General features: G+C 42.7%; 1 protein-coding gene and 1 long non-coding RNA gene across 4 annotated transcripts; one reads left to right on the top strand and one right to left on the bottom strand.

The window, feature by feature from the left end:
- The first annotated feature begins 17,842 nt into the window (after positions 1 to 17,842).
- LOC125630665 (uncharacterized) lies at positions 17,843 to 20,291 on the top strand. Its single transcript, XR_007354738.2, has 2 exons — positions 17,843 to 18,591; positions 19,294 to 20,291. It is a non-coding gene; the product is annotated as an uncharacterized LOC125630665 (long non-coding RNA).
- Positions 20,292 to 108,979: 88,688 nt separating this feature from the next.
- Positions 108,980 to 239,208, bottom strand: ANO6 (anoctamin 6). 3 transcript variants are annotated; one of them, XM_075124392.1, is made up of 21 exons: positions 238,981 to 239,208; positions 183,425 to 183,504; positions 164,092 to 164,220; positions 151,025 to 151,090; positions 149,131 to 149,409; positions 147,941 to 148,054; positions 146,682 to 146,797; positions 146,151 to 146,285; positions 144,254 to 144,359; positions 143,511 to 143,571; positions 140,119 to 140,264; positions 138,100 to 138,177; positions 134,657 to 134,882; positions 133,662 to 133,831; positions 132,706 to 132,803; positions 129,637 to 129,767; positions 128,577 to 128,782; positions 120,281 to 120,483; positions 119,750 to 119,855; positions 118,526 to 118,669; positions 108,980 to 111,506 (listed from the first exon to the last, which is right to left on the bottom strand). In XM_075124392.1, the coding sequence occupies exons 1-21, from the start codon at positions 239,051 to 239,053 to the stop codon at positions 111,300 to 111,302; spliced, it is 2,874 nt and encodes a 957-aa protein (XP_074980493.1). In that variant the 5' UTR covers positions 239,054 to 239,208; the 3' UTR covers positions 108,980 to 111,299. The 3 variants fall into 3 exon arrangements, with proteins under 3 accessions (XP_074980493.1, XP_048691946.1, XP_074980492.1); XM_048835989.2 differs by lacking the exon at positions 118,526 to 118,669 and having other exon boundaries at positions 238,981 to 239,206; XM_075124391.1 differs by lacking the exons at positions 108,980 to 111,506; positions 118,526 to 118,669; positions 119,750 to 119,855; positions 120,281 to 120,483 and adding an exon at positions 124,957 to 126,026.
- Positions 239,209 to 243,793: the final 4,585 nt, after the last annotated feature.

Consider the following 243,793-nt stretch of genomic DNA (forward strand, 5'->3'; position numbering starts at 1 on the left):
TTTAAGGTGCCCCTGGACTTCTTGTTTTTGTGGATACAGACTAACATGGCTACCTCCTGATACTATCCTCTTGCAAATACCTCCTTAAGCATATATCTGTTTTAATGCCTAAAAAGCACTCAAAATAGCTAGTGTGTATAATTCCTTAATTTATACCACGTCCTGCCCTCGCACTTATCTATTTTATTCACCTGTTATTCTTCTCACATGTTTAGGCCTTGAATTTGCAAACATTAAAAAATGCTCTTTCACTGTACACACAAGTAGCCTCACTGATGTCATGGGCTATTCATGCATAAAGTTAAGCATGTTTGTGTTTGAAGGATGAGGGCCTAAGAAGGTAAGCACTTTGAGTCAGGGACTATCTTCCTTATGTGTGTGTATAGTGCCCAGCAAAATAGGACTCTGGGGTGTCTAATTGTTATCCCAATAAAAGTAACTAATGTTTCAGGACACCGAGTTAAGTTATTTGACAAAATAAAGTGTAAGAGGAACAACAGCTGGGTTGTAGCATGCAAATTTGCAAAATACAACATTTTACAGAAGCAGTATTGTTTCCAACACACAGACCACTGATTCAGTGATTTAAAACACAGCCACTATTCACATACCTGTCACTAACTGGCCGACCCGATGGCAAGCACACATGAGCCACAAGACCCACAAAATGGTGAGTAACCACAGGGGCAGGAGATATCAGTGTTCCAGGATTGTACTGTACACTGGGTACATTGCTGTTGGGGAGAGCCAGCACTGTAGGGGGGGCCTTAAAATCATTACTGTTCCCACATTTTCCATAGGTTGAGTTAATTATGGAAGATATCTTGCTGCTGAGGGTGAGCAGGGAATCAAGGGAGAGTCTTCTCCAAGACTGCAGCTTTCGCCCTGGCCCTTATGCAGCTCGCCTATATGCAGCAATGATTCCCCCTCACCCCCAGTGACAGCAGAGTGCCGAGGGAAAGTTACTCATAATGGGGCAAGAAACAAAGCAGCTCTGCCAAAGAACCAGCAGCAGCAGCAGATTGCCCAGTATCTCCATGAGAGTTTTGTGGAGATATCTGAAGCAGATTCCCATGAAGTGAGGGGGTTAATCAACACCCTGTTCCGCCGCTCAGATCAGGGATGTGGTGGTTTGCGCATCATACAGACACAAGCCTGCTTTCTGCAACCCTCCTGCCCCCAACAACTTGCTTCAGCGATTCCCAAAATCAAAGCCACTTACCAAGGGCCTCCTCTCCTGTTTGCGCTTCACCGAGCTCCAACTGGCTGGCTAGTCTCCTCTGGGGTAGAGAAGAGCTCCTGGCTGCATGCATCTCTGACCTCCAAGTTGTCCTCTGCCTCTGAGTCCCCCTCCCCCTTCACATGCTCGTCCAAGATTTCCTCCTCCTGGCTTGGTCCACTCTCAACTGGCACACCAGTCATCAAAGTATCCACAGTGGCCTTCGCAGTGAAGGTGGGGTCACCACCGAGTATCACGTCCAGCTCTTTGTAGAACCAGCAGCTCATGGGCACAGCACCATAGTGGCGGTTTGCCTCCCGCGCCTTGTGGTAGGCGTTCCGCAGCTCCTTCCCTTTGACCCTGCACTGCAGTGTGTCCCGGTCATGGCCCCTTTCTGTCATGCATTGTGAAATCTGTCTGCAGGTATCATAATTCCTATGGCTGGAGCGCAGCTGGGACTGGACAGCTTCCTCTCCGCAAATGCTGATGAGGTCCAGCAGCTCGGCATTGCTCCAAACGGGGGATCGCCTGGTTTGTGGAGCAGGCATGGTCACCTGGAAAGATGCGCTGAGACCACTGCACGCGTCACCGAGCAAACAGGAAGGGGACTTTCAAAATTCCTAAAGCATTTAAGGGGTGGGGATGACAGTTGGTCACCTGAGGGCAGGACAGTAGAGTTCAAACCAATGACCAGAGAGGCAAGAACAGGCATTGTGGGACACCTCCCAGAGGCCAATCACAGCGCTGTAATCGACCAGGGTGTCTACACTGCCACCGTGGCGCTGTAGCCCCCGTGCAGAAAGGGGTACGCCTCTTGTCGGGGTGGCTTTTTTACAGCGCTGCAACTGCACAGTTTCTGTGCACTAAGTGGCTTGGCAGTGTGTACACCTTGAGAGTTATACTGCAGAAAGTTGCTTTACTGCGCAGAAACTTGCCGGTGTAGACAAGGCCTAGAAGTAAGGGGAAAGTGGCAGATGGGTTGGGATGGTCAAATCATGTGAGAATAAGACCTTTATGGGTGCTGGTTAATAAAATCATTTGTGGAATTTAGTGAAGGGTATTGTTGATCTGCTGGAGACTTGCTTAGCAGTTATGGTATACTTTTAATGCTGTATTCTGCTTTCACTAATATCCTGCTTAACTTCAGTCTTTGTGTTTATGAAATAACTTAATGAGAATGCTGTTGTTGGAATCACTCTTTTGAGTAATTTAACATCCATAAAAGATTGTATTTGCAATTAAGCGTTTCAAGGAAAATTTCTTAAAATGAAAAGGCTGGCTTAAAATAGTATCTTCTCTTGCAAGAAGGTGTGTAAATTCTAAGTGTAAAGTCTGGGACAGATTTCCATTATCCCCATCTGACTATGATCAAGCTCTGTATACATAAAAAGGTAGTAACTGTAAAGAGTAAATATTTTTGTAAGAATAGAGTGTATATCTGCTGTATGTCCTGCTATGAGGCTAATACACATGGTACATTTTTATGTTTATTTTAAAGGAATACAGGGCCTGATTTTCCACTGCCCTTCAGAATGTGTTCTCATTTACTACTGTGCAAAAAAAGCTACCTTTCTGATTTGGTAGCACCTTGCACAGGTGTAAGTGATTATACAAGGCGTACAGCAGTGAAGAACTCAGGGCCATTATCTTGAAGGAAATTATTAAGCATATCTTAAATTCTGTAAATGGAAAGTGTCATTTGGATTTTTTTTTTAAGTCTAGCATTTCATCTTTAGTTTAAGATATAATAGCTTCCATTTATGTGGCAAAGTAGTTAAAGCAAGAGCCCTCTGCTCCTTCCCTAATTACTGTAATAGCAATTAACTGACAAACACATGTTGGCTCATACGCCATCAGAAACACGAGGTAGACAAGGTTTTCCAAGTGGGAAACAAATAAGTCATGGGAAGGATGACATTGCTGTTTAGTTTTCTTCTAAAAGAGCTTCCATTGATCCAAAATGCATAAATTTGTAGTGCGCTTAATAATACAATAAGTACCACTCAAATATTTTTAGAACATATAGTCAGGAAATCAGCCCTAACTAATTAGTCTTCTTTTTCACCCTTTGTTCAAGAAAACATTCTCTGTTTATAAGAACTTTGAAAATGATAGTCACCAAGATACTTCTTAACAAGTAGTTTAAAGTTTGTGATATAACTTAAAAACAAACCAACAAGGAACCTTTGCAATGTTTCAGTCCCTGAAAATATCCTTGCAGTACCTTGGCTATATAAAAATGCTACTTATGGCCATGGAGAATGCTATGAGAGGTGCTGACTATTATTTATATGCAAAGTATAGAACATTTACATAAATAATACAGATAAATTGCAGGTTAGTGTAAAACTGAATGTTAATGGAATACTGTAGTTAATTCAGTCAAGAATCAGGCATAATGTAAGAGTGCAACAAGATAGTCTAAATGGATGCTATGCATTTAAATTTGTATTTATGGACTTAAAGGTTATTTTGTAGTGAAGATATTTTGCTCCCTCCATGCACCTTGTATCAAGCTCACTGAATCTGTGGTCTCAGGGAGGAGGTAGAAGCAGTTGACAGGATTGGAGCCTGTAGAAATAGCTTGCCTTTACTGAATTGGGACAGCTCCATCCTTTAGAAATTGCTGCTCATCAACATGAAATTGGGCTGGATTACTCAGCAAATACTGTCTTGCACCATCAATTCCTGTGAGTGAGATACTTCTTCATGGAACATTATTTTCATGAGCTGCAAAACAAAATCTTTTTGGCTCTGAGGTGCTGAATGGAAGTTTGCACAGGGGTAGGAATCAGGTGATTTTATTCTCAGATCTGCCATAGACTTTTGTGTAACTTGTGCCTCAATTTCCCCATCTGCAAAATGGTGATATTTTCCCATACCTCAGCAATATTTTAGAGATATTTCAGTTATATCTATAAAGTACTTTGAGATCAGATGGAAGGAACTAAGCCAGAGGAAAAAATATCATATTATTTCTCTGTGTGAAACAACCTGAAGGCCCTGACATCTTTGAGAAGCCTCTCCATCCTTTGGCCTTCTCTTTACTAGAGAGGAACTGACTGTTCGAAGAGCTATTCTACCAGAATGCTTTTTAAGCAGCTCATGTGCACATGCAAAAGCATTTTAATCCAACTAATTAATGTATTCCAAGAACATTTGATTTAGACTTCTTTTCAGCAGGTCTAAGGACCATTTTATTCTCAACTGTTTTACTACCAGTATAGATACAAATTAGCCGAACAATTCATCTAATCATTTTACTATTGTCCCACAGAGTGCTGGTGGCTGCTTGAAACTCCCAAAATGCACTAATACTCTGACACAGACTATAACTGGATTGGTTTATGTTATACATATCACATTCTGTTTGGAGCTAGGTGACTAACATGAAGAGAGAGGAGAGCCTCCTCCTGCAGCTCTGGTTCCTGTGATCCTCCCCCACACACACTTCCCTTTCCTTCCCTTCTGGAGAGAGGTCTAAAGAGCTGTGTCAGATCTGCCAATAGACTTTTAGATAGGGAGGGGCAACAAAGGAGTAGCTCTGCTGGACTGCTCATAATTTCATAGGATGGGTAATGAAGGATGGAGCAGAGCTGGGCTGTCTCTGCCAATCCGTTTACTCCCTACTTGTTCTGTGAAAAGTTTGTCAGAGCCACTTCCTCATCACCAGTCCCCTTGTAAAATGGATGGTTTGTTTCCTTTATAGCTTCCTACCTTACCTCAAAGGCTGTTTGGAGGGGAGGGGGGAAGAGAAGAGCAAAGGGCCCAGAGCTGCAGCTGGGAATTCCTGGGCTTTCACTCCTCAGTACTAGGTAGGCAGGTCCTGGAAGGCATTAACTGTGTGGATCAGGGGGAACAGGTGTCATGTGTGTTTTTGGGGAGCATGGAAAGATAATGCATTAATTGAAGGCAGCTGGCATGAATTGGGCAGGGGGAAAACCTGCCAATAGCATAAACTTTATGGAAGGCAGTTTTAATTTTAAACTACCTTTTGGAGCTTCCTTTTCTTTTCTTTACTCCATTTATCTTTTATTTTAATTTAAAAAACTCCTTTAATTTGGACTTTGTTCTTTTCTTCAACCCCCTGTCTGGGGACCCCACTGGACAGGATATGCCCGACTCCCAGGGCTTCAAGAAATGTCTCAGTTGCAAGTAATCTATCCCAGTGACCGACGAACACGTTCAGTGCGTCTGCTGCCTGGGAGAGAAACACATCCCACAGAAGTGTGGTTTGTGCCGGCAGCTGAAGCCCAGATCCAGAAAGGATAGAGAACTGAGACTCAAATTCCTATTAATGGAGGCAGCCCTTCAACTATCCGAGCTGCACCAAGACACTAGACAGTGAGAAACCTCACTGCAACCCTCTACTTTTAAGGGAAGTGATCCCAAGAAGACATCTAAGAGCCACTCACATAAGGCCTCTAAGAAAAGAGCTGTGAGTTCCCAAAGTGAGTCCCAATCAAGCCGAAAATGATCTCCAGCTCAATCAGTATCATCAGTATCGACGGCACCGAAGCCGTCTACATCTGGTACTCGGGCTGACATGGTACCACCCCAATAAAGCATGTTGGGCTGCCTACGGACCCAATAGGCATAGGTAAGGAATCATTGGTACTGACTGGGCATGAGAGACATAGAGAATCCACCCCAGGAAAGGCTCCTGTGGCACAGACATTGACATCGTTACTGCCTGCAGCACGCCAGGCACTGACAGACCATATCCTCAGGTGTGTATCACTGACTCCTGCAGAACAGACATCCCGTGACTGACAATCACCTCCAGTACCAATACTTTCGGCACCGCCGGACCTCTGGTACGCAACAGAGCTTTGGTGTCTGATGCACCAGATTCACCTCTTCTCAGTACCAGGGCCCCAGTACTGAGTTCACCCAGAGCTCCTGACTCACTGGCAACCTCATGCTGTGCACTACCTTTTTCATCCCCTGAGTCAGATAGTGAGCAAGAGGATGTGGTTTCCAGCTGTTTTTCTCACCATCCGTGTGGTGCCCAATTCCATTATGGACCACACCCATACCATCCATCTGATCCCCAGCCTCCCTGTAGGGGCAGCCATGGTATCAACCACCAGGCCCCTGCCCACCCTCTCAATGGCATGCTCATAGACAATGTGCCTCCCATAACTCCAGCTTCGCCTACCAACAACCGAGGAGACCTTCTCCTTGAGCTGCTGCACCGGGGGCATCTGAACCCCCTCCCCCGCAACAGACAAGAGGAACAAGAGACTGAAGTTGAGGAGAAAGGGAAATATTTCTCATCATCACCGGACTAGATGGGTAAGCCCCCTCCTCCATCATTGGCAGATGATTTTAAACTATTTCAGGCGCTGGCCCAGAGGGTGGCAGAGGCACTGCAGATATCACTACAGGAGGTGACCAAGTCACACCACAAACTAGTGGACATTTTAACATTCTTCTCCCTCATCCAGAGTAGCCCTCTGTATTAACAAGGCACTCTTGGACCCTGCCAAATGCATATGGCAGATCCCTGCATCAGTCCCACCAACATGTAAGCAGGCCAACAAAAAGTTTTACGTGCCAGCAAAAGACGTGGAATTTCTCCTCTCCCACCTGCCTCCCAATTCAATCATAGTGGACATGGTGAACTGAAGAGGCCACCAGCACCATTTCAAATCCCGCCCCCCACGACCAGGACTGGAAGCAATTAGATCTTTCTGGGGGGAAAACATACTCCTCAGCCACTCTTCAGTTCCACATTGCAAACTATCAAGCCTTAATGGCGACATATGATTACCAGAACTCTTCAAAACTCAATTCCTGTATTGAGCAGCTCCCGGGTTCACACAAGGAACAATTTAAGGCTACAGTTAATGAAGGCCAACTGGTAGCAAAGACATCACTCCAGTCTGTGCTCAACGCAGCTCATGTGGTTGCATGCTCCATCTCTACTGCCATCGTGATAAGACGAGCCTCTTAGCTGCACCTATCCCACTTCTCCAAAGAGGTTCAAATAACTGTGGAGGACCTCCCCTTTGAAGAGACAAAACTGTGCGCCAAAAAGACCAATGCTTCCCTTCACACTTTAAAAAATTCCAGGGCTACTCTTCAGTCCCTCAGGATTTACACACCTGGGTACAAGGAAAGTGTAAACCTTTTTAAAAGATCAAGTCATTCAGTGTTAGTAAACTCAGGAGAAAGTTGAAGAATTCTAAAAAGCAAAAAGTCTGTGGGTATTTTAAAAAATACCATATTGATCATATTGATCATTCATATTTCTCTAGTGGAGATCAGGCACTTGCTTAAAGTGGTTTGAGAAAAATAATGCAAAACTAATCTCTTTTTAAAAATTGGTTTAGTCTACTCTGGGACTCAAAACACTCATACTTTAATCACAACTGTATGTTTATTACATGGTTTCACATCAGGGAAATCTTAAATTAAAGCAGAATACAAATATGCCTCTTAAACAAATATCTTTTTTTAAAAAAAATTAAAAATACATTTTAAAAACACTATGAATGAGTATATAAATGTTCCTGCAACATGTGTGAAAAGCAGGAGGAATGACATAATGAAATCGAAAGCAGTATTTGAATCTCTCAACCATACCAACAATTTCTATAATAAATGTATTTTAAAATGCTGATTTTAATTTCATTATTTTTGTAGGGCTTCCTCTGTTAACTTATCCCATTTAAACTTTAATTTTATTGCAAGTCACAGTTGTACTGTCAATAGATGAAATTTAGAACATCCAGGAAGTCAAACTTTCTACAACTTTTAATGATCATATTTTTGCCCTCCTACCTCCTCTGCTTTTGCTTAGAATTCTGTATGTCCCCTCCCCTCCCTGATTTTTACAGCAGGAGAATATTCAACTGAACTGTGCATTTCCAAGTAGTCTGGGTCTTAATCTAGTAGAGAAGGTCCTTCAACTTCTAGATGAAGTACTTTTTATATTGTCGTCCTTCCTCTGCTCAGTAATTCCTATTAAACTTTTATTCCCAGAGTTATACTAATATCTGCATGCTTATAAAGAAAGAGATTATGAAATCTTAATGGAGGGGATGACTCATGTTGGTCTCTGACTGACGTGAAAGGTGTCAATTGTAAGCTAGGAAACGTCCTATTATCTAGCAGTAGTGGAAAACCAAAACATCAGTATGGATAGTTGAAGAACATTTACTTACTGTCTGTTGGACAAAGCACTAGCCTACGTGTGTATAAGAAGGAAGAAAGAATGATGCAAATTTCCATATTCTCATAAATATGCCTGTAACACCACTGTCCACACTGTATTATTAAAGGGCATCTGTACTGGCCCCTAAACTCAGTTTACCCCTCACTGGCTCTATGAAGTTACTATTGTGCCAGAATTTATTCAATGGAGAAAATAAATGATGTTCTTATTCTTACAATGAACCAAAAGGCAAGTCAGGCAGCATTTCAAGCCTTCTCCACAGCCATTGCAGTGAGAGGAAGAGGAGGAACTGTTGTGCTTTTCTGTCTCAAGGGGATTTTGGTCTGTTTTCCCCTGCCCCTTTCTTTCTGTGTTTTTTTTTTTTTTTTTTTATTTTCCCTCTTGTGTCATGGGGTGTACTCACCCTGCACTGAACAAGGAAGGGGCTGAGGAAGCCACGCTCCCTCGCCCCTGTTGGGCATGCTCCAACTGGAGCAGCAGCATAAAAGGGAGCAGCTCAGCTCAATCAGGCCTGACCGCAGAAGAGGGAGGATACACGTTACCAGCTCCAGCCCAGGAGCTGCTGAAGCCCCAGATTGTGGAAGCCAAACCCGTGAGATCCAGGCTGGTACCCAGCCACCTGAAGACGCCCAAGGGAGGGCAGAACCACTGAGAGCAGCACAGGCCAAGGAACTCGGAGACCCAGGAGCAGCCCAAACTGCTGCTTAAGGAGACAGAGTAGGAAGTAGCCAAGGGGGACTATACATTGATATGGTTGCAGAACCAAAAGCTAACTCAACGTGTTGCAGTAGGATCTCTGCTGACCCAGTGATGAGGGTACTCATGACTGACAAGACCCTGGACTAGGACCCAGTGGAGTAGGGAGGGCCCGGGTCCCTCAGCCCCAGCCACTACCACCCCAGGTGGTGGCCCACCCCCCTACTGCCATTAAACCACACCTATCTGATTCTGGCCATTAGGCCACACAGCCCTAAGGAGGGCAGCTATCCTGACTCTGGCCATCAGGTCACACCACCCTGAAGGAGAGGACAGCCATATTGACTCTGGTCATTAGGCCACACAGCTCTGAGGGTGTGATAAATGAAGTGGGGAAGTAGCTCCCTTTTATGGACATCCAGCCAGACAGTTAGCTATAAAACCCCTGTTAGGAGCTGTTCTCTATTTGCTTTACCTGTAAAGGGTTAACAAGCCCACAGGTAAAAGGAAAGGAGTGGGCACCTGACCAAAAGAGCCAATGGAAGGGCAAGAACTTTTTAAAATTGGGTAAAAGCTTTCCTTTGTCTGCATGTTGTTGTTCTCTGGGAAAGGGGTGAACAGTCATGCTGTGAGAAGCTTTAAGCCAGGTATGAAAAACCATCAATTCATACCTCAAACCTGAAACCCCAGATATGTAAATAAATTAGGAAATGTCTAGTAAGACGTGATTAGGTTTATTTCTTTTATTTCTTATTGGCTTGTGGACTCCTTTGTGCTAATCCCAGGTGCTTTTGTTTTGCTTGTGTAAGCAGTGTCAGGATGAGCTCCACCCTGACATCTGGTGGTGAGGTATGGCAAGTTGTGGAAAAGAACTTCAGGGGCTGATCTCATTTGCATAGGCACACCCACCCCGCCTAGAACGAGGCCATAGCTGCCCAAATGGTCACTTTGGCTGCTGTGGGATCCCCAGTGTCTCTGTTATTGGGGCAGGAAGAATAAATTGTTATTACCCTGATTATGGGAACTGTGCTTGGAACTGTACTTGGCCTTTTGTTATGCTGGAGGGACTCACCATCAACTAAGGAGCACTTGCTAGGCAAGGGTCATGGGTTTTAAAACTCTGTGAATGGAGAGAGAGGCTGGGGACAAGTATTAATACTTGGTGGTATGGGCCTCTTGGTGAGGGCCTTACATGCTAATTGCACCTTCTCCACTCTGGAATATCAGAGCTAATTTTGATTCCATTAGGAGTCTAGTTACAGGCTTCTGAGCTCACTTTGGGCTAATGGTGCACCAGCACTGAGGCTCCCCTACTACAGGCTGAATTCACCAAAGAGCTGAACTGACTAAGAGCTGAAATCACTGAGTGTTGTGTTAAGTAGTGGGGGAGCCTGAAGATATATTGTGGAGCAGTTTGCGGGACGGCGGGAGTGCCTTGTGGACAGGCTGGTGGAGCAGTTCGTAGGACGGCAGGAGCTGCTAGTGGGACGCGGAGCAGTTTGTGGACCGGCTAGTGGAGGAGTTTGTGGGGCGGATGGCGGAGCGGAGCGAAGGCCTGTGGAGCTATGGGGCGGTCAGCTTCAGATCATGTAAGGTGCCTCTTATCCCTGTCCCATTTCTACCCAGGTTGGGAGGTAAAGCTCCGCAGATAAACTTTCAAATTCTGGGGCTGCCCTGACCAGGGACAGAGACTTTTGGGTCATTGGACTTTTGGGACTTCGGGTGATTTGGGGTTGCTGGACTCAAGAACCAAAGGGAAAAGGGCATGCCCCAATTTGCTTGGGGTGGGTTTTTTTTTTGCTCATGGGTTGTGTTATGAATCCTGTTGGTGGTGTTTCCCAACATAATGTGCTTGTGAGAGGGGAAGTATTGCCTCTTGGAGGCGCCCAGCGGGGGTGGTATATATTTGTCCCAGGTCACTGGGTGGGGGCTCGAGCCGGTTTGCATTGTGTTATTGGAATGGATCCCCTAGATACTACACTTGTAACCTTTAAGCTGAACCTCAAGAGAGCTATCTTGATGCTTAATTTTTGTAATTGTTTCTTTTAAGATCTAGCAAAAAGCCTAAGTTCCAGATGTATTTTCTTTTTGTTTTTTATAAAACTTTTAGCTTTTTCAAGAACAGAACAGGATTGGTTTTTCTGTGTCCTAAGAGGTTTGTGCATGTTGTTTAATTAGCTGGGGGCAACAGCTGATTTCCTTTGTTTTTCTTTCTCAGCTCTTCCCCGGGGGGTGGTGGGGTGGTGAAAGTGCTTGGGAATGCTTTCCTGTGGGGTACCCCCAAGTGTGCCTTTCTGGGTTCTCAAAAAAGGGGTTGCACTTTGGGTGGTGGCAGCATCTACCCAGCCAAGGTCAGAGAAAAACTGTAACCTTGGAAGCTTAATACCAGCCTGGAGTGGACAGTATTAATTTTTAGAATACTTGTGGGCCCCCACCTTCTGCACTTGACGTGCCAGAGTGGGGAATCAGCTTTGATAGGGGGAGAGGGCACCTATACTGACTCTGGCCACTAGGCCAGGGTGCCCTGAGGTTAAGGGCAGTCAGGTGGGCTTTGCCAGGGGGCTGCAATGCCCTTGCCCCACTCAAGAGGGAGATGGGGTGTACTCACCCCGCAACATCTTGCTCTGTGTCCATTCAGCTCCCTGATGCTGTTCTTTTCAGACTCTGAATTCAGCTTCCTAATAACTCCCTCTTCTCACAGGGATCCTGCTGCTGCCACTCCTCTCTGCTCACCTCTCCTCTTCTAACTGCTCAAAGCTAATTGTCATGAAACCTTGTGATTATAACATTCCACCCAGAACTATTAAAAAAAAAAAAGTTCACTGCCCAGAAGAGTCAGCTTGCTGTTCAGATACCCCTCCATGTGTATCCTGTTGCTTATTGACTGACCTGGCCAAAGCATTCAAGAAGAGGATGTAAAGGAAATTGGCCTTCCACTTTCATTTCTTTGTAGATACTTTGTCTGCCTCGCCTGCTACGTTCCTGAATTCCTGCCACGGCTTGGCTCATGCAGTTGTATACTGAGCTACATTTTAAGGAAATTGCTAATGAAACATGTCCTTTTCGTGAAGTAAAATATGGGTTAAAAACGCCATTCTGTGGTCAGGAAACTGAGCTGGGATTTCTTTTCAACCACACCAATATTGGACACACCAATAAGTACACACCCAGAATTTTAATGCAGATCAGATTGGTAGCTTGTCTTTTGAAAAAGAAATTAAAACATACCAACTTATTGTACAATACAATTTATTAAAAGTGACAACCATATTTTATTGTCTTGATAACTAAATGTAAGATTCAAGTTATCCTTGGAAAAGTCATCTTAAAAAAATTTCTACTGTGGAAAGTTGTTGGCTTGGTTAAATCTAACTTGCCACTTATATGCATACAATAACATTTAAAGTCTTTGGCTCCCAAAAGCAGCCTTACCATGAAGGAGCTGACTTAAATACCTTCTCTATTAATAGATGCAACTTCCATGAGGCAAACCTGCATGCTCGCGTGCTCTCTCCCACTCTCTCTCTCTCTGAAGCATCCTGTTATAAAGAAAGAAACTTTATTTAAAGAATAAACTTCCAGTTAGGTTAAAAAATTTTTGATAATCTTAATGAAAAAATAGGTGTTTAATACATCAGACTAAAATAGCAGACTAAATCAGACTAAAATAGCAGAACCATATTATATAACCTTGTTGCACTGACATTCTAATAATTAATTATTTCAGGGTCCAATTGAAGTCATTAGGGTTGCTTGAGGAATAAGATATTACTTGGCATATGATTGATCTGCTGAACAGTAATAGGTCAGTGTGGCAACTGTGCTTTTGATGGGATATACAAACCCCACACAGGCAACAAGAGGTTAAGGAGCTGCTCTGGGCTCAGCCTTCCCCACCCTGCCACACCTGCAAGAGATGCACAGACTGGGGGAGGAGTTAAGAGAAGCAGAACAGCTCACTGGTGAGCAGACCAGGGAAGAGAGTAGACTATTAACTTGCAAGTCCTGAGAAAACAGCTGAGGGAAAGTAGGGACCTTCCCAACAGCAACTGCCTGAAGGTCTTTCTCTGATAGAACAGAGGACCTGATTCTGATAGCCTCTGAGACAGAAGCATTTCCACCTCTCTCATACTAACTCAGTTTGTTTGTGTTAAATCCCCTTGATTTTGTTTATGGACTACCCTGCAAGGGGAGAGATTTGGAAGTGACCTGGCTGGAGGACCAAGTCACAGGAGGAGGTATGGCACTGCACTGAGGAGGCAGAGCAGCTGGTGGCTGCTGCCCCCAGGTGAGAGAGTTGCCATGCCACACCTGGCCGTGGGGAGGTACCAGGTGGTGAGCTGCCCACCTTCACAGCTGCTCTTCTCCAGTGGGTGGAAGTGGGTCATCAGAAAGAGAATATTCTTCAGCAGGTGGTGGGGAGGCTGGGTGTCTGGCCCTATTAGGAACATGGCGCTGAGGGCAGTTGGCAAGCTGCCTATTGGTACCAGCAGTTGAGGCCCGTAGAGCATTAGTAGCTTAAGCACTTACAGTTCTTGCTTCAGCCATGGTACAAATGGTATGTTACTGGGGACTGGTTCAAAACAAAGATTGGTACCGCAGCCCTCCAGAGACCCCACAAAGAGGTGATAATTTCATGAGTAGAGAGATGGCACAGTCTGTCTCTTCCGCTCTGTTAGTGATCCAAACCCCTTGAAGTCAGTGGAATAAACTCCCATTGACATTAGTTGGCTTTGAATGAGACACTAACATTTATAACTTTAGTTTCAGTTATCAAGTAAGTGTATTTGGTGGTTGGTCCATTCCAAGTTGCATGTTTCTGTATAAGGTAGGTGTGAATTGGTGAAAGGCATGAATTTGTAGAAAAGGATTCATGATCTGTTAATTACATGGTCTAGATAATACTTAGTTCTGCCATGAGTGCAGGGGACTGGACTATATGGCCTCTCTAGGAATAGCAAAACCACAAACCAAATAGACAAAATATTATATTTAATATCTATATAATTCATAGTGGGAGGGAAAATTAGACCAAAACAAAGAGTAACAAGACTGAAAGGATCTACATTCTGCCACTAGAAACAGCCAGCATTTCCCGATGTTAATATGCTAATTAGCTTTTTAAAAAGAAAAGGAGTACTTATGGCACCTTAGAGATAAATAAATTGGTTAGTCTCTAAGGTGCCACAAGTACTCCTTTTCTTTTTGCAAATACAGACTAACACGGCTGCTACTCTGAAAGCTTTTTAAAGAAAATGTTGTTGATAGAAATAAAGGAACAAAAAATGGAAAAAACTGAAATGTGTGTTTTGCCTAGCTCAGGCCTTTCTCAGCATTTAGAGTGCCAGAATCAACCCCCTTTAATACAGTTAATGGTATCAAATAGTTGTCAGCTGACAGGAAATAGGAAAGTTCTTATGGCAACTAAAAATATGCACAAGAGGAAAAACGCATCAAACAATATAGCAAACAAAATAAAAAGGAGTATATTGATGATAAATACAAAAAGAATACACATAAGTCCTACCTTAATAAATGCATACCTTAATAGCTTATTTTTAGTTTTATTTCTTCCAGCTGAGAAGCAATTCTAATGGATACTTTAACTATGTAAAATTGTTTTCCTAAGATACAATTCACTCTTACAGGTTGAGCAACACAGGAAACAGAATGCCACATATTTATTGCACGCTGTTTCTTGATAGATATATGCAAAACTACCCCCTTTGCCACAGCATGGGCGGGAAAGGAGGACTTACTCAACAAAAGTACAGGTAGCCTTGGCATTTAAACCACAGTGCCTGTATTCCTACCTATTAAAAGATGTGTTTTGAAAGAACTAGATGTCTATCACTATATACAAGCGGCTTAAAGTAGAAATGAAAAAGAGCAATTCTGTTTATGTACCTTACTAGCTTACATACCTGGGTAATCATCCTCTTGAGCATTATAGCATGTGGCGGTATCCACTCTTATAGCAAGATGTTGCAACAACTGTAAGATTTTTAAGGGAAAGGGGACTTGGAAGAGCTTCTTCAAGATAGGTGAACACAGGAGGATAACAAGTACCTCAATGGAAGAGTCAGGTAGAATTAAGATGGTATGTGTTAATAGTGCTATCGTACAAGACAGATTCTACTAGCAGCTGCAGAGACAACAACTACTCTACAAAATATCACTGCAGGAAGCTTGTTTCTTGAAGGACATCAGTATGGTGGATGGTCAGTACTCACCAATTTACTCTTTAAGAAGGTATGCTTAGCAACAACAGTAAATGTATAATACAAATACAGTAGGATGGGACCCTTTTGAAGGGACGATAGCAACTAAGCATGAGCCTGTTCTCACCTCTTACACTGGTCAGAGAAACTACATCCCTTCAGTAATCAAATTCTTATGGATGTCTACCACTTTCTCTCAGGATTACTTTCCAATATCCCAGGGGTAGGAAACCCATGACACGTGTGCCAAAGGCAGCACGCAAGCTGATTTTCAGTGGCACACACATTGCCCGGGTCCTGGCCACTGGTCCAGGAGGCTCTGCATTTTAATTTAATTTTAAATGAACTTCTTAAACATTTTAAAAACCTTATTTACTTTACATACAACAATAGTTTAGTTATATATTATAGACTTATAGAAAGAGACCTTCTAAAAACATGAAAATGTATTACTGGCATGCGAAACCTTAAATTAGAGTGAATAAATGAAGACTCGGCACACCACTTCTGAAAAGTTGCCGACCCCTGCAATATCCAATAGGATGCCTGGGTTCTATCCTCAGCTCTGAGAGAGGAGTGGGGTCTAGTGGCTTAGAGCAGGGGGGCTGGGCGCCAGGGCTCCTGGGTTCTCCGCAGGCCCATTCCATCCCCCACACCTCACCCACTCTAGGGCAGCCATTTATTCCAGTCCCTTGTAGGGTCACCCATTTCTACCATGTGTCTCTGTTTTATATGATGTACATAAACCGAGGAGCTGGAGGGTCTCTCTGCTGCCTCCCAGACACTGACACCCCCTAACAACAGGCTGATTAAACTGACTCAACTGTCCTGTGGGGCTGAGCTGCTTCCCTTGGGATGGGGTGACCCTGGCTCCCCCCCTACCCCCACTGCTTCCATTGTAATGTACATTAAACACTAAGTGTTTAGCAAAAAAAAAAGTCAAAGTATTTTTGAAGTGGTGAAAGGTCAAAGGGAGCAAGGAATGATACCAATATATTAGATTAGCTTCAATATGTTGTTGAGTGTTTAATCCTCATGCAAGGCTAGGTAGAGCATATTGACCATTCACAGAATGGACGACTGAATACTATCCTTTTACTCCAAGTGAGCACTACCATGAAGAAAGTTTCTGTATAATGGAATAACAACCTTTATTTTGATTTTTCAGTCATTGAGATACAGGAATATTTATGTCATTCTGTAACTCACACAGGGAAAACATTAGGCTGAGATGAGATGGCTTTTCTTGGCCATTTTCAGTACATGAAAACCTGAAATGCAAACCCTGGGAATGGATGGAGGCTGAATGGACTGGGATGTAGGTGGCTTGGCCTAGTAGCAGAGCATGACTCAGGTTTATTGGGCAGAGCAGATGTCCGGGTTGGAGAATGAAGCCAAGGGTCAGCAGAGTCAACTGCCAATTACCACTGCCAGGGAGCAAGCCAGAGTCAGAACAAGGAATAGAAGCTAAGGGTCAGAGCTGAGGTCCGATACCAAATGCCTGAGCCGAGGGTCAAGTCAGGGTCAGAAGTTGGAGGCCAGGGGCAGAACCAGACTGGTAACTGATGATTGGAGGTGAGGTGTAAGGGCAGGAACTGGAGGAGAGGCAAGGATCAAGCACAGAGCAGGAGTACAGTGGGAACAGTAGTGAAGGCAGGGATGAGCCCAGACCAGAACAGGTTTGGGTGCAGGAGGCAGACACAAGCAGGATCCAATGCAGCTACCATAGGAAATCGCCTTGTTGCTCAGACAAACTTCCTGTGTCTCCTGCCTTAAATTGCATAGTTGTACCAATAGGTTGGAGCCAGGTGATCCTCCAATCAGGTATCCCGTGGGTGGTGTGTTGGTTGAGACTATAGTCCTACTAGCTTCTTGGCCCATCAGGTTTCAGTAGACAATGGGTGGAGGCCAGGATGCTGCAGCTTCCTGGGACTCCCAGGCCATGGTTCAAGACCCAGAACATCACAGAAGCAAGAAACAGAACAAAGCCATAAAGTAGAATCAGCGGTTGTCCTAATAAAATCAGATTAATCATTTGTGTATCAACTAAACTACTTTAAATCCCTTAAATTACAAATAAAACAAGGACCGTGTGTCTGAATATACTAGGCTTTTGTTTTCATCTTGTTTCGTCTTTGTTTGGTGGTAGGAAATGTAAGCATTTATTTGATGTAAGCATCATTACTAAATATTATTTAATTCCTATGAAAGGTTACAAATTGACCTTGATGGTACTAGGTTTACTGTACTAAACTTGCATAGAATATATTTTAGTCTCTCTCTTCTTTTTTCAGAGTAACAGCCGTGTTAGTCTGTATTCACAAAAAGAAAAGGAGTACTTGTGGCACCTTAGAGACTAACCAATTTATTTGAGCATGAGCTTTCGTGAGCTACAGCTCCCTTCATCGGATGAAGTGAGCTGTAGCTCACGAAAGCTCATGCTCAAATAAATTGGTTAGCCTCTAAGGTGCCACAAGTACTCCTTTTCTCTTCTTTTTGTTTCCTGCTTTCGCTTTTATAGATCTTTCCCTCCTGACCCACACCCATTGAGAGATCTCATGAACTGAGATCGCTGCTAAGTGGACTCTCAGGGAACTTTAGAGAAAGATTCAATGATTTCAGATGTACCATACTCTAAAATGTCCTGAATCTTAGCATCTGTGGCAGTTATACCCCAGTGGCTGAAACAGATTGAAAAATGCTTCCACTTGGCTAAATAAGCAGATCTAGTGGTATGCTGTCTGCTGTTCAGTAAAATATTTTGAACTGCCAAAGAACAATGTTTCTCTATTTCATCAAGTCACTCAATAGCCAGGGTGTAAGGTGCAGGCTGTTCAGGTCTGGGTGTAATAATTGACCATGGTGTTGAGACAGTAGATCTGGAAGTGTAGGCAGAGTCCAAGGAGGCCAAATGGAGAGGCTGTGAAGATCCAAGAACCAGCACTGTCTGAACCATGCTGGGGGTTATGAGAATTATTCTGGCATGGGCTTGTTTTGATATGAGGATCACCTGTGGGATGAGGTGAGTGGAAAGGAATGCATACATGAAGTATGGTCCCCACCAAAGAAGAAAAGCATCGGTCAACAAGCTTGGGCTGTGACCTGCTTGAAAGCAAAATTGACAGCATTTTCTCTTGTCATTCATTGCAAATATGTCAACCACCAGGATTCCCCAGCCACAGAAGATGGTTCTGAGCACACTGCACTTCAGAGACCACTTGTGATCATGAAAAAATCTGCTGAGATATTGGCCAACAGGGATCCCAGAAACTGTAAGTATAAGGGTAGAGAGTAATGCCTTCCTTGATGCAAACATTCCAGAGTTTCATCTCTTCATGATAAAGCCGATTGGACGTTGCTCCTCTTTGTCTGTTTAGGTAGTATACTATGGTTGCATTGTTGTCAGAACCTGAACTGACAAACCCCTGATGTGAGGGAGAAAGGCATGATGGACCTTATGAATTGCATAAAACTAGTGTATATAGATGTAAGGTTCGCTTCTTGTTCTGACCATAATATTTAGGTTTGTAAATCCCCCAGATGAGCACCTCATCCCATGAGTCACGTCAATTATAATCCTCTTGGATGGAAGAGGGAACAGGACACCTCTGCACACAGTGCTCTGATCCATCCACCACTCCAAAAATGCCAGGACTGCAGCAAGTACGCAGACCAGTTTGTCCAGCGAATGCCTGATTGGTCGATAGATAGAGCTTAGCCACCCCTGGAGGCTGTGCAGGCAAAGCATGGCAAGTTGAGTCACAAAGGTACCTGATTCCATGTGGCCTAATAATCTTAGGATCAAAATGTGGTGTTGGGGTCTGACTTGAGTGAAGTTCACAGCTGAGGAATACCCTAGAATCTTTCCAGGAGCAGATAGGCAGTCAAATTTGTAGAGTTGAATAGGGCCCCAGTGAATTTTGAGTTTCTGTGTTGTGGCTAACATATTTCCCTTTGCTTTCTATGTGCCCCAGATGCTCGGACAAACTAATGTATTGGATGTTGTGGAGAACCAGTTGTTTGGATCTGCATCAAATTAGCCAACCATCCAGATATGGAAAGACATGGATCCTGTTTCTCCTCAGATAGGCTGCCATTTCTGTCATGCATTTTGTGAATACTTACACAGCCAACAACGGCCAAAGGGAAGTACTGTGTACTGATTATGCAGCTTGCTATCACAAATCTTGGAAACATCTTGTGACTTGGCAAAACTGCCACATGGAAGTTGACATCCTGCAAATCGAGGGCACCAAACCAGCCGGTACAATCTTGGGAAGGACTAATCAGTACTAGAGACAATGTGAGAACTTATGTATTTGATGGACTTGTTGAGACTGTGAAGCTCTAGAAGGGATCTCATGTCTCCCTTAAAATGTGGAATCAGAAAGTATTGTGAATAACACCTCCTTCCCCAATGTTGAATCGGAACTTCCTCTACAGCCCCTAGATAGAGCAGAGTCTGAACTTCTTGAAAAAGCACTGACTCATGAGAGTGGTCCCTGAAGAAGGATGGGGACGATGGGTGAGGATGTGGGGTAGGAAGAAACTGGATTGAATACTCAATCCCACAGTATTTATGATCAATTTGTCCATAGTTATGGACTTCCAAGCACTGAGGAAATGAGATAATATACCCCCAAATGGTGGGGAGAAAGAGGATAGATTGCTGATGACTGTTTTGCTGTCCTTGAGTGGGAAGTCAAATGGACTACTTCCCCATAGCTGATTAAGGATGGGATGCCAGTATAGTGGTAGAATTAGACTATTTCCTACACTGAGATTTATAACTCTTCTTTGAAAAGCCTGTCTGTGTTGATGGATAAAATAGCTGCCAATAATACCGCTGTTGCTGAGGCCTATATTGACATTTCCTGGGTGTTGGAGTGAACAGTCACTTGAGAGTCTTACTTAAACAAATGTAAAGTCTCGTCCATTTTGTTAGAAAATAAAAACTGAGTATCAACGGGAAGGTCTTCAATAGTTTGTTGAATGTCTGTAACTATGCCTGAGTTTTGCAATCAAGATGCTTTCCTTATTGTTATTGCAGATGCCATTACGCTATAAGAAGCATCAGCTACATCAACATAGACTGTAGTGAGATCTTGGCCACTATGTGGCCTTCTGCAAGAAAAACCTTATATTCTGCCCATGACTCTTCAGGTAACTTCTCAGTAATTTTGGACACCGCAAGCCAGCGCACAAAGCCATATTTAGCTAAAAGCACCTGGTGAATCACTATGCACATTTGGAGAGAGGAGGTTGAAAACATTTTTCTACCAAATAAATCAAGTCTTTTGGCTCTTTCTCTTTAGGAGTTGATTTAAGTATTCCCTGTCATGATCCCTCATTGGCAATCATATCTACTAGAGAGTTGGGTGCAGGATGAGAATAAAAACACTCCTGGGAATGGGAACATGATAGTGCTTATCCATGTGCTTAGCTCTAGGGGCCAAAGTCTTTGCCAGTTTTAGAGAAACTTCAATAATAGGGAGGGCTTTCCTCCCTAGTGTGGAAGCCTGGAGAATATCTAAGAGCTTATGTGTGTGTTTTCTTGTACACGCTCACTTTGAATCCCCAAAGATATATTTGTTCTTCTCAGTAGTTCCTGATTTAAAATAATCAGAAACTGGAGAAGGCGCATCCAGAATTATAAAATCATCCGCGAAAAGGCGGAAACTGCTCCAGCCTCTCTCATCATGCCTCACCCATTTCATATATGACCAAAAGAATTTGAATTTACTATTGAGAGAGACATTCCTTTGCATGAGTAAATAAAGGGGAAACTGAGACAGATGCACCTCTCTTTCCACAGGAGAGTACCCTAGGAGGGGCTGTCCTATGACAAGACTGACATTTCTTCTCTCTTTAAATGTGAGAGAATAGAAATGACTTATCTTTTTAAAATAGATTGTAAACTCTTCAAGGCAGGGACTTTTGCTCCATGTTTGTACAAATGCCTAATACAGGTGACATAATCCTGATTGGGGTCAATGAGTGAAACTGTAATGCAAATAATAAATAGGGCTGTCAATTAATCGCAGTTAACTCACATGATTAACTCAAAAAAATTAATCACTATTAAAAAAATTGTGATTAATCACAGTTTTAATCACACTGTTAAACAATAGAATACCAATTGAAATGTATTAAATATTTTGGATGTTTTTCTACATTTTCAAATATATTGATTTCAGTTACAATACAGAATACAAAGTATACACTGCTCACTTTATATTTTTTAACAAATATTTTCACTGTAAAAATGATAAAAGAAATAGTATTTTTCAATTCACCTCATACAAGTACTGTAGTGCAATCTCTTTATCATGAAAGTGCAACTTACAAATGTAGAACTTTTTTTTTTTTGTTACAAAACTATAAAACAATGTAAAACTTTGGAGCATACAAGTCCACTCAGTCCTACTTCTTGGTCAGCCAAGTGCTGGGACAAACAAGTTTGTTTACATTTACGGGAGATAATGCTGCCCACTTCTTATTTACAAGTCACCAGAAAGTGAGAACAGGCATTCGCATGGCACTTTTGTAGCAAGGCGTTTATGTGCCAGATATGCTAAACATTCGTATGCCCCTTCATGCTTTGGCCACCATTCCAGAGGACATGCTTCCATGATGATGACGGGTTCTGCTTGATAACTGTCCAAAGCAGTGCAGACTGATGCATGTTCATTTTCATCATCTGAGACAGATGCCACCAGCAGAAGGTCGATTTTCTTTTTTGGTGGTGGTCTATTCTTGTTTAACAGTGTAATTAATCATGATTAATCACAATTAATTTTTTTAATCGCTTGACTGCCCTAATAATAATTTGTGCCTAATTTCTCATGTTGTTAACTCATTTACAAGACACATCAGTCAAAAAGATGTAGAGACTGCAGCCAACCAAATGGGTCTTTCACCACTATGCAGCCCTGAACAACATGGTGATCATGGACCAACATAATCTGCCGCTGAGAGCCTTGCTTACATTAGCATTTCCACTGTTTTTCCCCCCACCTTTGTTAGCAATGGTGGGAAACTCCTGTGATCAGGTGGCTGGGATGGACCACACTGAGAAGGCCACAGTCAGGGCAGACTACAAGAAATATGGCAGACCATCCCCAAAGGTGGTGGCTTATTCTGTAATTTGATTCACCAAGCCAGTAAGAAAAGAGTTTCTGAAGTACCACACTGGTTAACCAGAAGCCAAACACAGTTCCCTTTAGGCATTCCAGTCCTTGGCTATGACCCAGACAACCAAGTCAGTGAGGGGTTATTGAAAACCCATTTCACCAAAGGATCAGTCACCTTATCCCTAGGTCTATATGAATCTCAGATCTTATCCGAATATCACGCTGTCAGCCAATCCTTAGTAAACTAACTCAAGATTTATAAAGAAGAGAGTTATAAATGGTTAATAGATCATGTACATACAAATGACTGCAAGTCCTTATCAGGTTTGTAGTAATGATGGAATAGACTGCTGGCTTGCAAAAGTCTCTCTGGTAACTTCCAAAAGATTGGAAGATCCATAGGCACTGACTTCCCCTCTGCCCCGTGGGTGCTCGACTGCCCCTCCCACGGCCCCACCCCTGCACCACCCTCACTCCGCCCCAATTCCACCACCTTCCCCCAAGTCGCTGCCCCTGCTCTGCTTCTTCTCCACCTCTTCCCCTGAGCGCGCTGCATCCCCACTCCTCGCCCTCCCTCCTGGAAAGTCCTAAGCACTGCCAAACAGCTGTGGGTGGGAAGCGCTGGGATGGAGGGGGAGTACCAGGGATGCGGCACGCTCGGGGGAGGGGAGGAGGAGGTGAGGCGGGGGCATGGGGAGCTTGGCTGCCGGTGGGTACGGAGCACCTGCTAATTTCCCCCCACCCCCCCGTGGGTGCTCCAGTCCCGCACCTATGGGAAGGTCCTCAATCCTTAGTTCAAAATACTCCTTTTAGTTGTAAATCCACATTCCAAAGAATTGGAGCAGGAAAGAGGCAAAATGGAGATGTTTCAAGTGTCGTTTATACCTTCTGCCATGTGCAAAGAAAGTTATTGTTCCAAACAAAGCCCACAGCCTCTTTGTATGGAAAGTTACTGGCCCAAGATGGGGTCCAGGGTCACTCGAGCATATTACATGTCCTTACATGTTTTGCTGAATCACAAGGAGTGGCCACTGGCTCCTTGCTGTCTGAGGCATCCACAGAAAAGGCCTGCAGGGTGGGATGAGATTCTTCAATGGCCCATTGTGAGAGTGGAGTGTCCTTAATGGGCCATCAGCACATAGCTGTCTAGCCCTAATGTAAATCTATTTGGGTGTCAACCAGGAATATAACACATGTATAAGATACAAGCACATAGCTAATATTCATAATTTCAGACACAAAGATGATACATGCATATAAATAGGATAATCATACTTAGCAAATCATAACTTTTCCATTGATACCTTATAGGATATGCTTTGTATAAGATTTATGGAAATTGTGTAAATGGTAACAACAGTGATACAAATGGTCACCTTTCTTATACACAGTATCACAACCCCCAGAAAAAAGGCTATTGTAGATGCAGCCCTAGATACTATTTAAAATTGAAACAGTGTCAATCTAAACTTAAATCATAGAATTGGACTGGAAGGAACCTCAAGAGGTCTTCTAGTCCAGTCCCCTGCAGTCAAGAGAGCATTAAGTATTAGCTAGACCATCCCTGACAGTTGTTTGTCTGACCCGCTCTTAAAAATATCCAGTGATGCAGATTCCACAGCCTCCCTAGACAATTCATTCCAGTGCTTAACCACCCTGATAGGAAGTTTTTCCTAATGTCCAACCTAAACTACCCTTGCTGCAATGTAACCCTATTGCTTCTTGTCCTATTCTTAGAGGATAAGGACAACGATTTTTCTCCCTCCTCCTCCAATCTTTTATGTACTTGAAAATGGTTGTCATGTCCCCTTGCATCCAGTCTTCTCTCCTCCAGACTAAACAAACCCAGTTTTTTTCTATCTTCCCTTCTAGGTCATGTTTTCTAGACCTTTAATCATCTTTGTTGCTCTTCTCTGGACTTTCTCCAATTTATCCACATCTTTCCTGAAATGTGGTTCCCAGAACTGGACACAATGTTCTGGTTGAGATAGACTTAGCATGGAGTAGAGCAGAAGAATGACTTCTCATGTCTTGCTTACAACACTCCTGCTAATACATCCCAGAATGATGTTTGCTTTTTTTTTTTTGCAACAGTGTTACACTGTTGACTCATATTTAGCTTGTGATCCACTATAACCCTGAGATCCCTTTTTGCAGTACTCCTTCCTAGGCAGTCATTTTCCATTTTGTGTGTGTGCAACTGATTGTTCCTTCCTAAGTGGAGTACTTTGTAATTTGTCCTTACTGAATTTCATCCAATTTACTTCAAACCATTTCTCCAGTTTGTCTAGATGATTTAGAATTTTAATCCTATCCTCCAAAGCATTTCCCACCCCTCCCAGCTTGGTATCATCCACAAACGTCATAAGTGTACTCTCTATGCCATTATCTAAATCATTAATGAAAATATTAAACAGAACCAGAGTCTGTATCCAAATATGCTCTTCCCATTCCTTGTTAGGGTGAACCCCATCTCTGCTTAGCAGTTCTTCTTCTTAAAACAGTGTCCCATGGTCAAGGAATCCTCGCAGCCAGGTATTCACCTCCAGGATGCATCTGTCTCTGCCTGGGCCCCTAATTTTGACCAGAAGGGTCGAAGAGAACACCAGTGCCCCTAGGTCCTTCACCCTTACTCCCAGAGCCCTGTAGTCACTTCTGATCTGCTCAGGGTCATACCTCACAGTATCATTAGTGCCGATATAGATTTATAGCATGGGGTAGTAGTCAGAGGGCCAGATGATCCTCAACAATCCCTCTGTAACATCTCAGATACGGGCCCCTGGCAGGCAGCATACCTCCTGGGATGCCATGTCAGGCTAACAGATGGGTGCCTCCGTCCCCCTCAAAAGAGAGTCACCAACCACTACTGTCCTACGTTTCCTCCTGGGAGTGGTGGCTGTGATCCACCAAGTTGGCAGCCGGTATCAAGTGGAGTGCCCCAAGGGTCGGTCCTGGGGCCGGTTTTGTTCAATATCTTCATAAATGATCTGGAGGATGGTGTGGATTGCACTCTCAGCAAATTTGCGGATGATACTAAACTGGGAGGAGTGGTAGATACGCTGGAGGGGAGGGATAGGATACAGAAGGACCTAGACAAATTGGAGGATTGGGCCAAAAGAAATCTGATGAGGTTCAATAAGAATAAGTGCAGGGTCCTGCACTTAGGACGGAAGAACCCAATGCACAGCTACAGACTAGGGACCGAATGGCTAGGCAGCAGTTCTGCGGAAAAGGACCTAGGGGTGACAGTGGACGAGAAGCTGGATATGAGTCAGCAGTGTGCCCTTGTTGCCAAGAAGGCCAATGGCATTTTGGGATGTATAAGTAGGGGCATAGCGAGCAGATCGAGGGACGTGATCGTTCCCCTCTCTTCGACATTGGTGAGGCCTCATCTGGAGTACTGTGTCCAGTTTTGGGCCCCACACTAAAAGAAGGATGTGGAGAAATTGGAGAGAGTCCAGCGAAGGGCAACAAAAATGATTAGGGGTCTGGAACACATGAGTTATGAGGAGAGGCTGAGGGAGCTGGGATTGTTTAGCCTGCAGAAGAGAAGAATGAGGGGGGATTTGATAGCTGCTTTCAACTACCTGAAAGGGGGTTCCAAAGAGGATGGCTCTAGACTGTTCTCAATGGTAGCAGATGACAGAACGAGGAGTAATGGTCTCAAGTTGCAGTGGGGGAGGTTTAGATTGGATATTAGGAAAAACTTTTTCACTAAGAGGGTGGTGAAACACTGGAATGCGTTACCTAGGGAGGTGGTAGAATCTCCTTCCTTAGAGGTTTTTAAGGTCAGGCTTGACAAAGCCCTGGCTGGGATGATTTAACTGGGAATTGGTCCTGCTTCGAGCAGGGGGTTGGACTAGATGACCTTCTGGGGTCCCTTCCAACCCTGATATTCTATGATTCTATGATTCTATGATCCTCCCAGCCTTGCAGGTACCTGGCTTCTGCTCCTCCACCTTTGGGGGTGATTCCTCCTTGCCAGGACAGCATAACGGTTCTTCATCACTACGGTGGGTGGGTTGGGAGTAGGGGTGGAGCACTGCCTGCTGCAAGAAGTAAGCAGCAGCCAGTGTCCTTTCTGTGACAGAGCCGTAGCCATCTTTCCTGGGGGCATGACAGCAGTCCTCTCTAGTTGGATATCTTCCTCAGCCTTGGACATCTCCATATGAATACGCTCAATTAATTCCTCATGTTCACAGATGCTCCTCAGCCTAGCCATCTCCTCTGTATCTCTCCCACCTGCTCCCTGAGAGATTCCACCAGCAAGCACCTTTCACACTGGATGATCCCCCCAGCCTGGCTTTCTGAGTGGAAATGCAGGCCACAGTCTCTGCAAATACACACCAGGATCTGGGTAGAGGCATCCATGGTTAGGTTCTCTGTCTGGATATCAGTGGAGGAGACAGGAGCAGTGTTGGCACTGGCAATGCGACCTTTCCTAACGATAGTGATGATATTATGACTCTGTCTTACAAACTCCTTCTCAAGCTCCCCTGTTTGCAGTCTCTTGGTCGCTTAGCCTCTGTCCTTCTCTCTTAGGTCAGCCCGCACCCACCCATTAACCACACAGTGAGAGGGTGATAACTGATGATCAAGGATGATCCAGGAAACAAAGGTTCAAACAGTCCCCAGACATACAATCCCAACTGACCCTGTAACTTTAAGATAACCTGAAAGAGAAAGAAAAACACAAAGAGCCCAAACACAAAGAGCCCAAAACCAAACAGCCAAACAAGCTCACTCATCCCAAGATTAGTACTTGCACCTTGTTTGCTCAGCAGGGGGGATCTCCTTCTCTCCCTCTCAAACTTCCCTGTTTGCAGTCCCCTGTTTGCTAGCAAAATTGAAAGTGTAGCTAAAAATCCTAGTGTAGACGAGGCTTAAGTCTAAGCCAGACAGCTTGGCACAACAACCATGCCAGTTGAATCACTTTCTTCATCTCAGTTGGGGGACTTAAGTCTGAAGAAAATTAAATGTCAGAACTCTTTGCTTATCTGTGTCTCCATTTTAACTGTATATGGTTGCAGTTAGAGTGGGGCTTTCCCTGCCGTCATCACTCAAAACATACACTGCTGCAATATAGTGCAATGGAGGCCTGAAGTTTTTTTCTTTTCTCTGTCTTTCTGACTGTCAGGGACTTGGTTTTCCCCATAACTGAGTGTATGTGCAGTGTCACTACAGACAGGGGGGAAACTACCCTATTAAACTATAAAAAGGAGCTTGTTAGCCTGAACTATTAAAGTAATCACATGTTCATTTTCATTCCAGAAATATGTATATGTTCGTAGCATTAGAATCATAGAATCATAGAATATAAGGGTTGGAAGGGACCCCAGAAGGTCATCTAGTCCAACCCCCTGCTCGAAGCAGGACCAATTCCCAGTTAAATCATCCCAGCCAGGGCTTTGTCAAGCCTGACCTTAAAAACCTCTAAGGAAGGAGATTCTACCACCTCCCTAGGTAACGCATTCCAGTGTTTCACCACCCTCTTAGTGAAAAAGTTTTTCCTAATATCCAATCTAAACCTCCCCCACTGCAGCTTGAGACCATTACTCCTCGTTCTGTCATCTGATACCATTGAGAACAGTCTAGAGCCATCCTCTTTGGAACCCCCTTTCAGGTAGTTGAAAGCAGCTATCAAATCCCCCCTCATTCTTCTCTTCTGCAGGCTAAACAATCCCAGCTCCCTCAGCCTCTCCTCATAACTCATGTGTTCCAGACCCCTAATCATTTTTGTTGCCCTTCGCTGGACTCTCTCCAATTTCTCCACATCCTTCTTTTAGTGTGGGGCCCAAAACTGGACACAGTACTCCAGATGAGGCCTCACCAATGTCGAAGAGAGGGGAACGATCACGTCCCTCGATCTGCTCGCTATGCCCCTACTTATACATCCCAAAATGCCATTGGCCTTCTTGGCAACAAGGGCACACTGCTGACTCATATCCAGCTTCTCGTCCACTGTCACCCCTAGGTCCTTTTCCGCAGAACTGCTGCCTAGCCATTCGGTCCCTAGTCTGTAGCTGTGCATTGGGTTCTTCCGTCCTAAGTGCAGGACCCTGCACTTATCCTTATTGAACCTCATCAGATTTCTTTTGGCCCAATCCTCCAATTTGTCTAGGTCCTTCTGTATCCTATCCCTCCCCTCCAGCGTATCTACCACTCCTCCCAGTTTAGTATCATCCGCAAATTTGCTGAGAGTGCAATCCACACCATCCTCCAGATCATTTATGAAGATATTGAACAAAACCGGCCCCAGGACCGACCCTTGGGGCACTCCACTTGATACCGGCTGCCAACTAGACATGGAGCCATTGATAACTACCCGTTGAGCCCGACAATCTAGCCAGCTTTCTACCCACCTTATAGTGCATTCATCCAGCCCATACTTCCTTAACTTGCTGACAAGAATACTGTGGGAGACTGTGTCAAAAGCTTTGCTAAAGTCAAGAAACAATACATCCACTGCTTTCCCTTCATCCACAGAACCAGTAATCTCATCATAGAAGGCGATTAGATTAGTCAGACATGACCTTCCCTTGGTGAATCCATGCTGACTGTTCCTGATCACTTTCCTCTCATGCAAGTGCTTCAGGATTGATTCTTTGAGGACCTGCTCCATGATTTTTCCAGGGACTGAAGTGAGGCTGACTGGCCTGTAGTTCCCAGGATCCTCCTTCTTCCCTTTTTTAAAGATTGGCACTACATTAGCCATTGAGTGGAAGAACCCCACCCCATTTCAGGTCCAAAAGCAATATGCCTCAAGAAGAGATATACAAATTCCACTCACATTAGTGGCAGTGGCGGATTAATGATTTTACCACCCCTAGGCCCAGAAATAATTGCCACCCCCTCCCAGCAGCTCCCTGCCCGCACTCCTGCCCCCGCCCCAGCTCACCTCCGCTCCGCCTCCTCCCCTGAGCGCGCCACTGGGTCCTGCTTCTCCAGGCTCCCTGCCAGTGCTTGCGCGTGAAACAGCTTCACAAAGGAGGGGGGAAGGGAGGGAATGAGGCGCACTCAGGAGAGGAGGCGGGGCCAGGGCTGGGATTTGGGGAAGGGGACTGTCATAAATATAAAGGGAAGGGTAAACCCCTTTGAAATCCCTCCTGGCCAGGGGAAAGCTCCTCTCACCTGTAAAGGGTTAAGAAGCTAAAGGTAACCTCGCTGGCACCTGACCAAAATGACCAATGAGGAGAACAAGATACTTTCAAAAGCTGGGAGGAGGGAGAGAAACAAAGGGTCTGTGTGTCTGTCTATAGTCTGTCTTTGCCGGGGATAGACCAGGAATGGAGTCTTAGAACTTTTAGTAAGTAATCTAGCTAGGTACGTGTTAGATTATGATTTCTTTAAATGGCTGAGAAAAGAACTGTGCTGAATAGAATAACTATTTCTGTCTGTGTATCTTTTTTGTAACTTAAGGTTTTGCCTAGAGGGGTTCTCTATGTTTTGGAATCTAATTACCCTGTAAGATCTCTACCGTCCTGATTTTACAGGGGGGATTTCTTTATTTCTATTTACTTCTATTTTTATTAAAAGTCTTCTTGTAAGAAAACTGAATGTTTTTTCATTGTTCTCAGATCCAAGGGTTTGGGTCTGTGGTCACCTATGCAAATTGGTGAGGCTTTTTATCCAACATTTCCCAGGAAATGGGGGGTGCAAGTGTTGGAGGATTGTTCATTGTTCTTAAGATCCAAGGGTCTGGGTTTGTAGTCACCTAGGCAAATTGGTGAGGCTTTTTACCAAACCTTGTCCAGGAAGTGGGGTGCAAGGTGTTGGGAAGTATTTTGGGGGGAAAGACGCGTCCAAACAGCTCTTCCCCAGTAACCAGTATTAGTTTGGTGGTGATAGCGGCCAATCCAAGAACAAAGGGTGGAATATTTTGTACCTTGGGGAAGTTTTGACCTAAGCTGGTAAAGATAAGCTTAGGAGGTTTTTTCATGCAGGTCCCCACATCTGTACCCTAAAGTTCAGAGTGGGGGAGGAACCTTGACAGGGACCAATAGGGGCAGGGAGGGGGTGGGGAATGGGGGCGGGGAAGGGGTGGAGTTGGGGCAGGTCCGGGGGCGGAGGGCATGAACTGGCACCGGGGGAAGCTGCCTCTGGCTGCTATTATAAATTTGCCACCCCTGCAAATTTGCTGCCTTAGGCCTAGGCCTTGTTGGCCTAGACGTTAATATGTCACTGATTAGTGGTGAGTTTTATCCTTATTCATAACTTTTAATGTTTCTGAATTATTGTTCTGTCTCTGTTTTGTCCATTTTGTTTTCATTACTCCAGTTGGGAAAAGCATCTAACCCCACTTTTTGTGCTAGCATGTGTATCTTACAGTGCAGCAACCTCATTCAGAAGATCTGAATCTTGCCAAGATTCATTTTATCCCCTATATTTCGTAACGAGATTATGCAGTTACTAGGCCAAGTCTATTGTTCCAGTGAGATTTTTCATTTTCACAGTTGTGCTATGCTTGTGATATTACACTGCAGGTGTAGACTGTTATTACAAGACACATGCTGCAAGTCGCTGCATGTAACCACAGGCATGGGGAACAGTAAGTAGACATTAAATCCTGATGCTATTATAGCTTACTCTGCACTTTGGCTATCCAGGCTGCTATAGGTAACACTCAGCCCCCATACAGGAGACACTGTCATTGGCTTCAAGAAAAACACACAAATACTTTGGCAGAACTTTAGGAACTGATCATTAAGTAATTCATAACAAACAACCAGAAACTGGGTAGTATAGCTGGACAATGGGAACCATTTTCTTAAAGTGGCCTGCGGCAGCAAATACACACGTGTTTTATCTTGTGTTAACAGAGACCACAACTGACACTGCCAAGAAATTATCACCCTTCTTACTGAGTAAAGGTGTGTACCTCAACAGATGACAAAAGGGCTCTGAAATCACTAAGCCAGGATGTATTTGTAAAGTGCAGTTGCACATTGTACACCAGAGCAATTCCAGGAACAGCAGTGGGCTGTGTACAATTACATTTTGATTCACAAAAGAGCTGGCTCTTACATGCTGCCTTTGCCTTCACCTTCGCTAACAGTTCACATTTGTAATACTTGTAGATTCTGCCTCATGGAATGTTTGATTTCCGTAACTTGAGTTCATGTTTGCAAAGTCACACAGATGTAATCAGAAGCACAAATCAAAAGGTTCGCCAATACCGATTCCAGCATTTGCCTCTCCCCTTATCAGCACTTACTGCTCTTACTTACCTCCTAGCCAAGATTTCACCTGTAACTTGAGCTGCAAGGAAGAATGCAGAGGGTTACTTGTCAAATGAGCAAATAGTTGGAAGCATTGAGATGGAGGAGCCTAGAGTAGCTGACCAGGCAGATGGAGTAAACATCTTCATGTGAAAGCTGAAGTAACTTATTCTTTTCCCCTTTGTCCCTTCCTCTGAGAGCAAGGCAACAGGAGAGGAACTGTGCAAAATACACGACTTGTCTTGGTCTGCTCGTGGGATGGTGCACCTACATGCCACCCCTTACTCAGGGCAGATGTCCAAATTACAGACTAGCTCAGAGTGAACAACAAAAGCAAACTTTTTTTTTTCCTGGCTAGGATAGTCATTATCATCTTCACCTTGCATGAGAAAGCAGGACCATGGAAACACACAGCTTATTTTATATGAAAAGCAAAATTTTGTTTAACGTAGTCTTGCAGAATTTTATTTGCCTTTACATGGAATAATTTTTTTCACAGGTGAGTGAAAATATGGGTGCACCAGTAAATATTGTGCCAAGGCTGGTAGATATTCATGACTATTTTGGAAGGTTGGGTCAGCTGAAGAGTCATAAAACAAGACAAGATTTGGGAAAGAAACTGTAAGACAAGAAGTAAACACAGTTTGTATGTTTGAATTGGAAAGAAACAAACTTGAAAAAAAATGCAAAACAAAGTTAATAGATTCTCCCCCCCAGGTTTAAAACACTTCCATTAAAAAGGACAATTTTTGTGTTGTATCTCTCAGGAAAGTTGGCTGTAAGACCGAATGGACTAAGAAAGAAGTGCAAAATACAAATAAGACCTGCACAAAAACTTGCTTTTGGTATCTCAAAATATTATTGCTGAAATGCTGACAATGCAATTCAAAATGCCAAAATTCACCAAAGTTCAGATTTTAAAACTCTCTTGAAGAGCTTGAGTACTGTGAATACACTCTGAATTCCAAGAGCATTAGCTGCAGATAGAACATATAAAGGCTCATTCTTGTCTCCTGTGAAATTTGTAACTTCCTCCCTCCATAAAACACCACCACTGAATCTGGTCAACTGCACCTGAGCCTGCAATAGCAAATTATTTGGTTTATTCATTCTGGTTCCATAATGCCTTCTTCATGAATACCTAGCAACTACTAAATAGTAATCTGTCTTTCCTTAACTCTTGTGTATCTTGTCTATACTAGGAAATGGCACTGTTTCAACAGCTGGGACTCAGCAATCAGATTAGCTGATTGCTGGCCATGGTTTAGATTTGGTCAGTACCAGTTGAGCTAACTCAGTTGTTAAAATAGTGTTATTTCCTACCGCAGAAAAGAGAGTAGTCTCAGAGTGAAGGAATGGGTGGATAAATCTGAAGTATTTGCAGACTGCACAGTTCAAAAGCATGATCAGATTGCTAGGAGAACAACAACACTCAGACTAAGAAAACATAACACTGCCATGTTGATCGTTATTGTGAATTTTTACACCCATCATTGGGGGCTACTATGGAGTTAAACTATAAGCCTCATTCTAAACTATTCTGTATTTTTTTAATAAATCACTCTAGGTTTATTAAAATTATTTATTAATTTAAATTATATTTGAAACTTCACTTTCGCTCCCATCTCTCCCCAATATGTCAACGAAGCACAAACAATTATAATTTGCTTTATCAGTTACTCAGTCATTAATCATTGGAATTAAATACCTTTCAGTGATTTTGATATCACATAAAATAATGCTGATGAAATTAAAGATACCAAAAAAAAAAAAAAAACCCAATAAGGACATTGTACCAGAAGTAAAGCCAGCTCTGTGCAAGAGGGCCTTGTTCTGAGAAGGAACACTGGGAATTGAACTCTACCAACAACACTGCAAGAAGGAATTTTATCATCACACTCCAAAGAAAAAGCAAACACTTTCATTTACCAAATCATATTTATAGCAGAGGTGTTAGTCACACTGTTCTTATGCATATAGGAATATCTATTTGTACATCTGCAGACCAGACAGTTTGACTGTGCATTGTGTTTTTTCTCATCCTCATAAATTGAAAGGAGTCTCTGAAAGCCATAGACCAGTGGCTCTCAACCTTTCCAGACTACTGTACCCCTCTCAGGAGTCTCATTTATCTTGTGTACTCCCAAGTTTCACCTCACTTAAAAACTACTTGTCTAAAAAATCAGACGTAAAAATACAAAAGAATCACAGCAGACTATTACTGAAAAATTGCTTATGTTCTCATTTTTACCATATAATTATAAAATAAATAAATTGGAATATAAATATTGTACTTCCATTTCAGTGTATACAGAAGTATAAACAAGTCATGGTCTGTATGAAATTTTAGTTTGCACTGACTTTGCTAGTGCTTTTTATTAGGCTGTCAAGTGATTAAAAAATTAATTGCGATTAATCGCTTGCTTAAAAAAATTAATTGCAATTAATCATGGGATTAATCACACTGTTAAACAATAATAGAATACCATTTATTTAAATATTTTTGGATGTTTTCTACAATTTCAAATATATTGATTTCAAATACAACACAGAATAAAAAGTGTACAGTGCTCACTTTATATTTCTTTTTGATTACAAGTATTTGCACTGTAAAAAAACAAAAGAAATAGTATTTTTCGATTCATCTAATATAAGTACTGTAGTGCAATCTCTTTGTCACAAAAGTTGAACTTACAAATGTAGAATTATGTACAAACAAACTGCATTCAAAAGTAAAACAATGTAAAATTTTAGAGCTTACAAGTCCACTTAGTCCTGCTTCTTATTCAGCCAATCACTAAGACAAACAAGTTTGTTTACATTTGCAGGAGATAATATTGTTCACTTCTTGTTTACGTTACCTGAAAGTGAGAACAGGTGTTCGCATGGCACTGCTGTAGCTGGCATCGCAAGATATTTACATGCCAGACGCGCTAAAGATTTATATGTCCCTTCTTACTTCAACCACCATTCCAGGTCATAGAATCATAGAATATCAGGGTTGGAAGGGACCTCAGGAGGTCATCTAGTCCAACCCCCTGCTCAAAGCAGGACCGATCCCCAATTAAATCATCCCAGCCAGGGCTTTGTCAAGCCTGACCTTAAAAACTTCTAAGGAAGGAGATTCTACCACCTCCCTAGGTAACGCATTCCAGTGTTTCAACACCCTCCTAGTGAAAAAGTTTTTCCTAATATCCAACCTAAATCTCCCCCACTGCAACTTGAGACCATTACTCCTTGTTTGGTCATCTGCTACCACTGAGAACAGTCTAGAGCCATCCTCTTTGGAACCCCCTTTCAGGTAGTTGAAAGCAGCTATCAAATCCCCCCTTATTCTTCCTTTCCGTAGACTAAACATCCCCAGTTCCCTCAGCCTCTCCTCATAAGTCGTGTTCCAGTCCCCTAATCATTTTTGTTGCCCTCCGCTGGACTCTTTCCAATTTTTCCACATCCTTCTTGTAGTGTGGGGCCCAAAACTGGACACAGTACTCCAGATAAGGCCTTACCAGTGTTGAATAGAGGGGAACGATCACGTCCCTCGATCTGCTGGCAATGCCCCTACGTATACATCCCAAAATGCCATTGGCCTTCTTGGCAACAAGGGCACACTGCTGACTCATATCCAGCTTCTCGTCCACTGTAACCCCTAGGTCCTTTTCTGCAGAACTGCTGCCGAGCCATTTGGTCCCTAGTCTGTAGCAGTGCATTGGATTCTTCTGTCCTAAGTGCAGGACTTTGCACTTGTTCTTGTTGAACTTCATCAGATTTCTTTTGGCCCAATCCTCCAATTTGTCTAGGTCCCTCTGTATCCTATCTCTACCCTCCAGCGTATTTACCTCTCCTCCCAGTTTAGTGTCATCTGCAAACTTGCTGAGGGTGCAATCCACACCATCCTCCAGATCATTTATGAAGATATTGAACAAAACCAGCCCCAGGACCGACCCTTGGGGCACTCCACTTGATACCAGCTGCCAACTAGACATGGAGCCATTGATCACTACCCGTTGAGCCCGACAATCTAGCCAGCTTTCTATCCGCCTTATAGTCCATTCATCCAGCCCATACTTCTTTAACTTGCTGACAAGAATACTGTGGGAGACCGTGTCAAAAGCTTTGCTAAAGTCAAGGAACAACACGTCCACTGCTTTTCCTTCATCCACAGAGCCAGTTATCTCGTCATAGAAGGCAATTAGATTAGTCAGGCATGACTTGCTCTTGGTGAATCCATGCTGACTGTTCCTGATCACTTTCCTCTCCTCTAAGTACTTCAGAATTGATTCCTTGAGGACCTGCTCCATGATTTTTCCAGGGACTGAGGTGAGGCTGACTGGCCTGTAGTTCCCAGGATCCTCCTTCTTCCCTTTTTTAAAGATGAGCACTACATTAGCCTTTTTCCAGTCGTCCGGGACCTCTCCCGATCGCCATGAGTTTTCAAAGATAATGGCCAATGGCTCTGCAATCACATCCGCCAACTCCTTTAGCAGTCTCGGATGCAATGCATCCAGCCCCATGGACTTGTGTACGTCCAGCTTTTCTAAATAGACCCAAACCACTTCTTTCTCCACAGAGGGCTGGTCACCTCTTCCCCATGTTGTGTTGCCCAGTGCAGCAGTCTGGGAGCTGACCTTGTTTGTGAAGACAGAGGCAAAAAAAGCATTGAGTACATTAGCTTTTTCCACATCCTCTGTCACTAGGTTGCCTCCCTCATTCAGTAAGGGGCCCATACTTTCCTTGACTTTCTTCTTGTTGCTAACATACCTGAAGAAACCCTTCTTGTTACTCTTAAGATCTCTTGCTAGCTGCAACTCCAGGTGTGATTTGACCTTTCTGATTTCACTCCTGCATGCCCAAGCAATATTTTTATACTCTTCCCTGATCATTTGTCCAATCTTCCACTTCTTGTAAACTTCTTTTTTGTATTTAAGATCAGCAAGGATTTCACTGTGAAGCCAAGCCGGTCGCCTGCCATATTTACTATTTTTTCTACACATCGGGATGGTTTGTCCCTGTAACCTCAATAAGAATTCTTTAAAATACAGCCAGCTCTCCTGGACTCCTTTCCCCCTCATGTCATGCAGCAGAAGGTTGATTTTTTTTTTTGGATGGTTCGGGTTCTGTAATTTCTGCATTGGAGCGTTGCTCATTTAAGACTTCTGAAAGCATTTCCACACCCTGTCCCTCTCAGATTTTGGAAGACACTTCAGATTTTTAAACCTTGGGTTGGTTAGAAATCTCACATTGATTCCTTCTTTGCATTTTGTGAAATCTACAGCAAAACTGTTCTTAAAATGAACATGTTCTGGGTCATCATCTGAGATTGCTATAGCATGAAATATATGGCAGAATGCAGGTAGAACAGAGCAGGAGACAAATAATTCTCCCCCAAGGAGTTCAGTCACAAATGTAATTAATGCATTATTTTTTTAACGAGCATCATCAGCATGGAAGCATGTCCTCTGGAATGATGGCCGAAACATGAAGGGCCATACGATTGTTTAGCACAGGGGTCGGCAACCTTTCAGAAGTGGTGTGCCGAGTCTTCATTTATTCACTCTAATTTAAGGTTTTGCGTGCCAGTAATACATTTTAACATTTTTAGAAGGTCTCTTTCTATAAGTCTATAATATATAACTAAACTATTGTTGTATGCAAAGTAAATAAGGTTTTTAAAATGTTTAAGAAGCTTCATTTAAAATTAAATTTAAAATGCAGAGCCCCCCGGACCTATGGCCAGGACCCAGGCAGTGTGAGTGCCACTGAAAATCAGCTTGCGTGCTGCCTTGGCACGTGTGCCATAGGTTGCCTACCCCTGGTTTAGCATATCTGGCACGTAAATACCTTGCAATGCCAGCTACAAAAGTGCCAAGCAAATACCTGTTCTCACTTTCTGGTGACCTTGTAAATAAGAGGATCGCAGCATTATCTCCTGTAAATGTAAAAAAACTTATTTGTCTTAGTGATTGGCTGAACAAGAAGTAGGACTGAATGGACTTGTAGGCTCTGAAGTTTTACATCGTTTTGTTTTTGAGTGCAGTTATGTAACAAAAAAAATCTACATTTGTAAGTTGTACTTTCACGGCAAAGAGATTGCACTATGGTACTTGTATGAGGTGAACTGAAAAATACTATTTTATTGTTTATCATATTTACAGTGCAAATATTTGTAATAAAAATAATATACACTTTGATTTCAATTACAACACAGAATACAATATATATGAAAATGTAGAAAAACATCCAAAATATTTAATACATTTCAATTGGTATTCTGTTGTTTAACAGTGCAATTAAAACTGTGATTAATTTTTTTATTTATTTAATCATGTGAGTTAACTGCGATTAATTGACAGCCCTACTTTTTATGTAGTCTGTTGTAAAACTAGGCAAATATCTAGATGAGTTGATGTATCTCATGGAAGACCTCTGCATACCCCCAGGGATACATGTACCAATGATTGAGAACTCCTGCCATAGACCAAATCCTGTGCTGATATTATTCAATTGAAGTCAATGGAATTATGCCAGCAAAGAATTTGGCTCATAAAAACACTCAAGTGCATGCAGAGTTTCACACAATGAACTGAATTCCTGACTAAGTTATGACTTGACCCTTCAAGGAACATGTGGTGGGATCCACAAAGGGACTTAGATGTTGCAATGTTTAGCATCACAGCACCTAATGTTTAGGTGCCTAGAAAATCTCACGGACAACACTGTAGTCCACAAAGCCAAGTGAGGCACCTTTTAGAGTCATTCTCTCTTCCTCTCTCTGGATCAATGACTGTTCCACTGTGGATAAATACTTAAACTGTCGGGGTATGTCTCCACTGGAATAAAAGACCCACGGTTGTCCTGGGTCAGCTGACTTGGGTTCACGGGCTCAGGCTGTGGGGCTAAAAATTGCCATGTAGACATTTGGGCTAAAGATGGATCCAAGGCTTTAGAGCCCTCCCCCTCACAGAGTCCAACAGCCCACAATCCAGCATACTCAGAAGCCACCTACTAGAACGGGTTCCCCCCTGGGACCTAGGCAGCTGAGTGCCTATCTTTCCCCCAGTTTATGGATCACTCTGGGACTTAGTTGGCAGATTGCCACCTCCCTTGGGGCGTCCAGATGTCTATGCACATGCCCAAGGATCTAAAACTTAGGTGCCTAGTGAGTGGAAAGTTAGGTGCCAAGTGAGTTTAGGTGCCTAAAGGGATAAGTGGCAGTGAAGCTGGAGTTTCCTGGATCGTAGTGGTGCTGAGCACAGGGATTTAGGTGCTTAACTCTGGAGTTTAGGCACTTAAGTTGCTTTGTGGATCTCACCATTGGCTCCTCCTAAGAGTTGCTATTTTAAGGTCAGGAATGCACTGTCGCTTAATTTCCATCAGAATTATAAGTAGGGTGACCATATTTCCCTATGCTGAATACAGGACACCTGGTAAAATTACTCATATTCAAGTGAGTTCAATGACAACTATGCAGTACAAACATTCAAATTAACGTCAAGTTGACTGAGCACCTGTTAAAAAAGAAATCCTGTGTAGTTCAATTCTTTTTTATTTACCTTCTTATCTTTAAGGCTTTAGGGTTCACACAGGGAGAGGTGACACACACACACTCCTGTTCACCTCTCTTGCTCGGAGGTGGTGGTGGTGGTAACTGACTAACCCGACCCTCCCTGCCCAGCGCTCTCCACCCTCTATGCCTGGCTGAGCCTCCAGGACAGACCCGCCTCTCCTAGTACCTAACCGTTGCGTCTTCCAGAGTCAGCACATGAGGGGGGAGCACGCACAGTCACACTTGCCCCCACAGGTTTCTGCCAGGGTTCATAACAGAATTGTGACCAGCGGCAGCCTTTCAGCACTGTGCAGGAGGGAAAGGACGACAGCTGCTTCCAGCCATGAGGGGGAGGGAGGGATAACTTGGCCTATGTCTTTGCAGAGCTTGTCCCTTCCTGCCTGCACAGTGTCGAAAGGCAGATAACACCTCCAGGCTGCTGCTGGTCACCAACATAACCCAGCCACCTCCTGTTCCCTTGCTGCAGTGAGGCAGGAAGGGGTTAAGGATGCATTGTGCACCTGGTCCTGTCAGGGGCTTCAGCGAACCCTGCCAGAGAGGTGGCTCAGTAAGGGAGGATGCTGAGGGGATGGAGCAGCCCTGTGCAGGACCCAAGGCGGTGGGGTGGGGGGAGTGCGAAGAGGGTGCTAAGCTAAGTCCCTGCCAGGGGGTTGCTGTGGAGCCTGCAGGGTTGGGGGACAAACAGGCTGGAAATTGCTTTCCCATCCCCACCCGCCACTCCAGAGCTTAGCTGAGGGGCGGAGAGGCTTCCCCGTACCAGTGCTGAGTGGGGCTTTGGCACATGCAGGGCTTGGCTCCTCCTGGCCAGCGCCCCAGGCCAGAGGGTCTTGGGCTTTCCTGGGGTGCCGGCCCAGTCAGAAGCAGTAGGGGAAGGAAGGAGCCTGCCAGCCAGGCTGTTGATGAGCTGAGTGCTCCGAACAGGGGCTGGTTCTCTGCACAGCACTGGGAGCAGGATGCGCCCCGCTGCAGGGCAGGGGGGATGTGGAAGAGCAGTGGGGCTGGGGGGGGGAGGGTCAAGGGGCAAAGCAGGAAGGGGACAGCGAGAGAGGGGGAGCATGTAAAGAGCAAATAGGTGGGCAGCAGAGGTGACACATAGCCAGCTGCCATCTAGTGCCTGCCTGCAGTCACCAGCCACCGCAGCTCACAGCACGCAGCTCATGCCGGCTTGAAATGAGATGGGGCCCATTAGCCGAGAGTCAGCATGCAGCAGGGGCTGTGCTGAGGGACTAGCAGAGGGAGTGTCCGGCCCCGTGCACTGCAGCTTTGCCCTGCCACCAGCCTTGCACACCCACACCCATCATCAGCCACTGGACCCCCCACTGACCACTGGTGGGCATGCGACTGTCGATCAGGGATCCATCCAGTAGCAGGACCTGCAAGTACTCATGGCGGGGAGACAGAAAATATGGGACAATTTGCCTGTTTTTAAGAAAAAGTCAGGACGCCTGCAGGAGGGCTTAAATACAGGACTGTCCCCTTAGAAACGGGATGTCTGGTCACCCTAATTATAAGTGGCTCTTAACCTTACTAGCAAAGCTGAAGAACACCACTGTCTTTGAGATGACCTAGTTACGTCACACGTGCAGTGATAAACACATGCAGTGTAAGGGTTTAGGTGGCGCAGTGTGCTTGTACATGGCCCACTGCACTTGGGTGTATTTCATCAACATTACACAGACGGTATTTTTAATTTTGTGGTAGTGTATGATTTATAATTATGATAGAATGTGTTATTAAAGAATAGTAACAAAAATGTGTTAATGGAGCTTACCAACAGAGATGGCTGCACTCTTATTCCCACATGTCACAGGATGAATTTGCTACACCTTGGTCACGCCTATCCCTGCTCCAAGTTCTGGCCCTTTAAGGATAGGTAGGGAGAATCATGTGACAGCAAGGTAAGGCAGTTTGCTGGAGAAGGACTACAGGAGGATCCCTTTTCTTCTGGAAAGTGGACCAGAGGGTGATAAGCTGATTGATGCTCTGTAGAGTCAGGTTCAAAATACGTGAAGAATGTTTCCCAGATGAGAAGGAGTCAGGAACAGAGGCTGCATGGGTCTCAGCACAGGACTGCTGGGAACACAGCCTAAACAGAGGAAGAGGTGCTTGGACTTGTGAAGTAAGGCAGTTTGGTGCTTGACTGTGCATAGGCACTTCATAATACAGAGTCCCTAGACCAGCACTTGGGTGGCTTGTGTTTCCCTCCTGGTGGAGCTAGTGGCAGTGGAAAACCTCTAAACTAAGGGGAATGACGTAAAGGTTGGACAAAGCCCAAAGAGGGTGAAGAACTTGTTTTGGGCATTTGTTTGTTGTGTCTTATTTGGGACTTTGTTTATCTTGGAAGGCCCAAATCACCTAAATCTTCTCTGAGGGAAACTGAGTCAATGAAGAAAGAAAACTGAGGCAGGACTGCAACCTGATTCTGGGACTAAGTAAGCTGTGCTGTCACACCATGTTTTGCTCACATTTCTTTAAAATAAAACACTAACTTCTGTATGAGCTGTTAAATTGATCTTGTGCTTTGTTTTGGCCTCCTGCAATCTTCAAGAGTAGTAGTCTACAACTAAATCAGTTTTCAGTGTTGCTTACCTTCATATGTCACACAATAAAAGATCTGACAGTTGTTTTATATTCAGGGAACTATCTCAGCATGTAAGATTGTCAGTTTATAAGTTTCAGTTTATCCTTTGTGTGTTTTGTTATCATTCATATGTGGTATTTTGTAAGAAGAGTCTGAATGAGCTCTCCCCTGACATCTAGTGGCGAGTTGTGGAAAAGGACTTCAGGAGCTGATCTCATTTGCATGGACACACCCACCCTGCCTAGGTGCTCAGCATAATGGGGTTGCATGCCCAAATGATCACTTGTGGCTGGTGTTGGATCCCCAGTCTCCTTGTTATTGGGGCAGGAGTAATAAAGCATTGTTATCCTTGTGTGAACTGAGGGCAGTAGACCTATACCTGGCATACCTCAATGGAGGGACTCACCCTCAACTAAACAGGGGACTAGGCAGGGGACATGGGTTCCAAAGCCCAATGAGTTGAGAAAAGGTGAGTTCTGTTTGAGGGTGTTAGATGCTATTTGACTCTTCTTCTTACTACAATAAAAAAAACCCAAAACAATACACAATTAATTTAGACTCAGTTGAGAGTCTTCTTATGTGCTACAGAGCTGAAATCACTGATATCTGGGTATTAGACCTACTTTGGGACACTGTCTCTATTGCAAGAGACTACCTAGTGTGCACTAGCAGTGAGACTCCCCTACTAACAGCTGAAATCACTGAGAGCTGTGTTAGGTGGTTGGCCCTGAAGATATCTTGGTGAGTAGCCAGCTGGGTGGCTGGCGGAGAGATATGGTGGGTGGTCAGCAGGGAGGCTGGCGGAGAAGTGCAGCAAGCAGCCAGCATGGTGGCTGGCAGAGAGGTGCAGCAATCAGCCGGTGGGGTGACGAGCAAGTGCCTGAGCAGCGAAGCGTGTAAGGTGCCACCTTACTTCCCCTTCCACACAGGGAGGGAGGTGAACTCTGCAGATGAACCTCTGAACTCTGGGGCTGCACTAGCCACGGACAGCAACTGTGAGTGGGGTGCAGAGAAGGGATGAGCACGTTAAAGGGACTTTTGGGTTGCTGGACTTAAGAACCTGAGATGAAAAGGACACTGCCCAACTTACTTGGCAGTGGGTCTTTTGCTCATGGTTTGTGCGTATGAACCCTAGTTGCATTGTTTTCCCAAATTAATGCTGAGTTACTTCCCTCTTATTAAAAGTTTTTGCTAACTCAGACTCTGTGCTTGGAGAGGGAAAGTATTGCCTCTTAGCGGCACCCAGGGGGGTTGTGTGTAATTGTCCCAGGTCACTGGTTGGGGGCTTGAGCCAGTTTTGTGTTGTATTGTTGAAAAGGAACCCCTAGACACTGAACCCGGCCCTTGTTGCTGCTGGCTTCACCTCGCAGAAGGGTTACCATTATATAAAATAAAAAACACAATAAATGATGTTAAAAGAATGTTAACCTTAAGTCAAGCAACTAAAAAATTAGGAAATGCCAGAATTAAGGTTACCTGTACAATCTTACTTGGCCCCCTTGTGCATCTGCATTATGACACAATCTTTAACTACATGATCACATCCTAATTTTTCGATGGGACCCTTGCCTTAATCGCTGCACAAGATGGATGGTGCTCAATTAACGAGCATATTCAATATTCTCTTTTATCCTCATTGCTTAATGTGTGGCCCCCACAGCTTATTTCCTGCATACCATCCAAACCCTGCTGCAGAGACAACTCGTGCTTGCTGATATTGGGGAGGGAATGACAATGTAAAAGGGGAGCCACATGATCACACCACATGTTGCCTCTGGGAAGAACCTTAGCCCCACCTTCCTGGGCCAGGGCAGTGAATCCTGCTGGCTCCTGGGAGCTAGGGCCATAGGAGTGGGAGCACAGGCCTCTGGGTGAGGCTGGGGCCGTCCCTGGCCTGGGGAGACTCACAGCATCACAGTGTCTCTCCCGAGCTCCAGTGCCCTGACGGACACCTCAGCAGAGGAGTCCTGAGGTGCAGAAAATGCCCCTAGCTTAGGTTGAGCAGGGAACCTGCTCCCAGTGCCTTTACTAGAGACCCCCGTCACCTGTGCCTGGCTCAGAGCCACTGTGCTCTCCCCACCAGAATTACCTGCAGGGAGGACTCGGTCCTTCTCCTGCTGCACTTCCTTCCCCCTGGCACATTTCTGGCTCACTCGGCCCCTGTCCCCAGCAGCCAGGCCTAGGGAGGGAGTGGAAGGGGCGGGATGGAGCTGCTTCTCACACCCACGGTTGTTACCTCTGTGCAGTGTGGTGGCTGCCTAAGAGAGACCAGCTGGGGAGGCGGTGGTGGCCCACCCACTCTGCTCCCTACCTAGGCCCAGCTGCTGGGAACAGGGGCAGAGTGAGTGGAGCGCCCCCCCATCAGCACATTTCCGGCTCACTTGGTTGCTGTCCCTGGCAGCTGGGTCTGGGTGGAGATCAGAGAGGGTGGGCTGCTGCCACCTCCCCAGCTGGGTGGAGTTAACCGGTGTGAGAAGCAGCTCCATACGGCTACCGGCCCAGGCCAGGCTTGGCTGCTGGAAGGAGGGACCATGCGAGCTGGAAATGTGCCGGGAGGGAACAGTGTCCCTCCCCTGCCCCCGCAAGGGCAGTTCAATGCTGTGAGTACAGAATTATAAATTTCTTCATGGGCTTTTCTATAGCAATCATCCTATTGTATCTGAGTGCCTCATAAACACTAATTTATTTACTTTCACAACACATGTGTGAGGTGAGGGGGTGGTATTATCCCCATTTTTCAGATGAGAAACTGAAGTACAGCGAGATTAAAGTCTAAAGTTTCAACTATTTTTAGTGCCCAATATGAGACACTTAGGGTCTGATTTTTTTCAGAGCAGTTAGCATTATATAGCACTTTACATATTCAACGCACAGCTCCCATTCACTTCAGTTGCAGCTCTGAGTGCTAAAAATTTCTGCAAGTCAGACTCCCAGGTCTCAAGTCAGGAAACACACCGTTGGTGGCTACCTGTGAAATAGTGTTTTAAATGAATTGTCTAGCAGTGGACAAAGGAACTCTATGGCAGAGGTGGGGGTAAAATCCAATTCTCCAGGGCAGCATTCAACTTCCTTAACCTTGAGACCATTTTTTCTTTTCCAGCCATTCCCTGCATCATTCACTACACACCTTTTAGCTGTTCATACAAAAGAAGCATGGTTCCTACAAACAACAATCTCCTTCACTAATCAACCTTGATTCATCCCCGGAAAAGGTCCATCTTGTGCCCTACACGAGGCTAGGGTCCTGTGGAAAAATAGTAGCTGATCATGTAATTAAAGGCATGGAAAATTTCAGCCCAAACAATTAGTTTGAAAAAGCAACTGAAAAGATCTTATAATGGGAAACATTGGGTTGTAAGGTGGGTCTGAACGAGCTCTACCCTAACATCCAGGGGGGAAAGACCTCAGGAACAGATTTTATTTGCATAGACACACCTATTCTGTTTTGGTGATCAGCCATCAGATGTGTGGTGCCACAGTGATCAGTTTTGAGTGTTTTGGATTAAAATTCACTTTTATTGAATGCAGGGTTAATGAAATGTTGATATTCTTATGGTATGAGCAAATGACAACAGGACTGTATTTAGCATGCCCTAATTCAGGGGGTCACCCTACTTGTAAGTTCACTTGCTAAGCGGGGGTAGTGATGCCAAACCCCAATAAGTGTTGGGGAGGGGAATGAAACAGGTGTTTCTACTGGTGGTCTGGACCTGTTTGAAGGGGCTTAGAAGCTATTTGACCCTCCCCCTTTGGTATTTAAAGCAAACTAGACTCATTTGAGAGTTCTGGTTCTTTCTCAGCAATTGGTACAGCTGAGCTCCCTGATAGGTTGATCTAAGGGGGCTGAATCTTAGACCTGGTGTGAATACAGCGTTTTGGTGAAAAGACAACAGCAGAGAGGTTCCCCATTACTCAGTGAAATCACTGCCGAGCTGAAATTACTCAGAAATAGGCTAAGTGGTGGAACTCAGAACACAGCATTGCAGTGAGAGGTGATGGTGATGGTGGCAGCTGTGAGCAGTGGCAGTGATGAGAGCAGTGGTAGCGACAAGCAGTGGCAAAGACTGCCTCTGTCTCCATTCAGCATCAGCCAACCATCCTGTTCCCTCAGGGGTGGGAGGTGAACCCACCCAAATGCATCCTGGTCTCTGGGGATGTTGCTCACCTCAGAAAACAAATTGTGAGAGGGGTTCAGTGAAGGGAAAAGGGGAGTGGTGTGTTAGAGACATTGATCCCTTGGACTTTCCCACCACAAGGTGAGAAAAAGGGCACTGCCTAAGACACTGCGGGGCCTGTGTTTTTCTTATTGGTTGTGTACTTTCAAATGGTTGTTGCAGTCTTTTCCCCAAATGAATACTGTTTTTTCTCCTTTTATTAAAAGGTTTCTTTTGTTATACACAAACTTAGTGCTTGCGCGTGGGGAAGTATTGCCTCTTCGAGGTGCCCGGGGTGGTGTTTAGTTTTCCCACATTACTGGGTGGGGTCTCAAGCCGGCTCTGTTTTGTATTGTCAAGAGGAACTGTTAGATATTGAACTCAGCCCTTGTTGCTGCGTATACGACCTAGAAGAAGGATTACAAGTATAAACAGCACTACCAGCTCAGTCTATAATATGGATGGTAAAAACATACTGCTAAAAACTTAACACATATACCAGTATATTAGGATAAAATTACCAGTAGTAATAGATGCTTTTCCTTCAGTACACATAATAATGAAGTCTCTCAGCTAATTTATTTCTCTGTTGAATCAGAGAAAATCAATCCAAGTAAGACATTATTTGCTTATGTATAAGTGATATAGTGATAACCTCCACTTTGATCATTTTATTTTGCAATCAGTATCAGACATGGCAGATTTAAGATACTTACTGTAGATTGCTGCTCAGCTTTTATTAAATAGGTCTGATGTGAGCAAGATACATACCACAATATTATATTATCAATCTTGTTCTTTAGCTAAAGTTCAGTATGTACTAGTTATAGTAAATCATTTATAGGTAGGTATCAGATGAGATAATGCAGAGTATAAGTGTAATTTTTTTGGCTTAGCTCAATGAAACTCCAGGAGTGCAGTATCAGAACTTACATTATATGCTTCTAATTTTAGAACATGCAGAAAAGAGGTCCCAGTCCTTTAGGGTGTACCCTGCAGCTAAGAGTGAGCCACCCAGCCCTGGTAGACAGACTCGTGATAGTAAGGCTCAAGCTAGCCCACTAAAAATAGCAGCGTGAACATGGTGGCTGTGCTGGAGTCTTGGGCTAGCCACTTGACTCAGGCTCAGGGGATCTGGTGGGCTTGAGAGCCTAAGCTGCAATATCCACACTGATATTATTAAGCACGCTAGCTGAAGCCCCATTGGTTTGAGTCTGTCTACTGGGCTGAGAGGCTTGCTCCCAGTTGCAGTGTAGACATATCCTTTAACTCCAGTTGAAGCCAGAGGCTTGCAGAATCAGATCAAGAATTATTTAACAACAGGTGGTACAAAATTATATTTTTTACATCTTTGGAAGTTTTCAGTCATTTTATTCATTTATTTCTCAGTCAGACTCCACTTACAGGCTGCTATTATGAAGCATGTTAATAGGATTTCAAAAATACTGGACTGAAGATATTATATAGTGGGGTATTATCAGAATAGTTTGTGTAGATAACAAGTAGGTCCCTTTCATTTGACCTGCTACTGCTGACCTAGTGATCTTGCTTGTGTTCATGAGGTTAACCCCACTACGCTGATTCAAATAGAATTGTCACTGTGATCACATTCTTCTTTTCTCTTGTGTGTGTCATACTATAACAGAATAAAGGCAATCAATTTTTCATGGTGGCACAGAATCTACTGGACACCGTGAGCTACAAAAACCAACATCCTGAAACCACATTTTATCAGCTTGTAACCAAACGAAAAAGTAGATGGCAACAAGACCCTCTTAGTAAGGTACCAGAAAAGGAACTAGAATATTATACGGAACTTTTGGGTTTTTTTTAATTAGGCGTTTCCCTTGTTTCAATATCCTTTATCTTTAAAAATTCTAACAGCTTTTCTAGCCCAAAGGAACAACTTTTTGAATAGCTGTTTTTCATAGTGTTCCATTGCAAAACCACATCTACTCTCAACAGAAGCAGATTACCTAGAATTTATAATGTAATATTGTTTCTCTGAGTCATTGTAATGAATCCAGATTAGTTTATCATCACTTTCACTCAGCACCAGCACATTATCCAAATGCTATTAGGTAGCTTACATATCTGAATGTTGAAGTCTTATAAATGTTAGCTGCTGCTCTGATTTAGAACTTGAAGGGACAAAATGGTCTTTATAATGAGCATTTCTTTATTAAAAGAGTGATAAAATCTTAGGCAAAGCTTTAAAACAAGATCAGGACAACTGAAGCTCAGTGAAAAGTTGTAAATAAAATCTATCTTAAGTTTTGCTTGAGTGCCTATTACTGTACTGTCTCAGCTGTGGTCAGATTCTAATAGCCAATACTAATATCACATCTGTTCCACTGGAACAGGAATACAAGGGCTTGATGTTTGAATTAGTGTCTGGAACCACAGCTCAGGTGCCCACCAGTAACCCACCATTCAGTCTGTCTCACTCCCTTAATTTAAATCTTTATGGCCTAACGTCACATCTCTGTAGACTATTCTCTACCTTTTTAGTTTATATTGTAAACATCAATGCCTAGCTCTTGGCTTTTGTTACCCTAGGCAAAATGAAAAAGCACATGCTTTACAGTCTACAGACGTTAACACAATTTCTGTCACTAAAGATTTTTCTTCCCTTGATAATCATCTGATTTCTCTATTTGATAGAGCCAACCCTGCCTCCATGGTTGTCATGCCCTTTTGCTGCTGAATGTATTTGCAAGCTGCATTTAAGGACTCTTGCCATTGTGGCGATTCATACATCAAAACCTACATTTGTGGCTTTACATAAAATATTATGCAGCCACAAACACTATATATTGCACTATATTAAAGAATTTTGGATATCTCAGCATACGACTGGAAAATTCTTCCCAGCTTGCACTCAAGACATGGTGGATAAAAATCAATATGATTTTTTTAAATCAAGAAAATGGATTTTTTTCTTTAAAGACACTTTTCTTTTTTTAAATGATTTCAGTTATTTATTATTTGAATTTTAAATCTAAGGTCTAAACTTACTATTATTTATTTAAATGATTTTAATAGATAAAAATGTTCTGCATCAATGGGCCATCTTAAAATTTTAATGAGTTAAAAGGTGCTGCTTTTTTAATTTTACACAGAATAAGGGAGAAAATATCTAACGGTTGAGGTCACCTCATGCTTTATAAACATGCCACAATGTCAAGCATTGCATTAAGTATCTATATATTTTGGTCTTTACAATGGCACAAATGCCGTTATGTATAGTTTTTCTAAATGTAAGTACTTTCAATTTGTTTTATGCAGAAAAGCTTGTGCCATAATTACTTTTGTTTCAGTTTAGCTAGTAGGTGCATAGAAAATATTTTCTTCATTTGGACTAGTTCATTCAAAGGTGAGAAATTGATTGGGAGTTTAAAAAGCAGGAAAGCTTTATTTTCCTTTTTCAGTCAATGATTAAAAACCAGACAGTAAAGGAAGTGATCTACTAATTCTAAAAACTTGAAGGATATGGAGCAAGATTTTCAAAGGTATTTAGGTGCCTAAAGATGCAACTATGTGCTTTATAGACTTATCAGGGGTGTCTAAACAGGTTAGGCCCCCAACTCCCATTGAGTGCTTTTGAAAAATCTTACTGGGCATCTCTTTACCCACTTAAATTCCTTTTAAAATTGGTATGGCCCATTGTTTCTGGTTACCATCTGTCAATTGACTACAGTTAAGAACAGCCATACTGAGTCAGACTAGTGGTCCATCTAGCCCAATGTCCAGGCTCCGACTGTGGCCAGTACCAGGGTTTCAGGGGGAATCTACAGAATAGGGCAATTTGAAGAGATCTACCCTGTCTTCCAGCAGCGAGAGGTTTAGGGTCACCCTGAGCATGAGGTTACATCCAGGACCATCTTGGCTAATAGTTCATTGATGGACTTCTCCGCCATGGACTTATCCAATTCTTTTTGAACCCAGTTATACATTTGACCATCATAACATCCCATGGCAATGAATTCCACAGACTAATTGTGCGCTGGGTGAAAAAGTACTTCCTCTTGTTGGTATTAAACCTGCTGCCTAATAATTTCATTGGATGACCCCCATTTTTTGTACTGTGGGAAAGAGTAAAAAACACTTCTCTATGCACTCTTTCCACACCATTCATGATTTTATAAACCTCTCTCATATTCCCTCTTAATAGTCTTTTCTAAGATGCACAGCCCTCATAGTTTCTCCTCATATGAAAGCAGTTCCATAGGTTGATCATCTTTGTTGCCCGTCTCTGAACCTTTTCCAGTTCCACTATATCCTTTCTGAGATGGGATGACCAGACCTGAACACAGGTTTCAAGGTGTGGGTGCACCATGGATTTATATAGTGGCATTATAATATTTTCTGTCTTATTTTCTATCCCTTTCCTAATAGTTCCTAATGTTCTGTTAGCGTCTTGGACTGTCACTGCACATTGAGCTGAAGTTATCAAAGAACTATCTGCGATGATCTCTTTCTAAATTAGCTGTTACCATTTAAGAACCCTTCATTATATATGTGTAATGGGATTATTTTTTCCAATATGCATTATTTGGCAGTTATCAACGTTGAATTTCATCTGTCATTTTGTTACCCAGTTTTGTGAGATCCCCGTAACAGCAAATATTTCCTCTATTTAATAAATCAATTTTAAATACAAAATATTTTTATAAAATTATTTTTTTCTTATGTATCCAGCACACTTAAGATTATTTTTATTAGTTAAATAAAACTATTTTAAAATGCTTAAAAAATTTTAAATTTTCCATCCAAATACAGCTTGATACACATCCCAAATAAAAAAAGAGCATTTAGTAAATAAGAGAGTCTTATTCCCCATTTCTTAACATAATGAGTAATAAAAAAAAGTAATAAAGAATCTGAATAAATGTATGTTAAGCTATATAATTACCTAAATAAATGTGTATAGTAGATATAGTGTATCCTCCTAGTTAGCAAAACAAAGTGCCAGATTTAGTATGATGGCTATATTTGGTTTCAAATTAACATGTTTTAATGGTTGTACCAACCAATGAGAATGAGCCTTTGAAGGAGGATCCTGGGAACTACAGGCCGGTCAGCCTCACCTCAGTCCCTGGAAAAATCATGGAGCATGTTCTCAAGGAATCAATTCTGAAGCACTTAGACGAGAGGAAAGTGATCAGGAACAGTCAGCATGGATTCACCAAGGGAAACTCATGGCTGACTAATCTAATTGCCTTCTATGATGAGATAACTGGTTCTGTGGATGAAGGGAAAGCAGTGGACGTGTTATTCCTCGACTTTAGCAAAGCTTTTGACACGGTCTCCCACAGTATTCTTGTCAGCAAGTTAAAGAAGTATGGGCTGGATGGATGCATTACAAGGTGGGTAGAAAGTTGGCTAGATTGTTGGGCTCAACGGGTAGTGATCAATGGCTCCATGTCTAGTTGGCAGCCGGTATCTAGCGGAGTGCCCCAAGGGTCGGTCCTGGGGCCGGTTTTGTTCAATATCTTCATAAATGATCTGGAGGATGGTGTGGATTGCACCCTCAGCAAGTTTGCGGATGACACTAAACTGGGAGGAGTGGTAGATATGCTGGAGGGTAGGGATAGGATACAGAGGGACCTAGACAAATTGGAGGATTAGGCCAAAAGAAATCTGATGAGGTTCAACAAGGACAAGTGCAGAGTCCTGCACTTAGGACAGAAGAATCCAATGCACTGCTACAGACTAGGGACCGAATGGCTAGGCAGCAGTTCTGCAGAGAAGGACCTAGGGGTGACAGTGGACGAGAAGCTGGATATGAGTCAGCAGTGTGCCCTTGTTGCCAAGAAGGCCAATGGCATTTTGGGATGTATAAGTAGGGGCATTGCCAGCAGATCGAGGGACATGATCGTTCCCATCTATTCGACACTGGTGAGGCCTCATCTGGAGTACTGTGTCCAGTTTTGGGCCCCACACTAAAAGAAGGATGTGGAGAAATTGGAGAGAGTCCAGCGAAGGGCAACAAAAATGATTAGGGGTCTGGAACACATGACTTATGAGGAGAGGCTGAGGGAACTGGGATTGTTTAGTCTACAGAAGAGAAGAATGAGGGGGAATTTGATAGCTGCTTTTAACTACCTGAAAGGTGTATCCAAAGAGGATGGATCTAGACTATTCTCAGTGATAGCAGATGACAGGACAAGGAGTAATGGTCTCAAGTTGCAGTGGGGGAGATTTAGGTCGGATATTAGGAAAAACTTTTTCACTAGGAGGGTGGTGAAACCCTGGAATGCGTTACCTAGGGAGGCGGTGGAATCCCCTTCCTTAGAAGTTTTTAAAGTCAGGCTTGACAAAGCCCTGGCTGGGATGATTTAATTGGGATTGGTCCTGCTCTGGGCAGGGGGTTGGACTAGATGGCCTCCAGAGGTCCCTTCCAACTCTGTTATTCTATGATTAGGAAAATAACTAAAAAGTACAAATGCAACATAAGATTCAAATCATTGACTTAAATCAAGGTTTGCTATTTGCAGCTTTAAATCATGATTAAAATCAGTGGCTTAAATAAATTGACCCTGACCCAAGAGGCACAATTTTAACAAATGTTTTAGGCAATTGTATTATAAATCTGCATGACTTCTTGAGTTTAGAAAAAAACTGGGCTTTGGAAATGTTTTCAGTCATGCTAGGAAATATCTGACAGCAACTTTCAGAAGAGGTCAGCAGTTTTGGGTGCCCAACTTGGGATTCTCTGTACCTGTTTATTTCAGAAGTGCTGAAGGCCCACAGCTCCCATTTGAGTCAGGGGGCTGGAGGTGCTCAGCACTTCTGGAAATCAGGGTTTGTCTATGTGGTGAGTTAGTGCCTGGCAAGCCAGGATGGGAATCTACAGAGTGCAGCAGGATGATGCACCAATTGGCCATGTTGACTCTACTGCTGTGCACTAAAAGTTCCAGAGGTTGCTTTGATCTACTGGCATAGTAATAACTGTTTAAAATATTATACAAAATAAAATAACTTTGAATGTGGATGTTATGTTACTATTTTTGTTGTATTTTTAGTCTTTTATGTAACTACTTGTGAAATAGCACCGGAATGCTGAAGATGAAGATTTTTGGGTTCTCTACCTGTCGCTAAGAACAAAATAGAGTCTCGTAGTTAGTCATAGCGTAGCCAAGAGTTGTGATACTCCCGTTTGGGTCATCTGCAGGAGCTAAATGTAGGACCCCAGGATCAAAACGTACAAGCCTTCATCATTTGAGCTAAAGGACCAAGTTCTATAGCATGGAGAGGAGGCAGGAGCAGAAGAGGACAAAGACGTATATGGTGTTAATGTGGGTACACAAGCATATAATTTGGTATCTTAAGGGCTGTGCGGCAAAGTGAATGAGAGTTGGGTCTGTTTAGCTGGGTGTTCTGTTTGTAGCTCTGCCAATCTGTAATCTTGCAGACACACTTACATTTCTTATTTGTAAACAGGTGAAGGATGGCTGCCTTTCATAAGTGGGGATGTAGGCCTTGGTTAATAATAATAGATCGTAAAATATGCAGAAACCCCAATTACAATCAGTAGTTGAACTGGCATGAGTGCTGATGGATTCTGACTTTCCATGTTAGCCAGTAGTCCAGAAGAATATGTTATCTTGTAGATGAGCCTGACACTTTCCAGCCTGTAGAAATGCATAACAGACCTATCCAATGTGAGATATGAGACACTAGGCAGGTCTGCAATGCCACTGGCCTACTTAAGGATCTACAGGGTTTGGAATTCTCTGGAGCTAGTTCATTTCCTTCTGCACTGAGGGAGGAAGGGCTGAGGGAACAGCAAAGAAACTCTTGCGTTATTAGGATAAGTTGTTTTGCAATCTCTGTGGAAGGGAAAGATCTGAGCCCACCAAAGGACGACCCAGACTCCCATGATTTAGTAGTTATTACAACCATGATGACCACACTGTGTTATTAAAGTGCCACATTACCAGTAGTATTGGCTGCTGATGATCCTCCTCACTAAACGTGACTTGTTACTGTCAGAGGCAAGAACTGACTCAAAGAGAAAAAGAAATGATCTGCTAATTCTTAGACTGAACCAAACTCTGCGTGGTTAGTGTAATGAGATATTGAAGAGCTGCTTCACTTGTGTGTCTTCAATGGGATTTCAGCCGCTCCTTGCATTTGTGATTTCCTCTCTTGCTTTTTTCCCCACCTCCCTGACAGTGTTCTTTTCTCCCACTGAACCTGGCTTCCTATCAACTTTCTCTCACTGCCTGCTTCCCCGTTCTCTTCTCCTCACAGGGATACAGCTGCTGCTGTCTGGTTATTCTCTACAGAACTCTCCTCTCTAATCTGAAGATCACTCAAGTCAACAGAGAGTCTCCCATTGACATTGGTGGACTTTAGATTGGGTCCTAAATGTCCAAATCCAACCTCCATGGAACCTTCTGACCTAACACTTTATCCCAGAACTTTTTACAAAGGAATAGTGCAGAAAGAGTCTACCAGCTGTTTACATACCAGAAGAGAGGAAAAGAATTATTCCGTGTGTTTTGTTGTACACTGATTTGTTAGTGTATTTTTCTGAGACCAAAATGAAAACTGACGTTCTTCCTGTTTTTTCCCCCTAGTTAATATTGGTATATGTCAATTTGCCTGCCTGGCTTAGCTCAGTCTGTTTTGCACCATAATCTACTTTGGGAAGAGTGTGCCTGACTAATTTTTATGTGCTCTCCATAGCCGTTCTATGGCATATACAAGGATATTGAAACATTAGGCCATTTTTCACTTAGCTTCAAGAGTGTGATGCTAGTTAGCAAATATACCTGGGATCTTCTTTTCAATTGTTTACTCTTAATTGACATCTTTCTTTAGGACACAGAAAGGAAAAATGAATACAAGTAAAATTCAGATACTGTACAAATACTCTTTCCTCATTGCTAGTAAGGAACCATTTCAAAATCATTATCCTGTGTAAGAACCTTGGGCAGACAACCTGCTGGACTTCTTCCAAGAAACACTGAGACATCCATCATAACACCAGAGTATAATTACTTTAATTATGTATTCCAATTAATCTGAAAACAGTCCAGACATTAAAAAAGTTCTCATCTGGCTATTTTTTATCGACACAATGCTCAGTACTGCCTATAGAATTGGATGTCCTCAATTTACCTGATTAAACAATAGGCTAATCAAGTCTTGCCTTTCTAGAAATACTTTCTGAGTATTGTAATTTGGAGGTGATGAACTCCATCTCTTGAGGTTTTCTTATCCATGTTGTCCCCAGTTATTTCTTTACCTGGCCACAGTACTGGTACACAGTGTCTAATGTCAATATTTTACACATATCTTTCTTTAGAAACTGATTTCTGCCGGAAAGTGTCCTAAAATGGAAGAGACCTTTTTTATTCAAGTGTACAGTACCTTGTTATGAACCTGGATCCAATCCAAATCCATCTTTGGACACTTGCAAGACATGTGTAAGACCATACCCTTCTCACTAAATACGAACAATTCTCTTTAAGATGATGGGGTCACTGAAAATCAAGTTATCCTTCTCTGAAATTCCCTCCATGAGAGAGAGAATGTATTGTAGTCACATGCATGTTGAGCATTATTTCTGACCGTCTCGCTTCCAGGGTTCTCATTAATTTTGATTTTCTTCTTTATCTTAGATAAATCATTAAATATTATATGCATTATTTGTTTCAATACTTGTCTCCATCTCTCCCAAAGGAATTTTTCATCCAAATCAAGTTATACATATCTAGGTTCCTTTGGAAAAGGAAAAGAAGAGGAGGGAATCTTAAAATGCTGCAGGACATGGAAAACCAAGAGAGGACTTCCTTTACCATGCTTAATCAAATACTACTATGTAGCATGTTTAAACAAATATTCATTGGATTTCACAAGCAAGAATTTGAAAATTAATTGAATAGAATGTGTTCTATCATCTATTCCTAAAGGCTCATCCATTTTGCGACTAGAACTATGGACAGGCTATTACTAAATCTGAACCAGGGAGCTTAAAATACCTTTATGTATTGTGTAGATAATGAAAGAAAGCAGTGCGGCAGCTACTGCTTGTCCAAACCCAAGGGTCTTCCGAGAAGCCACGAAGTGGCCTTACCTTTCTCTGACTTCTCTTTCTGCATGCAGTGGGCAGCAGGATATATATTACAGATAAAAAAGAAATATAGACTATATGATTGTACCACATATTCAGAGATTCCAGTTGCCTGCTCCAGACTCCTGCTACTTACTTGGTCTGGGTTAGGGTTAGGTGAATTTTCCCACCCTGAGTTTTCAGAGGGCATCACCCAATTGCTCCCTTTTGAGTGCAGGGCAGGTAAGACCATTCCCCTACCTTGATCCCAAGGGTATTCTGGGAGCCAGGAATTCCATTCTGTTTACGATCTTATATCGTGTCCATTACTGTGGTGTCTGAGCAACTACTAGAGTTAAAAAGTTTATAATGTCAGTCAAATGAAGTTTCTTCTTCACCTTCCCCCTATGTGTGAATCAGGGTCAAATCAGTGAATTTTGCATTTGGACCAGAAAGTGGCGTGGCTTGCAATCATTCTGGGCCAGATTATCTGCTTTGTCAAATTTATGTTCAATGCAGTAAAGAGGATCGATTAGAGAGAGAGAGTCATGGTGAACTGATCATCTGTCTGCTCCTTGTGCATGTTACAGCAGCAGTCTGAACTATCCTCTCACTCCAAGAGTATGTCCTTCTACATCAGGAACACTAGCTGTGTAGTATGCTACAGTGTTCACATTATGGTCCTGATCTTGCAGTTTTGGTCTATGTGGGCAGACCCATGTCCCTCTGCAGAGATCCACTGAAGACTATGAAGTTCCGCCTGTGTGGATCAGTTTGCAGGGCCCTATAACTCTTCTGTGGATAGAGAGAGGACATAGTTCTCTGCTTCTATTAATTTTGCACCTTCACAAACACTAAAGTAATTTTGACTTTAATCCCTTCTTTCTACTGCATTCTCACTCATATCTTTGCTTGACCCCTCTCCCCTGATACCATGGTCTATTCCAGTGCTTAATTACTTTAACTGTTACACTTTTCCTTCCTTAGTTTTAGGCCATTACTCTTTGTTTTATCATTTTTTGGTAATGTGAATTATCCTCTTCCTTTGAAAGTATTTATACAACATGATCTTTTCTCCCCTGATTCTTCTCGTTGGAAGTCTGTAGAATTTGAGCTCCTTCAGTCTAACTTCCTATTTTATACATCATTCACTAAATAATTATTTTTTGCTGTGTGTATATTCTTTAGCTTTTCAATGCCCTTCTTAAACTATGGGTCCATACTGGGTGGGGCAGAGTAACTTTCCCAGCTACAGTATTCTATAACCCAGTGTCACTTTTATGATGTTAGCTTAAATTCAGTCATCCCTCTTAAACTCTCTCTACATATCTCCACATGAGGAGAAGGAGGAAGGAAAAGGGAGCATCCATTAACCCATCTGCCATTAGCTAACGTAAAGTTTATATCAAATACACAATTGATTATGGCCATCATGCACCACTCAGATCCTCAATAATGTATTAAGATTGAGAAATGTAAATGTATTATATCTAAGTCTTTTTGACTGACCCTTATCTCACCTACATTGGCTAACTCTGTTGATTTAGGGGGATTTATGCCAAATATGCAGTAGTGTGACACAGAATTAAGCCCTTTGTTTCATACATAAAACTATTCTTCCAAAGTCTCATTAGATAAAAAGCTGACCTTGTGTGGTAAGGGTACAGTGAAATTCTGAAAAAATCAGAAGCACTGATATCCCCCCATGTACTGGATTTTTCCCAACAGGGAAATTTGTAATAACTTTCAAAATGTCTTAATTGATAATAACAATATGGATACTCAGTTATTCTGTCTCTTTGATAAGTTTGGATGGATGAACTCTGGCCAGAAGATGAACAATAATTTCTGATGTACAAGTGTATTGACAGCAAGTGCTAAACTAATGCCTCTGCTGGGTATCCTGGGACATTGTGTCTTATCTATATTTATTTTTAGGTCTTGATCCTGAAATCGGCTCCATGTGGACACTGCAGGATCAGAACTTCAGACTGTAAGCTCCACAGGGCAGGGACTGTGGTCATGTGTGCTGTGTGCACTGTTGAGCATATCACCTGCCCTTAACAAAATAAACTTTCAATATTAGGTATCTTTAGTTACCTTGCATCAGTCAGGACTTTTAAAATCCCTGTTGGTCCAAGTGCAATTTACCTAGGTAATCAAGAAGCAGCCAATTACATTGCCAAAAGGCATGGATAAAGCTTGTTTAAAATTTTTTTTATATATACATATACACACACTCAATGAGCAATATTAGGTATCTCTGGAAGAAAAGAAAACTGGAAGCAATTATTTTTCTAGTATCCTTGTTTATCTCGGGACATTTGTGCTGCATTACCTTCTTTTTAATATAGTAAGTGATAATTACACCCCTTGGGTACATCTTGGTGGCTGCCTAAAACAGATCTAGAGTTGTTTTCTTATTACTATGAAAAAATATTTGAAATGAGAGGCTATATATTCTTAATATCAGGAGCACAAAAAGACATATGAAGAAACCTCCATCTTTTAAAAATGCTAAATGCCTCTGAGATATACTAAACATGATTGGCTCACCACACCAACTAATTGTACCTCCCTGTTTTGTTACTTTTAGTTTTAGTTTTTTCATCTCTGCTTTTTAATCAACTTTATGCACTAGGAAATCTAGTACAGATGAGAAATACCCTGTTGAACACCCAAAAGGTCTATTCTCTGGCATAGAGGTACAAGCATTGCAAAATTTCTCACCATCGTGTTCAGTGACTTCAGTGGAGCCAGGATTTCACCCTAAGAGAATAACTTGTCTTCAGAAATTACTCTGATAAAAGCCCCTGCCAAATAAAATAATATAATTAAAATTGTTTCCTAGCAAAATCTGGTTACATATATGCTTATGGGGTGAAATGTACCTCTGTGTGGTTGGCCAGCAGTAGGCTGAGATGGCTGCTTACACCCTATTTTCAATGGTACTTAAGTGGTGCATAGGCCTTTTGCTGGCATCTGCACAGGGGTGAATTTCATCCAGTGTGAATGTGCCATTTTAAGTCTATCTTAAATTACAGGAGAGCAATAGCCAGCTTAAGTCTCTCTCTCTCTCTAGAAAAGCGAGAGAGTTTTGTTACTGAACAGCAACTGAAGCTTTCTTTACTTATTTGTCAGTCTATTTAAATCCAGACTTGGAGAAATAGACAGTGGTTTTTAACTAAAGATCAAGGCCCCATGGACTCTGTGGCACAATGTGACCAAACTCTGCAGCAGCCATTTCTTAATTCTATGGTGACATTAATTTATTCTATCACCTTGAAGCAGCCTTCACGCACTCCTCTCCAGCCCTTACCCTCCCCCCCCCACTATGATTCATAGTTAAAAATACTTACTGACATAACATTGGTTGATTTTTCCACCACGATTAATTTTGAAGATGGGTTTTTCGTTATAGTGTCCCGGCAGTCCAGCTGCACTTCTCTGGCTTTGGTTCCCATGATATTGTTCAGGAGACCACCAGCCCCTCAGAGCCTCTTTCTCTCCCTATGCAGCTGGGAAGAGGGAAGCTTGTAGCCACCTTCAACAGCCCAGCTCTCAGGCATTGGCTGCTGCATTGTTCTTTAGGCTATCTAGCTTGCCAGCCTACACGTGTGTCTCCCCAACTCCCTGGCCGCAAGCTGGATTCCAGCTCTTACTCCTCATTAAAATGGAGCAGCGCAGGGAGCATAGCTAAATGGAACAGGGCCAGGAGCATTCACAGTAATCCAGTTAACTCCCCCTGGTGGGGATAGCTGTAGAGTAAGAGGCAGCTGCAGATTTGTCCTAGCAGAAAATGAGCCCAAACATAACATGGCAGATGCAGGGTGACAGCAAAAATGGGAAATCCATGGCAGAAATGCTGAATTCTATGGCATCTTGGGAAAATATAGAATTGTTTAGTCCACGGGACCCTAACTGAGATGAACAAAAGTAAAGAGTTGTCACTTTGGATGGGCTAGCACCAGCAGGAGAGTGAATTTGTGTGGGGGGGTGGAGGGTGAGAAAACCTGGCTTTGTGCTGGAAATGGCCCACCTGTTGATCATTTTAGATAAGCTATTACCAGCAGGACAGTGGGGTGGGAGGAGGTATTGTTTCATATTCTCTGTGTGTATATAAAGTCTGCTGCAGTTTCCACGGTAAACATCTGATGAAGTGAGCTGTAGCTCACGAAAGCTCATGCTCAAATAAATTGGTTAGTCTCTAAGGTGCCACAAGTACTCCTTTTCTTTTTGAGATGAACAGGTTGGTCACACCCCTCAGAACTATTTTTCAGTCCCTCTGCAGACATGGTCATATAACATCACATTGGTTTACACTCTATTCATGTTGGAGGTTTCCTCTGCTACAATAAGGGCTAAAAACATAACCTTTTAAAAATTAAAAGTCTGATTCTGGTGCACAGTTCTGCAGCAAGGGGGAAGGTGGGGGACGATTCTTTGGCAAATTGCATGGCCCTGGACGTGTAGAAGTCTTGTGGCCCTGCACGTGATTCATTAGATTATGGAGTCAAGATTTCCGTGAGGTTGCTCTCACTCTTTAACAGGTTGCATACATCTCCAGCCTATCAGGGAAAAATCACCTTATGTGCGCAAACCTTGAGAATTCAAAGAATAATGCTAACTATATGCACACATAATATGACAATCCATTATCTGCTTGCCACATAATTCTATGTTTTAGAAACTTACCCCATGCACACAGCTTTCAGAGTCTGAAAGCAAAGAAAAAGCAGATGCAGTGCAAAACGCAACCTACTGTTAAGTGAAGAAAAAAATCAAATGTGAAAATAAACATGTATGCTCAGTGAGCTGATGAACACAATTTTTAAAAGTTGGCTGAAGAAAGTATGTGCTGTTGACTTCAGTACATGGACATATTGAAATGGGAGAGCTGAAATAAGTGCAAATGAGCAACTGTCTAAAAGTTAATTGCTCCTGTTTCTATCAGGACCGCCTCTAGGCACCAACAAAGCAAGCACATGCTTGGGTGGCACAATTCCAGGGATGGCATTCCGGCCACTCTTTTTTTTTTTTTTTTTTTTGCTTGGGCAGTTGTGCTCTCGGATCTTGGGGCGGCAAAAAACCTAGAGCCGGTCCTGGTTTCCGTATAATTCAAAGTGATAACATCCACAATGGTTACCTCATCTTAGTAATAGTCCAGAAAAGAGGAAGAGTTCTGTGAAAAAATGATTTTGCCCTAAGTCTCTCAAAAATCTTGGGGCCTCCATGCTCCCCTATTAGGGAAAAACAATAGGGGATTGGAAATGCCACTTGTTTGCATTCACCATTTCCATAAAGGATGGAATTTGCCCCATGAAACAGCAGGGCACTTGGCCCCCTAACTCTGTGGATCTTAGAGGAGCTACCAGAAGGAAAGGTCTATTCACAAAGAGGTTCCTTGCCTCTACATAGGCACTTGCCTACCCCAGTACCTGTAATTGGTACACAGCTACCTGGCTCCCTGCCTCCTCTTGACAGTACGGTTCCTGCAAGCCATGCTGCGAGGGGCTCCTATACTGCCTGCTGTCCCCAGAGTCCTCTTGGAGTGTGTGGGTGGCAGTCTTAGTGAGTTGGAAGGTGAAGGGAAGGGAAGAAAAAGCTGGCACCTGATGACACCCACAGCCACAGGCCTGGATCAACATGAAGCTCCAACACAGGGACTACACAGGAACAGGAGAACATGGTGTTGAGTAGGCACTGTCCCATCTCTGTCCCTTGAGCTTGGATTCTGGGTTTGAGGTTGCCTCCTCTCACATATGTGGAGGAGCATCTGGGTCTTTTGGGCTTAACAGTGGAATTAGATCACAAAGAACACTGTGGAAATCAAATACCTGATAAAAATGCAAGTGAGATTAGCAGATTGTCTGAAAAGACAGCAAAATGACTTTCTAAGATTAATAGACTCTAAAAATGACAGTGAAAATAATCATATTTAGTCAAAAGCATATATCAAAATATGTTTTCTTTAGAAATCAATAGCAATTAATCTATAACCACAGTGACAGGATAAACTTAATAAAATCCAGAGCACCAAAAACATGGTAAGAGTAAAGTGTTAAAATTAGTCAAGCAAATACAGCACAAACATTAAGAACAAGATTAAAAAAAGATAAAATCATGAAGACAGTATGCAGGCAAGGGTTCAAACAAAGCATTTTCCCTAGTTCAAACCACATTTTGTGGGATATAATTTTGACCACAATCCAATTTTATGCATTTGGAAGAAAAACTTTGAGTGTTTTTTCTTTAAAGAAGAAGCACAGTGCCAGAAAGGAACCAGTTCTGACCAGGGCTCACTGGAGGGGCCTTAAGAAATATTAAGGTCATAAGGGCCTGTGTGTCTGGTTCACGTGTTGTATCCCATCTCACACCTACACTATAAGATGTGTAGGACAGGTACCATCTTCTTGGAGTCAGTGTGACCTAGGGCACTGGACTGTCACTCAGGAGACTTGGGTTCTGTTCCCAGCTCTGCCATAGGATTATGTTGGATAAGTTACTTTCTCTCTGTGTGCCTCAGTTTCCTGATTTGTAAAATGGGAATAATGATGTTGACCTCCTTGGTAAAGTGCTTTGAGATCTATGGATGAAAAACACTGTGTAAGAATTAAGTTTTATTACTATTGTTTGTTACTTGTTTGCCCAGTGCTCCCCTAATTCTAAGTACTACCATAATAGAAATAAGAAACAACAATGGAAGGAACCTTGATAATCATCTTGTCAGACCTCCTGAATACCACAGGCCATAAGATTTCGCCATTGAGTTTGGTCAGCAGAGCATTAGACCTATTCTTCATTTTTGTCTTTGTTTTAATGGTCTTAAGAACAAAGGTCCTGTAAGTGGGTGTTGGGAAATTATTTCTTAGCTCTGAAGATAGAACCCAATATGTAGCAGGCGACGTGAGTGAGAGTAGCATGTCACATTTCAAGCTGACCACCCTTCTCACTGTATTTGCCAGTGGGGATGTAGGTTTTGATTCACAGCAAGGAAGCTCCATGTAAACGTATCTCCCTTTCATTTCTTCTTTCTCCAGCTAGTCAGCCACAGTCTACCTGTTCCTTCTTTTTATTTCTCAGCACAACCAGGACCACTACAAAGCTTTGACCCTTCGGGCAGTAACTCCTCCAGTCATTTGAATCATAAGTGTAATGAGATCTGAGGCCTTCTCTACCCCCTTCTGGACCTCCTTGCTTAAAAAAAAATCCGCTCAGCCTGGGCAACCAATGAGACTTAGTTTTTGAGGCCTAGAAGGGACTGGAGGAGATCCAGACTAGTAGGGAGCCAGCAGTCCGGTTAAGAAGGCTTGCCTGCTTTCCTCTAGTGCTGGGATGAGAGAAGAGCTGCTCAGTGCTACCCCAGAGCCCTAGGGCCTTTGCTTAAGCACTGTGACTAAGCAGTCCCCTTTTGTGTTTGTTTATAGTTTAAAGGTGCAGACAGACAAATCTTGTATCTGTTTATTGTTAACTGTTTAAGCCTGACACTGAACTCATGGCACAGGCTGATCTGCTCCAGCCTGGGTGCCACAAGGGGCAGGGAAGCTATCCTTTTTCTTTAACAAAACCAAAAAAAAAAAATATAAAATAAAATAAAAGCCCAACCAAAAACCTTAGCCTCCTCATTTCATAAAAACACAATTTTAAGTATAACTAACAGGAAAGAACAGGGCTCAGGGCAGGCAGCACGCAGAGACCACCTGACCGACCCTGTGTCTAGGAGCTGGAGGGATCTGCCGGTCACTTCCAGGAGCCACGCAGAGCCAGGGCAGGTAGGGAGCCTGCCTTAGCCCCGCTGTGCCACCGATGGGACTTTTAGCGGTCTATTAAAATCTCCCAGATTGCTTTCAGTAGCCACCAGGAGACCGAGGCTGATTCCAGGAAACTCCCGGCCAATCTGGGAGGGTTGGCAACTCTACAGCTGACTGAAGTTATAACTGGAACAAAAGGAAGTGTCTGTCTGTGCAAAGGCAAAACCCTGGCTGGAGAAAAGCAGACAGATGCAGTCTGTAGCTATTCAGCAATTGGAATCCTGCTTGGTACTTTATAAAGCAAACACTTGCGCTTATCAGAATGATTGATCATTGGTTAAGGTGTGAGTATGGGTGTTTCTTTTTTCTGGAGGGACAATGGGAGGGAAGAAGATTGTTAATAAATGGCTTTGGGCCTATTTGAAAAGCCATCTCTCTGCTTTGGTGCCACAAATGTGGTGAGCAAATGCACGTGAGCTGAAATCCCTTTGATTTAAGAGGGAAGGAACTGTTGCCAGGAAATTTTTCCACAACAGTCCCAAGATTTTAGAATACACTCTCCCACCCTAGTCTGCAACAGCCAAATCTCTTGACCTCCAGGGCAAACCACTAAGTCTCATAACTTCTCCCAGGCTTTTGGAAGATGAGTTGAGGTTTGGGATGAGAGTATTGTGGCCTCCTGTAACCAATCTCCCCAATATTTTTGGGTTGCATGTGGAGAGGAGACAGTTTTTTGGCAAAGGTGTGTTTTGTTCCTGATTTTGGAAGATCCTAAAAAACCTCGTTGCATCCAGAGAACATTTTCCTCAACCTTGAGTTTGAGCAGGATTCACATCTTGGCTCCTGGGTATCTCATCTTGGGTTATGGCTTGGGAGGATAAATTTTATACTTCCTTAGGTTTAGCCTATGAATTTACAGTCCAAAAAAGCTTTACCGTCTTTAGGTTTAACTTATTTTTTTGGAGCACATTAGTAAGGTAAATCAATTTCTGCTTGTTCTCAGATATTGCTCTATCCTATTATCCTATAAAAACCCATTTTGTTTTAGATTAGTTTATCACCCTTTTCTTTAATTATTTTCAGATCTGGGTAAAAGGAGTAAGCCTTTGAGTAACAAGACAGACTATTTCTTATACTTGATACTTGCATTTCCTCCAGCAGTGATGTCATAATTTGGGAGGTTATTTAACTTTTCTCTGATTTAAATCTTTGACACCTTTGTTTTCTTTATGACAGGGAGATCCAGTACATTATGCTTTCTTAGCTACCCAAGTTTCTCCAATAATAGCTGTAGGTCTTCAGGATTGTCACCCATAAAGTTCAAAAGGAGAAAATTATGTAGACGCCTAAGGTTCCTTTCTGTCAATGCAGCTAGCATATGAAAAATAATCACATTCCCCGAAATCCCCTTGAACAAATTTTCCCAGCATCTTTTACACAGCATACTTTAAACATACAGCCACATTATCGGTGCCAGAACGGTAAGAGTTCATTTGTGGGTGTTTGGGGCCAGATTCTCAGCTAATATAAGTTGACTTATTTTTCACTGACTTAAATTGTTCTTATGCATTCATACCATTTTTATTTAATGGAATTACAGAAGTGGCCTGGCTCCTAATCTGTTAATTCAGAGGACATTTCTATCTGTGCAAAAAATTTTACTTTGTATTAGGGATGGAAATATTTCTGGAATGCATCACCTTTGAATATTTAATCATTTTAATAATGAATACCAAATGCACCAATTTCCTTTCTCTTCCTTTTTTTGGAGAGTAATTATTTTTGCAGTTAGTTAAGCTTGGGAAGCACTCACCTTTCTTTATATTTTGAAAGATTGATGATACAAAGACTCAAAAGAGGAGGAAAAGATTACAAGGAATGGTTCTGTTTAGAGTAAGGTTAATGAGGTCAATTGTGCCTGCTATAGACATGTTTTAAAAGCCCTAGCTCAGGTCTAATCAAAGTTTAAAGACTACCAAGGAAGATAAGCACTTCTAACCAAGTGTCCATTGATTTTTACCTGAGTAATACAACTGTCAAAGAGGGTTAAAACCACCATGCACTTAGAAGTACAATGCTGGAAACAGTTGGCAAGAGCTAAAAGTGTAAGTGTAGAAAGGGTCACAGGATATGTTCAGTAGAGCAGTTTTTTTGACATGCTGTGAACTTCTCTATTTACATATTCCTAAGCAGGAGCTGGGCACATTCCAGTTCTTACGCTTCGGGGGCACAGAATTATAGAACCTTAATACCAGCAGTGGCACCAGAAATCCTATAGGTCACGGAGAGTCGAGTGGTGTGAACAAGGTTCCATGTACCTCCTCCTAGAGCGGGACTGCCATGGAGAGCACACGCTGCGCCATGTAGACGCATGAATGAGAAAGCACGACTGAGTGCACATCCCTAGTGCTATGGAAGCTGCCCTATCTCCAGTTCAATGTGAGCTGTGGCTAAAACACACAATCTAGCCAGAAATGAGTGCGGGTCTGTTGGCACTGTGGCCAGCTCCTTACCTTTCCTATGGCAGAGTGAAGTAAGGTGTTCGGCCTTTGCAAATGGTTAACAATAGTGTTTTAATTCTGGTGACTCTTTGATTTGCTTCTCTGTGCTAAACTATAGTATCTACTTTTTGGGGACGGGGAAGAGACCTGTATAGTCTATACCTCTCCTTTTACCAGCAGGAGAGTGGGTTTGTGTGTGTGGGGGGTGTGTGTGTGTGTGAGAAAACCTGGATTTGTGCTGGAAATGGCCCACCTTGATTATCATGCACATTGTAAGGAGAGTGATCACTTTAGATAAGCTATTACCAGCAGGAGAGTGGAGTGGGGGGAGGTATTTTTTCATGCTTTGTGTGTATAAAAAGATCTACACTTTCCACAGTATGCATCCGATGAAGTGAGCTGTAGCTCACGAAAGCTTATGCTCAAATAAATTGGTTAGTCTCTAAGGTCCACAGGTACTCCTTTTCTTTTTACCTCTCCTTTGTAATTGTTCATAATCTTATCAGATAAATGGGAAACTCCAACCCAGAAACTGCTCTTTTACCATTTTCTGTTTGGTGTTACATCTACAACTTGGCACACTCAGAGAAAATTCTCAAGAATTGATCCATGATCAGCATGTTAGAGAATTCTTCCAAGCTTTTATTTTCAGACTATTAAATAAATAAATTAATTAAATGGAAATTCAATCTTGCATATTCAATCTTTTCCTTAAGGGCATCCACTTGAGAAAACGTGAATTCATGGAAACCCTGCTGTTAGATCTCTTAATTTACATTAAAGTAAATGTACATCCCATACTCTCAAAACTTTTTATTTCACTCTTTATTATTATGAACCTTTTGAATTTTGCCAGTCCACCAGAGAGATTACTCATTAGCCCTGAGGCCAGAAAAATACTCTTGATAATCTGTCTAAAGTACATGCCTCTATGTGATCCACAACTGACACTAAAGTTAACATGTGGTCTTTCTAGGTGGAAGACTCCTCTATTAGAGGAATGAGAGAGGTCTAACAGACCAAACATTTGTTGGAACATCTACTGTTATTCACAGGATCTCACTTCCCCCTTTGCCTGTCGAATCCTCAGTCACATGACTCATCTGTTCATGTCTTAAGCCTTGTCTACGCTACAGAGTTTTGTCAACACAAGTTACACTGACAATAAAAAAACGGTATAATTATATCACTTGTGCATGTTCACACAATGCTCCTTCTGTTGGCAGAGTGCATCCACAGCTGGTGTTCTAGCGTTGACAGAGAGAGCAGTGCACTGTGGGTAACTATCCCACTGTGCTACTTGCCACCTTCTGCCACTGGAAGTTGTGGGAAGGCGGAATGGATCGCAGTGCATCATGAGTGCGGGCTCAATGTCCCATGATGCAGTTTTCTCCCGTCCCATCATTCCATGGGCTTCTGACTGCACTTCATGACACGGTTCAACGGCCCCTATTTACTGTGTGCCTGCCATCTCTGTCTAAAAGGATAGCTCCTGAACTGCTCTCCACTCTTGTGGTCACTGTTATGACCATCTTGCAGCTGGGCATGCAGTTTATCATGAACTCCCAAACTGGACAGGAATCAGAGGTGCCTGAGCTGCTGTGTGCCATGGAAAGAAACAACACCATATTACTTTCGGCATTAATGGAGCAGCTGCTCATGGTGGATCATTGCTTTTGGGCTCAGAAAACAAGCCCGGAGTGGATGGATAGCACTGTTATGCAGATCTGGGATGACGAGCAGTGGCTGCAGAAAACCACCTCCCTGGACCTGAGTGTAGAGCTTGCCCTAGCGCTGCAGCCCAAGGACACCAAAATGAAAGCTGCCCTCTCTGTGGAGAAGTGTGTGGTGATTGCTGTGTGGAAGCTGGCGACTCCAGTCTGCTACTGGTCAGTTGTGAATCAGTTTGGAGTTGAGAAGTCCACCATTGCGGCTGCCTTAACGCAAATGTGCAGGTCGGGGAGTGGAGTCGGCGCCTATGGTGCAGGGCAGCAGAGTTCAAACTGCTGACCACAGTGGTCAGGATGGGCATTGTGGGACACCTCCTGGAGGCCATTTACAGTGACATAACCAAGCACAGTGTCTACACTGAAACTTTGTCAATATAACTTTACCGAAAAAGCTCTATGCTTTTTGTTGAGGTGGTTTTATTTTGTCAGCAAAGCAGGAGAGTTCTGGTGGCAGAATGAATATTGTAACGTGTACACCTTCACTATTTTGTCAACGAAAGCTGACTTTTGTCGACAATACTCTATAGTGTAGACAAGGCCTTATGGAAACATCATAGACTTAATTTTTGCCCATTGCACATTCTCTCTCGTACTGTAACTCCTAAAAATTGTCCCCTTTTAAATAAAGCCAGTGCACCATCAGAATTCCAATAGTCTTTCTTCCTTCAATCCAGGCTGAAGTTGCTATGGGTGGTTGACAGAACATGCCAGTACTACTGCTTGGGTCTTCTCCAGTGGCATAGCCAGGTGGAAAAACCAGGGGGAGCAGAGATAAAAAAATGTGACACCCCCTGGTACTCACCCGGCGGTGCTCCGGGTCTTCAGCAGCACTTCGGCGTTGGCTCCTTCACTCGCTCCGGTCTTTGGCACTGAAGGACACCCCCCCACACACACTCTCCGCCACCACAATGCTGCTGGGTGAGTAAAAGTTTGAAATGCGCCAAGTAATTAAAAAGGCACCACTTCTGCTCAGTGTGGGAGTGGCTGCTGCCCCCCTCCCCCCTCCCCAGCTACGCTACTGGTCTTCTCTTGCTTCCTCAGAAGTCAGCCGGAGCAGCTTCTTTATGCACTGAATTCTTCTGAGCTTTTTCACAAGAACTGTGGAGCATCACAAATGTTAGACTGTCAATGCATCCCATTACAGCAACCATACATTGGGAGATCTAGCCTGCTAGTGACTGGTCCATGTATTGTTTGATTAATTATTCTTATATTTGTGTAACAGCAGAAAACATTCTTTTTATAAAACAGACCAAATCAGTGGGTCAGGCTACCTCCATAAAGTGTATGGAATGTTCTGGTACATGTAGATAGCAGCAACCTCAGCCATTTCTGGAAATAATATCACTTGGTCTCAAGCCAAAGGAATACACCACAAACATTTGGGCCTTAATATAGTTTTTTATTATATCATTTTGAAAAATTCAGCTAATACCGTCCTCAAAAGAGACCTGCTTCCTCAAAGGAAGGTCAATACCAGAATTAGCAAACAATAGTTAAGAAAATGGTACTGCAAAACTCCAATAGAAGAAATGCATGTGAGGCCAAATTCTGCCCCCACTATCATTAGTGGGGTTGTACCGTGTGATAGGATGCCCAGAGGGCCAGGTCTGATTGTTAGTGCACCTGATCTCCACTCTCTGCCTCTGTTGCAAAGGGGGGTAGTGGTGCCTGGTTCCTGACTCCAGGCCACAGCATTTGTGCTGCCCCCTGTATCTGGGCCTTAAGTGGGGAATGTTAGGGGGACCCAGGCCATCCCTCTCTCCACCAGGTTGCAGCTCAGCTACTTCCTACCAATGTGCTCCTTCAGTTTGGGGTGTGGCCCACTGGCCCCTGTAGTCCAAACAGGCAATAGCTTCACAAAAAATTCAAATGAACAGGGCCCTGCAGGTGGTGGTTGGAGAAGGCACTGCCTGGAGGGGCCTTATCCGCTCTGTGGTTCTCTCTCAGTCTCCCCCTTCTGTCTCGTTTCCTGGAGAAGGATTCTTCTCTCCTGCAGCCTGTCCCACAGCCTGTGCCTGGATTTCTCAGCTGCTGTCAGCAGGCTCCTCCAGCTGGTAGGATTGCCAACCCTTCAGGATTGTCCTGAAATCTCCAGGAATTAGAGATTAATCTTTAATTAAAGATTATGTCCTGTGAGGAAACCTCCAAGAAAACATCCAACCAAAATTGGCAACTCTACCAGCTGGGGTGTGCTTGGCAGGCTCGGAGGGGTGGGGCTACTTGGGCCCAGTGTGCGGTTTGTATACCCCATCACAGATGGCTGTAAATGATGTGCAATTTTTTCTGACATCTAAACGCCAGATTCTGCCACTCTCGCAGAGTAAGGTACTCCTAAATAAGGGTGGCAGAATATGACCTTTAGATGGGATTACACCGGAGTCATTTAGGACAGATTGGCTAATAAGTCTTTAGTATTTAGTCTGAGTATTTGAAGTTTGAATTTGACAGCAAGCTTTGATTTGACACAACCCTTTTGTGTCCTTATTCTGTAAACATTTGAATGCTTGAGATTTCCTAGTACAAACGCTTAGCAAAAAGTATTTTTTATGCTCTCATATTTTCCAGTTTTTGCATTATATGTTCATCATATTAGAAATCTGCAGTTCACACTCTGCTCTTACTTATATACATGATCCCATCAAGTACTGTAAGGGAGATCACTCTCTGAAGACACCACTCAGTGGTCAGGCAGGGCTTGCAAAGTTCTCTTCTTCCCTGGCGCCCCCTGTTGGCAGCCACTCTGGTCCTGCAGCGCTCTGCCCCTTCCATGACTCATCCTGCCAGCTGGATCACATGTTTTATGTCCATCCTTTTCAGGGTGTATAAAGGGTCCAGCACTGGGGCAGCACTCTGTTCTTCCTCTGGGTTGAGGTCTCAGGATCTTGACCCTTCTGTTCTCAGGACCGTCCCTCCTCTAGACTCCCCATATAAGCAGTACACTTCTGCCTCCAGCACCCACTAGAGATCGGTAGGGAAACCCAGGCCCACCCTCTCCACCAGATTCTGATCCAGGGCCCAGTGTAAACAACTAAGACCTGCACCCTAAAGCTCTACACTGTTCCCTCCTTCATGGACCTCTGAACATGGGCGTGTATCTGACACGGTTCAGCCCCATCCCCGCCGCCTGTCCATTTTGAGGCATGAGGGAGAACCTGGCACATGCCTAGCTGGAATGCACCACGTTACAGCCCCTATTCTGGCTCCTCCAGAGCATCCTGTTGAGGTTCTGGCTGCACTTTCCCCCACACCTTTTTGTATATGCACACCTAATCGGTGGCCCCACGAAATCGCGAGACCTCCTCTTCAAGCTCTTCCTGGCACTGGCCAACGTAGCCATCTACAACACCAGGAGGAGGATGCTGGATGGGGAGGTGCTCTGCAACTGTGGGGCTTATTTCTGTTTCTCCCTTGTCTCATGTATCCGGGCAGAGTTCCTTTTGGGTGGTGTCTGCTGGCTCCCTATACAGCTTTGACGAGCAGTGGGTGCTGGCTGGGGTTCTCTGCTCAGTGTCCCTCTTTTTGATCCCTAGTTTTGAACCTATGACCTCACTCCTGACCCTATTCCTTAGTTGTCCCCAGTCATCGGTTGAATCCCAGGCCCAGTGGTTCTTTCCACAAGGCTCGGGGGAGGGACCTTTAGATGTGGGTGGGTTTGTGCCCACCCGCCTCCTGGAATTTCAATAAGTCCTCTCTGGATCATTTCCTACCACTCTCCACATTCCCAGTGGGTCAAGTACTTACATTAAATAACTGGAATCAAAGATAAAATCTCAGACCTGAGAATCACAAATTTCTTCCCTCTGGGCTTAGCAACAGCCAAACCTCAGAGAGCAGGCACACAGGGTATAGATCAGTTCCCCTCCACTGTCTGCTGGCCTATTCTCATTTGACACTCCTCCTCCAAGTCATGCATGCTTTGCAGGGGTGGCAGGGTGGAGGTGCCTGGGCTCAGAGCAGCTGCTTAACTCCTTTGTTATTGATGGGGATTAAGAGTGGAGGTCACAGAAACCAAAAGCAATGCCATGTGATATACATAACTCACCAACACAGCACAAATTTGCAAATTGCTAATCTTAATGAACTCTTTGTGCACAATCTCCAGAGCAAGAATTAGTCACAGTAGAAATTGTTGAATAAGAGATATATCTGAGAATTTTGCAGTTTGTTTGAGGACAGTTCACAAAAGAAAAAAGTGAATAGTTATCTAATAAATTATTGATTGTGAATTATTGGCCCAATTCTAGTAAATAACACAGGGACAGAAGAATTGCAGTCTTGTGACAGACCAGTGGTCCTGTCTAGTCTGTATCCTGTCCATGACGGTGGCTAGCACCTGATGCTTTAAAGGGCGGGTGCAACAATTCCTATTATTAATATTATGTAGTAATCTGCCCACAGTAGTATTTCTTAACCTCAGGCAGGTTATGATTGGCTTATGCCCTGCATCATGATACCAAAAATCTGAAAAGGTTTTTATTTGCCTCCTCCCCTACTATGACCCTATTCAACAAAAAGGCAGAATAAAAACTAACTTCTAGAATTCACTTATATATTGGTCTTTTTTTCCTTTTTTTTTTCTTTTTTAAGTGAATCAAGGTATTGACTTGGCAGGCGCGGAGAATGAAGGCCTGTATTTAACTATATGACTGATAGAGCATAGGCAGTGGCAAAATAAACCTTCCCCTACTGTAGGGTGACCAGACAGCAAGTGTGAAAAATTGGGACAGGAGGTGGGGGGTTATAGGCACCTACATAAGACAAAGCCCCAAATACCGGGACTGTCCCTGTAAAATCTTGACATCTGGTCACCCTACCCTACTGCCATGCTGTATATTTTGAAGTAGTTCTTAAAGGACCAGCTCTGGGAGGGGCGGTTGGTTTGGCTTCCATGATCACTTTTTCTTTGGTAGCTCAACCTGTTATATCCTCTGAGATTCATCACCAAATGTCATGGTAGATTTTTGTGATATAGCTCCTGTTTACTACTAGCTGTATTGAGACCAACAATTAATTTCACATACAGGTTCTCTGCCAAACACATACAGGTTGCCAAGCATTAACAACTTTCAGTCACTACTGTGAAGATTCATTTTTTCCTTGCTATTTGAAAAACTTTAACAACTTTTTATTATGTATGCATGTGACCTTTTCTCCTGATATAATTCAATTCTCACATTAGTATTTCATGATAATAAGTCTATAAACTCCATGAATTCTCTGAAACAGGACTTGTCACCAGATGTTTTGAACATTCCTGAACATATTTTTCTTAATGATCAGGGATTATCATGTGACTAGAGTACTTTATTTTGTGGGTTTATGGTTGTTTCTATTAAAAAAAATGTTTGAGAACTGGTTAGCTATTCAACTGCTAACATGAGTTGACACTGTAGACTGATGGACCATTACAAATAACTGTTTACAGAGAAGATTAATCTGACAAATGTGCTCACTAACCTAATCCTGATACTTTCCCATTTTATTGAGCGCCTGACCGTTTTCATTTTCACTGCAAAGTTAAGGAATTAGTTGTCTTGCTGTAAAATATATATATATATAAAACTTAAAGATATTCTTTACTGTTGAGAACCTATTTTAATGACTGCAAAAAAAAAAAAAAAAAACCCAAAAAAACAACACACACACGCAAACCCCATATAAATGAACAGAACATAGCTTGTACATTTCAGTGATTTCTTTTATTATGAATGACCTTGATGACTTTTCTTATTTTCTCTAGTCCTTCTTTCTGTTTTCTGTCTCCTTTGGATTTTTGTGCCTTGTTCTCCTATTCTTCTGTTCTTTGAGTACTTTCACTCTTCTTGGGCTGTTTCCTTACTTCTTAAAGATGCCTGATTTTGAACTCTTTCCGTTGGTGTTCTTTCTTGTGTCTCTTGTAGCCTCTTTCCTGTCTCAATGCAACAACCTTAATTAATGAGTAGGTTTTCTTTAATAGATGAAGCACTCATGTCTTTGGAATGTACATAATCTCGCTTTAGAACATTCTGCTCATCCTGAGCTTTGTTTCCCAACTCACTAGGTAAAGGTGTATTTACTTACAGCTATTTTGTACAGCTAATGTATTCTGCCAGTATTTCATACTGAGTAATACATGAATGGCGGGCCAAGCCATTTCTTTTGTTTTCCTAAAATTAGATAGGAATTCACATAACTTGTGATTCATTAATAAGAATGGTCTAGATTGATACATGTACACGCCTCCATTTACGTGGGTGGAGCAAGCAAGATTGGAGCATCTGGGGTGAGAGCATGGAAGAAGGGCAGAGGTGAGTCTGGTGCATGCTGTCCACTTTGGAATCTATGGAAATCCCCCTGTAACTACTGGAGAGGGCATGTTGGGGGAGAGGTAGAGGCACCGATATCTGCAGCATGTTCCCTGGACACCTGGTGGATATCGACTGAGGGTGAAATCCTGGTGCTTTTGAGGTCACTGGGAGTTTTGCCATTGACTTTAATGGGACCAGGATTTCACCCCAAGAATTCCTTTCAGAAGTTAATGTTGTTAATGTAGAAGTAATATTAATCCCCCTTCTCCCCCAACCCTTCAATATCTTCATAAATGATCTGGAGGATGGTGTGGATTGCACTCTCAGCAAATTTGCGGATGATACTAAACTGGGAGGAGTGGTAGATACACTGGAGGGCAGGGATAGGATACAGAGGGACCTAGACAAATTGGAGGATTGGTCCAAAAGAAATCTGATGAGGTTCAATAAGGATAAGTGCAGGGTCCTGCACTTAGGACGGAAGAACCCAATGCACCGCTACAGACTAGGGACCAAATGGCTAGGCAGCAGTTCTGCAGAAAAGGACCTAGGGGTGACAGTGGACGAGAAGCTGGATATGAGTCAGCAGTGTGCCCTTGTTGCCAAGAAGGCCAATGGCATTTTGGGATGTATAAGTAGGGGCATAGCCAGCAGATCGAGGGACGTGATCGTTCCCCTCTCTTTGACATTGGTGAGGCCTCATCTGGAGTACTGTGTCCAGTTTTGGGCCCCACACTAAAAGAAGGATGTGGATAAATTGGAGAGAGTCCAGCGAAGGGCAACAAAAATGATTAGGGGTCTGGAACACATGACTTATGAGGAGAGGCTGAGGGAACTGTGATTGTTTAGTCTGCAGAAGAGAAGAATGAGAGGGGATTTGATAGCTGCTTTCAACTACCTGAGAGGTGGTTCCAGAGAGGATGGTTCTAGACTATCCTCAGTGGTAGAAGGGGACAGGACAAGGAGTAATGGTCTCAAGTTGCAGTGAGGGAGGTTTAGGTTGGATATTAGGAAAAACTTTTTCACTAGGAGGGTGGTGAAACACTGGAATGCGTTACCTAGGGAGGTGGTAGAATCTCCTTCCTTAGAAGTTTTTAAGGTCAGGCTTGACAAAGCCCTGGCTGGGATGATTTAATTGGGGATTGGTCCTGCTTTGAGCAGGGGGTTGGACTAGATGACCTCCTGAGGTCCCTTCCAACCCTGATATTCTATGATTCTAACCCCCCGCCACCCCCAACAGCTTCTGCAGCCATGATGGATTAAAACTATTCCTGCTAGGCCTTACTGCAAGGGGAGAGGGACAGGATTTGTCTACACCTCCCCCCACCCCCCTTTTAAAGAGCAATCTGTAATTCCTCAGTTCTGTTCCTGCTAAAAGCTCTCCCTATCCAATATATTACAATAGAGTTAAAAACTGTGTCCAAATATTCTCACTAAAATGTTCCCATTTATAAGTTTCAAAAATTGGCAGGTATGGAAGTACTGTAAAAAGTCTCAAAGGGATGAAATTTCTGAAAGAGAGTTGGATTTAAGGTGAGAATTCATAAAAATGCCTTTAGTTAGGCATACCTGAAAAACTTACAGCTATCCATGACATACATTTATATTGATTTGATTTTTTTTATTAGGATTTTTTTTTTCATTGTGAAAACCTCTTTGAGCAAAGCATTAATCAGTTGTTTTTGCTTCTAGACAACTACTTGACTGTATTGAATCTATAGAATTCTTCATAATACAATGCACCTTATCACAGAAAACATTTAGATGTTAAACTGGTAATCAGTATTAAATGCCAAATACATATCTGAGATAAGACCCTCCAGACTGGGGTCTGTCACTACGGATATGCCTATCTCAGTGCTCAAAGGTACTTATTTGAGAGACATGGACGGCAACTGCTGATGGACAGTTCTGTTCCCTGCTCTGTCACTGGCCTGCTGTGTAACTTTGGTCAAGTCATTTCATTTTACTGTGCCTCAGTTTCCCCCTCGATAAAATGGGAATAATGATATTTGCCCTTCTTTCTAAAGTACTTTGAGATCTAAGGATGAAAAGTGCTAGGTAACCCTGTTGTAAAGCTTTTCAGGTGAATAGAAAGGTTCTTGTTGACATCAGTGGAAGATATTGTAAGATATTGGGACAAATTAATGCTTTCTAAAGCAACTAAAGCTAGTGGAGTTACACCAATGATGAGTTAGGCCCCTTATTTGAGAGGCAGGTTAACTGAATTGGCGAAGATTTCCTATATGTTGCAGAGCACATGGGCAAAGGGGAACAGACCACTCACCCAACATGAACAGACATCTATTACAGGCAGAGACAGATTTCTTATGAAGAGGGTTTGAAAAGATGGGGCAGTTTTGTTTAGAAAGGAGATGAATAAAAGGATATGAGAGGTATACAAAATAATTAGTGTTATAGAAAATGTTAAATCGGGCCCCCCTATCTGCACTTCTGCCTAATACAAAAACAAGTGGACATTAAATGAAATTGAAAATGTGATACAGCGTGGCCAGAAGGCAGCAGGAGAGTGATATAGGAGAGATATGTAAATCCCAGGATGAGGAGAAGCCTTATTCCCTGTAGAGAGAAGAAAGGTTTCTATAGATTATTTAAAAGCACCTGAAGCCAATTAGAGCACCTGAAGCCAGTTACCTGATAAAAACCACCTGCTTCAATCAGCCAGGGGAAGGAGTTGGAGCAGAGTGGTTTGGAGTTGGAGCAGGAGTGCAGTTTGGAGGAGTTGAAGTAGAGGAGAATTTGGAGAAGTGCCTTGGCTGGCTAGAAGACCAAGACCCTAGGCGAAGAGACACCTGGCTTGTGCAGAGAGAGAGAGGGCAGGAAGCCCCACAAGCTGAAGAACAGGAGAGGGAAGTAGTCCAGGGGAAGGAAGCACTAGTTCAAGTGGTTTACCACTATCCCTAGGGCCCGGGGCCCTCCCTCTCCACTACTCTTCTCTGGGTTACTAGTGGGACAGTAGATAAAGAAACTGTGCCTTGACTCCTCCCTCCCTGCCCCCAAGAAGAGGAAGTGCGGGACTCATCATAATCGTACCGGCAACTTGCCTCAAAAGGTAAAACACTGCATAATTAACTTATGGTACAGATTGCCACAAACATCACTGAAGCTAAGAGTTTAGAAGGATTCAAACAAAGAGAACATCTTTGTATGGATAATGAGAATATTCACAACTACATTAGATAGGACTTTATGGCATGAGCTGACCGCTAGCTGACAGGTTAGGGAAAAAGAACCCGTGTGTAGATTATTCCATAACTGTCAATTAGTGTGTTTCTTGCTCCTTCCTCTAAAACATCTGGCATGGGTCAGAATGGGATACTGAAGTAGATAGACCACAATTCTGAACAGGCACAGCAGTTCCTGTGTACCTGGTTTTAACCAGGGTTTCTGAAACAATGCTGACTACAGTTATCTGCGTTTGCAATAAAACTGTGTTCAGCACCAGTTCAGTTTCACCCATTGCTGACACCTGTTGTCAGGAACAGGTAATTGTCAGTGTAGATAATGCTAGAGAAACTGAACTCTGCCTAGGAACTTAACTGAAGAGGAGTAAATTCATCCTTGGGATAAGCCCATTGACTTCAGTGAAGTTACACCAGAGATTAATTTGGCCTTAACCTGTTTTGCTGTAGTTTTGTCAGTGGACCTGCATCTGCTGGGAGCATTGCTGCTGCTTGGCTGTTCTCTCTGTCTTTGTTCAAAGCAATAACAGAAATTAGATGGGGGTCAGAGAAGGGTGACAAAAATTATCAGAGCCACGGGAAAACTCTCTGTGAAGAGAGATTGGAGAGATTGGGATTGTTTACTTTAGGAAGCAGATTAATAAGAGGGGACATGATAAAAGCACATAAAATAATGAATGGTCTAAAGCCGGGATTCTCAAACTTCATTGCACCACGACTCACTTCTCACAACCAAAATTACTAAATGACCCCAGGACAGGGGGTGCAAAGCTGAAGCCCGAGCCCCACCACCCTGGGGGTGTGTGTGTGGGGGGGTGGGGGGGTGTCAAAACTGAAGGCCAAGGGCTTCAGCCCCAGGCAGGGGGGCTTGTAACCTGAACCTGGCCCCCCCAGGGCTGAAGCTAAAGCCTGAGCCCCTTTACCCAGGGCTGAAATCCCTTGGGCTTCGGCCCTGGGCAGTGGGGCTTGGGTATGGCTTCAGCCCCAGGCCCCAGCAAGTCTAACACCAGCCCTGGTGACTCCATTAAAATGGAGTTGAGACCCACTTTCGGGTCCCAACCCCACAGTTTGAGAACCCCTGGCCATGCTTTTCAACCTGTGGTCCTCAGACCCATGGCGGGCCGCAGACTATGTCCATGATTTCCAAAGGGGTCCACACCTCCATTCGAAATTGTTTAGGGTTCCACAAATGAAAAAGGGTTGAAAACCAGTGAGCTTGGGAGCTTCCGTTCTCAGTATCTCGGGACAGAAGAACACAGAGGCTTTCAATGAAATTAAAAGGTGGCAAATTCAAAACCAGTAAAGCCAGAAATACTTTTTCAAATAATACATAAACAGAGAAGGAACCTCATTGCCACAGGATGTCATTGAGGCGAAAATTTTAGCAAAAAGGGATTGGGTATTTATATGGCTAATGAGGCTATCCAGAGGGGTCGTAATTCTAACTAATTTTGGAAGAACTATTGACTTCATGCTTCAGGATTTAAAACAACTTACAACTATTGGAGATTAGGAGGAGACTAAATGTGGGGTCAGATTACCCCACAGCTGCCTAATGCAAGGTTTCTTGCACCCTCTTCTGGAGCACCAGGTTCTGGCCACTGTCAGTGAGAGCATACTGGACTAGTTGGACTGCAGGACTGATCCAGTCTGGCAATTCCTGTTATATATTTCTATTATAACTTAAAATATATTAGGAAAGAGTATCCTGAGTCTGAATCCACCCTCCATTTCTGTCCTGGCATGGAAGTAACTCACTTTGAAGTCACATCTTTTCTCATCACACAGAAGCAGGGACAATTTATTCACTTATCAGAGATTTATATAGTTGTGAAGGGTTCTTTCCCATGTTCCCTTTGAATTCCCTCCTCTTCCACAGACATCACAAGGGGCAGACCCATGGCAAAGGAGGTTGAGACTGGGCTTTATGGGAAACCATTAAATACATTCCTGCGTCAGTTAGAGGGGTTGGCTTGGCTAGACAATAACTGAGGTGGTCAGTGTCTCTATTGTGCTCCCAGACCTTGCTAGCTCAGGCCCAGATCTTTAAAGGCATTTAGGCGCCTAACTCCCAGTGGGAGTTAGCTACCTAAATACCATTCAAGATCTGGGCCTCAGGGGGTTGGCTTATGTTCTGAGCTCTGCTGCTATTTTTTTTTTCATTCATTTTAACTTCTCTCCTTTCTTCCTTAGAGATTCTTTGTATTTTCAAAGTTTATTCATGTACAGGGATTTACACAGAGAACTCCTGTTAGCAGACACTAATGGGAACTTTGCACTTAAATCCGTTGTGTGTTGAGGCGATTACATACCCTTTAGTCTTTCAACGCAAACTCTAATTTATGAGCATTCAACGGAGGAGTAAATACAAAACTAGCTAGTGCTCTGCCTTCTTGTGGTTATATATACTTCTTCAGTGAACTAAAAGTATGCAGTGTAGAACCCTAGACACCCAGCTATATTATGCTCATCAATCACTAAAGTGACTAGGTAGAGAGCCTTTACAAAGGTGAATCTGTTGTTAACATTAAAGATATAACCTATAGACCTTATAAAAAAGATATTAACAACCTTCTTCAAAAAAAGCATAGATTGCAGGTGTGCAAGCTGCTCCTTGTGTCATTAAAACGCAGTCTGTACTTTCAAGATCAGAAGATTCAGTTGCAAACATTCCCAGGGTATTTTTCAGACAGACTGTGCTCACGTCTGAATCTTGCAGTTTGCAGGTGTGTGAGCTCCCTGTGGACACTGTATACAGTTACTGCATCTTTAAGGCCTGGCACCTTCTGGACACAGAGTGCAAAAAGACTTGTTAGGTGGAGAAACAATGTGGATGGGATGAGGTAATATCTTTTATTGGACCATCTTCTGCTGGTGAGAGAGACAAGCTTTCAAGCTACACAGAGCTCTTCCTCAGGTCTGGGAAAGGTACTCAGAGCATCCCAGCTAAAGGCAAGGTGGAACAGATAGTTTAGCATAAGTAGTGAGCACATATTGTAAGGGACCATTCAAGGTAGAGTGGCCTGTTAACACCCCTGCAGGCAGGGCTGGCTCTAGGATTTTTGCTGCCCCAAGCAAAACATTTTTTGGCTGCCCCTGCTTTTTTTTTGTGCCCCCCCCCCCCCCGCAGCTCTGCCCCTTCCCAACCCCTTCCCCAAATCCCCAGCCCCGCCTCCTCCCCCCCTGGCATGCCACATGTCCCCCCCCCATTGCTTCCTGCAGCTCCCCCCCACACAACCACCTGCACTAGCTCACCTCCGCTCTGCCTCCTCCCCTGATCACGCCACCGCCCAACTTCTCCCCCCTCCCTCTCAGGCAAGGGAGAGGCAGCGTGTTCAGGGGAGCGGGCGGAGCAGAGGTGAGCGAGGGTGTGGGGGGGAGCGCAGGAAGTAATGGGGGGTAGAGGAACCTCTCCCCGCCCCATCTCAGCTCCGCTCCACCACCGCCGCCTCCTCTGAGCGCACCGCCGCTCGGCTTCTTCTCCCTCCTTTCTTCCCTCCCTCCCAGGCTTGCTGCGCAAAACAGCTGTTTTGCGTGTGCCAGTCCTGGGAGGGAGAAGCAGAGCGGCGGCGGCGCGCTCAGGGGAGCAGGCGGAGCGGAGGCAAGCTGGGGCAGCGGGGCACATCTCTAGGGGCGGCATGGCCGGCACCGGAACGCTGGCCCTAGAAACGTGCCGCCCCAAGCACCTGCTTGTTTTGCTGGTGCCTAGAGCCGGCCCTCGGTGCAGTCATAGGCAGTGATGAGCTGTCAAAATCTGAACAACCAGTTCCCTCCTCACCCCCACCCCTCGGGACTCCTGCCCCATCCGCCCCCCTCCCCTGTCCCCTGACTGCCCCCAGAACCGGGCAGGAGGGTCTCGTGGGCCACCGTAGTGGGTGCCCACTGTGCCCCGCCCCTAAGACCCAGAGGGACCTGCTGGGGGGCGAGATGGGGAGTCCTGGCAGTGCTTACCTGGGGCGGCTCCCAGGAAGCATCCGGCAGGTCCCTCTGGCTCCCAGAGCTGGGGTAGCGTAGCTGGGGGGGAGCAGGGGGAGCAGCTGCCTCCCGCACCGATCACATCAAAAGTGGCACCTTAGGCACCGACTCTCTGGGTGCTCCGGGGCTGGAGCCCCCACGGGGAAAATTTGGTGGGTCCAGAGCACCCACGAGCAGCTCCCCGCCCCGTGCCCGGCCCCAGCTCACCTTCGGTCCGCCTCCGCCTCCTCCCCTGAACATGCCGCCCCGCTCTGCTTCTCCGTGCCCTCCCCTGGCTTCCCATGAACCAGCTATTAGTGTGGGAAGCTGGGGAAGGCTGAGAAGCAAGCGGCGGCTTCCCACGCAGGCCCAGGGAGGCGGAGGTGAGCTGCGGCCGGGAGCAGTTCCCCCACTCCCCCGGTTACCTGCTGCGGCACAGGCGGCCCTCCTCGCGCCCCCTGCCCCAGCTCACCTCCGCTCCACCTCCGCCTCCCTGGGCCTGAGTGTGAAGCCGCCACTTGGTTCTCAGCCCTCCCAGGCTTCCCGCGCAAACAGCTGATTCGCGGGAAGCCGGGGCAGAGGGACGGAGAAGCAGAGCGGGGCGGCGCCTTCAGGGGAGGAGGCGGAGGCAGAGCGGAGATAAGCTGGGGCCGGGCGCAGGGTGGGGAGCTGCCAGTGGGTGCTCTGAACCCACCAAATTTTCCCCGTGGGTGCTCCAGCCCTGGAGCACCCAGGGAGGTGGCACCTAAGGCGCCACTTTTGGCTGGTTGTTAAATTTAGAAGCCCTTTTAGAACCGGTTGTCCCTCTCAGGACAACCGATTCTAAAATGGCTTCTAAATTTAACAACCGGCTCCAGCTCACCACTGGTCATAGGACATAAAGAAGAGGCTGGTGGGTTACAGAATGTAAATTCCGTGTTAGGTGGAAACAGTTGCAACTGGAATTATTTGGAGACTTAAATGGGTCTGGATGCAGCTTGCAAACAGGGACTCTCTCACCATGTTAACTTGATTTTGTTTTTACTCTATTATCTTGTTGCTCTCCTGATCCAGTTAGTCATTTTATTTCAAATGAATTGCACAATTGGTTGATTGGATATTGGGAGACATAACAGCCCTACTGCTTTATTTTAATTGACTAGATACTTTTAATTTATTATAGAAGTAACTATTTGGACGGTGACCCCCTCAAATGTTTGTGCACACACTTCATTTACAGCAAGGGAGCCATTCCACTAACTTCATGGTGGTGTTTATAGTATCTTAGTTTATGTATATTCCTGTATTTGTTTGAGAAGCTTAATATGAAATTTAAAGTTGGTGTGAGTGTGTGTGTGTGTGTATAGGAGTAGTTAATAGAGTCAAATATTACACAATGTGTTTAACATTTTAAACAAAAATACTGGGTATATAGTTCCTATATACTAAAGTATGATGGCATTTCAGACTAATTTAAGGATGCAGAAGCCTATTTGTAGCACTATATTATGAAAATGTTAATTCTGTAAATTTAATGTGCAGTAATAAGGGAAAGATCATTTGTAAACAAAATGTAGTTTAATCAAATGCACAAAGTTGTTTCATGCAATAATTTTAATGCAAAGCTTCTAAAATGTACAGTGTGTTCCAAAAAATATAGCCGCAGCTGGAGCAACCATTCTAGCTAAGGATGCATAAGCCCTTCCACACTAACCTCCTGGTCTCATTTGCTTGTAAAACCATCTTACACGTTTACCCTAATGGGCTGAAATTTTCAGTGTTGGGCCTGTATGAATATTTTTTTGTTGGAAGTTTAAGCAAAAATGGTTCAAATGCTTTTGAGTAGAAGGTTAATAGAAAAGATACAAAGTTATAACCATCCTCATACCTGCTGGAATTTTCCTAAATTGAAAGGATTCTGGGCTGATGTTAGAAAATGGATGCAAGAGTCACGTTAGAGATACACATGGCAAATTCCTCTTATACTGGGGTCACGGCATGCTCTACTCACCACTGGGTGGCACCTCCTCTGGAGATTAGCTCTGCCTAGTTCATCGCCCCCTTTCTTCTCTTCCACCATTGCTGCTCTTCCCGCTCATGGAGTCGTAGTATGGCTGCTTTGTGACTTAGCCCTCTGGCCAGGTCACCAGGGTTGGATTAATTCAGGGGCTTTAAGGCTGCAGCCCAGGGCCTCGGGCTAAGGGGGACCCTGCAAAATAAATCCATATACAATTCAGTGGGAAAAGAGCACACGCTCTGCAAGGGTTGCAGTGCAGCCGACAAGGGAAAACTTTCTAAAATTCTCCCACATGTTTCAGCTGGCAGGGCTCATTGTAGCAGATATCTCACTGCTGAGGGTAAGCAGCGAAGCAAGGGTACATCTACTACATGCTTGTGGCTTCCACCCTGGTCCCTATGCTGCTCGCCAGTGTGCCGCTTTGGTCCCTGCACAAGTGATTGCTGAATGGCATGGGAAAGTTTCTTACAATGGGGGAAGGAACAAAACAGTTCTGCCAAGGAACCTTCAGCAGAGGATTACCGAATACCTCCAGGAAACTTTCCTAGAGATCTCTCTGGAGGATTTCCATGAGATCTCGGTGTGCATCAACACCTTGTTCCACTGTACTGATTAGCTACATAGGGAAATGTCCAGCTCACAGAAACACAGCCAGGCTTCTACATTTCTATACCCTGAACCCGCCTCAGCACTACACAAACCACAGCCACTTACCAGGCATCTGTCCTGTTTCTTATTCGCTGGAGAGCAACTGCTGAGACTGGCTAGACACCTCTGGAGTAGAGAACAGTTCCTGGCTGCCTGCCCCACCAGGTAACCCCACCGGGAGCGCCACACTATCGTCTAACTCTACCTCTTCATCAGTGACTTCGTCCTCTGGGTTAGGCCCTCTTTCCACTGCCTCCAGGCCCACTGAAGTATCCACGGGACTCTTGGCGGTAGAGGTGGGTCGCCACTGTGGTTATAGCTCCATATAGAACCGGCAGCTCCTTATAGAACCGGCAGGTCTTAGGTGCAGCACTGGAGCGATGGTTTGCATCCCTCGCTTTATGGTACGTCTGCCTCAGCTCCTTTATCTTCACTCTGCACTGCAGTGTGTCCTGATCACAGCCCTTTTTGCACCAGCCTCGAGAAATCTGCTAGTAGGTATCAAAATTCCTACGGCTCAAGCGCAGCTGGGACTGCACAGCCTCTTCTCCCCGTATACTTAGCAGATCCAGCAGCTCTGCAGTGGTCCAAACGGGAGAGAGTTTGCTGTGATAACCTGCCATGGTCACCTGGGAAGATGTGATGAGACCTCTCCATCCCGAGCAAACAGGAAACGGAATTTCAAAAATTTCCGGGGCCTCAAAGTGGGAGGAGCAGATGGTTGTTTACTGGCTGCAGGGCAATGGAGTTCAAATTGCTGACCAGAGCGATCACACTGGGCATTGTGGGACACCTCCTGAATCTCAATTAAAGCAATAAAATCGAGCATGGTGTCTACACTAGCAATTTTGTTGACAAAAATTTTGTGCAAAAAGCCTTATCTCTCTCATTGGGGTGGTTTTATTTTGTCGCCAAAACAGGGCCTTTTTGCTGCCAAAAGTCACATCGCAGTGTGTATGCATCCACTGTTTTGTCAACAAAAGCTGCCTCTTGTCGACAAAACTTTGTAGCCTAGACAAGGCCTAAGTCTGTAGTTTCAGAGTAGCAGCCGTGTTAGCCTGTATTCGCAAAAAGAAAAGGAGTACTTGTGGCACCTTAGAGACTAACCAATTTATTTGAGCATGAGCTTTTGTGAGCTACAGCTCACTTCATCGGATGCATTCCGTGGAAAATACAGTGGGGAGATTTATATACATAGAGAACATGAAACAATGGGTGTTTCCATACAAACTGTAACCAGAGTTTCAGAGTAACAGCCATGTTAGTCTGTATTCGCAAAAAGAAAAGGAGGACTTGTGGCACCTTAGAGACTAACCAATTTATTTGAGCATGAGCTTTCGTGAGTGAGCTGTAGCTTACGAAAGCTCATGCTCAAATAAATTGGTTAGTCTCTAAGGTGCCACAAGTACCCCTTTTCTTTTTGTAACCAGAGTGATCACTTAAGGTGAGCTATTACCAGCAGGAGAGCGTGTGTGTGTGTGTGTGTGTGTGTGTGTGTGTTACAGTTTGTATGGTAACACCCATTGTTTCATGTTCTCTTTGTATATAAATCTCCCCACTGTATTTTCCACTGAATGCATCCGATGAGGTGAGCTGTAGCTCACGAAAGCTTATGCTCAAATAAATTTGTTAGTCTCTAAGGTGCCACAAGTACCCCTTTTCTTTAAGTCTGTAGTATAGACCTGGCCCAAAATCAGAATCAGGGCTGCTGTTTTCCCATTTTGTTATCCTAGAAGGTGTTAATTGCTACCAGTATGCATATCTTTGATCTATAGGCAATCATAGAAATTGTTAAAGTTGATGAGCACACTAACTATCCCCCATTCAGGCTAGATGGAAGGAGCAATTAAGCTCCTTTTTCAGAGTAAGCTGAAACAATAGCATTCACTATCCAAGGCACAGGGCCATATGGGAAGGCTTAAGCAAGAACTAACTCATAGAAAATAAGAGAGTGGTTGCCCTGGGGACTGACTGCAAATACAGGGAGCGGGTCATGGATTGTTGGAGCTGTGTGTGTCAGAAGGGGAAAGCAACCTGAAAGCCAAAAGAAAGCAGCAGAGAGAGAAGCAATCATGAGTGTGGCCCTGAGAGGAGCAGAGACAGAGCTCCTTGAGGCACAGGACTAGCTGGAGTGTGAGGTTTGGAAATTGTGAGCAAGGAAACTGTCAACTGGTGTTTGTGCCTTCTGTGTTTAGGGAAACAGAACTCTGTGTACATGCTTTGTAAATAAACAGGATTGTATCAAAAAATATAACTGATTCGCATAATCAATTTCTTCTCCTAATGGAAACTACCGACAAGGCCCTGAAGATTGGCTAACTGTTCAGAAGTGTCTCTTTGCCTTATGGACCTGGCCTTCCCATATGTATAGGAGTATTCATTACTTGCATAAGTAATCATTTGTAGTACTGCAATGGCCCTGACTCTACAAACATTTGTGCTTAACTTTAAACATGTGAGCAGTTCCATTGGCTACTAGAGTTGCCAACTTTCTAACTGCACAAAATGGAAAACTCCTGCCCCGAGACCCCATCCCTACCATGCCCCTTCTCTGAAGCCCTGCCCCCACTCGCTCCATCCCCCCTCCCTCCATCACTTGCTCTTCCCCACCCTCACTCACTTTCATCGGGCTGGGGCAGGGGGTTGGGGTTTGAGGGCTTGGCTGGGTGTGCGGGCTCTGGGGTGAGGCCAGGGATGAGGGGTTTGGGGTGCGAGAGAGGGCTCCTGGCTGCGGCTTGGGTGCAGGGGGGGTATGGGCTCTGGGCTGTGGGTGTGGGCTCTGAGTGGGGCAAGAAATCAGAAGTTCAGGGGTGCAGGAGAGGGCTCTGGGCTGGGACAGGGAGTTGGGGTGTGGTCTCCGGTAGGGAATTTGGGAGTGGGAGGGTCTCCAGGCTGGGGCATGTGGGTGGGATGTGGGAAGGGTTGCACTGTCCTGGCGGCACTTACCGCAGCTCCCAGGAAGTGGCTGCCAGGTCCCTGTGGCCCCTAGGCACATGGGCTGCCAGGGAGGCTCCACGCGCCGCCCTTGTGCCTGCAGGTGCCACCTCCCACAGCTCCCAGTGGTCGTGGTTCCCGGCCAATGGGAGCTGCGGAGTCTGTACTTGGGGCAGGGGGCAGTGCGTGGAGCTTCCCTGGCCACCCATGTGCCCCGGCCCCCTGCCGCGCCACTGCCTGGACTTTTAACGGCCTGGTTGGCAGCCACCAGGGTCCCTTTGTGACTGAGCATTCTGGTCGAAAGCCGGGCGCCTGGCAACCCTATTAACTACTGTGTTTGTAGGATCAGGGCCTAAATTTGTAAAAGTGTCTAAAGGGCACATTTGACTTTGGATGGTCAAGAGCTGTTGTAAAATGTTCTATATAAGAAATATGTAGCATTTAAAACATTCCCACTGTGCATTTCTTCATTTAAAATTTAGCTAGCTAGTTTCCTGGCTGACTGATTTACTAATATTTATTTCCATCACTTTGCATTTGGAATCTGATTGCTAAATGAAAGAGGCACTCCCTCTACAGGACATTGTATAAAGTGAAAAACCTTTTTTTAGGAATAAGCATTCCTGTTTCTTATTGGCAGGAACTTTGTGTCACCATGGTATTACTGCAGGTAGTAGGAAGCTCAATATATTCTTTTAATATTACTACAGTTTTTACTGTTACTAAAGGAGTTTTAAATGTAATCCAGTACTTTAAAAAGACATGGTATTGAACAGAAAGATGTTTTGCTTCAAACTACTTTACACTTTCCTCATTTTGTTTGTAATTTTAAAAACTGAAATACAGTAACAAAAATGTCAGATGTATAATTACATATTACGAAATATTTTGCTCCATTTCAAAATTATTTTATTCACATTTTTAGAAAAATAGCAAAATGTATTTTCCATTGTACTTATTTGTAATTGCTGAAAATGTGCTCTCACCTTGGGTAGGTAACTAAGGTCACATCTATACAGCTGCCCTGCTGCGGCACATCTGGTGACAATGCTCTATGCCAGGGGTTCTCAAACCTCAGGAGGTCGCAAGGTTATTACATGGGGGGTTGCAAACTGTCAGCCTCCACCCCGAAACCCTGTTTTGCCTCCAGCATTTATAATAATGTTAAACATTGAAAAAGTGTTTTTAATTTATAAGGGGGTGGAGGGTCACACTCATAGGTTTGCTGTGTGAAAGGAGTCACAATACAAGGGGTTTGAGACCCACTGCTCTGTGCTGATGGGAGAGAGCTCACCCATCGGCATAACAAAACCACCTCCGTGAGCGGCAGAAGCTGTGTCGCTATGACATAGCGCTGTGCACACAAGCGCTTATGTCAGTGTAACTTATGTCGCTTGCGGGGGTGGTTCATTCAGTGTAGTGTAGACGGTAGCCTAAGTCTAGTCCAATCTCTCCCATTCCAGCACCACAGAGAAATGACACAACTCGTAGCTCATGATCACATGATCAACACCCATTCTCTAGCAAGCCTCATATTGCAGTGAGCAATAGACAGATTAGCCAAGATGAGGCAAAGAAGCACTGAGGATTTGGGAGCCGTGAAGGGCGTCAAAGACGAAAACAGAAGAGTGTTAATGGAAGATGGCAAAATCATTAGAAGATAGCAGCAGCAGTTTTATGAGAACTGCTCAATGAAAAGAATCTGAGGAAACTGTTGAGGGAAGTGTGCGCAAGCAACAACCTCACAATTTATTAGCATGGTGAGTTGTCAGGCAGCACTAAAGATGATGAAACATGGCAGAGGGATTGGGTGGTGTACCAACTGAGGCATTTAAGGCATTAGGACATAAGGGAGTCATGGTGATGATGATGAACTTCTTCCACTTAATCTTGAATTGGAAAAATGCCCAACAAATGGAGGAAGAGCACATTGGTCCCTATTTTCAAAAGTAAAGGGGATGTTCAAGAATGCAGTAATTACAGACCTCTCAAGTTAATGAGTCACACGATGAATGAAATGGTTGGAAAGAATTATGGAGGAAAGATTTCATGAGGAACTGGAACCACAAGTAAATGACAATCAATTCACGTTTATGCCAGAAAGGTCAATCATAAATGCAGTATTTGCAACCTGAATGGTGCAGAAGTACAGGGAGAAACACAAGGAATTGTGTTTGTTTGGTGTTTGTGGACTTGAAGGAGGCTTACCACAGAGTTCCTAGAGGATTGATATGATGATGTCTGTGGTCATGCAATCTGCTGGAGATGATCATATACATTTACAAGCGTAGCACAACAGTAGTGAGAAGCAACTGCAGCGACAATGAGCCATTCATTATGCAGGTAGGCCTATGTCAAGGATCAGTCTTAAACCCATTGCTATTTGTGATTGTAATGGACACAGGGGAATAGAGGAGAGACTTCATGCAGCATGCTTTTCACTGATGACATTATATTGTGTCATGAAAACTGGAAAAGGATATAGAACAATGGAGGGCTGCATTAGAAGAAAATGGTTTACAAATCAGTCTACATAATGGATGACATGTAATGCTTCTTTGAGAGGGACAATGAGAAGCCAGTAAATCTAGATGGTATAGAGTTAAAGTCTGTGCAACAATTCAAATATCTCAGTGTCAAACTATAATGGGGATGTGGATGTTAGGAGTGCATGAAGAGCACTTGGTGCAAATGCATGGAGCTGATGGGAATTCTCTGTGTTAAGGATATGCCAAGTAAACTGAAGAACAAAGTGTATAAAACCACGATTAGGCCAATCCTGGCATATGGGTCAGAATTCTGGCCAGTGAGCTACAGAGAACAATAACTACATCAGAGTGCCAAAATGAGAATACTCAGGTGGACGCTAGGTAAAACAAAAGTTGATATGCTGTGCAGTAAAATAGTATAAGACATGATGCATGTAGCTCTTACCATGGAAAGCTGTGGAAGCATCAACTGAGAAGATTGGATCATGTGAAATGACGAGGCGTGGGATGTGTTGGTCAGAGAGTACAAGAGCTAGTAGTCATGGGACAAAGACCACAAGGAAGACCCAGAAAAAGATGGTTTGAGATGCTGCAGGAGGACATGAAGAAGGTCAGTGTCTGCTTGGAGATGAAGAATAAGAGCTGATGACCCCGACTAATGGGGCAAGGTGAAGGCAAAGAAGATTATATTGCAGTGATCTCTCTGTCTCCAATCAGGTCCATTCTAAATTCTTTGATTCCTTTATCCTCCCTCAGAAAATGAAGGATACCACTAGCAGCTAGAAGTTCCCCATCATTCTGGAGGTCCAGGAAGCAATCCAGAAGACAACAGCTAGCTAAGCTCTTGGAAATGCTGGTTTCCCAGTAGACTTCTCCTAACACCTATCCAACCACTTGCCTCTCTGTGTGTATATTCATCTGTGTATGTCAATAAAATCCTAAAAGGAAATGTTCTACTTCCCATCCTGCAAACTGCCCATATTTCATTACTGCTAAAACCCAGGTTAACATGCCAGTTACTGCCCACTGTCTCTGATAAATACCAACAGTAAAATATTGGCAAAAATATCTGCACAGAAACTGGAGAAAGTTCTCCCAACCATTAAACATACCAATCAGATGGGCTTCATTAAACCACCTACAACATTTTATAACCTGATCTTAATCTCTCAGGCCTCCATTGTACCTGACTCTGTAGATACAGAGGCTTTTGACAGTCCCAGTCTACGCTCCCCCTCCATAGCGTTGGATTTGTCCCAAAAACCTCTATATGCAGAATAGCTTAACCTATGGATACTTACTTGTATTTTGGACTCAAGACAGCAGATGCCCAGACCCCATTCTTATTGGTTTCCACGGTATGCATCTGATGAAGTGAGCTGTAGCTCACGAAAGCTCATGCTCAAATAAATTGGTTAGTCTCTAAGGTGCCACAAGTATTCCATTCTTATTGGGTAGCTCTCTATTCACTGATGATGAAAAAGGAGATGGTGCTTTTTTCCAGCCTCATACTCAAAAATGGCTGAGCAGATTTTCCTCAGTCTTCCCAAAAGAGATAAAAACAAACACATGTCAACTCTTCAACTGACACCAACTATGGAAAATTCAGCCAAAAGGAGATGAAAACAGTCTTACAATGGAAACTCTTTTTGCACCTATAATAGTCAATCCAGTCACATATTTAGACAATGAATGGTCTCATGAACTGCATAATGTTAATTAGCTTTGTTTGAGTGAGGTTAATATGAGAAAAATCATATTTTTAAGATTATGGGGCTCTAGTCAAAATGTGTGAAGTCAAATTATGGAAAGTTGGAAGTCTATTAGGCTACACTGCATAGATTATGAACTTTGTCCAAAAGTCAAAGTTTTATTATTACAGTAACTATTTTGGCTTAAGAAATGTATTAACTTTACATTTCATTTCTTTTGCAGTACCTATAGATAAAAATTATTTTATATTTAGTTATTGCCTTTCACATGTTTCTATGGGAGTAAATGTTTTTGCTTTTTTCTTTGACTTTTAAAAAGTAACCGTCATAGTTAAGAAATTACTGTTTTACTCTGAAAGTTGCTTTTTTACAGTGTGCTTGATATACAGTGGTAGCAGATTGAACTTGCTGCTGCTGCTGCTTTGAAGAGAATTACACACGGGCATTTTAAATGGTTTAAAAAAACTTCTTGGAAATGGCTGCCACAAAGTTAATTATGTGTTTAAATAGGAGGAACAGATTTCTGGAAACCGAAGAGTGCTTTTGTAAACCAAAAGTGGTGCAGAGATTCAGTCCTCAAGTGTAGGAAATTGTGATGTGGCAAATAAGTAAAGAATTTGGGTGCAAGGGTGGGAAGAAAATATCCATTTTATAAATGCATAAAGAGAACATCACTCTAAGGTACTAATTGTACTGTAATAACAGCACTTGGGCCTATGTCTTGAAGTGTACCCAAGTTATATTGATATTATGGTGTAATAAATGTCCTGCCTTGTGTTACTGCGTACTTGAAATATCTAACAGGCTTGTCATTGGTGGTGTTTTAGTTCTTAACATTTGAAGACCATGGGTGAGATCTTCAGTTAGGGCTTGTCTTCACTATGGGGAGATTGACGCCAGGGTAAGTCAACCTAAGCTATGATGACTCCAGCTACATTATTCACGTAGCTGGAGTAGCGTAACTTAGTTTGACTTACCCCGGTAGTGAAGACAAGCCCTTAGTGTAATTAGGCATGGCTATTTGTAAGTCAATTTAGCTCCCTTATACCTGCTGAGGATCTGCCCTGTGGTGTATTTAAATGATACAAGATTTATAATCGAAGGTAACATACAAATTTAAGAGACTTCCCAATATATTTTTGTTGGCTGCAGTGACTGTTTCTCTTTTTCATTATTACTGTATATACTTCACTTGGGCTTTGCCTCTTAATGTAGTTGGTCTCCCCAAACTGCTCACTTGAGCACATTCTACCGCAGAAAGAGACATCTGCTTTTGCATTTATTAATAATATGCTGTTGTATAAATGATTAATATAAGACACCACAGGCCTTGAGTTACGATGTGGGAATTCACACTTAGCTCTTAGACAACTCTCAGCCTCCAACCTTTTTGATTCACAATGTACTAGGCATAATTTATTATGTACTAGTACATAATATTGTACAGTATTGAATTATACTGTAATTCACACTGTTTCTAATTGCTAAAATTTAGTGTCTGGCATGTACAGAACGGATCATACAGTTGATTAGAATGTGCAGATCAGATCTTGCACCCAAAGGCTACAGTTGAAGTAATTCTCCAGATTGGTTAATTTTGCAAAGTTTGAGATTACAACTGAAAGACAGAACAGTGAAGCAGAGTGTAAGGGCTCAATCCTTCAAGGTGCTAAGCACTCTGGACCTGATACAGCAAAGCCCTTAAACATGCGCTTAACTTTGACCATGTTTAAAGTTAAGCACGTGCTCAAGTACTTGTTGGATTGGGGCCAGAGTGCTTCAGACCTTGCAGGATCAAACCCAAAGGAAACCTACACAACACTTTCAAAAGATGAGTCTGAGAGCTTAAATTCATAACTTTGTTAGATGTTAAAAATCCCAGCCATAATAAAGACACTGGATTTATGGCTTATTACAACAATCTGTAACCCACTAACCCCCGTTTTTGTCCTATGACAACAGGGGTGTTGATGGGTCCCTTCACCTTGAATAGTCCCTTAGAATATGTGCTAACTACTTATACTTTTGCTATATCACTCATTCCATCTTGTATTTAGCTGTGATAACACTCTCCCTATCTTCCCCAGACCTGAAGAAGAGTTCTGTATAGCTCAAAAACGTGTATCTCTCACCAAAAGACATTGGTCCAATAAAATATATTACCTCACCCACCTTGTCTCTCAAACCCTAAGACACGGGTAAACACATGCAGGTTTCTTGAGTGTCTGTATTCATGGGGTCTGACTAACAGAGGGTCAGTAGGATAGGACTGTACAGCTTTTGAGGTCAAAGGTGTTATCCTTCTATTTACAACCATGGTGAAGGGTGAGAGAAAAGACCAGAAAAGACCATTCTGTGCAGAAAAGACCAAGCGTTTGCTCCTTCTAAATAGAGGAGATAATTACAGTTATGAACCAGCTATGTATATTGAAAATTGGAAAAAAAAAAAAAACAACCAGAAAAATACTGCAGATTCCTAAAAAGGTAGGTCAGATTGATTGAGAATTAACTGGCCTTAGAACTCCATGTTTAAGAGCTATACAATTTCCCTGAATGATCTAGTAAATTTCTTGTTTAAGATTTTTTTTTACTCTTTGTCAATCAAATTATTGATTGTCACATTTGATTGTTGTGAAAAGAAACCTTTACATCTCAGTTTGCCAGCTTGTCTACACAGCCAACGTTCAAGTAGTCACGGCTCCAGCGCTGGGAGAGAGCTCTCCCGGTGCTGTAATAAAACCACCTCTGCAAGGGGAACAGCGCTTCCAGTGCTGTAGCACGATCTACACTCCCACTTTATAGCGCTGAAACTTGCATTGCTCAGGGAGGTGTTTTTTCACACCCCTGAGCGAAAAAAATGTCAGTGCTGTAAGTAGTGGTGTAGACAAGGCCCTAGCCTGACACATAGCTGCATGCATTCTGTCCATGCCACACTGAGGCTCTGAATCCTGCAGTGAACTGCTCTCTGGATGTGAACAGAAGAATCACCTTAAATTATTATGCATTCTCTGAACCAGAACTACAGAACATTTCTTTTTACAAATAACAATAAAACAGGGCAGAGGATCAGATGGTGAGATGCAAATCACATGGCCAAGTTCCACTTAATCAGCGTGACAATCACACTTATTTGTATAACATTGTCCTTAACAGAGGTTGTTCTCACACTGATCCTTAATAAAGAGGATAAACAGCTGATGAGAAGAACAGCCAGAGGAGATATTTCTAGTCTGCTATTGTTCTTTTACTTGGCCAGTCTCTTTGCGGCCTAAGGGTATAAATAGAGAGACTGTACAGGGGATTAACGTACTTTCTTTCCAGCACTACTGATATGCCACAGTGATGACTCTATTGGCATTGTTTCATTTGAAAGGTTTATTTCACTCAGACTTTCAGAAATCCATCACAAAAGCAAAAACTCAAGAGTTCTGGGGCTCATTTTCTTCTTCCTTCCCCATGGGAATGAACTGGGCAAAGATTACCTGCTTGGTCACAGAAAGATCATTAAGGATCTAGCCACCCTGTGGGCATTGTGGCACTAGGTTTAGCCCTTAAGTCCTGTAAGTGCTCCTTAAAACAAACCAACAAAAGTTCTACCTCGCATTTCCTGCTTAGCTCTGCAGATGGAGAGGAAACCACAGTCAAGATGCGTATGAATATTATGGGCCCTTACAAGCGCCCAATGGATATGAATATGGCAGAGCCACTTTTCAACATTCTGTGGGTGATAGGATCAATTTAAGCTTCACTATAAATTGCCTAGTAAAAAAGATAGATGCATTTGCTCTTCCAATTAACCATGGAGCGCTGGGGGTGGAATAGAACAAATTCAGCACTCTTTCCCACATATTTCATCCTTGAAAGGAGATCTTGATTTGATACCCAAACAATTAAACAATGGTGGATGACAGAGCTTAGGGAATTCCTGATCTTAAAGAAACGACTTTTCAGCTCAGTTTCTCAGAATAGCCCATGCCAGGGCAAGACGGACAATTGACCTTATGGGCCCCCAACGCTCTCAGCTTTTTATCTGAATGAAGTCTCATATTCTCTAGAAAAGATGAGAATCCTTCCCATCAACAGAATCTGGCGTTATCTATCCATGAGGTAACAAGATGCAAGTGCTCTATTACTACTTTCTAGCAAAAAGAAAAGGAGTACTTGTGGCACCTTAGAGACTAACCAATTTATTTGAGCATAAGCTTTCGTGAGCTACAGCCTGAAACCTACTTTATAGCAATATCTGTGTGCTGATTGTCCCATTCAGGCTGCCATTGAGTTCCTGATCTGCAAAGACACACTCACGCATGCTTAATTTATGTAGATGGAACTACTTACTGCTTAAAGTTAAAGGGTTGTTTTGGTGAATGAGTGCCTATGGTATTTATGGCACAGTGTTGAAACCAAACATGATTTGTTTGAACTCCGCTCTGCAAACTGCAGTCACTGAGTTTTGCAGAACTCTTTGCTGCTTTTATATTCACTGAAATATCATAGGCACTTTTGGAAGAACAGTGGGAAAAATTGCAAATGGTTTCACTAGAAAAAGACAGTGACTTTCAGCGTGACTGGCATGTATAAAACTTGTGGACTCCTGTGTTGGGAAAATTATGTGTGGATAGCAAGTATAGCACTGATGTACTCCAGTCTGCTAAATTTAGAAATATTGACTAGATTTAGTGATTCTCTAATCACATTCCACCTTTGATAGTTTGCAAACTGTGACCAAATTTAAGTTTTAACTCTAACCTTAGATGTATAATTGAGGATAAATTATTAGACAACCTGGATTTAAAGGAGTCTTCTGAAGGGGTTGCTTGACATTCTTGGAAAATAAATTAATTCTTTGAGCCTCAGGATGGAAAATTTCTAACCCTGCCAATATCACAGGATCAAAGTAGTTTATTTACAGGGCACTCTGACCTTTCCTGTTGTAATACAGCTTAAGGTCAGGTAACAGGAATAAATGAAACCTCTGTGTACAGCAAGACCCTAAATTAGGGAATTCTGTATTCACTGAGCTGTGGGATTCATTTACATGGTTTAATTATAATTAAAAATGGAACAAAGAGGTAGTGTCAGCTTAGGTTGAATTATTATTTGTGTTGCAGTACTAGAAACCCCAGTCATGGATCAGGATCCCATAGTGCAAGGGGCTGTACAAACACAACAAAAAGACAGTCCCTGCCCCAAAGAGTCCACAATCTAAGTATAAAATGAGACACCAAAGATGGATACAGCAGCCAGGAGGACCACAAGGAACCAATTGAATAAGCCAATAATGTTTTAAGAGTTTGGGTCCAGGTTTGAGGCTGAATCAAAGCTAGGGCTTGAGTTCAGCTTTGGTGGGGCTGAATGGCAGAAATATCACAAGAGCTTCTGGCATTGTGAGACTTCTGCCATCTTGGGTTTTGTGACAAGAGCTGGTCTTATGAGATATTGGCTGCCCCTGAATTGGAAGTGCTAAATCGAGGCCCTTTCTGGTTTTGAATCAGACCTGGACCCAAAACTATGAAGTTCAGAGCTGAATATTCCCAGCTATTTTAGATTGAATTTGAGGTCTGCTTTTGGACATCTTTTCTTATAGAACACGACTAAGTATAATGTAAACTATAGTGTAAACTTTGGCGGATACTTATGAAGCGGTCTCGTGGACAGGAGAAGAGGGAAGTTGGAGACAACCTGTCGGATTCTTTACTTTAGCTGGACGATGGAAAGAGGAAAGGGATACCTTTAACTACTTTTAATAGTCCTTGAAAGAGAATGGTAGACAAGAACCACAGCTTCTCTGTAGATCAAACGACAGCTGGGACTATTCCACCTAGGTTATTCTAATTATTACCCCTCTCTAAAAATGTGCTTGATTTTTAATCTACTCCAAATTTTTCCTTCCTTGACAAGTTATCTTTGAGCTGATAGGAACATCTGGAAAAGGAACGCTCTTATCCTGAGCCTGCTGCCTGCCAACTTGGAGGAAGGAAGGAACTGTAAGTGGCACATCACTTTTGAAAACTGAAGCCTCGGTGGTTAATGAATCCATCCATCTTCTCCAGTGACCAATCCCGGAGACGTTTTCAAATTGTAGGAATACCCTCAGCTCTGTCCTTTTTCACTTGCTATTATCCTGGCCTTTGTTTATTTGTATTACTGTAGCATGTCTGAACCCTAGCTATGGATCATGACTCCATTGTGCTAGGTGTTGTACAAACACAGAACAAAATGACAGTCTCTGACCCAAGGAACTTATTGACACACTTTACTTGTTAAAATACTTTAATTACAAAGTAAAAGACATTACACAGTGCCCAGCAGACTGTATGTGATAAATGCAGGACTTTTGTCTTAACCTCAGCTTCTGAGCTTTTTCTTCTCAGTGTGTTTTGTTGTGTGTCTGCCTTCTCATTAATGAGAATACATATATTGGTGTTATAAACATATACACAAATAAAATGAACAATACCATCCCCCAGCCCCAAAGCCCCCTTGCTTTTTGGTGAAATGTTCTAATTGCAATAGTTGCAGGCAGCCCACTCAGTGTAACTTCTTATCATGTTTGTAAGGTCTGTTTCTGTCTATGCCTTTCGATTGTGAGTATTTTGGGATAAGGATCCAATTTTTGTTTGACAATGACCTTAGTTGTTCAGTGTCACATTTATGGATCTGAGCTAGAGTCTTATTTGTGATCTGCAGTAGCCCCTTCTTTTCCCCATCCTGCCCCCTGTCAGGAGGAGCTTATATTTAGAGGAGAATCTGGCCTATGGTGTGGGTATAAAGGTTAAGGCTAGGATTCTGACATGGAGGTCATGGTGTAAATGGTAACCGTGAATTTTAATGACGTCTGTGACCCCTGCAGCAGCTAAAGGCCTGGCTTCTACTCCAGGCATTGCGATCTGGCCCACATGGTCACAGCACCACTCAGGTTTAGTATGTCCCTCCCTCTATATAATCCCAACTATAGGTATAAAATGATGACAGGTTTCAGAGTAACAGCCGTGTTAGTCTGTATTCGCAAAAAGAAAAGGAGTACTTGTGGCACCTTAGAGACTAACCAATTTATTTGGGCATGAGCTTTCGTGAGCTACAGCTCACTTCATCGGATGCATACCGTGGAAACTGCAGCAGACATTATATACACACAGAGATCATGAAACAATACCTCCTCCCACCCCACTGTCCTGCTGGTAATAGCTTATCTAAAGTGATCATCAAGTTGGGCCATTTCCAGCACAAATCCAGGTTTTCTTACCCTCCACCCCCCCCCCCCCCCCACACACACACACAAACTCATTCTCCTGCTGGTAATAGCCCATCCAAAGTGACAACTCTCTTCACAATGTGCATGATAATCAAGGTGGGCCATTTCCAGCACAAATCCAGGTTCTCTCACCCCCTCACCCCCCTCCAAAAACCACACACACAAACTCACTATCCTGCTGGTAATAGCTCATCCAAAGTGACCACTCTCCCTACAATGTGCATGGTAATCAAGGTGGGCAATGTCCAGCATAAATCCAGGCTTTCTCACCTCCCCCCCCTTTTTTTCCGGGACACACACACACACACACAAACTCACTCTCCTGCTGGCAATAGCTCATCCAAACTGACCACTCTCCAAGTTTAAATCCAAGTTTAACCAGAACGTCGTGGGGGGAGGGGGGGAGGGAGGAGGAAAAAACAAGGGGAAATAGGCTACCTTGCATAATGACTTAGCCACTCCCAGTCTCTATTTAAGCCTAAATTAATAGTATCCAATTTGCAAATGAATTCCAATTCAGCAGTTTCTCACTGGAGTCTGGATTTGAAGTTTTTTTGTTTTAAGATAGCGACCTTCATGTCTGTGATTGCGTGACCAGAGAGATTGAAGTGTTCTCCGGCTGGTTTATGAATGTTATAATACTTGACATCTGATTTGTGTCCATTTATTCTTTTACGTAGAGACTGTCCAGTTTGACCAATGTACATGGCAGAGGGGCATTGCTGGCACATGATGGCATAGATCACATTGGTGGATGTGCAGGTGAACGAGCCTCTGATAGTGTGGCTGATGTTATTAGGCCCTGTGATGGTGTCCTCTGAATAGATATGTGGGCACAGTTGGCAACGGGCTTTGTTGCAAGGATAAGTTCCTGGGTTAGTGGTTCTGCTGTGTGGTATGTGGTTGTTGGTGAGTATTTGCTTCAGGTTGCGGGCTGTCTGTAGGCAAGGACTGGCCTGTCTCCCAAAATTTGTGAGAGTGTTGGGTCATCCTTTAGGATAGGTTGTAGATCCTTAATAATGCGTTGGAGGGGTTTTAGTTAACAACACTGTTAACAAAAATAATTAAGGCTGAATTCGACCTTTAACAAAACTTTGCACTCTCAGGCCCCATCACATAAAGTCAAGTCCCGAGACACAATTACAACATGGTTCCCATATATACCATAGATTGTACTTAACCTTTTTATCTGTTGAGTTCTTTGTTTTAAGCAGGTTTCCTTACTCAGTTATGTTTAGCTGATTAACAATCCTCAGTGAGCTAGAAGGAGGTTTTAAGCACCTCTGCTTGCCAAAGGCAAGCTGAAAAACTAGTGAAGGCTTTGATTTAGTAGCAAAACCTGTTTTCATTACTCAGCTTGAAGTCCTGAGGACAACCCAAATTCCTGCAACACTGAGCTTTCAATAAGACACTGTTTACTCTACTGTGCTGTCAATAAGATGTTATTACTTTAATTGCAAGATAAGAAAGGATTTTCTAGTTGCTCCAATTAGGGATGGTGAATGTCTTATTCTTTTTCTTGCAGCTCACTGGGAACAAACTAGGGAAAGAGAGAAACACAAGGAAATTTGACAAAACTATTCTCTGGGTTTATGCCTTTCAATTAAAGTTTTTAAGATTTAAAGTTGCTTGAGGTCTCTTCATTTAAAAAAAAATGTTCTTGGTGGAGAACAGTAGATAACATGCAACGTTATAGGAAACATGGTTTATGCTATAAGAGACTGTGTGTCTCTGTGTGTGTTTAAAATAAACCATTAAAGGAATAAAAAGCAAGACACATTTTTGTCAGTTAGGGGAAAAAAGTCTCCTAGTTCCTCTGTCATTAAAGGAAAATGGCAGTGAGTAGTTATAGGGTCATAATCTGCCATTAATCCAGAAGCACAATCCTTTGAGATGAAGATCAGTGGCAGGATATGGCTTTTACATAGCTAACTAAGTAGTTACTAATTAACAACAGCTATGGAAAGAATGTTCAGTTTAGTTCTTAAAAATACCTGCCACCAGGCTATGGCTCCATAACTGTGATTGGAGCTGCTCTCCCATCAGTGACCAGTGCCCCATTACTGATACTTCCCAGCAGCAATTCTTGTCTGATCTAGTTTGTGACACAAAAGATGGAGCAGACTTTTAGAAGACGCAGTAAATAAAAATGTCAATCTCAGGACTTTCTCATACTTTCCAGTGCTGCTGAGCTACATTTCCTGTCACAGATTCCACCAGAAGGCTGTCAAAATGGCAACTTCCTGTTTGACTCTCACTTATTCCTTTTAAAACTACATTTAAGGCCCAGTTCTGCAAATTTGTAGCCCTGATGTAATTTTCCCATTCCTTTAAGTTGTGCACATGAATTATAGGTTTTGTCTATACCGAAAGGCTAATTTGGATTAAGATAGGGTGAATAGTTAAAGCACTCATATCCACACATGGAGTTATTTGGGAAGAGCTATTGCACTTTAAATTCACATCCTACTTTAATCTGAATTAATTTCCATGTGTAGACAAGTATTTGCAGCAGTGAAGGATCAGCAGCTAGAGTCTTAAAGATGGAGTAGGACTTGGTCAGCAGGTTAATCAAGTAAAACACACATATGGGAATGAAGCTATCTAAAACTTTCATTTATTAATTCAGTAAAAAGACCCATGAGAAATGGGACACATTGGGCACACTAACTGTGGGAAGAGATGGATTTCCCAGGTGGAAGAGGTAAAGATTTGCTCTGTCTCAGTGGCCAGAGACTCTCCCTCTTCCCTCCACTGCAAAAGGTGCTGTCTAAACTGCTTCCAGCCCACAGACCCCCAAAGAATTAGCAAATCCCTGTACCATCCACTTGGGGATTAGTACATTTCCTACCGGTTGACTGCTGGGCTATAGATATTTGTCACTAACTTTCACTAGTGCTGCACAGGGGATGAACAGAAAAAAGCCCCCACAATGTTACAGTGGCGTATTTGTAGATGACTCAGCGTGATTCAGTTCAGTCTGGGCAGGGCAGGGCCAAACAGTCAAGCTGGTTTACAAAATGACTGGCTAAATGAGAGAGGTGTGTCTGCAACAAGAGACAGCGGTGAGGTAGGGCTAACCTGGATTGTGTACAGTGGAGGTAATACACTAGCTGGCTGTATGGCTGTGGATATAAACAGAGATTGTTTATTGACTCATGGTTGTTAGCCAAGAAGCAGGGAAATGACAGAGGAGGCTGATTAGTAAATGGATACTGTCAATAAAAACAACTTGTATTAAACAATTGTTATTAGTGGTGTAATTATTAAAATGGAACAGTTGCTGAATTTATTTTCTACCACTTACGCTGGTAGTTTGGATTTCATGCAGCTTGGACAATGGGAACAGATATCTCAATCTAAATGCATTTAATTAACATTTTCCATTAATATTGTGTTTTATAACATGCACACCCCCTCCCTGTGCGAATCCCTGCATGCCTTTCTTCACCATTTCAAGATCAAGCTGCTTCTTTTCACCTTCAAGGCCCCCCTTAACTTGACCCCTTCCAACTGGTCTGCTCGTTTCTTTTATTAATAGCTCCCTTACTCAAACACTCTGCCAACTATGCTAGTCTTGACTACCAATTGATCAGCTTCTTGCAGAACTGTCTCCATATCTTCCATGATGCCCCTGACACACCCTCACTGAACTTGAGCCGGGCCTACGAGCATCCCAACTCCCTCCCAATGACTCAATGTTACCTGAGTCAGCTAATCGACTTAAGAACACACTTTTATTTCAGTGAAGCTGTGCCCTTCAAGTCCCACCTCTGCTATAATGCTTAAAAGAAATCAGCCAATTAATAACGCTTATTTACGAGAATAGCAGCATTTTATTTATAATTTAAATTAAGCAAATGTGTTTATTTTGGTATCCTTTCCCCCTTAACTGACAATAGTTTTTTGGGATTATAAGCTCTTTGGTGAAGGGACAACACTTATCACACTAGGTACCACAATAAAAATAATAATCTACAAAAACTAAATTTTGAGCCTAAATTACCTACCCAGCTTCCACGGTACTGACTGGAGAGACACTCATAGCACGAATGTGATCCACACTGATCACAATTTGATTATGTTTGGAATTTGGGTTATATTTTAGAAATAGAGGACTGGGGATAAAAGATGTATTCAGTGTTGTTGTAGCCATGTTGGTCCCAGAATAGAGACACAAGATGCGTGAGGTAATATCTTTTATTGGAGCAACTGAAACAGTAATCTTGAGACTGGGCAATTCAGAGAGCAGGTTGTAGTGATTAAACTAAGATGGGGGGGGAGGATTAATGAGGGACCCTTGATGAATATGCCTATGATGACAAATGATGATGAATGCCTATGAAGATAAATGGTTTTGCAGTACCTGCATGCACCAAGGGGCTCAGAGTGATGGAGGCAAGTCAAAGCAGTAACATCTTTATACTAAAGTTGTGAGTTCTGCAAAGGGAAAAATTGTCCTTGGGAAAAGGGCCTTGCCCAGTGGGGGTGCTACTATAAAACAAATTTTAATAAATTGAAAAACCACCCATGGCTGAATATAGTTTTTCAAAGGGCTGGGGAAAAAGTAGAGTTAAACATACAGTCTGAAGGAAGAATTCAAATCTCCAGCATGTTGCCAGACACTGGTGACTTGCACCTGGGTCTTGATAACTGGGTGACTTGCAAGGAGTTGGCTGGGAATGAGGGGGAGAGGGGGGCATCACAGCGAAATTCCAGCAGTGTGCCCCACTGTTTGATGTGTTCAACTAGCTCTTCACCAGATGTGAGTGGCAAGTCATGAACCACAACAGTGTGCAGTGCTGGTGCGGGGAGGATGGAGCTTGGACAAGAAGGCTGAATCACCAAACCCTCACCCAACAGCACCCACTGCTTCTATCAGCATGCCATCCCTCACCCAGGAGCACCTCCCCCATTACTAACACATCCAGCAGCACCCATGCAAGTGTCTTTTCCCACCCAGTAGCACCCATCACAACTCCTCCCCATCCAACAATCCCTACCAACACCAAGCCAGTCAGATTTTTTCTGCAACTACATGCCTTGTAAGGCTCCTAATTTTGGGTGCTATCTCTTGGTCTTCCAAGTGGTTGGCTGGGCCTCCCACTGGGACAGGGTGCCCTCAATTGTCCCCAAAACTCTGCACTTTCACAGGGGTGACCATCTGCTCACTAGCCCTGCCTCCTCCCACAAAGCCACAGCCTGGATAGGCTTGGTGCTGCAGGCTTCAGCGGGATGGAGGCAAAACCCTTCACCAACAGCCTGGGAAGGGAGCAAGATTCTGGCTTCCAAACACATAACCTTCCTAGCTCCACCCACAATGCAGGAGAAAAAGCACTGCTGCCCCAGGGGAGAGTCGGATGAGTGCAGAGACACTCAAGGTAGACAGGGGGCACCAGGGAGAGGAAGGGAACACAAAAGGGGAGGGCTTGTCGAATTCAAGGAGGAGCCAGGAAGAGGGGGAAGGATGGGGGAGAGGATCGATTTGAGGGCATGGAGGTGGGCAAAGTGATTAATTTAATTGTGGTTAAATCTATAGCAACAAATCCACGTATAGCCATCAAATATGCAAATTAAGATCAAGTTGCATAAACTCTCCATATTCCCAGCCTCACATCCTTAACAGGCACCCAGTGACTCACCTGGGTGATTTTTGGCTAGCAAAATGTGTGGATTTTGGGGTTTTTTGGCCCTCTAATAGCTGGCCAACTGAGGCTAATGCAGAGTGATCACTTTAGATAAGCTATTACCAACAGGAAAGTGTTTTTTTTGGGGGGCGGGGTGTTGGGGGGGGGGAGAAAACCTGGATTTGTGCTGGAAATGGCCCACCTTGATTATCATACACATTGTAAGGAGAGTGATCACTTTACATAAGTTATTACCAGCAGGAGAGTGGGGTGGGGGGAGAGAAAACCTTTTGTAGTGATAATCACCCATTTTTTCATGGTTTGTGTGTATAAAAACGTCTTCTGTACTTTCCACAGTATGCATCCGATGAAGTGAGCTGTAGCTCTTGAAAGCTTATGCTCAAATAAATTGGTTAGTCTCTAAGGTGCCACAAGTACTCCTTTTCTTTTTGCAAATACAGACTAACATGGCTGTTACTCTGAAACCTGTAACTACAGAGACCTACACAAAATTCTTCTGGAACTGGAGGGAGCATCCTCTGCCATGAAGCAGGTGTGAGTTCTGTTCCCTGAGTGCCATGGCTCTGATTTAGCTGGTGACCAGGGTGTATGTGTGTGACCCTGTATTGTTAGTGACTAAAACTACTGAATGGGGAAAATATAACAAGTCAGGGCGACTAAAAGCAAGAGTCGTGAGTTAATAAGTACAGTAATGGGTGTTGCTGAGAGCCTCAATCAATTCTTTGCTTCATTGTTGACTTGCAAAACGGAGTTGTATTTCAGAGATTAGTGTTGTTTTTTAGGGGCTAATCATATCAAAGCACACAATCAACAAATTAGAAAAATAAAAGGTGCCAGTTCTCATGCTGTTTCAGCTTGCAAATAAAATCCAATTTACAGAGCAGGCTCAGGAAGAATTCAATACTGTGCTATTACTTGGCTGTTGAGAAATGTTTCTTTCTTACTAGAGAAATATCCCCCAAATAAATTAAAGTTCACACAGGTTGTGTTGCTGCTGTTATACCAAGTCATGTCCTAATCACTGGGTATATGTACAGTGCCCGAGCATAATGGGGCCCTCAGTGTTCTAACTTTGTATGTCCATATGCGGAATGAATTTTGTTATGTGCACCAATATGGAGGTTATGTGGGGGCTGGGGCGAAGGCTTTGGTGCAGGGGGTGAGAGCTCTGGCTTGGGGTGCAGGCTCTGGGGTGAGGAAGGGGCCGATGGGTTCGGAGTGTGGGAGGAAGCTCAGGGTTGGGTGCAGGGGGTGAGGGCTCCAGCTAGGGGTGAAGAGTCTCTGGGGTGGGGCCAGGGATGAGGGGTTCAGGGTGCAAGAGGGGGCTCAGGGCTGTAGCAGAGGATGGGGTGAGGGCTCTGGGGTGGGGCCAGGGATGAGGGGTTTCGGGTGCAGGCTGCCCCGGGGCTGTGGTGGGGAGAGGGGACTCCCCGCAGCCCTCTCTCGCCGCAGCAGGTCGGGGCCGGGGGAGAGGTGTCTCTCCCTGGCTGTGGCAGCTCCGGCTGGGCTGGGCTGAGGGAGGGTCTCCTCTCCCCTGGCCACGGCAAGTCCAGGGCAGGTCCACACAGGGGCCAGTGGGGTGGGGTGCCTCTCCCCACCGTGGCAGGTCTGGACTAGGGCTGGTGGGGAGGGGCGCCTTGTCCCCCCCATGGCGGGTCCATGCTGGGGGAGAGGCATCTCTCCCTGCTGCAGCCCTAAGCCCCTGTGCAGGGCTGTCCTTACCCATACGCAAAGTACGCAGCTGAGTAGGGCACCAGGAAACTTGGGGCACCAAATTTCCTGGTGCCCTGCGCAGCTGCGTGCTGCTCCAGCCCCTGCCCCACTTCTTCCCCAGGACTCCCACCCTTGCTCTGCCCCAGCCCCGCCCCGCCCCCACTCCACTCCTCCCCAAAGCCCCCGCCCAGCCCTGCCTCTTCCCGCCCCTGAGGAGTGCAGCAGGGTTGGGCCTGCACTCACCAGCGGCAGGAAGTGCAGGGACCCAGCCCCTAACGTGCCACCGGTGAATGCTGGGAGGTGGTTCCCCCCTGTTCCCCCAAGCCAGCCCCCGTCCCCCCGCGGAGGCCTGGGGCCAGCCTCCCCCACCCCACGGAGGCCTGCCCCCCCATGGGGGGGGGGGGCTGAGTAGGGTCCCAGAATAGCTAGTGATTGCCCTGCCCCTATACCGGGCTTAATAGGCAGCTGCGTGGCTGCGAAGCTTACAGGGAACTTAGGCCCTGATCCTTGAGTGGGCTCTGTAGGTCTACGCAATACAAATAAATATTTGCTCTAAAGCCACCAAGCATGCTTTCTTTCCTGAGAGGAATTACAGTAGCCCCCCAGCCCCCTTTTACCAGACATGAAATGACAGAGCATTAAGCAAATTCCAGACCTGGTGTAAATTGGTGTAATGCCCATGGCAATCTCTAGGCCAAATTCTCCTGTGAGGTATATAGTGGAGTAAGCTACTCAGCTGGAGTTTGTTAGAAAATGGGTGCAACTGGTAAAACAGTTTAATTGTGCCAATCTGGTATGCAGTGGATATGCAAAATAAGAGTAATTCTCTTGAACAATGGCAAAAAGGGAAGGAGGTAGCAGGTAAACTACTAACAGTAAAAGCAACTAACAAGGGCTGCAAAATAACTTATTCTTGCTAATGCATATGAGCTGCTCAAAGCGTGAGCCCTAGGCTCGACTGCCTTGTCTGCAACAGAATTTAAGCACATTAACACATTAGCTAACATTTAAAAATAGATCCATTTTCCTAGCATAGACAAGGCCTAATATGATGCTACATCCTCTATACCCATAGCTTGTAAAATGCACTCAGCAGTAGCTGAGGTTATGGCAGTGCAATTTTGTCATCGCAGCACCTGGCCTTGTGAGAGCAACAGTGTAGATGGGTTTCAGAGTAACAGCCGTGTTAGTCTGTATTCGCAAAAAGAAAAGGAGTACTTGTGGCACCTTAGAGACTAACCAATTTATTTGAGCATGAGCTTTCGTGAGCTACAGCTCACTTCATCGGATGCATACCGTGGAAACTGCAGCAGACATTATATACACACAGAGATCATGAAACAATACCTCCTCCCACCCACTGTCCTGCTGGTAATAGCTTATCTAAAGTGATCATCAAGTTGGGCCATTTCCAGCACAAATCCAGGTTTTCTCACCCTCCGCGCCCCCCCCCCCCCCAAACTCACTCTCCTGCTGGTAATAGCCCATCCAAAGTGACAACTCTCTTCACAATGTGTATGATAATCAAGGTGGGCCATTTCCAGCACAAATCCAGGTTTTCTCACCCCCCCCACCCTCATACACACACAAACTCACTTTCCTGCTGGTAATAGCTCATCCAAAGTGACCACTCTCCCTACAATGTGCATGGTAATCAAGGGGAGCCATTTCCAGCACAAAACCAGGCTTTCTCACATCCCACACCTCCCCCGCTTTTTTTTTCCCCCCGGGGACACACACACACACACAAACTCACTCTCCTGCTGGCAATAGCTCATCCAAACTGACCACTCTCCAAGTTTAAATCCAAGTTTAACCAGAACGTCTGGGGGGGGGGGTAGGAAACAAGGGGAAATAGGCTACCTTGCATAATGACTTAGCCACTCCCAGTCTCTATTTAAGCCTAAATTAATAGTATCCAATTTGCAAATGAATTCCAATTCAGCAGTTTCTCGCTGGAGTCTGGATTTGAAGTTTTTTTGTTTTAAGATAGCGACCTTCATGTCTGTGATTGCGTGACCAGAGAGATTGAAGTGTTCTCCGACTGGTTTATGAATGTTATAATTCTTGACATCTGATTTGTGTCCATTTATTCTTTTACGTAGAGACTGTCCAGTTTGACCAACGTACATGGCAGAGGGGCATTGCTGGCACATGATGGCATATATCACATTGGTGGATGTGCAGGTGAACGAGCCTCTCATAGTGTGGCTGATGTTATGTTATGTTAGATGGGGTACTGCCATTTTTATGACTGGGTTGTCAGTCTGCTCAGTATAGGGCTAGACACCATGGTGGCAAAAACAGCTAAACTAGTGCTCTAGTGTTACAACCGCCATGGAGCTACACTGGTGTTTAAGAGCAGCTGTGTGGAAAACATAAAAAAGGCAAGTGCAGACAAAGTTTGTGTCTGAAATGGCCAGAGAATCTTTTATCCGACAAGCCTATCCATTCTCCTAGGCCTTTGAAGAGGTTATTGTTGGGCTACAGAGGCGTAAGAGAGTTAAGTGGCTTGAGGTCTGAATGGATGATAGGGAGAGGAAGAGTTCATGAGTACAGTAAGATCCGTAGATTGTTTCTAATTGTATGTACATGCCTAAGTCAAATAAATACCCCACTCCCATCCATAGGGGGCTATGGGAGTAACAAACAGTAATTCATGCTGATTGTGCAGTCCCAGATAAAGGATAAACCTGGATTAGCAAGAGCCCCAGGAAGGGACCCAAAGGCTGAATTATCTGGAAGTAGGGTGCCCGTTATAGACCTGATCCTGCTGGAATAAACTGAATCCCAGATAATTAAAGAGCTTAAATTGTTTTGAAAAAAAAAATAAGACAAAAAGAAAAAAGCTTAAATCATGAGTCTTTATGAGAGCATAATGATTTTACCCTCCATATCACAGCTCTGCTGTGGAAAAGGAGGAATTCCATCATCCAGAAAATTTAGAAAAGAAGCTGATAGTTCTCAATAGCAGTGGCACAACTTAATGGCAAGAACTTGAAAATGGGCAGTAATACGGAAAATAGACAATGATAATATTTTTATAATTTAACCATGGTACTTGGTGGCTGCTCTATTGTTCTGCTTCTGAAAAAGAACAGCACAAATGAAGACACTGAATGCATTTTAAAATAAATTTTATTAAAATGATAAATATAAAGAAATATCTTAATGTTCAGAAATTAATAGCAAATGTTCTTAGCAAAAAATACAAAATGTGTATTTTTATGCATCAAATCATATCAACTTCTGAAGAACCTTACAAATATTGGTATTGTTATGTAGTTTATAAAGTTGCTCAAATAGCCTATTAGAGAGACAAGGTGGGTGGATAATATCTTTTACTGAACCAACTTCTGATGGTGAGAGAGACAAGCTTTTGAGCTTACCCAGAGCTCTTTGCAGGTCTGACTTCACTGAATTTATACCAAAGATGATTTTGGCCCACAGCGGATGATGATGTCACAGTTTGTGATCTGCAGCGTCAAAAGCGAAAAAGCTATTTATATTTTCAAGCAGATTCTAATTTTCCCTTTAAAAGGCTAGTGAAATATTCTCCGAGTAACCTAGTTTCTAAAGGAGTTACAAATACTGTTGTTTTTTTCCTCCTGATTGTTTCATTCTTATGCTTCAAAAGTTCTGAGAGGCCTAGTAATCCCATCTTTAGCAGGCAGAGATAAAGTCTATGTAAACTGCACAGAATGTTAAGTATTTTTTTATTTAAGATAATCTTTAAGGCACCATACTTTTCACTATGTGTAATTCTGAATTTTGTGCATAATGTTATCCTGAAGGAGGAATAATTGCCAGATGTGGATTAAGGCTACTATGTTCAAGAGAATAATGCTAGATGACAGCAAAAGGAAGAGATAGTACATGCCCTTGGGTATACAGGGATGAGGTCCAGTGGATTGAATAGGTCACTGGGGACCAGGAGCTCCTGCATGTTAATCCCAGCTCTGCCACGGATCATTGTGTGACCATAGAAGAGGCACTTAACTGCTCTGTGCCTCAGTTTCCCCATCTATAAAATGGGTGATAAGTGTTGTGAGGTTATTTACATAGGCCAAATCACAGTCCCATCTCAGGCTGGTCTCTCCTCCATTCCCTCTGGATTTTGACCTTTTTCATTAGGTAAATATTTCCCCACCACCACTGTACTGTAAAAGAGTCTTTAAGGTTAACATGGATTTTTTTGGCATGATGATCATTGGTGCGTGTGGTACTGGGAGTGGCTCAGGCTAGCTGCCCAACCTCCTGGGTAGCCTGAGCTACTGTGGCCACACTGCTCTTTTCAGTCTGCTAACCTGAGCAGAGCTAGCATGTGTCTGTTTCCCCATGCTGGAAATCACACCTCCTGGCGACTGTGTCGACACATGCTATTTTGTGATGGATTGAATTGCGGTCCAACAGTAGGTCCAACCCTGCATTCCTCGCACACTGAAAACTACCACTGAAGTGAATGGAGTTTTGGTTGTGAAAGAAATACAAAAGTGAGCCCTCTGTGCATACTGATCTAATGTGTGACAAGAATTTAAATTCTCACTCCTGTTACAGGTAAGAAGCCTCCGAGAGCATACAGGTTCTACACAGAATGGGCAAAATGAACTACTTAATGTACATCAACTGGGTAAAGACACATGCCCTGATTCTCCTTTCACTCATACTGCTGTAAGAAGGCGGGGAATCACCACTTACCTTACGCAGGTATCAGTGAGAGGAGAATCAGGCTTACAGTGCTTCCTCTCATTGTGATTCAGGTCCATTCTTACCACGTTGATTGAAATATCTTGTTATCTGTATAATCCCCACTGCGCATTTCTTAGCTTGTATGGCACATAGTACGCTTATCATGGCAACAGCAATGGCTGAACATCCTAATGTTTAGTTCTTGTCATCTTTTCTTCTTCTGTCTCTTTCTGAGTTTGTCTTTTCCTCTGAGCTTAATTATACAGCTAGTGATTGAATTATCCAGTGACAGCCGCTTCAAGTGATCACAACTCATTCAATGGCAGCTGTGTTGTTTTTAATACAAATGATTTGGTTTCTGAGGGTTTGTGCAAATTGAACAGCAGATGAAATAACCAATTGCTGAATGAAGTGGAAGGTGCTGTGCTGCATTTCAGAATGAATCTGCCCCTTCTTATGAGACAACAGTCTACAGAAAACTGTGTGACTTCTTTTTTCTGTCCGGCTACAACTATTAAAGACTTCATTTTACTTTTTCCAGTGCCCTACTGGGTCTCATGGTTTTGTATTTTCCAATCCTTGCCTTTATAGCCAATGATGTACAATGATGTTTCAGACATAGGCAAGAGTTACAAGAAACTATTTGCTAAAGGGAGTTAATCCCCAACTTTTGATTAGACATCAGTAATATTTTGATTAGCCATTAGTAACCAGTACTAAGCCAGTTAAGTACTGTCTGTGTGTAAAATTCTTAGTCATATTTAGTTCGGAAAGTGCCGTCTGCTTCTTTCCAGATTCTGTCAGCTATTTTCCCCATTTTTTTTTTCACAACTTTGAGATGATTCTCATGCAGGAGTGTCTGTGTTAAGTATTTCTCTCGTTTGATCTTGCTCTTCGTCTTTTGTGATACATCCGGAATTACGTACGAAACAATAAACTTCACACAGTATATGACATGCTAGGGAAGATGTAAATCAAGAATGTCAGTCACGCAGAACAGGCTATTATTATTACTAATTAGAAGCTGAAAGCCCATGCTGTCGCACAGGTGTAATTCACAATATCATGCATGGTAAAAAAAAGCCAAAAATGACTGAGAACTTAAAAACTGGATGGTAACTGACCACAAATCCCATTGATGATTGAACCTGGTGATATTTTGAACAAAAAGAGCTCTTAACCATGCTTGTAGCTGTGTCCACTGCTGCACACTGACGCAACAGATATTCTAGGCTTCAGAGTGATGTTTGAGGTGATTGTGTGTACTGGTTGTGTGGGTGCTTGTGTTGATTTGTGTATGAGTTTTGTTCTGGGAGAGTTGTGTGGATCTGTGCGGGAAGCAAGTCAGGGGCATGTGCTGTAGTGAGGGGCTGTGTACATTTGGGGTTATTGTGTATGCTGGTTGTGTTGCTGTGTGGGTTGTTGATTTGTGTCTAGAGGGAGTGTGCTGGGAGAGTGGTGTTGATTTGTGTGGGTGGTGAATAAGCGTGTGTGCTGTGATGTGACAATTGGGTCAAGTAATCCACCATCTGTGCAGTCTCCCTCATGCAACCAATGAAATTGTTGCATACAATTAGGAGCAGAATAAGGGTGGTGGATGGTTGAGTTATCTCTACTATCACAATGGTCGAGGCCTCTTGGCATGGCATAGATACATGCCTTACTGTGTTGTACACTGCACAGTTATAATTCATAAAGTCAAATTGGCTGAGAACTTAAAAGCTGGATGGTAACAGACCACAAAACCAGTGGTGATTCACTCTGATAACATTCTGAACATAAAGAGCCCCCAAAGCACGCTTATAGCTGCTTCCGTCGCTTCATGATGATTGTACAGACATAATAAGCTACAGAGTGACTTTTTTGCAATCTTATTATATAGATGAAATGTTACATTAAGGTACATTTGTGTTTTATACCACAGTAGCTAAATGTCCCAACGAATACAGAAGTCTATAAGGAGCAATGTCCTGGGAAAAATTAGTTATCTGAAAACAAGACAGAGCCAGGAACTCCTAATTTGTAATTCTGGCTCTGCCAGTGACTTCTCCTGTAGCCTTGGGAAACTTGTTACCTGATGACTTCCTTTCTGGGACTGACCTCTCTCCCCTTTTCCTCCCCATCTGACACATCTGGCTTGAGTCTCTCTCTTCCTGTAACTATTGGAGCTAGTGCCAACTTGTCCAGATGACTCCAGGACTTGGGTACATCTCCTCTGACCTCTTACCTGGACACTGACCCAACAACCATTGAAGTCAGTAGGAATCTTTCTATTGACTTCAGTGGGCCTTGAATCAGGCCCTTGAATTTTATACAGAAACATTTAACTAGTGTGCTCCTCCCACAATCCTACACTGCTTCATAACTCCCCAGATGCCTCCACAAAAGCCTCCACCTTTTCCCAGATGACTTCCACCATGCAGTACTTCCAAAGCTGTATGGAAACACAAATTTCTTACTAGTAGATTAAATAGAAATTTTGTAACAACACTGCTTTATTCCACTCTATATATGGATCCTGAGAAGGCCACCCAATAGACTTAGCTGGGGGATACTAGGAGGCAGGTCCAACCCAGAAAGGAAATTGTCATGTAATATGTTTTCCATTCTGGATCCTGCCCTGTTCCTGAGACATTTGGGATGTGATGGGCACAGGGCTGTCCCTAGCCATAGGCAGAATAGGCAGCCGCCTAGGGCACCACTCTGCTGGAAGTCCAGACAGATGGGAAGCAGTGGAGCATGTAAGAGCAGGGATGCTGGGTCCTAGAGAGAGCCGAATGCAGCACAGTCTGAGGGAGGGGATTGGCTGCTGGGGTCTCTGGGAAGGGGGGGGTAAGGGTGGGGGAAGAAACTCACCTGTGAGTGTGACTCTCTCCCCTGGCATGAGGTGAGGCAGGCTTGGCAGCTGCAGTATCCTTTTTTGCCCCCCCCCTCCCATAACGCCCATTCTTCTCCCCCCCCCCATGGAACAACCCCCCCCTCCATGGAGCACCCCTCTCCCCCCCTCCTCCGACAGGGCTGGGTGAGGGGAAGGGGCGGGCAGGGGGCTGACTGGCTGCGAAAGTGACAGTAACTCACTTCCTCGGCAGCCAGCCAGGATTGGAAGGGCCACACGCAGCTGGCTGGGACAGATAGCATGAGTGAAAAATCAGGATGGGGGTTGGGGTAGGGTGACCAGATGTCCCACTTTTATAGGGACAGTCCCAATTTTGGGGTCTTTTTCTTATATAGGCTCCTATTAGCCCCCTCCCCCTGTCCTGATTTTTCACACTTGCTGTCTGATCACCCTAGGTGGGGGGAATTTGTGCCTATATAAGACAAAGCCCCAACTGTTGGGACTAGCCCTATAAAATCAGGACATCTGGTTACCCTAGCTGGGAAGTCCGTCTCTCCCCGGGCCTGGCAGCTGCGCAGGGCAAGATGAGCTGCTGTGGCTCTGTGGGTGCACCGTCACTGAGATCAGATGCTGTGTTAACTTCACCGTGGTCCATTGGGCTGGCAGTGGTGCCCATTGGCGTGTGATTGGACCTGAGGATTTGCTGCTGCTGTTGCTACTCTGCCCCCCAAGAGGTGGATCTTGGGGTACTGCAGTTTTCCACCTATCTCCTCCTCTACTGCAGCTGTTGGACCAGCAGGCTGGGGAGTGAGTGAGCCAAGCATGAAAGCAGTACTGTGTTGCCATTTTAGATTGTCATTTAACAACTTTGTTTGCCAAAAATGCTTGCTAACAATCCTGAATCCAATTTCAATATTTTAAATCAATATCTTAGCCAAAACCAGAAAATTAAGTTATTGACAATTATTTGTGACAAGTTTGGTTTGGGGCAGGGCGTGGGCCAGTTTTCATCAGAGAAACAAAAAATGTTGACTGGCTTTCCTATAGCCCTGTTACTGCTAAATAGAGCCCTCCAACAACTGCAATATGCTCCTCTCCTTACTGGTGTATAGAGTGACCATATGTTGTACTAAGATTCTCTTGCTTTTTTTCCCAGTGAGTCAGTATAGCTTTTGCCAGCCCAGAGGTTGGGCAGCCAATGTCTGATGTGTTCACAATGTTTTGTCCAACTTTCATAAAGTAAATACATGGTTAATATGAGTTAAAAAGGCCAGGGACACTTCCTTGTGAAGAATCTGTGCAGCAGATCATGATAGAGCTGTGAAAATGTCAGTTTTTGATGGAACTTTAGAGGCAGTGATTTATCATGTATTTCTGGCAGCGCCCAAAATGTGCTACTATTGCTAACCTCTTTCCAAACAAAAACAAGGCACAATAGGACTTCTGTAACATTTCTGTGCTGCCTTGATCGAGATGAGATGATTCTGTGCTGACTTTATTTTGGTCACTCTGTGCTTTACCTGGGAGTAAAACTAGGGCTATATTTTGCCACTGTTTGGAAACCCAGCCTATTAAACTGGATAATGCCATTGATCTGTTTACAGTATAAGGTGGATATAGAGTTGTAACTAACATTAAGACTGATGCCCACTCTCAATTTAAAACTAAAAAGTGGCTTTGTAAAAATGACATGGAGGTTTCCAACTCTACTGTGTCTCAGTCAGGATGGAGTGCTTTGTGAGGTGTCTTCACACGAGCTCAAGGTCACACACTCACAACTATCCTATATTAGTTATTTTAAATAATATTTCTGATAATCTGATAATTTAAACAGTTATTTCTTTAAAAAACACCCTTGTAAGTTATGTCATATTGAAAACAACTTTCCGGGTCACAAAAAAGAAAACGGAAAGATGAAATAGGATTAGCTGTACAAGCATGGAAGGATTCTATACTTAAGTTTGTATGTCATGAAAACAACAAAGTTGATGAAGATCATCAAGTAAGTGCCGAAGAAAATATTTGTGTAGACGAAGCTCAAGAAACGCAACCACACACAGAACAATCATTTGAAACAGATGCAGACACAAAACAAGAAATTACAACAGTTGAAACTGTACTAGCATCGGATATAGATGACACTGGCATATGGCCACAATCTTTAAACAAAGAATTTTGTGCCATTATACTTGAGAAAGGCCCTGGGAGAATAAAAGGTCTTGAATATCCTAAAGACATTAGAGGTAGGAAATTCACAGAAAACAACTACTACAAAAGACTTTCTAATGGTGAAATTGTCAACAGATAGTAGCTTGTGTACTCTAAATGTAAGGATGCTGTATTTTGTTTCCCATGCAAGCTTTTCAATAGCTGCAATTTTAAGATAGCAACCATGGGTATTAATGATTGGAAAAATCTTAGTCACATATTACCGCAACATGAAATGGCACAACACCACATTGAAAGTATGCACAAATGGTGTGAGCTGAGTGTAAGGTTAAAAAATCAGACAACTCTTGATGCCCAAAATCAAAGATTGCTGGAGTAAGAGAAGCAACATTGGCGTTGTGTTCTTGAACGTCTATTATCTATTGTTGAATATCTATCAACAAACAATCTTGCTTTTAGAGGAAGCATTGAGAAATTATTCCTGCCCAAAAATGGCAATTTTTTGGGCCTCGTACAACTGCTGGGAAAATTTGACACAGTGATGAGTGAACATCTCCAAAGAGTAACTGAAAATGAAATACAGGACCACTATTTGGGACCAAGAATTCAAAATGAACTGATCATGCTAATGAGTGATAAAGTGAGAGACAAAATTGTTTCATTGGTTACTTTGGCAAAATATTTTGCTGTAATTGTAGATTGCACTCCGGACATAAGTCATCAAGAACAAATGTCGTTAGTAGTGAGATTTGTCAACATTAGTGATTCAGCACAGATTACAGTTAAGGAATCATTGATCACATTTTTAGACAAAGAGGACACTACAGGTTTTGGACTTCTTCAAGCTCTCCTACATGAACTAAAATGAATGGGATTGTCTGTAATGAACATTAGATGACAAGGCTATGATAATGGTGCCAATATGAGAGGATGCATTTCTGGCGTGCAAGCTAGATTGCTGGCAGAAAATCCACAAGCCTTTTCTGTTCCGTGTGCATGCCACAGCCTTAATTTGATTTTGTGTGATATGGCCAAGTCTTCTGTAGAAGCTATTTCTTTTTTTGGTTTGCTGCAATGCATTTACGTGCTCTTTTCAGCTTCCGCTCAATGATGGCAAATATTCAAAGCACATGTCAATGGTATTACCTTTAAGCCTCTATCTGAGACACGCTGAGAAAGCAGAGTAGAAAGTGCAAAAACGTTGAGATATCAATCTGAGGAAGTTTATGAAGCACTGGTTGCTATTTCGGAAGAAGCCAGAGATCCAAAAGCTAAAAGTGAAGCACAGTCATTCGCCTCTGAAATATCCAGCTTCAAGTTTCTAACGTCTGTCGTAATCTGGTATGACATTCTTGTTAAAATCTCAAGTGTAAGCAAAATAATGCAGAGTCCAATGATGCAGCTTGATTCAACACTTACCTTACTAAACAACACACAAGACTTTTTAGTGAAATACAGAGAAAATGGATTCAAAGAAGCACAGGTTACAGCAAGAGAGCTGTACACAGAGTACACAAGCACTCGGTGTAGAACCAAAATTTCCATGTCCAAACGTGACACGAGTTTCAAGGAAAAAACGGCAAGCGGAATATGAAAGCGCAGATGAGCCGTAGACAATCCAGAAAAGAAATTTGAGGTTGAGATTTTTAATGTTGTGATGGATAAAGCAATATCAGCCGTTGATGAAAGGTTTAATACCTTGCGAGCACACCATGAACAGTTTGGATTTTTGTATGACATAACTAAATTCAGCAAAATAGGAAAACAAGAGCAGCAAATGACAAAGTGCAAGAACCTAGAGAGCCTCCTGAAGCATGGTGATAGGTTTGATTTAAATGGACTTGAACTGTACGAAGAACTGAGTACATTGTCATTAGTGTTGCCACATGCAAAATCGGTGATGGACATTGTACAGTTTATTCATATCAGCAAACTTGTTGACATATATCCTAATGTGTACATTGCCACTCGTATTCTATTGACAATTCCTGTAACAGTAGCATCAGGAGAACGGAGTTTCTCAAAGCTAAAGCTCATTAAAAACTATCTTCGTTCTACAATGGAACAATTGACTGGTCTTGCTATTCTTGCAATCGAACAAGACATCACTTTGTCTTTGTCATACGATGACATTATTACTGATTTTGCAGCCAAAAAAGCCAGAAAGATCGCTTTTAATTAAAAACAAATCCTTGTTTCAATACCTCTTCATAGAAATTTCCAATAAAATGTTGACAAATTAAAAAAATTATACTATTTGCATCATTCTGTCAATAAATCAGAATTTTTTCTATAGCGCTACTTCTTTAGTGCTAGTCCACCAGCATTACTGTGTTCTTAATTAAGTTAAACTGTTTTTAATAAAGTGCATGTGGCAAGTTTTCCAATACTGTAAGCTTATGTTTGTGTTGCTAAGAGCAAGTCAGGCATAGGGGCACCAGTTTCATAATCCTGCCTAGGGCACCATAAATCCTAAGGATGGCCCTGGATGGGCACTAAGGAAAATTAAAAGGGTGGGAGAGATAAGCAGAAAATAACATTAATTCTTCCCTAAACTTAATAATATCAGACTATTTTGAAGCAACTGCTTGAAATACCTTCCTTTTGAAGGATGCCTCTGCAGAGGAATAAAGGCCAAACCTGTACTGTTTTATTGAAGTGTTGATGGATGACTAAGTGGTAGCTTTACAGATCTTCTTCCCTTTCCTCCCAGGATAGTACAATGGAGTTAAATGGACTCTGATCCCTTATTACTTAGTATTTGCATGGTGGCAGTACCTAGGAGTATCAACATGCAAGGCACGGTACATGCATAACAAAAGAACAGTCCCTTGCCTGTTTACAATATAAGTGTTTACAATATAAGTATATGATAAGTCAATGAGTGGATACAACAGACACGGAGCTGGTGTGCACAGAACAATGCAGGGGACAATTATGATTAGTGTAAGTAAGCAGTGGTCACTACACACCAGACACCTGGCAGTGGGCAAGTGTTTTGGCAGAGACACTGGTGAAAGGGCAGAAGGAGTGTGGCCAAATCCCAGAGCTGGAAGGACCAGTCTGCATTGCCTCCAATATTTGTACGAAGGGAGGCACAGCCCAACTCTTTTGCACTGTGGGAGAGGTCAGAGTCTAGAAGTCATTCTAGTCATTCGAGTCTCTGACTCAGAACCCCCATTTTAACAATTAAGATAATAATAATAATCCTTCCTTATCTGCTATATCAGACAGGGCATTATGTGGATTAATGTCTGTCTGTAAACTGCTTGGTAGATGAAACATACTCTATAAATTACTATTACTACTAATGTCTGCTCTGCCTATGCTTTTAGCTCCTTATCCACCAGATTTGCAGCTCGTGATTTTATTGCAAGTCTCATGATATTTAAGTCTTTCTTACTCACCGGACTCCAATAGCTGGGGATTTATGTTAGAATCTTTGCTTTTCCTCTTTTTTTTAAAAGACTAAGTTTCTAGCCCCCCATGATTACGAAGAAAAGCTTGGAAATGCAATACCTAAATGTTCAAAACCCACACGGAAAATAAAAGAACCTAACAAAGTTAGCTTCACACTTGAGAACCATGCAGCTTCTCTGTTGCTCCTTTCCCAGCTAGAATTACAGATGCCCATATTTACAGTATAATGCTAATAAAAGCAGCTCTTTTGGCCCCAGTACAGGTTTAGCTCTGGATTTGGGAATTTTGCTACACTTCATGTAATGGAGGATATTGTGGCTATATTGATTTTTACCCAACAGGGATCATTAAAAGACTAATATTTAACACTGATTATTTTTATGCAGGTAATTCTCTCTGTGTGTGGATGTATGCGTGCATACTCACAAACACATACACAAGATGATCTAACAGCTATCTACATACATTTATTAGAGCAATGTTTTTTTCCAGATCTGATGTACAAAATTTCTCTGACAGTATTTTAAATTGCCAAACTAAGAAGTTGTTAAATACATAGGGTGAGATCTTCCACTAGTGTAAACTGGCATAGCTTCACTGATTTTAAATTAAGATATGCTGAGCTAAGGATCTGGCTCATAATATTCAACATTGTTCACAAAATAAAATGAATAACTTTGAGTGAAGAATATCATTAATTGCAAACTGAAGGGGTTTTTTTTGTTGAGGGGAAGCCTAAAATTATATTTAAAAAAATCAAGACCTAATGTACTGACCTCCATGACAATGATGAAAGACAACTTGGCTGCAATCACATGCCAGTAATATATGTTGTGTTCATACTGATATTGGTGCCCAGGAGGGTATCGGAAATCACGATATCTAAAGACAGTTTAGAAAAGCAAGAAATAATTTCAGCAACCTCTGCAGTAATGCACTATGGCCAGGGGATGGAGCAAAATCTGTCACATTTAACAGAGCCTGGAGTCATAAGCTGTATACAACTAAAATGATGGGTAAATTTTACATGTACAGAATAAGTTGAACTTAATGAAATACATTTTTTCTCCACTATACCAAAAATATGTTAAATCACCTTTATATTATTTTGAATAATGTATTATTAATTATTGGGGAAAATACAATGAATCAAAGATTTAGAAAACTCCATGTTGTTTTACTTTACCTTCTGACTGTTCTTGAGGTTAGCTGAGTCTTAATATTACTAAAGAGATTTTTAGAAACAAAATTAGGATATTTTCTTATGTTTTCCTTTCCAACGACGAGAATAATTATTTGACACTTGCCTGCATGTTGTTTGGTTGCCAAACCAAGGAAGTGGAACTGGTTTGCTTTCATTTTTGAAGTCTGATATATTGAAGACAGAAAGCGTATTGTTGATATACCCCTTCATGGTGTAACTGATGTGATCCCCATAGGGAGGGACTGAAAAGGACCAGTAATAAACCAAACGAGGAATCATGTCAGATGTAAAAGCAATTATCATTGCCTGTATTTTAGAAGAGGAAGACAAAAAGGGAGCAGTATTTAACTGGCAGCCTTAATATATACATAGCTTTTCCATGCACTTTAGATTTCAACAAATATGCATTACTGCACTAAAAATCAGAGAGTTTGCACTTTTCCATTCAGTGGTTCTCTCTGCAAATATATGTGCAATCATTCAGTGGCATAAAACAATCTCTCTGGGATACGCATTCTCTATAGTTTCTAAATTACATCTTTTGTGCGTGACGCCTTAAAAAAGTTGTGCGGTTAATGTTTTTTTTCTTACGGCCACTCTCACCAAATTAAACACATACTACTGTATGTTCCTCTTCAGTCCACATTTCCTATCGAGACCTGCTCACCACATATTTTAAACAACCACTGCCTTATGCATTTCAAGTAAAATGACACACACAAAGAAGCCTACCATTACAAATAAATTAAATTTCACAAGGAACATTTTAAAGATAATTCAAACTTTAAAAGCTACAGATCATTCACGTATAACCTCCAAAACATTCCTTAGGGGTCATACCCAGCCCGAATTCACTTCTGTAGCTGCTGGCTCGGGGATTCCAGTTGTCAGCAGATGTGGAAACTGCTCCTGATGCCAAGACAGTATTTCCCCTCTTGCTAGCAGCTGCTTAATACCAGTTCACATATTACATGGCCTCTTATTGCCATCCTGTTCCAAAGAGTATCCATACCCCACTCAGAGTGAGTGCCATAAACTGTATGTGGGAATGAGGCCTGAGGTTTTTTGCGGGGTGGTTAAAACAGTGACTCATGAAGACCTCCTGTTCTGGAAGAGTCATAGAGTCCAAGGCCAGAAGGGACCATTGTGATCATCTAGTCTGACTTCCTGTATAACACAGGCCATCCAACGTCTTCAAAATAATTCCTAGAGCAGCTGTTTTAGAAAAACACCCAATCTTGATTTAAAAACTGTCAGTGATGGAGAATCCACCATGACTCTTGGTGAATTGTTCAATGGTTAATTACCCTCACTGTCAAAAATTTACATTTTATTTCCAGTCTGAATTTGTCTAGCTTTAACTTCCAGCTATTGGATCATGTTATACTTTTCTCTGCCAGATTGAAGAGTCCATTATTAAATATGTGTTCCCAATGTGGAGACTTACAGATTGTGATCAAGTCACCCTTGACCTTTTCTTTGTTAAATAGATAGAGCTCCTTGAGTCTAATCATTTTAATGGCTCCTCTCTGAACCCTCTCCAATTTATCAACATCCTTCTTGTGTTGTGGACACTAAAACAGGACACAGTATTCCAGCAGCAGTCACACCAGTGCCGAACACAGAGATAAAATAATCTCTCTCCTCCTACTTGAGATTCCCCTGTTTATGCATTCCCGGATTGCATGAGCTCTTTTGGCCACAGCATCACATTGGGAGCTCACGTTCAGCTGATTATCCATCACGACCCCCAAGTCATTAGATAGGTTCATCCTGGCTAATCAGATGTTCTTCTTGGTTGCCCGATATTCAAAGGGCTGCACTATGAAGTGGGACCTCCTTTGTTAAAAACTGCAATTGAGGGACTAGACACAGGCCCAGTTTAACAACGGGGCACAATAGGCTTATGCCCAGTACTCCCAGTTCTGGCTGACATCTTGTGCTCCAGAATCTAAAAGCCAAAAAAAGTCTCTTGTCCTTATGGCAGTGAGTAAAACCTTGTCAATGTGAACAGAGTAGCTGATGCATTGATGGGGAAAAAGAGTGGGAGCCAACTGGGGAGACCAAAACCCAGAGTGGGAAATAAATAAAGAGGAAGCAAGAGTGAATGAATGAAAGCCATAGAAAGAGGGGTGGGATTGAGAGAGAGGGGGCAAAATTAGATATAGGGACAGAGGCAAGATTTAACAAAATCGATAAAGAGAGAGTGAGGAAAAATGGACAGAAAAGAGAAAAGGAACAGTGATTACATAAAGTGGAAAATGGAAGGAGAGAGCAGGCAATAAAGCAATGGAAAGAATAAGGGAAAATGTATAACTTCGAAGTTGGTAAAACTGTATTTGATTCACATTCATGATAGCCTTTGTGTTTAGGGGTGACTTTCAGGGTAAGATTATATTTAATATACATAGTTCCTCACCTTTGGGGGAGGAGTGCCAAATATTCTTTGCCTAGGAGCAGCAGTGTACCTAAGGGAAGTCTTGATTTGAGGACATTTGTGAGGGATGCAAAACTCTATGTGTGGGGAGTGGGAGGAGGTGGGGGGGGACAGACAGAAGACTGTGGAGATCTCTCTCATCTGTTGGGTAATACTTCACTCACCAAGTAGACCCACTGTAAAGAACTTGATGAGCAAGGTGGCAGGATCAAGAGTCAGACCCTGGTCCCAACTGGACAAAACTCCCATTGACTTCTGCGGTACCAGGATTTGGCTCTAAAAATCTGATTTCAACTTTTAGTGTGTTTTTGATACTTTTGAAGTTTAGCTGAGAAAACTCTCGTCCATTTGGCTGACAAGAGGGAAAGTGGAGATAGACTATGGGTAAGGAATCTTGTTTTTAAGTTTTTGAGGATAAGTAACTACTTATGAAGGATTTTTGTAACATATTCTAGCATAAATTAAATGTAGGGGATGTCCTTTTTAAAACCATTTTCAAGAAACTCTATGAAACTCTACATTGTTTAAATTTACACTAAGATGAGTTGTTTTTATCATACAAATTCTTTCCAAAGGGTAACGTTAGAACAAAAATGCATATTAACAAGTTTTCTAATTGCGGAAGGGGGAACCTGACAGGTACATTACCTAGTTTGAAACTTAAGTAAAAGAACAAAAGTTTTAATTAAATATAATTTTATAATATTCATTAGAACATATGGTTTAGATATGGGCAGACCACAAACTAGCTAAAGGGAATCACAAGGTAAGGTTAAAAAACCCCAACCCTCTTCTCCCCTTGAAGCAAACCAATTTGATGCGTCTCCTAAGAACCAAAATATTTTGGGATATAGTATTTACATAGCTTAATGGCTCTTTTTTATTGAATTTTTTTTGCAAGGCCCCAGTTTTCACATAATCATAAATCTGAACTCAGTTTCACTTTTTCCCCTCCTGCAGAATGATCACCAGATGTGTTGCAAACTGCTACAAGGACAGAAACATGAAAACTAATTCTACTGTGTCATCTAAAAGGAAACTTTCCCTCCCTGAACTGTGGGCTGCTTTTTAGAGTATCACACTGGAAAAGTACAAACCAATAGTGTTCTCTATTTCCCAATCTACACTGAACACAGTTTTCCATTTATACCATAACAAATTAAAATCAGCCTTCAAATCAACAACAGATGCTCTGGCATGGTACAATAGCAGCTCTGCTGCTTGAACTGCAAGTCCTAAGACTGATAGCTTTACACAAAAAAGTTTCTTGTAGCCTTGCAGGTGCTGCAAAGGTAATATATGCAGTGGAAGAATATATGGTGCCTTAAGCTATAACAGCTAGACAGCAATAGCAAAACCAACAGTTGAGTGGAGAAGAGGAGATACAGATTCTGTATATTCAGGTTAATCGATCAGGTGGGAGGTAGAGATGATGAGGGAAAGTTCACATGTGTATACGTAGAAGCCTGTACCTCAAACAAAACAAAATAACACCAACAAAAAGCTTGTTCTAATATTTGGGCTACAGCACCATATCCTGATGCTTAGCAAACTTCCATCCAAAATGAATCTTGAGCCCCTTGAACTGTTAGAGACCCAGTGCAGCCCCAGCTAGAAAACCTGCAGGATCTTCTGCAGGCTGGCCAGGGATCCCAGATGCAGGATCAGGGAGTTGAACTGGTACTAGAGCATGGACAGGACCATCTGGTTGAGCACCTTCAGCCTCCCTTGATGGGAAAGGCACCAGAGTAGTCTCTGCAACTGGTCAGCCTTGGGATTGACCGAATTCTCCAGCAGGGAGGGATCGGTGGCACAAAGATGGATGCTCAGATAGAGCAGCGAACCTGTGCCCCACTGGATATCCCACAGTGCAAATGGGAGGAAGGTCACTTGCCACCTGTCCATGATCACTAGGCCAAAGCTCTTGACCCAGTTGACCTAAGTGGAGTAGGCTGCCAAACAGATGGCTTGGCAAGCCTCCACTTGCATTAGGTCTCCTGGAGAAGCATATTGTTAGCATATGCTGACTGCACCACCCACAAGTCCAGTTCTCAAAGAACCAACCCCTTCATCCTTTTACGGAGAAGATAGAGGAAGGGCTCAATAGCCATACTATAGAGCTGGCCAGACAGCAGGCAGCCCTGATGCACCCCTTGACTGAAAACGATGGGTTCAGTCAAGTCCCATTTGAGCTTGACGAGGCAATCCACAGAGATGTACAGCACCTGGAGAAAGCCCATGAAGGGGTCCTAAAGCCAAATGCCCACAGAGTGCCCATGAAATACCCATGATCCATCCTGGCTTGGGGGGCAGGGATGAACCACCCCCCAGCACTCACCGTTGGCACGTGGAGCCAGGTCCCTGCACTTCCCGCCACCGGTGAGAGCAGGCCCAGCCCTGCTGCACTCCTCAGGGGTGAGAAGAGGCGGGGCTGGGGCAGAGCAGGGCAGGGGCAGGAAGAGGCGGGGCTGGGGTGCAGCAAATGCCTTCTCCTGGTCCAGGGACAGAAGGGTGAGTGACAGACCATCCCGGCACATGAGATGGAGTAGGTCTTGGACCAGATAGACATTGTCGAAAATGGTCCGGCCTGGGATGGTGTAGAGCTGGTCAGGGTGGTGCATGTCTATCAGCATGGATCCCAGCTGCAACGAGATGACTTTCACTATGACCTTGTACTCCATGCTGAGGAGCAAGACTAGGCACCAGTGCCAAAGGTTGTAGAGATTCCCCTTCTTAGGCAGCAGAGCAAGCATGGCCCACTTGCTCAACAGCAGGAGCACCCTGCTCCCTAAGGACTTGGCCCAAACGGAGGTGAGGTCTGAGCTGAGGACATCCTAGAACACGCAGTAGAACTGCACGGTCAGCCTGTCCATGTCCGGAGATTTGTTGGTTGGCATCAGTCAGAAGGCTTCCGAGAACTCAGCCAGAGCGAGAAGCTGCTCTAGCCAGTCCTGGTTGCCTGTGCTGACTGTAGGGAGTCCATCCCACAGGGTCCTGCAGGCTTCAGCATAGGTTGGATCTTGAGTCCCTTGTGTTTCTTAAAACAACTCGGACTGCGAAAATTGCAGAAGAGCCACTCACTGTGATCCTACAGCCCTTACGTACTAATAATCTCACTGAAGTCAAAGGGAAATGTGTTGGTACTCAAGGACTATGGGATTGATTCCTAATTAGAGGGCTAAAGACAGAGTAAAGCTGCATTTTAAATTTACCTGTCTAGTGGTGATCACAAGTATTATACATTTAAGAGCTGCTGCTTGCCTTTTGAGGGAGAGTGTTTGCAGTTAGTCTGAGGTAGCAGGATTTGTCTTATGGGAAAATGGCAGACAAGTAAATAATCAATTGTGGGGGAGAATGCATCTTCAATTATCTAGAGGTCCTTGCACCGGAGAATGTGAGATAGCCTCCTCTTCTGAGTTGTGGAGGGAAAAGAGAGAGAGACAGACCAAAATTAGTTCTTTGGGTCAGTCTTCTATAGAACCTAAAACCAGAACACTCTAATAACTTCCTGGGCACTAAAAGGAATCCAAACATATTAAGGTATCTAAATACATAGTTAAATCACCAAAACAATCCTAACAATCTACAGACTGCATCTGACCTGTAAAGACACCATATAATAACAGTAAGGATTATGATGAAGACATTTTAGTGTTTGTGCTCCCAGAGTAGTTTAAACTAATTTTTAGAGATGCATTAGACTTTTCTTTCTTTCTTGATGTTTTTTTACAAGGCAGAGTTAAGGTCGTTTGGACTTCCTAACTGTGTGATAACTTGTTTGGATTTCTTTTGGTGCATCAGGGTTATATGTGTTTTATTATTAGGTTTGTAGCAGTGTGACCCAAAGGAAATTACTAATATGTACTCAGAACCTTAACTGTAACTTAATAGAGCTATTTTTGTCTGGGAATTTTCCTGTTTTTTTTAATTGAAGTTATTATTTAAAACTTTGTACATGAACACTAAACAAGAAAGCCAAATATAAACTGGTGCCATGAAATATTTCTAATGATTTGAAGATATGTACTATCAACTTTGAATCATTTTTATGTTAACTTTTAGCTCCAGATTCACCAGTAAATTCTAGCCGCTTTACACCACTCTGGAGCAGCACAGATCAGCCAGACATTACTGGACATTTAAGCTGGATTTACAGTTGCTTTGTATCACCAGAGTAGCACAAAGCAACTTGAGGGTTTATCTCAATCTCTTGTCTTCCACATTCGCTTGTGAATCCCCTTTGCTCTAAATTGCCTTCTTGCCTGCACTTCCCTCTACAATCCTTTATGCATCTGCATACATACACACAGGAGTAAGTCATTTTTTGTTATTTGTCATAACTGAAAAATGTATCTGTCAGCAGAGGCTTACACAAAACCTTCTCCTTCCGAGAAGCTCGCCACGAATTGCCCTCTTTCCAAATGGCGGCCACGTCTGATTGTTCACTGAATAGTAGAGAAGCCAAGCTGCCCTCTGGGCAGATGATAGCATCATATGAAGTCAGAAGTGGCTATTTTTGCTAAGGACAGCCTGAGGCCTCAGTCCTACTGAGAACAATGGAAGATGGTGGCCATTTTGAGAAGGACATTAACTGAGGATACTCTGTGGCTCAGTCCTGCTGAGGGGGGAAAAGGCAACCGTTTTGAAAGAGGGCAGTTGGTGGAAATTTCTGAAGGATAAGATTATATGTTAGTTTGTTCTCCAGCAGAAGCTCTTGTGTACTTCATAATTGCAAAAAAGACAATTACCTTTTTACCAGCATAGCCTACGCATAAGATTTCAGTATGATTTAACAATATGGGAAGTTTGAAGAGTCTGCACTCTTGATTAATAAGACCTTTCGGGGGCAAAAAAAGATCTTAAACCAAGTACTAAATTTCGTAAAGGACTCATTTTTTAAAATAACTTTAACTCAGACTGATTAATAGATTTACTTGCAATTCTCAGAAAACTCATTTTACACTCAAAGGGTAAGTGCTGTAATTTTGCGGCTACATTGTATTTTTCATACCTAACAAAGCTGTTGAATCTCTGCTTTAAGTGCAAAACTACGTAGGCGGGGAGGCACGACCGTAATAAATACAATAATAAATAAAGTTTAATTACAACCTAATTTCTTCAAAATCCATGCAGTTACCTGAAAATTCTCAGAAAATTCATTCTATATTCAGTGAGTGCTGTAAGTTTAGGGAGGATACACTATATTCTTCATACATAATGGAAGGTTGGACCCAGAATTTTCTCAAGGATGTCACATCTTGAGAAGTGAAACTTCCTTTATTTAGGCCTAGGGTTTTTGAAAGCACGTAAATGACTTTAGAGCCAAAGTCTCATTTTCAAAAGAGATTTAGGATGCTAGATATTTAGGCTCCTAAACGCCTATGTCACTTTTAAAAATGGGACTTAAGATCTAAGTTCCCTATAAACTGTGTGGCCACAGGCTATCAATGGCTGCGCAGGTGGGGTGAGGCACCTCTCTCCTGACCTCAGCCCTGAAGCTGCTGCTGCCAGGGAGATGCATCTCTCCCCCAATCCTGTCCCCGGGCTGCTGCAGTGAGAGAGGGCGGGGGGAGGGAGTCCTCTCTTCTCACCACAGTTCTGGGCAGCCTACACCCCAAACCCCTCATCCCCAGCCCTACCCTAGAGCCTTCACCCCCAGCAGGAGTCCTCACCACCCACAACCCAACCCTCTGCCCCAGCCCTGAGCTCCCTCCCACACTCCAAATCCCTTGACCCCACCCCCGCCACACATCACCTCCATATTGGAGTGCATAACAAAATTCATTCCGCACACGGATGTAAAAAATTAGAGGGAACATTGCTTAAGATCCTAAATTACTTAGGTGTTTTTGAAAATGTTACCTCTAGTCAGTCTGGCACAATACATATTAATATTTCACATCCTCACTTGACTAGAATATTTAGAGTATACCATTTTTTATAATTATCAGGTCATACTTACATTGGTCACCACTGCCAGAATTGCTATTCCTTGCATGATTGGCTGCCACGCTCCTATATCTTGTGCTTTCTGTGGCACCATGCGTCTGAACTGGGTTGTAATCTTCCAGGCGTCAACTCGAATTTCCAATAAATTATTAACAAGAGCCAGAAGAGGAGCCAGCGGGAATGATGCCACAAATAAAGTGACAAATCCAAACTGTATAACTGCCAATGAGAATGTGACGTACATTGGTGATGCCTTAACGCCGATGTGTATATATTTACCCAGACCGTGACAGAGACAGGAATGCATTTTTTAATGGTTAATCAGAGACTCTTTCTCTCCCTCAAATAGCAGACCTTGTGTGAACATACATGCAGAAATGTACAATAAGCCCCTGAAAGATAGAGAGGCCTACCAAAAATGAACAATAGCCTGTAAAAGTATGTGAGGTGCACACTAGCACAAAAAAGCCATAACTCATACATATGAACTATTCTGAATATTTAAATATCTGCTTCTTTTATATGACTTCTTACCTTTCATGCTTGTAAGTTTATTTATTAATCCAGTGCTATGCTGAAAAGCCTCAATTAAGAATCACATTATTAGTGTTTGTGTGCTGAAATAAGTATGATTACAATACTATTAAAGTATGATTGGTTGCAAAGAAATTCAGGTTTTCTACAGCTTCCAAAAATAAAAACTTTAAAGTTGCTGTAAATCTACAGCAAACTGGTATAGGAATGTGATGCTGCAGTGCTGGAGTTGAAGATGACAGTCTTCTGGCCCCTGACCTGTGGATAGGGTAATAGATGAAGAGGCAACAGACCTAGTCATACAATCCCTAGCTATAGAAGCCATGTCGTCCTTGGTTGTAAACTGGATTGTCATTTATTTGATTTAAACTAACAAAAATTTCTACCTTTATCCATTTCGCACAAGCTTTAATCTCTATAACATGTTTATACTATCTATAAAATCATCAGATATTATTTATCTGAAGACTTTTTAAAAAAAATACACATTTGGGTCCTGAAAATATTTCATTCGAATCAGAATTGCACAGCTGACTTACCCATTTCCAGATACTCATAAAACAATCCAAGTTTTCCAACGGGTTGCAGATGGTAGTCTTGTTCCCAGCGTGGAATAGTCTTTTCTGATCTAGCAGCTGAGCAACATCTTCCGATTAGATTCTTAACCCAGCTATTAGTCAGGAGAAAAGTGATGACTCACATTGTTAGTCTACCCTGCCAAAGGCTGAGCTATTGCAAAGTTCTTGCTCTGGTGCTATAGCCAAGTTTGAAAATTGGTTTTGATAATAACTGAACTACTGAAACTCCTTAATACAAACAATGCTATTTTTGATTCGCTCTTGTCCTGTACCTTTTGCAATCATTTACAGTAATGCAAAGTGGGTGTACAACACTACTATTCTGTCTGGTAGCATGTCACACCCACCTTGCACTGGTGTAAATGACTGCATCAGGTGAAAAGGCAACAGAGAACCAGGCCCAATATGTTTCTCAGACTGCACAGTTTTTAATCCCTCCTCCCCAAAAGCTCTTGGTCTGAAATGCAAGCACCAGAATTTAGGAAAATTGATGCTGTAGTTATAACTATTTCTATCTGTTACCTTAGAATAAGGAGCAAGCAGCAGATGAGCTTTTAAGGAAGGGAAAAAACAAAAAGGTATCATTTGCACATAAATGTCCTTCATAATAAAGGAAGAGAAAATTTCCATTTGTAATAAGAGAAATGAAAATGAGATACCAGCCAAATGCTTTTAAAGATTTGCATGAGGCATCGCAGTTTTACAAAAGGTGTGTTATTCCTTATATACAGGAAGAATTGCTTTTTCAATATTTGTCCAAATTTCCAATCAATCCAACTTCTAATGCATCCCTCACTGTGGTATCTTGGCTTAAAGTAGCCCTTAAATATATCCTGAAAAACAGATGCACTGAGACAATCTGAAACCATTTAATATCAAGTAAAATGTGACACTCTTCCTTTATACATTATACTTCCCCCTTTCTCATCTTACTTACAGTTTTTGGGCCCAATCATTGCAAACAGGAGTTCAATGAAAGCAAGGTTTTGGCCTTTTCTCTTTTCCTCCATTTCTAAGTCTCCTTTACCCATATTTGTGTTTTAGGTCACTCCCTATTTCCAACCCTCTTCTCCACATTTTCTTCCTGGTCGTCATCTCTTACACTTCCCTCCTGTCCACCAGCTACCTGTTTTCAAGGCCCAAAATTTACACTCCCTGATAAGCTTTTCAATATTCTGAGTGGTTTCAGAGTAGCAGCCGTGTTAGTCTGTATTCACAAAAAGAAAAGGAGTACTTGTGGCACCTTAGAGACTAACGAATTTATCTGAGCATAAGCTTTCATGAGCTACAGCTTTCATTTCCACTGAATGCATCCGATGAAGTGAGCTGTAGCTCACGAAAGCTTATGCTCAAATAAATTTGTTAGTCTCTAAGGTGCTACAAGTATTCCTTTTCTTTTTGCGAATATTCTGAGTGTTATCTTGTTTAAAACAGCTTTATTTGTCAGAGAGCATGATCTCTGTCTCCTAATCTTTCTCCTTCATTGCCTTCAATCCATGTATTGTTGTAGCCAGTGTGTATTGCTTGTGTCTGATTTAGATTGCAAGATGTTTGAGTCTGGGATCATTTGTTTTCTGTATTTGTATAGTCCTGAGCATTCTATCAGTGCTCAATAAATAATAAAAGTCCCTGATGCATATCCAACTCACTGCATACTCCACTTGCTCCTCTGAATCACCATATGTAGACACATTTTAATCTTCACAATTCAATTTTTCTCATCGTAAAGCATCAGTAATGCCTATTACATTAAAAATGTCAGAATTGGGTGGATTAAAAATGCCAGAATTGGGTGGATCTAGTTCTTTAAATGCAAGCAATACCAGGCCATGTTAAGAATTGATCAGGGAAGGAAGCACGAACCTAGGACTTGACTACTGGTTGCATACCGCGAGTGGTGATACATCGTGTGTGGTGATGGATAGGCATAAGTAATGGCAAGAAGAGATAACTGGCTAAACAAACTGGGACAATACTGGCATAAATAAAATCAACTAGCACAATGAGACTTTTTGGCTGTCAGCCTGATGCAGGAAAAATTGACACCTGTGGCAATTTTTTTAATCCACAGATGTACATACACAAAATCAGGCCTGTTGATTCTAAGGGACAGATTCTGCTTGTACTTGCAACAGCGTACCCTTGGAGTAACTCTCCTGAAGGCAGTGGAGTTACTCTGGTTTACACTAGTGTAAATGGGAACAGGATCTGACCCTAGTTTCTAGGACTCCCACCTCCAGTTTTCAAGATAATTGTTATTATTTACAGTTGTGCATACTTGATTGGTGAAGAAATGTCCTACGTTTCCATTACAACTCCATCAGATATGTATTTAAATGAGTTTTTGCTGGTTCCCTCTCTTTGCCACCTCCATTCGCTATACCTTTTCCAGCTTTCTGTACCTAGATCATTCCCTGTCTCCTGACAAGCGCAATACTATTTAACAACTTTGTGTAAGTTACACAGAAGACATACAGCCTCCAGTTTTACTGTATCATATACATTCAACATTACCCTTTGGGAGTGTCTGTCATATGAACAGAGCTGTGAATGTCAAAATACAACTACAAAAATATATTTAAAAACTAAAATAGCATTTTAAACACTTGTTTTGTGGAAAGTCTGACATAGAACAGTAAATACTAAATCGCAGTATGCCATTTAAAGCAATAATAAGGTGAAGATGGTCAAAGTAGCCTCCAGTTTTGGGCACTCAACTTCAGACATGTTGGGCCTGATTTTTGGAAGTGTTGAGCATCCACAACCTGAACTGAACTGAGTGGGAACTGGGGATCGATAGCACCTTTGAAGAATCAGGCCCAAGGCGTTTCAAGCTGGGCACCCAAAAATGGCATCCAAGTTGGAGACCATAGAAAATTTTGGTCTTGTTCTCCAGGTGCCTGAGCATATGCTGCTATTGAAATCTAAATGTCCACTTACTTCCAACAGGGGCAGGAGCAGGGCCTTTGCCATCAAATATTTGACCTTTTTATTTCATTAGGTCACTTTTAAAAAACATTAGGTACTTACGGAAGAAGCACTTCTTGAATGTTATTCCAAATTGCTTTACCTCCCATTATTATTGTTAGCTGCGTTGTAAGTTCAAGGAGACATCCGCCCGGATCACACTAAAGGTTGAGAGAGGTGTGAAAAATGCTGCATAACTCTTCAGGCAAGATTAAAGTGTTTAAATTAAAAAAATATACTAAAATTTTTAAAATTACATTATTTTAACCTTAAAAATAATCCAAGATGACAATTGAGACAAATCCCTTTGAAAAGGCCCAACAGACCAAATCTGACATTGCTATAAGTGGGCAGGATACCAGTGAAGCCAAAGGAACAATGGCCCAGATCATACAGCCTCTCTGTGTTGCACTGTCATTACGAGAAGATCACTCTAGGGGAGGGGGATCTGTGGATGGTGGAGAGCTGGTTCTGAGGATGTTATACCACCCCCCTCTCTGCTGCTGATATAGGTGGTGTTCATGGGAAAGTGAGTGTGGCTGGGTCTTTGTTATGCCACAGTGGTCCCTTGTGGGTCAATGAAAACCTAAGTAACTTCAAGAAAACTTGAAGCTACTCTAAATTATGCTATGGGGCTGGTCTAGCACACAGTTGTCCTGGATTTGGGGAACTGCAAAGGCTACCTTTGAACTCCCCTTCTGTGCTGTGCACTCCTTGGCAATAGCTGAAGAACTAGGCCTTGTCTACACTCGAAATGCTACAGCGGTTCTCCTGTTGGTGTAGGTAATCCGCCTTTCTGAGAGGCAGTAGCTAGGTTGATGGAAGAATTCTTCTGTTGATCTAGCACTGTCTACACTGGGTATTAGATCAGAATAATGACATTGCTCAGGGGTGTAGATTTTTCACACCCCTGAGCGCCGTAGCTGGAATTGACCTAACTTTTTAGTGTAGACCAGGCCCTAGGCTAATATCTTACATTGTTAATTAAGAAAAAAAGATATACTATAGTGGATTCTTACCTCTTCATTTCTGTATTTTCCTAACCAATAAACTGGGTCTCCAGGGAATCTTACAAATTTACCCTTAAAGAATGCAATGTAGAAACATGAAGAATAATAGTTGACAAACTGGAATAAGAACATCTTCATGGTCAGACTGTTTTCATAATCAGTCTGCGTCCTTGGTAGTTCTGTAGTTTAAAAAAACCACACCAAAAAACAAAAAGGAAAAGAAAATTAATATTTGAACAGCTTTAGTGCCTCCGTCAAAAAATGTGCATGTGCCTTGCATGCTTGAATAGAATTTACAGCACAATTTAGATTGTTTAGGGTCCCTAATACATTGTAGCCATTATGTTAATTATAAGACACTTGTAAAGAGGAAATAATTTGTTCTTTGACACTAAAAGAAAAAGAGCAACACAATTCTCTATCGCTCTCATAGAAAGAAAATCCTCACAGACTCAACAAACAACAAACATAACACTTTGAACTGACGGAAATAAACCATATTAAAATACCACTACTTTACACAGGTAAAGTAGAATAGCTACTTTAATGTAGATGGCCTGGATGGAAAGAACAGTAATATTTGTGAATGGTTGTCTGTTTAATAACAAGAGAAAAGCATCTAGCATTGGACCAGTGACCATATTCCATTTATTTACAAAAAAGGGGCTGTTCTCTCCATAATGTTCTTAAATGTGTTATGCGGTACTGATCTTTTTTTATAAAGCCTGGGTATTATAGTAATCTTGCTTGTTTTGTCTATTTCACAAATACAAAGCTGTAAACAATTGATCTTTCATGCTGGCTATACAAGGATTTCTTAGGCGAGGAGTAAAATATATTTCGTTGATAAAAGTGAAAAGCTATATTTGAAAAATTCTAGAAGTCATTGCATGCTATAGAGGGAAAATTCTGAAATACTTGGTGTAGATATTAATTTACTGGGGTCCTTATTATAAGAATTATGTTGTTTTTTCTTATAGTTCCTAGCGAAAGCATAAACTTACCAAAGTCAGTAATCATGATTGCCACTTTTTCATAGATGATGTTCAAAATCATGATGATTATAAAACTGATGATTGAAGCAGTTACTGAAGTGGCTGCCTGGGGAGTCAGGTACTTCTGAATTGCTTCTGTTCCATTAATGTGCCGTGGCAGCTTTGCAGAAAACACAAGGAAAACAGAGAGTCTGTAGACGATGATGCCAATAACTGACGCAATGATCAAAAGAATCTGAAAATAGAGTACAATATATATATTAGTGTAAAATCATATGGCTTGGGAAAAACAGTGGTTTGAAATATATATTATGAAGGGCAAAGTGAAACTATTTAGACCCTCTTTCTCCCCATCCCATAATATGAGAGCAAGGGGATGCTCTGTGAAGATAAAGCACAGTAAATTTAGAGCCCATAAAAGAGAAGACTACTTTGTGTAGCATACAGTCAACCTGTGGAAAAAGAGATGGATAATTTTATGACCGATAATGTTTGTAGCTACGCAAGCTAAGATAAGGAGAAAGGTAATCAGATCTCATGCTTTGGGGCATATGATTGTCACTTCCTGGGGTTAGAAAAGAATCTTCTCTTCCCAACACCCCATGTACAGCACTGCACAATTGGCAGGATGCATTCTGGAGGAAAAACACTGTATATGAGCCAGGTATTATTGTTGTTGCAGATTGTGGCCAGAAAAAAGCAACTGCCCCTCAAGAGAAACAGGCACATTTTAATTAGGGCTGTCAATTGATCGCAGTTAACTCACGCGATTAACTAAAAAAAAAAATTAATCACGATTAAAAAAATTAATTGTGATTAATCGCACTGTTAAACAATAGAATGCCAATTGAAATTTATTAAATATTTTTGGATGTTTTTCTACATTTTCAAATATAATCAATTTCAATAACAACACAGAATACAAAGTGTACAGTGTTCACTTTGTACTATTTTTGATTATCATTTTTACAGTGCAAATATTTGTAAACAAAAGAAATAGTATTTTTCAATTCACCTCATACAAGTGCTATAGTACAATCTCTTTATCGTGAAAGCGCAACTCACAAACGTAGATTTTTTGGTTACATAACTGCGCTCAAAAACAAAACAATGTAAAACTTTACAGTCTACAAGTCCACTCAGTCCTACTTCTTGTTCAGCCAATCGTGAAGAGAAACAAGTTTGTTTACATTTATGGGAGATAATGCTGCCCACTTCTTAATTAAAATGCACCTGAAAGTGAGAACAGGCATTCACATGGCACTGTTGTAGCCAGCATTGCAAGATACTTACATGCCAGATGTGCTAAAGATTCATATGTCTCTTCATGCTTTAGCCATTGTTCCAGAGGACATACTTCCATGCTGATGATGCTCGTTAAAAAAATAATGCATTAATTAAATTTGTGACTGAACTCCTTGGGGGAGAATTGTATGACTCCTGCTCTGTGTTTTACCTGCATTCTACCATATATATCATGTTATACCAGTCTCGGGTGATGACCCAGCATGTTGTTTGTTTTAAGAACATTTTCATTGCAGATTTGACAAAACGCAAAGAAGGTACCATTGTGAGATTTCTAAAGACAGCTACAGCACTCGACCCAAGGTTTAAGAATCTGAAGTGCCGTCCAAAATCTGAGAGGCACAAGGTGTGGAGTATGCTTTCAGAAGTCTTAAAAGAGCAACACTCTGATGCGGAAACTTCAGAACCCGAACAACCAAAAAAGAAAATCAACCTTCTGCTGGTGGCATCTGACTCAGATGTGAAAATGAACACGTGTTGGTCTGCACTGTTATGGATCATTATAGAGCAGAACCCATCATCAGCATGGACGCATGTCCTCTGGAATGATGGTTGAAGCACGAAGGGACATATGAATCTTTAGCGCATCTAGCATGTGAATATCTTGTGATGCCAGCTACAACAGTGCCATGCAAATGCCTGTTCTCACTTTCAAGTGACATTGTAAACAAGAAGTAGGCAGCATTATCTTCTGGAAATGGAAACAAACTTGTTTGTCTGATTGGACTTGTAGGCTCTAAATTTTACATTGTTTTATTTTTGAATGTAGGTTTTTTTGTACATAATTCGACATTTGTAAGTTCAACTTTCATGTTTAAGAGATTGGACTACAGTACTTTTATTAGGTGAATTGAAAAATAATAATTTCTTTTGTTTTTACAGTGCAAATATTTGCAATCAAAAATAAATATAAAGTGAGCCCTGTACACTTTGTATTCTGTGTTGTAATTGAAATCAATATATTTGAAAATGTAGAAAACATCCAAAAATATTTAAATAAATGGTATTCTATTATTGTTTAACAGCGCGATTAATTTTTTTAATTGCTTGACAGTCCTAATTTTAATCAGTCATACCATCTGCATTGGTTGAAATAATACTTTCATGTTCAGTATTTTTTTCCCCCTTGTTTTTTGTCATATCTGCTTCTTTCCCCATTTTTATTTCTTGTTAGCTATCTAGTTTTTATTTAGATTGTAAGTTCTTCAGGGCAGCAAGTTTCTCTTCTTATATGTCTGTAAAGTGACGTTTATCCCCTGTCCCCCACACCACAGACATAATACCATAGTAATAAACCAAATCGCAATACATGTTATCAGATTCTCCCAGCATTCTGAACCCCAGCCAGCCAGTTAGTTAGTTATTTTCTTCACTGTGCTCCAGACATGAAAACCCAGAGCATAGCCTCTTCCATGCTGGCCAGCCAGCATTCTATACAGTCCCTGTGCTCCAGCTTCATTTCCTATCACTGGTGATGGTTTTCCGGCTACAGAATGTTGTACAGGCTCTGGGAGCATGCAATTATTAGAGCCTTAGCTTTTAGAGACGGCCTTTCTGGGCCTGCCCACCATGTTACATATTGTTTCATGGATGGCTGGACTTCTTTCAATTTTTAGTTTTAATTAAAGTAGCAAGATTGGGAAAATCAAAGAGCTCCCAGCTTCGCTCTTTTAAGTGAAACGAAAAAGCTGAAAGAGGCCCATTCGTCCATGACATGCTATTGAACTGAATGGCTGGAACAACAATGAAAGAAACTGGGAAGGAGGGGGGGAAGTGCAACCAGATCTGTCCCCAAGGTAATCCATTGTTCCACCTACCAGCAAAACATGTATCTGAAAATGCTGATGGAGGAAACAGTGAACCACATTTTCAAACATAGTCCACAAGCTGTAGCCACAAAATATGCATAAGTATAAACTTATCTGCATGATTATCTGTTTTTCATATGCAAATGTATGTTTGGTGTATGCAGTTATGTGTTTGGGCATGTGTGCAGATGATTTTTTGGGGGCAACTTAAACATCCATATTTGAACATTCAGATCAGCCTGTCACTTTATTGGCTCATATATAGTTTAGTTTTTCATGAAGCTATTATTTGTCAAGAGAGGTACATTATATTAAAGAATAAGACCAACAGAATTTTACCCAGAAGAAGACTGCACTTATACAGAAGGTCATCCGTACACACTTTCCACAGGCAGTGTATGGCACGTGCTCTTCTTGCTGGAAAGAGAGTTGATTTAGAAGGGGATTAATCATACATCTGCTCTTCTTTTAAGTATATTTTTCATGTGACCTGTTAAGCACTTTGACATGTTTAGGGCACAAGAACGGGAATCAGAATCCTGGTTTCTATTCCCAGACCTGACATTTTTGCCATGTCCCCCTGGCAATTCATGTGGGCCGACGCGTTCCCCCCAAAAAAAAAAAAAAAAAAGTCCACTGATTTTGGGTGTCAGTTTTTGAGTACCCAATTTGAGAAATGTGGGACCTGATTTTCAGAAGTGCTAAGCACCCACTGCTCAAATCAGCTGGATTAGTGGGTGCTCAGCACTTCTGAAAGTCAGGTCCCTATGTACCTAAGATTTGGCATCCAAAAACTGTCACCCAAAATTAGTGGACATTTTGAAAATGTAGACCTCAGCCTCTTTGTCTCTCAGTTTACCTCCCTCTAAAATGGGGATGATGCCTACCTCACCCAGGTGTAATGGGGCTTCACTGATGTTTTAAAAAATCTTTGAGACCCTCAGATGAAAGGTCTATATAATGGCAAAAATATTATTTTTTAGCCAAAACTTCTCTATCTAAAAATGCCTTAAGAATTGTTTAGAATTATCATTGTGTAGTAAAGATAATGTAAGTTTTATAAGCTTATTAATAAAACCAGGTATCCTGTAGCACAAGATTATAATACAGAAGGGGCTACTTAGGGTAGATTTTTAACCATGTCAGTCTAGTTTTGGAACTTTTCAAGTCCCCTATTATAAACATTAATATAATATGGCTAGAACATGAAAGCAAAGCAAATGATCAGGTAAACGCTATAGTGATGCAATAACAAAAAATAATAAAAACCTGACAGCTGAGCTGAGTGAGCCGCTAAAGCCACTTGAAAATGTATTAAAAAAAGGAGCTCTAAACTAAGAGCCTCGTAAATGTGTATTGTGTTTCACTAGAATGAGAATTATCCCTGTCCAGGTGAACTCATTAATGTTATTAGCATCCATATATGCTTGGCCATAATACCTGTTTGTGCTTCTCTCATTCAAAGAAACCTGTGGATAACAAAGTCTGGAAACTGCATGAAATGCAACTTCTCTTCCTCCATTTTGTCTTGTTTTCCTGGCATGTCTCCAGGCTTCCAAGAACAAGGAACAATCAGTGAGTTGAGGGTTGCCAACCCTCCAGGATTGTTCTGGAGTACCCAGGAATTAAAGATTAACAGCTAATTAAAGATTATGTCATGTGATGCAACCGCCAGGAAATGTCCAACCAAAGTTGGCAACCTTATCAGTGACGACTGTGGGCTTCTCACAACAAAAATTATTCAATGCCAGGCTGTTACCTGAGATTAGAGGTACCATTTTGTGGCACCAGATCATTCTACTGCAGTCCCTCTGGCTGTTATGAAACTGCCCTTTAGTAATCACCCCCTCAATTGGTGTTATAGATTACAGAAAGGTTTCAGAGTAGCAGCCGTGTTAGTCTGTATTCGCAAAAAGAAAAGGAGTACTTGCAGCACCTTAAGAGACTAACCAATTTATTTGAGCATAAGCTTTCGTGAGCTACAGCTCACTTCATCGGATGCATTCAGTGGAAAATACAGTGGGGAGATTTATATACATAGAGAACATAGATTACAGAAAGTTGCCAGTCCCAAGGTTGCAGTAATTGGTACAACCAGCTGAAATGATAGATGTGATTTCTGTGAACCCCAGGCCTCACATTTTAGCCTGATACAGATTGGTGTACGCTAGGCCTGCAATTTATTAGATCAACATATTGGGTCAGATCCTCAGCTGCTGCAAACCGAGGTAGCTCCACTGACCTCAGTGGAGAAACGCAGATTTATATCAGTTGAAGATCTGGCCCATCACAAGGTCTTTGTTTGAATTTCTAGCTTTCACAGTTTGCAGTATGACCAATTCTAAAAACATTCCTTACCTGTGTGATTTCATTTGTTACTACATGAATGCATCGTGCTTCGTATTCTGGACGTACATGTTCTTCCTGCTCTAAAAATTCAACAGTGTCCCATTCATATTCCAGTTCAGCCTGCCGTCGCTTCCAAAACTCCAGAAACAAAGTAACTAACCAAAGGAAAAACAAACAGAGCTATACCACACGTACACCGGACAGCGTTGAACTCCTATGCTGTAATATGTGAACCGTTAATTTTTTAGATCACTTTTTGCAGACACAGAATATAACCTTTACTGGCTGGTGGGATGGTGCCAAGACTTTCTCAGGGAGAAAATAACTGGATCTGTTTCTTTACCTAATTACTGCTCTAATCACTCTGTAGGTGTTTTTATGATATCAACCTGTGGATTCTTTATGCTAAAGAATGCATAAAAGTTTATTTTTCTTTTCTGAAAACGTATTGAATAGGAACAATTTGGATTTTATATTGCAGTATGGTTTTTCAAAGCAAATTGTTTGGTTAATTGAAGGAAAATAATTTTGGAGAGTTATAGATGTTTTTAAAATAAAACTTTAGCACATATAGGAAATTGCCATAGGGAAAAGACTAATGCCCATTTAATATACACTATAGAGTTAATGCCAAACCTACTAAAAGTTTTCCAGACACAGTTACAGTCAAGTCACCAAAACCAAGCATGAAATAAAAAGAAAAACTCTAAGGGTGAGTTTGGGAGAGGCCGTTGCATGAGCGCATTCTTGGAAGGAAGGCTCCTACCTTTACATGGCTTCACACGGGCCTCTCACACTGGCAGTCCCTACGCTCCCTGAACTCTAGGGAGCACAGAGACCACTCTTTACAAGCAAGAGGCCAAAAAAGGGAAAATGGTGCCCTGACCTTCTATATCAACCTGCAGAGCAAGGCCAGTGGACCAAAGAGGAGCAAGCTCCTCCATCCCTACATCTGGCCACTGGTCTGGTCCCCAGCATAATTTAGAGCACCTCATCAGTGCTCCAATTAGCACCAGCTGCAAAAGGCCCTCAAGGACTGTTCCAATAGCTGGGAAATATTGGAGTGCAAGGTTGTCCTGGCCTTACAGCATGCTGCCCCTCCCCCTGCCACAATCCCTGTGTGAGCAGCCAGGAAATGGGTGTGGCCCAAGAGAGGCTATGATGACTCTGTCACTGAGGGAGCTGCCTACACAGAGGGACTCCTCCAGGTGTGATAACTTTATAGCTATATTGTACCGCTCAGGCCTCAGAGCAGGGCAGGTTCTTCTGTCTGTATTTTAATTGCTCTTTTCTTTAATTTATTCTAAGACGGCATTTTCTACTGATTAAAACAAATGACTGGGAGTCTGGAGATCTGGGTTTTAATCCTGTCTGGCCTTGGGCATGTCACTTACTATAATTTAGTAGTCCATACCCACTTTACAGGGGGTATTGTGAGGCTTAATTAATTCATGTTTTGTAGTTATTTGAGTTCTCTGAAGGGAACATATTACAGAAGTACCGTTATTAATAAGTATATTAGTGGTCGCAATGCAATCATAGGGTTAAAAATACATCATTCCTTAAATTATTTAAAGTATTACAATTCAATGAAAATTACAATTGAAATGGCATCAAGACCATGGCTCACTTGGATTCAGTACAATTGTGATGGACAATTCACCTCCTTATGTAGCGGGTTTATGATGAGAATACTAACATACCCTTGTCAGCATTATTGTAGCTATGCAGTTTAACTTTCCATTTATCATTTTTGGAACCATACTTCAAAACAGAAAATCACAATTTTTAATTAACAGACAAATTACAAATAAGTTAACTATTGGGACAACAGAAAAAAGATCAAATTAACATCAAACTGTTCTAATCTTTGATTTAGGGAATTTCCTGCTGGTATCTTGAGCATAGTATACCTTTGAAAAGTTCTTAAAAGAATCAAATTTAACTTAATTATTTTATTGAAATAGTTACTTTAAAGCACTTTATATTAAGTTCATTATCAAAAGATCAAAGTACAACATGTTTTACAATAACAAGCATATTAACCTTTTCTTATCAAGCTGAGATATTGTTCTAAAATGTTACAGTAGTTGTCTTCTGTACACTACCCTTCAAGGAGCACCACTGATAACATAAAACTTACCTCTGTAACTTTGCTGACTAGCTTCCAAGTCAACATTACTTGTTAATCACCAACAAGTAATCACTCTGGTTAAGGGGCTACAGTTAAAGCCAATTAGCAACCTTGCTAATATGGACAATCCAAAGAGGCTTAATAAAGCGGGGAGGGATCCTCAGGCTCCTCCCTTGGCCATAGACAATGCTGCTACTACTAATTTACAGTCCCCATCTCTCTGATGGGAGAGGAGGGGTGCGAGGAGAGATCCTGGCTGCTCCCCATCTCTCTGGTGGGAGGGGAGAACGGGGGAGACGTCTTGGACCTGGCTCCCCACTTCTCTGAGCCCCGGGCTGCCATCTCACGCTGCCTCCTCTACCACATCCATTTCCAGGCTTGCTCTGGAAGAAGAGATGGTGGGTTGGTGAGGACATGGGTGACACTGTGAAGCGGTGGGAGAGGGGAATGGGAAGGAACCCCATAAACATCTGCAAACCTCCTGGTAAGCAACTCATGCATAAAGCAGAGTCCCGTCAATGAAGAAATTGGGAAGTAGCACATACTGTGAACTCTGCTACTTGGCCAGTAACATGGGCCCCCTTGCTAAGAAAATTCTGGTTCTGCCTCTGCGGTCCAGTGAAACAAGATACTTTCTGGAAAAATAAGCTTTGACTTGTCCACTGAATCCAGTACAGAATAGAATCAGTCAGTGGGAACCCCCTGATTAAAGAGACACTTTCACTGCCACAAGATGTCCCTAGTGCTTGTAATTACTGCATGTTTAGCGTATCAATTACGTAAATGAAGAAGGAAAGAAATAATTACTAGAGTTTATAATAAATGGCTCTATTTTTCCCATTGCCTTCCTCAGTCACGCAGCTGCTAGTAGGAATAGAGAGCTCCAAGATTCCTTGGAGAAAAACAGTTCCTTTGCTAGACATGTTTAAGCATGTGGCTCCTGCTGGTTTACCACTGGGCAATTCTAATCCCTTCTTCTTCCTTTTCTCCGAGTTTAAAAGGATGAAGCAAACACTGAAAAAAAAAAAAAAACCACCCCACTGTTCCTATCTGCCCCTGGAAGTTCTGAAATCAGTCTCCAAATGATGCTAAAAAGAGTTGCTGTTATGCTTAATTTTTATGTGTGAATTCCCTTTTGTAATATTCCTGAACACTAGAAACTGAAATAGTTGTACATTTAGCTACACTTTTTGGCTTATGCCTTAGGTCTGCCCAAAATTAGATGACAAAACTGTAGACAGAAAGCAAAACCTTGAAATCGACTTACCCCATACTCCCATAAATACTGCAAATATTAGTGTTCCGAAGCTATCGAATATACACAGTTTCTGTAAAGAATTAAAATATAAACGATTTAGCCATAATGGGTCAGTAATTTTTCTACATGGGATAAGAACGCTGATAGAATGTTGCACATTTTGATTTTAGTTTTGAGCTTTTACATGGTTTAATCTTCACCTTTCCTCCTAGTATTCTTCCAATGTGCAAAATCAAGGAAATTAAATGCAGAAAACCTACATTAAACCTACGAGTCAAATATGCAGCAAAAGGGTATACAACTGCTGTAGTATCAATGTTCCACCACTCACTGTACTGGAAGAGGAGAGCCAGTACTTCAGTGTTAGGAATTTCAGTTGACATGACACACACACATTGTATTCTCTCTCTCTCTCTCTCTCTCTCTCTCTCACAAACACACACAGAGCAAATGAACAAATAATTCTGACAAACAAGAAGTGACACAAAAAACATTAACCTATTTAATAAGAAAATACTGCTTTGATATGGTAATTGTGGGGTTGCCTTCTGCCTTTTCCTTCCAACATTTCCCTTTTCACATGTTTCTCTCTTGTACCTTTTATATTGCTGTGCTGAAGAAACATTAATCTTGCACTGGAGGGAGAATAACACTGCTGCCACTTCACCCCATGGATGGTTTAAGAGAAAATACAAAGGCTACTGCAACTGAACTTAGAAGCCCATTTCTGCAGGATGTAAATGGCATGCTACCTTAGAGGATTCACAGGTAATAGTGAGGTTCCAGTATGTGCATTCCTGATCACACTGCGGGCACATTATGATGTTGCCACCGATGTTGGGATCACACACTTCTTGGCTAAAAATAAAATCAATCAATTACACAAGCACGAAACTCAGACTACCATTAATGCTTGTAGATGGTGTGATAACTCGGTGAAGTACGGAATAAGTTGTTAAGTGTGCTGCTTTCAGACAATGCGCCTCCTCCACTTCCACTCTTAGCCCTCAATATACTGCAGATTAGATTATGAAGCATGGAAGGAATTATCTCCCATTACTCTTGGAGCTATTCTCTAAAAGGAATCAAGTTAAGAACAAAACAGAGATCTTAAAAAATCCTATTGTTCACATTTTCAGGATTTCAGGGTGACTCTTTTACCTGATTTATAATGGGCAAATCCACCCTATAATGTTCAATCTGAGCATGGTGGTAGGGGAGGTTTGAGGCGGAAAAGTGAGGAATTCTCTTCAGGCCAGGGAGTGGCTGCAGAGTCACTTGGAGTTGCTAAAATAGTCTGAAGTAGTTCTAGCTACAGAGGGTGAAAGAGGATCAGGGGATCTGCATAAGTGCAGATCCAGTAGCCCCTTTCCCACCAATGTGTCTCTTCAGGGTGTAAAGGGGGAGCAGAATTTCCCCTGTGCTGCTGTTCTGCCTATTCTCCTATAGAAGTGGGGGGGGGGGGGGGGGGGGGAAGTCCTGAGTTCCAAGCAGTGCCTTTTAGCAGGCCCTCCACCCATATGTGAATTTCACCTATGAGAAAGTTTTTGCTCTCCTATAGGGAGCAGCAAACATAAATGGGCATGCTATGGTAACCTGTGTTGAAGTTTTGATTTTTCACTGTTTTCTTTACATTTTTACATTATACTGTATGTGGATTCAAAAAGAATTGTCAAACTATAAAGAATGAAAAAAACAAAATCTTAAATACAAGTCATTGTAACATCTCATGTCTGTCTTACTTTTTTGCCCTGTATCTTTGCATCTTTAACTTCAGAAACAAGCCAGTTGCTATTCTTATTCTCTGTATTTGTTTCTCCATTAACTTGATTTTTGTTAGTGCAGGGATTGATCCACCACTCACTGAAGTCAATGGGAATCATTTCAATGACTGACTAAGTATCGGATCAGGTCCTTAGAGAGCCCTTTCCGTACATGGTAGCTTTAGTTTCCTAAAAGATATTATGATTTGATTCTGTTTCAGATGCCGTGCTGTATTCTTTATTTTCTCCCCACGATTTATTGTCATTTTCTTTCTCTGCTTTTTAATTTCCTTTTATGTCTTCTTTATTTTGAAGGCAGAAAACTGATTTATATTTTGGGATGCTCTTTTAATGTTTTCGTTGTTTTAATCATTTTGCTCATCTGCCCCTTTCATTCTATGTCCTTTTTATTTGACATGAATGTCTCTGTACATTCTGATTTGTAAAAGCCTTCGGGCCATAATGTGCCATCAGATTTATAGCACAACTCCCCACTGATTACAATAGGGAATTCTGCTTAAAAGCTGATGGCATGATATGGCTCTTTGTTTGCTTACAGTATATGTCAGGAAGGAGAAGGAGGACAGAGAGTAGAGGAGGGAACATGCACAATGAGAAGGGAGGATGCAAGGGAAGTAGAAGAAATCGGGGGGGAGCGTCGGAGGATTTTCATGTCCCTTGGACTAGATGACCCACCAATGTTCTTGTAGCCCTGATATATGCTTGTCATTTCCTTTTCATAGTGTTCATTCAACAGTACCATGAACTTCAACCTGGGATCACTAACAAGGTTCCTTTTTTTTTAATGCCTAGAAAACTCTATGCTATTTGTGAGTATTCAGAACTGTGTCAATACGAAAATACATTTGAACTGTCCATCCGGTACCTCCATGTGCAGTTGTCCTTCGTTAGGTATCCATATAAAAAACAGGCGAGTCCTACTACTGCTGCCACGCTCAGCATTTGAGTGTAAAAACCAAGCCAAGCAAAATATATTCCAGTTTTCTCTCCATAATATTTCCTGTGAGGGGAAAAATACTCTTTGAAAATGCAAATAACTCCACATTTCTTTCTCAGACAACCGGCTATTCCAAATATTTAGGGCTAGACTCTATTTTCATATTTTTACAGTGTGTGACTCAGAGGTACAGCAGCTAACCATTTCTGTGAATTTGCATGATTTTTTATATTTGCATGCAATGCCGACTTCTCACTGAAGCTCACTTTTGATTGGTTATATAGGCATGTGCTTGTATCTTATAAAGTCAGAAACAGAGCATGCTCAAATGTGTGTGCAGATATGGGCAAACATATCAGCAATTAGAATTAAGACATGAATCTTCAATGTACCAAAACATGAAAATGTTATGTGAATTCCTCGGTCTTTCTGAATTGTACTGATCATATGCATACTCACCTGACAAGATCCAATGGCTGCAGTTTGTAAATACTTCGGGGGTGAGCCCATTCCTTGTAAAGAAGATACCGTTCATTAGGGCAGTTGGGGTCCTCTGACCGGTGATTGAATCTAGACTGCAAAAGAGAATGAATATGGAAACACTGTCTCATAAAATAACCACTTACAGTACCCAAACCGTATGGGCAGCTGAACCAGTTTACAGTGCCACTTCAGCCCCGCTGGCTGTGTGAAATCTGATCCCTGTGGAGCTACACTTGTGAGACTAGTATCCAGGGTAATCTCTTAGCCCAAGTTCCATTGCAAATTACAAAAAAGGAGTTGGAAGTAAGCAAGCACTAACAGTACAGAGGCTTGTCATTAAGGACCTGATCTTGCAAATACTTATGCACATGCTTAATTTTAATTATGGGAGTCATCTCACTGAAAAAAATGGGGTTTAGTCATGTGCTTAAACATGCATGTAAGTATTTGCAGGCTTGGTGCCTAGGATTGGGAGAATAAATAGAAAAGGATCAGTTCTAATTAAAAATGAGACTTTAAGTACCCCTAACATACTATCACGTGCTTTCTTCAGGACAGTGATGTACCACAATGAAAGCTGAAAATTCTGGAGAATAAATGCAGGGCTTCCAGCATCTGTTTTAGATTCAAAAGAGGGTACAAAGGGAAATAACCCTTCATTTCCTTGCTAGGTTAGTTGTAAACATATTTGGTGAAAATGTGGACTTGTATTAAGAATTTTTAATGGATTTTTCCATTCTCATTCTATAGTGCAACAAGAAAGGCGATGAGGAAGATCATTTGGCTTTCCCTCTTGGAGAGGAAAGTGATACATCCTGGGAGTTTCTGGCCATGGAGCATCATAGAAGATATAGACTGGCTGGGGAGCCTGGTGCACAGAGGCCAATAGGGACGTGAGGCAACTGAACTACATACAGCTCCCATCAGGCACCTCGGCAGCATTTCCAGATAAAAATACTTCAGTTTCTGGGTGTTTGGTTTTTGAAATAAAAATTGAAATCTTCTCTGAAAAGACACTTTTTGTGGAAAATTCTGTTGACTTGAAAAATCAGTATTCCTCTGAAAAAGAGTTTTGAAGGAAAATTTTCTTCCAGCCATTGTCTCCAAATAGGACAGTCAGTGAACAAATAAAATCAACGCCCATAGGCATTTTGCTATAGGAATCATGCATATGCCTTCAATCAGCATACAAATGTATTCCCAACTAAGATACCTGTTCCAAGCATTGGACTTACATCATGAAGAGGAAATGCTGCCTTGTAGATCCCAGAGTCCAGGAGTTTGTTAATACCAAACTTTTTCACATTGTCTCTTACTGCATATTCCACACGGGAAAGAATAAAATGAACCTGAAAAGTACAAAATGCCTTGAATCTCTTGCAATTTGTAAGTGAGGAATATAAACCATAACTATGTCATCCCAGAATCATAGATGCTAAAGAGGGGCAAGTTCTCTGGGTGAAATTCACTGTACAAGGCCACTGCCCCCATTTAAGTCCCACTTAAACTCTATTTTGGGGCATAAGTGGAACCCAAGTTGGACAAAGGTTTGGAATTTCACCTCATTAGACTGTCCAGTCAGTTTCCTAGTGAATGTAGGATTGTTCTCTACAGTACATTTCTAATGTGTCAGGAGGGTTGTCTGTTATTGGTGATGGTGATGAGTCAGCAATGTGCCCTTGAGTCAGCAATGTGCCCTTGTTGCCAAGAAGGCCAATTGCATTTTGGGATGTATAAGTAGGGGCATAGCGAGCAGATCGAGGGACGTGATCGTTCCCCTCTATTCGACATTGGTGAGGCCTCATCTGGAGTACTGTGTCCAGTTTTGGGCCCCACACTACAAGAAGGATGTGGATAAATTGGAGAGAGTCCAGCGAAGGGCAACAAAAATGATTAGGGGACTGGAACACATGAGTTATGAGGAGAGGCTGAGGGAGCTGGGATTGTTTAGCCTGCAGAAGAGAAGAATGAGGGGGGATTTGATAGCTGCTTTCAACTTCCTGAAAGGGGGTTCCAAAGAGGATGGCTCTAGACTGTTCTCAATGGTAGCAGATGACAGAACGAGGAATAATGGTCTCAAGTTGCAGTGGGGGAGGTTTAGATTGGATATTAGGAAAAACTTTTTCATTAAGAGGGTGGTGAAACACTGGAATGCGTTACCTAGGGAGGTGGTAGAATCTCCTTCCTTAGAGATTTTTAAGGTCAGGCTTGACAAAGCCCTGGCTGGGATGATTTAACTGGGAATTGGTCCTGCTTCGAGCGGGGGGTTGGACTAGATGACCTTCTGGGGTCCCTTCCAACCCTGATATTCTATGATTCTATGATTCTATGGTGGTTGTGTTGCTCTGATTGACAAAGAGAAATAAACAAATGTCTTTGTGTGGGTTTAGAGACAGAAAAGAAATAAATCTTTATATTGACTTACAATTCTGCTTCTGGTTGCTGGGTTGAAGAAGATGTCTTTGTCTTGAATGTAAAAATCAGACAAACGGGCCTTTTCAAATGGGGCAGTGAAAAACTCTTGCTCTGGTTTGATGATATTTTCATCCACTCGGAAGAGTCTACTAAACCAGTTGAAAGCTGAATCTCGGGTTTTCAGGTCATTGGGCTTCAGCGGCAATTTGATGTGCATAACCTCGGCATATGTGCATAGCACTTCCCAAGGTGCGTGCACTTTTACAAAAATAAGCTTTTCATCTAAGACCTAAAGTGAAAGAATATTAAAAACGTATGCCCACAAAAAATGAAAGCAAAGAGCTCTTCATAATACTTTTAAAGTAACACAGATTTTCACAGGTTTCAGAGTAGCAGCCGTGTTAGTCTGTATCCGCAAAAGGAAAAGGAGGACTTGTGGCACCTTAGAGACTAATAAATTTATTTGAGCATAAGCTTTCATGAGCTACAACTCACTTCATTGGATGCATCCGATGCTCAAATAAATTTATTAGTCTCTAAGGTGCCACAAGACCTCCTTTCTTTTTACAGATTTTCCCTTCTCTTTAAAACCCATAGAAAACCAATTCAGGGGTGTATTCTTTATCCATTTTAGTGAACATCTCATTAACTTCCGTAAAGGCACCGAAGGGAGATGAGAACTCTCTGGAGAGACTGGCATTTTAAAAAGATCACTAAATTGTTGCTTTAATGGTAACACCTTGCAAAATATTTTACAAAGCAATTTAAATTTTAGCACACATTACCTACATTACCTTTCTTAATGCTTGTTTTTAGATCTAGTTCTCAGGAAGCTCACTATTTAAAAAGATTTTGAACCATTAGCATTGCAGGATTACCAAAACCAGCACAAATTTACAATGTACCATTTACAAGTAGCAATATATCCATGTTGGATTTTCTCCTAACAGTTCTTCTTGCACACTGAGGTGCATGCTATGGTCAGAGGGCCAAATCATGTGCTGGGATGCCACAAGTGGGGTTTCCACTGTAACTTTCTATTTAATCAAAAGCCTAAAGATGTGGATTTTGAGCCCCATTTGGGAGAAAGTGGCAGAGGGCCTCCTGTTCCGGAGCTCATTACGTTACAAAATAATCATAAAAATACTTTGTGCCAGATCCTGTGCTGCATCTGCTGGGAGCCACGGCAGCCCAGGAAGAAAGGAGGGGAAGATCCATCTTTGTGCTGCCTGGATTCTGGGATACTGCGGTGGCTAACATGGCCTCCAGTGTAAATGAGAACATCCCCAGTGGCTGCTTCATCTTGTAGCAGCCTATCCAGGGATGCCTACAGGCTGGAATGCAGCCCAGAATCTCCATAATGCTGAGTGCTACAGCTACTCCCACTATGCTGGGGCTTGCAAGGAGCATTCGCCACTTATGTCAGATCTATGGCTGCTGTTTCATTAGGTGAATTCTCCCCAAGCTCTGGAGTCCCATTTACAATTCCTATATGCCACAAGGGCAGGGGGCAGAACTGGTCCCTTAGAATTTTTATAGGGCTTCATGTTTTCAAAGTGCTGAACAAACTAACTATTTAATCTTCCCAACCCCTCTGTGAAGTAGGTGACTACTACCTCCATTTTGCAGAGAAAGAAACAGAGACAAAGCTTAAGTGACTTTGCTCAAGGCCACAGAGCAAGTCAGTGACAGATCCATGATTTCAGCACATAGATTCCTGGCTCCTAGACAAAGAATAGGGAAAGAGGCAGCAAGGGGAACCTCTTGTGACCCCAACATCCTGATCTCAAAGAAATAAAGAGGGGGAAGAAGCTACAGTGCATTCATGGACTTATTTCCTTTTCCATATGGAGCCAAAGTCTGCTTTCAGACACAATAGTCTACACAAAGGAAAGGATACTCACCGATCTTGTTGCTTCAAGTTGCAAGCCATTGCTTATCAGATTAGACTCATATGCGCGCCTCTTCCTCTGTTAAAATCAATTGCAAGTAGTAAAATATCTTTGTTTGCTGATTTATGTCATTCATATAAAGTAGTGTACATAAAATAAAGGAACAGGATTGTCCAGCAAAAGTGAAGAATCACCCAGATGATGAGTTATTATCCTCAATATTTATATTATAATTGCTATGGCAGTCAGTGCACTATTAACCACTAGTCTTATACTTTTTTCTAAAAGCAATAACACTTTAAAATGCAGTTATGTGGCATACCTGCTCTCTTGGATTACTGAAGGCACTTGATCTTTAACCCATGTTTTACAATTACAGGTGGGCCGAGACACGAGTTCAGATCTTGATTTGTATCTAGCATTTTAGTCTGATGCATCACAGAGATGAGTCAGCCCCAAATTCTGGCTCTGTGAAAACGGTCATCAACATCGGCAATCTTCTCCTTTTCTCACCTAATTTAACCACTGAGGGAATGCCTCCCAGTAGCTTGTGCTACCCACCGGTAAATATTCTTCACCTCCAAAATCTTGCCATGTCAACCAATCCCCCCATTTCCCTGCCAATAGTCTGCAATTTTTTCCGTTTTTCACAATAAGGACATAGAATCATAATATGAGGTTATCTAAATCCTCACCAATCTCACAATCCATAAATGCAACATCCTACAATTAAAAAGCTCGTGGTTGGAGTGGCTGTAGGGGTAGTGGTGTTGTCCAGCAGTCCTCAGTGTCCCTAGGTGGGGAGGGAGGGAGGCCTGGTTTCATAGCCTTTCCTCATGTAACAAAGGAGTTGGCAGATGGGGCAGCTACAGACCCCACGATGTGCAGAGTGACAGCAATTTGTCCATGAGAAATTGACAGAAATTTGTCCATGAGAAGTCCATGAGAAATGTTAATTTCACTCACAGAGTGTCTCTCACTTGGCAATCTATCCAGAGGCTCAAAAATCTGAAATCTGTCTCTGATGCTCAACTGTACACTCTGTGAACTTCCTCAGAACCCCCCGAATGGAACAAAATAAGGAACTCACAAAGAGATTTGTATTTTTACTAGATATTTTAAAAGTTGATGTGAAGTAGACCAAATTAAAGCTACTTGAAGCCCACTATATAAACTCCTCTATGGGCAGTTTGTTCGTCTAATTATCACATATTCTAGGTGAAGATCCATGATTAGTCTTCTGGGTTATTAAGCGCAATAGATTGTTTTCACACCCCAGACCATTTTCTTAGTTGTTTGTATTGTCCTGTGCTTAAGGACTTCCGGTCTCAAAGCTTCTCAAACAAGAACCGCCTATATCCACCTACTCTGGCACTCTGCATCCAGCTGTAACCTCTGTACATAACATCCAGTCCTGCTCCAACAACCAATGGCAAAACTCTTATTGACTAAACTGGAAGCAGAATCAGAACCTGGATAGGAACATGGGAATTGGCATACTGGCTCAGATCCAAGATCCACCAGGTATCCTGTTTCTGACAGAAGTCAGTACCAGATACTTCAGAAGAAGGTCTAAGAACTCCACAGCGGGCTGATGTTGGATAATCTGCCTTCAATTTAGGTCTCATCCTAATCTCTAATAGTTAGAGATTGGTTTAAACCAGAGGTGGACAAACTACGGCCTGTGGGCCACATCCGGCCCCTGAGCTCCCGGCTGGGGAGGCTAGCCCCCGGCCCCTCCCCCACAGCCTCAGCCTGCCATGCCACCAGCACTTTGGCCCACCGCTCCTGCTGGGCAGCGGGGCTGTGAGCTCCTACTGCTCTGAGCAGCATGGTAAGGGGGCAGGGAGCGGGGGGATTGGGTAAGGGGCAGGGGGTCCTGGGGGCAGTCAGGGGACAGGGAGCAAGGGGTGGTTGGATGTTCTGGGGGGGGGAAGTCAGGGGACAGGGAGCAGGGGGCGGTTGGATGGGCAGAGGTTCTGAGGTCAGGGGTTGGGGGGGGTGGATAGGGGTTGGGGCAGTCATGGGACAGGGAGGTGCTTAGGGGCTGGGCTGTGGATAAGGTCGGGGCAGTCAGGGGACAGGGAGCAGGGGCGGTTGGATGGGTCGTGGGTTCTGAGGGGGGCAGTCAGAAGGCAGGAAGTGGGAGGGGGCGGCTATGGGGCAGGGGCCAGGCTCTTTGGGAAGGCACAGCCTTCCCTACCCGACCCTCCATACATTTTGTGATGCCGATCTGGCCCTCGGGCCAAAAAGTTTGTCCACCCCTGATTTAAACCCTGAGGTTTAAAATCCCTTACAAAATTTTTGTTAGCATTAACTATGATAAGTCTGGATATTCTTGACAGCCCTATAAATATCCAATCCCTTTTAAGAACTTATTCAATTCTTGGACTCAACAATTTCTTGTGGTAACACATTCTACAGTTTAATCCCACGTGTGAAAAAAAGTATTTCCTTTTATCGGTTTCGAATTTCCAACTTTTAAAAAATTTAATGGACTATTCATCCCTTTGTTCGTGTGTTATGAGACAAGGAGAACAGAAGAACTATCTTCTTTATACTATGTATTATTTTAATCTTTTTATGATGTCTCATCTTAGTCATATTTCTTCTTGATTTCTGCTGTCATTTGACTAATACATGAAGCACAAAGACAGAAAGTCTCTTTTTTTCTAGATAATGTAAATGTTGATACTGTGGTTATTTACATGTGTCTAATCCTTTTTTAAAAAAATCTTGCTAGTCCATTTTCTTCAATAATGATAGCATGCAATGAGTTCCACAAGTTAATTTGGTCTTCAGAACATCAGAGGGAGATCTGTCAGTCACCAAGAGAACATGGGCTCATCAGGCTTAAGGCACCCCACTGGTAGTTGGGTGGGGGGAGAATAGAACAACCAACCCTCCAATCTCATTTTTGCCATCTTTCATGATTTTATTGGGCAGTTTTCTTAAAGCTGTTGCTTCTGGCATCAAGAGATTCTCTGCTTCGTTTTTTTCATTAAAAAAGTAAGATTCTATTGCTCATAGTTGCAAGACTAAAGCTTGAAAATGTGAAGTGAGTGTACCGTAAAGGCTCAGAAACCTGAAGGCAAAGAAAAAAGAAACCCTATACAATAGAGTTTTTTCATATTAAATATATATATAAATTTTAAGCCAATCTCATGATTTCTGCAGGCCTAACTCATGATTTTTGAACACTTGGGATTGGTAACACTGCTGACTCCACCCTGACTGTCAATGATAATTTTTAATAATTGTACTTGGAAAGAAACTAGTTCTGGACCCATCGCCCCATGGAGCTGCCCACTTATAATTCCTGATTTCTCTCCTGCCCCAGTAGGTGAGGCAAGAAAGTGGGAGCAGGATACGAGTAGCGTTGCCACATGAATAGAGACCTTATTTCCAGAAGTTCCTTACTACCCTCAGCCCTGCCAAACAAATCTCTCCACCAGACTGCAGAACAGGTGTGGTTGCCCTTCTCCCTTAACTTAATGGGCTCTTTCATCTTTCTTACTTCACTGCAAGATAGGTAATCTTGGCAAACAAACAGTTTATGTAGCTTGCTGCCTTTTGCAGACCCAAGCAATTGCATAAAATGGACCTCAAATATCATATTTGTTTGCAGTGTTTATTTTAATAACACAGATATTGTTCCCTTTCTTCAGGCATGACACATTCAAAAACAAAGGAAGAAGTAATGTTGGTTTTTTAAATTGTTCAAACCAATTTTCTGTTTGTCAGGTAGCTAAACTAAATTAGATGAATTGTATTTGATTAGCAGGAACAATTTAGAAAAAGACTGTTTACTTATGAAAACAAACCTCTCATATCCTGCTAATCTAGAGTTCTCTGTAAACTTTCTGTAGAAATTGCTGAACATCAAATATTTGCTGTAGGTTGTTTCTTTGTTGCCTGGATAAAGATTTTTTTAAAATTATTTTTATAAAGCACGGATTGTTTTATCTTCACTGGTGACCAAGATCAGAAACGATGGTTCTGATCCAACTCCCACTGAAGTCAATGAGAGTCTTTCAATGTAAATTGGACTGGGACTAAAACCACATTATCTGTTAATTTATTTTGAATTTACCTTTCTATTGCTGCCTCATTAGTTTTCAAATACAAGCTATTTAAGGATCCCAGCAGGAAAAAAAATGGCATATTGGAACACTTACTGAAACTCTAATGACTTGTAGATGAAAATAGTTCATGGGGACTAAACCGAGCACATCAATTGCGGGGATTTAAATTCATACTTCATGGGAGAAATTTTAATCTGAGACACACACAAAAATTAGCACACCCTCAGATAGTTATAAAATGTACTGGAAATGCACTCCACCCATTGGAGTTTGGCATCTAGTCCTAAATTGTTTTGATTTTCAACAGTGCTTGTAATGTTAGTTTCAGGTAAACTTCAAAGGGCTCAGGGTTCAAGTTCAGATGCTTATATGAAGCTTATCAATCCCTTCTGAATCTGATACATTTGTCTGGAAATCGTATGAGAACAGGCTTCCTTCATAGTATTTCAGCATTTCTGACTTTTGGTTTCGACTATACCGCAAAGACACAGAAGCACATGGGGATGCAGCTAGGGAAGGTGAATTGTGATGGGTCATTCACCCCACACTAGCCCTGTAGGAGTTAACATGGGCAAGAGAGGCCAATTAGCTCCTGAAGGTGGAGCTAGAATGCAATGAGGCTTAACTGGTGAAGAAGTTCAGCTGGGCACAAACAGGCATGGCTTCTATAAAGCCAGGGAGCTGGCAACAGAGACCTGGCCTACAGATATAGTCCTTGACACAAGGAGGAAGAGCAGGAGCCTGTATTAGCTAAGGTAGGAAGCAGTCCAGGGAACAGCAGTAAGGGCTTGGAGAATAAAGCGCAGAGCTGCTGGGTTTAGGGTACCTGGACTGGAAACTGGATTAGAGTGCAGGCCAGAGTTCCCCTAAAAGCCAGTTTCGGAATGGCATGGTAGGTGTGCAGCCCATTTAGGGACTGCCAGAGACAGTTAGGAAGGAGAGTGTTATTACCCTGGGGGACACCACAGTGACTTGGCCAGAGGGCTAAGCCATGAAGAGGAAAGCCCCCCCCCTGCAATTTACCTAATCATGCTACTAATACATACAAAGTAACTAGAGCTGTTGATTAATCACAGTTAACTCACACGATTAACTCAAAATTAATTGTAATTAAAAAAACTAAATTGCGATTAATTGCAGTTTTAATTGCACTGTTAAACAATAGAAAACCAACTGAAATTTCTTTTGGATTTTTTCTACATTTCCAAATATATTGATTTCAATTACAACACAGAATACAAAAAGTGTACTGTACTGTACTTTATTATTTTTATTACAAATATTTGCACTGTAAAAATAAAAGAAATAGTATTTTTCAATTCACCTCATACAAGTACCATAGTGCAATCTCTTTATCGTGAAAGCGCAACTTACAAATGTAGATTTTTTTTGTTACATAACTGCACTCAAAAACAAAACAATATAAAACTTTAGAGCCTACAAGTCCACTCAGTCCTACTTCTTGTTCAGCCAATTGCGGAGAGAAACAAGTTTGTTTACGTTTACGGGAGATAATGCTGCCCACTTCTTATTTACAGTGTCACCTGACAATGAGAACAGATGTTCGCATGGCACTTTTGTAGCTGACATTGCAAGGTATTTACGTGCCAGATATGCTAAACATTCATATGCCCTTTTATGCTTTGGCCACCATTCCAGAGGACATGCTTCCATGCTGATGACGACACTCGTTACAAAAATAACACAATTAAATTTCTGACTGAACTCCTTGTGGGAGAATTGTATGTCTCCTGCTCTGTGCTTTACCTGCATTCTACCATATATATCATGTTATACCAGTCTCGAGTGATGACCCAGCATGTTGTTTGTTTTAAGAACATTTTCATTGCAGATTTGACAAAACGCAAAGAAGGTACCATTGTGAGATTTCTAAAGATAGCTATAGCACTCGACCCAAGGTTTAAGAATCTGAAGTGCCGTCCAAAATCTGAAAGGCACAAGGTGTGGAGCATGCTTTCAGAAGTCTTAAAAGAACAACACTCTGATGCAGAAACTTCAGAACCCTGACAACCAAAAAAGAAAATCAACCTTCTGCTGGTGGCATCTGACTCAGATGATGAAAATGAACATGTGTTGGTCTGCACGGCTATGGATCATTGTAGAGCAGAACCCATCATCAGCATGTCCTCTGGAATGGTGGTTGAAGCATGAAGGGATATATGAATCTTTAGCGCATCTAGCATGTAAATATCTTTCAACACCGGCTACAATGGTGCCATGCGAATGCCTGTTCTCACTTTCAGGTGACGTTGTAAACAAGAAGCAGGCAGCATTATCTCCTGCAAATGTAAACAAACTTGTTTGTCCGAGCAATTGGCTGAACAAGAAGTAGGACTGATTGGACTTGTAGTCTCTAAAGTTTTACATTGTTTTATTTTTGAGTGCAGTTATTTTTTGTATCTAATTCTACATTTGTAAGTTCAACTTTCATGATTAAGAGACTGCACTACAGTACTTGTATTAAGTGAACTGAAAAAATACTATTTCATTTGTTTTTTGCAGTGCAAATATTTGCAATCAAACAAATATAAAGTGAGCACTGTACACTTTGTATTCTGTGTTGTAATTGAAATCAATATATTTGAAAATGTAGAAAAATCCAAAAATATTTAAATAAATGGTATTCTATTACTGTTTAACAGCGTGATTAATGGTGCGATTATTTTTTTTAATTGCTTGACAGCCCTAAAATTAACATGGGTCAATTTCCGCCCTCAGTTATATTCATGAAATCCCATTAGAATTATTAGGGATGTGGAGCTACTGTGCTATCGCACTGCAAAGTGACTTTGGTGAAAATCCCTTGACCAGGCTGATTTTTTCCATTACAAATTCATTCTCTGATCATTCAGTTCTGCCATCTTCCTACCTAAACAACTGTCCTACAATGGGATGTAGGCAGTGTGGCCTACTGGGTGGAGAAGAATCAGAGGGTAGAACCAGAGGCGTGGTCAGAGGTCCAACCAATGGTTGGAGCCAGCAGTCATCACAGAACCAAGGTCAGAAGCCAAAGTCATGGTCAGGAAATTCTAAGACAATGGTTGGAACCCAGTAATCAGAAATTGTGAGCAAGATAGGAATGAGGGCTAGAACTGTAGCAGGCATAGGTTAAAGCAAGGTACAGTACAGTAAGCAGGTCTGGCACAGCTGCAGGCATAGAGCAGCCACTGTGCAGCTCTTGCTTCAAGGCTTAAATGGTGAGGGTTTAATGATCCCTGCTGAGCTCAGTGGGGTGCTAGGTGATCATGCCTGGAGCCAGCTGAGTTCCTGACAGTACCTGTACTCCACCCCTTGAGAGCTCCTCCTAGGGTCCCCCAGCCCTGGCTTGTCAGAGTATCTTCAATGAAATTACTGCAGGAGACAGGGAGTATGAATGTTTTCTTTTGGTTTCCAAGACTGTACCTCTTCCAATCTATCTAGAGCAGGGGTTCTCAGGACAAATTTTTGGTGGCCTCAGAGAGTGCCCACCAACTTTTGCTGGTGACTGCTCTCATACTTTTTCCTAAAGTATTTAATTAGCTTTAGGAAAAACAAATAAATATGCCCATAGATACATCCAAATCATTGTAATTTTTTTACTGCTAGCTAGTACGTCTGCTGTGAAAAGTGATATTAACCAACATACAAATAGCACTTTTCACAGTAGACTTACTCACCCCGGCCAAGCCTGCAGACAAATTAAGCCCTGGATATCTGGAAGGGGAGGCAGCCAGGGGCTAGAGCCTGAAGCCCTGCAGCTGGAGGCCGGTGCCTGCTGCCACGCAGCCAGGGCCCAGGGCTGAAGCCCCAAGTCTGAGCCCCACCACCCCGGGAAGGTGGGGAATTTACCGACTGCCAGCTCCTCCAGTGTTGTGCCCCAGGTGTCGGCCCAACCCCCGTTGGCGGCCCCAGCAACCAACACCAAGGAAATACATCCAGGAGCAACAGGGAGGGGGAAGGGCCGCTACTTTTCCCTCCCCTCCTCTCCCCCCCATGAGGCTGTGGCCGCAAGAAAAGCCCCTGGTGGCCACATGTGGCCACAGTGGCTGCATTTGAGAAACACTGATCTAGAGCTTCCCCCTGACTCGCTGGGGGTCAAGGTACTTTGTATTCCTCCTATCCATGGACAATAACTGGTGCGAGGATGGAGGAAGGTCTACCCAGTTGGGCAAGGAGGTTGTTGATGAACCATCTGAGGAGACAAACCTGAAACATGGGGTGAATCTTTGAGGCATTCTGGGAGTTGAAGCTTGAAGGCCACTGGGTTTAAATCAGTGACCACTTCTGAATATATGGATCCTAACTCTCATTAATTTTAATGAGTCAATGAGCTAATTTCTGCCCTTATTTACATGTCACAAAATAGGGTTGTGTGGAGTGCAATTCATGCCAGAACTTATCCCAGTAGATCTTATCCTTACCTATCAAGGGTGAAATCCTGTTTCAATTGAAGTCAATGGGAGTTTTTCTATTTTATTCCATGAAGCCACAATTTCACCCCAGGAGAATAGACCCCTTTGGATCTATTACTCTTCAATAAACCAGAGTTCTAAAGCTCTGTACACAATAAACACCTGGCTAACAGGTATATAAAGCTGCCAGGGGAGTCAAAGAAAGAGTAGTACAAACAAGAAAACTTTCAGTCTTTAAGCACCTTGAATTGCACAATGTGCTGTATATAAAGTTTGGCTTTTTTCAGTTTATTATTGATCAGGGACAGACAGTGAAGTATGCAGTATTTAAAGTTGATTGTAAATGACAACATTTCCTATTTTGGTTACTTGTAATAGTATTTCATCATAAAAGTACTAGTCAATTTGCCCCAAAAGAAAATATAAACAAATAAGCAATAGTGCCTGTAAAAGACAACATAAAAGGATTTGAGATTACTCCAAGGCAAATAAAATGTTTACACATAAAATATTTTCACATCTTTCTGGGAATTCTGATAGGCCAAAATGCTAATTCTGTCATTACATTTTCTATTTATTAGTATTTTCCACGGCTGCAAAACTGCACAACAAATAAATACACCATCTTCCCTTCCACCTCTTAGTTACAGAAACTTTTGTTTTATTCTCCACCCACCATTTTCAATTACTCTAACTCCCTTTATTTCTTTGCTTCTTCTCTCTCCTCTTCCTAATAGGAGGCTGCAGTAAGACCCAGAGAAAATCCAGTGCATTACTTGGAAGGAAACAGGAAGTTTTACATGTCTATACTGAATTTGCTTATGAAATGAAGTGGTGTCGAATTTGGTCTCAATACTCTCTGCAATTCTGTAACTGGAAATAGCATATTATATATAAAAATAATGGAAAATACACCCTTCACACTCCCTCAGATCATGTCATCATAAAATTATCAAAAAGTGGCTAGTCTCCACCTTGGCCACTTGTACCCACTATCCCCTCTTTTTGTGTCCTATGGACCCTGGTCCTGCAATTCATAATATGTAGGTGTACTACTGCATGCACAGAGCCCCACTGACTTCACCTGGGCTCCACAGAGGCACAGCAGTCTGTGCACACGCAACAAATGACAGGAAGGGGCCTTAGATTGTAAGCCCCTGGGGACACGGACTGCACCTTCTTTTATGGATGGAAAACACCTAGCAGAATACTGATAATTTTACTGGTCTGATAATTCAAGGGTTAATTTTATCTACATAATAAAATACTAATAATTTATTGCACGTTTAATTTTCATCACTATTTGGACAAGACACTCATTTTAAAAAAATACATTTGGACTCTGACCAAAATGACAGACAAAAACATAAAAATGTAATTGATATGACAATGTTTCCAAAAGGGCAGCTGTTTGTTTTTAATTACCTCTCCACTTCATTTTGGTACTTGTGACCATGTGTAAAGCTAAATCCACCCACTGTTGTACTCTATTAAACACCACTAATGACATTCCTTATGGCTGCCTCACCAATGCCAACTGCAATACTGTGCAGTGAATATCAACCCATCTAGCTACACGGCTTTTTACTCCTACTCCTCCTTTTCCCTAAGGCAAGTCATTATTCATAAACCTGCTGCTTTTGGTATTGTGTTGTATCCTTGCCCGTTTCCAGCAGAGTCTCTTAGAACTCAAAGATTTAAGAGAGAAACATTGCTCAGAACAAGAGTGAAGTACGTGTTAAAATGCACCTTTCAAGTCTAGGTACGTCTACATAATCCTAAAAAAGGGACAATATCAAGGAGTCCAGGACTAAAATGTGACCTAAGATGCCTATGTGCTGTAATAGTATGGCTGGAAATGTTCTCTTGGTTCTAGATATCTTTATCAACAAAATCTGCAGGGGCATACTGAAGAAATTAAATAACCATGTTTGACCTTTCTCTGTAGCAGTTCAATAGCACTATTCCTACTGTGCACTAACAAGACATTGGTGCAAATAGGAAGCTGACATATTGCAGGGGATCATGGTGGAGGATCAGACTACTGGGGTGACATGGGAGAAGAAAGTATTAGGGGAATAGTATTGCTGGGGGAGGGACACAGAGAGAAGAGTACGGAAGGTATGGTGTCGCTGGAGTACATTTGTGTGTGTCTGAGAAACGGGTGTTCTGGAGCAGCAGGCTTGTGAAGTGGGAAAAATGGATGAAACAGATTAGAGCATAGGCTTTAAGGCAAAGTGGGAAGAGGGCCCTGCCTCCTGTCTCAATGACCCATTTATCTCCCTCCACACCTCAGGTTTATCCCTTTTGTATTCTGTCCTGATCCCTTTCTTATGTGCATACATTTAATGCTGAAAACTTTATCTATGTAAACGTTATACACCTTAAAATATGTTGAGGTTGGAGTTCATTGAAAAATAGGATGAATTTTTCATGAACATTTTCATGAAAAAATTGTCCTTTTTTTCTTGTTGAAAACTTGGAATTTGAAACTTTTTGACCAGCTCTTGCTGGGGCAAAGGACTGTGAGGAGAGAGGATATAGGAAGTGACAATCTGCTCTCTCTCTCTTTGTGCCCCTGCCCTAGTCAAGATTATTCTTTTTAACATCCTATTTCTCCTTGGTGCAGAAAAGAGCGACAAGGATGATTAAAGGCCTGGAAAAACTCTCATATAAAGATTTAAAAGACTGGGGTTGTTTACATTGGAAAGAAAAAGAATAAGAGGGTCATTATATATGCATATAAAATAATAAATGATATCAAGAAGGCAGATCAGGAACTTCTGTTCTCCCTGTCTCATAACAGAAGAAGAAGGGAAAAATTTAAAAAGTGGGTAATTCAGAACTGATCAAAGGAAATACTTTTTCACACAATGTGTAATTTGACAGTAGGATTCAGTGCCATAGGAAGTCATTAAGGCCAAGAACTTGACAAGATGCCAGTAGGGATTGGGTATTTATACAGTTATGAAGAAAATCCAGAGTTGTCATCATTAATGATGACTAAAACTTTGGAAGGGCTATTAAACCTTGTGCTCCTGGGTTTAAGCCAGTCTCTAACTATTAGAGACCAAGATGAGACTTATATTTGGAGTAGATTATTGAAAAACTGTTTACTGCAGGGTTCGTACACCTTTCTCTGAAGCAAGTAGCTCTGGCCACTGTCAGAGGCAGGATACTGGACTAGATGAACCTTGGATCTGATCCAGTCTGGCATTCCTGTTTCTATGTTCTTCCTCCCACCCACTCTTAACACCCATGTTTTCCCTATAACTCCCAGCAATGCCTTCTCTTTCCCATTCCTCTCTGTGGCCCCCACAACTGTTCTCCAAATTATCCCCTCCTCCATATCCCCCCAAATCCTGGTCCTTCAAAACTCCCCAGTTCTCTGCCAATCATTTACTACCCCTAGTGATCCTTAATATGTATCAAGTCAGTGATGACGCCCCAGAGCATTCCAGATGCTGATGCTTTCGTCACAGAAATCTAACCCTGTGAAGTGCACAAATGGATCTCCAGCTGCAAGCTTGGCCCCAAGCTCTGAGCCATCTGGGAGCTCAATCTTGGAGCTCACACTAATCCCAGAGTTTATGATAATCCCTCACATTCAAGGCCAGATCCTTGGCCCCACTGCTGGTTGCTTTCTGCTAAAGCTGTCCCTATGGGGCTGATGGGGATTTCCTTTGTGAAGGCATAGCCTTGAGCGGATTAATGGTGGGGCACGTCAGGCTAGCACCGAAGCTAGAGGAGCCAGCCTACAACAATAATGATTCCTTGATTGTTCTCTCAAGGGAAGTGGTCTGTGAATTAAAACTGCCCTATTCCTCACTGCCTAAAAATCAGTATTTATGAGTGAAACTTGGAGTTCAGAAAACTTGCTGCTGCTGAGAACATGTGGGCTGAAAAATTATGAACCACAGGGAAAACACATGTAATTTTTGACCAAGCAACATATAAACATCTCTATTCCTACTCTTTCCAAATTCCCTGAAAGAAGTTTCACAGGCTAGGTTAAGCATTCCAATGCGCAGACAGATTGGTTACCCGAAACAAAAGTGAGAGAAGATAGAAATAGTGCTTAAAATACAAGTCTGGCTTCACCCTGAACTATGGAGTTGGGTGACATTTTTTGGCAAATAGTAAATTCACTGAAATATGCAGTTTTCAGGGGCACTGATACTACTTGCCAAACTGCATTTAGATAATAATTTCAGCCAAAAAAAAAAAATACTGAAAAAGTCAAAACATTTTGTAACATTTCATTTTGACCTTTCCTTTCAAAATGGTGTTTTGTTTTGAAATTTAGATAATTAAAAAAAAAAAGGTGAAAACACCAAAAAAAATGGCCCAAAACAAAATGAAAAACTGAAATAAAATTTAGTTTTGGGTCAAACATTTCGTTTGCAAAAAAAAAAAATCAATTTTTTTGGTTTTGTTTTGTTTAGTTTTGGATCAACCTGAAACAATTCCCCTCCTCTCTCCCCCAGCTTTCAGTTTGGCCTGAACTGAAAAAAATCAATTATTTTTTCCATGCTAATTATGACCAATGCCTTCATGAAACAGAAACTGAGAAACACCTTACCATTTGCTTTTTATTCACACTCTTCTTGCGATTCTCATTTTTGTTCTCATCTTCATACACCAAAACAAAGTCAATTCTTCGTTGGCCATCGTTAAAGAACAAGGAGTCAGGTTTTTGATCAAACTCTGCCTGTAAGGAGTGCAGAACATTTTAAATATGAAGATCTTTACAAGCCAGTTCTTTTTGTTAGTTGACTATGTACAGAAGTTGAGGAGCAGAAACAAGTTAAGTAGCAACAAAACTCAGGATCATACTGTTCCCTTTTGTAAAGATACAAGTCTCTGTAGGACATAAGGACAGCAGAACTTCTACCTAATTTTCTCCTTCAAAAATTGCAGATTAACTCTTGCAAATATGGCAATGGAAGGAGCTTAGGTGACAGTATGATTACCAAGTTTCAGAGTAACAGCCGTGTTAGTCTGTATTCGCAAAAAGAAAAGGAGGACTTGTGGCACCTTAGAGACTAACCAATTTATTTGAGCATAAGCTTTCGTGAGCTACAGCTCACTTCACCGGATGCATACTGTGATTACCAAATAAGGCATCCGTCAAGTAATTTACATACCATTGTGATATACTGTTACAGATCCTTGCTATAAAACATTTTGGTTCCTGCAGGGACTCTCACAGTAACTGACTTCCCATCTTTCCCAGAAACTTTTCCAGAAGTCTGAGCTTCTCAACAACTGAAAAATCCTTTCATGGCTCCATATACACTAATATCCATAAGAACCAGTGCCACGTGCACAACCCTGAACCAGAGGAGGACACGGCCATAGTGCAAATGCATTCACAAAATGTAACGCATCCCATGTGGATATACTTCTTATTTTTATTAGCAAAATCTCAGCAGGCACAGAACACTGTTAAACGCCACACATCCATCACGTTATAACATATGCCAAAATAAAAAAGATTAATATATCCATAAACCATCACCCAGTCCCTAGAGGAACACAGGATAGATTGTCATATCCACTAATAACATCTTAATGTGTTAATTCATGTGTATGACATTTTAGGCACAATTGATGATGGGTTTGATGGAGAAATTTGAATGCTGGAGTTACGTTTTTGCAGTTAGCTTGTGGGAATACTTGTGGGCATCACCATGTGTAATAATGCTTAAGGTTAAGATTCTGTCACAATTATTTTTAGTAAAAGTCACAGGCATGTCGTGGGCAATAAACAAAAATTCATGGAAGCCAGTGACCTGCCTGTAACTTTTACTAAAAACAACAGGGGAGGGAGGGGCTGAACGCTGGGGCTGGGACTGAAGCCCGAGCCCCGGAGAGGGGGACTGACAGCTGTGGGGCTCCCGCCGCTGCGTGCAGCAGAAGCTGAAGAGGTCTCTTACAGTCACGGAATCCGCGATCTCCATGATGAAATCGTATCCTTAATAATGCTCATCCTCACATCCATTTTGTTAACAACTAAACCTTAATGTCATTAGAATTCCTACCCAGTTTGAAGAAGTGGGTGTCTGTGTGACTTCGGTTAAACTGGAAGGTGTTCGTGATACTGAGCCAGATCCTCAGCTGCTGTAAACTGATATAGCTCCACTGAAGTCAATGGAACTATGTTAACTTATTCCAGTTTGGGATCTGGCCCAAAGTTGTATGAGAGAAGATATGTATTCCTAAAAGCTTGCAAAACTGCTGAAAACAAGGACTTCTTTCCCCGCCTTTCCTATTTTGACCCTGATATGAAAGTAACGGCTTGTATGAGGCAAGGTAAGGTTAAATTCTTCCTCTTTAAGCAAAATAAATCTCTAAACAACAAACAGGGGTACAAAGGTATGGCTTTACTCACTGTTGTTTGAATGGTAATGTTACCTATTATTACTAACGTGTTTAGATACAACTGTTATAAATTACTCCAGACTTCAAAGGTTTGGGATAATTAACGTTTAAAACTTCTTGACATCCAGCATCTTTAGATTATTGCCGTGACACAGAGTATCTATTTGAATCAAATAATCAGCAGTTGTCATTTCTTAGAATTATAGGAGTTAGAGCTGAAGCAGACCTATTAGATCATCCCACTTGGCCATTCAAGGATTGTCTGCAACAGCTGTAGTTTTAAATATAAAATGCAGCACTGCTAGTGTTATCTCCAGACTATTTTAAATGTCTCGTAATTGGGCTTAGCTGCATGACGACTACATTCTAGCATGGAGTTAAAATATCAAATTACTGTAAAATAGTTATGTTTTGTTTTTTAATTAGCACCCTCTTTTCTACTGAAGCAGAACCTGATCATACTTTTGCAGCTTATTACGTTTCTTGGAACTAAAACAAAAAGTGGAGTGATGTTAGACACTGGATTTGTATTTTTATCATACTGATTCTACCTTGACAACTACACTATCATTTGCATTTTAAAAAACGAAACAATATGAATTTGGGAGAGACTAAAATGACTAAAATCAAGTCAGCAACCAGGTGTTCTAAATATAACAATCATACTAAAAAGAATTTATAACATCCCTGTTACTTATGGGACAAAGACAAATACTAAATGGGCCAACCTCTATGCTCATATTTACAGTGGACTCATGTATCTAAGTCTATAATAGAAAGGGGAAGATAGAAGTGACCCGTATATTTAGGTAGCCAAACGCTGTCCATTATAAAAAGATTCTTGCCATTTTTTTTAAAGAGAACACCTCTGTTGTTTGCAGAAGGCCTTACACATTCAGCAGAGAGAAAGCCCTCAGGTTAGAGAAGAGCCTTTTCTTTGTCCCATGAAATTCTGTTCAGGTTTTCCTGAGATTTAAACTGTTGAAAATCACTATTTCCCTCTTCTCACTTGTGTTCCCCAGGAAAACTCTGGCAGTAGATCTGGGCGTTCACCCCCACCGAAGCAGCAGCAGACACTACACTGAAAATGCTATTGAGGTGAGCTGCTGTAGCCGCTGTTGCAGTGGGAGTGGGGGAAAAGGGAAGAAAGCCAGGTCAGACTTCTGCCAATCATTCCCCTCTTTCTCCCCCTTGGACCCAACACAGGGCCCAGCAGACTATGCCCTCCCCTAGGCAAAAAGCTTTTTCAAACTGCTGGCTGGTTTGGTCCTGTAGCTCAAGTGGTCCATGTTGCAATGCTGAATGTACAGCATTCAGACTCTTACGATGATGAATAATGGGGGGGATTGTTACAGTTGCACATAACAGAATTTTTGTTTGTTTTAATAGGAAATTACATTAAAAATCCAATGTTAAAATAAAGTCATTTAGACTGCAAAATTAAGCTCTCAAAAGTTAGGAAATGCCAGATTTAAGGTTGCCCATGCCACCTTAATTTGGCCCCCTTATGCACATGCATTATGATGCAGACTTTAATTACATGATCACTAGGATCAGTTTTCCAGCAATGAAAACAGAGTAATTTCAGATTTTCAAAGCTGTATATTTTGGAAATTTCAGATAGGAATGATAGTGACACAAAAAATACATGTATCTACAAACATGAGCAATATGTAATCCTTTACAGCTGGGGGAAGGGGACAGGAGACAGCTGTACAGAAGAGGTGGGGGACAGATGCTGGACACTGAGAGCTAGGCCAGGCCAGCTATGTGCTGGGGTGAGCCAGATGTGCAGGTGAGAGGGACAGACCTTGGGCACTGACAGCCTACAGCCAGCTGTGTGATGGGAAGAGCCAGCTGTGTGCAGGGGAGGGAAGCAGGGGAGAGGCACTGTAGACACTGCCGAGTAGGTGCAAGCACTGTCCGCTCTGCAGCATGGCGAGGGAGCCCAGCGCCCAGTACCGGATTTACCATGGTGCCATGGAGCCGGGCCCACGCTCCAAAGGGGCCCCGGCCAGCCCACTTTCTCCTTTGGGGAGAAGAAATTTGGTGGCAGAAGCTTAGTGCTGCTAGTTCCTGGGGCTCCTGCTGCAGCAGGGCAGGCTCCACCGGCAGCCAAGCTCCTCCCCTGCCTCTTCCCGCAGTGTGCTGTGTTCCCGCCCCTCCCCCTTGCCCTGCCGCCGAACAGCTGTTTGCCAGCGCGAGGGAGGGGGAAGAGTGGAGCTGCAGCGCGCTTGCCACTCAGGAGAGGAGGCGGAGAAGAGGTGGTGGTGGTGGTGGCGGCGGCACCTTGGGGAAGGGGGTGGAATCAGGGCATACCCCCTCCAGTCCCCTGCCGTGATCTGCTCAGGGCAGGAGGCTGGGAGCACCCCCACCCCTCTGCCCTGACTGCTGCACCCCCCCTCCGCACACACACCAATGACCCCAGCCCTGACACCTGCACACCCCCCACACACCGCCAGCCCCCAGTCCTGACTCCTGCACCCCCTCCCACATTCCAACCTGCACCCCTCACACCAAATGGGAGCTGCCCAGGTAAGCACTCCACACCCCAACCTCCTGCCCCAACCCTGAGCCCCCTCCTTCACCCAAGCTCCTGGCCAGACCTCCCCCAGCCTGCTCCTGCACCATAACTCCCTCCTAGACTCTGCACCCCCAGCCCTGTGCTCAGTGCACCCTCAGCTCAGTGCAGAGAGAGATGAAGAGAATGGGCTAGAACCAGGGAGAAGGCAGGTACCTGCTCTATGTCGGCAGAGGTGGGGGAGAGCCTGTTTACCCCCTCCCTAGCCCTGCTGCGCTTGCAGTTTACCCCCAGCCCCTCCCTTGCTCCAGGGACCAACCCTAGCTCCCATCCCGCTGTGCTTTTGCCCCTGGCCCCTGCCCACATAGGGCCTTGCTCCAGTCAACAGGGACTAATCCTCCCCCCATGCCTCACTGTACTCATCTTGCCCCTGGCCCCTGCCTCGCTCCAGCTGGGGATCAATCCTTCCCCCCCGCTCCCCCTCCATGCCACACTGTCAGGGTGGATAAAAATCAATGACTTTTTTAAAAAAAATAAAAAATAGGCTTTTTCCCCTCAAAAATCTGATTTAAATAAAAAAAAATCCCGATCTAAAGATAGTCTTAATTAAGATACATTATATCTCATTATGGAATAGGGATTATAAATTCTAATTCTATAGTCTGAGACAATATATTCATGTAAATGTTTAAGAAAAGCTTTGTAAATGAGTTCTAATAGTTCATGGATTAGGGACCCAATCTTAGAGGGTTCCACAGGCTTCTGTATAGATTATTTAGGTTAATCTTTCTATCTACCCAATGGGACTCAGTGCTCAATCTAGAACAGGGGTCGGCAACTTTTCAGAAGTGGTGTGCCGAGTCTTCATTTATTCACTCTAATTTAAGGTTTTGCGTGCCAGTAATACATTTTAATGTTTTTAGAAGGTCTCTTTCTATAAGTCTTTAATATATAACTAAAGGATTGTATGTAAAGATAATAAGGTTTTTAAAATGTTTAAGAAGCTTCATTTAAAATTAAATTAAAATGCAGATCTTATCAGTTTAGTGTGATCCTTGCCCTTGCTTTTCCTTGCTGAGTTTTCCAATGTCTGGCACGTATTTGGATACTTTAAGCTGCACACAGACTTCTGAGTGATCAGCTGTTAACCGGCTTGGAGAGGGACAGAGGACAGATTTAATGTGTGAAAATACCTGCTCACACAGGTATGTGGATCCAAATGCTGAAAGCATTGCAAACACAATTTTCTTCAAACAGTAAAATTTCTTCGAACAGGGACATCCAGCAGGTCAGAATAGAAGCCATGATCTCTCTCGGCAGCTTCAAGTGCACTTCACAGATCTCCAAACTTTGATGCCCACAATTCTGAACTTTTTAACTGAATGAGCTGCATTTCAAAATCTTCAACACCCATCTACTGAAATACAGACAATTCCAAGTTGCTTTCGTTGAACTTTTCAGGTTTAATTAGAAAAGAAAGCATTGGGCCAAATCACTGGAAATCTTGAAATCGGTCAGAAAATTCTGATCCCAGTTCTTGCGTGTACATTCTAATCCAAATATCAAATGCAGTGCGCTGTTCCACGTGCTATGATAGTGATGTACGCAGCAAATCAGGACTTAAAAATATCCCACTACAGTGGCACTGGAACAGTTTTTAAGGTGAGGGTGCTGAGCTGTGTCCCCCTTGCCCCTGTCTGCACCCGTCACTGCCCCAGGCTGGGGCCAGTGGGCCACAGCTGGGGACAGCTGCAGAGCCCCAGGCCGGCAGCGGAGCCCCCGGGACCAGTGACCAGGACCTGGGCAGTGTGAGTGCCACTGAAAATCAGCTCATGTGCCGCTTTTGGCACGCGTGCCATAGGTTGCCTACCCCTGGTCTAGAAGATGGTCTCAAACGGTGGATTTGTATCTCCAGAGGTAACATGCTTGTTAACAGCAAAAATGTTTTTAAATAAATAAATAAATATAGAGAGAGGTTAGAAATAACAGACCTCAACTCTATTGTCCCTCTGCAAATTTGTGTACACAGAGTCAATCCCTTACCTCTCTCTAAAAGTGAAAAGTTTCAAAAAGTTCAATGGATAGAAGACTGTTGGGAGTGGAATAGATCTGGACAAGGAGAAGAAGTCTGGAGATAAATGTGAGAAGCGAGGAACATATGCTTTTTTGTTAAAATATTATGTTTGCTGTTGAAGAAAAAAAATGCAGAATACTAAACATTGTTCTTTCAGTTAAATAAAACAATTTAAATGTCTGTCTGGTGATGTTCTCCTCCTAATACCTGGCAATACCAGCCTGGCAAGAAAATCCTCCAAATATTATTGATTAACCTGTTGAACTGGAGATAGTTCACCTCCCAATGACTTCATAAATATCCGCTTCAATTATCTTTGGTAAATGAAATAAACAAACAATCATTCATTTTCTGATATAGCTGTAAAACTCATCTGAAAATTTTTCAAAATAAATCACTCTGTTTAAAAATGTATAGTGTGTACCTTGTAAAAATGAAACCTACATCTATTTCTGAGTTGTGAAGAATATGTACTAAGGTTATAACAACCAACAAGAATGCACATTTATGTAGAAATCCATGATTAAATTGAGTCTTCCTGACTAGTGATTTAAAACATGATTTAAATCAAATCCACCCTGCCCGCTGTGCTCTTGCCCCTGCCCCTTCATTCCCCAGCAGGACTCACAAATATGTTTGGCACCAGGCCCACAAAAAGTTAATCCGGCCCTGTTGGACCTCACCACCAAGTGCCCTGCCTGCACAAGAGAAACTCCACAGAGGTTTTGCTAAGCCCAGGCCTGTGTAAGGAGGGGAGAAGTTGGCCACGAGTCACAACAGCAGCCAGCCCCCAGCTTCTGGCCTGTACCCTGGGGATGAGTCAGGTGTCTCCGGCCAGAAAAATCGGGGGAGGGCGACATGAGCCTGGATACCCTTTCCCCCCTCTGATCAGCGATTCCAGGATTGAAGAGTCATTTTGGAAAAAATAATGGCAACAGCAGCAATTTCCAGAAAACACCGGCCCTAACGATCACATACTTCTTTTTCCACAAGACCCATACCTCATTCAGTACGCAGGATAGACATATAAAGGGGCCAAATGAAGGCTGCATGGGCACCCTTAAATCTGTTATTTCCTAACTTTTGAGTGCTTGACTTTGCAACCTAATTTTCTTTTAATAATGTGGAGGTTTTTTTGAACGTAACAGTATACAGACTATCATAATGGGGAGGGGCAAGAACGCTACAAGCCTGCAGAGGCTGGCCATTCCCCAGTGTCCTACATTTCAATAGCATGCATATATATATCACCTTTTATGTAGCTGAAAGATTAAGCAATTTCATTGCAACTTCGTGAGTCCAGGTCCACAAAGGGTTCACAGTTGTGAAAATATAACTGAAAGCCCATTTTTCAAATTTAATCCCACTGGGAAGCCTTTGTTTAATTTATGTTTTTAGCTACTGTAAATAGTGTCCAGTTTTCTCCACATTACACACTTTATAAAGCGTTAAAGTAAAACAACAGATTAAACATGGGTATTTATCATTTTGTTATAAGATCAAAATTATGAAATACAAAGATCTATATTAATGTAATATTAAGTGCTGCAAAGTTTAAAAAATCGGGAAATGCAAACACTCAGGTTCCAATAGTCACACTAACTCAATTGTGTTGTACATCCCACATATTTTATTGGATAGCTTTTGTAACGTACAGTAACAGATTAAGCAACACATTTAATTGAAAAAAGGAGGAAAATAGAAAATAGCATATCTGTGTAATGCAGCTAAATTAACAATTCTGTTGGAATCTTATTTTTTGTTATTTCATCTATTCAGCCATAATGTTATATTATTATACTCTCTTACTTTTCATTTTCAGGTTTAAAACCGTTAAGATGACACTTAAAAATACTGTTATCAGGGATTAAATTCAGACAAAGCTCTGGTAAATATTTTCAACCCTCCACCCCCGAGTTTTTATACCATGTGAGTGGACGAGTGTGGGGGACTCCAGGAAATACTCTATAAGAATTTAAGCCCTGGCTATTATTAAATGAGTTGAACTGGGCTGCAAATTCAATGAGTTCGGCCTAAACATCAATAGCTTAATATAGCTCAAAGATTATAGACAGGCCCTTTGTATCTGACAGCCCTTTGGGAAGAAATAATCATGGGTCCAATTTTCAGAGCCTCAGCATAATCAGCTAATACATTTTAAGTAGTGATGCAGATATCACTCTTCCAGTCTGACATTACAATAATGCCCTAATACGTAGCAGACTGATACTGATCAATACCGTTAAACAGTATGAAACAATACCTTTACCTGGTGAATAATTACATTTAGCACATATTACTTCATGTTTTGAAGACTCAAAGCACTATACAGTTCACTCCAATCAATCAAACAATCACCACAACACTCTTGTGAGATAGGTACCAGTTATCCTCATTTTATATATAAGGAATCCAAATGAGAGGTGATGGGCTAGACTGTGGGTAAATGTTTCAAATGCACCTAAGTAATTTAGGAACCTACGTTCCATTTTCAAAAGTGATTTAGACACTTAACTCACTGAGGTGCTTTCGGAAATTGTACCCTGTAATAACAATTGCCCTGAATAAAGAGTGGTGTGTAGGAGCCCTAGGAGCCAGACAAAGCAACAAATTGTGACTCAGAGTCAGTGTCCTCTGCCCTTCTCTGGCTCTGTATTTAGTAAATTACTGCCCCTGTGAGCGTAACTAGCTACTATGGCAAGTGAATTATGGGGCACTTAGGCAGGGCTGCACCCTCTCCCCATTTCTCTCCACTTCCTTCCCATCTACTTGCTAAGTGAGTGAGTATCAGGCGAGCAGCCCTTGCTCTTTCACTGTCAGGACAAAGCCGCAATCTGAACAGGAAAATAAAGGGGGAGTTTATCCTGAACAGCCAAGCAAGGTCTGGGATAACTTGGCTGGCAGTGATGGTCCAAGGCCATGTGGCGAATGAGTGAGAACCTGTAGTGGAACTGAGGACATCCTGACTCTGGGTCCTGTGCTCTAGATCACCGTGCCTCTCTGGTGCAGAATGCTATTTGAATGTTTTGTCATTCAAGTGTCATACATATGTGAAATCTAGCTGCACGAGATTTCTCCAGCAGAAGATGAAAGGATAACATTCTAGCAGTGAGCATTCTTCAGCAGTAGCTTACGCCTGTACTCCAATTTCATGGAAACAATGCCACATGGCATTAGCCAGAGTGAAATGTGTCTACATTTACACCGGTTTCTCAGGACACTCAAATGGTCCGTGGGTGGAGGCATGGAAGGTCAGTAAAAAGATGAGAATGAAGAAAAATGAGTGAACTAGTAAAAGCCAAGAATGCTGTTTATTTATCTTTTACTACACCATGAACAAGCACAATATTTTAAGAGAAGCTGATCTAAGTGACAAGACCCTCTGCAGGAATGACTTGTCCAACTGGCATTTTTATGGCAGAAAACCCAAGCTCACACTATCTTTGAAATTACAGAGGACAACTTTCACAAGATTAATTGCTCTTCAGTAATTTACCATTGTAGTAAAAATGTGCCTGCCTTGGACATCAGGTTATATATACACTGGGCCTTATCTGCTGCTGATGTAAATCCCTATTAGGGTGACCAGATGTCCCAATATTAGGGGCTTTGTCTTATATAGGCAACTATGCTCCCCACACCCCTGCAAAAAAAGTATCCTGATTTTTCACACTGGCTATCTGGTCACCCTAATCCCTATAGCACTAGTGAAGTCAATAGGACTGTGTCATTTTACACCACCTGAGAGTCTGACCCATTGTTTTGCTTTATCTTTAGATTATTTTTCCCTTACACATAGAATAACGTAACCATAACACCAAACCACAGAAGCTCCTTTGCACTAGTGTAGGCTGCTTTTTCATTGATATTCAAGTGCCAAGTTCACGATCCATATTACAACTCAGACAGTTCTATTAAAAATCAAAAGAACTATAATGCTTTGCTGAATTTCCTTTTGTTGCCAGATGCCATCAGCCTGACATGGAATTAAGTTCTGGTTCCCAGGTGTCAGAAGTTAGTCTGGAAACAAGTTACCCTTCTGTCATGCCCTGAGCTTAACTACTTAACTTGGGCAGCAGGAGAGAGACTCTGTCTGAAAGGAACTCAAAAAGACTGAAACAAAATAATGTCCATATGGCTTGGGACCTCTTCAGGCCAGAGATTTTCTTCATTGTGTGAATTAGACAGAGCCAAACACATTGTTGGCACTTGAAATAATAATCACTTAGGTCCCTAGTTCTGCCACTCTTGCATGGAGTAGTACTTTACTCTGGAATATTCCCAAAGGCTCCATTGTCCCTTGGCCTAAAAGTCGCAAAGCACACGAGACGGGGCAGAACAGCAGGAGGGAAAGCAGCATTTTAGAAAGGCTGAAGGGATGCAGACTAAGAGTTGGGTAGACTGGACAGCAGCAAGTTGCTGTAAGGCTGGTCTACATGACGTGGCAACGTGCACTACAGGGATGTGATTTCTAAAGTACTCCAACATGTGCTCACTGACTGGCCTGTGTAAACGCTACTGGCTCACATTAAAAGGTCCCTGGCATGCATTAACATAGTGATGGGGAAAGGGCAGATTTTGGGAAAGATGTTGTAAGACTACAGAACTTACACTGCTAAAGTAGTACGAATCTTTCACAAGTCTGTGCTTGAACAAGTGACCTGTTGGGTGTTCAACCAGAGGCCTGTGCATGACAAAGCATTCACCATTTACTGGGAATGTTTTCTGAGATATGTTTTGTATCCCCCATGACAAGATGAATGCTGCAAGGGCTGTAAGTGGTGATGCAGGTGTAACTTTGGTGTGGTGTTCTGTCCCATCTAGTGGCAGCGAGACCACTTAGAGCGAGTTAAATGAGTCTGCGCTACAGCCTTAGCCAAGAGCCAGTTGGCTTCTAGCTCATGCGGTAGAGGCTCATGCCCTAAGCTCCTGAGGCCCCAGGTTTGATCCTGCCAACGACTGGCGTCTGTTGGTGTTACACAGGAACAAGACAAAAGGGCAGGTGTTGGACCCAATGAGAATAGTGGTTTTATCCAGCAAGCAGAAAGGGCAACAAGAAAATCCAATGTTGCAGATGATGGAGTGAGCAGATGTCTTCATCCTGGAGGTAATGCCCCAGTTATAGCCTGGTACTGACTACAGTCCCAGTAAGCTTCTGTTGCCCAAGAACAACTGTTGGGCCAGAGCTTCAAAAAAGTAAATACAGCTAGTGGTGTAAGCAGGCAAACTGATGCCACAAAATAAAAATGCACAGACCAATAGAACAGACAAAAAGATAGTTAAATGCCCGGCAACAGTTCAGGGAACAGAAAGACTCTTGTGCTTTCCACTTCTTCATATTCCAAACAAAGCTAGGAGCTGCCCTCACCCATCAGAGCACTTTGTCCCTTTATGATGTCTCGCGTGCTTCACTTTAATCCACAGTCACTCAGTGTCCTGGGCCCTTTAACAAAGGAAGCTGCGAGCCAGGACATTAGTGGGGCTTGGCCCTTTAAGGCAAAGAAGCTCTAAGAGTTGTAGTTTCCCCAGGTGGAGAAAATGAGCAGGAAAGCTCACGTGACGATATCAGGTGATAGGCAGCTGACCTACAGTATAAAAGGCAATGAAGACTTTAAGAAGTAGAAAGCTATAGAAACAGTTTTGCAGCTCTCTAGGGAGAGATCAGACGAAGAGGGGGGCTCTCCACTAAGGAACTTGACCTCTGTGGTCTCCCTTACAGCCTCTTCTGGGCCATTATTGGAAGTGGCCCTAGGACACAGACAAGATAGTTGTGAGGAGAGGGTAGACAGCCCAAGGTGTTAGAGCTCCAGGGTTAAAGGGGCTAAAGGGAGGGTGTTGGGTTCTGCCTGTGATACCACTTGCCATAGTGGTGTGGAAACACCCTGTGTCAAAAGCGTAAAACTTGAAAAAGGGAAAAGAATTGTTCAAGTCCAGGAGGGCTGAAAAGACTCTTAAGCTGGAGAACGGTCAAGCAACTTAGTCAGAAAGCTCAGGAGGGCTGGCTAAGGACTGCTAGTTCCCTTTTGTGCTCAGAAGAGTGTTTTGTTTAGTTGGACTCTTATTTCATCCCTGGAAAGGGTAGACTTCTAGTGAGAGGATCAAAAATGCCAGCAGTGGCCTACCAGCCTGCAGCAGACTGTCAGGGATTTGTGACCAATGCTGGAGAGGTAAGCTACTTGCTTACATCTAGTAGCCTTCAGGTAGACTCAGCATAGCTTTCTGCTACACGTCAGGGGCTCAGACCAAGTGCAGAGAAACTCTGGGCTTCAGTGACAAGTGGGCAGAGCAGTGACTGAATACCATAGCCTGCAATGACAGAAGCTTTCTGAAAAGCCTGAAGACTGAGTATGCAGCTGGAGCCAGTGCACCAAGACAGTATGGGCAACCTGAGAGGTAGCTGCATTTCCAAGATTGTATCCTCTCCTATTCTTGGCTTTATACAGTTCAAGAATGCCAAGTTATGAGCACTCTACTTCCTCACTGCGCTCTCCAGAAGCCCTTGTGACATTGCACCCGATAACGCTTTATAGAAATATGCTTATGAATGTAAATATGACATAACTAGAATATGTTTTATGCTACAGATGCCATGTAACATATCTCTGCAAAGGTTATGATCTACTGAATATATTCATCCTATTTGTATGCATGTATCGTTTTTGTATTCGAAGTTATGAATATTGTCTGTGTACTTGTTTGATTTTAAGTAGCATCAGGGAAGCATTTGGTCAGCTTCCTGAGAAAAGACCATTCTCAGTAATTGTCCAATCAAGAAACACTTAATCTGACAATAGACTTTGAAGGACGCCAATCCACACCTGAGCTTTCCTGAAAACATTCCTGTAGAGAACTAAAGGAGTACTTGTGGCACCTTAGAGACTAACAAACTTATTTGAGCATAAGCTTTCATGAGCTACAGCTCACTTCATTGGATGCATCCGATGAAGTGAGCTGTAGCTCATGAAAGCTTATGTAGAGAACTAAGCGATGACTTGCCAGGGGCCTCCAAAACTCCATCCTGTAGAGGTTTCAGAGTAACAGCTGTGTTAGTCTGTATTCGCAAAAAGAAAAGGAGTACTTGTGGCACCTTAGAGACTAACCAATTTATTTGAGCATGAGCTTTCGTGAGCTACAGCTCACTTCATAGAGGGGATTCTACACAGGGGGAGGGAGGGGTTTCCACCTACAAGAGAGAAACTATATAAAGCTCTGGGAGACCCCTCCATCTGGTCTTCAGCTGGCTCAAATCACTTTTTACTTATTAATTAACCCAGAGTATGTATTAATACCTGGAGGGGGGCAAACAGCTGTGCATACCTCTCTATCAGCGTTATAGAGGGCAAACAGTTTATGAGTTTACCCTGTGTAAGCTTTACACAGGGTAAAAAGGAATTATTTGGGGTTTAGACCCCATTGGGAGCTGGGTATCTGAGTGTTGGAGACAAGAACACTTCTTAAGCTGTTTTCAATTAAGCCTGCAGCTTTTGGGGGACGTGGTTCAGACCTGGGTCTGTGTTTGTAGCAGGCTAACATGTCTGGCACAACCAGACAGGGCACTGAAGTCCCAAGCTGCCAGGGAAAACGGGCTCAGAGGTAGTCTTAGCACATCAAGTCAGTTCCCAAGGGGGTATCTGTGATCCATCCCGTCAGCCCTCTCTGGAAATCTCCATGTCTCTCTCTCTCCCCCCCCCCACCATATATAAAATTAAAATATGGAACACACGGGGATTTTGTGAAGCTTCATTGTTTGCCAAGTGCTTTGTGATCATCTGATGAAATGTGCTAAAGAAATGTAAAATTATTTAGTATCACAGACTTAAAATAAGATATTGTGTTCTTATTTTCATATTGACCAATGCACACTGCAACTTGGCTGACATTAAGACCCACAAAGTCCTTTATTTCTGGAATCTGCAAATTCATTTGTGTACCAGAGGAAAATGGGGTGTGTCACAAAGCAATAAAACTGTTACGCCGTTAACTGTTTTTCTTCTGACTCCTGCTGTGTAATAAAATGTAATGAAGTGCTAAAACAAAGGTATGTTTTTAGTTCTGTTTTTAGCAATGAGATTAGCAAGCATCAGTTAAAAGGAAAACTTTCCTATATGGTTTCAGTACCCCAACATGTAAAAGGAGACAGCTGCTTCCTTTCTATTTACTGAATGAAGCTCAATACTAAAACTAAAGCTTTTGCACCAGTTAGAACAGAGAACTATACTGGGAGTCATTAGTACCCCCTTGACTTAAGAAAACTGATGGTAACTGCTGACATATGATGAAGTCATTTGACTGTGCTGTGCTAACTTAGGTTAGATATCTAGCTGACTTCCTGTTATATTTTTCATTTAACTTTTGCAGCTGACACAAGAAATTTGTTAAGCTTTATGAAGAAGAGGCTAGAAGTCTTTACCTTTACATATGGCTGAAGCCAGCGCTCCCTTGAACGACCGGTTTTCAGCCCCCATATAAGGGAAGGGGTGGGGAAATTCATACTTTCAGGATCTTTGGGTGCCCTCTAAGGCTACATCTGCACTCCACTCCACTGATGGCAGCGTGTAGGGTATGTGTAGCAAGATGTGGAAAGCAGGATGCATCCACACTGTGGCGTGTAGCTACACATGTTGGTTAAAGACTCTGGCGGGGGGAAGGCAGCTGGAGCCTTTCCCCCATACCAGAATCTTTCCCTACGATGGAGAAAGACTCCAGCAGCAGGACACTACACTGCTAAAAGCAGCAGTGTAGACGGGGAAGCGCTGTTTGGGCAGGGAGAGAGCTGTACAGGGTATGTACTCAGGTACATATGTACACCCTTCAGGCATGTCTTTACTTGCCTAAGCCATGCCTCACAGTTTACACTGCTATTTATACTGGTCTAGGAGAGCTACCCACGTATATACTCTACACGCTGCCGAAAGCAGCACGCAGTGTAGACGTACCCTCAGGCTGAAAGGTATGATCTGAATGGATACGCTAATACACTAGTTAGAGTTCTGGGGATGATTCCTCCCATGAAATTGTTGAACTTAACTCTCTTACAGATTGCAACCTTGACAAATTGGAGAATTGGTCTGAATTCAAAGAGATGAAATTCAATAAAGCCAGTGCAAAGTACTTTGCTTAGTAAGGAAATTTCAGACACACAGCTACAAAATGGAGAATAACTGGGTAGGTAGTAGTAGTGCAGAAAAGGTTCTAGGGGGTAGAGTGGATCACAAATTGCATATGAGTTGACAGTGTGATGCAGCTGTGAAAAAGGCGAATACCATTCTGGGGTGTATTAACAGGAGTGTCGTATGTAAAACATGGGAGATGATAATCTCATTCTACTTGGCTTTGGTGAGGCCTGAGCTGGAGTAGTGTTCAATTCTGGGTACCCAGAGGCACGTGCAAAGGAGGGGCAAGCAATCAGAGCAGGCACAGAACTCCTCCAGGGCCAAAGGAGAAGTGGGGAGAGCCAGCTCCACTGGCCCGGGGCCATGGCAGGAAGATCCAACTCCTCCAGCTATGGGGGGCACAGAAAGCAGCCAAATTTTTATTCCTGTGCATGTTCCTGTGGGCACCGCACCTTAGGAAAGATGTGGACAAACTGAAGACAGTCCAGAGGAGAGCAACAAAAATGATAAAAGCTTTAGAAAACCTGATGGATCAGGAAAGGTTAAAAAAAACGAGGAATATTTAGTCTTGAGAAGAAAAGACTGAGGGGGGACCTGATAACAAGCTTCAAAAATGTTAAGGGCTGTTATAATGAGGACAGCGATCAATTGTTCTCTGTGTACACTGAAGGTAGGACAAGAAGTAATGGACTTAATCTGCAGCAAGGGAGATTTACATTAGATATTAGGAATAACTTTGTAACTATATAAGCATAGTTAAACACTGGAATAGGCTTTCAAGGGAGGCTGTGGAATCCCAGTCACGGAAGGTTTTAAAAAACAGGTTAGACAAACACCTATCAGGATGGTTTAGATTTACTTGGTCCTGCCACAGCACAAGGGGCTGGACTTGAAAACTTCTTGAGGTTCCTTCCAGTCCTATGTTTCTATGAGTCTATATTATGGCTACTGTTACATCCAAAACAAAAAGAAAAGGAGGACTTGTGGCACCTTAGAGACTAACAAATTTATTTGAGCATAAGCTTTTGTGAGCTACAGCTCACTTCATTGGATGCATTCAGTGGAAAATACAGTGGGGAGATTTATATACATAGAGAACATGAAACAATGGGTGTTACCATACACACTGTAACGAGAGTGATCAGGTAAGGTGAGCTATTGAGGAACGGGGGGGGGGGGGGGGGGGGGAAATAAACATGGGGAAATAGTTTTACTTTGTGTAATGACACATCCACTCCCAGTCTTTACTCAAGCCTAAGTTAATTATATCCAGTTCGAACTACATTAAAGACCATTAAGGTTACAAAGTCAAGCACTCGAGTTGGAAAATACTTCAATTAAGACTGCCTGTGCAACCTCCATTTGGCCTCTCTGAGTGTATGCATTATGATAGGCTTTACTTCCATGACCAATTACTATTCCCCCGTCTGGCCCCAGGCTTTATTTACTGCATACCATCCAAATTGTGTACTGAACACATTATTATTTTCCTCCTGTGTGTTTCTATGGTATCTGGGTACTTCACGAACATTAATGAATTTATCTTCACAATTCAGCTCTGAGATAAAGTGGCATTATCTCCATTTTATAGACTGGGATGGGTGCTTGGGAATGAGGCACACCGAGATCAAGCCAAAATGGAAATGTGTCTACTAATTTTGGGTGCCCAACTTGAGATACCAGGGGACTCATTTTTTTCAGAGTACTTAACATTTTTACAGCCCTTTATTTGTTCAAAGCATAGCTCGAATCTACTTCACTTGCAGTTGTGAATGCTCAGTACTTCTGCAAATCTGGCCCTTGTCTTTTCTGGTACACCCTTAAGATAGGGAACACATCAGTAGTGGTCACCTTTGAAAAGCCTCGTTTAAGTGACTTTCCCTGCATCACACAGAAACTCTGTGGCAGAGGCAGGGGCAGAATCCAGTTCTCCAAGGCAGCATTCTGGTTCCTTGACCATAAGACCATCCTTTCCCTTCTTCAAGCCCCTTGCCTCGTTCACTACACACCTTCCAGTTTTCCTAAACAGTGGAGGAGGAGTCCTACACATAATAGGCTCTGTCTCTATACAACCTTGATTCATTCCTAGAGTGCTGTCCAACCTTTGTATTGAAGAGGGTAGGGGTCTTGTGGAAAGAAATCGTGTAGGATCATGTAATTAGACTTTATCATAATGTATATGCAAGACACAGACAGCCTTATTTCTGGCATTTTCTAACTTGAGTGTTTGACTTTGCAATCTTAAACATTTTTTAATAAAGAGTTTTTGGATGTCACTTCCCTTTTTTTAAAAAAAATAGGAGAAAAGGAAGCATATTGACCCGCAACTTGGGTCATCATCAGAGCTTGGACTTTTACATCCACAGCACAGACTTCTACCACTTGAGCTACCAGAGCAAGGGTGGGCAACAATTTTCACAGGGGGCCACTCCATGAATTTTGGAAAGTTATCACGGGCATTTCTACTATATTAATGGAGGGTGTGTGGGGTCTGGGAGGGAGTTTGGGTGCCAAAGGGAGCTCCAGGCTGGTGCAGAGTGTTGGTGTGCAGGAGAGGGTGAGCGGTGTGGGCTCTGGGAGGGAGTGTGGTGCAGGAGGGGGCTCTGGGCTGGGGCAGGGGATTGGGGTGCAGAAGGGGGTGCAGAGTCTGGGAGGGAGTTTGGGTGCAGCAGGGGGTTATGACCTGGGGCAGGGGATTGGGGTGCAGGAGGGGGTGCGAGGTGCAGGCTCTGGCTGGGAGGTACTTACCACGCTGCTCCCGGAAGCGGCTGCAACCGGCTGCTGCTGGAACGTCTCTGCATGCCCCTTGGGGGGAGGGAGGCAGTGGGTCTCCGTGCGCTGCCTGCATCCGCAAGCATCACCCCCACAGCTCCCATTGGCCGGTTTCCAGCCAATGGGAGCTCTGAGTATGGAACTGGGGGTGGGGGCAGCACACAGAGCTGCTTCTCGCTTCCGGGAGCGGCGTGGGGCCACAGCACGCAGGCAGCCTGCCTGAGCGCCCCGCTGCACCGCCAGAGTGATGGCAGGCTGGACAGAAATGATAGACAGGCTGGATCTGGCCCATGGGTTGTATTTTGCCCACCCCTGTACTAAAGTAACTGGTAGCAATAGTAGGCTGTTATCCTCTGTGGGCCATCCACTAGAATGGCATGACCCACACACTTTGCTAGTGGAATCCACAGCTTAAAAAGGAAAGCGTTAAGCAACTTAACTATGGGCAGCTACTAGCTTCCCCTATGATTACTTACTACATTTATTTCTTGAACTGATTCCTGTATTACTGAGGACGAAGTCAAGAATCCTCACGTGTTCTAGACCTAGTTGTTGCAAGAAGTAATCCTTTAAGTTGTCTTAAAAAATTGCTCCTCTGCACTTTGTCATGTTATAACATTTGACCAACATATGTATGTTGCTTAAAGCGATAGGCTCCTTGTTAACACCTAAATCCAACAGTACTAAACATGCTCAGTAGAGTAATGAAGCACACAAATTACAGATATCCTAGAAATTAAGGGGGTATGTTTTCAAATCAGTTTGAGGCCTGACCTCCATATTGCTGTGTGTAATCTGGAGATCACAGTTTGCACTCTAAAGTAAAGTGTCAGTGCAAAGCGGACTAGCTGCAACTCCAACTTACATGAATCGGTGGCCACAGTCTAGTTAGAGATGCAGCTATTCAGACTCATGCATGAATCTGAGCTGCAGGCACTAACTGCACCTGCAAAAGGAAAGCCACTCTTCTGGAAGCCTACCCTTAAATTGTACAAAACACTTTAATTTCGTTGGAAATCTAAAGGTAAACTTAAAGTGAAAGAGTACTCACCCACTCTGAAGCATGAAGCTTTTGCTGATCTGGCACTGTTCCATAGCTGGGAACAATGGTCTGTTCCACTTCTTCCAAGACTAAAAAAGAAGTAAACAGAAGTGTAACATTGTAGTGCATCTGTTTGTAGCTTTTAAACAAGTGGCTTGAGGGCAAAGTGCTTTACTGCACTTCACATTTTCAGGATTTGCTTAGTTTTGTCCTTCCACACTTTCAAATACAGTCAAGCTTGGTTAATCAACATACATTTATACAGTTGGGGTGATTCTCGACTCCTTTAGACTGATTTTGTCTACGGAGTTACACTAGCAAAACAGAATAAAGAATAACACCCTTAATTTTTATTTGGAGAAGACTTTCTATTAGCACCTCACTCTTCATGGTGGAAGAAAGGTTATCATTAAGGTCTAGATTCTACCACCTTTACTCACACGCTAAATAGTACCTTACTCTGCAAGGAGCCCTGTTCACATAATATAACTGAAAAGCCAATGGGGTATTTGCCAACTGAGGTACTATTCAAGGCTTGTCTATGTGACAGATTTTAGGGGCGGAGGGTTGGGCAGAGATCTAGCTGTACCAATGCAAAACTCTTATTGTAGATATGTTGCATCGGGATAAGAAGCTTTCACCAGAGCAACATATCTACACAAGAGAGTTTGTAATGGTGCAGCTACACTGTTGCAAAAAATCCCAGTGTCAACATTATCTCATGATGAGTCAGAGTGCCAGGATCTGGCTCCATGTGTACCAAGCATAGATACGCCCTGGCTGAGGCTGACTGTACTTGTTACGCAATAAATTACCAGTGCGAGAGAATTCCTTATTTCAGGTCAAGTGTGGTATAGACAGTGACACTGCAACATTTACTCATGCCATTGTGTGAATGACTTCCATGTAACCTGAAGGGATAACTTCCTAACTATCACAAGCACAATAATATTAATGTACTACCCTAAGCAATATCTTCCTTGCTTCTCTAGAATGGCATCCTGCAAAAAGAATCTACGTCCTGGATCCAGCAATGTAAGACTTCTCTTCTAAAATGACAATATAAAAATCAAGATGATTTAATGAAAGACACCACTCTGCATCTCTCAACACCATAATCTAATATCAACCGTCTATCAGTTGCCTACAGGCGGGAAAATTGGCTGCCAATTCAAGTACTCGGTGAATTATAAGATAATTATCAACCCCAAGAAATGTATTAGAGGCTAATTATCAGAATATTAATGAAAGGTGAATCATTGTGAGCCATCAGGATCATGATCTTCCCTCAGCTTTTTGATATGAATTTCACATTATTCTCTTTTCGGGTTCTGAAAAAAAAAGCATTAAACACACACATTTGAGGTTAGAGAAGAATGGGTGAGGGGAGAAGATTACTATTCTCTCCCCCCTGTGGGCAAGCTACTTTAGCTCTTTTTGCTATTTTTCATGCCCTACATGCCTTAAAAATGGAAGAGATGGCCTTCACTGTGGAAAGGTTACTGGGGCACTGGCATACAAGTGCTGAGTGGTGAGTCTGGGCCCCAGCATTAACACTCACCAATCGTAGTAAGCAACTTGACTAGATGGTGTTTTTAGAAAGCTATTTAAACAGGTATCAGATAAACAGGTGAGACTCACCAACCTCACTAGTACCTAAACTACATTATATATGTCCAGATCCTCAGAAGGTGTAAATAGGTGTTACTCTGTTGACTGTGCTGACTTACACCAGCTACAGATGTGGCCCTACAGTGCTTGCTGATCCAAGATGTAAAAAGACTTTGAATAGTGTACCACAAAGGAGTATCCTTAAAGCTATTGCTACAGCTCAGGAGAATAATGTTTATGGTTCCAAAACGGCACATTGTTAAAGCCCCTAGTTGCTTACAGTTTGGTTGGACTTTGTAGTAGATGTTGAGCCATCAGTTTCCAGAGCTCTAGCGTGGTGATGGTATTTAGTCCAGGGAGTAAAGCAAAAACAACTCCATGAATTTTCCGTCAGCATAAGCTTCAGAAACATTTGAATCATAACCTGAATGTTGGCCCAGCTGGATAATCAGACTTGGTCAGCTCTCAAAATAGCCGTTTCTGAAGCTGATGGGGGAATTACAGAAAATCTTAAAAGCTGGCCAGTACAGGCAAACATAAAACAGGAAGGAGCCCAGAAGTCCAGTTGAAATAACAGACACATTCTAAATCCTATTACGGGTAATCAGATAACAATGATACAATTCAGCATTTCCTGCATGGTTACCACATATGCACATCATTATTCATAGATTCATAGATATTTAGGTAAGAAGGGACCATTATGATCATCTAGTCTGACCTCCTGCACAATGCAGGCCACAGAATTTCACCCACCACTCCTGCGAAAAACCTCTCACCTATGTCTGAGCTATTGAAGTCCTCAAATTGTGGTTTAAAGACTTCAAGGAGCAGAGAATCCTCCAGCAAGTGACCCGTGCCCCATGCTACAGAGGAAGGCGAAAAACCTCCAGGGCCTCTTCCAATCTGCCCTGGAGGAAAATTCCTTCCCGACCCCAAATATGGCGATCAGCTAAACCCTGAGCATATGGGCAAGATTCACCAGCCAGATACTACGGAAAATTCTTTCCTGGGATTCTTTTTGTAATGGCTCAATCCAAACCAGTATGAGAAAATGGAAATTACATAGCGCCTATGTAAGGCTAGTAGTGTTTATCACTTTTTATACTCCTAAACACGGGTGCTGCACAGAGTTAAAGACCTCTGCATGTTCTATCTCTGTCTGTGGCATATGTCTGAAATCCTGTGGAGGAGAGAGGGTTATTGCCAGTACTGCAAAAGGGGTAGGGACTAGATGGAGAGCAGGTATTTTGTACAGTCATCCACTCAAAAATTTGCATTCCATTAGACTGAGCAAGCAGATGTGCAAAGTGAAAAGCATGTGACAAGAAAATTTGCTCCAGCCACTGAACTGAAGTAATAAGAACCATGTGTTAAAAGTGGGCTTGGTGCGAGGCACTCGTTATGTGTAATTGCACAGCACACCTCAGTGCTATCTAGAAATCACTTCAGCCACAATTGGAGAGGGACGAAAGTATGACATTCATGGTGGAAAGGCTCACACTTATACTTGCTCACAAGTAGTAATAGTCTGGGACTCATCAGCAATAACCATCAGAAGCAGCATAGAATATCACTGTACAAATACATATATTTTACACACCTTTTGTTGGAACATTGTCCCGTACAATGCCTGGGCCAGCGGTAGGCCACATGCAAAGGGGACCCGACCACTCCCACCAGCTGGGACGCTGGCCCATAATCCCTCTTACTTCAATTTAAACAAGCATTTTATTGCTGACCCAAACCCCAATATCAGAGTACCCATACTACTGTTTCACTGTGTACTTAATGGCATCACCCCTTCAGGCATGCAAGTTCGCTGCACCTAGCCTTTAGTAAAACAACATGTTTACCTTTTTTTTTTTTTTTTTTTTTTACTTCAGTAGCATACCAACCACAGTTCATGCTTAGGTTAGAGTCTGTCAGATACAACTGTATGTAATGTTGCTTGCTCAGCTAACTAAGGCTTTGTCTATGCTAGGACTTTTGTCAGTCAGGGGTGTGAAAAAATACACCCCAACTGACAAAAGTTTCACCAACAAAAGCACTGGTGTGGCGAGCATTATGTCGGTGGGAGACGCTCTCTCTCGCCGACATCGCGCCTAATAAGCAGTGGTAGCTGTTTCATTATGCCTTTACAGAGTAGCTACACAGGAGACCTTACAATAGCGCAGCTGCAGTGGTACTGTTGTGCCGCTGTAAGGTCCATAGTGTAGACCAGTGGCAGGCAACGTGTGGCCCGTGGGCCACATGCAGCCCATCAGGGTAATCCGCTGGCGGGCCACGAGACAGTTTGTTTACACTGACCGTCTGCAGGCACGGCCACCCGCAGTTTCCAGTGGCCGCGGCTCGCTGTTGCCATTGGGAGTTGCGGGCGGCCGTGCCTGCAGACGGTCAGCGTAAACAAACTGTCTTGCAGCCTGCCAGCAGATTACCCTGACGGACCGCATACGGCCCGCAGGCAGCAGGTTGCCCACCACTGGTGTAGACAAAGTCATAGTCTCAGAAAGGGAACACAAGAAATCGGATAGGTTTGTCTGCTCTGTGACTCTGCTTGACCTATAAGTTAAAGACCAGGGGTCAGATTCTGTGCTGCATCTCTTGAAAGATGCAACTCAGAAGGCGCTCTTCAAGAAGAGTGGGGGGCAGAAGTCCCTTTATGGCACCTTTGTGTTGACAACATTCTGGGATGCTGGGGGGTGGGGAGGGGTGCGGAGGGAACAACTTGCAGCGTAAGGTAGAGCAGAGCCAGGAGTTGCTCTAACTCACAGTCTCTCCACAGTTGTCTATAGGTTACTCTGAAGCCAAGATTAGCCACATTGCAGAGTGCACTGACCATAGCCCTGTCCCTGTCCTTGACATGTCCTTACATCAGTATAAGCCACTTATGAGGCTCTTTTACAGCCAATATACTGCTGTGGACAGGCTGTGGAAGGGGTCAGAATTTGGCCTCAGCACTGCATCAGGAGACCTGGGTTCTGTTGTTGGCTCTGGCACAGATTTGCTATGTAATCCTAGGGAAGTTTCACAGCCTTAGTTTTCCCATCTGTAAAATTTGGATATTTGCCTGCCTCAGAGGCATAGTGAGGCTGGATTTACTAAGGTATGTAAAATGCCTTGAGAGCTTGTCACAGAGTAGCTGGCCCTTTTTAGGGAAAATGGGGCCTCTGCTCCCAAGTGACAAGATCAGTTCACCTCCCCAGGTGGGTAATGAATGAGGTAATGTGATTAACTCAGGCCAGGTGTCAGGATGGAAGGCAGGAAGGGACAGATTTCTGGGTAGTCTGTGAAGAAGGGAGTTTGAGTGGGAGCCTAACACTCCAGCTAGGAGGGCTGGGCCTGCGAATTCCAGGCAGGACAGAAACCTGAAGAATTGCAGCTGGCTGGAGAAAGCAGCTGTAGGTGAGCGCTGCTGTAAATAAACTGAACTGAACACAGTTTTGGGAAGAGGACCTGGGGCTCCTGATTTAAGGAGTGTGAGGAACTTGAGTGAAAACCAGAAGGTGGAGCAGAGAGAAGGAAGTGGATTTTGTTGTTTGTTTTTTTTAAAAGTTCACGTAGACTCAAAGTAGGCCCCTGGCAGAGGACTTATGTCTCATGCCTTTGGGACTGTGTGGTGTTGTTTGAATGTTGATAAAGGCAAACTGAGGCAGGGTGCTAGCAGGGCCACCCTGGACTCATGAAGGAGTGACTAGGTGGTGGCTGACCCTGTTACAGAGCCTGAGATGAAAGGGACTATGGAAGTGTAAAATATTACTGCAATACAAAGTGTGTCATTTTATCATTTGGCTGCTTTTGTGTTGCAGTTTCACTGAAAACTAAAAATTTCTATTATGTAGCAGCTAGTTGATATAACTGTAAGCCGTTTATCTGCTTTTGTAGTCTCTTTGCTACATTTTTCAATCAAATAATTCAGTTTTACTTAGTATTACACTATTTCCATATTATGATGGAGGATGTGTGAAATCTCATTGAATCTGATGGGTATAATAACCATCCTTCGCTCAGGATAAATGAAAGAAGTTGTTGGAGTAATGTAATTGAAACAACAGTAGCCATCACCTGAAACACAGGCCAAATGCAAGGCTGGTCGAAGGGGTTTTGCTTGGTATCATTTGATGGAGGTGTGCGTTGGTGAGCAGAAAGCAGATTGAAGGATCTTGGCTTATTTAGCCTAATGAAACAAAGGCTGAAGGGAGCTTTGATTGCTCTCTATAAACATGATAGAAGGATAAACAGCAGGAGGGAGAGGAGTTATTTAAATTAAGGGTCAATGTTGGCACAAGACCAAATAGGTATAAACTGGCCATCAACAAGTTTAGGCTTGAAATTAGATGATGGTTTCTAACCTTCAGGGAAGAAAAGTTCTGGAACATCCTCGCCAGGGGAGTAGTGGGAGCAGAAAACCTAACTTGTTTCAAGACTGAGCTTGAGAAGTTTATGTAGGGGATGGTATGATGAGACTGCCTATATTAGCATATGGCCCATCCATGACTGCTATTAGCAAATATCTCCAATGGCTGGAGATGGGATGCTACATGGGGAGGACTCTGAGTTACTACAGAGAATTCTTTCCCAGGTGTCTGGCTAGTGGGTCTCACCCACATGCTCAGGGTCTAAATTGATCAACACATTTGGGTGGAAAGGAATTTCCCCCCAGGTCAAACTGGGAGAGACCCTGGTTTTTTTTTTGCATTCCTCTGCAGTGTGGGGTACAAGTCATTAACTAGCTGGTTTGAACTAGAACAAACAGTAAATTCTCTATAACAAAGTTTTTATATCAAGATTTGAGGACTCTAGTAACTCAGCCAGAGGTTATGGACCTATTACAGGAGTGGATGAGTGAGGTTCTGTGGCCTGCGATGTACAGGAGCTCAGACTAGATGATCATGATGGTCCCTTCTGGCCTTACACTCTGAATCTTGGGAGAAAGCGGAGAAGTTTTTGGGGAGAGGGCTAACTGGAAAGAGGCTTGCAACAGAGAGCAAATAAACTGCCACCTGTTTGATTCTTACTGAGTTTGGGGAAACAGGATTTTGTACACATTCTTTGTAAATAAAGAGGATTGTACGAAAGAAATACCTGAGTCATCAATTTCTCCTTTTAACAGAAACAATCAGCATGACTGTATATTGACTAACTGCTTGGGCGAAAAGAGGAATGATTATTCAGGCTTCTAAATTATAGCAGGGTGACAGCTCTTCTATATAAGACCAGCTTTCTGTTTAAAACTCGGTTGTTCTAAGTGTTCTAAAATCCATACAGTTGTTCAGACTGGCTTGAATTTTGGTGTGCCTCAGGGGGGCGTGAGGAGTAAAACAGCTTTTTCTTAAAGTTGACACATTCTGGCAATTTGTGTGGAGGTGTGTGGTTCTTCCCCCACCTCCCAGCCTTCACAGATGGAGATCAAACTAAGGCTCATTGCACCAGGGTCTCAAATGCTTGATGGTTACCCCCAACAGAGTGCATGGCACCCACCAGCCCTTTGAGGAAATCAAATTAAAATGTTATTTGAAAAAGTTTGCTTCTCCATTTAGGCACCCTGAGGCCTCAGCATCAATTCACACATCAAATGCACTACACTGAGCATACACTGAAAGAGAGGCTATTTGGAAAATAACTCAGCAACCACAAGATGTGTAAAAAGAACAGGAGGACTTGTGGCACCTTAGAGACTAACCAATTTATTTGAGCATAAGCTTTGTGTGTGGCTCTGAGGGTGTGTGTGTGGCTCTGAGGGTGTGTGTGTGTGGCTCTGAGGGTGTGTGTGTGGCTCTGAGGGTATTTTATGGGCGTAGAATTCAAGCACTGCAAGTTCAAATCTGGCTCAGAGCAGAAATCTGAAGGGGCGGGAAAGGCATATTGTCTTTACCAAAGGGGGATTTTTATTTTGGTGAAATGTCATCTCAGTACAGAAGAATATTCAGAAGGCACTGAAATAAATAACGTATATAAATTAATATAATATATTAAAATGAAGTATGCTACACAAATGCTTTCTGGAAGTGGAGGGTGATTAGCGATAGAAGAATATGCAGGGAGATAGGTTGAGGGAATCACATGATGGGGAGAAGATGGGGATTAGACAGAGTGACAGGGGGACTGAGGGAGACTAGGCCAGGGTGCCTGTAAGCCCCACATTCACGTTCGGGGGGGGGGGGGGACGACACCCAATCTCCAGGGGTGTGACGGAGGCAAGGTTGCCCAGTAATAGCTAATGCCCTTCCAAAACACTGAGTTCAGCAAAACTCAAATATCTGAAAACCAGGAAATACAAAATTACGCTAAATGCCCACACAACTTTAACTCTGCCCTCTTTGAGCAATGCCCCAATACACCCATCAATCTCTTTTTCTCTGTCTTTTCACTACAATGGGTAGGTGTTATTTACACTTGTCCTCCTAGGCTCAACCACTGAGCCTACTTCGCTGGCAAAATACCACTCTGGTAAAATTTAACAACCATTTTATACCCCCTTCAGACTTGCACAGAGGATACCGCCTAAACTTATACTTCCCCTACCCATCACAGAATCCACAGATTGCTGTCATATTCCACTATACTACTGACAGCAACCCTGTCAAGGAGACCCCAGTGCCCTGTTACTGACACAGCCTACACAATTCTGTATTGAAATGATGTAGACTGGAACCTCAAGGTGCACATGCACTAGTGATAACATGACGGGGTGGTGGTGCTCAGACCCAGATCTCCTCAGATCACAGCTCTTCCAAACTGCTCCAGCTTATCCTTCCACTATTCAGTACAGCTACAACTAACACAGTGAATGCAGCTGGAAAGCATGCAGATAATTCCCAGGGGTGATTCCCAGCTTCAGGGGTGTAGTTAAGGTTGTGCGGGCATTTACCTTAACTCTACATTTCCTGGTTTCCAGATGTTTCAGTTTTGTGGCACTCAGCAGTCTGGAAGGGCATGAGCTATCACTGGGATAGTGATAAGTTACCTCTGAGTTACTGAGGTTTTTTGCCATTCAATTATCTAGAGAAGCCAAACCAATCAGAACAGAACTACTCCAAGCACCAAGCTCTCTCTGCACAATACTGATCACGTGCAATCTTAAAAACGGAGTTTTTCGTTTCAACCCTGTCAGACACCCCAAAGGACAAAAACTCGCCACGGCAATGAGTAAGACACATACTGTGTAATCACTAATGTAATGCCAGTCTGCCCGTACTTTCAATTCCCCAATGTCCTCAAACATTGTTACCTTGCCATAAATGTCATCTCTCACTTTCCTCAGAGTACCGGTAAATGAGAGCATTGACTGGTTGTCACAGCAGGTATTTTTAAACACAGTCCAAATCCTTCACTCACAGGGAAAAAAAAAAAGAAATGGAACACTGCACCCTCATGGGGTAAAATCCACTCCTGAGCAAAGGGTCAATACAAAGCCTATATGCCAGTCAGCGCCTGCTGAGCCTTTCAGTGGGATATGCCTGTTGTACAGGCTTTATACTTGTGCCCTCTGCACATGGGAAGATTTACAGACAATTATTTAGGGGAGTTCACTGGCTGATTGAATAAAAACGTGATCATTCATTTTGGGTCAACTGGGTAACACCCCATTAGGTTTTGGAGGAAAACAGAGGTGTTTACTAACCTAATAGAAATGTCACAAATTAAAAAATCCATAAACATTTACAGTAAGTAAAATACAGTAAGTTTTTAATGTGAATTTAAATATTCCCCTGCAGTGTTTAGTCTAACCGCTGCAGCCCAGTGCTACTTCATGAGAAGCAGTACATGAAATGGATTAGTCTTGTTTAATCGTCCAAATTGAATGAAATAACAAAATAAAATAAAGGCGTCAACAGATCTAGATTTGCAGCTACTGAATGGAGTCAGGTGGTCCTGGTTCTGTTCTGTTCATCTGGCATAAGCTGCAGTGTCTAAATGTAGCAGAATCCTAGGGCTTTCTTTCAGGATGCTCCTTACTAAGGAGTGCTAATTGTGTGACTTTGAGTTCCCTAAAAGAGGGTCTGATGCTCCTCATGCTGGTACCCGATCACACAAGTGGAAGAGTTTCCATCAAGGAAAGCAAATGGGCCTACCTCTAGGAACAGGTCACCGACATACAAAGAAGCAAAGAGCTTTCTGAAACTGCCCCTTGCTCACAAGGCCACATCTCACAGGCACTGTTCCAGGAGCTCTGGGAAGGAATAAAGAAGAATACAGGGATACAATCTGGCTCCTGAAATGAAGTCCATTCTGAAGCGGGTTGTCTAAAAATCATACCTCCCTTCAGAAGACCGTGGGATGGCTATGAGTGGTCTCTCCCAGATTCTGATGAAACCAAAGGTCCACAGATGAATTACTTTGACCCGGTTCTGTTGAAGGGATAGGCCTAACAGTCATAGAATCATAGAATATCCGGGTTGGAAGGGACCTCAGGTCGTCATCTAGTCCAACCCCCTGCTCAAAGCAGGACCAATCCTTGCCCAAGCCAAGCTGAGGGGTGGGGCTTTGCACACTTCCTCCCTGAAGCCTGGGCTTAGGTCCGTATCTCTGTGAGAGGGATCTGTCTGCTTGGGAGTCTCAGCTGTTTTTGCGCCCGGGGGGATAGAAGAAAAGGAGGAGGAGGAGGAGGCCCTCCCCCGTGACTTTTAGCCAGTAGTTAGGATACTCACCTGGGATGTGGGAGACCCCTGATTCCAATTAGGAGGAGGAGGGAGAAAAATTGTTTTCCTTAACCTCTGAGGATAGGACAAGAAGCTAGGAGGCATCTCCTAGGAAAAGATGGCTATCCGCAGATCATACATGAGGAATTGAAAATTGTTGTTTCTATCACAGAAGAGGTGATGTGACTATCTGTCAGTACATATCTACTGGAGTCTAGCTTCCTTAAAGTCTACGGAGCACATGTAGTATTTGGGGAGAGATTGGTGCACTGACTGAAATGGGCTTTATGCATCTGCTCACTCTAAAGAGGAGAGCCTAGACTAGGTCTGAAGTCCCCTGATTTTTTGGTCAGTAGAAAAATATTAATTAAAGCCTAGAATCTTGTTCTGGCATTTTAGAAGGTAAACATGGCTTGCTGCTTTAAGCTAGGATCTCAAGCACACTTGAAGACTGGAGGTGAGAAAGGCTAAATCTGAAGATGTAACTGTCCTGGACTACTGAAGAAATTCCCACTGAAATAATGGGGGTTTCCCTAAATGTGGGAGGATTTCCCGTTTCCAAGTACCAGTACCTAACCGAGGAAGGCTGAAGATGCAATTAAAAAAAAAAAAAAAAGCTGTGCACCATAGGGCCATGGAGGCAATTGAGCTGCACGAGAGCAAAGGATGATCTGAACATATGCTGATATAAGGTAACGTGACAGGGTGTACCAATCCTGCACTGGGGAGGCGAGGGTTAAAGAATTGTTCTGGGCCCAGGAGGCCACACCCCCTTCCCTCTGCTGGACATGCTCCCAGTAGAGAGAGCATTTAAAAGGAAGCGACTCAGATCAGTCTGGGCTGAATGTGGAGGAGAGCAGTGGGGTGCAGCAGCCTCCTGATGGGAAGTTGCCAAGCCTCCATGCCACCGGGGCCGAGCCTCATAGCGAAGCCACTGGAAGAGTGGAGGCTGATGACTCACCAGGGCCAGTGGGAAAGACACTAGATACATATTGGAGGGGCATACAAGAGACTCCCACATCCAGCTCATGATGACCCCAGAACGACTGGAACAAGGGTAGGAAGTGACCCCAAAGCACCCTCCCTGGGTATCAGGCCCTGAGCCCTGTACGAGGGCTGCTGTTGCAAAGGGCCCTGGATCGGAACCTGCTGGAGTAGGGTGGACCCAGGTTCCCCTATCCCCGCTTGCCAGTTGGTGACTCTACCCCTGAACTGTAGCCACTGTGTGGAGCGACACTACCTTGAGCTATAACAGACAGAGAAATCGACCCTTAGACTCTCACCATTAGGCGTCACATCTTGGGAATACTGCCACTAGGCAGTTCTGCCAGCCCGGACCACATGTTGGATCATATTAAAGAAGTTCTGTATTAAAATCACAAATGAGTTTGATTCCCCATAGTTTAAATTCCAGGGTATTACTAATTAAGAGGTCTCTTGGTTTTTGGTACTGTTTCTCTCCCTGTGTGCGTGAAACTTGCAAGTTGCTAATTGTGTTAGTACATTCTAAGACAGAATCTGTTCTCAAAGCAATTCACAGAGAGAGAGACTCAAAGCAATACTCTAACAACAGAAACAGCACCCAGAGACTCCCCACCCTTTTGTTGTATTAACAATTGTGATTAAAATAGAGATAGAGGATGTATGTGGATGGATGCTTGGTGTGGATAATAACTGAATGATCAGGGAGGTGCCAGCCTAAGAATCCAGTGTCCATCGGCTGAAGAAGGCGTCAAGTGGAAATAACCAGAGGACCCCACCCGGAGGGCAGACTGGAATCCACCCAACAGCCTCAAGAATGGGAGAACCAAAGAACAAGATAACATCTAGCAGCACGGAACCATCAGGAATGTGCTATCTACTGATTGATTCAGCAACAGCATGATGAAGCAATTCCCATAGACTGGCACAGGAAGAAATTCCTATAAAAACAGACTCTAAAAAGTGAGAACTTTGGGGTCTGATTCTGCAAACCAACTTCCAGGAGCATCAGATGAGCATCTGACAAGGCCCTGCTCCCTCCTCATGTCCAGGCCACCTGGCCAGTGACTTGGCATGAGCAACTTTAAGGCTGGTAACTATGATAACAACTTTGCAGAACCTGTGTGTGTGTGAATGAATGTGTGAATAAATATGAGATTGAATGGAATGTTATAGCTATAACTAACTGCTTACTATGATTCTTTCTGTATTCACAATAAATGTGGTATTTTGCCTTTTTCCCTTTAATAAGATCCTGCTGGTTTTTATTTTATTGGTACAACACACACAGCCAACTCCAACAGGTAGGAACTGGAGCATTTGCTTCCAAGGCTTCAACATTTGCTTCAAAGTTACAGGATGGGGTGAAGGGGATGACAACCTAAGGAAGAGTTCCAGAGTACACACTCTTTTCCCAGTCCCGGGTGAAACTCTGAATTCAAAGCCACCAAAAACTACTCCTCAGTTCAGGAGATAAGATACTCTCACTTACTGTCTGTTTTTGGGACTGGGTAGATGTGGGGGAAAGATACTGAAGTAGTGAAGTACGATCATTACCTTTCAAGAGAAGGCAAAAATACAAAAAACCTGAGGAAGAAGGGTGGGTTGGAAATATTAACACCAGAAGTAAGGGAGTCTTCTTTCCTCCTTGTTAGGTAGACATGTCGCACTATTTGTCAGAATCTTCTCAGTTGTTAGATACTGTCTGGGTAACAAGAACAGTTGTTCTCTGGGATAAACTATTTTCAGAACTTACCTGTGAGCCCGGACATTATGATCAAAGATTATAAAGGGACCTTATGTATGTTCCTTTATCAGAAGCTTACATTATTTGCTTTATTACACTTGTGCAGGTCTTAGCTTAAAAATACATGCTACTAAAAACCTGTGCTCCGCTTTATATAGGGGCATGTATTTAAAAAGGAAATTGATTTTTTTTTTTCTAATGGGCTCTCTTATGTATGCAGTATTTATAGTTAACAAGGTCTTATCATTTTTTAATATTAAAACTTAGTTCTCTCCTTATAGTCACTTACAGCTCCTTATAAGGGCGAGTTAGAAACAGATAGCAATTAGTAATGCAGCAATGGCTTTTAAACTATTGGTAAATTACATTGTTAGCATAGTCACAAATCACATGTGTGTAGGTATTGTTAAACCAAAGACTAATCTAATAAATGTTTATTTTAGTTTCAGAATATGCAACCCATATGTAGTCACACACACCCACACACACCTCAATCTTAAAGGAAGTGCAATGGCTGTCTTGGAAGATTCTTCTTTTTTGTTTGGAAGACTTATTTTTAACGTTTTTTTTCCCCCCTTACAGCTGTACAAACAGAGCACTGAGAACAGATGATTAGAAATCCAAAACTAAAATATCTGCTAAGACTAGCCATAAAGACAAAGACAGTTCTGTGTTGGGAATATAAATACGAAGAACATCAGTATAAAGCCCTGCTGCCTGAAACTGGTCCGAGCCAAGGTAACTCTTAAGAAAACTCGCTGATTGTTGGAAAGTGACAGATGAGGGAAATGATTATGCTAACTGCACTGCTTATACATTAAAAAGGCATGAGACTGGAATGTTTAGGGATTCAGTAACCAATTATTGCTCAATTCGTGTGTCCAAACCTTGATTTGAAAGTTGGCCACCTGCCCAACGGCTGGGAAAGGCTCTTAACTGTTTGTAGGCAATGCTGACTCATCAGAAAAACAAAAGGGCCTGACTCTGTTTCCACTGAAGTCCATGACAAAACTCCCATTTATTTCAATAAAATTTATTTTATTTTATTTCAATGGGAGCTGGATTGGGCCCAATGTTAGTTTATATAATGGACCATGGGCCAGAGTCCGATTAGTTCCAATGCTATAAATCCAGAGTAACGGCAGTGAAACCCAAATGCTGATGCCAGATCTTCACTGGGGTAATTCAGACCAGAATTGAAACTCCAGAGTAAATTCTACTGATTTATACACCACGCACTCTCAATGGGGTGCACAAGGAATAAATTAAAGCAGAAATTGATTCATTAGTTTGGCAATGGTAAAGACCCATTTTAGAGGCCAACCAGTTATCCCTCCTACAACATGGTTAAGAATTATTACAAGTTTCATCTATCACTAAGGCCAAATCTAGATGAGGAAAACAGCTTGTTTCAAGATCTGTTTAACACTATTTAAAGCCTGTTACAAATAACAATGCAAGTGTAAGCCGTGTCAGGATGAGCTCCACCCTGACATCTGGTGGTGAGGTGTGGCAAGTTGTGGAAAAGAACTTCAGGGGCCGATCTCATTTGCATAGGCACACCCACCCTGCCTAGCATGAGCCCGTAGCTGCCCAAATGGTCACTTTGGCTGCTGTGGGATCCCCAGTGTCTCTGTTATTGGGGCAGGAAGAATAAATTGTTATTACCCTGATTATGGGAACTGTGCTTGGAACTGTACGTGGCCTTTTGTTATGATGGAGGGATTCACCATCAACTAAGTAGCACTCGCTAGGCAAGGGTCATGGGTTCCAAAACTGTGTGAATGGAGAGAGGCTGGGGACAAGTACTAATACTTGGTGGCATGGGCCCCCTTGGTGAGGGCTTTACATGCTAGTTGCACTTCCTCCTCTCTCCACTGTGGAATATCAGAGTTAATTTTGATTTCATTAGAAGTCTAGTTATAGGCTGCTGAGCTCATTTTGGGCTGACAGTGTACCAGCACTGGGGCTCCCCTACTACAAGCTGAATTCACCTAAGAGCTGAAATCACTGAGTGTTGTGTTAAGTAGTGGGGGAGCCGGAAGATATATTGTGGAGCAGTTGGCGGGCCGGCTGGTGGAGCAGTTTGTGGATGGCAGGAGCTGCTTGTGGGCCGTGGAGCTGAGCGAAGGAGTTCGTGGGGCGGCTGGCGGAGCGGAGCGCAGCTGAGCGAAGGAGTTCGTGGGGCGGTCAGCTTCAGATCATGTAAGGTGCCTCTTACCCCTGTCCCATTTCCACCCAGGTTGGGAGGTAAAGCTCCGCAGATAAACTTTCGAACTCTGGGGCTGCCCTGACCAGGGACAGAGACTTTTGGGGCATTGGACTTTTGGGACTTTGGGTGATTTGGGGTTGCTGGACTCAAGAACCAAAGGGAAAAGGGCATGCCCCAATTTGCTTGGGGTGGGTTTTTGCTCATGGGTTTTGTTATGAATCCTGTTGGTGGTGTTTCCCAAACATAATGCCACATTGTTTCTCTCTGTTATTAAAAGGCTTTTGCTACACTCAGACTATGTGCTTGCGAGAGGGGAAGTATTGCCTCTTGGAGGCGCCCAGCGGGGGTGGTATATATTTGTCCCAGGTCACTGGGTGGGGGCTCGAGCCGGTTTGCATTGTGTTATTGGAATGGATCCCCTAGATATTGAACCCGGCCCTTGTTGCTGCCAACTCTGACGGGCAGAAGGGTTACACAAGTAATGTTTAAAAAGATGTTATCTGGTGTGGTCAAACCTAGGGCTTAATAGAATTAACTGATTTGGAAATTCAAAATCCTTCCTGTTGACATAGACCTGCCTTGTTCCTTGAGAGCAGCGCATTGAGAGAAGACCCTCCACACATGGATCTCCCTTCATCTGTGTGTGGGGTCAACAGTCTCTGTGCCATAGTCCTCTAGTCTCCACCGAGAGCCTCTGCAGGGCTGGGGATATGGACTGGAGGAGGGTAGCATAGTAGCCATGTTACCTGACTCCTTTCCCCTGAATACCAGACTGAGTCTGCCGATATGCAACCCAGTCTTCTCTTCTCCAAATCACGCTCTACATCATGGAGACCACCTCCATTTTTAAAGGTGATATCTGAGGTAGTGAGGATGTCCTGGCCAGGCTGCCAAGAAGCTGGGGGATTAAGGATGTGAAGAAAGGTGCCCAGAGCTAGTACAGAGGGCTGTGAGCTTCCGGGCTAGTGGAGTCATGAAATTTGGAAGTTGAATCAAGCACCAATGTGTGATTTCCACCCCCAAGAGTAAATTTCCTAAGGGGAAGACGTCTTCTAGTCTGACCTCGTGGGGAAGGGCTTTCATTTCTCCCATTCAACTACCTTGGGAGGAATGGGAGGCATGATTTACACTGCAACCACTACAACACAGGGTGAAATCCAGAATCCGTTCAAGTTGATAGCAAAACTTCCATTGACTTAACTGGGCCAGGCTTTCAACCTACAGTGCCAGATTTGATAGCGATTGGGTTACTAGACTTCCATATAGGTGGTGCATGTACTAATGCCTGACACTTTCCATTATAGGACCCTCTTTTCAGTTGTTAATAACTTGTCCACAATTAAGCTAGTCAGGCTCAAATGTTTCATACTGGGTGCCTGGCTCACACTGATTTTGTATTTATTTATTTATTTATATATATAAAGTTGCAGCTGTAATAGTCCAACCATTTCTGAAAACAAGACTAAGAAGAATGTGGAGTTTTTTGCCCATTTAAAAAAAAAATACAGCTGTTTTATTGAGAAGCTCTAGAGTCCCCGGCTCTGGGGCAAAAGCTTGAAATTTGGCAGGAGGGTTCCCTTTGTGCCAGATTTACCCTCTTGCAGTCCCCATGAAAGTTCACTCAAATTAAGAGCTTTCCAAAAAAAAATCTCAATTCACACATGTTCAGTAGAGTGGCAGCTACATGTTCCACCCTAGACTTAGCAGGCCTTTCCCTGCAATTGCTCCTCCTTGCTGCCAGGGTCTGCTGTGGCACAGGAACTGAGAGCAGAGAGACTGGCTGAGGGAATATGGGAGAAAAAGAGCAGCCTGATTTCAAAGCAGAGGAATAAAGGCTGTGGGGGGAGGTTGCAGGAGCCATTGGGGGTGGGGAGAAGCAGAGGGATATGGGTTTAGGGAGATAATAAAGCCATTGGAGGGTGCGGGATGTGAGTATCTAAGTGCATGATAGGCAGAGGCGCGGGACAAGGGACAAACTAGGGGCAGAAAGATCTGTAACCACTAGAGCACTCTGTGTTTCAGAATCTGGAATAGAACCCCGGAGTCCTAAATTCTCCACACTCCTCTTCTGTCCACAAATATTTGTGAAACCCACTGCTAAAGTCTGTCTCATCCCCTTCTAGTGACTGGTCCATATAGAGGATAGCCTATTACTGCTACCAGTTACTCCATTAGTTCAAGTGGTATATGTATGTGCTGTTGGGGGTCAGTATAGATCCATGTGATAGAATTTCTGTTTTATTTTGCTTTATAAATAGAACATTAAACCTACATTCAAAGACCATTAAGTTGTCAAAATCAAATACGAGTTATGAAATAGCAGACTTGAGGCTGCCTGTGAAACCTTAATTCAGCCCCTTATGCATTATGAAACTATCTTATTTTGTTCCACTGGAACCATGCCTCACTCAGTGCACAGGCCTATTTGGTCCCTATGTATGTGATGGATCACTGATGGGGATTCACCTAGTAAACCAGAAGGGCCTTCCCCTCTTCAGAGATAAAGGAGCAGGAAATAACCCAACAACACAGGGTTCAATTAATTCCAGGGGACAACAAATGAAAAAAACATGAATAGGAATGAGGGTCAGAGGTTCACACTCAGAATTCCAGAAAGTGACACTTAGCAGAGAACCCCAGACAGCACCCACTGCTCCTTGAAAGAGCCCAGGGATCTAGGGGATGGAACTCTGTACACAGGCATGAGCAGACAAGTGCACAAAATTACGCCCCATAATCACTGCTGCAAGGAACACTCTCTCCCATCCCCATCTACCCCCTCTTCCTTGATTTATGTATGGCCAACTTGGACAATGTGAGGAGGAGGTTGACAAGGAGGCCTCGGAACGTATGGAAAGTGCATAAATAAAAAGGTGTGGGGAAAACTGCAGCCAAAACACAGGAGATGGAAAAGGGGAGGCAGCCTGGTGCACTGAAGTCTGCTCACATGGGAGGTTCAAAGCAGCCCAACACCAACCTCTGGAGGGATTGGGGAGATGGTTGGCAGGTACCACTATGCTGCAGGACTCACTTGAGGAAAGCTACTGAGGCAGGAGACAGAGCAGCCTTTGTCTCCTGGAGCACATGGTGGGGGACTCACAGGATGGACAATCCCATACATGGGGCGAGTGTTCCGGGGTTCATCCACTCCCACTGACCATTGTCCAGGAGGTCTCCAACTTTGGCAACACCAGCCAGGACCAACCTCTGGTGCACCGAGGAGACCTCTACCAGCTGAGCCACAAGATGTCAAGAATCAATCCTGAAGCACTTGCATGAGAGGAAAGTGATCAGGAACAGCCAGCATGGATTCACCAAAGGAAGATCATGCCTGACTAATCTAATCGCCTTTTATGATGAGATTACTGGTTCTGTGGATGAAGGGAAAGCAGTGGATGTATTGTTTCTTGACTTTAGCAAAGCTTTTGACACGGTCTCCCACAGTATTCTTGTCAGCAAGTTAAGGAAGTATGGGCTGGATGAATGCACTATAAGGTGGGTAGAAAGCTGGCTAGATTGCCGGGCTCAACGGGTAGTGATCAATGGCTCCATGTCTAGTTGGCAGCCGGTATCAAGTGGAGTGCCCCAAGGGTCGGTCCTGGGGCCGGTTTTGTTCAATATCTTCATAAATGATCTGGAGGATGGTGTGGATTGCACTCTCAGCAAATTTGCGGATGATACTAAACTGGGAGGAGTGGTAGATACGCTGGAGGGGAGGGATAGGATACAGAAGGACCTAGACAAATTGGAGGATTGGGCCAAAAGAAATCTGATGAGGTTCAATAAGGATAAGTGCAGGATCCTGCACTTAGGACGGAAGAACCCAATGCACAGCTACAGACTAGGGACCGAATGGCTAGGCAGCGGTTCTGCGGAAAAGGACCTAGGGGTGACAGTGGACGAGAAGCTGGATATGAGTCAGCAGTGTGCCCTTGTTGCCAAGAAGGCCAATGGCATTTTGGGATGTATAAGTAGGGGCATAGCGAGCAGATTGAGGGACGTGATCGTTCCCCTCTATTCGACATTGGTGAGGCCTCATCTGGAGTACTGTGTCCAGTTTTGGGCCCCACACTACAAGAAGGATGTGGATAAATTGGAGAGAGTCCAGCGAAGGGCAACAAAAATGATTAGGGGTCTGGAACACATGACTTATGAGGAGAGGCTGAGGGAGCTGGGATTGTTTAGCCTGCAGAAGAGAAGAATGAGGGGGGATTTGATAGCTGCTTTCAACTACCTGAAAGGGGGTTCCAAAGAGGATGGCTCTAGACTGTTCTCAATGGTAGCAGATGACAGAACGAGGAGTAATGGTCTCAAGTTGCAGTGGGGGAGGTTTAGATTGGATATTAGGAAAAACTTTTTCACTAAGAGGGTGGTGAAACACTGGAATGCGTTACCTAGGGAGGTGGTAGAATCTCCTTCCTTAGAGGTTTTTAAGGTCAGGCTTGACAAAGCCCTGGCTGGGATGATTTAACTGGGAATTGGTCCTGCTTCGAGCAGGGGGTTGGACTAGATGACCTTCTGGGGTCCCTTCCAACCCTGATATTCTATGATTCTATGTGGACTGTGGAATAGAGGTTCAGTGAGCAAGTCCTCAGCCATGCAATGCACCTGGCTGTGGAGACCAATGTTCAGGTCCTGAGGAGGTCCTGATAAAAAAAAAAAAACAGCATCTCAGAGAAACTGAAGACCACCTCTCAGATGGAGCTAAAACAGCTGCTGGTCATATCAGAGCCCTCGGATGTTCCAGAGGACTACAAGCACTAAACAGAAATCTCTGCAGGGCCTGAAGATGGAAAGTATAGAGCAGACTGCAAAAGCATACCAGGCCCTGCACTTCCTCTTCCAGAGGGAGGCTCAGAAGACCTGCAGAGAGACAGTGCTTCCCTGGCCTAAAAAACTCCAGGGCTTCCCTCTGGAGTTGGCCAGGGTACCTAGGGGTGGACTCAGGGTGTTGAACCGGTACTAGAGCATGGACAGGACCAGTTGGTTAACAACCAGTGCCCTCCACCAAAGGAAAGACTTAATGTGGTGGAGGCTCAGGTTCTTGCACCCTATAGGGAGAGCAACTATAGGGGAGACCTGTCCCCCCCAGAGGGAAGGGCACTCCTGGGGCGAAGCTGTAAAAGCTGAAAGGGAAAGGAAGGGGGATTACAAGGGAGCCTGTCTTCCCAAGTGAAAGGGCAGAGCAGGGCCAAAAAAGGGGAATAAGGGTGGGGACAGACAAACAAACAGACCAAACAATCACAACGGGGAAGGGAGATCCTCAGACAAAAACCTCACCAAAATGAACAAAGGGAAAGGGCACCAAAATGGAGGGCAGGCCACACTACAAGCTGGAACTGGGGAAACAACAACACTGACAAAAAGCTGCTGCTACTAGGAGACTCCAGGCAGCAGAGGGGGAGGCCAGCTGCAGCAACAGTCGCAGTCAAGACAATCTCCCACCACTGCTGCCTGGAAGAAATGAGCAGCAGTGGTGCCTCGTATGAGCAGAGCAGCCACACACCCTCCTCCAGCTCCAGCAGCTGGAGTGGCAGCAATAGCAGCTCCACACAACAAGGAAGTGCGCAGGATGCACCTGCTTTGGGAACGAAGCTGGGCTGGGTAGTGAAAGAGGCCGTTGTTTGTAGGGCCCTGCCTCATTTGTGCCAGAAGCTGGAAAGTGTGTACCTATTGTGGTTACCAGGAGACAGCGGGCCTAAGTCTGCCCAAAGCTAAAGTCCCACCCCTTCATCAAAGGGGGAGAAGCCCCTGAACCTAGGCCACAAGTAAATACTGGGGACAACAAATGAAAAAAACAGGAACAGGAGTGAGGTCAAAGGTTGAAAAATCAGGGATCTGGAGGGGGACACCAAGCAGAGAACCCCCGACAGCACCCGCTGCTCCTCAAAGGCATCTGAAGAGTCAGTGGACACTGCCTGGAAAGTATGTTGTGAATGAGGCAGGGGATTAAAGGAAAAGAAAGGATGGTTTTACGGTTAGGACAGTTTGAATGCTGCCGTGGAGAACTCATTCTAGCCCTGCCTGTGCCAGAATTGCTATGTGCTAGGCAAGTCACTTAAATAACATTTGTCCCAGGTGGCTACTAATTGTGATTCTCGTTTTCTAGATATTCAGAGTGAGACACTTGAGGCCAGATTTGCAGAAGCGCTGAGGACTCGCAACTGAAGTTTGTTCAAAGCACTGCTCTAATAAAATAATAAAAAAAAATTTATGTACTCTGAGAAATCAGGCCCTAGGTGTCAAGTCAGACAACCAAAAGTACTAGACATGATAATTTTTGCCTAAACCTCAGTCTCTCAGTTCCCCAGCTGTGAAATGGGGATGATGATGCCATCTGATTTCACAGGGATATTACAAAGTTACATTCACCCTTTGGGAAGCCCTCAGGTACTAGAGAAAGAAAGGACTGTTAAAAAAAAATCCTTGAGGAAACAACTATTCAGTGCAGGATTTGGATAATGGGTGTTAAATAAAGTAGGTGGAGGACATATTTTTTGAGGGTAAAAAACACCGTACTAACTACTAATTTATTGAATGAGGCAGCAGACCTGTAGGGAAAAAAACAGTATGATTACATAGTTAAAGACTGTATCATAATGTATGTGCACAAAGAAGGCCGAATTAAGATAGCACAGACTAACTTAACTCTGGCACTTCCTAACTTCTGTGTGCTTGACTTTGCAACTCTAATATTTGGATGTAATGTATGACTGTGTCAGCTGTTGCCAATAAGGAACCAATGGGAGCTATATTAAACTGATATCTGCATTTGAGCTTACACATGTTTAAAGGCTTGTGTCTGATCTAATAATAGATATTACCTCACCCACTTCGCATCTTTAAATAGGGGGAAAGATTATTGCTGGCTATACACAATGTAATTAAACAGTAAGTTACAAACAAACAAAAATTGAAACATTTTAGAGGTGCCCCTGACCAGAAGTGATGTAGCAGTAATTATTCCTAAGGGAGGGGAAACTTTGTTAAGACTCTAGAATTACACCTAGTCAAGCAATTTGGTTAGTGGAATACATGTAGAAGCTATAAAATACACTCCTTACTGTTTGTTCATCTTAAAGTGTAGGTATTACGAGATAAGTGACTGACACTACTCTTTAGCAATTCGCATATCAGCTTTGCTAAGTTTTCAAAGTCAGTACAAAGAGTCTAATTAAATGGAAATTTAACTTAATACCAGAAAACCAAGCTGTATTTTTGGCTTTGCACAGTCACTATTAATAAAAGGTTTTGGATCCTGTTGACAATTCATGAAACTCAATGACTACAGCTTGTTCCTAGCTATGTTTTGATAACTTAATGCAAAACAGCTGTAGCTTTGAAGACAGTGCATGTAAGCTGCCTTTTGGTAGCCTTTTGGTAGGAGGAGGCAAGGAAGGACCAACAGGAAAGATATACTTGTGCTCACAGCCTTCCATTAGTGTTCAACCAAGAACAACAGTAACGGTAATTTATTTTTGCCTACAGCCAGAGTGCTGGGTGCACTGTACAACAGAACAAAAAGAAACCAAGACATAACATACAAAAACAAATTTGGAAAATGTGAATAAAACAATCAATACAGGGCCAAGAGTGATCAGACAAAATCCCACCCTGAAGGAGTGGGGGGGTAAGGGAAGTCAAATGATAAGTGGCAGGCCTTTTATAAAGTGGGGATGGACCAAGGCAATGGATGTCACTGGGGAAAGAATTTTACACCACCTTCTGCCTGATCGTCTCATGACCTTAGTCAATGGTGGAAACCATAAACTTTGGGTGATGTGTGAGTGCAATGATCGGTCAATACTCTGCTAAATAAGCAAGCCTGAAATACAGCCAGGGCCAACAATGTTACAGGCTTTAAAAGTCAATACTGCCAATTTAGTTTACAGGTAGCTAATATACAGAATGGAAAACAAGAGTAACATAACAGTCACCTCAGATCAGCGAACAACTGTGCTGCTGCAAGAGATGCCAAAACCCTTCTGAGAGCCATGAAGTGCGGAGATTACAACAAATAAGTCTTATGGTCACAAGGCCAAATGTGCTGTTGCAAGGTCAGCACAGTATAAATAAAGACATGACTGACAAGTTATGCAACTAAAGAAAATTCCAGGACACATCACCTGTGGCCTTCCGTGGAAAGGCTATCAGGTTTTACCCTGCCCATCTCAGTGCTCTTTTCTTTGCTGTATGTGAACAATTCTCATTGTGAACAGATTTAGAGGAGTGAGCTTCCTCTATGGACAACCTCTACCCAACAGCAAAACTATGGTTTTCTCAGGGTTGAGGACATAGCTGCAATGCATCCAGCTGGCAACATTCATTTTTCCAGTGCAAAATCTCAATTTACAGGGTACACAGCCCCAGAGGTACGTACAGAGCTGAATCATTGCAGGCCTTGCATATCTACAGAGTTAGCAAGAACTCACCATCTGCAACTGTACAACAGTCTCACACAACAGAATGAGCACAGGGACGGCTTCCTCCTTCCTGCCCCTGCTCCTTGAAGCTGGAGAAGGGTGGGGCAGAGGCAGGGACAGGATCATGCCTTCCAACCCCACCGCATGGATTAAGGCTGGTACACTAGGAGGAGCAATATGCTCCATTCAAATGGGTGAGCACATTGCACTTCATGCTCAAGGAACAGTACTGGCACAGACTATATCCCTAGTGCTCCTCCTGGGGACAGTGCAGGATCTCAAGGACTCTATGTACAGATGCGATCCAAGTGCCACACTCTAGCCCACAGCTGTGTACAACACTGATGATACTCTACCACAGGGATACTCAGTCTGAGGTCCAGGAACCACTAGTGGCACTTTAATGTGGCTCTTGTGGCTCTTTGCAGATCTATGTGATTTAATTAATAACTAACCTAAGTTATTAACCAATCAGGATGCTTTTACTATGTTATTAACGACTTGGAGTTGATAAAATAACACTTCATCAGTCATTTATAAACTAAATATTTTCCATCATACTGTTTAAATATGACTATATAGTACAGTAACTCCTCACTTAAAGTCGTCCCGGTTAACGTTTTTTATTGTTACGTTGCTGATCAATTAGGGAACATGCTTGTTTAAAGTTGTGCAATGCTCCCTTACAATGTCGTTTGGCAGCCGCCTGCTTTGTCCACCGCTTGCAGGAAGAGCAGCCCGTGGAGGCTAGCTGGTGCGAGCATGAAACCAGGGTGGACCGGCAGCCCACATCAGCTCCCCGCTTCCCTAAGTTCCCTGTATGGCAGATGCCCAGCAGGCTATCAATTGCTGGCAGTTCAGCTGTCCTTCCCCCCCACTGCCATGCGCTGTTCCTGCCCTCTGCCTTGGAGCTGCTCCCCGGAGCCTCCTTCTTGCTGTGTGTGTGTGTGTTGGGGGGGGTGGAGCAAGAGAAGGGGAAGAGGAGGGCTAATGTCAGGGTGTCCCCCCTCCCCCCTGCATCCCGCTTACCCCATATCTCCATAGAGCAGGGCGGGGGGGACGACGGAGGGGGGACACTACAGGGCTCAGGATGGAGGGAGCTTCCTGGCAGCAGCCTCTGTCTCAACTTGCTGATCTACTTAACAAGGCAGTGTACTTAGAGTGGGGTCAGCGTACTTAAAGGGCCAATGCGCATCTCTATCTCACACACACGGCGTGTGTGTGTGTGTATCTGTCTGCCATGCTGTCTCCCCTCCCTCCATTCGTGCTGTCTTGTAGAGCAAGAGGCTACATTAACAACAATGGGTAAACCCTTGAGGGCTCAGCTGATTGCTAGTTCATCATTTAGCCATAAGGCAAATATCCCACCCTCTGACTTCACAATCATCATCGCTGTGTACCAGTATTAAATTGTTTGTTTAAAACTTATACTGTGTGTGTATACATATATATAATATAGTCTTTTGTCTGGTGAAAAATATTTCCCTGGAACCTACCCCTCCCGCCATTTACATTAATTCTTATGGGGAAATTGGATTCACTTAACATCGTTTCGCTTAAAGTCGCATTTTTCAGGAACATAACTACAACGTTAAGCGAGGAGTTACTGTACTATAGTTAAGGCTAAGATTTTGTTGCACATATTTTTAGTAAAAGTCACGGACAGGTCACGAGCAATAAAGAAAAATTAATGGAAGCCTGTGATCTATCCGTAACTTTTAATAAAAATATGCACAACAAAATGGGGAGTTGCGTGGTCCCCACAGCACCTTGGGGGCCCCGGCTCAGAGCTGTGGGGTCCCCCACCACATATGGCTTGGAGCTCTGGGGTATCCCTGCTGCTTGCAGCAGCTCCAAGCTCTGGAGCACTCGTGGCGGCCAGGAGTTCTGGGGCACCCCCTCTACTCACAGTGGCTCTGAGCTCCTGGGCACCCCCTGATGCCCATGGTGGCTCTGAGCTCTGGGGCACCCTTGCTGATCACTGTGACTGGGAGCTCAGGGCCCCTGCAATTCTCAGCCACCACAGGAGGTGGGGAGACCCTGCAGCTCCCGTGGACTCAAGTCACAGAGGTCTCTGAAAGTCACGGATTCCATAACTTCCGTGACAAAAATCATAGCTTTAACTATAGTAAACGAAACAATGAATTAGACTACTGTGTCTCTTTTGGGTAATGTTGATCGCTAATTTGGCTCCTGAACCACTGAGGCTTTAGGTATTACTGCTCTAACGCATGCTTAGAAACCCTCTCAAAAGGCTTCTTTTGTACACTAAACACACATGCACGTTTCATATTCCATAGTGATGAGATGGCTGACTTCTGTCTTCTAGGGCTGGAACCAGTAAGGCAGTTTTAGACATATCAAAGCACATAGGAAATACAGTAAAAAGGTGCAATTTATAGACTCCAGCAGTAACTTTACCCTCCCACAGGATTGGGCGGGAAGATGATCAGAAGGCAATATAAGACCTAATGTAAAAAGGACATGAGTAAATGTGAGTCTGTAGCTGATTAAAATATTTATAACATGAAAATGTGGAAAATTCATGTTTTGAGAGTTTCTTGGGGGGGGTGAAGAGTGTGTGGAAAGGGTAGCCAGAATCACACGCTGACTCTTGGTAGCGGGAAAAAAAATCTGGCCTTTGACTCTGCATGCCACTCAGCCCTAAGAAAGCCAAAAGAGGTAGGGAGGATAGAAATCCTTTAGGTTGCAAACTTAGGATGGACCAAATTAAATCACAGTGCCGTACTATGAAAACAAACAAACAAAATACAAAATGAGACAAGCCAGCTTTGCTCTGGATTCAATTTTACTTTGACTGAAAATAAGATACATATTGTGGGTGTTATGAAACTATTAGTTAATAGTATAAAAACAACAATCTGAAATATGTTGGGTTTGATCTTTTCATCAAGTGTTAGGGAGATGTTCAAATAACTATGTCCCTGAGAAAGCAAAAATGCTTTTCTTTCCAAAGTTATTACTGTTTCTATTATAATCCATTCATTAAAAATTGTGGAAGTGGGTAGGTTGTTAAAACCACACTTTCCAGCTCCAGGCTCCACAGAATTGTTTCTCATGTAAGTAAGACGGTCTTTTATTTACACATATTACTACAAGTTTCAGCTAAAGAAATACTGATAAAACATCAGGGACAGAAAACCAGCTGAAATTCCTGATATTGGTCATATCACACCATTAGATATTTTCAAGCAGAACACCAAAAAGTGAGGTCAATGCATACTATTGCATTTTGGGGGAGAAAAAAAATCAACTAGCTGAAGGGCGTGACGCTGACTCAGATATTTTTAATAACAGAAGAGGTTATTATAATCATCCAGTCTGACTTCCTGTGTACCATGTTATAGAATCTCACTTGGTAATTCCTGCATCAAGCCCAACAACTTGTAGTTGAATGAGAACATATCTCTTATTTCCAAATTTGTAACACATGGATTGCAGCTTGGTTACAGACTGATTTCAAGAGAGAGTTCTGATTAAACTGATAGCAAAATAGGGCCCAGTAAATTAATCTAACAAATATTTTGCTTACTTCTTTCAAAAGCAAGGAGTTTGCAAACAAAAAGCATGACTTGAAAAAAATGTGTTCGGAAGCCTATGCAAAGCCACACAAGTAGAGCCCTAACAATTTCATTACATTCTGGTCAATTTCACAGCCATAGGATTTGGAAATTAGTCAGTTTCACGTTTTCATATGGCTCATGGGATTGCGACCCTCACTTCTGCACTTTCTTTCAGAGCTGGGCTCTGAAGGTAGCAGCCCTGGAGCTTCCTGCAGTTGCAGGAGGTTCCTGAAGGCGGAGCCGGGTCTGATCTCCCCCCTGCTGCTGGGAGCTCCTAGCTACTAGTCCTGGCCAGGCTGGGGAGGGACAGGACCTGCTCTTCCCCGTGCACGGCTACTCTCGAGGAGCCGGGGGGAGATCAGACCCCCCTCTGGGTATGTCCCCCTGCTGCAGGGCACTCCCAGTGGCACGGGGCAGATCAGTCCTACCTCCACCTCCGGCAACCTCCTGTGGCTGCAGCCAGGAGAGGTACCTGGAGGTGGGTCTGATCCCCCCCCCCCCCCCCGAGAGCAGTTGTGTAGGGGAAGAGCAAGTCCCATCCCTCCCGAGCCTGGAGGGAACTAGCGGCTGGGGGAATGGCAGGAGCCCCCGGCTGGGTCACCCCCAGCCCAGCCCCACCCCTTCCTCCCAACAGCTAGATTTCACAAGGGTGTGTTGGGGGGTCTGATTTGACAGTCAGTGACAAGTTTTTCACAGCTGTGAATCTGGTAGGGCCATACACATAAGCCCTGAGAAAGCAGCATGGCAGCCAGACGTACAACAAATGTCCTTTTTCTCTTAGTTTGACTATAATTAGATTTATAAACAAAACCTTTTGAGCCAATATATTTGGGGTTCTGTCTAAATTTCCAATGTAAACTTCATTTTGAGGAATTTCTTCATTCAAACATTGGGCTGAAAGTTGTCTTAAATTCTTAAAACCAACCGAGGTAGTATTTGATATTGTTATAGTTTCATATTATGCACTTTCACTGTCTTTTCATTAGAGTGGTTAAAGTATTTTAGTTTCTTGTCCCATTATCTCTTTTTGTACAACTGGAAGGTTCTTCCTTGCCCATACCCAGGAGAGTGTCTCTCAACCTTTCCAGACTACTGTATCCCTTTCAGGAGTCTGATTTGTCTTGCATATGCCCAAATTTCACCTCACTTAAAAACTACTTGCTTCAAAATCAGACATTAAAAATACAAAAGGGTCACACCACATTATTACTGAAAAATTACTAACGTTCTCATTTTACCATATAATAAATCAACTGGAATATAAATATTGTACTTACATTTCAGTGTACTGTATATAGAGCAGTATAAACAAGTCGTATGAAATTTTAGGTTCTACTTACTTCGCTTGTGCTTTTTATGTAGTCTGTTGTAAAACTAGGCAAATATCTAGATGAGCTGATGTAACCCCTGGAAGACCTCTGAGTACCCTGAGGGTACATGCACCCCTGTTTGAGAACCACTGCCCAGGAGCACAGTTGGGGGTGAGGGGAGTGAGTAAGGAGCTTGGGCAAAACTGTTGGTCAGAATAATGCACTGACCACTCCTTAATTACTGCCTCAGGAAAAGCTAACAACAGACCTCGAGCCTATTGTCCCTCTGCAAATTTGTGTACACAGTCAACCCCTTACCTCTCTCTAAAAGTGCAAAGTTTCAAAAAGTTCAATGAACAGAAGATTGTTGGGGGTAGAATAGATCTGGACAAGGAGAAGAAGTCTGGAGATAAATGTGAGAAGGGAGGGACAGGCAGTAGAAACAAAAGTGAAACTGTTTGAGCAGCATATTCCAGAAGTCTTGAGGTCTTTCTGAGGGTAGCCTTAGTTGATTTGAGATCTACCATGCCATTCTCTCACTAGCAGGGAAAACCTATAATGGCAGCAGGCCGTAAAAGAGACCCAGTTTGGGAATACTTTAATGAGGTTCCTCTACCTGTGGGTAAGACAGGCATGCTTGCAAAATGCAAACAGTGCAACAAAGAAATGCAAGGCCCGGTTGCCCGAATGAAACAACATCATGAGAAGTATTCCTTTTCAGGAAGAAGCTGCACTGAAGATGATGAAAGGAACATGTCTGAACATGCAGGATCTTCAGGTTGGTAAACTTTTTTATTTCATACTTCCTTTCTTAAGGACTGCCTGTCTTCCTTCTGGACTACTCTTCAATTCTCATGTTTGAGCAAAAAAATATAGTTGTTACTCTATGGTACTATCATTTTAGATGCAGTTGTGATAAAACTATAAATAGCTGAAATAGGCAGATCTTCCTTTTACAATTTCACCTTGAAAGTAGTACTGAGTGTCAGTGAATGCAATGAGTAATACTAAATGAGCAGTATGGTAATAATAATTAAATAACTGCCTTGACTTATTTTGTTTAGGAGAAGCCATTCTCAACATACAGGATTCTGAAGACTATCCACCTTCAAGATCACCATCATTTTCTATAGTTTCAGAGTTATCTGCCAATGATAGTGTTTCAGTCACATCATATAGGTCACATAGCCACAGTATATCACCTGTAGCAAAAAGAAAAAAAAAATCTCCATCATCCAGAAACAACCATAGATAAGCTTGTGATTAGAAACAGCAGATTACAAAAAGAGGTAATTGATGAAAAAATTGCCCAGTTTGTTTATGCAACAACCTCTCCTTTCTGTATGATTGAGAACCCCACATTTCATTAACATGGTTCAGTCATTAAGATCAGGATACAGTCCACCCAACAGAGCAGATGTCACAGGCAAATTGCTGGATAAAGTGTATGAAAGAGAAATTGAGCAGTGTGCAAAAGGTCTAGAGGGTAAAATTGTTAACCTGAGTCTTGATGGGTGGAGCAATGTCCACAATGATCCTGTTGTATGTGCTTGTGTGACAACAGAAGAAGGGGATGTCTTCCCTACAGAAACAATTGACACATCAGGAAATGCACACACAGCAGAATACTTACAAGAAGTAGCAGTAAAAGCTATAACAAGCTGTGAAAAAAAAAATTCACATGTGTAATACGCAGCTTGGTCACAGACAATGCTGCAAATGTATCCAAGATGAGAAGAAATTTAGAAGAGAGTCCCAAGCTAATAACATATGGTTGCAGTGCTCATTTCGTGCACCTTCTAGCCAAAGACTTCAGTGTTCCAGAAAATAAAGGCTAATGTTGTTGAAATTGCAAAAATACTTCTGTAACAACCACTCTGCAGCAGCTGCTCTGAAAAAAGTGGGAGGAACCATGCTAATTCTCCCACAAGATGTGCGATGGAACGCAGTAGTGGACTCTTTTGAGCACTATATCAAGAACTGGCCTAATCCAATGACAGTTTGTGAACAAAACTGTGAAAAAATAGATGGCACTGTCACAGCCAAAGTTCTCAACATTGGGCTTAAGAGAAATGTTGAACACATGCTGAGTACCCTGAAGCCTATTTCTTGTAGCCTCGAACAAAATGCAGGAAAATAGCTGTTTTATTACTGACGCTGTTGAAATTTGGAAGGAACCAAGTGAGATCTTAAAAAGAGAAATATGCAAAGACAGAGTTAAATTACAAGCATTAAAAAAAAAAAAACAACGAATGGGACAAGTATTATCTCCAGCTCATTTTCTAGCAAATATTCTCAATACTTGGTATCAGGGTCAAACCTTAACTGCTGAAGAAGAGGAGTGGCTATGACATGAGCATCCAGCAATCATCCCTCCATAATGCCAACTATAATAAAGTTCAGAGCTAAGGGTGAACTAGTCAAGAAATATATGTTTGCTGATGTTTTAAAGAAAGTCACATCAGTGAACGGATGGGAGTCACTTAAGCACTTGGATTCAGAGATTGTTGAAGTGATAATCTCACTTTTAACAGCAGTAGCTTCTTCTACCGGTGTAGAAAGAAAATACTTTAGACTAATTCATTCTAAATTGAGAAATCGTTTGGGATCTGAAAAAGCAGGAAAGCTTGTTTTTCTTTTCCAGATTATGAACAAACAGGAAAATGAAGGTTAAGACAACTGAGTTAGCTGCCAAAGCCAATATTTTAAGTTTCTCATGTTGACCTGGCTGACAGTTGGGTTTTTTTGTTGTTTTTTTTTTAAAATTCATTAAACTATTTTACTTAAAAACAATTTTAACAAAAACAAACCTGATTTTAAAAAACTTGAATGTTTAACTAAATTCAAAAAATCATATGCTTGTTTTATTAAATTATATGTTTGCTGTTGAAGAAAAAAATCCAGAATCCATAACGTTGTTGTTTTAGTTAAATAAAACAATTTAAATATCTGACTGGTGATGTTCTCCTCCTAATACAGCCTAGCAAGAAAATCCTCCAAATATTAATGATTAACCTGTTGAATTGGAAGTGACTTCATAAACATCTGCTTCAATTACCTTTGGTAAATGAAATAACAAACAATAATAAATAAATAATAAATAATAATAAAATAACAAACAATCATTTATTTTCTGATATAGCTGTAAAACTAATCTGAAAAGTTTTCAAAATAAATCACGTTAAAAATTTATAGTGTGTACCTTGTAAAAATGAAACCTACATCTATCTCTGAGTTGTGAAGAGTATGGATTAAGGTTATAACAACCAACAAGAATGCACTTTTATGTAGAAATCCATGATTCAATTGAGTCTTCCTGACTAGTGATTTAAATCAAATCCACCCTGCCCAAAACATAATTTAACGCTTTCTCCGTTCAAAGAAAGCAGCCATAATTCTAGAAACTTTGAGGGAGACCAGGGCACAATTGACAGGTCCATGTGATACCATCATTAACAATCTCTTTGAATGGGACCCGCGTGTAGATACAGTCAACTTCGGACTATGTCGCATATCTTTGACGAGTGCCTGCTGACTTACTTCGACGGCAGGCTACCGGCTCTTCATCTGACTGATGATGATGCTATTAAATGGCTGGGCAGACTGTGCATACTCAGAGATTAACAATGATACTTTTGTCCATTCCTAAATCTCAAATAGCTTATGCTTTGGAAGATAAGCCATGGAAGAGAGTACTATGAACAACATTCATGGTAGCTGGTCCAGTAAACATTCACATGAATACATTTACTCATGCGGTTAGTTCTGTTTCCAGGATTGATTGTATCAGTAAGTGAAGTTATTTATAGCTAAGTGTTTGTGTAATAAGCTTGTAAAATGTGTAGTGTGTCCTTCTGTAGTGGCAAGTACACAGAAGATAACAGCCAGCTGCTACTGCCAGTTAGTGGAATTACTCCTTTAGATCAAGCCTTATAGGTCTGGATTTTGGTCTGAAGACCCTAGATTCAAACCCTACTGACAATCCTGTAAGCATAACAACGCCTACCCTGGATCGTGCCCCATATGAGGGGAGCAAGCAATATTTCTAGACATTTATGAACAACAAGATATTAGAAACAATGTGCAACTCATGTCAAATTACATAGGTTGTGATTGCTTTTTCCAATGTGCTTTTCTGGGAAATTTCTAAGGTGATGTTAGTTATTGAGATCTGAAATAGCCTAGCACAAAAAATCACAACAATTCTGTTTTGAGGGTTGCAAAGGAAACAAGTAAACAGCAGCAAGAACCGTTTGTCATTTGGTGTGTATATGTACTATAGCCTGTCGATCGTAATCAAGAGGATGCCCAGAACCTTGCCTAATTAAAAAATAGATATATTGTATGTGTCACTATTGTCACAACTTCTAGAGGGGCTGCAAAAATGGTTAGCCTTTCGGTGAAGTGTTTGGCAAGCTGCTTCCTCCAAGTGTTATCTGCCCCAGAGCCGAACAGCACCATTTCCAAACGCACCTGAGTTATGCCAGCCCAGGGAGCTATTCTTGGACCCGTGTCTAAGTGTGCGTCACCAATGCCAAATCTCCAGGCACCTGTGAAACTAGATTTTAATGAGAACTGAAATGATCAGCCAAATTGTAATTGCAAATGACTGCTTGGTTAGACTTTGATGCCTATGAGATATCTAATTAGAAAATTGTAGTCTGAAATATATTTATAAAATTATACCCATCTTTCTTAAATCATCAGGTCTCGAGGAAGGCAGATATTTGAATTCTGTACTCAGTTTCTTGGAATATTTGCTTGAAAATATATCTTGGTCTTTTATGCACATTGCATATTTAGGGCTCATGGTTTGTTCCTGCCAAATCTTATGAATGTCTGTCTGTGTGAGAGAATGTTTGCAAATTTGGTCCCAAAGTTAAGAAAACTACACATTTTTTTCCCCTCTAATTAGACAATATTTTCCTGTTTTTTCCAATTTTTAAGAGAGTCTTCTGTTTTTTTCCCCCCTACCAGCTAACGTATGCCTAGTAGCCAGCTTTTTTACTTAAAATCTTGTACTTGAGTGAATAACTTGCTCTTTTCTCAAAACCCAATAAGAGTAAGAAAACCTCTGATGTTCTGTTTGACTCGGCCACACTATCCCTGAAACACATTTCCCTTATCATGTTAGTAGCATTAAGGAATTGTTTAAAAAAAATTAAGCTGTGACTCCACCAGGTCATATTTTAAATAAGAGTAAAACAAACATATTACATCTTAAGTCTTTCCAAACGGAGGGGATTTTTTTTTTTTTTTTTTTTTTAAAGTGCAGCCCCTCTTTTTATATACCAAAAGGCCCATATGTGCAGCATCTTTTTATAGACTAGAGTTCTTTTGGGGGGTACAGTGAAAGGGATTTTATTCAGATTAACTGTCTCTCAATAAAGTACACAGAATATTATAGTACAGTATGGAGATGAAAGACTTAATGAAGAGAACCGGAGTACTTGTGGCACCTTAGAGACTAACAAATTTATTAGGACATAAGCTTTCGTGGGCTACAGCCCACTTCATCGGATGCATAGAATGGAACATATCGTAAGAAGATATATATACACACACACACACACACACACACATAGAGAAGGGGGAAGTTGCCATACAAACTGTAAGAGACTAATTAATTAAGATGAGCTATTATCAGCAGGAGGAAAAAAAAAACTTTTGTAGTGATAATCAAGATGACCCATTTAGACAGTTGACAAGAAGGTGTGAGGATACTTAACGTAGGGGAATAGATTTAATATGTGTAATGACCCAGCCACTCCCAGTCTCTATTCAAACCCAAGTTAATGGTATCTAGTTTGCATATTAATTCAAGCTCAGCAGTTTCTCATTGGAGTCTGTTTTTGAAGCTTTTCTGTTGCAAAATTGCCACCCTTAAATCTTTTACCGAGTGGCCAGAGAAGTGTTCTCCTACCGGTTTTTGAAGGTTATGATTCCTGATGTCAGATTTGTGTCTTTATTTATTCTTTTGCATAGAGACTGTCAGGTTTGGCCAATGTACATGGCAGAAGGACATTGCTGGCACATGATGGCATACATCACATTGGTAGATGTGCAGGGGAACAAGCCTCCGATGGCGTGGCTAATGTGATTAGGTCCTATGATGCTGTGACTTGAATAAATGTGAACAGAGTTGGCATCAGGCTTTGTTGCAAGAATAGGTTCCTGGGTTAGTGTTTTTGTTGTAATGCAACAAAATGTTGTTTGTTTTGTTGGAATGCATCCGATGAAGTGAGCTGTAGCTCACGAAAGCTTATGCTCAAATAAATTGGTTAGTCTCTAAGGTGCCACTAGTACTCTTAGTCTCTAAGGTGCCACAGACTAACACGGCTGCTACTCTGAAACCTGTCATTATGCAAGGCACTGCATTTAGCCGTATAGAGTGGAAATCTATCAACTGCATGAAAAAACTCATACAGATACAGACAGACATCTTCCTTTCCAAATGCAAACAGATGGACATCGTACCAAAAGGACTGAAGGTAAAAAATCCATTACAATCTACATACCATACAGACTATGCTGAAAGCTTGTGTCACACGCTCTCAAAGAAACTGCGGAACCACCTGATCAACATCCTCTACAGCAAACAGGAATAGATTAAGAAAGAGCTCTCAAAACTGGATACTCTCATAAAAAAACAACCTTCCACACAAACTTCCTCACGCCTGGACTTTACAAAAACTAGACAAGCCATTTACAACACACACTTTGCTTCTCTACAAAAGAAAAAGGACACTAAACTATCTAAACTACTACTTACCACAAGAGGCCACAGCAATGGTTCCCTTAACCCACCCAGCAATATTGTCAATCTATCCAACTATACTCTTAGCCCAGCAGAAGAATCTGTCCTATCTCGAGGCCTCTCCTTCTGCCCCTCCACCCCCATGAACATGATACAGTTCTGTGGTGACCTAGAATCCTATTTTTCATGTCTCCGACTCAAGGAATATTTCCAACACACCTCTGAACAACATACTAATCCACAGAGACCTTCCTACCAACACTACAAAAAGAAGGATTCTAGATGGACTCCTCCTGAAGGTCGAAACAGCAGACTGGACTTCTACATAGAGTGCTTCCGCCGACATGCACGGGCTGAAACTGTGGAAAAGCAGCATCACTTGACCCATAACCTCCGCCGTGCAGAACACAATGCCATCCACAGCCTCAGAAACAACTCTGACATCATAATCAAAAAGACTGACAAAAGAGGTGCTGTCGTCATCATGAATAGGTCGGAATACGAACAAGAGGCTGCTAGGCAGCTCTCCAACACCACTTTCTACAAGCCATTACCCTCTGATCCCACTGAGGGTTACCAAAAGAAACTACAGCATTTGTTCAAATAACTCCCTGAAAAAGCACAAGAACAAATCCTCACAGACACACCCCTGGAACTCCGACCTGGGGCATTCTATCTGCTACCCAAGATCCATAAACCTGGAAATCCTGGACACCCCATCATCTCAGGCATTGGCACCCTGACAGCAGGACTGGCTGGCTATGTAGACTCCCTCCTCAGGCCCTACACTACCAGCACTCCCAGCTACCTTCGAGACACCACTGACTTCCTGAGGAAATTACAATCCATCAGTGATCTTCCTGAAAACACCATCCTCGCCACTATGGATGTAGAAGCCCTCTACACCAACATTCCACACAAAGATGGACTACAAGCCATCAGGAATAGTATCCCCGATAATGTCATGGCAAACCTGGTGACTGAACTTTGTGACTTTGTCCTCGCCCATAACTATTTCACATTTGGGGACAATGTATACCTTCAAATCAGCGGCACTGCTATGGGTACCCGCATGGCCCCACAGTATGCCAACGTTTTTATGGCTGACTTAGAACAACGCTTCCTCAGCTCTCGTCCCCTAATGCCCCTACTCTACTTGCGCTATATTGATGACACCTTCATCATTTGGACCATTTGGAAAAGAAGACCTTGAGGAATTCCACCATGATTTCAACAATTTCCATCCCACCACCAACCTCAGCCTGGTCCAGTCCACACAAGAGATCCACTTCCTGGACACTACGGTGCTAATAAATGATGGTCACATAAACACCACCCTATACCAGAAACCTACTGACCGCTATTCCTACCTACATGCCTCCAGCTTTCACCCTGACCACACCACACGATCCGTCGTCTACAGCCAAGCTCTGCAATACAACCGCATTTGCTCCAACCCCTCAGACAGAGACAAACACCTACAAGATCTCTATCAAGCATTCTTACAACTACAATATCCACCCGCAGAAGTGAAGAAACAAACTGACACAGCCAGAAGAGTACCCAGAAGTCACCTACTACAGGACTGGCCCAACAAAGATAACAACAGAACGCCACTAGCCATCACCTTCAGCCCCCAACTAAAACCTCTCCAACGCATCATCAAGGATCTACAAGCTATCCTGAAGGATGACCCATCACTCTCACAAATCTTGGGCATACAGACAGCCCCCCAACCTAAAGCAAATACTCACCAGCAACCACACACCAGAACCACTAACCCAGGAACCTATCCTTGCAACAAAGCCCGTTGCCAACTGTGTCCACATATCTATTCAGGGGACACCATCATAGGGCCTAATCACATCAGCCACACTATCAGAGGCTCTTTCACCTGCACATCTACCAATGTGATATATGCCGTCATATGCCAGCAATGCCCCTCTGCCATGTACATTGGTCAAACTGGACAGTCTCTACGTAAAAGAATAAATGGACACAAATCAGATGTCAAGAATTATAACATTCATAAACCAGCCGGAGAACACTTCAATTTCTCTGGTCACTCGATTACAGGCCTAAAGGTCGCAATATTACAACAAAAAGACTTCAAAAACAGAGTCCAACGAGAGACTGCTGAATTGGAATTAATTTGCAAACTGGATACAATTAACTTAGGCTTGAATAGAGACTGGGAGTGGATGTGTCATTACGCAAAGTAAAACTATTTTCCCATGTTTATTTCCCCACCCGCACCCCCACCGTTCCTCAGAGGTTCCTGTTAACTGCTGGAAATGGCCCACCTTAGAATCATAGAATATCAGGGTTGGAAGGGACCTCAGGAGGTCATCTAGTCCAACCCCCTTGCTCAAAGCAGGACCAATCCCCCAATTTTTGCCCCAGATCCCTAACCAGCCCCCTCAAGGATTGAACTCACAACCCTGGGTTTAGCAGGCCAATGCTAAACTGAGCTATCCCATATATCATTATATCACTTGATTATCACTACAAAAAGTTTTCTTCCCCCCTCCCCCCCGCTGGTAATAGCTCATCTTAAGTGATCACTCTCCTTACAGTGTGTATGATAACACTCATTTTTTCATGTTCTCTGTGTATATAAATCTCCTCACTGTATTTTCCACTGAATGCATCCGATGAAGTGAGCTGTAGCTCACGAAAGCTTATGCTCAAATAAATTGGTTAGTCTCTAAGGTGCCACTAGTACTCCTTTTCTTTTTGTTTTTGTTGTGTGGTTGCTGGAGAGTATTTGCTTCAGGTTGGGGGGCTATCTGTAAGCGAGGACTGGTCTGTCTCCCAAGATCTGTGAGAGTGAGGGATGAAGAGAGTATCTTTTTTAAGGGATTGGTTCTGCAAACCTGGTAACAAGTAGTCCTTACTCACATGAGCAGTCCTATTCCTTTTGATGTCAATGGGACTATTCGTATGACTAAGGTTTGGGGAATCAGACCCTCAGTTAGATTTATTCTTTGACCTGATCCTTATTCACACACACCTTTAAGAATTCTGCCAATTATTCCACTTAAAAAGCCACAGAGAGACACAGAAACAGATCATAATTTTAGTCCTATCATGTTAATAAACTAGTAAAACTCTAGGAATATTACAGCACTCTAACTGTTTTGATTGCTTGGTTAAATGTCATTATCCCCCATCTTCACAAGTAAACCTAGAGCAATTCATATTTCTTGCAAATAATTTATGCTATGACTATAGTCTTCTTATTCTGGAATTATCCACAGACATAACAAGTGATTTTTATTTTGTATTACAAACATGACTGTAATTAGCTCGCTAGAAGTACCTGTATTCACTATGCACACTGCGGTATCCCCTAAGTCACATGGTATTGTTTCTGTTCCCTGACTAGATGATGTAACTATTACAAGGGGCAAGAGTCATTCTTGGCCCATGAATTACCCATGAGCAAGTTGCCACTTTTATGAATTCATTCACTATGTGTAATTATTTGTGCCATCTAAAGAGAGCTGTGACAGCACTTCTGCTGCTGCTCTTTATCCACATTAGCATTTGCAATACTTTTGCATTCCGTGAACACTCTTGGGAACAACAAAACACCCAAGTGCTTAGGAGTATGTGAATGGCGGATTGGGAGTTTGTTCTGAATTAAGTGCTGTATTATGTAAATATTTAATGTCCCATGGTGAACTACATTTTAAAAAAATCCTGAAGAACTTGATTGACCAGATTAACATGGCAAAGGGAGAAAATCTCTCCACACAAAATTGAAAGGAACAGAAAGTGTAAAAGAAAAACATACCCCACAACTGGTGGCAGTCACTACAAACCTTGGCTTTTCAGTTATTTAAAAAAAAAAAAATAGAATAGTAATTAATGGTTTAGATGGAAAGTATTTAATGTAAATGCTAAATGGAGGGGTTTGTTCTTATTCAGCCTTCTTACAATATTTTGAAAGTGAGCTGCAATTTCAACCACATGAGGCATGAAATCAATTAAAGAACATTTATGCTTCAGCACACTTGTAACTACACCGTTTAAAATTGTCAATTTACGCTTTAATACATTTTTGTTAATTTCCCAATCTGGATGTGTAATAACTAAAGATATGAACACACAGCATAAGCGTGTCTCTCTAAACCATTTAGTCTTCCTAGATTTTCCTGATAAAAGGCCAGTTTAACTGGTTTGAATTTTACCCCTGTACAAACATGACACGCAAACTTAACTAATAGATCTACTACTGCAGACAAAACCACTAGCCTCTGGCCTTTTCATGACCCCCTTCTGATTAAATAGTATTATGCACTTTAATAGTTTAATTGCTGCAAAAAGACTTTAGTGGAGCAAATAGGACATTTATATCAATAAGGTTTAGAACTGAAAGCATTATAAAGGAGAAACATTACACAAGCTGCGTTCTCCACTGTTGGACACAGTATTGCTGTAGGTACAGACAAGGGATACAATCATAGTTCCTGATCCACATGTGGGCGGTACTCCATCTACAGAATAGGGAGGAGGGCAGCTTCCTCTACAGCACCATTTCTGCTATTACCTTGGATTCTGCGGAGTAGGGACTGTTCCATGAGCCCTGGAATGAAATCCTAGCGTTACTGATGTTAATGGGAGTTTTGTAATTGACTTGAGTGAGGCCAAGATTTCACTCCTGAACGCCACAAGGGGAGCAGAGAGGCACATTGTTCTCTCCACCAGCTGTGTAGTGCTCAGCACTGAAAGAAAGCACAGCTCTACTATGTTAGCAAGCGGAAATGTATTTCAGTTCATATAATTCTCCAAGAAAATGCCAATATACCTATCCTGGACTGGAGCAGAATCACATGGAAATGAGACAAAAAGAAAAGGAGTACTTGTGGCACCTTAGAGACTAACCAATTTATTTGAGCATGAGCTTTCGTGAGCTACAGCTCACTTCATCGGATGCATACCGTGGAAACTGCAGCAGACTTTATATATATACAGAGAATATGAAATAATACCTCCTCCCACCACACTGGGGTGGGAGGAGGTATTATTTCATATTCTCTGTATATATATAAAGTCTGCTGCAGTTTCCACGGTATGCATCCGATGAAGTGAGCTGTAGCTCACGAAAGCTCATGCTCAAATAAATTGGTTAGTCTCTAAGGTGCCACAAGTACTCCTTTTCTTTTTGCGAATACAGACTAACACGGCTGTTACTCTGAAACCTGTCATGGAAATGAGAGATTCTTGAGTTAAAGCATGAACCCAATGAAGGATTCTATAGGCAAATATTTGTTTTACCTAGGACTTGTCTACACGGAGAAGCACTGCACACTGCAAGGATGTGATTTCTAACCAGGCCCATAACATTGCACATTAATTGACCCATACAGACCCTGCCGGTGCACACTAAAGGTTCCCTAGCACACTTTAACATAGTACTGTTTGAAACAGCATTATGTTAAAGCTCACTAGGGAACCTTTAGTGCGCATCAGCAGGGTCTACACAAACCAATTAATGCGCAACATGTCCGTGTGCTTTAGAAATCACCTCCAGCAGGGTCCATTACCCTGCTGTTTAGACAAGCCCTTATATTAACTGGCAAACAAAAACTATATTTAGTGACTTATGTTTGCAGGAGGACACAACCCACCCACACAATCTTTAAAAGTACGACCATAAAAAGCTGGGAGAACAGACTCCTTTCTGCCTTCATAAGGCTTACAACTCTGTCAATAAAACACTCCAGTGTGTCATTTCCATCTCCAACAGACACCCAAAAGCAACACGAACCCCAGCTCCATCAAACTTGCACTCTAATGCAAAACCTTAACAGTGACCTCATATGTATATTAGTTCTATCAACAGATCAGAATACTGATTGTCACACACAACATTCACTGAGACAAGTTCTTTCAGTTCTACGCGGCTGCATGCTGAATTTGGATACCAAACCTGGCAGAATACGACTGTAGGTACAAGTGATCTCAGGGGCATTACCATAAGAACTGTTTCTTATTTTAGGTCGATTAAATGCTTGTGGGTCAAGAATCTGTTTAATAGTACAAAAACTGTAGACCAACATTTCATAGTTGTTACAAAGGACGATGCCAAAGACACATACTGAAGCAATGACTACAGCACAGAAAATGAAGTTCTGTTTTTCATTACTTTAGGTTACAAAGCTCAGCAATTGCACTGAGCCTCCCACAATTCTTCTCTTCTGACTCTTGCACTCTCAATATAAAAACAACAAACAAACCCTCCATGCTTCCTAGTTATGTTCACATGCTATTAAATTCATGTCTTGTTAAAACAAACACCTGCAGAGTCTTTATAGTCTTAGTCTTAATGTCTTCTACACTGTTTAGAAAATGTTTTTTCTTATATCAAGTACAGCATGCTTAGTTTCTCTAGCGTACATTTAACTATTTCACAGTGGAACAGACAACCCTTTTCCTGACCTGCTCCTGCTAGGCCAGGCTTGTTTCATGGTGCTCCTCCTCTCTCCCCCCGTCTTCTCTCCCATTGAATACAGACAGGTTTCAGAGTAGCAGCCGTGTTCGTCTGTATCCGTAAAAAGAAAAGGAGTACTTGTGGCACCTTAAAGACTAACAAATTTATTAGAGCATAAGCTTTCGTGAGCTACAGCGCACTCTCACGAAAGCTTATGCTCTAATAAATTTGTTAGTCTCTAAGGTGCCACAAGTCCTCCTTTTCTTTTTATTGAATACAGAGTAAGTCATCTCAAACTGCCAAATCCAAACAACCAAATAAAATTCTTCCAGCTGTCTGTGCAAAGAGGAAAAATGGGAAATCAGTGCAAGGCCAGTTGCATTTGCTGTTGGCAAATGCTCTTACACACAGCTCAATGGTTAGTTCTTGTTTTTTAAAATGTGGTATTAGAAACCTCAGGGTTGGGGTTAGTTACCCTCTGGGGTTTGGCACATCTGTAGTTGCAAACCAGACCATTTGAATCCACAGCATCCAATACATCATTTTCTATGAAATTACAAGGCCTGGGTGCCAAGAAATGTTAGGATGAAGTGGTTTAAAGGATGTACTTTAAGATGTACGATGTACTTTAACAAGAATGGTGTCCTTAAAAAGAAAAAAATTATTTTGTCATTAACATACCTGACCTTTCCATGCCTATATTAATAAACCTTCTTCATAACTTGTATCTGTTGCTTTTAAAAGATCCATTGGTGTTTGGTCAACCTCTTATCATAATCTGTGCATAGATTTTGTTCAAATTCCAAAAATGGTCACCACACATTATAAAATCTACTTGATCCTGATATAAGGCTGTCATTTTTCTATTAAATGGGCTTCCCGTACTTTATTTCTCCACGTCACTGATGTTAGGGGATCTGTCCTTGTCCAAAAACAAGCTAATCTCACATCAGGTAATTGTCTTATCAGTGGGTCCTTCCTCAAATCAATAATCTCTAAAGTAATAGAGCCACTTTGGATTCTGTGGGTAGCCGAACTTCAGATGTCTTGAAAGTTCTATTTGTTATTTTCCTCCAAAAGACTATTGCCATAAGGCGTTCCCATCATAATGCAGGAAGGTCCCTATTCTTCCACATCCTTTTCAGTACTTATGACTAGAGCTCAGCAAATAATGGGGTATTTTGGTTCAAGAACCAAATCGAAAAATCCAAAAGAAAATCCAGTTCGATTCAAACCAAATCAATTGGCGGGGGAGGGGGGGGAGGGAGACTGGTTTTGATTTGGCTGTTTTTCACCCTTTGTGGGTTTTTTTAAAATAGGCTAAATTTGAAATAAAAATATTGGTTTGATTAAAAAAATTGAAACATTTAGTTTCAACTCCCTCTCTCCTCCCAACCAAAACTATTAGACAAATTCAATCCAAATTTGGCCAAAAGTTTTTGGCTCTGAAAAATGCATTTTTTTATGAAAAACCATTTGTCTATGTAACAGAGTGGCTTGCCTCTTAAAAGGCTGGAGGGCCTGTGGCTAGCCAACTCTGATAACTAATGAGGCACTACTGGGAAAGATCAAGTGACTTAGTGATAAAGAGAAGTGGGAGGAAGTTCAGGAGATGACAGGTTTCAGAGTAGCAGCCATGTTAGTCTGTATCCGCAAAAAGAAAAGAGTACTTGTGGCACTTTAGAGACTAACAAATTTATTTGAGCATAACCTTTCGTGAGCTACAGCTCACTTCATGGGATGCATCCGATGAAGTGAGCTGTAGCTCACGAAAGGTTATGCTCAAATAAATTTGTTAGTCTCTAAGGTGCCCCAAGTACTCCTTTTCTTTTTTCAGGAGATGAGAGGCTCCTACAGGAAAGACCCTGACATCAGGAGAGTTTGGAGTCCAGTGAGTGGGAGGCTCCTGGGGGAAACTCTGCCTGGCTTTGCACTGGGAGGCCAGAGCTGGAAAGCTGAGCTCTAGTTAGGAAGTGCTGGGAAGGCTGGCTGAGAGAACAGAGTGAGACAGAAAAGAACTCCGGTTATGGTATAAGATGCCAGAGCTAAACAAGAACACATGTTCATATATTGTGGTTATTTTGGGAAACTGAGGATTGTTTTGAACTGTTACTGTTATTAAACCAGTACCAGGCAGGGGTGGTATTAACCCAGAGGGAAGCCATTATGCCATTCTAAAAGGGCTGTGAAGGGGGGAAAACAGAGGCAGGATGCTGCAGAGTGACCTTTGGGCACAAGAGAGCACTCAGAAAGCAGCGGCCAAGTTACAGTCAAGTTTTGCCCAGCTCTATTAATAACTCTTTAAATACATTTTATATGAAATAAGGTACCATTCATAAAGGCTAATAATTTTTCTTAATGGTTACATAACTAGATGAGTCCTTCCTCCAGATATTTTCCCCAATCATAAAACTGGAGGGGACCTCGGGAGGTCATCTAGTCCAGTCTCCTGCACTCTTGGCAGGACTAAGTATTATCTCGACCCTCTCTGACAGGTGTTTATCTAACCTTCTGTGATAAATGAAGGGGGTAGGGACACAGAACAACTATGCCGTGAGAAACTTGGGGCCAGGTTTGAAAAATCATCGGTATCATATCTAGAAACTACTCATTTGAAATCCCAGATAGGTAAGTAGATCAGGAAATGTCTAGGAAGATGTGATTAGGTTTCTCTTTTTATGGCTTGTGGATTCTTCTGGGCTAACCCCAAATGCTTTTGTTTTGCTTGTAACCTTTAAGCTGGACCTCAAGAATGTTATTCTTGATGCTTAATCCTTGTAAGTGTTTTTTTGTTTTTTTTAAAATCTAGCAGTAGCCTGAGTTTCCAGATGTATTTTCTCTCTTTATTTTTAATAAAATTTACCTTTTTTAAAAACAGGATTGGATTTGTGTGTCCTAAGAGGTTTGTGCACATGTTGTTTAATTAGCTGGTAGCAACAGCTGATTTCCTTTGTTTTCTTTCTCAGCTCTCCCCTGGGGGAGAAGCGGCAGGGAGGTGATGAAAGGGCTTGAGGGTACCCCACAGGAAGGATTCCCAAGTGCGCCTTCCTGGGTCCTCAAAGGGGTTTTGCACTTGGGTGGTGGCAACATCTACCCATCCAAGGTCAGAGAAAAGCTGTAACCTTGGGAGTTTAGTACAAGCCTGGAGTGGCCAGTATTAATTTTTAGAATCCTTGCGGGCCCCCACCTTCTGCACTCGAAGTGGCAGAGTGGGGAAATGAGCCTTTACACCTGCTCTTAAAAATCTCCAACGATGGAGATTCCACAACCTCTGTAGGCAATTTATTCCAGTGCTTAACCACCCTGACAGCTGGGAAGTTTTTCCTAATGTCCAACCTAAACTGTCCTTACTGCAACCCAAGCCCATTGCTTCTTGTCCTGGCCTCAGAGGTTAAGGAGAACAATTTTTCTCCCTCCTCCGTGTATCAACATTTTATGTACTTGAAAACTGTTATGTCTCTTCTCCAGACTAAACAAACCCTATTTTTTTCCCAATCTTCTCTCATAAAGATTTTCTAGACCTTTAACCATTTTTGTTGCATCTTTCCTGAAATGTGGCTCCCAAAACTGGACACAATACTCCAGGGTGATTTATTTCAGATCCTTTCCTCATTTTTCTATAAAGGTATTCTTATATTCTAGATACCTCAGTAACAATTTGTTATACCTATGTTTCTTAACATTTTGACGTTGGTGACCCCTTATTCAAAGTGAAAAAAATTCACAGCCCTTATATTTACTATAAAAGATACTAAAGAGTATCAATGATAGGTCTGTATAATTTCTGTATGTTTTTGCAAGAGGTTGACAGAGACTACTAGACTTTCAGAGGCAAGAGGGTGCAGGGAGCGGGGGAGTTAGTTTTTCTTTGTTTCCGATTGTACTAAAATTTCCAATACCTCGCAACCCCCTTGATTGCCTTTTCCCATCCCCTTCTGGTTCATGACCCACTGGTTTAGAAACACTGTTATACTATATGGAGATCAGGTCCTTTGAGGTGGCCTTTTTGGAGTTAGGAATTTTATCCTTGTTAACAGTCTTCTGAAATCTGGACTTTCTACATGGGTTTTGATACAATGCTTTAGTTGCAAAATAGCTAATGCTAGTGTATCAATACACAGCATAAGTTCTTTGATGTTAATTTCCATAATTGAATCATTATGGAATATTTGGCCAATGGTTGTATAGCTTTGCACCTCAGACATGATATATTGTATTAAACAGGCCTGGTTGTTTTTAACTGCCTATTATGGTAAGTTTTCTTTATGAATCAGAGCTGAGAAAAGCTTGGTTATTTTACTTCAGTTCTGTTTTAGCTAGGATGACCAGATGTCCCGATTTTATAGGGACAGTCCTGATAATCAGGGCTTTTTCTCATATAGACACCTATTATTCCCCATCTTCTGTCCCAACTTTTCACATTTGCTATCTGGCCACCTTAGTTTTAGCCAGTTAGGTGCTTGGGGCAAATAGTGAAACTGGAAACTTTTTTTTGTGAATAATAATGACAGAAAAAACTCTACCACCTCTGGCATATTCAGCAGCAAATTCTGAGAGATGTTTTGTCTTTAAAAAAACCCTCGTGGATTGTGTTAAATAAGTTAAACTTTTAAGGAAGCCATTGTGATATACATATTTAATAAATATCACAGGCACATAAGAAAACATAAAATAATTGCTGGTAGAGTTAGCAAATAACACAAACTAGTTAAATGGTAAATGACAGATCAGTTCTAAAGAGTGATCTGGATTGCATGGACTCATTTGAACAGCATGCATTTTAATACTGCTGAATACAAAGTGATATACACAGGACCCAGTAAAATAACTTCACTTACAAGATCAGGGAGTGTAATTTGGAGAGCCAGGGCTTAGGGGGTTATGGTGTATATCAGCTGACCATGAGCTCCGACATAGTGGCTAAGAGAACAAACGCTATTCTTCGATATTTAAGGTGGTGTTATTTTAAGACTATTACTGGAATCCAGTATTCAGTTTTGGTGTCCGTACTTCAAAAAGGATGTCAATGAATAGGAGAAAGTTCAGAAAAGAGCTACAAGAATGATTTTGAGGTCCGGAACATCTCTCTTAAGAGTGGGAAAAACTTAAGAAACTTGATCTAATGAATTTTTCCAAGAGATGGTTAAGAGATGACTCATCATTGTCTGTAAGTGTACATGAAGAGATGATATTTAATAGAGGGCTCTGATCTGGCAGTCAAACAACAAGATTCAATTATTGGAAGCTGAAGCTAGACAAAGTCAGACTGGAAATGTGGTGTAAATGTTTAACAATGAGGGTTACAATTGAAATAATTTATCTAGAGAAATGGTGGATTTTCCATCACTTAAAGTCTTTAAATTAAGACTTGAGATATGCTATAGATCAAAGAAAGATATGGGCTAGATGTAGAAGTTGCCTGGTGAAATTCTATGGCATATGTCATTCAGGTGATCGGACTAGATGATTATAATGGTCCCTTTCTGGCCTTAACATCTATGAATATGTGAAAGGTTTTTTTATTTCAATAGATTTTTATAGAATACAAATTCTTTAAACCCCTGGTACTGATCAGTACACTAAAGAGGGTACAGAACTGCCAAAATCCTTCCCACGCTTTCACTTATTTAAGTTGGAGAATCTTAAAGAATCTCACTCAACATTTTACTATCTCGTAGTAGTGTTTTCCCAGAGGACCAACGCTCCATGAAACTAGGACTAATAGCATCTAATTACTGACATATATTTGAGTGACTAATATTAAAACACTGCCAAGATCAGACAAGCATTCCAAATCCATCATAGACTCAATGGTTCTCACAAGGTGCACTGCAGTCCCCGAGTCCCTTGGAAGCATTCACTTGTAGGGTCCAGCCCCTTTTCTTCTCTATAACATTAAACGTATAACATAAAGCCTTGTATTAACTGGGTTAACTATTTCATGGCTACTAACCCCTGTTATTCATCCTAAGGTTTTATTCCGCTGTCCCTTTCCATAATATCCGAGGGCCTTCCATGAGACATAGGCTGGGAATAGTGAAGTCCTTAATGGATTTCATAGAATATACTCTATTTAGGGTAGGGATTATTTTTTGTTTGGCGATTTTTGGATTTGTTTAGTTTGTTTTTCTTGGTTTTTTTTGCAGATAGAGGGGTGTTGGTGGTATTTACAACAGAGGGGAGGTCATTCTGCTGGAAAGGTGGAAAGGCTTTGTCATTCAGAAAGAAGGTCTTGCAAATTCCTAAAGTTTGCCAGACTCTAGATTCCTTTTTGTTTCTTAAATGTTCCGACATCCTCCAGAGATTGTAAATTACAGTTACTGCAAAACAATATTTATGTTCTAGTTACAAATGTATATTCCCATCTACATGTGTTTTAGAAGATTTGTGGGAAAATAAAAACTATTTAAAAAAAAGTGAGGTAGCATTCATGTGTGGGAGTTCAGGCATGATCACATTCTATTCTATTTTGTTGCTGGGATGCTGTGTAGTAAGTGAAAGTAAAATGGGGACAGAGTAAGACAGTAGAAGGAAGAGGGGAAGAAGCGATGCATGTAAACCAAAGTCTAAGATGTGTAGAAGGAGAAGCAGGCAGAGAACATGAGCAATAATTAACAATTTACAGGGATATTTACAGGGATGATCATTGTTCTGTGTTTGTACAGTGCCTAGCACAACAGGGTCCTCCTAGTTGATGACTAGGGCTCCTAGGTACTACACTATTACAATAATAAATAAAAACTGCACTCCAAAATTTCTGAATTCCCACCATATTTGTCTGTGTATGGGCAAGAAATTCCACTTAACACAAATATATTTTAAAAAAATGAAATCCAACTGTTTGTCCGTCTTCATATGCTAGAGAGGCAGTGAACATGGGGACCAGAAACTCATGAATTCTAAATCCACCTCTTCCACTTTACTATGTGGCACTGGGTGAGACCTTCATTTCTCTTTTCCTTAGTTTCCCCATCTGCAGATCAGAGATAGTACTTACCCACCTGAGAGATTCTCACATGAAAGATGCTAGATAAATGCAAAGTATGCAAGTTAAATCTAAAACTAACCTAAGAATTTGTGTTTTTCAGATTAAGTCCCTGTCAACAAGTTTCTCTCAATCTTTTGACAAAGTTTGTAGAAAAACTGCCTGTGGAAACAGCAACAGAACTATTGTCATACTGAATGGTTCTGGCATTATCTCCAGAATCTTGCTCCCCCAAATACTGAAAGAGTACCAAAGCTGCAATATAAAAAGTATTAAGTATGAAAGCAATTCCTGTAGCTGCAGTGAAAAAAAAGGATTTTTCTTCTATTTGATTTCTTTTTGGTGGTTGTCACTGCTTTGTGCCAGCCAGTCACTTCATTTAGTATTCCAGCATGAGCCTAGTACAGCAATAAATAGCAGAGCAGAGCAAGTTGCATACTAACCCTTCTATGCATATGCTCAGCCTAATATGTTTTGGCTGAACAGCAAACCAAATTGCCCTGCGGATCCATCTCCAATTATTCTGCAACAGACATTCAGCCTATAGTGCGCTTCAAAAAGAAGGCTGAGATGTACCTTAATTAATTTTTAGTTAGATTACTAAACAGAAAAACAAACTGAAGAATAACAGAAGTGACAGGAGTGGCGCAGAACAGACAATGTTTTGTACTGTAGGGATTCATATCCAATATGTAAATCCCAGAGGGAAAATATCTCCACATGAAAATAAAACTGAAAATGATGTTGACTTTGTTAAAAGACCAGATGCATTATTAGGTCACTGAGTCTAATACCAGCACCAGCACCTAGTGCAGAGTAGACCAATTTGAAATATTCCACCAACTGTGTGGCTTGCAGTAAACTATAGCAGAAAGTTAGTTATAGTTTGGTAGGTCAGGAAATCTCCTGACAATTGACATATTCTTTTACTGATTGGAGAATTTGGCACATACATATATGATTTATCTTTCTACAGTATCATTCAGGCCCAAGTAGTGGCGTGCATTACAGAACATCATAGCATGTACACAATATTTTATGTAAGTAAATTATTTAGAAAACAATTTATTGTGCTCTAAATGTACTTACTTATGTAGGGTATTGTGAGATTTTGAATAGCAAAAGAAGAAGAAGGAGAATGGGTGGGAAATAGGAAGCATTGAGTAGTCTGAGAAAATAATTAGTGCACTCTCTGGGGAGAGCAGAATTAAAAGCAAAGGTAATGAGGTAAAGAATCACTATAATTATTCTTCTGTATTTGTACGACAGTAGCATCCAGATGGTCAGTTATGATAGGAGCTCCACTGTGCTGGATGCTGAACAAAACATAAAAAGAAGTTAGGATCTACAGGGGATCTTGAAGGAGAGAAATGTGCTGGATTCAGAAATGGGGAGGAAGCCACTGAAAATTGGTGATGAATTTAAGAGGCAGCACCATTAAGGACATCTGGGAAGAACTGTTCAGGATGGGGTAGGGAGAACTAACTAGAAACAGTGGCTTAAGAGCTACGAAAAATTTAAGACAGACAAACAACTGGGTCAAATATGAAATCTTTTTTAAAAAAGAAGAGGTATAGTACCTGGCAGGCATTAGCAGAAAGAGATACGGATTGGTTCACCTGTAGTTAACATCACATGAACGGTGCAAAGTAGCATCCTGCAAAAGATGTTTCAGTGGTCATAGCAGCACATTTTCAAGACCAGATAGATGAGAGGTTAGTGTACAAGTTAATAAACCTAGGTTCTCAAAGAGGGGGCAACTGTTTGATTTGAGTCGGCAGGAGATGAGATGTTGGAGTTTTGGCCAATAATGCTTTCCTTATCAATTGGATATCAGTTTTGGCTAGGACGAACCTAAGGTTGTTATGGCAGATTTGGGAGTTGATGAGATTGAGGCAGGCAGACAGGCTGAACAGTGAATCGAGTGTATCTGCAGAGAAAGGATACCCAAACTAAAATTCAGAAAAGAAAATCAGTAGGGAGAGAAAGAGGGGCTAATGAGTGACTAGTAAAAGGCATTGTCATGAAGAAGACCTATTTATTGCCAAACACACACAAGTACACCTAGAATAGAGCAAAACTAAAAACAAACTGCCTGAGACTGCAGCAAACTACCCCAGGCAAGTGACAAGGATGCTGTGCTGAATGGCTCTTCCATTTGTGAAAATTGCCTTTTACATTTCCTCTAGGGAGAGCACTGAGAAATTTAGGAAATCCCCACACATACATACAAACCAATTTAGATGCAATATGTGGTCTGGCACTAGCAAAAGAACACAACATTTTGCAGAGCTGTCCATAGTAAATCATTCAAGATGGTTTCTAGAGAGAAAATTGTTTTTGGAATTTTAGCTCCTGCAGTAACCACACTTCAATTCCCATTCCACCACTTATGCCCAGTATCTAGAAGCTTCAGAAACAAACCGATGTCACAAATATAACTCTCCCTTTGAAAACAATTTGCCTCTAAAATATAGAGATGTCCATGCACTGCAAAAATATCCTTCCAACTTGCTATAAGCCCAACCAGAGGGCTAGACCCTGCAGTCCTTACTCAGCCAAAACTCCCACTGACTCAATGGGAGTATTGCATGACTACAAATTTCAAGAGAAGGCCCGTTTAATACTAATATATATCAGGGGCTGCTTTTTTGGTAAATGCACGTGCACACTTGTGTGATAAAGCTGGAGGCAAACATGTGAACTGCTAACTTCTCTGACTAGCAGTTATATTATCCCCGATAATGTCACAGCTAACCTGGTGGCTGAACTTTGTGACTTTGTCCTTACCCATAACTATTTTACATTTGCAAAAAGAAAAGGAGTACTTGTGGCACCTTGGGGACAATGTATACCTTCAGATCAGCGACACTGCTATGGGTACCCGCATGGCCCCACAGTATGCCAACGTTTTTATGGCTGACTTAGAACAACGCTTCCTCAGCTCTCATCCCCTAAAGCCCCTACTCTACTTGCGCTATATTGATGACATCTTCATCATCTGGACCCATGGAAAAGAAGCCCCTGAGGAATTCCACCATGATTTCAACAATTTCCATCGCACCATCAACCTCAGCCTGGTCCAGTCCACACAAGAGATCCACTTCCTGGACACTACAGGGCTAATAAACAATGGTCACATAAACACCACCCTATACTGGAAACCTACTGACCACTATTCCTACCTACATGCCTCCAGCTTTCACCCTGACCACACCACACGATCCGTCGTCTACAGCCAAGCTCTGCAATACAACCGCATTTGCTCCAACCCCTCAGACAGAGACAAACACCTACAAGATCTCTATCAAGCATACTTACAACTACAATACCCACCCGCAGAAGTGAAGAAACAGACTGATAGAGCCAGAAGAGTTCCCAGAAGTCACCTACTACAGGACAGGCCTAACAAAGAAAATAACAGAACGCCACTAGCCGTCACCTTCAGCCCCCAACTAAAACCCCTCCAACGCATTATTAAGGATCTACAACCTATCCTGAAGGATGACCCAACACTCTCACAAATCTTGGGAGACAGGCCAGTCCTTGCCTACAGACAGCCCCCCAACCTGAAGCAAATACTCACCGGCAACCACATACCGCACAACAGAACCACAAACCCAGGAACCTATCCTTGCAACAAAGCCCGTTGCCAACTGTGCCCACATATCTATTCAGGGGACACCATCATAGGGCCTAATAACATCAGCCACACTATCAGAGGCTCGTTCACCTGCACATCCACCAATGTGATATATGCCAGCAATGCCCCTCTGCCATGTACATTGGTCAAACTGGACAGTCTCTGCGTAAAAGAATAAATGGGCACAAATCAGATGTCAAGAATTATAACATTCATAAACCAGTCGGAGAACACTTCAATCTCTCTGGTCACACGATTACAGACATGAAAGTTGCGATATTACAACAAAAAAAACTTCAAATCCAGACTCCAGCGAGAAACTTTGAATTGGAATTCATTTGCAAATTGGATACAATTAACTTAGGCTTGAATAGAGACTGGGAGTGGCTAAGTCATTATGCAAGGTAACCTATTTCCCCTTGTTTTTTCCTACCCCCCACCCAGACATTCTTGTTAAATCCTGGATTTGTGCTGGAAATGGCCCACCTTGATTATCATACACATTGTAAGGAGAGTGGTCACTTTAGATAAGCTATTACCAGCAGGAGAGTGGGGTGGGGGGAGATATTTTTCATGCTTTGTGTGTATAAAAAGATCTTCTACACTTTCCACAGTATGCATCAAATGAAGTGAGCTGTAGCTCACGAAAGCTTATGCTCAAATAAATTGGTTAGTCTCTAAGGTGCCACAAGTACTCTTTTTCTTTTTGCGAATACAGACTAACACGGCTGTTACTCTGAAATATTTCATGGTAAACATCCTCTCCATAAAAAACAAGGAGTCCTTATGGCACCTTAGAAAATAAAATTTGAGCATAAGCTTTCGTAGCTCTACAGTTCCTGTAAAAAACCTTAGACATGTGACCTGAATATTCATGTATTAACAGAGCATGCACTTTACAAGACTGCATAACAGTTTCAGCAGAACTCTGTGATGGAATTTCTCTGTGTAACAACTTATGAGATCACCCCTGCCCACTTTGTAGTTAAATTTCCAAAATATCTTTGTTGTTCCAAACTGGTGTATCCTGCAAGTACGTAACCCATGATAGCTGGCTTTGGGAGCTGAACCCAGCCCAGATCCAGAGCTGATATACATCCCTGAACAGAAAACAATTGAGTTGTTCTCTGAGGGACAGAATGGAAAGCAAAAGTCATGAAGTGATTATAAAATTCCAGTGCTGATCCACCCATTCATGGGGGGGAGTGGAGTAAAACTGTGTTACTTTGGGTCACACCAAGTGGAAAACTAGTTTTGCATTCTTCCCTTTAGTATTATGCACATACTCCCTAAGGGCCGGATTCAAAGTCCATTGAAGTCAGTGGAAAAATTCCCACTGATTTCAATGAACTTTGGATCAGGGCCAAAATCTGTGCAGTTTTGTACTGAACTCATAATAAACCCCAAGAAGCTAGTAACATGCTTTAGTTTTAGTGGCACTTCACAAGAGTGAGTGTTTACAGACAACTATGCCTTCATGAGTATCAAACAGTGCTAGTATCTTCATTTTTGCTATTTTCTACAAATACAAAAATTCAATCCCAATGTTCTGAAAATATCAACACTGTTTAATTGGCATTAGAACTACTCATTAGCTTTTGAATATTAGTAAACAGGAATCCTATTTATGTTAAAACTTAACATATGGAAATCTACTTACTCTCCCTTTGATGAATCCAGGATAATATCTGATACCCAATCTCTTCCATTGGCATGTACCACTGACAAAGATAACACATGTCAGCAGGCTGCATTTTGTTTTTTTAAATCAACTTATGTAGAAACAAGAGGCTTCTGGATGCCATGGGTATTATCATCCAAAAACATAGGACCAGATCCTCAGCTGGTGTAAATCAATGCATCGCCATGGAAGCGAATGAAACCACATCAGTTTACACCAGCAGAAGATCTAGTCCATTATGTATGTAGTCTGGAAGGGAGATACTCTGACAGAATTCACTCCAATATTAAATACAGAAGTAATGGCTCTGGGAAGTTGCTGTTGGTACAGAAACTAGTATATAATCCTAATGGACATAACATTCTCCAGTCATTTAACTATTGGGAGTATACATGTTCCAGTGAAAAGTCATTCTCCGTTGGGCCAGTCTTCTCCCTGCTTTGCTCATTGCTTCCCCACCCCCCTAAGGCACTTAAGCCTGGCAAGGCAAGTGAGCAATCTGCTTTCTCAGGACAGGTATGCCAATAGCATGGGCCAGATCAGCTTCAGGGGATCCTGTGTGTGTCGTGGAAACTGAATTCTTTTCATTATCTAAAGGTACTGGGCCAATCTCACCCCCACCTTCCTCCAAAACAGGCTCTATGATCTGGGATCCTAGCTACATCCTCATGGTTACTGCAAAGTGCTTCCCCTGTGCCATCAAACTGAGTTCCTTTTTCTCTTCAAAAACAGGCCAGTTTATGGGTAAAATTTTCTATATATTTATGCACACTAAAGTAGCTCAATATTGTCTTTCACATGAAAGGAGGAAAGATTTTCAGGCTAACTGTGGAAGACAACCCATTTCTACATGCATCACTTGTGCTGACAAATTCACAGCATTTTCTATCTCACCATTATCTGGAGAAGTCCCAGACCTTGCACTTGAAACTTGCAGAACAAAAGCAGATCATAAAACTAAACACTGCAATTCACTCACAACTGCACATGTAAACCAGGTATCTTTCTGCCTCTCACCCACATTCACACGCTCACTGCAGGGGCAGCTTCATTCATTCCAGTAAAATCTCGGGGCCGCATTTTCAAACGTGGGCGTCTAAATATAAGCACATGAACTCCAGCCTCAGGCATCTCTTTGGCCTCAGCTCTTCAAGCAGTTCAGAGCCAAAAAGAACCGCCCAGGGGTTTAGCTTTCCACGTGAACTGAAAGAGCTCGCTGCGAGAGAAACTTTCTCAGGTGCGCAGCAGGGCTGGCAAACGGAGAGTTTCAATAAGCGAAATCAAAAATCCCCACGTGCGATTGAAGCCCTCACACAGTACGATCCTCGCCCCTCCTCCTCCCCAGAAGGAGAGTCGAAACCACTCTCCTAAAATTAATCCCAAGTAGGGGCGCTTCCTCCCTTCCTGAGGTGTGGGGTCGGGGCTATCACACCCCCTCCACCGCGACCCCCTCCACGTGTCAGCACTTAGCTCCAGGACTCCCCCTTCTATTTCTAAGGTGCCGGCTCTTCATCTCGCTCCCAGCCAGCCGTGATCAAACTCTTACTTACCAACCTCCCCATCCTCTTCCTCCTCCTCCTCCTCCTCCACTTCCAGCAGCACGTCCTGGTTCTCCACTGTCATCCTCCCGCAAGTTTTGTCCCCCCTCCCTCCTTTGTGCCGACTCGGCCTCGCACACAAGTTCGCTCCCTTCCCTGGAGCGGGGTCTGGCGCGACGCCGAGCCCTGCCCGGCAGCTGCCCCGAGCTCCGCCGGCGAAGTCCCGGCCGCGCAGCAGCGAGCTCTGGCCGGGGCGGGGCGGGGCAGGGAGGCCGCCTAGGGAGGCTAGACTCGTACAGAGCCAAGTGCGGGCAGGGCTGCAACCTCCACCCTCCTCGCGAGCGTCACTCAAGGGCGGGGGGGGAGAGAGACGGGGCTCTCGTTGCCCTGACAGACAGGCCAGCAGAAGGGGAAGGAGTGACGAGCCCATCCTCCCCTTTCTGTGCAACGCCCAGAGAGCCAGAGTTTGACACCTTCTCCCTTCCCACCCCTGCCAAAGCAGAGACGCCTCCCAGCTTCCAGAGCCCGAGCACTGACTCCGACCGCCGCAGGGCACGTGTTTCTAGGCGCCCAGGGTTTATCCCACCGCTGGCTGAGGGGGAAGGGAAGGTCTTGGTTGTGAGCCCAGCCGCAGGCAGCAGAGAAGTTAACCTGTGCCCGCACGGGATCAGCCCGCACAGGATCAGCCCACACAGCATCAACCAGCTCTTCCTTCCTGAGGTGGATGTTTACGGGTTGTTTTCAAAGTGGTAGCCAGGACAACGGCCATGGGGTGCTTACAGTTTCAGGCCTTGCTTTGGGAAAGTAAGAGCAAAGGTGGCCAGTTTCTAAGTAGTTGCTAATTGCGACCCGCATAGCCATAAACCAAAAGTGTGTGTAACAAACATAGCCACATACATGCCGACCCTCCAACCATTACCACTGTACTGAAGACTGGGGTGGTTTTTTTTTTTTAAACTAGATTGTGGCCTATGCTGAAATTGATCAGATTCCCATTAGATATGAGCTTTCCTGAGCTACAGCTCACTTCATCCCATGCATACTGTGGAAAGTTTAGAAGATCTTACTATATATACACACATGCTTTGTGTGTATATAGTAAGATCTTCTACACTTTCCACAGTATGCATCCGCTGAAGTGAGCTATAGCTCACGAAAGCTTATGCTCAAATAAATTGGTTAGTCTCTAAGGTGCCACAAGTACTCCTTTTCTTTTTGCGAATACAGACTAACACAGCTGTTACTCTGAAACCTGTCATTAGGTAGAAGTATTCCTTATGTCTATTAGAGAAGCAAACAGAGGTCCAAGTCAGAATCCAGGTCCTGTTGTGCTAGGTGCTGTACCACTGAAGACCAAGTCCTCCCCCCCCCCAAAGAAAGATTATGGGGCTTGTCTTCACTGCCTTGTTAGCTCAAGCCAGAACTGAGGTTTTGCTCCTAACTCAACTCCTGTCCACACACAAATCTCTGGCTTAAGTAGTGCTTTAAACTTGAGCTAACTGGCCACTATGTCAGGATATTGTGCTGAAGGTCCAGTGCTGCTGATGCTGAAACTAGTAAATGCTGCAGGGGTGCAAAAGCTCAAGTTACAACAACCCATCTGCTAATCCAGTCACTCTGGCTATGGTGGCTTTGAAGTGTGGTCATTCTAAGGACTTGACTACATGGAGACAGTGTGTGGCAAGTGAGTACAAAGTTTTACCAGCACAGCTGTGTTGGCTAGGAGTGTGAAAATAAACACACCCAAAGCCAACATAACTATGCTGCCAAAAGCTCCAGTGGAGGGTTTCTCAACTGTGGGTTGGGACCCAAAATTGGATCACCTGAATGTTTCAAAGGGTCATGTGGCAGCTCTTGTCCCATGGCCCTGGCTGGGCTAACCTCCCTGCTCCAGGCACTGCAACCTCCAGGGGCCCAGGGCCACTCTGGTTTGGCCCCACAGTCATAACGAGGAGAGCCCAGGTAGGCCAAATCTGAGTGAGTGGCACTGCAACCCCATGAGTAGGGCCCTACCAAAATTCATGGTCCATTTTGGTTAATTTCATGGTCATAGGATTAAAAATTGTAAATTTGATAATTAAATAGCTGAAATCATGAAATTTCATGTTGTAATTTTAGGGATTCTGACCAAAAAGAAGTGTGTGTGGGGGGAGAAGGGGTCGCAAGGTTACTGTGTGTGGGGGGGTTGTGGTACTGCTACTCCTACTTCTGCTCTGTTGCTGGGGGTAATGCTGCCTTCAGAGCTGGGCAGCGGGAGAGCTGTGGCTGCTGGCTGGGAGCCCCGCTCCAAAGGCAGAGCTGGCAGCAGCAGTGCAGAAGCAAGCATGGCATTGCCAGTTACTTCTGCGCTGCTGCTGCTGCTGGGGCGCTGCCTTCAGAGCTTGGCACCTGGCCAACAGCCACCGCTCTCCAGCCACCCAGCTCTGAAGGCTGCGCAGAAGTAAGGGTGGCAGTACTGTGACCTCCCCTAAAATAACCTTGCAACCTCCATGCAACTCCCTTTTGGGTCAGAACCCCCCATTTAAGAAACACTAGTCTGCCCTGTGAAATATGTAGTATAGGGTAAAAGCACATGAGACCAGATTTCATGGTCCGTGATGCATTTTTCATGGCTGTGAATTTGGTAGGACCCTACCCATGAGCTGGGTCACAATTCCACTCACACAAATTTGGTCCAGTCAGGGGAAACCTGAGTGGCACTGTAACCACAGAGGTTGCAATTCCCAGAGTGGAGAGCCAAGCCCAGCCCGCCCCACAGCACAGGAGCTGCCACTGGATTGTGTACTGGGCAGGACCCAACCTGAACCACCCTAGGGCAGGGCTGTAACCAGGGTGGGGTAAGTGGGGCAGCTGTCCAGAGCACAAAAGCCACATGGGTGGCTTGGTCAGTGACACCAGGTAGTGTGGGCCACCCAGCCTGTCTGGGGTGGGGGGGGAGGGGCACAACCAAAAAAATCTGGAAGGGCACTTCCCCCACACCCATTGCCTTTGGTAGGGGGCACAAATATGCTTGCTCATCCTGGACACTAAAATGCCTAATTATGGCTCTGTCCCAGGGCCTCTACCCCAGACTATTTACTGGTCAGGACAGGCCATAAACCTTTACAAATGAGTCCTGAGCCCAGAAAGGTTGAGAACCACTGCCCTATTGTATACAGAGTTACACCAGGAAAAGGGTCCTTTTGCCAATATAGTTTATGTTGTTCAAGAAAGTGGTTTAACTATACCAGCAAAATAGTATAACTCCTTTTGTCCATATAACCTGCACCACCACTAGGGGGCTATTGATGTAGCTATGCTGGCAAAGCACTTTAGGGTAGTTAAGCCCTTATACATGGAGAACCTTGAGTACTAACTCAAGCTAACGGGTACAATGAAGACAACCCCTGTATAGAAGTAACATGTTTCTTTAGCTCTTGGATCATTATCTCCGTGTAACTTGTAAGCTGCCTTCTGCAGTCAGACTTGCTGAAGTCACTGATTTGGGGAAGGATGCTCCCTTGGTTTAGATGAATTTGAAGGCAGTTTAAAGCTGGGACCCCTGCAATGTAAAAAAATACACCTTATTTTACTAATAGTATCCTAGATTATGAAAAGAGAAAGGAGTATAAAAATCAATTTACTTGCCACTATGCATTTCCACTTGTAAGTTTTGTTTTTGCTTGTAGCCACTTTCATACCATTAGTGCTGCTGTGATTAGATTTCAACCACTGCAAGGAACTTTCATTTGCTTAAATCCAACTGTCTCATTATGGAATTTGTTTTTATTCTTTTTTAAATTGGGGAAACACTTCTATTGTTCTTAGGTTTGTAAAAGCTGTTTTGTTTAACAAAATTAAGCTTTGGGCCAAATGTAAGTGGATAGTGTCCTTTAAAAAAGTATTGTAACAAGTTTATAACCACCTTAAATTCCAGTTGTCACAGATCTGTATACTACTGTCACGCCTATCTCCATGCCAACAGGAGAGAGAGATCAGATTTTCTTATTCCAAAAGCAAAAGCCACAAATGCTAGAGTTTAAGGAGAGTCTCAGTTTCATGTTTATAGTATAGGGTCTATGACAGTCAGTTCTAATTCTCTTCACTAAAGTGCAGTGCTACACATATTAGCAAGTTCATTGCAGTATCTCACTCTTGAGATAAAAGTGTGTTTGATTGATTGAACCATCTCACTAATTTTTCTAAAATTTCAATTTATATTGTATAAGCTGGCAAGCCCTGATCTGTTTATTTAACAAAACTAGACTAATTTGTGGGGCTAATATAATGAGGTAAGGATACAAGTGGTACAAAAAAACTAAATATTCTTAGCAGGAGCCATTGCAAAGATTTTAAAAATTGATTAATGATTTTGGATGCCTCCATTTTTGTTGAGCATCCAATCTTTTGAAAATCAGGTAGGGTGCCTTTAAATTGTCTCAGACTGGGCATCCAAAAATGGAGGTAAGGGAAAAAATTAAAAAAATTGCTGCACACTGAAAATGCTGGCCCTATGTAAGGAAGGCCAGCAGGTATAAAAAAGGAAACCTATGCAAGAGATGTGTTGTATTAGTTTAGATAGAATAAGTGGGTCAAAGTTGTTATTACCCAATCCCAGCAATATTAAACAGAATTAAGCAAGATTTGAGGTTTGATACACAGAGCCCTCAGTCTGCTTAGTACCATGACAAACAGCATTACAAATCCTTTCAATTGGTTATTAAAGATGAACACAAGGGAAAAGTTACTTTACATTTCAAATGCTTTATTTAATAAAGCTTTCAACATTTTTTATTCCTACTCCTAGCTGGAGAGAATTGGAGAAAGTCTGGTGTTTCAAGAGCCC

This window comes from Caretta caretta, chromosome 1, assembly GCF_965140235.1.
Source record: "Caretta caretta isolate rCarCar2 chromosome 1, rCarCar1.hap1, whole genome shotgun sequence".
Lineage (NCBI taxonomy): Eukaryota > Metazoa > Chordata > Testudines > Cheloniidae > Caretta > Caretta caretta.

What these genes read in the sequence shown, in the direction of transcription:
- ANO6 (XM_075124392.1), bottom strand. Translation starts at nt 239,053, where the DNA reads ATGACAGTGGAGAACCAGGACGTGCTGCTGGAAGTGGAGGAGGAGGAG. An exon ending in CAGCATTTCCTCTTCATGAT is followed by an intron (nt 146,798 to 147,940) that starts GTAAGTCCAATG and finishes TCTCTTTTGCAG; the next exon opens with TCTAGATTCAATCACCGGTC. An exon ending in TAACAAATGAAATCACACAG is followed by an intron (nt 138,178 to 140,118) that starts GTAAGGAATGTT and finishes CTCTCTTTCCAG; the next exon opens with CAAGAAGAGCACGTGCCATA.